Raw genomic sequence first — 249,987 nt, 5'->3', positions numbered from 1 at the left:
TTTCTGTAGGCCTACCAAGATTCTGATTTATAGATTTTCAAAAAAACATTGACTAACTATTTGATCTGCTGTTCTGAACAATCTTAGACGTTCATTGAAACATACTACATTGCTTTGCAATTGTCTTAAAAGCCAAATAATGGTCAGTGATGAGTGCGAGTGGAACTGCAAATCCACTTGTGAGAAAATTTCCTCATTTGAGGAGATCTGATCAACAAATTTATGAAAATGAAAAACTGGAACAAAATAAAAAAAAAAGATAGAAAATGGAGTAAATCACAAAGAATTGAAACACTAAAAAACGCAAAAACTTGCAAAAGAGTTTGAGATACAGTATTTACATTTTAAGTTTCTCACACTTTTACAATAAATTATTATTTTACCCAGATCTATTTTGTATTGATTCAGCGCTTGTAGACGTTGCTGATTACCAACTTAATTGCTTGGCTAAATTGTCAAGTGAAGGAAATCGAAAAATAATCCAAAGTGCACTATGCATGACATACAGCCAGTGGCGCGGGAACTATTTTTCTCTAGGGGGGGCTGAAGCTGCCATTAGTGTTGTGAGCTTCTGGGGGGCTTCGCCCCCCAGACCCCCCTTATGTAGAAGAACGTTTGAAACTGGTAGCAACTTTTATAGGTCCCTCCTGTGTGTAAAACGACGCCAAAACACACACATTGTAAGTTGTATAAAACGAACAACGGCAACAACAAAGCAGCTGTTCAGGAAATTAAAAAGAAAACGAACAAATTAGAAAGTGATGTGAAAACGACAGTTTGTGGAAATGAGTTCTCACACTCTTCCGAAGATTGCTTTTCGCTCAGGTTTTTTTCTATATGAACTGAGTCATGAGCTTTTTGACATCGACAGTGTTCAAAATGTTTTGGTGGACATACATCAACGCAAGATAAGTAAGTCTGTATTGTGTCATTGAGCTCAACCACGTTTTCAGGCATCTTAGAGCAGAAAAAGAACTTTCTGATGATGCAGCTGAAACCGGGAGACAAAGGCAGAGCTCCACGAATTTTCACGTTTCTTTGAAAAGATCAGTGTTGGAGTGTTTAGTTACGATAGTATCTCAGCAACCATTTGAACGTAGTTTGCGGTTTTTCCGCTTATACAGTATCGCTGAGCAAGGTAAGTTCCGTTTTTAGGCGATCTTTTCTGATGGCATCCGGTAAGCTGATCTCAGTATCAGATCCTTCCTCACCGTTTGCACAGCTCAGAAAGGCCTTTTCTCTGGTGGCTGCTGTAAGCAGATCCACCTGGTCGAATCTTCGGACAAGCTCAGCTTGAACAACTCAAGGGCTTTGATGTATTGCCGTTTCCACGCTCCTTCTCCAGCAGACGACAAAGCATCCGATTCCTCTGTGTTTCAAAATTTTCCTGGAGTTTTGCTCACTCGGAGATCCTTTGGCGTCTTTAGTGGCAGACGCTGGGATGTTCACTGCTTCCACTAGCTCGGAAACAGATTCATCTTTTCTGAGATTTTTAATCCGTTTGCGGAAACTGGTGATGGATCCAAAGCTGAAGAAGTGGAGACCTTCTTGTTTTGGAGCTGTCTAGCGACGGCTTCTGCAGGCTGAAAAACTTCACCTCTGCAGGTAGTCGCAAAATAAAGCCGCGTCATGTGTGCTTATTTTACAAAGCTGAATAGGCTATCTTTGCACGTGCGTCTCCTTCCATTGCACTATCCTCTGTCATGTCGGTCAGACATTGCAACAGGGTAGGGTAGCACTTAACAACACAAACGAGGGCAGAAGCACGAACGCACCAACGAGTAGGACACAAACCCAGAAAATTGCAGGCAACTTCATCGGAACCAAAAAACGACATGAATAAAGATTTACGTTTAGACGATTCACGAATTACAACTGCAACACCTTGAACGAAGTTTAAGGCATCGGCAATAAGCCTCACCTCCTTTACAACGTCTTGCAAAATCAAATCGAGAGCATGATTACTGCAGTGAATGTATATTGTAGCCTACAACGATCCAAGGCATAATGCTTTAAGTTTGGCTCGCACTCCGTTATAACAACCAGATCTCTTGCTCTTCTATGCTGTAAGTGTAAAGTAAACATTGCAGAATGATGTCCAATAAACGATGGAACGCCGTGTTAGTAGAGAGGGTGGCTGGAACCGCTACTGCGAGGTATTTCCCTGTGATTGACGACTCTTTATTTCGAATGATGAGCGCGATCACACGTAATAGGAACTCGATCGGTTCATCGTAGCAATTATTGCTCGAATAATTTTCTGAAAATATGTTATGTACCTTAAATTATCAGAATTTTCTAGGGGGGGCTGAAGCAATTATCCAAAATTCCAGGAGGGGCTGAATTAGCTCTAGGGGGGGGCTGAAGCCCCTTCAGCACCCCTACTTCCCGCGCCCTTGCATACAGCCTATTTCAAAATGAATCGTGGCATGGATACTTACAACGTATGTGAGTGCAAATGTAGAATGACTTTGATGCAGCCACAATGGTAGCTACAAGGAAAGAAACAGCCTTTTAGTTGAGTCTGTCCTTAGCATCTCATTAACAGCTGTAGCCTATAGCCTACAACTTCAATTATATTTCAAGAAAGTAATTTTATGATTTCGGTAAAGCTGACCATTTTTTTTTCTGAAAAAGGTTAAGGCATGGCTACCTGCAGATACTGCCTGATTTGTCACATTTTTATGACATTATCATATTTTCATTTTGTCACACAAATCAAACAAATCGGCTTTCGAACAAATTTGTCTGTTTTTTTGCTGTAACTTTTGCTGCATACGTCTCTAATTATCCAAAAGGATGTAAAAAATTCTTCATACGTAACATTTTACTTGTAGGCCTATTTTACTCGCTGGCGAAACGTGTCCTCTTTTTAGGCGATGAAAATATGGTAGGCCTAACTATAATAGGCTTACAGAACACTATGCTACATTGGCATACCTAGGGTGGGGTAGGTGGATTAGGCCATGTATTTCGCATTGGCTTAGTCTATAAAACAACATTGTTACAGTGATTGCTTTGACAAAGCAATGCAAAACATATTAAATGCCTTAATCTACGTCGTTAACTACTAAAACATTTTTAAGGGGGGGGGGGGGGCCATGGCCCAATGCCCCCCCCTGCGTACGCCACTGCATGTAACACTCAGTAACGTTAACAAATTTAACATTTTTTATTAAATACACAAAAAAAACAAGAAAAAAAAAACTACTAAGCTTAAATGCAACGTTTTCGTCATCACTATAGTGTCCTCATCAGGAATAAATATAGACTACATCTGAGCGAAATAAATAAATGAATTTGAAAATTTTATAAGTTATTAAAATTGTAGGCTGCAAGCGACACCTCTTCACAGAACCATCCAGAATAATAGGCCTCTTGCAACCCGGAATCAATGCAGGATACACAAATTGGCGAGAGACAAATCACATGACATGCACAACACAAAACACTAAATAGCCTACTATTATTGCGCACAGATGTCCAATTCTGCAGTAAAATGTTGTGTGGTGTACAATACGCCTAAGTAAATATCAGGCGTTTTGTCCAAGACAAAGGAGGCCCGGAATGATTTTTCGTACCCCTAATGAAAATTTCTCTCAGAGGCCCTGTCATTGGAAGAAACATTTTGACTTGTGAAACCAGGATGGAGCCATTGAATGTCACCCAACCCATTGAAATTCGTATTTGCATCAAAAAGCGTGTCTACAACAACTAAATTTCGCGATTATTTCAATGAGTGCTGAAAGTGGAGGACATGCTCAGTTGCCTACATTACACCTTGAGAATTTCCACGCACTATTTTGCAATTGTCCATTCTGCACTACTTCTTGTGGGCAACTAAGCATGTCCTCCACCTTCAGCACCATAGGCGTAGCCAGGGGGGGCGAAAGGGGCCATGGCTCCCCCCAAATTTTCAAAGTTTAGATTCCAAAGTTGAGCCCTTTGTTGAAAATATAATAAAATTTGTAGGAACTTATAACGTTTTCCAAGTCATCTGGCTATTAAAACCCCCAAGGACTTGTTTTAGACACGCAGAAAGACACCGATAAATTTTGCAAATCGTAAATCGGGCAAAATTTACGCGATTTACGTTTTTTTTAACTAATTTGTGGAAGCAATTTTATTTCAGAATGGCTTACTCTGTTATGTTTTTGTGTAGTTATTGAGTTTTTGTGTAGCTGAGGTTTTGGTGTTTTCTAATTTAGCCGCAGGTTTTTCCCGTTATCGTGTGTAAGAGCTACCTTTAATAAGTTAATAGCTGTTTATCTGCTAATAAATTTCATACAAATATTACCCTAAAAGTGTTTCCAGAAAGCGCTATAATCCATTATTTGAGTGTAATTTTGCAAAAAAATTTCGGGAGGGCATGTCCCCGGACCCCCTAGAATACGCGTGCCTTCGGCACCCTCTAACACCTCACCAGTTTTATTGCTTCCCTTGCTCAACCCACCAGGATACGCCACTGCACATCAGGTGGCGATGGCTTAAATCAAACACTTTGTCGTTCTCTTCAATTCATCAAATATTTGGCCCCCCAGAATTTTTTTCCTGGCTACGCCACTGTTCAGCACTCATTCAAAATAGTGCGTGGAAATTCTCAAGCTAATCGAACAGTTGACAAAAAGTATGAGTGGCCAAATTATAGACAGCCCAAATATACCCAACATTATTTGCAAAGGCGCCAACAAATGTAACAATAGACCTACAGAAAGCAGAGCGAAAGATTAATGAAGTTCTTAGAAGTAGCCTAGGTCGTTTCATGAAGATGCTATTGAATTTGGAGTTAGGCATAATTGCAGTCAAAATTACACTTTTACCGATATGCCAATTGAAATACAAGCACAGAGTTGCAGCCTACTGAAGATGGCGTATGCGCTGACGCCGCCAACTTTTTTTACAAGTTATGTTGACGCATACGGCGTATGGTTTTTCCAACGTTTGCGTTTACGCTGACAGCGTCACTATTTTTGTATGCGCGTACATCACTGCTTATAGGTGACGTTCGCAACAGGAACCCCAAACGAGCAATGCCAAGTGGAAGTGATTCTGCTGAGCGCCTCAACAAATTACCGCATTTTATCACAAAAGGACTAAGAGGTCACACCAAGAATTGTATGGTTTGCAGCACGAAAGAAAACGACTTTATTCTTTTGTGAAACTTGTCAAAGAAAACCTGGACTTCATCCGGGAGAACGTTTCAAAAAATATCACACCCAGGTGACCTACAAAAACTGACCGTAGGCTGGGCTTCACACAGGAGTTTACCGGAAAAATTCAACATTGTGATACTTTGACTTGTGTACAAACTGCATTTGTGTTTGAATATACGTCAGAAGCGTTTGAAAGTTGTGATATCTTTTGTCTAGAAAAATCATGATGCAAAAAATTGCGAATATTAGCTGATATGATGATTATGTGCCTGATCTGATACAGACGTTTGGCGATCATGGTCTTCCAAACTTCTCTGTCATTTGCCATTCGTACAAAATCGTTCGTTTTGACTGTTGTGTTTATGGCTCATTGATTCAAGCTTAGGCGGTTAGCTGTTATAAAAACGGTAAAAAAATTTTGACAAAAAAATTCACAAACGTAATTTACACATATAAAACTACCCAAAAATCATTTAAAAAAAATTGGACCTGTGGTGACCGAAACGGTGAAAAAAGGAGGACCGCAAAAGGTTAAGAAGGATTTAGTTTTGACTTGAAAAATTTCGTTAGGAACAGCCCCAGAAGCGATAGCTACACTTCAAAAAATGTGAACTCGCGACTGTGATGACATTGACGAAGTTATGAGCTATGTGTTGGCACACAGGACCAAAAATCAGTAATCTATATGCTGATTTAACGTTTTTCTATAAATTTTATCAATAGAATTTTACGACTGTTAGTAGAATTTCTCCGTATTTATATTTGTGATCAATACATATTTCGATGTAATTACAGTCATGGAAAAATGTGAGTGCTGATAGACTATGCATTATTTGCTTCTCGGCAAGTGAAAGCCCAATATTGAGCCTCCGAGGATGAGAAGTAAAGGTTTTCAGTAAACTCGGCCTTCTTAAGTAGACTTACGAACTAGAATAGGGTGGCCAGTTTCTTGGCCACCTTTGCTTCAGTAATTACGCCCGCCCAATCTATCATACAGGGTAAAGCGAGCGATCTTCAAACAAAAAACAGCTTAAACAAGGTTTGCATTATTGGAAGCTAACGCTTTCTCCGTTGCGCCATGGCTCCTAACATGCAAGCTAAAACTTTTCAATCATTGTACAAAACAATGGAACTGAACAGCTCGAACACGAAAACCAATTGCTTTTGCTCGAGTACATTCATCGGAACTAGGGACAGTACCATCCCTAATCGGAACTACAACACACAGAAGGGTAAAATGGAGTTTATTGCCACAAGAATTACTGTTCTGTGAATTGATACAAAGTCACAACAAACATTGGACTTTAAAGATAAATCTCTCTGAAAACGTGAATACAATGAAAACAAAAAAGATTCACAAAAGCGAAACAATTTGGGTGAAATTACTCACAAGAACTCAACTTTTACTTCGATGAAGTTTCTGCCAAAGACAGAATTACGAATGCGACTGAAAACGTTACAATATCAATGTCGCAAAACTATAGAAAAAGCTACATTTGTACAAGCTGAAAAAAACAAACGTTTTCGAAGCAAAAGTTCAGCGCAGGCATCCTGTTTACTAATCATTTTTTCACACAAATTCGTGAGAACTGCAAGCTCGCTTTTGAAAAAAAAAAACAAGTTGTGATGATGAAATCACGAGCAATCCGTAGTTATGGAAAAAAAAGCATGAAACAGTAAAACCAGACATCTCTGAATTTATTCACAAGGATTGGAAAACCAGTAGGACTGTTCATGAACCTTTTTGCCAAATTCATCTTCCGTGAAAATGAAATGTCTTCTGACAGGTGTCAAACCCACAACAATGCTCAGGGGCGTTGACAGGGGAGTCTAGGTGATACTTTTGGACTCGGGCCCGGAATATTTAAGAGGCCCGGATTAAAAAATTTTCCGCGACTTCAAACATTATCAAGATATAATCAGATCTAAAGGAATCGCCATCAGAGGTTAAAACAGCCATTTCAGCCGTTAGATGGTAAAGTACTGGACCCCCTTCTGGGTACCGGGCCCACTTCAGCTCTCTGGTGGTAAAATAGCCAATTTAACCAACAAACAGTAAAATAAGAATTTAGTCTAGTATAGTGATTTCCCTAACCACGAATATTACCCGAAACACGAATTTCAAAATAAACAGGCTAATATTTGTTCAAACTCAAAAACTGAAATGGCACAGGTAAGAAGATTGCTATCCTTATTTCTGCACTAAAAATTAGACCAAAACCGCTTTTCAGATTGCAGCAATCAGCAAATGTTTGACTGAGGACAAACACCTTTCCCAAATCAAATTGAAACTTTCTGACTGCCTGCACTACCTTTGCTATAAATTCTCTTGGGGTGAGCCTAGAATGACCGGTGAAACATCAATGGAATCCGGAAGTAATACTCTAGCGCCATGTGACGAATAAAAGTTCAAAACAGCAACCTAAGTTTTGCGGTTCAAGAAACTTTCAGATTGCGCAAGATTTGTTAAATGACCAATGACCATGCTTAAATAACATCAATAAAAGTTTGTACACAACCTTTATATTCATAACATTGTTGATGAAGGGCGCCCAACAATAAATTGGTACCGGGCCCAAGAAATCCATTCAACAGCCCTGACAATGCTTGATATCAACGACTCGGTTACATGTCTTGTAATACAAACGAATTTATTTTCACACGAGTCAGTTTAATCATAAACAGCTAAAAAGATAGCTAAAATAAAAATATAGATTTTGAATAGCTACTAGCTGATCGAAATCGATTTTTAGCAGTTTATGATTGAACTGACTCGTGTAAAAATAAATTCGTTTGTATTCCTTGAAAATTGTTACGAAACAAAATTGTTTGCAAGAAAAATAATTAGAAACGAAATGCAATAGAAAAATTTGTTGAAAAAAAATTAAAAATTTTAGTTTTAAATCCTCGAAAAACCGGATTAACTTGAAAAATTATCAAATTATCGCTAAAGAATGACTACTGAAACTGCAATCGGAAGCTCTTACTATTGCCGAAATCAAACTAAATTCCAACAAACTAAAACGAAACCTAGACAGAGGAGTTTGCGTTGAAATGAAATGTTTCGTATAACCCTAAAAACAGTCATTAGGTAATCAACAAGAAATATCTTAACGCACGTAATCGCTTTGAATAATCAAAATTTACAATCAACAGTATCCTAAGAGAACAGATTTCAAATACCTACAACCAAGGTTAGCAGCGTTTCAACGATCGGTGACGATGAGAAGACGGGCAACTTGGTCTTTCTTCCAATGTCCCTCTGCTGTTTCCTTTCATGTTTTTAACGCATTGGTAAAAATTGTAACAGTCAAAAATAAAATGGATTTTCTCAATGGACATATGAAATACAGTAGTAGAAAACGACGATTCGTGCTCTATTTTGGTCAAATACTGTATTACCATATTGAGCAATGTGGTATCAAAATCAAGGAAAGGCCTAACAGTAAATTACAATAATGGTCGTTGAATCCGTTAGTTATTCTACTATGCACAAACTACAATTTATGCGGTGTTTTCAAGCCAGATATTTCATGAGGTTTGGGAACAATCAACGTGGATTTCGTGCAATTTCATACTCAGATTTGTTGCAACCAGATTTGTAGCAAACAGATTTGTTGCAACCAACCGGAGACAACAAAACCCGTCATTTCAACGTCAACGCTTGCAGACGTTGAATCAGTGTAAAAATGACGGATATTGCTGTCTGGGGCATTACCTTGGAGTAGTACAAAGTCAATCTTTACATACTATATTAAAATATTGGAGAAACCTCAGGTTACCATAATATCAGCAGTGGTATATTAAAAAAAAAGCTATACCATGATGTTGAAGAAAACGAAAATGTTAATCAGGGATAAATAATAGCACACGCTATGGCCGATGTCAAAAATGCCAGTGGTTTGAGAACAATGCTTGTGTAAAAAGGTTCATAGGATCAAAAGCTACTGCTGTCAAATGCCACCATTGTAGCAGTAGCAGAGTGATAGGTTTAGTGGCCAAAACTAGCTCCTGAAACCTTTTTCATACAATTTGGCCTATGTACAGTATAGTTGCGCCAGTTCATGACAAAATTATATCAAACAAAACCTGTATAATTTATTTTATGCAAGATGAACGTTATATACTTGTCACCAAGAATATGCTTTCAATTAGAACAATTAGTTTAAACAGTCGATTACATGGAAACCAAACAATGTAAAAGATAGACATTTAAGCATCTTACTTTACGCTTTTAAGATAATTAACTTGTTCCAAGCAAGAGAAACATGATTTGTCTGTTTGGTGTACTTCAATAAACACTTAAAAAGAAAAACAATTTGAAATTATATGAAAAGCTCAAATTTTCTTCAGATATGATTGCGTAGATGCCAAAACATAAGCTATCTTATGTAGAAGTGATATGTTTTTTTGAAATACTTTGCAATAATACGACTGCAAGTAAACATTTCACACTGACAGCCTCTATCAACGGATTTACTTCGGTGGCTCAAAGTGTCGAACGGACGCGGTTAAGCTCCAGAAAGCTTTCTCAACTCGAAAATAAACGCTCTCTCCCAATCGATGAGATCTAAAGTGCCACATATTCTCACAAGCAAATGCATATACACATTCACACCTTTTGGTCTCTAAACATACTTTTACAGTCACAAACAAAAAAAAGCACAGGATAGCTTTCACGCGCAGTCCTAGACTTTAATGATATTCACACACGCATCTGTCACGTGACTGCGCACATTGTCAGCCTTTCGTGTGAGCACGCATGCAGAGCATTCCATAGATAAAGTCATGTTGACGATAGAGTATGAACTGAGACAGCAATCATGGGTGAGAGAGTAATGTCGCGTAGTTCTAACCATCCTGCAGGACAGGTAGTAGCTTTTTCGATGTCTGAGTGTTAGAGCTCTTCAGCAGCTTTTTCTTGCGTTGACTTCAGATTCGACAAAAGTTGTGACGTCAGTAAAGCACAGAATCTTTTTGTATTTTCTTAGAAGATGAAAGTTTGGTTTTTAGCAAGACGTTTGGTTCAATGTTAAAATGTCAAAAAATATGACAGACCAGTAAATATGACCAGGATCTACGAAAAACAGCGCCCCGAGTAGGCCTTGAAACATGAAGGCGTAAAGGGGTTCACGCGGAAACTGTGATTTTTACATCTCTTGCACAATTGTGGCGGCGTGTTGACGATAAAGTTACAACGGAAGTTTGAAAACATTGTCACGGCCACTGTATCAAGCAGTGGAATCGAACCCACGCTATCCTTCTTTGGCCTGGTAAAATAAGATATAGCCGGACTCAGAATTTTTGTCCGCAGTCACACCGTAGAAATCTTCCATTCCGCTCGGTTCAAGTTTTTCAACGTTATCATCGTCGAAAAGCAACCACATTCCGTGGCTTTTCACTATGGACACATAGTGGCCTCGATAAGGTCCCCTGCAACAAAAATTTATGTCGCATAAGTCGGCTTCTTAGCCAAGTAGAACAAAAACTGAAATTTTAAATATAACTGAAAATTAATTGAAGAAAATTTAAACCTTCCATTCAGCAAATCATACGCTTAGTAAGATCGAAATGTTTAATACCTCAAAAAGGTAACGTTTTTTAAATGTTGCGCAACATATAAGTGCTGTAAAATACCATGAATTCAATACGCCATTTCAAATTAATGTCAATGTACATCATCATCATCCATGTGTCTCTTTTTTAATAGATGAGACCAGACATTTGTCCCCGCTAGAAGGAGTGCGCCAGTTTTTGCAGTCAACGTCAAATGTACATCAATAATAAAAATTTAAACTAAACAAAATAACTCGACAAGTCTTACGATCCGCAGTGCACGACAACGGCGATGAGGTCGTACAATCTCTCTGGGTTAGATGCGTCATCAGTCGTGTTGAAAAGGCGAAGTTCAAATGGGAAGACTACTCGGTAGGTGAGCTTGGTATATTTATTGAGAGTGTCGCAATACTTGAACCGTTTTAAGTGCAGCGCTAAAATATTTGGCAGCTTCTTAATTCGCATTCTGTTGAAACAAATAAAAAAGTCAGATATTAACAGCTAAAGTAAAACTTGGAAGTTCGTTTTAATTAACATAGTACAACCCTTCAGGATAACAATTTAATTGAAGTCTAACGACATGTTATGATCCATGGTGTTAAACTCACGATGCGTATCTCAATCCAAACTATTAAAAGGATCTGAAAGATGAAAATAGAGTCCAAAATGCAGACACTAAACTCAAGAGTAAGCAAGCGACTTTAAAATTAAACTGTTTTCATCTTTTAGCGCTGAACTCGATACCGAAACTGCAAAGAATTACCAACTGCAATGTTATTTTTAAACCTTATGACATTAAAATTGAACATAAACTATAAGCTACAGACGTTTTCGGCCATACACACGTTAGCCCTTATCAAGTAACAAAAATATAACTGCTTATCATATCTACAATGAAAATGAATAACTGATCTAAAAACTGAATTGGAAAACGAAATGCATAAAATGAAACGGAAGAGCAAGTTTAATGGATTATGTTAAATGCCGTGTGGTTGCTTGGTTGTTTATGTCTGTGGTTGAAGAAAGTGACCTCTTTACCAAAATTGTATTATGACATTAAGAATATAACAATTTTATTAGCTTACTCAATCTGGGCTTCCTGCTTGCTCCGACAAACTTCACATGAATACTTATGTTCGCCATTCAGCATCTGCTGGTTACTGAAGACCCTGCAAAGCAACAACACACTTGATGAGCTGACAAGGTGCATGGCTTGAAGCAAAATTAACGCTTCCGCAAATCAACTAGTACTTTATCCCCACGTTAACGGCTATGACTACTGACTAGTCACTGGGAACCGAAAAAGAAGACAGAACAGATGTGGACACGCTTTTTAGTCACATTTAAACTGTTGTATTTTGACTTACTACTGAACTTTCTAGATAAGTTGAAACGTGGATTGAATGTTGCAGCGCTTGCAGCTACAAAACTAATCAAAATATGTGTGTTTTATCCAGGGTGTTTTACGTTCATGTTCAACATCGCTGACATAGTAACAATCTCAATTTATTTTCGCATTGTAAGCAGCAAATTTCACAAGAGTGTACAAAAATTAACTTCCATAATTACTGTACCTTTACAATCTACATAATATGAATTGTTACTTAAAAAAATTATTACATACCGGTAGATATAAAATTTATGAAAGCACAATGAATATAATGTAAAAGAAAAACGGTTTGTGGTTTATCCTTTCCCACACTTTCAAGTTTAAACATTTTATTTGGGTAAAAGTAAGGTGGGGTTCATCAAGAGTAAAATAAAAGGTTAAATTAGAGGTTCTTCACTAAATTTTCACAAGCGCAACAAACAAATTGTAAAGTAGTAACTTAACTGTCTACCGAACGACACATATAGTTACCAATAAATTAACTTTGCCCATATCTACCGCAGAATTCCCTTTTTCGTTTAGTTAACCATGATATACTTTCGTTTGTTCCAGTAATTGTTCGCGAGTTTTGTCATTAGCATAAGACAGACAAGGGCAAGGCGGCCAAGGCCATCAAATCTTGCTTGACAGCCCGCCAAAACTCATAGTGACGCCACAACAAGTTTTCCATCTTTGTCGTGTCTCTCAAAATGTAAACTGAAACTTTGAAATACGCGTGCTATGTTGTTGTGTGGTACAACTCGAAAGTCAATTCATTCAATGCGTAATCAATAACAGTTACAGGCAAAAATGTGATGTCAACGATGATCTTGACGTCAACGCAAGGCAACACGTATCGTATACCAACAGACCACTATCGAAAGTAGCCTAAATCAATTGAGTTGACATTAAACAAAATGCGCTCTTTCTTATAGATGGAATACTGAGCTTGATATTAAGGTCTGAACATGAAAAGTACCGTAATTACAAATTCAGTGCTTGCTTAAAGCAGAAAATAGACTACCAGTTTTCAGGCTATTGAACAAATCCATCATTTTGACATTGATTCAACAACCCATTGCCAGACACGTAAGTCAGCTGCTACCAAGCTCTGAACGCATGGAGCCGAAACAGCGACACGGCATTGTCGGTATAAGTAGGCTACAACAACGCATTACCACAAGCAGGGGATTATCTGTAAAACTCAACTCACCTTAAACAATGTGTTATTGAAGTATTTTGTTCAATTTCAACGGATAAGTCCAAAAAATCTTCGTCTTTGTTCTTTACCTGGTGAAAATATTTTATCTTAGTAAAAATAAAATGTATAAAATAAATAAGCAAACCTTAAATGGATGAATATGATATTTGCATAGTTTTGACCACTGATGAAACTTAAATATATATTACGTAACTGAAATGGATAGATATGTAGTTGTGATACAAACACATACAAGTTAGACAAAAAACACAGACTGAGTTGGATTGCGCAAGCATCTCTACCTGACCTATACTGCGGTTGCCGTTTGTCTTATGGTTCAATCAAGTTCACGCACAAATTTGGTAATAATTAACAAGTCGGCTTAATGCCTCGACACTGAGAGCCCAGGCAGTAAACGATACAATTTTTTTCATTGATTTAACGTTTCTAGATGTTGAATCAATTCAAAATGAACTGATTTGCTGGCTGGGTGTGAACAGGTTAAATTGCAACAATTTCGATAAGAGTTATCTCGCTTCTAAGAACACTGGGACATTATCAACATACAAATCCAGCGTTGAATTTAGGCCACTAGGTATAAAATCAGTGGTTTACAGCCTCTGGATAGTCTTTCTTTAACTTAGACAAGTATGCGAAACTGCCAGGATTAAACCCTCCAAGAAGTTTTCTCAGTATTCCCTCGATCAACCAAAAATTGCTACTAACCGTTTCACAAGTCAAACAACGTGTTATCGTCGTGTAAGTTCCTTGAAATATGTCGTGGATCCAAGTGGTGGTGTCTTCTTCGTCGTCGACGTCGCTATGGCGACTCGGTGCTGAAGGGCTATCACTGGTTTCAGAAGACTTGGAACTGTTTGAAATTTTCTTTGAATGCCGCATGCGTGACAAGAAAGAGAAACTTGAACTTTTGGATGGAAGAGTTGTGGCGTCGTTTTCTTTTGCGTTCGCATGTCCATTCATGGTCTTGGCATTTTGCATCGCTTTTTGTTTCGCGACATGTCCATCAATCAGTTCAGTTAAATTCAATGTGTTTTCGTCAGTCAAAGGAGAATCCACTGACGACACCGACTCGGAGCGGTCCGTTGAAGGAGCGGTTTCTACTCCATTAACATTGGGCAACGCAATAGTTTCAGGCAACGCGAAAGTGCTGTTACTGATTTTGGTTGGTAATGCATTCATGGATTTGTTTTTCTTGCTTCGACTGAAAAAGCTAGAGCGTTCCTTTTTTACGCTGCTAGCCAGAGCAGCCTTTTGCTCAAGCAATCGCTTTCGTTCCCTTTCTGCTTTCTTCTCTTCCAAGAGTAGAATGTGAATCGAGTTGAGAAGATGGTTGAACAGTTCGTGAGCATCATGCTGCATGTAATTGTCAAACGATTCTGAAACAAGACAAAAGCATCTGCATTTATGACAAAGTTTACCAATTCTTTTTTTATAAAGGCAAACAATATAAATAGGCAAGTACATTGTTTTGTAAATTGCGTTAATCAGCTTTTTCCCAATTGCTTGTATTGATAAAAAAAAAAGTTTTATACTTTAGCCAAAAGAAACTGCACAATCTTGCTAGGTGACAAACAATATATTGAACGACGTACAGTCGTACAACTAAGCAATTATCACTGGTCTACACCAGAGGTAGGCAACGTGCGGCCTGCAAGCTGCCCTTTTCCATTTTTTGTGCGGCCCTTCATCTTCTTCCAGCTATTTTTTTTAGCTTGCGTGAACACACAATTAACCGTTCTCCTACATTAAAAGGTGTCTTTGATGGCAGTAATGAGAGCCTGGATGGTTATGCTTAAAAAGTGGCAGTATGGCAGTATTGCGGAATTTTCATCTCGATTTAGACAATTTCGAAAATATGAATTAGTGTTTATTTGATGTGCGGCCCTCCTGTCAGCATTACATTTTTCTAACTGGCCCTTGTGTTAAAAAGGTTGCCCGCCCTTGGTCTACACGATTTTTGCGGTATGAACTTCGAAAACTGATTTCGAGTAATTTTGGGGTGCTGAATCCGAATCTGAGCTCAGATTTTGCCTATCACGTCAGGTTTGTGAGATGATAACAACAAATTGTTACTTTGGCAAAAATGGACAATTTGACGTTGCGTTTATCACACATACATATCGCGCTATATCCAGAAATCCAGGCCATGTGGTGTATAAGTAGCTGAAATACACCCACAAACTACAATTTTGACACCAATTTGTTTTCTAAGCAACAATATTAACCATGCAGTCATAACAAGCTAAAAGGGAGGCTAAAAGTATAACTGACAGCATTACATTTTTCAGCATTACATCATGCCCGTCACGGACTGGCCGGTTTCGGCGGAATGGCCCGTTTCGGCGAGTCCGATTCGGCGAGTCCGATTCGACTAGTCCGATTCGGCGAGTTCCCTATTCGGCGAGAGCCTTTTTCGGCGAGTGCCCTATTCGGCGAGTTTTTGAAATTTTGAAAAGGAAATTATCGGGTACCGTAGCCTAATTACAATTGCCGTTTTCACATCGTTTTAACGTCGCTAAACGTTGAAATCGTGCAGAAAGGAATAAAAATAAAATGTTTGAACTATTAAATTAAAATTCGTCATGTCAGCTCAGTTATTTTTATTTTTGACCATCATATCAAAAACAATACACGTCAACATAGCAAAGGTAGAAGCGACAAAACGCGAACGTTAAAACGTGCTTGAATTCGTCATGTCAGTTCAGTTATTTTTATTTTTGACCATCATATCAAAAACAATACCCGTCAACATAGCAGAGGTAGAAGCGACAAAACGCGAACGTTAAAACGTGCTTGAATTCGTCATGTCAGTTCAGTTGTTTTTATTTCTGATCATGATATCAAAAACAATTCACGTCAACATAGCAAAGGTGTAGAAAAAGGTAGAAGCGACAAAACGCGAACGTTAACACGTGCTTGTGACCGAAGTAAGTTATTGCTCGCTTTTCACTACAATATCGCAACTTATGGCTGACCAGCTTTCAAGTTTCAATTCGCTGTAATACGCCCGTTTTCGTGTTGCAGATGAAACAAAAGATGCGCATATTCCCCGCCTTTGATCGGGTTTCTATGGCAACGGACGTGTGTGCGCCATGCAGTTTGCGCGAGTCCGTTGTTGTGTTGATTATGCCGCTTGTGCGACTGTGCGCAATGCGGTTTGTACCAGCCCTTGTTACGTTGGTTAGTGGTAACCTCGGGCCGAGACTTCAAGTTCATTTTCACAGCAACCGATTCACTGCCGCAACAATTCTCTGCAGAGGTTTCGACTTTCGAAAGCGACAGCGAGACTGTTTGCAAGCGTCTGCAGACGTTAAATCAACGTAAATATGACAGATTTTTTTTGTCTGGGGTGGGATTGTAGCATCGCTACTCGTTCTAGTGATTATTTACTGCAAAGCTGTTGCGGTTTGCATTTAAAAATGTTTTCCTGCTGCCGATCGCTAGTTCATCTATTGTTTTATGTATCAATGCCGCATAAAAAGTTGCTCCCACGCGGAAATATGCGTGGGAGCCTGGTCCCCACGGCTTAGGCGCCTATGGTTAAAATGATTAGTTTGGATCAACAAATGTGTGACCTACACTCCTACAGCTTAGATTGAAAGGAAATTATCGGGTAGGCTACCGTAGCCTAGTTATCCCGACCAGCAAAAATTTGTTCCAAGAACCCAGTTAGTAGCCTAACAGTTCATTTTTACATTGTAGTAACAGAATGAAAAGGCTAACCAAGTGTGTGGCCTATCGTTTTAACGTCGCTAAACGTTGAAATCGTGTAGAAAAGGGTGCTTTTGCTGACTAGGATACGTTGAAACTGAGAAACATTCAAGCACGTTTTAACGTTCGCGTTTTGTCGCTTCTACCTTTGCTATGTTGACGTGTATTGTTTTTCATATGATGGTTAGAAATAAAAACAACTGAACTGACATGACGAATTTTAATTTAATAGTTCAAACATTTTATTTTTATTCCTTTCTGCACGATTTCAACGTTTAGCGACGTTAAAACGATGTAAAAACGGCAATTATAATTAGGCTACGGTACCCGATAATTTCCTTTTCAAAAATTTCAAAAACTCGCCGAATAGGGCACTCGCCGAAAAGGGCTCTCGCCGAATAGGGAACTCGCCGAATCGGACTAGTCGAATCGGACTCGCCGAATCGGACTCGCCGAATAGTAGCAGACCCGGTTTCGGTGAGTCCGATCCCTTAACAGGAATTTTTTCAATTTTTTTTTAGATTATTGGGTACCGTAGCCTAATTATCATTGCCGTTTTAGGGTTAGGAGTTAGGGGTTAGAAATTAGGAACTCACCGAATCGGACTCACCGAATAGTAGCAGACCCTCCCCGTCAATGTTTTGCATGAAACCACAAAGATTTAAGCAGGCCTATGGCATTATGGCAATGCTTGTTCAGTAACCTTATCAAAGCTGTTTTGGCCTGTCTAACACTAACCTTTCGCTATAGCATGCATGTGTTGGTAGTAAACGCAACACCAAATCCTTCACTTTTGGCAAAAATAAAATATTTTTGTTATCATATCTCAAAAATTTGATGTGACAGTAAAATATGAGTTCAGATTCGGATTCAACACCCCAAAATTACCTAAAATCAATTGTCAAAGTCCAAACTGCAGAATTTTTTTTTTGTTGACCATAGTATTAGTGAAGGCTACATAGTACATAACTTCAGTTTTAGTGTGAACCATCTTTTGCCTATCAGGCAACATTTTCTCATATTAAGAAAACATGCACTCATAACACTACAAACTTCTTTGACAAAAACATAAGTTTTCTTCATTTCAAGGTGAGTTTTCACACTAAAAACAATGACAAACATGTTTCAACGCTTGATTTGTAAACATTACATCATAAAGTATTTATATTTCTCGTTGTAGCCTACTTAATTTCACTGCCATAATTAGGAAGCTCACTGCTTATGATATTTACTAAAAACCAATTGGCATCAAGACATACTGACGCAGCTGTCGCAGCATATTCCACTAACTACAATAAATGTGATCAAAAAGAAGATGTTTATATTCAGCAGAGCAAAACCAATTCAAACTGATGTGACACGTTGGTAAACACAATAAGCAACATACCGTACTCTTTTCGCAACCTTGCCACAAATTTCTTGGGCTGGAGTACTCCACACATCTTTTTCTGATTGGCTATGCTGTAGAACAAATCACAGAGACATGACAAAAGACTTTCTTTCTTTCCATTGGAATGCTTTCCATTCTGATCCATTCGATATCGAAGCACTTGTTCTCGAAAAGGTGGACAAAAGAATAAGGCTTGCAGCACAGAATTGCAATAGCAAGTATTGCCAAACTGAAAATGAAACAAAAATAACATTTCATTAAATGCGATGTTGATAAAGTAACAAAAGCTGTGTTTGCAGTATAGCTTATATCTAAACTCTCAAAATTATATCCATCAAAATGCCATACTCTCACAAATGTAATTACTGAAGTATTATCCAATGGCGAGTCAAAAAATCACATGGGCAATATGTACACAAAAAGTCAATTTCACATTTGTTACAATACCAAGCATACTGGACTCACTGAAATAGTAAAGTTGATAAAGTAGCATGTTAACAGAATGGATTTAACTTTTTAGCAAAATGTGGCTAAGATAAATAAACAATGAGCTCTAGCAAAACTATAATAACCATGTTTTACCATGCATTGTGTTGGAAAATAAACAAGGCAAAAATAAAATCACCATTTGCTTATACTTCAAGAAGCTTACTCACATTGTGCAAACCAAAGTAGCGTTCATTAGCTGGAAACTGCTCAAGTTCGATATCCTTCATTAGTTCCGCTGAAGCGTTTGCTCCCTATGTTAGCAAAATATACATTAGGTTTTGTTAATGAACTACTTAGTGAACTACAGTATTACTAGTAGGTAAGGGTCCTATATTCAGTTACAGAGCTTCAGGAAGCAAAAAGATAAGGTAAGTAATGTATCCATAGGCGCCGACTTTTCAAAAACATTGAGGGGAGAGAAAGGTTATGACGTCATAACCATAACGCTATTTTACTCAACTAAAATAGCCTTTGCTTCAGCTTACTGTCTTGTTTATATTGACATCAAGATCGCAAGCCGAATTTATTAGAACTGCTGCTTGAAACGATTAGCTTCATGCATGCAGTACACCTAGTCGTAAAAATGTTGATATCGTTAGCTTATAATTGGAACAGTTGGAAAACAAGCCGATTTATTTCCTTTTCGTGTGAATAACAACAATCAAAACAGTGAAGTTATCGAAATAAAACGCAAAAAATCATGACCTCAAGCAGAGTGGAAACCCGCTATCAGTTTTATCAATCTCGTTTTGCTAATTTACTTAACTTCAAAGCGTTAACAACGGCAAAATGTTTTCTCTTCTGTTTTTTATCGAAAGTCTTTATAGTCTTTTATCAAATACCGTATACACTCGAGTATAGGTCGAGTTGTTCGCAAGTGATTTTCACCTCAAAAAGACAGGTTCGATTTATACAGGTGACAAGCTGTTGTCTCCAGCTCGGGGCAGTTTACAAAATGAACGCATTTTTGCTGCGGCAAAATCATTGCTGATGTAGATTACGGAGTGTTAAATGGCCTCGGCCGAAGTAAAAGTTTTGAATACATTTATTTGCAGTGATTCAAACTTGATTTTCAAATGTAATGATTTCTTGTCAATTCTAAACTTCATGCACTTGTTGAGCAATATATGCAAAGCTCACGGGACAAAACAGCAGAAATAGCTGTTTTAAGAGATCATTTTTTTTGAGTGTAAGATATAATCGTTCTTATTACGTAACATTCCAAGATCAAAAAAAAAAAAAATCATTGAAGTCGATGTCAGCTATTCGACTTATACATGGAAAAAGGAAATATCACCGATGTTCAGCTTAAAAGTAGGGGTTTGACTTTACACGAGATTGACCTATACTCGAGTAGCCTATATACCAGGGCTACTCAACTGGTGGACCGCGGTCCAAATCCGGACCTTCTGGGTGTTGATGGTGGACCTTGAGCTTTTAGAAGAATAATCTCATTACCACTTTTCAGGGCTTCTCTAAACAGATTTCTACTGGGAGGAAGCAATTTTTACTGTGATTATCCTAGTTGCTGGAGGATTTCGACTCCCAGACTTCCCAATAGTCACTCCCTGATAGTTTAACTTCCGTGGTTGCGTGTGAAATAACTTATTCACCAGACCGCTAAAAATACTCAACTTGTCAAACTGGACCTTTGTTAAAATTAGTTGAGTAACCCTGCTATATACGATAGTGCAGGAGTGTATATTGATGAGTGTATGAGATGCAGCTTATATATTTTCACAATATATACATCAATACAGTGCTTATTGAAGCAAAACACGGATGACAGTTTTGAAAAATGCATTTTTTCTTTAAGCTGTATTCACGTTACAATTGTTCGTTGTGTCGTAAGTTTGCTAAAATCGATTTAATGTTTGAAGTCACAAAAAATCTAACGGACGTTTACATAACTTGTGAAATCAGGAAAAAAACATTTAACCCCGCATTCGCTTCCATGCGTTTTGACATTGAAGTTGCTCCTCACCCGCGGAAGATAAGCAGTGTGTGACTATAAGCGTGCGTGCCGTGAACTAACTGCACATCTCAGTAGAAATTCACATTCCAGAGAAAGCCATACCTGTTTCGTGGGCAACAGCAACGTATGCTGTTTTTCACTTTCGGCATTTTTTAAGTCCGTTCAAATGATCTAAATCTTATTTGCGAAGTATTTTATCTTTGAAACCACTTGTAATAGCCATTTTTGTTGCCCCTCAACCATAAATTTACGAGAGGTGCCGCCCCCCGGAAGTCGGCGCGTATGAATGTATCATATTAATCCTTTGGCACTCCTTAGAGTGGGGTGGCCAGTTCCTTTCTCTTCAGTAGCAATGCCCACCAATTTATTACATCTTAGGAAGAAATGGGAGATATATATCAACAACTAGCTTAGTTATATGTTGGTTTAAGTTTGCATTGGTAAAAAGTCAGTACCTTATCTGCTGTACCATCCCACCAAACTATGTGCTCAAAGTAGAATACCATAAACTACAAGTAATATATCCAAACTCAAGGTCCAATCAGAACTCTGCTGTGATCTTTCAGCAGGTTCAAAAAAGTTTACTGAAGGTTTAATCTAGGACTTAGTTAAGTGTCATAGGTTGTCATTTCTAAGGCAGGCCATAGTTACTGTCAAACTTAAACATGTGGAATTGTGGGTAACAAGGAAAGCAAAAACTGACTTCCAAGTCTAAATTATCAGTTTTATAAACTAGCCTACCGTATATATATATATGGCAATATGGCATGTACATTAATATATCAAATATACAATAGGCTACATTGTGTGTTTGATTATAAAATGGCATCGATTAGAAAGTATATATATATTATACAGTCAACCCCGCTTAATCGGACCACATCGGGACCAAGCCAAATTGGTCCGATTAAGCGGGTGGTCCCATTAAACGAGGAGAACAAATTTTCATCGTTTTTGAAAATAGTTTAAGCATTTTAAGCACCTCGTTGGCGTTTACGCGAAGCTGTAGCTGCACTACCATTATTCTCATGCTTTGCCCATAGATCTTGCAATTCCCTCTCCTGTACACGTAGCCTTCTTAATGTTGACTTTGGTAGGCCAACAATCTCGGCTAACTTCCTCTCTGACGTTCCCGAAGGCTGGTTTTTCATTTTGTTAAGAATCTCTATTTTTTCTTTAAGTGTTCGATCTACGCGAGTTATTGCTGCCATTTTTATTCAAGCGCTAAAAGCATTCATTCATTCTTCTGTACAGTACAGTATTCGGTGCTGCATCACAATTACTGCAATTCTGATAGATGACAATTGACCTTATGAAGTGACAACAAGCGTTTGTTTATCTGTAGCCTACTTCACTTTAAAATGGCTTAGCGAGAACGTAGCACGTTGCCCACATCAACTCTTGACGCGTCACCTCGCAGAAAAATGTACAAAAAGTAAAAAACGTTAACCATAAAGGCCTATTTTAGGGCGGAGGGTGTTCCGTTTAAGCGGGGTGGTGGTCCGTTTAAGCGGGGAAAATTGTACAGAAAAATGGATTTGGATTCGGGACCAGTGCAAAATGGTCCGAAAAAGCGGGTGGTCCTATTAAACGTGGGCCGATTAAGCGGGGTTGACTGTACTTGTTTAATTCGGTTAAAGTTTTTAAATATTTATATATCACTTTGTTATTGTCGGAATGGCCCGTTTTGGTGAGTCCGATTTGGTGAGTTCCCTATTTGGTGAGAGTCTTTTTCAGAGAGTTCCATTTTCGGTAATTTAAAAAAACTTTTTTTTTAATTATCGGGTACTGTAGCCTAATTAATTATTATTGCTGTTTTAGGGTTAGGCATTAGGGTCAGGGTTAGAGATTAAGATCTTATTTCAAAGTTTAGCGACGTTAAAACGATGTAAAAGCGGCAATGATAATTCGGCTACGATACCCAATAATTTTCAAAAAATCACCGAATAGGGAACTCTCCAAAAAAGGCTCTCACCGCATAGGAACTTACCGAATCGAACTCACCGAATAGTAGCAGACCCTGTTATTGTATCATGTGAGTCTCCAACAAGTTAGCCAGGGGTAGATCTTAACTTTTTTTTTCACTAGCCCACCAGACTAGTTGCTCCCCGTTTTCACTAGCCCGCACGATTTTTCACTAGTCCGACCAGTTTACTGACTTTTCACTTGTCTGATGACGTATTAAGATCAGTGTTTTGGCTTAGACTGAAACTAACTAAAGGCTTTCAGATTTCAGTACGCACAAGAGGGCAACAATACGCGCAAAAACACCTTCTAGGTCACGGAGGCACACGAGCTCTTCAACTACGACAAGGCAGCAATCCAAAGAAGCCTCAATAGCGATAACTACGGTACCCAGCTAACACTAAGCGTTAGACACTTTGTAGTAACGTTGAATCAGCATTTGATCACGATATATCAACAAAAAAACGTTAATTTCGCTAACTGCTGCTTGCTGGGATGCTGACTTCTCCGTGCTGACCAGGGTTGCCAACGTGTCTTCACCAAAAAAAGCCAGACCTAGTCACAAAAAAAGCCAGCAAAAAAACAGCTGAAAAAGCCAATTAGTATTCATTAAACATATATACACATATAAAAAGTGCACAACCAAATAGTGTCCCACCGAACTTTGCCTTCAGCGACAACGCAGAAACATAGTTAATGAAAAGACAAGCAACTAGAAAAATTTCTAGTTTCGGCTTCAAAACGAAATTCGGTCGGACACTACAACCAAATATATGGTAGAAATTACTGCTCGAATTGACGCAGACCGAATTTTTTCCTAAAAAAAATCGCGAAAAATAAAATTAAGCCAAAAAAAAGCCAAAATTATGTTGGCTTTTTATTAATTTGACAAAAAATCGATGAAACGTGAAAAAAAGCCAGAAAAAGCCTAATTTTTCTGGCTTTTTTTATTTAAAAAAAAATAAGCCAAGCGAGTTGAAAAACAGCCAGATTCTCAAATTCTGGCTTCAAAAAATCCAAATTGGCAACTCTGTGCTGACTACTACCACGCGTCGTGTCTAGTGAAAATGCGAGAAAAAAGTAGTCACGTGCTCAGTCGACCGACTTTGCCGCCTTCTTCGTTTGCAGTATTTTAGAGTGAGGTCGCCGATCGCCATTTTGTAAACCAAAACTTTTCACCGGCGAATATTTTCACTAGCCAATCGGACTAGTACTGCAAAATTTCTACTAGTCCGAGCAAATTTTCACTAGCTATTGGCTAGCGGACTACCGCTAAGATCGAACCCTGTTAGCAGTTCTGAACTGAACAAACGACAACTGAGCAAGTGACTACCGAGAAGGCAACATTTGAGCAAGTGGCTAAAGTTGGTAAATGATGAAACTGAGCAAGCCGAAACTTGAAATACCACAACACAAGTAAGCAAAATGAATTTGACAAGCAAAGACCAAGCAAGACTGGCGTGAGCACGTAAATTTCATTTGCTAATAGCTGAAATGTCCATGCTGAATTGAAGCACTTGCTGAGTTGTTGCATGCTGAGTGGTCAGATGACAGTATCATATGCATAATTTGCTTGCTTGACCAAACAGGCTGAACACAACAAGGATGTTTAGTTGTTTACGTGCAGTCCCATTCATGTCTAAACAAAAGCTGCTATAATTCAGCATAGATTTATAGACCAACTCAGTTTAAACCATGTTTTAATTTAAAAAGACTCGTTTTTCAGCAAAACTTTTCTATGTGAATCCAATTAACTCTCAACTATGAAAAAACATGTGCTTACATAACCAATACAATTAAGCAATATTAATTACTCACCATATTAAATGACAAGCACCCCTTCATGAACTACTCTGAGCTGCTTAAGCAAGCAACACACAACAGAGAAAAAATTGTTTATATTACACAACCTTGAAGCAAAAGCTGTAACATAAAAAACCACTATATCTATTGATTAGGCTACTTCAACCTTTTTCAATAACCACCACTAGTTGTGGCATAAATGCACAGCAGAAAAAAGTAAAACTATAAAAAAGCTTGACTCACTTAAAACTAACTCAGATCTATACTATAAGAGGCAAAGGTCCCATATTCACTTACTCATCTATATTATATAGTATATTATACTATAAAAGGCAAAAGTGAAAGTTCCATATTCAGTTACTGAGCTTTGGTGCTTACGTAGTAACGTACCACAAACAGGAAAATGTCACATGGAGATATCCATGGCCATTGCCCATACCAGTGTACCTACTGCACTGAGGAGACCGGAAGGTCGAAACGGTGTGCACTGTCTGCAGTTATGGTCACTCTTGGCTTATGCCGATTGAGCACTTTACTGGAGACACCTTGCTATGCATTGCACAAAGCTCACTGCTTGCAGTTTGAGCACTTTGGCAAGGTTGGCAATACACTAGTACTATTTTTGGCGCTTACGTACCACAAGTAGGAAAATGTCACATGAAGGTATCCAATGGATACCTACTATCCATGGCCATACCAGTGTACCTACTGCACTGAGGAGACCGGAAGGTCGAAACGGTGTGCACTGTCTGCAGTTATATATTATATATATATATTCCATTTTTGGAGTTTAGGTTCCACAAATGGGAAAACGTCACATGGAGGTATATATCTCCATGGCCATACCAGTGTAGACCTACTTACTGAGGAGTCCAGAAAGCCGAAACGGTGTGCACTGTCTGCAGTTATATGATAAAATATATATGAGAAGTCAGAAAGTTTATTTAGGTGCACAAAAACAGCAATGTAGACAAAACAACGAACAAGAAAAACATATATATGCGAACAAGACAGCACACCAGGAGGCCTCGAATAATGAATGCCTTTTCCTAAAGCACAAACTTATAAAAAAAATTAAATATAACATTATGGCTAAACTGTGAGTATCCACTTTTAGGGTGTTTGATTAGTATTAATACCACATACTTAAATTGTTTCGAATTAAACAGAAGGGTGGACAACTTTCCTTGTTGAGTTACAACAATTAGAGTTTACACGTTGAGCGCTGACTAGTGACTGCTTCTACATGGGCTATTGGGCTAACCATTGACCAAACACAATTAAAAAAAAAACTGCACAGACTATCTCAGAGAACCTTTATGAAGCCAATCAGTTAGTTGCATCTATAGTTACGCAGGTGCTTGTCCTTGTCATGCACAGTGCAAGCAGCATAATTTGCACTGTGGTTGTGACACACGCAAATTCTACTTTATTATTGCTGATGAAGAGATGCTAACAATACATTGTCTCATAAAGACTGCAAACAATTGTGCTTTTTTTGTAAATCCCTGCTCTGTTATGGCATTCATTGTTTTCGTGTTAATAGGGAAACACATATACAATATACATTATACAAACAAACTGAGCTCAGCCAAACGCTGTCTTGCAACCCCTTGGTTACTTTTTGCAGTGTCAGTAGAACGGGTTCCAGATGTTACGTCCCTGAGATCTTTTGTTCCAACGTTTCGGCCCTACAAAACATCGGCTACTTTGGTGGAAAGTGCGAGATTGAGAGTGGAAAAACACTGCCGAAAGATCTCAGGGACGAAACATCTGGCAAGCGTGCGAGATTGAGAGTTGCAAAACACCGCAACCGAAAAAAAGTTTTATTCAAAGTGAAACTTGAATTGGATGAAAAGTCGGCATGTAGGCCTAGCTGTAGCTGTACTTTAGACTGTAGCTAACCCGAGCAACCGCACGAACGCCCCAACCACGCGACGGTGCCCTTGTCATTTCATGACAAGACGAATCGCAGACCAAAAGGCTTACTCTCAACAAATCGCAGTCGAAATACTGTTCTAGCGATCACGACACCCCGGTTTTCAACTAGGTTGTCCGCAGATCATTCGGCGCCCTACCTCGACACCTTGGCCGCGACCGACCTGAGCAGCCTCTCTGCAGCTTCGCCGAAAAAAAGACGATTGCCCGCTTCAGACCGGGCGTGAACAAATCGTCGCTTGTCAGGAAGGAATACGACTTAGAGGCGTTCACTCGTAAGCCCGCGAAGCTACCGTTGGTCGCTCGCCAAAGCTTAAGGGTCGAAACGTTGGGACGAAAGATCTCAAGGACGAAACATCTAGAAAACTAGGGCCGAAACGAAAGATCTCAGGGACGAAACATCTGGCAAGCAGTAAAACAGGGACAAGTGAAAGAGTGACAGTTGCATTTAAATCGTCATAAATTGTTATTTTGGGGGCAAACTTTGTAGCCTAACTATACGTCACTTGGATTTGATTTGTTAAATTTGGGTGCAACCTAATTCATACCATGAATAATTTGTACCGTCAGTTCGTACAGTCTTGAAAAGATCGAGAGAAAAAATTAAAAAAAGCCGTAGTCGCTGATCGCAGTTTCCGCAAACATTTAAAAAGGATTAGGGTATCTGAGTATCGGTATCTGCAAACAAACAAACTGAAAAGATCGAGAGAAAAAAATAGAACATTGCTGATCTCAGTTTCCGTTTTTCCACAAACATTTAAAAATTTTCGGTAATGCAAACATTTTAAAATTTCCGGTAATGATCCTAAGAGTTTGCCGAAGTCGCTGATTGCAGTTTCTGCAAACATTTTAAAAGGGTTAGGGTTGATCTGAGTTTCCACAAACATTTTAAAAGGATTAGGGGTTAGGGTTGATCGGAGTTTCCGCAAACATTTTAAAATTTCTTAAATGATTTTAAGAGTTTTTGTTTGTTTGCAGAAAATTATAAAATGTTTGCGGAAACTGCAATCAGCGACTTCGGCTTATATAATTTTTTCTCTCGATCTTTTCAAGGTACGAACTGACGGTACGAATTGTTCATGGTACGAATTAGGTTGTTTCGTTAAATTTCATCTGAAGAAAACCTTATTGACCTAATGTGCTATTCGCTTATATGTAGGCTACTCAATTATTTCCCATTTACATTCTATTTAATTTCTTTCTCAATTTACATGTTACATTAAGAGCTAGTTTCTTGCAGCCTAACAGGTCACACTGAGAGTCATTCAGCCATTTCTTTCATGACAGAATAATAGGCCTATACCGGTACCTTTTTTAAATTATGGTTATTTTTGTAATACTGTACTGAAAATGTTTTGCTTGTATTAGTTATTGGCTTGAACTCTTATTGGTTGCACTGAAGTTTAAACGCCCTTGCTACAAGAGTTTATTGATTTCAAAAGTTTTCTTTTTTCTCTATTATTTTTAAACACCCAAAATAAAGTTTATATTTGAATAAGACAACAGGACTTCACTTGAGCATCGCAGCAGCACTTGACTTCTTTTCTTTCATTTTTACTGAACATCAGCCCACAGGTATCTTGTTGTAATTTGCCGATGCTTAACATTTGTCACATAAAGAACAGGAAAGCCACGGACTCCATGATTGATAATAATAATAATGGTGTTGAAAGCACAGTAGTGCTTTTTCACCTTCATGATAACATACGGAGCAATATTAAAAAAAAAAAAACGAAATAGAATAGGCCTACCGTACCAACAAGGAAGTCATAACAAGAGAAAAAGCATTGATATACCGTAGTCTTTCACCGCTTCCTGTCTGTTGTAGTACCTAGATTGCAATGGTGCTATTTTATTCTACTATACTATTCTGGTAACAGACGAAATAAAAGATTTTCTCCCTTTCCCTTTCTGCTACCCAAAATTCTCAGTCTCAGATGATCAAGTTTCAGGTCATCAGATCTATCAGAACTAAGAAGATGAAGGAATTCTGTGGAGTGTGGACATATTGCAAATAGTGAAATTTTTTTATCTTTGTGAAAGGAGTTGAAAAAAAACGTTGTCGATCATACAACTTTCTTTCAGTTCAGTTGTTTTTATTTCCGACCATCACAACAAAAAATAATACATATCTAATATTTCATATCTTTTGTTAGATGACTTCGTAATCGAAGAAGCTTCAAGATCAAGCTGCGCTGGTTAGACTCTCGGGAGTGCGCTTGAGCCAGCTTGAGCAACCCACGTTAAGGACTGCTCTCTATGCAGCGGCACCTAATGAATGGAATAAATCCCAAGTTACAACACTTCAACAATCAGAAACTTCACTCTGTCAATTTTAGTGACCAGGCCTGCGTTAGTGGTTCAAAGCCTTTACAAGTATACGAAACTGCCAGGATTAAGCTCTCAAAGAAGCTTTCCCAATCCTAGGGTAAAGAATCAATTAATTTATGAAACAACCATGGGCCTACAAATTTTTTTTTGGAATGTTTGTGAATTCAAAAGTTAAAGCTTCCAACTTCACTTTTTGAACTTAAAAAATGCACCAGGTTAACGTTTTTGCTTAGAGCACTCTCAACCAAAAAGAGATGGAAAGTTGTATGTAGTGAAATATTGCTGATAACAATAGATTATGTTTGAGGAATTTCGTGTCCCTGTTGGGAAATGCGTTCGTTGTTGTCTGGCAACATTGTTTTGCACTGACTGTTTGCCATGTCTATGCTGTTTGCAGACACCTCGTTTTCACAACCAAACATTGCCAATAATTGTCAAATCTGTCAATAGCAATCCTTCGAATTAAGTCACTATACCTAGTTATTTGACACAGTGCCGACTGGTTCCTGACGCTTAATCGCATCTCATGTATTTGTGACTGCAATAAATATGGCATTGAGAGGAACACATCGTTTGGTTGTGAATTGCACAAAATTTTTAAACTTTTATGAAGCCAGTCAGTTCCAAAGTTTATATGTACACAAAACAAACAATTTTTACTCTTCTATGTGGAATGTAAGAAAATCTTTGTCTACAAAACCCCATTTTCATTCTGGTAAGTACTCAAACGCAAACAAAATCAAGGAAGACCAGGAGAAACATTCATGCCAAGGGTTCAGTCTCTTACAAAGCACAACTAGGAAGAACTGTGACATTTGGCTGAATTTTTCACCCTATTGGCGTAAAAGAAATTATTATTTAGTACTCAATGTCAGTTTTGTTTGTTGTCATTAGCATTTTTGGGATAACCTATTGGTTTTAACACTACAGTATTTGCAACATTCATCTGATGAAAGTAAAAGCAATGACAAACAGGCTCATGTATTGCTTCACTGACACTTGGCGCATCATGACAATGCGCATCCTCAAAACGAATAACATACAAAATAAAATTTACAAAGTTATCCACTGCAGTTATATAACTTAGTAAATTTTATTTTGTACGTTATTTGCTCTGAGGATGCGCATTGTCATGGTGGTCAGTGAAGCAGCACCCAAGTTTTTCACTATTCTATTGGCTATTCATTGAAAAAGATTGACAAAATCTTTAAGGACGTCAAAGTATGAGCTGCATCAACACTTATTTATATGGCAGAGGCTTTAGCTACCATAACCGCTGTAGCTCAAGCAAGATATCACGACCACGTCCTGAAACGTATTTCCAAAACAAAAAATTGTGCATTCATTTCTTCAACCTAATCCAGTAAATAGTTACACTAAAGCAAAATTCAACTGAGTGAACTAGAGAAAACAGTTATGCAGCAAAAATTACGTGGAATTTGGTTTGAGAAACATAGCATCATCTCTTTTTGTCGAACAACAACTCACTAAGGGAAATTTTGGTAGGTGAACAAAGTGCAAGATTTTTAAATGTAAAGTATGTGCAAGAAGTGTACTGCACAAGTATCTTAAATTCTAAACAGTAAATCACATTAATTTATGAAATATATGTTTATTATCATTTTTTATTTAGATTCAAGATTACTGCAAGCTCTATTGCGAAACCTGTCATGTCGGTCTTATCACTTATCCAATCAGCATATGTCATCGAAAGATTTTTATAAAATTTTAGGAGTATCTAAAAATGCTTCCCAAAAAGATATCAAGAAAGCTTACTATCAGGTGTTAAGATTGTTTGATACAATTTAGCTTTGTTGTTTCTTGACATTATAATATGTTTTTGTTGTTGTCGACATAAATTTAATAGTATTATACCAGGTTATATATTTTGCTGCGTATTGATTTGTAATCATTTTCTGCAATACAATTTTTTTGTGCCAATGTTTGCTTCAGATTCTTATATGTGTAAGTGTTTATCTTTGCAGGTCAAGTCAGTATTTGTTATTGAGCAGGTGCTATTCTTACCATGCATGGTAGACGTAGTTCCTGAAGCTATGGTTCCCTAGTCACTGAAGCATAATGTTTGTCGGTGCATGCTTGACTATACGACTTGCCTAAGGATACACTTATCATGCCTTAGTGACTTACCTTGACTATAGCCTCTGCCATCTTAAGTAGGCTTAACCTTGTACTACAATTTACATTTGATAGAATCTATTGCATCACATATGTTGTGCTTTTATTACATGCATCAAGGCATTATAATATTCCAGTTTTCAATGTGAAGACTGAAGAAATTACTTTGTTACAGCAGTGTTTAGTGTTAGATTAACATGCAGCTAGATGACATAAAGTTGTTTTATAGACATATTTTTTAGGCTATGGCTATATTTACACTATATAGTGTAATAATAGCCTGAATAGTGTTGCCAGATAAGAAATTCTGCCCTAATTTGAGAAAAGTTAAGCTATGTAAAACAAAAACTTGTATTTTGGAAAAAATTTAATTCCCGGGCAAAGATCAAAACCCTAATTTTATTCCTAACTCTAACCCTTACCTTAACCCTTCCTAACTTTAATCCTAACTCTGGCAACACTTGATTGTGGAAAAATAGCCACTTCCTATTGTTTATTGCAGTTAGCCAAAAAGTTTCATCCTGATACAAACAAAGGAGATAAAAATGCTGCGATGAAATTTGCTAATGTTGCTGAGGCTTATGAGGTATGGTAATTATGGTGCGAAATTATTTGTGTATAATTTACTTATACACAAGTAACATACATAACGTTTATAGGCTATATTCTGTTGCTATTGCAAAGACATTGCTTTACACATTTTTACTTCATCAATCAAGTAAAGGTATTTTAGGTCTTGGGTGACGAAGCAAGACGACAACAGTATGATGTACTTGGCGTAAATTATCAAGCTCAGCAGCAAGGTGGAGGGAGACAGTGGTCTGGACAGGGCTTCTCTGGACAAATGGATCCTGAAGATCTTTTTAAAAAAATTTTTGAAGAGTTTTCCACTGGCGGACAAAACACATATCAAGAATTTCGTGAATTTTCTCCATTGGAGGTAACAACTTTACCGGTAATGAGTGTGTAATTCTACTTTGTTTTTGTCTTGAGTAATAAAATCTTCTTGCTTGGTGTTCTTGGCTTAGAATCAGGACTACTAGTGGATGCTGCACTACTATATAATACTTAATTAGTTGACATATCTTTACAGGTGCATGAAAATATGACTGATGTTGGTGGACATGTTTGAAAACATTTTTTGTTTTAAAGGTTTTTTTAGATTTAACCTTTGATGATGCTGCCAAAGGTGTCAATAAAACCTTGCAATTGGATGTAATGGACAGCTGTCAGCGGTGTATGGGGAAGGGAAATGAGCCCGGAAGTAAAGTGTCCAAATGTGGTTATTGTGGAGGAAGCGGAACAGTAAGTTTTGAGTGACTATTCAGTTATTAACTCCTACACAGCAAGGTTTTGGTATGTTTGTTTCTGTTCACTTTAGCACATTGACTGCAAAGAAATTTTGTTGATGACATCAGCGTAAAAAAGCAAGGTTTTACGTGTGACAACGGACTCTCAGCGTCATGATAAATATCATGCACATTTATATGTATATGCTCATTGAGTGTGTTTGTGTTCTACAACTTCTGCTTTTTACAAAAAGTCTGATTGCTGTGTAATTGTGTTTGTGTATGACCAAGAACCTTGGTTGTTAACTGAATTACAAATACTTTGCTTCTAGAAGGTTCTGCCATTTTGCCATTGTGCACCTTCAAATCTATCGCTGTTTTTGATGGTCAGTTGGCAAAAAAGTAATGCAATAGATCAGAGTCTGTTGGTTTTTACATAACTGACATTTTAAATTAGGTTTTGTACTAAAACGAAACTTCTAAATTTCACTCAGGAGCAAGTCTCCACAGGACCATTTGTCATGCGTGCCACTTGTAGGAAATGTGGAGGAACCGGCAAACTTATCACATTCCCTTGCGTCATGTGCAATGGCAATGGACAAGTGAAGCAAAAGAAATCCGTGACTGTTCCTATTCCAGCAGGTATTATAATTACAACTTTTTTATTTGTTTTTGATTTAGCCTCCCTGATTCTTGATGAGTAGGGGCTTGATGCCTTCCCACAATCCCTTCTTTGCTGCTTTACTGCAAAACACGGAACTTGCGATCCGTTATTTATTTGAGTCTGCAAATGGGGATAAGAACCTGATTTTTTTCACACACTTAAGGACTTCAATACGGCCATATACTCAAAAAACTAAAGGCACAAATGTCTGGGAAGGCGCCTTGTAATCCTCTTGCTTAACGTTGTTAACGTAATTGCTGAATTTTCAACACAAAGATGTAGGTGACTTTTGGTCTTTGGCAGGCAGCAGAAGCAATTATCGAGTGAAAACGCCAGTCGTTCGCAGTAAAGCCACGTGGCCCACGTCCTTAAAAACAAACGCGAGACAACGAAAAAACAACGTTGGCACAAATTACAAACCCAAGTTAAGCCTCCGGAACACTCTCCTCCCCTGTCCAAAAGCAAACGAGACGTTTTCAGCACTATAAGGAAGGATGAAGTTGAGATGAACAATCCGCTCATCACCTCTTTCTCCAGCTCATCAGAAACCATTTTCCAGCTCATCAAAAATCCTCAGGCTTTCGCCTCTCTAAGCTTTTCCTTTCGCCTTTCGCCAAAAATCCTTTCGCCTTTCGCCCTAACTCAAGAGGATGCAGCGGTTGTTGACGCTGGTTTTTCAACCTCCACTTTTATAAGGGGTCCATGACAGAAAAGCCTTTGGCCAACCTTGGAGGCTTTTATCACACACATTGCCTTGTATCTCTTGTGTTGAATTTGCGTTTGTTTCAGGCGTGGAAGATCGGCAGACGGTCCGCATGCAAGTTGGTACACGAGAAGTGTTCATAACATTTAGGGTGAGAAAAACTGTACATTAGACTTATATGCAACAGCAAAACTGTATTTTAAGTCCATAAGTTTTTGTCACTCGCAGTTTTATTTCAAGATCAAAATCCAACCCTTTGTTAGTATTTCATGCGTTTTAGCTTGTGCTTAAAATACAACGATGATTTCCAACCAGCAAATCAGTCTTTTTTTACATTGATTAAACGTCTGGATTTGCTGGCTGGGTTATTTTTAAACTAGTTTTTATCCAGGTGGCGAGCAGTCGTTTGTTCAGACGCCAAGGCGCGGATTTGCATTCTGATGTATCAATAACCATTGCTCAGGCAGGACTAGGTGGCACAGTCAGGGTTACAGGTCTTCGCGAAGAAACGATTCTCGAGGTAAGTGTTGGTTTTCACATCAAAGGAGTTGAATGTGAACATGAGTGTTTGCCTCATTGTTTTCTCATCTATTTGATCTATATCCACCAGGGATAAATCAAGGTATGGCAAAAAAATTTTTTTTTCTTGAAAACACGGTTTCTTGATTTGAACCATCCCTGTTTTGACAATCTTTATGCTTTTAAAAGCTATTTCGACAAAGTGTATTCGTACGTCTTGTGTTGTAGGCACTGTACTTTTTTGTGTCAAAAACCACATCGGTTTAATGTATTGATAAAAGTCTTTTAATGACCCTAAATTATGACTGTGGTTCCTCGCAGATTCCACCTGGCACGGGATCCCACAGAACGTTCCAGCTGAAGGGAAAAGGAATAAAGAAAGTGAATAGTCATGGATTTGGTGATCATTTTGTCCATGTTAAAGTAACCCCGCCAACGTGAGTCATCGTACATTGAAATTTGTGATCACTGGAAAAGTTTCGAATTGAAAAGAACCCACTGTTTTATTTGTAAAATTTACAAAAAATCCAATCCAATTACACAATGGTAGATTTTTACTTGTAAAATGTGTCCAATCGTAGGTCATGGTCCAATCTTATTTAACACTTGCTATTGGTTGTAGTGGGTAGAGCTGTTCGAACCAAAAGTCTTGTTTTCTACAGGACGTTGTCAAATCGTCAAAAAGAACTACTTTTGGAATTTACTGAAGAGGACGACGAATTGAGTGGAACAGTCAATGGTTATCATCCTAAAAGTCAGTGACCGCATTTCAGTTTTACATTTCATTACTTTTAATAGAATCAAACAGCATTTTTTCAGTGAAATATAAGACAAAAGTTCAAGCAATGCGACAAATATATTTGAAAGTGTAGACAGTAGATTTTATAACTGATATTATTCGCTGAGAAAAGGAAAATAGAAGAAGATAACGATTTAATCACCAATCAGACCAGTCGTCACTGCCAGGCCAGGTTAGCCTATGAACTTTTGTTGATTTGCAATCGATTATTTTAGTTTAGGCCTACCTCACCAACAGTTTTGACTTATATCTGTTGCAGTTGTTGTGGAGTTCCCAAAGAGGCTTTTTGCAACATTTTTAGGTTCTTTGACTGGTAAAAGTGGTGGTCGATAACCCATGTGGCTAGGGATAGGCAATTTAGAAGAGTGACTTCGAATCCTAAACTATTCGAATAATTCTTATTTTTTTCACGTCATACTTTACGTTATTCATCATCGATGGAAAGCATGCGAGCAACCCAACAAGTGCGTTACACAAGCACAAACTCGCTGATTAGCATCGCAGTTGCCAGTTTTGAGGTTTTCCACGCAAAACTGTGATTATCTTGTTTAGGAGTTGCGAGTATGTGCCCGGGATTTCGGCGCTTTCTGACCTGGAATTCTTAACTCAACAATTTTATTGCGTTTAGTTGATGTAATTTTGCATTTTTTTGGCTAATTCTTAAGATTAAAATTTTGAGAGTAGCACACAGATCTCCTCAAAGAATGATCACTTTCTTCATTTTCAGTCAATTGGAGATAATCATTTCATATGAATTCGAATGTTTTCGATATTTCTCTGTAAGACTCCCCTATCACCATGACGTTCTTTCAAGCAAAAATATTCGCAAATGTTAACTGCATAAATGACGCCAATTGCTATTGTTGGCTTGACTAGATAACTTTACGTCATTGTTTTATGCGTCCCTAAAGTTTGAGATGTACTCCAACGATCACGGAATGTTTGGTTATAGGAACACTTGTGCACTCAAAAATCAAAACATTGATCGCTTGAAGCAGCTCTTTGCTGACTGCAGTGAATACTACTTTCCAAAAAGTATTGTTTTGTCTCTTCAGCTTTGCAAATTGCTAAGCGCACAAAGTTTAGAATCGCCAAGAAATCATTAAATTTGAAAATGTAGGCTAGTTTGAATTACATCAAATAAATGTATTCAAAATTTTTATTTGGCAATTGCCGACGTCATTTCACGTCGGCAAAGATTTCGCGGCAGTAAAAATATGTTAATTTCGAAGGAAGTAACATAACCTACTGTATAGTATTTGGTTTGTCTGATCCGCATCCAACAGTGCGAAAGCCGTAGGTACGATGATCGTTTGGATGCATAATACTTTAACACCAAAGTTAACCCGCATTTTTCTTGCGTGACGCATTGGGAGCAAAACTCGTTTTTTATATTGTTTCAACATTTGCATACAGTAAAGCAGTATAAAAAACGATAGTAACAAAAGGTTTCTGCAGACTCTTAACCTCAGTTCTGGCTTCTCGGTGTTTTGGAAATTGCTAATCATAAATAATTGTAGGATCCATGTAAAAGGATTCAACTAATCAATAAAAACCGACACCGGTTGCTTTGTTTTACTTAGTTTAAATATCTGTAGACCATTGTATCAACGGGAGCAAAAATGAAATCTTGTCAATAGGTGTCGCGCTGTTTATCGCAAGGTTATTGGAACAGCGGCTGCATTGCATGAGTCTCCACAACATAAGTTAACAGAGCTAACAATTATCAAATTGACATATCGTTTAACAGGAAAAGGTTTGGAAACCTATAAGCACTGCACAGCAATTATTTTACGTTTTAATGGGCATAGTTTGTGCCCAAAACAAAATCTTGATTTTATTTAACGTCCGCTTCGTCTTCATTCGCAGAAATATATCGAATTGAATTCGATATAATTTTTCTAGAATACATTAGATTCGAATCTTCAACTATTCAAAAATGCTCATTCCTACTTGTGGCATGAATAATTAATTAGTGGTGAACAACTTATCTGAAGCAGAATTGGAATGTTGTGATTGACATTAATGTCGACAATTTCTAAGTGAGATTATCACAGGCACGGTTAGTAGTGTACTGCAGTTCGCAGTGCAGTGGTTACAGATATTTAATTGATAGGGTGTGAACAAGAGGTACTTCAACAAACTGTAGGCCTACTGGTTATCAGATTTATGGAGGCGACACAATTTCAGTATGTTCTGAGTCGGTAATTATATGACGTTAGGATTTGCACCAAGTTATGTTTTTATATTCCTATTACAGAGCACAAGGTACTGCATTAGCGGTTCGCCTTTCAAATTCAATTCTTGAGTTATGGAGATAAAAACTAGTAAGAATGTTACTTTGTTGCATAGTCAAGACATGGGATTATTCTATGCTGGCCATTACAGTTTTAATTCTAGAATAAAAAATAGTTTACCAACAAGGAAATCCTGCGCACACTCAGGATTTGGATTTTTGAAACGTCATACTTAGGTCCCTTTAACACTGTAACAAAGGAAACAGAAATGCATCTATTCCTAACATCAATATTGTGTTTCTAGAAATAGGGGAATTTTAACTGTGTGTTCGAAAAACTGCCAATTGATTAGTCTTACAAAGATTCAAAATCCATCATTTTTCCAAGAATGTTGAATCATCTATCATAAAATATAATTTCGTGACGTATTTTCTAAGCATGCGCTATCATGTGCCGCTAGTTTCAATTGTTGAGTTTGAATTAACGTTTTATCCTACTTCTGAACAACATATTGAGCTATGCGGTCAATCATTCGAGGAAGATTGTGAGACTTGCTTTGCATGTGGTAGGCCACAGGACTTGAGACGATAAGAAGTTGACAGAAAGAAAAAGGTAGTCGTAGAACAGTAAACCAGGATAAACTATTTTATTGGGATTTTTTTACTTTACGTTTAACTTGCAAGTCCATGATATTTCAATGAAACGTTTCGTTATTAGGCTACGTATGCATCTCTTGACATTGTAGACTAGGCTACTTCGAGTACAAATTTTAAGATTAACAGCTACAATTACGCTAAATTCATTTTGTTTTTACCTTTCAGAAATTGAAAAAATCTCCAAAGAAGGGAAGTAAAAAGGAGGCTTGTTTATGATCTGCCACTATAGTAATAAGCTGCTGTATAAAATATCTTGTTCACTTCAGAGATGTAAATAATCTGCATCAATCTGACCAAAACTTTCTGTTATCCCGCCTTTCCTGTCGCCTAGCCTATTTTATCTTTGTATAGGCCTTCGTCAGTAAGGTGTGATGTTCTTTGCACCTGCATGACTAAATAAAATTCCATTTTTGTTGCCTTTGTTATTCATTTCTGTTGGCATGAATAGAATAGCCAGTGTAGCAGGTACTTTCGATTAAGTCTACGTTCGATTTACAACGCGTTTAACGTTTACTTTGTCAAATGAACACTCAACACTAGCTGATGTTTATGCCAAAGTTTAGTGGAATGATATGACCAAAGTTTATGATGGCTAAAACGGCTCATGAGCGGAGATATTCTTATTCGGCTTTGTGTGCCGTGTGGTGGTGGTAGGCACTTAAAACATAAAAAGTTTTGCAAAACCAATGAAGCATCGAATCAATCAGAAGTTGTAAGGAAAACAGGAAAAACGCAAACATTTCTGATAGCCTATAAAGTAAAGTAAGTCAACGTTTCGCCGTCCACAGCTTGGCGCAGAGGGTTACCGCAATGGTAATCATTTCCATGACTTGTGTTCGATTCTCACTCAAGCCATAACTCTTTTTTCTTCTGTAATTACCAAATAAAGCAAATAGGCTCCTCATGGCAATTCTTGTTAGGAGTTACAATGCAGTGGAGCAAACGTTTGTTCCCTGTAGCCTACGCGAGAATGCAAATAGGCTCCTCATGGTAATCCTGCACATAGAAATTACGTGATAGGCCACTGACGCAAGACTGGAAAAGATTCAAACAACCCCGGATTTAGTAAAAAATTCGCTTCAAGAAATCGATCTCTCAGCGTTTCTGCTTCTCTTTAAATTTCCCGAATAAATATTTTTTCGAATTTTAAAGCCCTTTGCTGCCCCTGCACCCTGTCAAAGTCCATCGCTTGGCCTATAGCCTACTTGTGCAATGTTTTTTTAGCTTGTTCAAATTGTTTTTGTGTTTTAAATAAAGTTTATATTTGAATAAAACTACAGGACCTCACTAAAGAATCGCAGCAGCACATTACTTTTATTTTTACTAAACATCAGCCTATCTTGTTAGGCCTACAACGTAATTTGCCAATGCTTGACATTTGTCGCATTAAGAACAGGGAAGCAGCTGACGTGATGACTGATATAGCCTAGTCTTTTGCTGCTTCCTGTCTGTTGCGGTATGTAGATTTCTATGGTGTTATTTTATTCGTATTGTGTAAGTTATAATTGTAGCCCACCGTACTATTCTCGCAACAGACGAAATAAAAAGATTTTCTTTGTAGTGTTGTTCACACTTTTTTGTGATTTCAGTGCTCAGCATTGGCTATTATATTCATGACTGATCCATGCAACCACAATTTTTAACCTAGCTTGAAAACCAACTTCACTGCTTTCACATAGCCTACCGTAACCTATAAAAACTAGTCTACAATACTTTATAAATCTTATTTTCATCATCTTATCTACCAGCTCATCCAATCCACTAGCCCAGGGGTCGGCAACCTTTTTTGCTCTGCGGACCGGTTTCAAAATGAAATTTTTTCGCGGACCGGTCTTTAAAAAAATCTAATGTTCAACAATAAAAATTTATTGCAGCTCATATACTGTAAGGTCATTATTTAATGTGGGCCTTGGGCTTGTTTTGCCTCAACGAGACGATCCCACCTAGGAAATATAGAACTCAACGATACCCGCAATGTTTCTCTCACGTCCAATCTGTTTCGCGGTTTCGTCTTTGTTGCTGCCATTACAGAAAATCCAGACTCGCATAAATAGGATGTCGGAAATGGAAGCAAGGTTTTTAATGCTTTTATGGCAAGGTCAGGGTATTCCGGCAAGACTTTCATCCAAAACGTTGGTAGAGTCGTTGTATGAAAAATAACTTTCAAGCTACCGTCATTAGCAATATCCAGGAGCTGGTCCTGTTGTCGAACAGGTAAGGTCGATTCACCGGTTTGAAAATAAATGGATTACGGATCCAATCCTTTGCATTTCGAGGGTCTTTAGCGCTTGAATTCTATTAAAAGAGTACGCAAGTGTCTGCTCACAAGTTCGGAGAACTCTTGCTCAGGCTCACTGTCTTTCAAAGTCTCTGCTAATGTTTGAAACATGTCAAAAACCCCTTTGTTTACGCGCTGCTCCCACAATTTTAGTTTTTCTGTAAACGCAGCCACTTTATCTGCCAACTTGAATACAGTTGTCATTTTGCCCTGAAGTGAAAGATTTAGTTCATTGAGCAGATTGAATATGTCACACAAGTAGGCAAGTTTGAGAACCCATTTTTCATCAATAAATTTGCTAGCAAGATCTGAATTTTTCTCCAAAAGAAACCTTTGCAGTGGCTCACTTAGTTCAAAAACTCTGTTCAGTGATTTTCCTCTGGTGAGCCACCTTACTTCTGTGTACAACAGAAGGCATTTGTGCTCGGCATCCATGTCCTCACATATCTGCTCAAACAGCCGAGTGTTCAGTGCATGCGCTTTTATGAGGTTGATCATTTTTACTAACTTACATCATTGAATACACTATGAAGCTCGGATGATATTTTTCGGCTAGCCAGCATTTCTCTGTGAATGAAACAATGAGTGGCCTCGCACTCTGGTGCGACCTCCTTAGTTCGAGCAGTCAAACCAGACAGACGACCAATCATGGCTGCAGCCCCATCCGTACACAGACCGACACAAAAAGACCAGTTTAGTTTCCCTATGAAATATTCATTCAGAGCCTTCCACAGTTCGGAGGCTGTGTTTTTTTTTGGCAAATACAAAGCACATAGGCCTAACATGTCCTCATGAACATCGTCTTCATAAAGATATCGAACAAAAACTAGCAGCACAGCTTTGTTTTCGATATCAGTAGATTCATCACACTGAATCGCAAACCATGGTGACTTCACCAACCGCTCTAACAGTTGAGCTTCAATGTCTATCGCCATGTCCTCAATACGTCTCGCAACAGTGCGCGCAGAAAGCGAAACCTGCGCTATCTTTTTAGCTGCCGATTCTCCTATAACTTCACGGCAAATATCACTACACGCTGGTAAAATCAATTCTTCTCCGATAGTAAATGGTTTATTAGTCTTAGCGATGCGGTGAGACACCAAGTAGGGGAGACTGGGGTAAAGTGTGCAATGGGGTAAGATGAGCAACCCCTGTTTTTGGAAAAACGAGTCGGCGGAATTTTTTTATTTTTATTCTGGATGTATCACTCATAATGCCACTTCATGCAATGTATTTGTTATGTCCACTGAGAATTGCATTTTACAATGGCACGCAATTATATCAGATTATATTGCTTATGTCGAAAATTCGAAATTTTTATTTTTTTTGCCAAAAACTGAATAACTTTATTGTTACACTATGTAGGCCTAAATCAAATCTGTTTTTTTTTATTGGTAAGTATAAAGTGTGAGGATATTCAATAAAACGTTCAGGTTGGTTGGTCTTGTAGTTTTTTAAATATTTGTAATTTTGTCACAAAAATCAGGATGGGGTAAAGTGTGTAATGCTAGTTGAAGTACTGTATCTTGGAGCAGTTGCTCAACTTACCCCAAAAGAAATAGCCTTAGCTTATTTAATGTTTGAACTGTTGAATTTGTGTCTTAGGTTCGTATTGGATAAAAAAAAACAGTGTTGTGTTGTGAAGTATAATGCCTCGCAATTATACAAACAAACTGACAGGGGAATGCTTCAACTTAATCGAATTGCTCAACTTACCCCAGGTCATTGCTCAATTTACCCCATAGGCTACAATTTATGCCGGGGTAAGTTGAGCAACACGCGAATAAGTAGGCTATCAATAAAAAAAATAAATAAAAATCGCAAGGTGATAAAACTCAATCTAAAATGTAGCTGATTCACTAGTGCTTTAAGTTTACCCTATTAAAATTTTCCAAAACAAACCGTTCTTTTGTAAAAGCGACTTAAGCAAAAAGGTGCTCATCTTACCCCACCCTCCCCTACGATGCTCTTAGTGCATTTGGCTTTGTTGATAAACCTGTCCTTAGTAATCGTTTTTCAGCTTCGTGATCACTTTTTCTTCTTTCAAAAAAGTCCAAAGGTTTACCTTTTAGTTCGGGATGTTTTGTGTGCAAGTGCCGAATTAGTTTTGAGCAGGGAGTCGAACCGAACCCGAACCGGATTTTTGTAAACCGGTTTTGGTGCGATTTTGTCTGAACCTTAACCGGAACTGAACCGAAAATTTGAGTTAGCTTAAACCCTAACCGAACCGGTTGAAAAAATTGGTTCACTCCAGCATTACGTCATTGTTCGCATTGTGGTAAGTGAAGTTGTACGTAGCATGTTGTTATCTTGGAGGCCACATTGTACGGATGAATTATAGGCTATTCCGTAACACACGATCCACTATCATCGATGCTTTGGAGAGGAATTTTTTGAGGTAAGCAACTTCTGTTCTGTGACATCATAGACAATATAGTTTGATTGTAACTTGTGCCACAAACAACAAAGGCAAGTTAATTGAGCAAAGCAGTGTTGAGATCAGTGTTGCCAACCTTGCGGTTTTCATGCCCAATTGGGCTAGTTAGTAGTAGACCTAGGCCTAATTTTATCGGACCCGAACCGGAACTTACAAAACCGGTTTTAAGTTTCTTCGAACCGGAACTGAACCAAATTTTGAAACAATCTTTGAACCAGAACCGGACCCGAACCGGAAAAATCAAACGGTTCGACTCCCTGGTTTTGAGGGCTTCATAGCGTCGTTTGATAACTTGCTGTTACAAATTAGACAGAGCGGATAAGGTGTTTCGGAATCACAAGTTGAAATGAATCCGTACTTTACATAGGACGACTTATAATGGCGAATGAAAGAAGCCTTCCTTTTTTTTGAGGTTGTAGATGTAGACCCCTTGTTTGCGACATCAGATTTTTCAAATACTGTTGGCCCACGGCCATTTCCGAAAAAACTCAACATAGATGTTTGTTTTGTACCCATTTTTCTCGGATAAATCTGTAATATTTTACCAATTAAGTTTCAGTAACAATTTCTTAGGTCCATCTAATTTACTGAGTGTCGGAATGAGGGTTAATTCACCGTAGGCTACTACAACCAAAAACCAAATCCAAACCCTAACCCCAACCCTTACTTAATTCTAACCCTAATTCCGAAAAATCGGATATTTCGATATTTTCCTTTCCGACGTTAAGTGTCGGAATTATGGGAATGTTACGGTCTACTCTACGGAAACCTAACACTAATCACAACGTTCACCATAAACCTAAATCTAATCCTCAGTCCTCACCCTAAGCTTACCCATAACTTCCTGATAAATTAGCTTTTATTCTAAATATTCCGATACTCCGACGCTCTTTAAATTAGTTGGACCCCAATTTCTGTAGCAGCTGCTTTGTTAAGTGTTATGCTGGTATTACAGTCTAGTCCTACCATAGTTTGACTTTATGAACTTTTAATCAATAGTCAAACTGCTACTCCCAAAAACTTGTCTAGTCCTACCATAGTTTCACTTTATGAACTTTTAATCAATAGTCAAACTGCTACTCCCAAAAACTTCTGCACTCTATCTTCTAATTTCACACTCACAAATGAATGGTCTACGTAAAAGTTAAGTCACTCTTTTTGAAAATGAATCGCACAGTAGGCTAACTGTTGTAAAATGGCACCTAGAGAAAAGTTACTATGACGTAATAACAGCATTGCTGCCTCGCCAGTCTCAACAAGCTCAAGAAAATGCACGTGGTAGAGGTTAGCAAGTTGGTTTGGTTTGGTTTGGTTTTGAATCTTTATCCTCGGACTGACAAAGCCTTGATAGGTTATTCCTGGTACTTGTTCGCATACTTGTAGAGGCACTTGACGCAGGGCCGGTTACCGAGATTGGCAGAGTGAAGTTTTCCGATTGTTGAAGTCTTGTTGCCGAGAAATTATTCCATTCACTAGGTGCCGCTGAATGGAGAGCAGTCCTGAAATGCGTTGCTCAAACGCACACAGTGGCGCGGGAACTATTTTTCTCTAGGGGGGGCTGAAGATGCCGTAGTGTTGTCAACTTCTGGGGGGCTTCGCCCCCCAGACCCCCCTTATATGGGTCAGCATTTAAAAGTGGTAGTAGCCTATAAGCATTCGGTCCCCTTCGGTGTAAGATACGACGCCAAAACACATACATTGTAAATTATGACAAATGAAAAACGGCAACAACAAAGCAACTGTTCAGAAAATTCAAATGAAAACGTACAAATTAGAAAGTGATTTGAAAACGATAGTTTGTGGAAGTGAGTTCTCACACGCTTCCGAAGATTGCTTTTCGCTCAGGTGTTTTCTCTATGAACTGTGTCATGAGTTCTTTGACATCGACAGTGTCCAAAATGTTTTGGTGGACATGCATCAACGCAAGATGAGTAGCCTAAGTCTTTTTTGTGTGATTGAGCTTCTCAACCACGTTTTCAAGCGTCTTAGAGCAGAAAAAGAACGTTCTGATGATGCAGGGAGGCAAAGGCAGAGCTCCACAAATTTTCGCAATTCTTTGAAAAGATCTAGTGTTTGAGGATTTAGTCAGGCCCGGATTTGGGGGGGGCAGAGGATGAAGAGGGCCCCCCGACGTGGAAAAAATGTGATTTTGTGTTATTTTTTTCTTTTAGCCTTTGATGTTTCTACAGAATTCTGTGCAGTGCAGGATTAATGCTACTGTAGACGTAGTAGTTTTTCGCCGGGGGCCCCCCGATGTAAAAGTGCTCCGGGCCCCCCATCATCTAAATCCGGTCCTGGATTTAGTTGTGATAGTATCTCAGCAACCTTTTGAACGGAGTTTGCGGTTTTTCCACTTACAACTTCGCTGAACAAGGAAAGTTCCGTTTTTAGGCGATCTTTTCTGATGGCATCGGATAAGCTGTTCTCAGTAGCCTATCAGATCTTTCCTCACCATTTGCACAGCTCAGAAGGGCCTTCTATCTGTTGGCTGCTGTAAGCAGATCCGCCTGGTCGAATCTTCGATCAAGCTCAGCTTGAACCAAATCAAGGGCTTCAATGTAGCCTATTACCGTTTCCACGCTCTTTCTCCCGCAGACGACAAACCATCGGATTCTTCTGTGTTTCGAAACCTTGCTGGAGTTTTGCCCACTTGGGGATCCTTTGGCGTTTTTAGGTTATCGGCAAACGTAAAGACGTTCGCTGCATCCATAAGCTTGGAAATGGATTCATCTTTTCTGAGATTTTTGATCCGTTCGCGGAGAATGGTGATGGATTCCAAAACTGAAGAAGCAGAAATCTTCTTGTTTTGGAGCTGTCTTGCTACGGCTTCTGCAGGCTGATAAACTTCACCACTGCAGGTAATCGCAATATAAAGCCGCATCGTGCGTACTTGTTTTACAAAGCCGAATATTTTTGCACGTGCGTCTCCTCGCATTGCACTATATCTTCTGTCATGTCGGTCAGTCATTGCGACAGGGTAGGGTAGCACTTAACAACACGAGCGAGGCAAAAGCACCAACGAGTAGGACGCAAACCCAGCAAATTGCAGGCAACTTCATCGGAACCAAAAAGCGACATGAATGAAGATTTACGCATAGACGATTCACGAATTACAACTGCAACACTTTGAACGAAGTTTAAGGCATCGGCAATAAGCCTCGCTTTCTTTACAACGTCTTGCAAAATCAAATCGAGAGCATGATTACTGCAGTGAATGTATACCGATCCAGGGCATAATGCTTTAAGTTTGGCCCGCACTCACTTCTAGCAACCAGACATAGCCTACTGTATTTGCTGCACCGTCAAGACAGTAGCCTTGAAGGCGTTCAATCGGCAAATTCAGCAGGGAAAACAAATCGGTAATACACGAAAACAACGTTTCCGATTTCGAATCGGGAGCATTATAAAACCCAAGAAAAACGTTTTGCAACACGATTACTGAAAATATGTTATGTAACTGAAATTGTCAGAATTTTCTAGGGAGGGCTGAAGCAATTATCGAAATTTCCAGGGGGGGCTGAAATAGCTCTAGGGGGGGCTGCAGCCCCTTAAGCACCCCTACTTCCCGCGCCCTTGAACGCACACCCCGAGAGTCGAACCAGCGCCGTGTGATCTTGAGCCCGGCGCGTAACCACTGAGCTATCGGGCATAATGAAGAAAGGACGCCTCTACATGTGTATTGATTAAAAAGATTAATTTGAATTTTTATCAGTTAATCTTAGACCACTATAATAATTCTGAACGTTCACTTAATTTGTAAAAGTATATGAACTCTTCGCGGACCGGCTATGAACTCCTCGCGAACCGGTGATTGCCGACCTCTGCACTAGCCTACCCACCAGGACAAGAAACAACAACTTAAACTGGATCTTGAACTTCAATCGTCGTGGGCTACTGTGTGATGTGCAGTCTGACTATAGAAAGAGAACACCTTTTTCTTCTGGGCCACATTGAAACGGGCTTTTGCTTGAGGATGGGCTTCCTATGTCCGGTTTTCTTTCTCCACCCTATTGCTAGTATGATGACTGCTCATCAACAATTGGTATTGGATCCGGCAAATTCAATCTACAACACTTTTTATTGGGCTGTCATTTATTATTACCTACTTGTGTGCTTTTCTTTGTTTTTGTTTTATTTTTTCTGTTTGCTTTTGGGGTTTTGTGACCGTGCTAACTATACAGACATAATTATAGCCTAGCCTACTACATGATTTACTATTCAAGCACGTTTTAAACCCTTCAAGGTTTTGCCACCTTTTCCCGTCCATTAACGAGCTGGCAGGCCTATTTATATCGACTATTGTATTTAATAGGCTAGTATCTTTTTCGTCCTGGACGCGTTAAATAAAATGAATGAATGAACCAGTGTTCCAGACGGTTGTTCGCCTGGTCAAACGTCATGTAGAAACCGTTCGGGTCTACTGAATATTACGTCATGGAAATTCCTAAAACATGAGCCAAAATTGCACCATCGTCCGTAAGACTCGTGTCAGACTGGTTTAAACCTGTTTCAGTTTGAATCCTGTTTGGACATGAAATGCTGCGTCACGAACTGCTGGCGTGCCTTTGAGTTATCACAAATTTTTCTGATTCATTCTTGAAGTCGTGTGTTGGAAGTCGGTCGCACATTTAACTGGTTTATTTGGTGCTTGCTAGCTGGACAAACTCTCCGTCTTTTATCCAAGTAATCTGTATCGTAGTGACAGTTTTAGAGGTGCAAGGAGTTGCAACCCCATTTCGATAGCCTCGGGCTAATTTTACTGGAATACACTTTGAATAGACGTTTCGAAGGTGTGTTTATTTTTCGGTCATTACGTACAGACAAACGGATCCGGGAACTTTATGTTACAATTTTCCCACGAAGAATTATGGTTTACCGCTGTGACCAACCAGAAAAAAAAGCAACCCTTCCTGTGGCAGATTAACCAAAAGTGGATTTAGTTTTGCATTCCCTTAATTTAAAATCTCTGCAATCAACCAGAGACTAGTCGCAAACATGTTGACGCGTAAGTTAGTCAATCAATGTGCATTGTTTTAAAGTTTCCCAAGTCCAGACAGCCCACACTGCAGGCCACATTGGCTCAATGGTGACGCGCCCGACTCGCGGATTTCCACTGAGCTAATCATGCTAATGTAACGCGGCGCTGGTTTGGCTCTCGTGGTGTGCGTTTGAGCAATGAGCAACGCATTTCAGGGTTGCTCTCCACCCAGCAGTAGGCTACCTAATAGATGGAATAATCTCCCGACAACATTTCCCCAATCGGAAACTTTACTCTGTCAATCTCGATAACTGGCGTCAGTGGTTCAAAGCCTCTACATTCTACAAGTAGGCTATGCAAAGCTACCAGGAATAACCCTACCAGATGCTTTGTCAGTCCGAAGATAAAGATTCAAAACCAATCAACATTGGTGACCGGCAGGGAATGGGATGGAATGAAATGGAAGACGTTTTTTCCATCTTCCATCCTGAGATTTTCTTCCATTCTATCTCTATTCCATCTTAGAAATCTTCCATTCCATCTTAGAAATCTTTTCCATTCCATCTTCACATTTTGTGATCTCCGCGTTGAATATGCCACAAATAATCCTAAAAACCATAGGCTAAATTTAAGCTAAAAATTTAACAGCAGTATTTTCCTAAAGATTACGTACCATTTGGTGTTAGAACTAGAAACGTAGATTGATTCTACATAGGCTAAATACAGAAAGAAACAACACCTAGCAAAGTTAAAGAAACTGTTGTAGTAGTCTACGTTGGCAGGCCCTGATTTAGGGGGGGGGAGCAGAGAGTGCAGGTGCGCCGGGCCCCCGACTTTTGAAGGGCATCCCTACGTGGACAAAATGTGATTTTGTGTTATTAGTATTTCATTCTTTCAACCTTTGAAGTTTCTGCAAAGTGCTGTGTAGAGCAGTATTGGATTAATGCTACTGTAGTTGTAGAGGTGGTTTTTCGCGCCGTAGGCGCGAAACTTTTTTTTTGTACGGGGGCCCCCGATCTGAAAGTGCCCCAGGCCCCCCATCAGCTAAATCCGGCCCTGTACGTTGGAGAAGATAACAAAGTACCTAACGAAAATACTTGAGAAGCATCGCAGACAATTGGTGTAATAAAATGCATGTCTTGATAAAGCGTTAGAAAGTTAATGATGGAATTGGGATGGAATGATGGAAGATTGTCTTCCATCCCATCATCAAGATCTTCCATTCCTTTCCATCCTTGACATTTTCCATCTTCCATCCCAAAATCTGTCTTCCATTCCATCCCATCCCATTCCCTGGTGACCGGGCCTGTGTCAGTGGTTCAGAGCCTTAAGCTAGAAGTATGCGAAACCGTCGTATTAATCTTTCAATAAAGCTTTCTCAGATCGAGGATAAAGATTCCCACAAACAAGAAAAACAAATGACCTATGTTGTTGGACAAGAAATTTTAAGTAAATATGGCAACACTAGTTGACGGTTCATTGAACTTGAGATTTGACAAACAAACAAAAGTGAAGTTTTTAACAATTGTGTAGAAGTAGATGTTGATGTACCATATTGCTCATGAAATGCAAACAGATAATGTGAGACTGAGATATCACTGTCATGTCACATGAGTATCGGTATTTTGAGCATCAAATATTTAAAAACGCTACTCTGCTTCAATACAAAATAGCATAAGCTGTGAGTAGAATAGAATGGCATTGATAAAATACGGTAAGCTTTCTGAAAATTGGTTTCACAGTTTAACTTTAAATAGACAATCAATCAATGGTTTATTTGCCAGGAACTGTTCCAAGTATGCAAGTTGTATATACACTGCAAAAGTGGCACAAGCTCCCATACTGACAGGGAGACAACAAAACGACCGTTATCTACTATGTAGTCAATTGCTAATGCCACCTTTCAGAAATAATAATTTTGTCATTTCACACACAAAAATGGAAGCTGGTGTACAAGTCCCTGCCCTGGTCTAAATACCACAACGTCATACATTAGAATCAACCAAACATATAGGGTTAAACTGCTTTGCTTTACTGTTCACATTCTCTATCTCATATGTCTTGGTCGATTCTATTTTTTGACATGAATTCATGTCATAGTATTTATGATCAGGGCGGAGACTTGTAAACCAGCTTCAAAAAATGTAACTGAAAAATACAGTAATGTTCAATGTACAATAAAAATACCAAGACAGATTGGTTAATGTTTGTTTATTCGTTTCTGATATCCTTTGATATTGATTATAATAATTTAAATATGGCAATATTAAGTATGTTCATTTTGTTATGAAGTCGTGAAGATAAAAATACAACCATCAAACTTTGTTGATGTAGGGTTCTATCAAATATACTGTCCAAAGCTTGTGCAAACTTACAGTATAACAATACATATAACTAGATGTATCCGAGGTGCATGAAATATTATGCGGCAACAGTGATGACTGATGAGGTTGAATATAGTATAGGCTACACAATAATGAATAACCACGTAATGTACCATACGGTAGCTGTTGATTGTTTAACTCAAGTCTTTTGTTAACATTAACTACTTTAGGTCATCAGCCGTTTAGTGAAGGGCCTCTCTGGTAACCTAGTTAGCCTAATAGAAAATTCAATTAGACAACCCTGGTTGAATTTAACCAAAAAAATGAATGTTTATCAGATGCAGCTTGAGGTGGCTGTCGACTAGATCAGTGGTCTCCAACCTTTTTAAGAAGCGACCCCAATTTAAGCGAAAACGAAATCAGCATTTACATGAGACCCCATTTTGTTTTCCAATACAGAGAGAAATGTTTTAAGTAATGCTGAAACTAAATAGGCCTAATACAGAGAAATGTGGCTACACAAAAGTATTCCCAATGATTGTTTTTTGAAGTTTCACATAACACATGAACGTGATTTCACGAACACAAAATTGTCAATTTGTTTCAACATTTAATTTGCACTGTTAATGTGATGGTTTCAATCTGGTCAAGAACGTCATTGGACATATCTTCAATCCTACGTTTTACTGATAGTGAAATTGAATTCAAGAGATTGCAATTTACGTTCAAACAACTCAGATGGTTTATCCATGCAAGCAGCCTGGATGATTTTTTTTTCAAAATGACGTTTAAGTTTATTTTTCTTTGTTGATTCTTCTGTGAGAACTTTATGACACTTTGGTTTGCAATTTGAATCAGTAAACCAAGTTTTAAAAAAGCCTCATCATATGATCTTTTTCTGGTATTTTTTGCTACCATTTTTGTATAATATTTAGCTATACTTACTAGCTACAGATTACCATTACTAACTGCAAAGCAAACCGAAAACAGCCGATGAAATGTCTGCACACTACACCTGCATAAATAACTATCCGCTCATTCTAGAGTCACCATGAATAACCATGAATAACCACCATGAATAGAGTCACCATGAAGTCACCATACAAAAAGTTAATCTAAACTAGCATCGTAGTCTTTTTTTCGGTAATAAATTGAATATGGTGAGTTTTGGCAACCCCAGGAAAAATGAAGGCAACCCCACTTGGGGTCACAACCCACAGGTTGGAGACCACTGGACTAGATGACCGCTTGGTCTTTTCGCAGTCTCCTCGTCATATGACACACAACAGATTATTGCATATTTTGTATTCTTTTCATGTTTGTGATTGTGACAAATAAATAAACTGATTGATTGATTGCAACATAAAAATTGCCTCTAGAATTTGGACCTTTCCACAGGCCGCAGAATTTTAGCTTGAAGAATCGTCTGCACAACTTTGATACAATAGAATAAAATCTTATTTCTGTTGTATATGATAACAAATTAAACTGAGGTACTCCCCCACTCTTGTGGTGAAAGGTTGCATTGTCCAAAATGTTGGCCAACTGTTACACAACATTCAAACACATGTGGAAAAGAGTTCTGGATTTTAACAGAAAATTGATTGATTGATTGAATCTTTATCCTCGGACTGGGAAAGCTTCTTGCAGAGCTTAATCCTGGCAGTTTCGCATACTTGTAGAGGCTTTGAATCACTGACGCAGGCCCAGTCACCGAGATTGACAGAGTGAAGTTTCCGATTGTTGAATTCTTGTTGCTAGGGAACTATTCCATTCATTAGATGCCGCTGAATGGAGAGCAGTCCTTAACGTGCGTTGCTCAAGCGCACACCCCGAGACTCGAATAGTAAACAGTTTTAAACCATTTATAGATGAGAACAATTTTGATGCTAAATTTTATTTCAAATAATCATAACAAAGTTGTAAAAAACATTTAGATTTCTTACCAATAAAAGGGATTGTTAGGAAGTTTATGAAGTCATGCGCATTGTCAACTTAAAATGTGGCAAAACTCAAATTCAAAAGCCCTCTTAAAACCTTATTGAAAATCCAGTGGAGATACTTCTTGGCACCAAAACATTAATGCAATCTATCGATTTCAGCATCAGACATTTCTGACTTGATATCACCACCAAGCAGGATGTGATGAAAAAGTTCCATTGTATTTTATCTTTATATCTCTGCTTTGTTGTGTTGTGGCAGTAAAAAATAATAACAACTGAACTTGTGAAGTGAAAAAAAAAAGAATTACTCTGATACAAAGCAGTAAATTTACTTGTATATATTTTTATTTTTAGTCTAATATTAACTAGATGGTCTTGGAAAAGTGTGTGAAACACAATGAAGTGGCAATTTAAAGTGGATCATAATTTAGAGTATCGTTGTGCTGAATCATCAAAAATGGTGGCAAAGTATCCATCTCGTATTCCAGTGATCGTTGAAAGAGCAGAAGGTTCCAATATTCAAAATATTGACAAAAGGAAATTCCTCATCCCACCAGACATTTCTGTTGCTCAATTCATGTGGATCATCAGAAAACGAATTGAACTTTCTCCTGAAAAAGCTCTATTTATGTTTGTAAATCGAGTTGTCCCTAACTCTTGTGCACCGATGGGTACTGTATATGAAGACCACAAAGATGAAGATGGATTTTTGTACATAGCCTACAGTGGTGAAAATACATTTGGTGAACAAATGTTCAATGATTTTTGATTAATCTGAGCAACTAATACATCATATAGTGCAAATCCAACTCCATTGGTCACTTAAAAATGTTGTTGATATATATATCTGACTTAGGCTAATTTGGTTAATATGTCTAATGTCTATTATCTATATGTTATTTGAGAAGTTGTGATACTATTTGAAAATTCGTTCAGCTGAAATTATAGATGTTATCATTTTTCTTGAAATTTTTTACATATAAATACAATTACAATCAATAGATAAGTTATGGTACGGTACATCAGAAGAAATATCAATTATGATTTTCGAATTAGGATGAAGATTGTTTTTAAAGTGTCATTAGTGTGCAATGTGCGTTTGATATGAATTATCTACTGTAAAATCAATGTTGCATTGCCAAGTGGATTAAAATTTAGTGTTTGTGTTTTTTTATGGCACTGTTTAGTGTTTATATCATGATTAATTATGTCATAACTTTTCTTGAATAAAGTAAATAATTCAACCTCATAATAATCAAAAAGAACAATGACATTAACTTATTTTTAAGAATTATGCTATTTAATATACGGTATTGTAGGTACCTGTTATTATCAGTATTGCATGCACTAGTGTTGTCAAACAGAGACAGTGTGTTTGAGGGTCTAAATGGCAACAATCTTACCTGCACTTTAAATTTTCAACTGAAAAAAACTCCAAATTGAACCTCAATTTAGAACTAGGTAATGATTACATGTACCTTACTATAAGTGGATATTCTTGAGCAAATCATTCAATTTTGAAATATTTTGTATTTTAATTTGGTCTTGTATCTTTATTTAATACCCAACCCAACAATCTTTTTATACTAGTCAAGTTTTTGTCAGGAATGTTGATCTTGCCTTCTAACAGCAACTTAAAATTTCTAGTTGTAGGCCTAATGCTGTAAACATAACTGTGACGAAATGTTAGACATTTTCATTCTTACAAATAGCACAATTGGTTTGTTGAAATTTGGAATCATATTGCTTTGTTGTGCTACAGCAAGTGTTGCCTACACTCAGTAACTCTTAGGTCCATAGCTTTGAAATATGTATATACACAGTGATTTACGTAGATTGTGCTTCGTCAATATTTTTTGTTGCACCGTATTGAATTTGTCTTTTTGCTTTTAGGTTAAGTAATAAAATGTGAGAATTTTAATTGGACAGGAATGATAATAAATGAATTTCACCAATACAACAGTGGTTTCACTGGTGAGCGCAGCAGCAGCAACCTTAAACGTTTGCAATAGCACCGATGATAGGCTTAATCTGCAATGCATCGATGATTCGTTACAAGGCAAATCATCATTGGTTCAGCTTTTGTTCGTTACTGCCTTATCTGGGGTATGGTTGGTGTACTTAATATACTTCAACTCTCGTTTTCTTGGTCTTGTCCTCAGCAAGATTTTGAATCAGTTTTCTAATGGTAAGTTGTGTGGATGTTTTGCAGTCATTGCCGTATTTTGTGGAAATTGCAAGAGTACTTTTGTTGTTGCATTGTGAACTGAACTCAACTATTCTTAAGGTTCTGTTGATTTGTAGCTATCAGATTTTGAATCGCAGCTCAATATCAACTGGATGTGATAGCACTCCAAATATTTTTAGTACGTTTATATATAAAAACTTGTTTTAGATAATGTGCATTGTGCAGCATAAATAAATTACAAGTTTCTTAAAATTTTTTAGATGCTTATATTCATTTTGGATCAATTTCTATTTCTCCACTGTCTGGAAAGTGCATGTTTCGAAATGTCAGTTACGTAACAAAAGATTTTTCCATTCGTATTTGTGATGGATACTGCATATTTCGGTGGTGGAGACCGTACAAATTCAGCCACTGGAAAAAAAAAACAGGTCACAAATTTACTTGTTAACTTTGTTCTGATTTGATAAATAACGGAACATTAACAGCTTGGTATGGTTCAATCAACCCTCATCTTTAGAGACTTAAATTAAAAGGTATTTAAGTGAACTTGAAAATAAACAAAATTGCTCAATTTCTTGTTTTTGCAAGGCGTATCATCTATTTTCAACTCTTATCTCAGTTATATTTGTTTCTTGTGTGAAATTTTCAAACTTGTGAAAACTTATGAAGATATTTATAAAAATTCAAACTGTTTTGAAGTACTTGTGGCAACTGTGGCATATCATATTTGAACATGTGTGAAATGGCCTGACTGTGTGCAACAAACTAAGAGACACCGTTTTGAAGTTTATCTCTGTGAATCGGTGTTTCCGAGTAGTCGTTGATTTGTATGTCGGAACTCTTCCATCTTGCAGCTTGAAACGTAGCTGGCAATCAGTTATCAAATTGCAAGCTGGGCTATTAGATCATTGTAGAACGGAACAACTATGCTAAATAAGACTTCAGTTAAATACATAACTGTTAAAGAACTTTGTGCATGATATGTTCATGCATTGAGATATCTGCAATGAATGATAATAAAACGTTAAAATCACATACCGGTACCTACAATTTTTCCTGACGAACGATGTCTTCACTCATCTGAAAATGTTGAGTCAATGTAAAATGGTGATTTGCATGAAACTCTGATTTGCTGATAAGTCATGAATTGACTTTCGAAAACAATCTATACTTTGCTGGCTTGTGAGTGGTATCCTTGTGATAACAATGTAACGTGAATCTACAGAAAATAAAAGAGGCCAAAAATACAATCATTGTATGGTATCTTAACCCTAAGAATTATGTGTTGCAGATTTAAATCATGGCCATACTCGATTAAGTGTTGTGATGTCTGGATTCGAATATCACCAATACAACAGAACTTTTGAATATGATCGAATACAAACATTATTTCAGCAGAATTCATCATCAGAAGATAAGAAAGGTTTACAGTTTATGTCTTAAATTTAACCGTTTTTCGACTAAGAAATATTTTTCTTGTTTAGAGACAAACTACTTTGTGTGATTGTGTTTTGAACTATAGCTTTTCTACTTAGCGCTGATTTTGCATGCAATCAACAAAAGACAGTTTAAGGTTAGAGCAATTTGTCAAATTGTAGTGACCTACTGGGGGCATTGATTGACTTGTGTCAATGTGACATTGGATGGCGTTGGTTATTACCTGCTGTCAGCAATTGTATCAAAGAAAATGTAAATCTCAGAGAAAGCTGTTTCATGAATTTATTTTTTTATTTTGGGATATCTTAGTTCAGAGACCACTTGAAGAAAGATTTTAAATTTGTATTTCATTGTTATTGTAGTAAATATTGTACTGCGTGGCAGCAAAGGCGGAATATATTTTAAGAAACACAGAATATATTTTTAACACCTTCACTTACAGTTATTTTAAAACTGATGGTCTGTTTGCTTTTCCAAACACACGCTTTATGCATTTTGTTAGTACTTAGTACAAGTACTAAGAACAACATGTTGTTGCAGTCCAGGTAATTTGCGACTAATTTCTATAGTTGGCATAGAATCTTCCAGGCTCCAGCTGATCAGCCAAACATTACCTATGTTTTTGTTTCAGCACCAGTCGAGAAGAAGCCAAGTGACGTCACCAATGATGACATCGCCTGGTGGCGGAGTTTGTTTCCTGTAATAAAGGTTTCTATTCCTTACGGAAAATTGGTTTACGGCAACAAGTTGCTTCCTAATAGCTTAGGTAATATTGCACGATGCCAAAGTTTTTTCTTGCAATTGATTTGGTTTGATCGTTCCGTCGGTAGTAATGCTAATATGTTGAGTACTGTTGACATGCAACAATACCATTCAAACAAGATCATTTAACAAATCTCTATAGACTTTCGTGCTTGTGTTTTACTATTCGGGATTCATTCCACCATTTTTAAAGTGACTAAAGGGTACTGAATAAACGAACATGAAATAATCACTTACGTTACAAACGATAAACCACACCCGGCAGTGGTTTTTATTTGCTGCAAAGTGCAGTAAGTTCTTAATTCTATTTGACTGAACTTAGTCAATAGTCACATCTGCTGTAGTTCAATATGACTGCATTGACTGAAGACATGCAGTCGAGTCTTTTCTTCAACATTTGTCTAAAGATACGTTTAGCTTTTTTACTAACCGAACATTAAATCGCAAGAAAAACACGAAACTTTTTTTGTCTTTCAGTTGTTTCGTTTACTGACGGAGAGTTCCAATATATGACCACTGAACCAACAACCTCAAGCGATCTCTTTCTTCATGTTCTTGATGGCACTCTTGGCTTTGTACGAATCGTATTGATGCCAAACTTGCGATACGACCCTTCTGTGACCCCGGCAATGTTGGGTATTCTCGACGTGCACAATGAACCCCCTCCACGCAAAATGGGTGAAGGATATGCTGTCCTTAATTCCAACAAGGTCGAAATTACTTACTGCTGGGATGAACCAGGTATGGTTAGCTTAGCCTGGTTCGCTTTAACTCCATTACACGCACAGAAGTTTGTTGTGGTTCTTTACATGTTTCATTTTATGGCATGCATTCATAGATGCTTCAAAAGTTTATTTGTGATTTGACGAAATAAATTAATGTCTTATCTTTAGTGGCTTACTGCACTGCTGGCGTTGGTACCGTCTCTTGTACGTATTCGAGCCTTACCTACAATAGATTATTTTTAATATGCTTTACTAATGTTGTAAAGTTGGTAGTCTGGAACTTCATTATTCTTGCCGGATCGAGGTATTTACAAAAGTTGTAAACTGGTGTTACAAAATTCTACATACAGTAAACAGACATAACTCAGTAACAACACTACATTTCACATTATATATACAGTAGAATTCGCCTATAGTACCTTTGGCTATAGTGACACTTCGCCTATAGTGACACCTGTTACAAAGTCCCGTTTACAAACCATATGTTTTGCATAGAAATGACTTCGCCTATAGCGACTTCGTGTATAAGAACACTTTGCTTACAGTGACACCACATTTCTGTCCCTTGGGCTCAAAAATTTCCGTATAAGGACACTTTACGGTGTATTTCCAGTTTAAGTTGGAATCATATTTTGTCCTTATCAGCATTCGCCAGTTCCCAGCCAGCAAATCCATCTTTTTACATTGATTTAACGTATGCAGAGGTTGAACCATAAAGGATTGATTTGCTGACTGGGCTTGAATTAAACCAACATGGGATGCGCATGCGCAGATACTGCACAAGTGAAGTTATCAACGGCGTCATCATTCGTCTATAGTGACACTTCGCTTATAGTGACACTATTTCCGCGGTCCTTTCAGGTGTCACTATAGGCGAATTCTACTGTAAAAACAAAAGCACTAAAGGAACGTTTTCGGCTTGTCATACAGCTCTTTTCAAACCTACAAGAAAAACATTTTAAAAGAAATATTAAAATTTAAAAAAAATACTTTAAAAGAAATACTAAATAATTTTAAAAGAAATACCACGCTGTATCAACGTTTCTTCAATTTTTTTTTTCTACATTCAAAAACAGGCCTAGTGAAAGCCGATAATTTAGCTGAAACTCCGAGCGGCGCAAACGACGCTGAATCCTCGTTCATTGAAAGTCAATTCTCGAATTGGATCCCCCCGACAGACGAAGGCGCGATATGGGAAATGGTTATTCGCTTTGGCAAACACACCAACTTAAACTTTAGCCCGTGGGCCGACAGGTATGTTCCGAATTCTTTAGAATCTCTACAATTTGAGTGGTTCAAATTGACGCAATGTGACGGGTGTGCGTTAACGCAACGTTGCCAATGTTACGTCTGACGCACATGCAATGTGACCGGTGTGCGTTAACGCAATGTTGCGTGTGACGCACGTGCAATGACGGGTGTGCGTTAACGCAACGTTGCCAATGTTGCGTTTGATGCAAGTGCAATCTGGTATAGAGCGTCGGGTCAAAGTTTTTACGCCAGAAAAATGTTAATTATATGGAGTTCAATTCAATTAGGAATTGCGATTCTTTATAAAATAGATATGAAAACACCGCACTTCTGTCTAACTGTAGTCAAAATAGTAATTTGTTGAGAATTGAAATATCTTGTTTGGTGAACATCTGCAAATACGCAGTCACTTTCATGGGAAAAGCGTGTCCGCAGGTTCAATAAAACGAGAAAGTTTGAATACTGCTGCGAAAATTACTGATAGTGCATGTTTGTAGGTGTTTATAACTTCATAGTAATACCTTTTATATATAGTAGATGCGAAGACGACTACGACAGATTTTACCTTGCCCCTTTCTTTCAGACAGCGTGAATTACTGTGGAAGTTCTTTTATCCTCCTGATTACCAGCATTTGAAAGTGACAAAGGCTCCTGAAATTGGAGAGCGAAGAGAAGCCAAAACTTTCAAATTCTCTGCAATAATCATGGATAGGGCAGACATCGATATTTTGTTTTCAAACAAAGAAGCAATCCATGCGATTCAAATTAATACAGCAGAGGTAAATATCCCCGTCTGCAGACATTAAATTAATGTAAAAATGACGGATTTTGCTGTATGGGATGTTCGCAACTTCCTATTGTGTTTCATGAACATCATTCATACCCTTATCTACGTTGAGAAGATGTAAGCTATGGCCGACCTTTGTTGTTGGCTGTTTCACGTAAAGCCAGCACCTGCTTCGTGCAATTGAGTAACGCGTAGTCTTGTTCAGGGTTCCTGCGTGGAAGTTGATGTACCTATGACGGTTGGTGAAGATGGATACACGTCCCATGTATCAGGTATATGAAGCATCAACTATAGACATCATTAGTTAAATACTATCAACACTGCTAAAAGTGCTCGATTCAAACAAAAAAGCCAAACAAGATGAATTATAGCAAATACGTTGCTGATATGTTTATAACCTTAACAGCCTGTTCATCCTCATTAGGGTCTTCAGAAGTTTCTTGGTAAAATATAATTAGTTAAACAGATAACTATTAATTTGGTCGTTAGCAGAATGGTGCCAATTTTTTCTTTCCTCTGAATTAGCGTTATGTGTTACACTTCAATGTCTCACAGAGTAGGCGTAAACCTTAAGAATGAGTTGTTTGTCTTGTGCTGTTTAATCAAGTCAAATAGACGAACCCAAAGTTATTCGAATCTACCCTTTCTGTGTACAAGAGGATTGGGATATCATTAATACGATTAATGAATTTTTTGACAAAGGTTTTCTGTTTTTGCTCTCATGTTACTATAAAGGTAACGTTTTCACCACAAAGAGACACAGTTTCAGCAGCAAACGAATTTAGCTCCATTTTTATAAAACTTTTAGTATGATTCGATAAGGTATCGAACCGATGTTCATTGTTCATTGACGACTCATCGCCGGAGAGCCCGCTAAATCCTCTAGGCCAGTGCGGCGATGGTTAGATAAACTTGTCTCGTGTTTTGAAAGGAGATTGTCAAATTTGGCTTTCACTTTTGTCTTTGCACCACCACGAATATTCACAATGAAAATCATGGCAGTTAAGGATAATTGCGACCCCTATCAGGTCAACAAATACCAAAGGTTTTAAGTACTTTGGTACTTTTTGATATGCTTTCGATTAAGCTGGAGTTTTTTCGTATGTCTAGGTCAATTGTTGCACATCGAAGTTTCGACCAGCATGCAATACCAAAGCCTGCTCAAAGCGGAAATGTTTGGCTTCGATGTCAAGTCTCATTTTCCTACTCAATGGAACGGATCACAAACTTGGCATTGTGGCATCACTGCTTCCAAGGTTGTCTTTAGTTGTAGCATAGGTCTTCAGAAAATGTAATTGAAGAACTAATTACGAAAATTATTCTAGTCACTTTTGAATAAAACTAATTCAAAGCACTTTAAACAACTGTTCAACGAACCTTGAATATACAGACAAGATATCTACACCAGAAAAAGTATCTTTGAAGACATTTTCAGATACAGATATCGTGACAATGTAAACAAAATCAAGACTTCATCTAAATTTCGCAAATTCGAAAGTTTTAGCAACATTATAAACAGTGAAGAAAACGAAATTGTAAGTGGGTAATTAGTAGGCTAAGGCCCGCCAAGGCCTTGTAAACTTTGGTTTTGGCCCACGGTTAGAAAAATGTTGCCAACCCCTGTCAGAACCAATGCACCAGTATTTTGTTTAACAATGCATTAGAATTGTGTTGTAACAGCATATCTCGGATAACTTTTGCATCACAACAAGAGTCTAGTCTAAAAAACTGTGATGGCAATTCAACAATAATAAACAAATCTCTGCATGAGGTAAGATACGCTTAATGGATAAAATAGAATTGCGCCATATAGTCTCGTGGTGAGATGTGTTTGCGACAAGTCGGCCGCCAAAATGTCTTACGCGTTAAAATTCCGTATTAAGTCAGGTCTTCAAAAGCTTAAAGTTAGGCAACTAAGTCATTTAAACAGTGGACAAACGGTTGTGGCTTTTTCGTGTCATTTGTAACTTTGTTCCGATATCTTGAAAAAAAGTCTCAATTTTATGCTTGATTTATATATATTCTTAATTTTAACCCCATCTTTTATTTCTACAGGCTTCTGCATCTATGTTATTCGCTCACATGGATTTCCTCTCTGATCTTGTAGCTGATTGGTCGACAAAGTCGGCTCCAGATCTGATGTTTTTTGTGCCGTATACTTTTAAATTCGATATAAACTTGGATGGAATAGAATTGTTTTTGCCAATGAATCAGCACAATTGGATTGATTGTAGATCAGAGCTTAAGGATAACGAAGATAATGGTAACATTTTGTATTGATTTTAGTATTTGTATTGATAGTGTATTTCATTGATACTATTTGTATTGATACTTATGGCATTACGTTATAAATAATTTTGTTAACTAGTAGCAATATGATACTTATTAAATGGGCACTGACTTCTGAAAATTTGAAGATAAATTTATTTTTGTTTGACATTGGTATTCCTTGGACAGCTACTACAAATCAACTTGATTATCCAGATAAGATTACAACTGTTTCTAATAGCAGATTATTTTATTTTAAAATGGTTTTCCTCATTCCAATTAAAACTATTCATTTCAGCTTATCTTGGGGTGCATGGCGAAAAACTCTCTGTTCAATTTTCGACTCCGTTTGAAGATTTTTTACCCTCAATTTACTCTATACCTTTCAAGTTCCTACTCGATCAAGGCCAGCTTTGCATATTTCTGCCGGAGTCAAGCACGTTAAGAAGCACTTTGCTTAATTTGGCTCGTCAACAACAGAAATGGGATAAAATGCCAGGTACTTCACGCCAGTTGGGTGCAATATGGCGTGGTACATGTTTGGTTTGAAGTTTCGTAATTGTAATTTTCCACTAGCGTGTGATTTTTGCTACTAGCTTCACCAGAGCCTCGTTAGCCTACTGGAAACGTCTTCCAGCGTTTCCACGTCTGCACCGCGTGAGATGAGGTTGATTTTTACAAATGCCAGGTACTGCGCTGCAATTTGAACTCTTCCTCTCTCCATTTTGCTTCAAAGGAGCTTGGTCTTTATCCTGAAATATCAGGATCGACCAGTTCTCTGCAGTTACTCCTCCATTTTTGTTGTTGCCATCTTCAATTTTCAAATTTCGTTTTGTCATCTTTCACGGTGAGCGTCATAACAATATAGTGCAGGGGTTCTTAACAGGGGGTAAATTTACCCCCTGGGGGTAGATTTCACCTACCGAGGGGGTAAATTTACTGAATCCTAAATTAAGGCTTTCAGACAAAGTTAGATCTGTGGAGTAGAAGAGTTCAAAAAGGAATTTACGCAAATTTTCCAACATTTTGATGATTGGAAATTCAGTAGAAGTCGTAACGAGATTTCTGACCTTGAAGTCGAAATATGTCATCACCTTGCCGGACTTAAAAAATAACTTTGACGGTTACTTCGAAGGTGAAAGTTTTAACAGTAGCCTTACTCTCTTTGGATAACTTATCCCTTCGAAGCCAAGTTAGAAAGTATTGCTGACGATGATCTTTGCAAAGATGAATTGATTGATCTTCAATGTTCAACAACGCTTTGTTCCAAATTCTTATCGTGTAATGGTGACTTTTCCAAGTTTTGGTGTAGATTAGTCGAAGAATTTCCTACGCTGACTAAGCGAGCATTTGAAGTTGTTATACCTTTTCCAACTACTTATCTGTGTGAAGCACAGTGCCGGATTAAGGGTCTGCTGGCCTGTAGGCACATTTTATAAGTGGCCCGAAAATCAGGGTGGCCAACTAAAAAATTAAAATTATCAGTGTTGCCAAATCATGGTCACAAAGATCGTTGTTGCAACTATAACACAGCGTACCGTGCAAAAACTTGGTCATATATGCCTAACTAAATAACACCTTTGCGCGTTTTTGCGATTGAAAACGCGTTAACTAGTTTTTGGAGGTCAATCTTACGGAGTAGATCGCTTTCAATACACAAAAGTGCCAGTGTACCGAGACGTTGTTGACACATTGTTGATCGTTTAACGTCTTTAATTCGTTTCAGTTGTGAAAACGAGTGTTTCCCAAGCAATTCGTAGCCATTAGAGACAAGCACATTCTAAGTGCTACTTCAGTGTTCGGAAATGCGTTATAAACACCAGTAGTGTGCAGCATTTTAAACATCTTCTGGGCACTTTTTGTTGCTGCTGTTTCATCGCGTCTTTGCTCTTAATAGTTTTTAAACCAGCAGATAAACTGTTGAAATTCTGATGGGAAGTTATTTCTAATTTCTTAACACAACACAACGCCACGTTTGTTTCGTTGCGTCACCCAACGGAAATGCAAATTTTTGAAAACATCAAAAAGGAAGTGGCAACATGTTTCAATTCGTCTTTTTTCAACAATTTTCGGGTAGCCACTTTAACAAGTCGAAATTCTGTCACTAAACTTGACTAGAATGAAACCGCCAACCAATCATAAGCTACGGTTTAAGTGACGTAAAAAAAATGGCGAAAAGAAGATGATAGAAAGCAAATTAAGTGATGAATTTTTTGTCAGCTGGTTGGCTTAGGGGTTAGGGCTAGAAAGTAGTCATTTCATTGACGCGGGTTCGATTCCCACCACTGCTATTGCTCTTTTTCTTCTGTAATTACCAAATAAAGTTCAAAACAAGCATTAACTCTCTGGATGAGTGCTAGAAGGGTCATAATTGGACGGTAGCCTCTTATAACATGTTCTGATTGGTTGGCGGTTCCATTGTAGTCATTCGCAGTGGCAGAATTTCGACTTGTTAAAGTGGCTACCCAATTTTCGCAACCTTTAATTCATCTGGGAAAACAGAGCTATTAAGATAAATACTTATTAGTTCAGATTTAGAAAATAATTATTTTGAAAACACGACTAAATTTTTACTGATTTTAAAGTGGCCTGGATTTTTGACTGGCCTGTAGGCACGTGCCTACTTTGCCTAATGGTTAATCCGGCACTGGTGAAGCAGGGTTCTCTTTATTGTTGACTATTAAAACAAACATCGATCTCGCTTAGTTCCCAAGACGACATGCGAGTAGCTCTTTCAACGACTGTTCCAAGACATTATTTTTCACAGGACCCCGTCAAGAACAGTCGTGTCTTCGGCAAATAAACAGCTTGTTTTTGATATTTGCGAAGGTAAATCCAGACAAAAAGGATGTTTTACATTTCTTCGCATGGTTGTCTGAACACGATGACATTACAAGGGGCCACCAATATGGTGGGGGTAAATTTTACTTTTTTCATTGGGCAAGGGGTAAACGAGACAAAAAAGGTTAAGAACCCCTGATATATTGCATTACTGCACTTGTAAGCTACGCTTTTTAAGTTGCTGTACTAAAACTCTGAATTTATAAATTTCTGGGAGCATCTCATAGGTGAAACAAATACAGTTCAAGTTTATCTTTTAACGAATCTTGCTTTCCATCCCTCAGGTTATTCTGGCAAATCGATTGATTGGGGCAGAACTGCTTCGAAAACATGGGGTTTGATCAAAGGGGACTGGGTTCCTTGTTGGGAGGTTCCCGGCATGGACCTAACGCTCACCTACACATGGCACCCCATTGTTGAGACAGTGTCTATTAAGCCGACTAACAAAACGCTGTTGTCCAGTTCAAAGAAAAAAGATGACCAAAGGTACTGCTACTTGTGATATGAAGATGGTGTATAATCTGATGCCTTGGTGGCACTTTTGTTTCACATTTTTTCTTTACCGAACCTTTTTGAGATGATGGTTGACGTGCTTACTTTTTGTGGTGGGATCTTGAAATCAATGTAGAAATGACGGGTTTTGCTGTCTGGGCCTGATCTTTAATTCTCTAGCTCTATTGTTAATTGTTATGTCTGTCATTTTTTTTATCCCATCTTATGATGCACTTTTTTATACAACAAATTTTTTTATGCAAGCGCACAAAGTTTGTAATAATAATACTAATGTTTGTAGTTTTTTGTCAATTCTAAATGTTACGTTTGAACGGTTATAGGCAAATTGTTCGTAAACAGTTTTTCGTAAAACAATTGTTCGTAAACTGTTGTTCGTAAAATAAAATTCGTAAAACAATTCTTCGTAAATCATTTCTTCGTATACATCAAATTTCAACTGCATGCACGAAAAAATGCTTTAGGAAGAATTGTTTTACGAAGAACTAATTTTACGAACAACTGTTTTACGAACAATTGTGTACGAAAAATCGTCGGACACCGTTTGAACTACGTGTACTGATGAATACTCAATGGTAGAGATATCGAAAGTGGTAAGAAAGTTTTAAGGAATTGTGTTTGATAGATTTAATTTATGTTGTTCAATTTCTTGTTGGACGGTCTAGCGGTACCAATCAGTCTTCTTCAAGCAGCGAAAAGCACGAGTCTGTAAAGTCGCGAGCAAGAACCACTGTGACTTTTGACCCCGCGTCGTTGGAACCAGACGAAATACGAATTGATCTTGAGTTGACTCGTGGGTCGGTACTGGTGCTGTACGGGTCACTGTTAGATCTTATTTTAATATTCAAGGTCATTATGAGGTTATCGTAAAGTGTGCTAAAACCTTCTGAAGACTAATCAAAAGACTAGAAGACTAGTCTTATAGTTCTCATGCCCGTGTGTAGTTGTATACAGTGGTATATTGTAGACTGCTTTTTGCGAATAAGTAATTTTTCAATATTTATTAAAGAAAATACTCAATTGATAAAAGGAAGCTGATGTCGAAAAACTGCGCATTTAACAAATAAAAATTTATCATCGTTCGTTTGATAAATAATACAGGTCGCTTTGCTTTTTCAGGACAATTATCTCGGTTATGACGATGTGTACACTGACTTTAATTCAAAGCCACACGGCAAAGAAGATTGCAGTGCCGCCGTGGCTCAAACACTTGAAGTAAATTCGCTGGAGTTCAGGTAGCGTTTTCCGCGACAATGCATTTAATTTGTTGCCGTTATATTCATATGTCGTTCTAAAGCCAAAGTATTGAATTTTAAGGCCCTTGCAAGTCACAGTCAACATCAATCTTGATGATATTAACGGGATATTGCCAATTCATCCAACTTCCACTTACGTCTCTCAACCCAGAGTGAGGTTGGATCAATTGCATTTTGAAATGGATAAAAACTTTCTCCAAACTCGTTTGCAGGTACGTGGGTGCAGAACATGTTGCTTACGATAACATGTCAGTGTGGCTAACCAAAGGTGTAAGGTTGCTTTTTTAAAATCCTAAAGACTCAGATTGCTTCTTTCCCCTCGCCCTGTTGAACGAAGTACGTTTGTGTAGAAATAAAATCAATTTGCACTGACTTTATTGGGGATGGCTAATGGCTATTCAAACAAATACATACAATAGTCATTTCTATTAAGTCTGTTGCAATTCTAAACAATAGTGATACTTAAACCTGCAGAGACTCCTCGGTATAGTGATAGAAGAAAGTAAAAAAAGGCTTATCTCTTACCTTGATAAGTTATATATCCTATCAGTACAAGACAGTATTGCTGAATAGAAAATCGCGTTCTGGCTCCGTTTATTATTGGGCTTAATTTTTTGCAGCTGCTTTTGTCGGGTCTTGAGATATCGGTCAGTGATGCACCGGTCTCCCCTGGAGTGGATCCCAATTCAAATGGTTGCGTTCAACTGAGCGATTTGCAGTTCCGTGGCCACGCTATGTTTAGTGGCGCAGGGTTGCCCATGGGAGCCACACTGATAGAATATGCCTGGCTGACAGAAGTTTTAATTGGCGCTATAAAAGGAAAATTCACCGCTACACAGGTGAGATGATTTCGTCATTTTGTTCTGTGCTGCTGTTTCGCACATACCTGGCCTATAAATTTCTGTACTTGCACAACCGTTGTTTTAGATTGCAGCTTTGGTTGAGTGGGCCGAGGTGTTTGTCTTCCTGTTGTCCAACGAGCCGAATCAACTGAAGAAAGCTTTTCCGCATAGAACATTACCTACTGGCATTGTTTGGGACAAAGTTAAGAAGGTGATTAAGTATTTTCTGTGAATCAGATGGTTTCTATTTTTGACTCGCCCGCTCAGTTTTGTTTGGTGTTTATTTTTAACATCATTATATTACTTCACAAATGTAGATACAAATGATCTGTTTTAGCCTGATGCTGCGAGTTAGCTGTGGTAGTAGAGGTTTGCACTAGCTTTCGGAACATGACGAATGGTATTGGAGTCAGTCAGTGTGTCGTTGTTTTATAAGGTCGTTTTCTTCGGCTTGAGGCTGCAGGCCGAGGCATGACAACACACAAACGCAACAGATAGCAATCGATACAGCAGCCTCAAGCTGAAGAAGATCCTTATAAAACAACGACACACTGACTCCAACACCATTCGTCATTGCACATGTCTAAGAAACTGTGTTCCGAAGCTAGTGCAGACCTCTATTACCACTGCGAAGCCGCAGCATCAGGCTAAAATCTACATTTATAAAGTAAACAACGATCATGTAGCTAAAAGCTAAACTCAATCTAATTCTATTACATCACTACATTAATTGCAATTTAAACGTAAAGTCTGTTTCCCAAGCCGTTTGCTTCAGCCTTTTGCAGAAGAATCAGACGCTTCTAGAATTTTTCCTTAAAATCTCATCCAATCTATTCACAAATAACATGACCAATCTATTCACGTAGGATGGGAACTGTTTTGAAGAAACTGACGTGAAATACTTGATGGTCAAAGTTCGTCTTGAGTCCGTACATTTGAGGATAGCTCGAAGCAATTCTCTGTTGGAGTTGATTGTGTCCCCAATTACTGTTTCAAACGGCAACGTTCAAGACCGTGGTGTTCTGGAAGCTGTATCTGTTGTCATTGAGCAAGTGCATCTGAAACATCGGATGTCCAAATCCAATTCGGGTCAGCATTTTCTTACCATTCAAAAACACGTAATTAAGAATTTTTAAAGCGTCAGTTTAGACTTGTGAAACACTTGTCGTGTGTGTAGTTGTGTACTCCCTCTATCACTCGATTTGTAACTAATCAAGTAAAAAAGCAAATTCTTTATAAGCGTGATTTTTTCTTTGTGTGGTTCCCCATGACGGATGACATCAGGTCGACTATCATATTACGTATAGTTCAATAATAACTTCATTGTTTCTACTCAGTGGCCACCAATTAATTCTTTTCATAGTGCCATCATCATCAAGTTCTTTACTTCACAGTGTAGATTTTAACGATCTGTTTTAGCCTGATGCTGCGAGTTAGCTGTGGCAATAGCGAATTGCGCTAGCTTTCGAAACACAATTCCCTAGTTATGTGCTATGACGATCATATCACATGTGCTATGTCGTCATAGCACATGACATAACTGTGTTTCGAAAGCTAGTGCAACTTGCTATTGCTACAGCAAACTCGCAGCATCAGGCTAAAGCAGATCGTTAAAATCTACACTGTAAAGTAAGCAACGATCATGCTATTAAATGCGGAACTCAATCAATTGCATCATCAAGTTCCTTTGTCGTCGTGGGTTCGAGCCAATAAAGCGCCAGATTGTCTGCTACTTGTGAGACTTGCTTCGATGGACAATTTTTATATTGAGTACCGTAAAACGAAGTCTAAACATTTCCATAACTTCTAAATTGGCATTGCATTGAATACCTCAACAGATGAATGGCTAGAAACTGGCGAGGTACGATTCGGTCCCTTCATCACCCAGGTCGCCATAGCAACGGAAGAGGAATCGGTCGGAGAACTCCAGGAGGAATTTTTACGTTTTCATGATCGCAAAACAAGAAGACTTGATTTTCTTTGGGGCGTATGTGACTTTAATTTGTAGCCAACAGTGCGCGCTTCTTGTAGATGCGCGTGATTTTCACCAACGTTGGCGTCTGCGTTGTTCGCATGTGGCTCGAAGGTCTATTTGAATGAGCTGAAAATGCTATTACTACAGTTATTTTGATTATTTTCTAATAGTAGTTATCAATTGCAAAGAGACCAGCTTGTCAAAATATCAACATTTAGAACTGATGTAATGAATAGAAATTGGCCGTTCTATGTTCAGACATTATTAGTGCTAAAATGAAGAAAAACACTAGAAAAGTGTTAATTTTTTTTAATTTTTTTCCACCAAAAATATGCTGCTCGTTTGTGCATTCAAACTTATTTAAATGCTGCGAATTAAAGTCTTAATGTCATAATTTTTTTGGTTGTTAACTTGCAATTAGAATATTTTTTCATTGTCAGCATTTTGTGCCAACGTGACGGTTACTGATGCCTGCAATTTTGTTGCAGCGAGATTTTGTCGACGGTCACAGAAAAGGCAGCAGTGGTGTGGCATCTATCCTTGATAGCGTGAGATCAATGAAGTCATGGGGTTGCTCGTTTTTTGCTTCTTCTTCGAGGCAGCATTCGACATTTTATTATGAACACGAAAGTTCTGATCGAAAGAGACGCTTAACAAGTCCGCCAGCAAGCTGCCAACAGATTGAACGCGATTTTATAGACGGAAATGATTGCACGCCTGACGGCAGTGAAGAAGTCTTTGATACGAGACGGGATTACGGAATGAGTCTGCTTGTTGATGGAAAAAGCTTACTCGTTAAACCAGAATCACCTGAGAAAAAGGTAATAAAAGAAGAACCGCTTTCAGAGAAAACTCTTTCGGCTGGTCAGATATTGATGACAACAGAGATCAAATCTCCATCTCCTCAAGGTTCGCATTCTCCTTTTAAACCGATGAACGAGAAGTCATCTTCATTTGAAGATATACCTCGAAGGAATTCGAGACGGAAGTCTACTGACTCTCAATTATTCCGATCGGCTGAGTCGGCATTCCAAAGTACTTCCTCGATTAGCACCGATGATTATTACTCTGCTGAGTCTGACGTTGAAAGAGCCATTTCTAAGGCCCATCCTGCTGTAAGTGACCAAACCTTAGACATAATTGCTTCTCCATCTATATTATCCGATCCTCATCCCTTAAGCAGACCCGAAAGCCTTGAGATTGAGCAAAAAGAAAACGTGGTACGAAGACTTGAGTTAAATGACGGAGAAGATATGGAGTTGAATCTTTCGAGTCAAATAGATTTCCCACCTTCTGTTATCACCACTAAATATACTGCGGTCAAAGAAAACGAGCTAGTCGCATGCTACAGTTATGTTTTGTCATCATCAAAACTCCATGATTCTGATTGGATGTCGGACTTCGACCAAGTCCAAGAAGGAATTCATCCTTCAGTTATAATTGATAATGAAGAAAGCCTCCAAAAACTCCAAAAGCGTCCATCAATGGACATTCTTAATGAGTCCCGTTCGGAAAATTGTTCTAGAATAATCTTGCATATCAAGGTAAAGTCTAACCATGACTGTTTGCGTTGAAAACTATTTAATTTTACTGATTGCTTTTTTAAGGGTGTTTTGTTTATACAAAGGAGTTTTGTTAGTTAAGTGACTTTGCGCATGCAAACTAGTCAAAATTGAACAAGGCATGCGACCAATTGCTTGATTTGTTAAGCGTCCGCGTTTTTTTTTTTTCAGTACGGTATTAATATTTTTTCAAATACCCTGCGAACAGTAAAGCAACGGAACGAACGAATTGAGCTATGATATTTAAGTAGAATAGGAATGTGTGTGTTTTATACATTAATCTAACGTTTGAATGATGAGTTTTTATGTTTGTGAAACACCGAAAGGTACCCTGCTAAAGCTGCACCATCAAATTGTGTTCACCCAATTCCAGGGCGGCATCGATATTCAGTTGACACCATATCTGCTTGACTCCGTTCAACAAATGATCGATGCGTTGGTGATGAAGGTGACGAAGCAGCATCCTCTCGGTGTTGTCAACTGCGTCCAAATGAGATGCACAAGTGATGCAATCACTGACTACCACTTGAGCAAGTTGCAACGCAAAGAAGGTGCTTGTATGGATGTGCACCTACTCTGCGATTAATGCATTTCAATTGCAGCTTTGCAATTTTTGTCATTAATTCATGGTTTATGGCTGCTGAACATTTTTTTTATTTTACATACTTTACTTCCATAAAACACGATTTTTAATTTTCTTTGAGACAAAATCTATTTTTCCTAAGTGTAAAAATAAAAGACTCCATTTTTGTAGCGCAACGCTTGCAAACTGTTTTGCCACAGTTTCAGAAGACTCATCCCAACCGGACAATAACAACGACAAGCCGGGAACCAGAGTGGAAGTATTCATCGATTCTTGCCGTGTCAATTTGGTGCAAGCGACAGTCGGTGATGACGCCGTCTTCAATCTAAATCTTAACAAGATGCCGCCAACCCCATGCATAACCGTGGCAACAATAAGGTCGGTTCCTAGACTACAAAAGTTTTACGTTGTCTGCAGTCGTTGAATCAATGTAAAAACGCCTGATTTTGCTGTTTAGGTGGATTAATTAAGACCACCTGTGAGATCACTTGCTGGATCCGCCCCTGCCTCAAAAACTGAGAAAAAAATGCAGTACTCTAACACATTGCTCACTCAACTAGTCAACAGATAAATTAATCTATTCCAGTGTTAATAGAAATATGAGGTGAAATGTGTCGCGTGTATCTACAATGTGGTAAGGTGGGGCAACCGCGGACGGATATTCGAACTTTCTCTGAAATACTATGCGATACCCACTATAGCCTACAAGGCAAGGCAAAACTTTAAAAAAATTTAAGTTATTGAAATTCTTCTGTAGCCATAAAAAAGGCATTGGTATTGGTTACCTAACTTCAATTTTAAATCAAATCTTGTACTCTTAACTTCTACAGAAATTTGCGTTTTAGTTGGATGGATTTAATCAAATGGGCTACAAAGTGTGACTTTTAAACGGAAAAAATTAATGTTGGAGCGCAACACACGCAAAAGCAGACCAAAACAAGATAAAAAGTGCCAATTTTTTCTAGGGTCTCTCCACCAGATCCCTGTCAGTCTTTTCGTTATTTCTTAATCACAACATTTGCATTGTGCAATTCGCTTAAAAATTTTTACGTTATTGAAAATTTGATGCCCCCTAATGTCGTTTGTAGATCCACTACTGCAGTGGTACGGGTTGCAAATTTACAAAGCAAAAATGAAGAGAATATAGATTATAACGTACCACTACTACTACAGCCAAGCATGATTGACAAAACTTTCTGGTATGCACTTCAAGTGCTACATGATAGTGCCTGCAATAAGGCAAATACACACATTTTGCAAAAAAATGAAATAAAAAGTATATAAATATGGAGAGTGATGGAGAAAAACGGAGTTCATATTCGTGCTCACTACTCAGCGCTTTGGAAATATGCAAAAACAACTTTTTGCTTCTTTGAACTTCTTTTTATGTTGCACAGTGTTAGATGAGCTGTTTTAGTGTCTACATTTTAGATTCTATATTTTCTGCTTGCCCATATCATTTTTTCTCCTTAAAACTGCTTCAAAACACGCACAGTTTTAGCGTAATTGGCAGCATAAAGCGATCAAAGTTAAGATGCAGTAAAAAAATTTCCACGCAGACTGTTTTTCTTAATATTAACTGCATTTCAGCAGATGAATATTCAATTATTCATATACTTGGTTCTATAGGTTGGACAAGTTGGATTTGAAGTCTCAACTGAACAGCAAGCGCGATAAATTGTTGAAGAAAGCTCGCTTGAAAAACAAGTCTTTCACCAACTCGACGGAAGATGGCGAAGAATCACCTAATTTGATGGTAAACTGCGCTGACTGTGTGTTTTTTTAAATATTTTTGTCACGTTTCAATTGCACAAATCTTTTCAATCTCTACACCTCATTTAAAACAAAATTTAAAAGATATTATCTTGTTTCGTCAGAGTACCGAAATGTTGGAGCCCTCTTTTGTTCTTTTCTTTTGTAATGCTTCAGTGGATTCACTCGCATGTCAGCTGAGAGTGCTCAGCCATGACGGATGTGCTCCAGAGCGATCAAACGTCACTGCCTTAGCTGATGATGCGTGTCGTGCTCCCTTCAAGTTCAACAACCAAGTTTTACTCACAGCAGTAAAGACATCCATAGATAATCACATAGGCAAGGGATATGATTTCTTAGATTCATTGACTTTGATACATGTGACATCACGATGCTGTAACCGAAATTCAAAGCTTAAAGTTTGAATAATTGGTTTTAAATTGTCTCATATCGATTTATGTTTTATCAGAGAAATGTCTGGGTTATACTATTGGTTACAAGAGTAGGTGCTCACTGCCTACCTACAATCCCTCCTCGGTCTGCCTCAATCATAATTGCAATTGTTTCTTGATTTATTTATTGAGTTAGTGAGTTGGGATAAAAACCTGATTTTGTATAAACTTATAATGGCTTTAACAACGATAACTTAAATCCGTGGTACACATTGGCATTCCTCTAGCTTGCTATTTCGATAATGAAATGAAAACCAACACAATGGCAAAAGTCTCCAGAAACCACGCTCCCGGCACGCGGCAAAGGCGACAATCAGAGATTAAATGTCTTGACCATCAGGCGGGCCACGTCACATAGAACAGTGAAAGAACGCAAATTCAACGTTGCTTAATTCATCCAGCCAAGTTACAAATTTCATTACAATTATAATCAAAAAGGGCAATTGACCCGCCGGAACACCTATATGTATGTAAAAAGAGATACTTTTTGAACTGGCATACCCAACGTAAAAGTAGCGGGATAGCATATTTAAAAACTATCAAATTCAACTTTCCCTCTGATTCTTGGATACAACAGAATATTCTAAGACCTCTAGTATATTTTTGTCGGAATTTCCATCCAAACATTAGTAGCCTAGTTTAGTGAAAGTTGTTTTGTTTTTCAGAAATAGACGTTGCTTTTCATAACGTTTCGTTTTGACTTTCACAAGTTAGCTCTTCTTCAGCAGTATTGTTAAATATTTCTTCCGGTGACTATTTCAGACTTTCAAAGGCGTCCACCAAAGCCTTGGGGATGGGTGATGGCGGAGGCTGGGATCAAAAAGATCTCAGCGGATCTAATCAAGTATGACCTGCAAGGTGGGGGAGCTGAAAACGGGTTGAAAACGTAGCATAGAGGTTGAAAGGGGGTTGAAAACGTGCATAGACGATATGGTTTTCAGATTGTGCTCGTAGCCTACTCAATCGCACAGAGATGCTCGTAATTTTTAATGGGCTTTAATGCAGAGGGTATTATTGATCACCGTGTTTCATTGTGTAAACCAACTTTTGTACCAGATTTTCTACATGTGTCAGTGACTAACCGATTTACAAGAAATACTTCTACAATCAACGTCGTCGTCTCAAACGTGAAGTCTAAAGCAATCAAATACAAATTTAATGCTTCAAATTCCTCATTGGTATTCGTACCCACTGACGTGTACTGTATCAATCTTTGTTCACATTTTAGTAGTTTTTCATTGTTATTTTTTCAGTGCATATTCTCAGACAGCAAAGCGTCTGTAGACGTTGAATCAATGTAAAAAGCGGTCGCTTTGCTGTTGGGGTTGTCACCATCATTTTTTTCTAAAACATAGGTCCTGTCCCTTCAAAGAAGCATGCTTGCGAGGGGAATTTAACCTTAGAACACTTATGGCTGAACCTGGTCTCACCTCAGTCACCGTCGCAGATGTCAAAATTCAGTCGCAATTTTCGTTCCTGGAATCTTGTTACTTCAATAGCGCCAAGTTCTTCAGCCTGGCTGGCACCTTGCGACAGGTTAATTGGCGCCATCGATCGCTTAAATGCAGCGGTTGTCCGACAGCATTTCGTCTGCATGGCTGCTTCATTGACAATGTGCATGAAACATGCCGAAAAAAATGAAAAGACGCTGACCAAACCTATTCAGAGCAAATACGATGCCATGACAGATTTAGCCAAGTAAGAAACAACAACCTCTACAATGCAACGTTTAGCCATTCATTGCGTTCTGTAGATTTTGTGTAACCCATCATTGCAGGCATCTATAATAGGGTGTCCCATTTTTGGCCGACTTTTCTTGTGAAGCTTGTGCCATATTTTGAATGAATTTTCAACGCTGAATGCAAAAATGACGTTATTTTTTCTTTATTACGTCATCTTGAGGTGCCATATAGTGATTACAACTACGTTGCTTCGACATTTATCAAGAGCACTCGATTGCGTTCTGACGAGATATTGAATTCCTAGCTTTTGCTTTATCTGGTTATGACAAAAATAGACTTTTAACATTGTCATGGAAATGTGGAGACTTGTGCAAGTAATTAAGGCCCCGATCGAACGAAAATGGAAGAAGCCATAGTGGAGTTTCACTCTTATTCGGATCATCAACTTGGATGTGCACCACTGATATTCCCAAACCAAAGTGAAACTCGGGTATGGCGTTTTCCATTTTCGTTCGATCGAAGCCTTAATTACTTTACCAGTATTGCTTCAATCAAGCGTTTAATCTGTATATTACAATATTTGCCTGCATTAGGTCTATCAAATCTGACGCGAATTGCTCGCTTTGTGACGCTCTGCAACGCTACCTGCTGGTAGAAGACCACCTTGCCTCACTTGAAACCGCTGTATCCGAGGATCGTCTTGTTCCCCCTGTCGGTACACTGGAGAGCGGGATACAAGCCGTGGTAAGCCGGTGGATGCAAATGGCTGCTGGTTCGAAAACGAAAGTAGAAAAGGCCGAGAAAAAGAACATGTTGTCCCACATAGAAAGGATGTCATCAATTGAGGAAAATCCGTAAGTTACGCAAATTTTACATTTTGTGGTGTTAGCAGCGCAATAAACTATTGATACTTTGACTGACACAGGCGTAGGTATCGAAACCACTGACTCCGTTTTTCACTTGACTCAACCTCAACCTTGGATTAACGTGTTGCCTGCAAATAGAATAATCGTTTGAATCCCAAAGCGTGTTAAAATATAGTTGACGATTACGTCACTTAAACGTACAATTTCAACGAACGTAATACCCAGACAGCAAATCAGTGTAAATGTAAAAAACGACTGATTTGCTGTCTGGGTAGGCATACTTTGTGCGTTGCGTTATTGTTGCTTTATTATTCCGTTGCATTACCATCGAATTTTAGAACAAAAGGTGTCACTTTCGACGGGAATCTTGACCTCAACACCTTCCTGACGTCCGACAGTGACAAGGACGTGCGTCGACGTCAGTCTACGTCTGGTGCGTATGACGTTGTTGACGAGCACACCTCATTGGTCGACGAGTCACGTCCAACGCACAGCCGAGCGGAAGATTTAGTCTTCGAACAGCAGCAAAGCATGTACAGGTTTGTAACTTCTGGATGACGCCTAAGTAACGTTTGTGAATGTAGACAATAACGGTGTTTTTACCAAATGATTTCCCAACCTCGCAAAGAGTAACCTTCCAACTTGCATTTCAAACAATTTTGTCATCAAGTTTGTGGTTTTGTAAAAATTCGTACTTTTTATATTGAAATGATAGATTTATCTATCTGTGTTGGCTTGCAAAAGATAAACACACGATGCTGAACACAACATACATTTCAAAACGTCCGTTGCGAAACCCCAACCCAGTTCGCAAAATATATCTGAAGACATTGTGCTCAGTTGCTCCTCTTTCGGCTGCACTGACACTGTCTGCTTTGTGAAGCGCTGAGGAGCAACGCATTCTGCGATGGATACAGTGCTATAAAAACAAGCATTATTATTATTGAGGCAATGTAAAATTTTGCTCACTTGTACTTTAGCCTGCAGTTGAACGTTATAGCAACGCTGAAGATCTGATAACGTTTTCATTATCTTGCAGCTGGATGCAGAACCAAACCCAAAATGACGTAGAAGCTCAACTTGAAAGGTACAATCTTAAAGTTACCATATTTGTTTGTGGCAATTTATATAACTAATGGTTTTCATTTAAAGGCTTCCATGCAGTGACAATCGTTGTAGACGTATTTTTCTTGATCGAGAAACCTATTCCAACGAGGTACCACGAAAGGGAAAAACATAAAATGGAATCTTGCACAGTTGTGTTTTTTCTTCTTAATTTTGTTTTCTAGGTTGTTTTTGTTCTTGCAGCAAAGGAAATGCTGAAGACTCAACATTACCCAAGAAGGATGAATCAAACTCACTCATGCTTGACGCTAAGGTTGGCTGACCTTTTTGTTCAATTTTACGTTCGATCACGTTATCGATTAGGTTAAGATCACGTATTTTAATTCTCATTCTGCGCATCGCATTTTTTTTTCCTCAGTCTGAAAATGCGATGGTCAAGGACAGTCAAGTTTTGAAATCATCATCATAATGTCTGATCATTAAATCGTTGGTAGCGAATTTATTTGACGAGGATGCTTTGATCCTGGACGTTGTTACGTATCTCAACGAGATGAGATAGCTACACAATGACAACTTTGTAAATGTAGGTCTGTAATTTAGTGAAATGTTAATCAACAGCTTTTCACCGTTATAGAAAACCTACTCGAATTTCTTTCACAACACAAAAGTTATGCAGTCAACAGAAGTTGGAGGTAATTTCCTGCTTTCGCATTGCTCAGGAAGCGTCTCTGTTAAAGCTACGCTTAGAAGCATCAGGTAAGATCTCAAATACTACTCCATATCTAAGGATTTTAGATCATGAAAATGCGGCTTCAATACCAAACGCTTCACGTTCTTCGATTTTTTAGCGAAATTTTCAGTTTGGAAAAGTGTGGGATTTCTAATAGCAGTTGTGGACATGCACCAAGGTTGTGCTAACGCATGAGATAAACTCCAATTATGAAATAAACTCCTTTTTTTTTCTATACATCGATGTTTATATTAGACGACAAGCTTTTTTGTTGAATATAGTTTATTCTTATTACCAGAACTATATTTAAGAATCCCCTCCATAACTATTTGTGACGTGACTTTTAGAAATAATGTTGTAACAAACTTAATGGAGTCCGTTACCCGGCTTTCAAGAACACTCTTCGTTGCTTGTTCAGTTGTTTGCATAATATGTTGCCGAGAATTTAGCTGTTGCTAAAGACGATGTTATTTCTTTTTGCGGCTTTCAAAAACTAGTGTGGACAAGAAAGAATCGGATCGAATTTACTCACGTGACAGTGTACGTAAGCGCAAGAAAGAAGCGGCGTCACTGCGTCGTCAGAAATACGCAAATCGACAACATTCCAGGTACGGAATTACAGTAGTACCGAATGCAAGTAGTCTGTTTTGGGCTTGTGATAGTTTTTAGACAAGTTGGTTAAAATTAACAAACTAAAAATCAACTCTAAACTCTTGCCGCTTCTTAGGATTGAATCTCCAATTATTCTGTGTGAAAATCTGACATTCGACGTGTCTCTTATTGACACACCTGTTCAGGAAGAAAAAGGCAAACGGTAAGTTAGGCGAAGCATCAGTACGTGTACGTGATGTAGTAGTTCACGTTTGTTACGCAGTTTCTGACGCAAGATGTACGTCACAGAACGAACGAAGACCCAAAAAATGAGAGCGCGAACAACAACAGAAAGAGGTTGAGCATTCAGAAGTTTCTCAAAACAAGGTGAGCAGATTGTTTTGTATGCTTTAGGAGCAGCAACTGATGCCTTTGAAATTGGATTAAAGTCCACTTCAGCCATTGCCTACTCTGAGCCGGCTACCGCCATCCTGGTATACTTCGAGTTTCAGTTTCAAATATTTCTTATTCAGATCAAAGCTTAATGGTGATGTTGGCATCTCGCTAGAGGTTGTCAAGCAACGGATAGACATCGCTTTGATCAGGCTGGTCCATCAGTTTATTCAGTGCTCGGATTCTATCCAGCAAGCCATGACGGATTTGCAGGTAAAGTTTTGTTTTGGCATCATATTTTCTAGAAGTCTATCTCCGGTATGCAGACTTTGAATCAATGTAAAAATGACAAATTTTGCTGTGGCTTTCGATATTAAATTAAAACGCGTATGTGTTACGCTACAGAGTACAAAGAGTATCAAAGCGTCTGTGGTCAAAATATTTAAATTTGAATTAGTGAATTGAGATGGTCTTTTTACGAGTAATCTTGCATACCATTCATACCTTGGTTCGTTTGTATAATACATTCGCAAGTATTTTATGAACTCTTGCGTAGTGCCTTATGCTAACCGCAGACTGGTGCCGGCATAGACAGTTAGACAGGCATATTCCGCCTTTCTCAAAATTGCTGCCCCCAACTAAATTGTACTTACTTTCCAGCCAGAAAATCAGTTCTTTTCTACGTTAATTCAACGTTGGCATAATTTGCTGGCTATAGATCATACCCGGATAGCAAATCAGCCGTGTTTTACATTGATTCAACGTCTGCATCACTTCCATCATTCACGGTTGATACAATCTTAGTGATTCTCTTTAACTTAAACTCGATTCTTTTTCAGGTGAACAAATACACAGCAGGAGCTAGTTCACCAGAGGGCACTGCCTCTCACAAGAGACCCGTCTCAAATATATCTTCGGTGACCGCGAACTCGTTCTATGCCGACCCCTCGACAGTGTGAGTTTCTTGTCACTTTTCCAGCAAGCAGATCCCAGAGAGAAAAATCATCATTTTTACAATGATTCAACGTCGTCTACAGATGGTAAATCAATGTAAAAGTGACGGGTTCTTCTGTCTGGTGATGATGATGGCTATCAGATGACTGAAAAGTAATGTAACGAAAGTAAAATGTAAAACAGGACTGATTTTCCTGCTAGATTGTAGTTTGCATTTATCCATGATTTATCCTTCGAGGATACTAATATTACAAGTTGTATGAAAGTGTCCTCGAACTGCATGTCTATGGTTACTGGACCAATCGTTCAGGATGGAAAACTGTAAGAACTTTTCAGGGGTAATAGACTAGCCCACTCACTGTTGTGAATACGTTTGCCATATTTGCTGGTTTATACGGATTTTTAAAGTCTTGTCATGGTGATTCAAGATGGGTTTTGGAATTCTTCCTGCTTTTTGGTTGACTTGTTGAACCATAGGCATACGAAGCCGAGCAACGTTATCAAGTTTAACATATTCAAGTTTATTATATGTGAGAAGTAGCCGAAAATTGAATTCTGAGGAGGTTTTCTTTGTTTTTATAAATATTTTCTGATTTCCATTTTGCTGAGCACGAATTTGAATGATTGGAAAATCACTGAACACGATCTTAAAAGTAATCTATCCACTAATATAAACTTTATTAATCTAGCTAGAACCACATCTGAAGCCACAAGACTTTAAAGCTGTAGGCTACTCTGTATTTTGTGTCATTACGGCCAAACATTTCATAAAAAACGTAAATGCAGTAGTTGTTGCGCCTGCTGTTTATTTTTTATGACAATTTAATGACAAATATCTTGGGAACATTATAACTTCTGATGGCAAAAGTGACACTGAAATTAAAAAGAGAATCGCTATAGCAAAGGACACTTTCAGTCAATTGAGCACAGTCTTCAAAAATCGCAACAACAATAAAAACCAAAATTGAAGTTTTAAAATCATATGTAGAATCAAGTTTAACCTACGGATGCGAATGCTGAATGCTATGTAATCGTCGTCGTCGTCGTTAATAGGATTAATGGTTAAGTAATGAAATGAAGAAAAGATTAGAGGCTGCTTAGATGTGGTTTCTCAGAAGAATGTTGAAGATCTCTTGGACTGAAAAGAAAAGTAATGACAAAGTTCTTGAACTGGCAAAAGCAGAAGAGAGATTAATAACAACAGTTAGAAGGCGCCTGATGGAATTTGTAAGTCATATTCACAGACATTGAGATTTGGAAAAATTAGCACTATTGGGCATGATACAGGGAAAAAGAAGCAGAGGTCGACAAAGATTAACTTATTTAATCAGCTTGAACCAATGGGCCACAAACACTACAATTAAAACTAACGATTTTATACGGATGTCAAATGACAGAGAAGTTTGAAAGATCATGATCGCCAACGTCGGTATCAGATCAGGCACATAATTAATCAATCAACCAATCTCGAACCTTGCAGATATGCATCTTTTCGAAAACGTGTCGCATCGCCGAACCTGTCACGCTTCACCACTCATCGTGATCCCGTGTTGGACAACGATTCTCTTGCATCATCGTTATCCGAAGAAAGCCTTGCTGCAGTTCCGTGTTGGAGGGTGAGCGACCCAAACAACAAAATTCGTCATTTTTACATTGATTCAACATCTGTAGACGTTGAATCTATTCTACTTTGTGGAAAGTTTTCACCAAGTTTTTTAGCAACAAAGTAAACCATTATATTACGTTAAAACAATGTCACACAATTAGTTATTAATATCTCTGAATGCTCACTTCAATTTCAAATTTCGTTCTGAACGTTCAAACGTCGGCATACGTTGTATCAATGCAAGAAGAACGGATTTTGTCAGCCGGGGAAAGTACATCCCATTTAACAACTTTTGAAACTTGTGGAATCGATTTGTTGCAATTTAACGAAATTGATTTTTTTCTGATACCTTTGTTTCCAATGGTATTCATTTGGCTTTTATATTCACTAACATAAAACTAACGTTGGTTTTATTCAGGAATTGTACAAGCTGAACCAACAAAGCGCAGAATCTCTTACGTCTTATCAAGGTAACCAACGATCCAAAAAGCAAGTCACTCGTTTTTTACATTGATTCAGCATCTGCAGACGTTGAATCAATGCAAAAAAACGAGTGACTTGTTTTCTGGGAATGTGATGTACGCAGCAAGTCAGTCTCTTTTTTAAACTAGTGTAACATCTACAAACGTTAAATTTATGTATAAAGCACTTCATTGGTTTGATTTTGAATCTTTATCCTCGGACTGACAAAGCCTTGATTGGTTATTTCTGGTAGTTTCGCATGCTTGTAATGTAGAGGCTCTTGACGCCGTGCCGGTTACCGAGATTGACAGAGTGAAGTTTTCCGATTGTTGAAGTGTTGTTGCCGGGAATTATTCCATTCACTTGGTGCCTCTGAATGGAGAGCAGTCCTGAAATGCGTTGCTCAAGCGCACACCTCCAGAGTCGAACCAGCGCCGCGTGGTCTTAAGCCGGGCGCGTAACCACTGGGCTAACGAGGCGAACTTGTACGGACATTGTAGGGATGGTTATCCTTTTTTTTGGTTTCAAATTCAACTTTAGCCCTAAACAGGATATTTTAAGGGATTTGCTTGGAAATTTTCAAAATATTATACCAGAAGTTTTAGAGTATGCTGTTGAATGCGAAAATCAGGGTTAAAGTTGAATCTGAAACTAAGAATCCCTCCTATTTATAGCAATATTTAATCACAGTTGCAAAGGTAAAAACAATGTTGGTATTTCCATTTAGATGATTGACATTGTTTTATTTTTGTGAGTTTTTTCTGGTTGCTTGTTTTAGAATTCTCCTATTGATGCGTTTCAAATAATGCAATATGAAACACAAAGGCCAAGGCTAATTTTGTTGTTTTTTTTGCAAAAAAGGGTAGATGTTAGTTAATTTTGTAAAAATCAATCGGCCTAACTTGAGTCTTGAAGTTACAACTTGTGCAAACAAATCTTCTATATATATAACACGATTGTTTTAACATGACAGCGCTTTTCCATAATTTATGTTAAAAGAAACCGTAGACTTGGTTTCATGTCTACTCTGTATTCAGGCAACTCAAGGCTGGAAGCTGAACTGAAGCGAGGTGCGAGCTACATCGCTCACAGCACCATACTCAACCAACCCTTCGTCTGCATGGAGACGACTGTGTCACTAAAGTTTAACGAGGTATGACGTGTAAATGATGTCAGTTTTAATTCAAGCTTTAAAAAGAGCACTTTTTTAATTTGCAATTTTTTTTCTTTTTTGTTAAAGGTTAGTTTCAAATCGTGGTGATACAAAAGTGCCTTTAAAGTTCAAGGATACTGCAATGGGATTGAATTGATCAGTTGAGTAGTTTAGAGCAGTGTAAGAAAACCGTCTTTAGCTTCCCAGTAGATGTTGCGCCATGATTGATTTCATAGCTGATGGTACCAACTAAACTGGAGCACCATACTTTCCTTGGTCGTTTGACTTGCTTTCCTTTTGTGATGATTCAAACTTGCTACTTCGTTACAGCTTCAACTTCTGGCTGAGGTTGGAGATTTAAAGATATTTGGTAAACTTTGCGATCTGAAAGTTGACGCTTCCCAAACCCGCGTGTCACTGAGCCCGTTTAAGCATGACGCGAAATCATCCATGCATGCACAACTGGACCAAATTGATGTTGACGTCAGCGAAGGAGGAGTAGCCATAAAAAAGGTGATATTTTTCAGCCAAGGCGTGACCACAACACACCCAATGCTGTGCTAAACCTATTGTGGGCCCTGGAGCCAGAATAAGTTTGGTCCCCCTTATCGCACAGCACTAAACGCGCTTATCTATTGAGCGAAACTCAATACAAAACTATCTCAGCTATTTCTCATGTTAAAAATACTTCGACTACTTGTTTATAAAAATTAGGCTCAGTATAATTAAAAAAACGATTGGGTTAAATAGCTTTAACTTCTAGTTTCTTAAATCAGAACAACTTCGCACAAAAATAATGCAGAAGTAGCGCTATGGTGTCCACGTAATCGTATCGTGTGAAAGTATAATTTTGTTGCGACCGGTAAATGCAATTGTTGCGAAATCTTTTGTTTTCCAGACGATGCTCACATCTCATGTTGGCCAATGTCGTCTGGACGCTTTCACCAACCACCAGCGAGAAAACGAAGGCACTAACACGGGTAAAGTTTTCATTGGACGAATTGTGATTGATCTTCCTCAACACCCTGCGTCCATTCATGACGTAGTGGCACGTGGTACAAGGCAGCTGTCCACTCATATTCAAGAGTTCGCGCAAACTCCGTGTTACAAACAGTAAGTATATTGGCCTGAGTTTTTTTTTACTGCGTCCCCGTTTTCTTTGCGGTATGATCTGTAAATAACTTGGAAAAACAAGGTTTCAGCCTTTTTTATTACAAAACCTACGTTTAAATGGACGCTCAAAATACATGGTTTGCGGGGTGATAAAATCACATCAGTGTTGCCAGTTTTCCGATTTTCTAGCGAAAGAAACTAGTATATTGTATATAGTCTAGAAACTAATACTTCGAAAGTAGTTGAAAGTATTTCGTTTCTGCTCAACATTTCCTCTCTTTACTTTAAAAAAAAAAAATATTTCCTTTTCTTGTGAATTTTGAAATAAAACTTAATGTGAATAAAAAATTTGCTAAATATTTTGTCATCACTGTATTTTGAAGGACGTGGTATAGTTTGTAGTCCCGCTGCGTTATTTCACACTGCCATACATATATCGTTGACGTAAAACCAAATGGTGTTATGTCCAAAATCATCAAACTGAAATAAACGCAAAAAAACATTTATTTTTTTGAATATTTTTGATATCTCAAATGGATCAAACACCAGTGCCACATACTTACAACCATACCATGCTCTCCTTGGTTTGCACACAACTAGATGTTTTTTAAAATTGTGTGCCACCCCCCATTTTTTTACACCCCTTTTTTGGACATAGCCCAGTGAGGTTCTCAAAGTAACAACCGGTTGTAAAACAAAAACTGGACATAGCCCATTACACTGCCAGGATTGGATTTGATGTGGTGCTTTTGAAAGAGCATGGCATTGTTTGCAATCATGTAGTCATCTGCAAATGGAGTTTTGTAGCCTATTTCAACAATTTGTGTTTGTGGTGAAGAGCTGGTGCCTTCAAACACAAATTGTTGTACGGTAGCATATCACTTCGTAAGTGTAATCCTTGGCAGATTGCAATAATTATGCTTTGTTTTGCATTGGATAAATGATATACAGCAGTGATATTACTTTTACAGTGTTTAAATTACACTGGACAACAAAAATTTTTTTTTTCGAGTGCCGAAGATATTTTAACGGTTTCTGGGCAATTTTTGCCTTTGAATTTAAAATTAACATCTGTTTCTTTCAATTGGCTCCAGTTTTTGAGATATCAATATTTTCAAATTTTGGCTAGAGAAAATTAGCTAAGTTTAACGTTTGCTAAGTTTTAAAGTTAAACTTGGTGACCAAGATAGGCCGTGGGCACCTCATATTGTCTGCAAAGCATGTGTAGAAAGCCTGAGAAAGTGGACTAAAGGTACACTTAAAAATTTTAATTTTGGTATACCAATGGTTCGGAGAGAACCAAAAAGCCATTTCAATGACTGCTACGGTACTTCTGTTTGGTAGACATACAGGGGTTTAATCGTCACAAGAAAAGCAGTTCGAATTACCTAGATTTAGAATCTGCTCAATGACCTGTTCCTCACTGTGAGGAAGTGCATGGCCATGGAGTATAATGAGTTTCATGAAGAGGTAGAAAGTTCTGCAAGTAACAGCGGTGGAAGTGTGTTTGAAAGTAGTTCAGCTATTCCAGAGACATTCAGACAGGGAGGAGCTGAGTGATCTCATCAGGGATCTTAGCCTATCCAAAGAAGCAGCAGAAATGTTGGCATGTCGATTTAAAGACAAAAACTGTCTTGGAATCGGAGCTTCCATAACATTTTACCACGCTAGAGAAAAAGAATTGCTTCCATATTTTTGCCAACAAGGTGAATTTGTTTACTGCAAAGACATCAAAGGGCTTCTGCTGAAAATGGAAGTACCACAATATAGAGCTCAAGAGTGGCGCTTGTTCATAGACAGTAAGACACTTCGAAAAAAAGTGTCAACTGCCTTGCTGTAGGCCTACTAGCTTCTTATCAAGGAGAAACGCAGCTTCTATCAATACCTAAATTGCCATCTGGGACAAGTGAAGTTTTTAGTGTCAATACCATTTCACAATTGACAAAGAAAAAACTGTTTGATAAGTTATATTAAATGTCGCTTTGTATCAGCTAGGGTCTTAATGTAGCAATAGGTTTTCTGTCACTCTACCACAAGTGTGACTTGAGCAAGAAGCGAACCATGAGCGCAGGAATATCAGTATAGTGACTGTCAACCAGACTGGTCATTAACCACCTGACCAGAAAAGGAAGGATTAACAATAACATGAATACACGATGATACACCAGTTATCATACCATATTAATTCAGGTGCACTGCACAAGTTATTTTCACACGAATGTTGTTTGGCAATTCAAATATGTTACAATTCTATAGAAAGGACTGAATTTTTTGCATTTTTTTTAAAATTTGCATCATGACCTGAATGGAAAATTGAACATAGATCCTTGGCACGATTCCATAATAAGGGGGTTATGTCCATAATTTATGGTAGCATTAGACATAGACCTATTTATACTATCAAGCTAGAAAAGGGCTATGTCCACAGAATTGCACATAGCCCAGTTTTGCTTTCAAAGTATGCGAGATATTTGGGAGTATGTCCATAGCTTCACCTTGAATTTGATTACATGCAAGGCTGAAACCCGGAGTGCTGGAAAGAGCTATGTTCAAAAACCGAGAAACTGCAATAAAACAAAAAAACCTAAAAGTGGACATAACCCGGTTTGGTTTTACCTCAACGATATGCTCATTGCTCAGCATATATCAAAGTATGCATCACCACGTAGAGGTAGAGTCGGTTTTGGCAGTGAACAATAACTTACAAAGAATTTTTTTCAATTCATGGTGTTACAAATGCTCAAATCAAAGCATTTTCCAGGGATATTAAACTTTTTTCATTATATTTTGGGCTAATAACATGAACAGAGCGTTTGATGAAACCGACGATTTAACGTTTTATTGTAAATTGGAATTGCTTGGACTACAAGCTATTTTGTTACAAATCTCCATTTTGTGCTTTTTTAGATCAGTGGATCTGACTGATGGTTTCTTCCCCCCTGTGACCCCATCAAACACCACCATTCCATTAACCCCCATGACCCCAAGCGCCATCACAGCCTTCATCGATTTATCTCTAGGGTCATCAGAGGTTCATACCTCGCCGGTTGTGGTCGGGTGAGTTTTGCTCATTCAAGCATGACCTGTAACAAGAGTCTGGTAATGTAAAATGTTGTTGATCTCTTTCTGATGTTTCGCCAATGAGAATCACTTAGTGTGGAGGCTATACCGGTATGGTTAGTGAAACACAATGCTCGCTGTTCTATAGTGAGTAGTTATGTAGTGCTGACGCTAGGAAGATCGCTCTTTCTCAGCTGAGAATCACTTCACCGTGCTTCACCATGCGTATGTTCCAGATTACAAAATCCGACATTTTACAAACTTGTAGCAAATCTTCGTTTTCTTTGTTGCAGCTTGTCTTTAGAAGCGGAAGGCATTGATGTCGGAGCAAACCTCCTTCCGTCACTGACAGTCAAGTATTCAGTTGGGAAAGTAACTGGAGACGGTGTGACCGGAAATGACGCAGCGTTCACGATCGCCATGCCCAAGCATAGTCTGCACTTTTCCTCTACGGTTGGTAGAAGTTTCGTGTGTTCTTTTTTCATCTTTGATTTCATAAAATTCAATAAAGTTTACTTATGTGTTGATTCGACTGTTTAAATAAGCAATTGCTTCACGTTTACCATAACTTTGTTATTTTTCCTCCAAATCGACTTTACTTTTTTGCCTTGTTTTAAAGGTGGCGTCGTCATCGCAAAGTGAGTTTGGACCGGTTTCAACCGACATTGAACTTCCGCCAATCAGCGGCGAAGGAGAACTAAAGCAACACAAAGCGCAAGAACCCGCAGACGGTTTGTTTACGGAAAACTTTGGTTTTTCGTTTGTACTGTCCCTGACAGCAAAATCCATCATTTTTGCGTGCCTGCAACGTCTGCAGACGTCGAATCAATGTAAAAATGACGAATTTTTCTGTTTGGGCTCTAGTAAAACTGTGGTTAAGATTTGTACGGAAATTCTCAAGCCAATGTTTTAGCAAGGTTTTTCTCCAGTCGCAGCTTTTCGACTGGTTTCGAGTGTTTCATTCCACTCAGTTACAATGACAATTTGAAGATATTTTAAGAATTTGAAACGAAATGCCGTTTGGCGTAAAACCCCTTTGTCTTTGTTGGTTTCGCTGGAAGTAAGTTTTTAGTGAAACTTTTAGCCCCATAAACCATACGCCTACTATTCTGCTTTGACATGATACCACACAAAACTCTCTTCACTCATTTCAGCATATGTTTTAACTTAAAACTACATAATTTTCACATTGACACTCACTGCAACCAGGGAGCGAACTTCAGATGAAAGAGGGGGAGTACCTTTCCATAGCACTGAACGTTGGGAGTTTTGAACACACGCTGACCACAGACTTGCTCAACCATCTTGTTTTTCTTCAAGAAGTCTTCATGCATGAGGTATGATCGATAAAATGCCCGAAATAAAACTCTGTCTTGAGAGGACAGTGTATTATATCCTGTTTCACACGATCGAAACAAACCTGTAGTTTTTTTGTTTTTTTTGCAGAGAAAAAAGTCGGATAATGTTTTTTTTTAGTAGGGTTACTTGATTTTTTGTTTGTTTGTCGTATCCAGGCTTACACCCGGTGGTTGAAGAATAAGATTTAGATTAAGTGGACGGGAAGGCAAGGAATCCAATCTTCGTGTCCACCTTCAGGCATGCCTTTAAGTGTCCTGCCAAAAACACAGCCGCACGCTCTTGAGCGGTGTCGAACCGGTGCCTTTTCGATTGCCGTTCTAAGGCTCTCACCACTCGGCTATGCAGCAGACAGTTACTTGTTTCTAATGGCAAAAGTCTTTTTGATGCTACAGGTGAACGATGTGATTCAAAAGATGTCGACCAACGAGACGGTTTTTCCTGTCTGGTCCGACACTAGCATCAAGTCTGCCGAATCAACAGAAAAGCCGATGCTCTACCAACTCCAACTACTTCTTGATGTAAATGACTCATTTTACTTCCGAAAAACCATTATTCTACGGTTAAAACGGAAAATGAATGTCAAATTATGGTCGTTTTAAGTTCTCACATCAGCTTCACGTATTTCGTTTTTCTTCATTTTTGCACGATTATTTCCTTGGGGTTGCTACATCTCGTGTTGTATTTAGCTCCGAGTAGTTTCATCAACATTTCCTTTGATTTTGATCGTTTTTTTTTTCGATTTGCTTTTGCTATTTTTACTGTAAACGATTTCAACTCACAAGATTATTATCCAAGTAGCAAAATTTGCTCATTTACAATTAAAGTCAATCTAAAAAAAAGACGGATTTTGATGGCTGGCTACTGGCTTTATTCAAATAGAATCAATTTTGTCAGGGCATCCAAATCACTGCGAGCACTCCTTCAAATAATGGTGTTCGGCTGAAGACTGGAACCATGACTTTTGAGCTGTCGAATCGCGTCGTCAGAGGAGGCAATAAGCTGAGTATGTTAGATGATTTATCATATTTCTAATATTGCTCTGATTTATGAAGAACTGATGAAAAAACAACATCATATTGCTGAATATCAACGCTTTCTATTCAACTTAAAAGTCATTTTATCAAAATACGAGAGACCCCAAGGGGTCCGCAGACGGCAGACCCCAGGTTGGGAACCACTGGTTTAGTGGATAGTGTGAGATATACTTTAAGCTGAATTACAGTGAAATTCGCTGAAGCTTACAAGTATTTGTGCCATTGTCCCATGGACCATTTTTTTAAGAAAAAAATTCCATAGACCATTGGCAATTGATGTCCATTATGTGAACCAATAAAATTCTCTTTTGACCACTAAAAATTCGAGGTGGACCACCAGTGGCGCAAATTGTTATATTGCAAATTGTGCAGTAGCTTACATGACCTTATAAGGGTATCTGCCCTCTCCTCTCCCGCTTCCGGCCCCCCTGTCGGTTCCACTGTAGATGTGCTATTGTTCATGTGAAAATTGTTTGTACCGGTATTTATTTATTTTGTTTTTTTATAATTGACAATTTGAAGTTTGTTTTGTTTGTTGGTACATGTACTGCCGCTTCTTATGTTTTTGCTTGCTTGTGGACACACCAAGAAGAAAGCGTTTTCAAAAGGTCCATATTTTTGGATTTGGGAACCCCCTTGAAAATGTCTGGCTACGGGCCTGGTTGAAGTACTGAATACGAGTAAAGCAAAGTTGATGCTAATATAATTTCTGATTGAAATTAGAATCGTATGAGAAGCTGTGAGTGGATCACGTTAAACTCGATCAAAAGTCGCAAGCGTTGGAATCTATTGCTGTTTACTGTTACTTTGATTAATGCTGGAAGTGGTGAACTATTCGTTGGAGTCCTTCAAGCGTTTTCATATATATCATTTCACCAGTAGAACTATCCGTGAATTTAATTGACTGCTTTTCGGTTTAACCCATTAAACTACGTCATTGAACCTTTCCAAGTCTTTTTCCTGGTAAGAGATAGAAAGAAATCGTGACAGTAGGCATTACGAGAAAGTGTACTCTTTTGTTTTTTCTCATCAGAAAAGATACCAAAGTACTTGAAGCTGTTCGGTAAAGCCCAGGTTGAGTTGAATCTGGCGCTGGGCACTCTGATCAACAACAACGTCTATCCAGAAGTGGAACCAGAGTTTCACCAAATGGCTTACTTCACCACCCGTGTTGGGCTCCAAAACACTACCCAGCAGTCGGACGCAGCCAATCGCATGCAAGGTCATACCATGAAGTACTTTCCAACTGTCTTGTCTGAATATATTTTTTATGTGGAAAGAAACTTTGCCCAGACAGCAAATCGTTCGTTTTTTATATTGATTCAACGTTTGCAGCTAGCACGAAGTAGTATATAAACAGATAACACCTAACAGCTCTTAGAAATGTACCTTTGTGCTGCCAGTTTTTGGTTGTGGCCAAGCTTTGGCAATGAAAATTGTTTTAAAATTGAGCATTAATAAGTCTTTGGTGTTTTGTGTTGCCATTATAAAGCGATCGATATTATGGATGTTTCCAGAATTCATTGAACTGGCCTGTGTTTGACGTTTAATCAACGTCTAAATCGACAATTTAATCAAAACAAGGTTAATTTTTAGGGTTTGCTGGTGCAGGGAAAGTGGGTGAAGACAACAGCGTGATCCTGATCAGCCTGATGCGACCGATATTCTCCGTGCAACCCACCGCCATCGATAAAGGTGAGCGAGAAAAATGAAGCCGGTTACTTTTTAACATCGTTTCCACGTTTTTAGTCGTTGAAGCCATAACACAAAAAGAACGTTTTTATCATTGGGCGTACTATTTGAAACATCCCGTCTGGAAAAGTTTTTTTTTTTTATTTACATTTTTTCAATGTTACAACGTACTGTAAATAAAGTAACTTTTGTTAGCTGGGATATGCCTTTGTGGATCCTTGGGTTGACCTCCCTTTATATTTCAGCCATACTTATTTTTCTTGCCTATAAAAACGCGTACGACGAATGGACGGAGAAACGAGAGGCGCTTGAGGATGATGCGAGATTCTCGACTAGACAGGTGTGTTCACTGCAAGGCATCTGCAGCATGGTTCCACTCAATGATGTGGTTTCTGGTAGGTTAATCCCACTATGGGACAACTTTCCTACCGTAAATAAACTGAAGAAACCAGGAAATCAGGGTTGATCAATACTTTTTTGATAAGGTACAGTTGGAGAGGTAGCCTAACCTGAAGCATAAAGCAAGTGGGTAAAAACTCATCTTAAATATGGTTTAGGAAAACAAAGGATTCAACATACATGAATTTATCTTTTCTAATACCATTGTGCAGCCATCCCGTTTGAATTCCAGGTTGTCAATGCATTCCATAACAGGCGGGCAGCTATGAACAACCCAACTCAGCCTTCCGCCGTCACCAGCAAGCTTTTCCTCCAACTGTCAGTACATGACCTTGGCATTTGCTTGCCTGTGTCTCACCACCTCGGCTCTTACGATGTAAGTTGAAGAATATGCTTCAGCAAATTGGCAACGCCTTATTCATACTTGTAGTTTAATGAATGTAAGATTTTAAAAATCCTTTTTAGATTTTTTTCCGTAAATTTTGTGTTCATCACGACCAGTTGTACACTTTCTAACGCATCACTTCCGATCAACATGGCAATTGTTTATTTTTTTACACATTTAATATCGTGCATCTCAAGTGTTTTTTGAACTTGTTGCGACCGTTTCAGACAGCAAATAAGTCATTTTTTACCATGATTCAACGTCTACAGACGTTAAATCAATGTAAAACTAACGGATTTTGCTGTCTGGGATCTTTGCTCACGTCACTAACTTATCGTAACGTTCACGTTTTGTTACTTCGACTTTCTTTAGACTTTTATGTATGACATACCGAATGCGTATTTGTAATCTGCAAGTCGCTGCAGCAGATGGATAGAGTGTTTTGACCGGAATACACCTATAGGCTACGACAATTTTTCAAATGAACCAGATGACTGCAGTCCTTGTGGCCCTTCTAGCACTCAGACAGAGAATTGATTCTTGCTTGGAACTTTGTTTGGTAATTAAAGAAGAAAAAAGTAATGGCAACGGTGGGAATCGAACCCTCGTCATCAAAACGATTATCTCCCAAACTCTATCGACCAAACCATTACGTTAATCTCTGGATGCCGCAGCGACCTGCAGGTTATAAATACGCATACCGTATGTAGTTTTCTTTGTCGTGAATGAAGATTATAGTCAGAAATAGAAATATTGAACAGAACTTTTTCCTCAAGCGATCTGCCGTTTTACATCACTGTTTTCACTTTAGGTCTCCACACAAGACGAGTTGTCGTCAGCATTAGTGTTGACCATAGACAACACCCTGATAAGCGCATGCTATGCCAAGTCCCTGGTCACAACGGGGCAGTTCAAAGGATTTTGTTTACGATTCGCCGACGACTTTCAACCACATTGGGACGACTGGTCTCCGAAGGGCAATTTCACAAACTCGTTTGTTGTCCCGGATGGAACTTATCAGGTGAAGTGGAGCTGACTTTTTATTGGATCCAACGACATAATACGTTGTGTAGATTTTCGTATCCCGGCTGCAATGAGGTGACTATTACCCAGACAGCAAAATTCTTCATTTTTACATTGATTCAACGTCTGCAGACGTCGAATCAATGTAAAAATGACTTGATTTTTCTGTCTGGGTAAGTCAGAACAAGGAAGTCAATCGTGCTCACTTTATTTGTCAAGGCAATTCGAAATGAATGATTGACAAGACATTTTGTAATCGCATTTTGTTTGTGAAAGTTACTGTGCGATCTACCCACCTGTCTTACCTACCGACCTCAAGAGGGAAGAGGTATTCTCATAGTGCTTGATAGCATCACAGTCCAATGGCTGCACTGATTGGATGGAGTAACGTGACTGCTAGCACCTCATGCCCAAGAAGAACATTATGATCAGATCAAGAAGAAGATCCGTGCTTTGCCATAGTTTGACTTTTGCAAAATAACGTTTAAAAAAAAAAAATTGAAAGCGTTAGTGATGTAAATTTTGTTTTTTCGACTTCCAGATCTGCACTGACACCACCAGCTACCAGGGTCCATCCATCATCACGGCAAGGACCACTGTTAACGTAGTTTGGCAAATGAAGGGCGTGGATATCCAGCTGGATACTAAAATCGGCTTCTACATCGACCGCCTGGTCAAAGCCATGACTGTCATCACTGGTCAGAGCGTGGGGCGGGAGTCGCTGTCTTCTGACAGGTTTGCCCTTGAGTCCGAAACCGGAAGTATCGTAGACGAGGCCGGTGACGTCATAGACGGACTGCTGAAGCCGTCACCGAGCGATCCGCGCATGTCGTCATCAACCAGGGAGCTTTCGTTAAAAGAAAAATCGAAGAAACTCGAGCATGAGTATAACGAGCAGGTGGGCAGCTTGCTGTTTCTTTAAACTTAAAGTTCCGTCGTCACATTCAAAATTCGATCAAATAAAAAAAATTAAAGATTTAAAAATTTAACATAGTGTGGTAGTGAAAGTTCTGCTGTGTCAAACCAACTAGAGTGATAGCTACAGCTTTGAATACCTATGGTGCAGTACAACTAGCTTTCTACCAAGAAATAAATGAAGGGTTATTGAGATAGTTAACTTAGTTGTGATATGTAACTTAGTTGTAGCTCAGACAGTTTTCCTATTGATCATGTTAAGCTCTATGGTTCAGTGTTGAGATTGAAGCTTCTACGGTATGTTCTTTAAGGTTCAACTCGTCAACGACTTGCGAGCGCTCGGGGCCAAGCAGACCACCATTGAGGAGCAGGAACGACGAAAGCATGAGCTAGAGCTCGCCCTGTCTTCACTGTTCCGACAAACGGTCAAAAACAGACTGCGGAGGTCAAGCATTAAGAATGGTTCATCAACGGCAAGTAGTGGCATTCGCTTGTAGATAAGTGTTAAGTAATGTAAAATGTTATGAAATATAGATAAAGTAGATGGAAACGTCTTTTCTGAAAAAGTTAATGTTTTCGGTGTCAGTAGCTTATACCTTGCGTTATCTCGTTCAGGCCCAGACTCCGTTGAAACGCCCCTCACACCAACGATCAGTGTCGTCTGGATTAAAAATGAGGTTTGTAAAATTCTTTTGTTTGAAGAGTCCTGGTAGCTGGTGGTGTCACTATATTACGAGTTTTAACAACTGCCGATAGAGCCAATCAGACGAATTAAACTTCTTAATTAATCTGTGAAATTTGGAACAATCCTACCTGATGACAAGGCACTTGCAAAAGCAATGCATGTAAACGTTAGTTTTTAAAAATCTTTTCAAAAAATTGAAAAATGCATAAGTTTATGAGAGAGCAGCAGGTTTGCTGTGCCACTAACAGATTGTTGTTGTTGTTATACTTAAAGTGTTTGTTCGGTTAGTAATCTTTGTTTCAGATTTGGTGGGCTAGTTTCTTGACGAGGGTGCAGTGCTGCGCCGAAAACGTTTGGATTTTCTTGGTCTTGTTATGGTTTGGTTAAAGTTAATCAAAACCAATCATTTTTTTGTCCGTCGTCTGTTTATGGGACAAAGCAGGGGACAAAGTTGTTTTGAAGCAAAAAAGCAAACCTGATTAGGACTATTCCTAACCTTCTTCTAAAATCAGTCTTTTATACATTGATTCAACATCTGCAGACGTTGAATCTATATAAAAAAGACCGACTTTACAAGCTTGTGACATGTACCCCTAGCCCCATTACCCCCCTCAAGTCGGTCCGATCCGCGTACGCCACTCTTCCCCCTGACCTGATGCGCGCTGAGAGCAATGACCAGGCGTTCTTCCCGGAATACAACCAGCATCCTACCACCCAACAAAGATTCAATTCCTTTGAAACTGTCAGCGAGAGTTCAGAAGGCTCAAGCGGAGGTTATGGTAAGAAAACAAATCAACCCCTTTTTGTTGGTTCATCATCTTGAAGTCGCTGAAAAGACTTCTTTTTCGGAGAATAATTGATTGTCAATTCTAAGCGGACATTCTTTATTTTGGACACCAAAAATCAGCATAAATAGGAGGCAAGCGTGCCGCATGCTCGGTATATTAGAATGCCAATTTTATTATATTTATTTCTTAATTTTATTTGCCTTAAATTTGTTAATAATACATGCCAAACGCAAGATTTACTTTATGTTTGGTAAGTCATGGCAACGTGTATGATTGTAAAAAAAAAGTTCTAAGTTGTATTCACAATTTTTAGGCTCGGATGTCGTGGACGGTGAGTCACCCGCGTTTCCTCCAGGCAAGAACGGTGATTTGTTGACAGATCAAGACCAGTTTTCACAAATCATGATGCAGGTAGTTTTTAATAGAAATGCCAAAGAGTCCTTAAATATAGTTGTCTTCCTGTAGACATGGCGCCTTTTTCTATACGTGCATTTATCTTTATGCAGCTGGAGACAGACTTGGAACTTGTCCTGGACATACGAGTTGGAATCGATGGAGGACAAATCGTTTGTCATCCTCACAAAGAAGACGAGTCGGAGCACAGGTGAGATCTAAACTTTACATCGACTCAAAATTATCCGGAGTGACGCAGCAGTTGGCGTTTGCAATGGAGCGCCACGTTGCTGCATTGCATTCTTATTCTGCATCTTCTTAAATCTAAACGGACAAGAACGATTTTAGATTTCCATTGTTTTTAAATTTGGTTTGGTAATTGCAAGTTATGCCAAGTTTTTGTAATACTTTACAGGAGCCAAGACCTTTGTATGTTATCGGGTAGGGTCTGCTGCTAAAGGACTTAATCCTGATCAAAAATTTCTTTTATCAGCTTCTATCGTTAATTTGTTATAGCGTTGAATGGCATTGCATTCGTTGAAGTTGATTATTCATTATAGCGTTGAATCCCCCAGACAGCAAATCAACAGTTTTTTTTACATTGATTGAATGTAAAAAACGGTTCGATTTGCTATTGTCTAGGTCATTTATCTAAAGAGCTTTGTTGTTAAATCTTGAGATTATATTTTTACCAGTTCGTCGCAAACTGGACTACATCGGTCGTTGCTGAGTGCTAAGAAACCATTCGACACCAATGATACGAAAACGTTCTTTTACGTTCCTGGTGTAGAGGTCAAAATGAGATACAACTCAGAAGCGGGCCTTGAGCACAAACGGCAGGAGTTCTTCACTCCTCCTGGAAGCCCAAAAGTAACCCAGAAGGTCCCATTGATCAAAGTAAACACTCCTGGTGGGACAGCTAAAAACACGCATGACCATTCTTGTGTCTATATATGGTTTTCCCTGCAATCTCTTCCTGAAACTGTGATTAGTCCATATTTCTTGGACTTTCTGGAGCAAACTTTGAACAAAATTCCTCTCTCCTCATCCCAATCATCTTCTGAGATATCACATCTGGATGATCAAGGAGCAGTGGAAGCCTTTGACTCCACGATTGCATCTCTTCCGGATGCTGTAGTCTTTGTTAGTGTCCAGCCATCGCAAGTGCTCTTCAACTGCCAACCAATGTCACGAGTAGAATGTCTGCTTCACATCCCGAGTCTGGACGTAATCTTCAGCAGCATTCGAAACCCATCCGACACTGCGGCTGTGTTTCACTTTCCAGGTGAGAATTATTATAACCTCTGCTTTAACTTCACTGCCTCAGTTGTGGTTGATCGGAATCAACCAGTCAAAACGATTCCGTTTCGTTCTCCTGGAGGAAAAGAAGTAAGAAAAATGGACCGCTAAACTTGTCGCTCATCTCGTGTAAAAACAAATAAAATAATATCGGATTACATTCGTGCAAATGAGTTGCCGCAAAACATTGCTTCACTTTTGTTCGAAATGACTAATATAATTTGTCCAGCGACCAGCATACTCAATTACTCATACTCATGTATTTTCATCTTGAACACCTTTATGGTATCAGTGTAATTGTCACTCAAATGATTTTATGTCGATTTAGATCGGAGCACGGACGGTGGAGCTTCCCCTGATTCGCTTGCCAGTGGTATGTCTTGAAGTTAAATCTTTCGAGGTTTAAACTTTTCTGCTGCTTTGTGTTGGTTCCATCTTTGCTGCCTCGTTTGCTTCGAATTTTGTGTTTTCTTTGTATCTGACACGAAGAAATTTCAACAATGTTCTTTTTTTCTCATACATTTTATGTTTTCTTTCCAGCCTTTCCGACTGGTGTTGGGTTCACGGCAGTCATGTCCGACTTTTCCGTTTATGTCTTCCATCCTTACGGATCACAGGCAACAAGCGGATTGGAGCAGAAAGCCGGGTCCGGAAGAAAGGATTCTCTCAGTGTTGACCTGGAAGTAGTGAAGGTGGCGAGCAAAAGTTTCTTTTTAACATTGTTGGACGTCAAGGAGACGTTTGCTACCTAGGCAAAATTTCTTTCTGGCCAGCAAAACGTGCAGTTTTACAACGTTTTTTTTTTTTTGCGATTTTTTACATCATTTTGAAACGATGTAAAACAATTCTTGTTCTGTTAGACTTTGCATTACATGTTATGGTGTTAACATATCACTCTAAGCATGAAATACTCGACCGTTTTTGTTGATTTGAGGTAGATTTTACGTTAATGCAACGACATCTAAACTGTAATTAACTTACCTATCAAACATGTAAATGTAATTACAGCTTCAATCTAACCACTTCCGCAGTCTACGTCAGCAAATGTGAACTTTCATTCTATGCGTTACACCTACAGTCCTACCTACATCTTTTGACGTATTTTCTTCCCCCAGATCAACATAGTTCGCACGAAGAAAGGAGCTGTCAACATGGACGCTTCGTTTCGATTGCAAGAAAACGCTACGGTCATCAACATATCGTCGCTGATTGATATTGGTAAAACTTTTATTTCAAAATCAATAACTGTAAAACTGTTTTCAAGCGTGAGAGGTCGGTTTTACATCTTAATTAAACTCTGCTAAAAGCAAAACTCTGAAACACTGTGTATTCGTGCAGCAGAATTCAGTTTAGTAGAAACACATGAAACTTTCGATTTTTCTAATCTGTCCAGGATTAGTAATGCACTCTTAATTTGCAGGCAAAGCTTCATTCAAGTACGACATGCGTCGGTTGAGCGAGATCTTAGCTTTCCCGCGCGCCTGGTATCGTCGCAGCATAGCCAGGAGATTGTTCTTCGGAGATGTGCCTGAAGAGAGGTATGATGGTCCTTCTTTATTGTTTGCATTGATTTTCAATGTACTAACGTTGTTAAAATGTTCAGGACGAACACCGACGAAGAGAACTTCCCTGAGTCTCCCTTGTCGCCAAGACGTTCGGCCACGCAAACAAAGTCGGAACCAGGTGCATGTTTACTTCGCTGTCTTTATTCACTTGCACACAAACGCTTTTGGTGTGTTTCCTACATATTTATTGCTCTGCTTTGAATGATTACTCCAAAAATCGATGACAACTTATAGATAGATCATCGCATAATTCAAAGTCCAAAGAATAATTATGCGCTGATTCTTTTCGCAATGATCGACTGATCATCCAGACAACCAATCAGCTATTTGCATTGCATACATTTTGCACAACTTTTTTATATTGATTGAACATTTTGCAGGTTATTTTTCTGTCTGTTTGCAGACGTATAATCAATGTGAAAAAAGCCAATCGCTTGCTGGATATTACCCAACTATCACGGTCACACCTACGGCTGTTACTTGTAGAGCAATTTTGCATTGACTTAAAGGCACAATAACTTGGTTTACAAATAAGAAATTGACTTCTCGACCCATTTATGTCGTAAATCTACAATACTTACAAAACCACGTTACTATTGAAACAATTAAGCCTACTTTTTAATGGTATAGTTATAGTGTCACGGTACTATTGTAGTTTTTACTTTCCAGAAAAAGTGTCATACTTTAAATTAGATGCTTATTAAACCGTCTCTTTTATCGTTGTATCGTCCAGGTAACAAAGAAGAATGGTTCAGTACAATATTGTACGGTTTGAAAATGTCTCGTCTCGACGTCCAAATGAACATGAGCAATGTGATGGGAAACACACTGTGGTCTTGTGACGGATTGACAAGTCAAGGGAATGTCCAGTTGCAAAGTTCTGGGGATAAAGTGAGTTGTTCGTAATTGTGCCGCCTGGTCGTTTAGTTTGATTCCATTGCATTTTTTTGTTTTCGTTATTTATTATACTGGGCTGTTCCTTTACACGAGTGCGGGGGGACACTGTCTACTTTCTCAAGCACTCAGAGCGATGTACATCTGCGACCGACGCAGCGCTATACGACAACACAGCTTACCCAGACAGCAAATCAGTCTTTTTTACATTGATTCAACGTCTGCAGACGTTGAATCAATGTAAAAACGACTGATTTGCTGTCTGGGCAGTGGTAAGCATAAAAAATCTTACGTTCTTACGAAAGTTCATGCTTTTCTTTTTCCAGAACATATTCTTGTCTTGCGGGCTAGAGAATTCCCAGTTGTCAGCAAAGGGCGGCATCATTGGCGGAAATATCGAGCTGCGAGATCTCTATGCAAACTGTCACTTGCTGGAGCCTGTGGAAGCGGAACCTCGTCATAAAGTTTGCGTCAAAATGCGCTCGCTAGATGGCAGAATAGAGTACATGGGTGGTTGCATCATGATGGGAAAATTGACGATGGTCAGCGTCAAGTTGAGTGACGAGTGGAAGGGTCCGAAGCTGAGCACCCCGGCTAGCAGCGAGAAAAGGTATCAATCTAAACTGAACCAGCATATTCCTCCTTTTTACATTAATGTCTGTAGACTTTGAATTAATGCAACTGGTTGGGAATAGGTCACGCGATAGTTTTAATGTATCCAGCGATTAAAGTTGTTTTTGTGCAAACATAATCGGAAACACCAGTCCAGAACTTACTAATATTTCAAAAATTGCTTCGCATTGGAATTATTTGCTCTTTATTTTGAAATCAATTTTCCAAATATATATTTTTAAATAGACCACATTTTATCAGTCGATGCTTTTCTTTATGTAATAAACAAACACATGCACGGCTTTGATGCATTAACTTTTTGCTCCTTCAACTTTTCTCAGTTCTGTCTTTGTTCCTGGTGACGTTGGTTGGGAGAATTTCTCGTTATCTATCTCACGTTCCACTACTCCGGACGTGATCAAGATGCTGGCCAAGCTGGAGGAGTTCTTCACCCAGCAGTTTCAACATTCCTTGCGCGCCCTGTCCTCTTTGCGGCAGCCGGGACGACGGGAATCCATGATATCACGACAATCATCTGTCCCTGCGCAAGGTTCGTTCCAGTTTGCCAACGTTGTTTTTTGACGTCAGCGGATGTCGAGACGATGTAAAAAAGGATAACTTTCATTGCTTTGTCAACGCGATTAGAATCAAACTCGGAAACCACGCGTTGCTAACTTTAGATTTACGAGATCTGAAGCCCTGCAAAACTGCTGTATACTGTAAATGATCTTCCCGACAGTTTAATGCTCGAAACGTTTTTTTTTTTCTTTATCTTGATGGATTAGGAATATTTCATATTTAAGATAAATCTCTTTTCCTATGATAGAGCTTTTTATTTTGACGTGTTTTGTGTGATTGTTTTCTGCATGGTGACATATTTTCTATCTAAAATTTTCTCCAAACAGATTTTAAGTCGCTGTCAACTTGTTGAAAGATGTTGTTAGAATTAAATTTCATTCACTGGTTTGTTTTTCAGAAGTTTACGCCTTCCATAGGCATTGGCCGTCTGTATACCGCGCGATTCGATCGATTGGTGACGCCCCGCAGTTTCTACTCGGCGGTTCACTTTGTCTCCATGGCAACCAACTCACAATCGTGTGTTTCCACGGTAACAACTTCCGGTCTCGTCAGTGGGTCCTTTTCAACATCCTGGAGCCAAATATCATGTTTTCGACTGATGTTCAAGAAATCAAAGGCAAGCAATAAGATTACCTACTGAGAAGTTAAAAATGGAATAAAAACTAAAAGCAGTAAATTAGAAACTGCTGAAATGCGTTTCGTGCACTACGGCAATACGTGTTCTCAGAAAAAGAAGCTTAAAAAGATACAATTGTACGTTGCTTTTAGTACTGAGGATGCATATAACCATCGTGCGCGAAACGTTAGCGGCGTAAGTGTGTCACACTTTTTTATACTTACACTTTATCTGCCGTAACTTTATTTTTCATCGAATAAAAATTGCGAGAAATGTTGGCTAGAATCTCATCAATGCAAGATGCTGACTTGAAAACCTAAACGCTTGTCAAGTACGTTTCGATTTCTCAGCTGTTGTACATTTGAGTTTTTGTTTGTTTGTTTATCTTTATCCTGCATTGCGGGAAAGCGGACTTGAGCGCTATGCATCGGTGTACGCCTTCCGACATACACCTGACCCACGCTGCAGCCGACGGCAATGTCTGTTTCCGGTTGTCTACTCTACTTATGACGTAAATTTGGTACTACCCATTACTCGAAATTGATCACTAGGTAGAGGCAATTATCGTAAAGTTTCTTAGTTAAATAACGTTATTCAACCAAATGATCAACTATTACTAACTACAGAACAAATTCATACTTGTTGGCCGCAGTATTGTGACTTGGTCAAAAAAATAATCAATTACAACTGACGAAAACACAAAACTGCGCTTCTCTTTCAAACTTTGCACCATTGATGTGATTTTTTTTTTTAAATTTTATACTACTTTTTTTAGAATCGATAACTGGAGATGAGGCGTCCACGTTGGCCATTCAGAGCCTGACTTTTAACCTTGGCCACGAATATTGGTTGAAGACGGTCAACGCGTCATCTAATCCTATGACTACAGTCAGTCGAGTCACGAGGTCACGGCATGAGAACACGCCCTCCAGTGGCGCTTCCATTGACGAGTGGTTTGCCTACGTCACCGCTTCACGTAACCAAGGCAGGTTCTAGCTTTATATTTCCTATTCACACCGGTTTAGGGTGGGTAGCACTTTGTATTTCTTGTTTTAAGTTTACTTTTGTCATTGCTTTGTGTCTGTTAAGCCCCTTTGTTCTATGCACAAACAAGATGTCAGGTGGATTTAACTATAAAGGGATAGCCTAACAGTTAAATTGGATAAAGCATCCAATTCTTCAGGTGAGGGGTTTTATTCTCAAGTTGTTTGTTACTGAAGAAGATATGGGAGATATTCTATACCGTCCAGGTTTTTGTCAATCTAAGGCTGCGCATTTCTTTTTTTTTTGCCTGATGCTGTTGTTGCATGTGTAACTTTCTAGCAACGTGTTTCATTTCTGGTGGGCTATAACGTTACATTCGTTACTTCCAGTATCCTATATTTAGTTGTGGAGTTGAGAAGGAGTTATCTTTCTGGCGCCAGCACTACCTGACTATTCACTATAGAACAGCTAGCATTGTGTTTCGCTAACCATACCGGTGTAGCCTCCACGTCCACACTAGCCATCAAGACTTTTCCCAAAAACATGTGTTCTTCAGCAGTCGAGTGTAGCAAGAATTGACAGCGATAGACACGTGTTTCGCCCATGAGGCTGGGCTCATCAGTATCGCACCACTAATTCATGCCACATAGTTCTCAACCGCTTCAATTGAATCCTTACCTTTGGCGACGGTTAGTTTAGTTGTTTTCTTTCCACAAAGGTAAAGAATAAGATTCAATTGACTGACAAAAGCAGCGGTTGAGAACTGTGTAGCATGAATTAGTGGTGCGATACTGATGAGCCCAGCCTCGTGGGCGAAACACGTGTCTATCGCTGTCAATTCTTGCTACTCTTGACTGCCTAGAAATATAATTATATTTTGTTGTCGTGTAATTCGTGTTAATGCCGCCTGTCAGTTAAACATAATACAATGACTCTTGAGTATGTTAATTAAAGTTTTCATTGTTTGCTACATGGACCTGTAGCTAACGTTCTCCAATCTCCATCAACCAGTTTGGTTTGTAGTCAAAAAAAGGTTGTGAAGTGCGAAGTGGGTTCCTCTTCTTCACAAAACCTTGAATTTTCGACTAGTTATACTGACGCTCAGGCCTTTATTCTTCGTTTTAGAACTGACCATGTTACGTACCTTGAATGACGTCAGCAGCCAGGAGAGCGGTTTCAATTGGTCGTCTGCTGGTGGCCCGACCAGCAGCGGATCGGGTACTACATACAATCACGACACCGACATCATATTTGCCTTACCTAAGCTACAGCTTGACGCCAGAACGGAACACATGCAAGGACCGAATGAACCTGACGTCACAAGTGCGGGTACGATAACATTTGAATGATTGCCTAACGGAACTCTTTTCAAAAGTCTTCGGTATTTTTTTAATCAAAGAGGAAACCATTCCTCTTCACTTACGGTAGGCTAGTACTATATCATCCATAATCTTTTGCCAAATGCTGCTGAGATACTTTTACAATCGCATTTTCAAATGTTTTCTTGGAGTGTTGCAACAGTGTATGTAGCTGAGGAGAGGCATTACAGAATGAAAGTAATGTAATTTTTAGACTGAAATGTGAGTAATCAATCCAGCATGTCTCGGTTGCAATATTAAAGTTGCTGAAGATTTCATATTAACAAGCGCTCTCGTTGACAGTTCCAGCGAAGCTGCTACAGGCTGCAGTCGAAAACATGTCTACGCCTGAAGCCATACCTTCATTGTTGAGTGCTTTAAACAGGAAAATACATTTACTGCCATTTTAATAAGGTCTTGGGTATGACCTAACAAGGTACCGAACTCACCGTCTTCGGACGCTATCAAACCGCTACACCACGGAGCTGATGTAGAAATACTAGCGTTGTGCTGGACAACGACGGTTATCAATGCAAATACCTTGCTGAGATCGTTTCGTTCCTTTCAGACAAACCTGTGGTAGAGTGCAGCTTCGTCACAGAGTTCACCGACCACATTTGCGTGACGATGGACGTCGAATTGATCATGTGCCTGCACGACCTCGTATCTTCCTACCTCAAAGTAAGTGCTGTGTAGGCGTATTAGTTAAGCCTTAAGCGATTCCTCCGCCAGCAAAACGTTGCGAATAGCAACGTTGATATAAAGCAGGGGTTCCCAACCTGTGGTACGCGTGCGGGAGGGTATGGTCGCTACTCCTCACACCCGTTGGTCGACGTTGCCTTACATGCGATAGTGGGAGCTCCCGATGTTGGGGTTGCTCAGCGAAGGCAAGTCGACCCTTGTGTTCTGCCAGAAACAACTTAGGTTTGTGATACCGAAATAGAGCAAAATCCCGAAAGCGGATTAGGCTGTTTCGTGCCACACTCGAAGGTTTTTTAGGTGGTACGCGGGTAGCTTCCGTTTTATTCACAACTTTATATTTTGTTTATCTGGTTTTGTGTTTGGGAACGTTCAAATATTACGTAACGCCTTCGAGGGGGAGGGGGGGGTTTATGCAAAGCGTTACGTTAGCGTCACATCGGGGGGGAGGGGTTCAAGCAAAACGTTACGTAACGCTTTCGAGTACGGAATGGTAGTTTTTTGTGCTGAATTCGTAGTGAAAAAGCGTTACATGGGGGAGGGGGGATTGAAAAAAGCGTTACGTTGGCGTTACATGGGGGAGGGGGGGTCAAAAATTCGGAAAAAAAGCGTTACGTAATATTTGAACGTTCCCTTTACAAAAAAAAAATTCCCGAAGCCTATTCTTATGTAACTATTCTTGTTGTTTCGTATCAATACGAACTTCAAAATACAGGTCATGTCAATAATTGTCAACAAGGAGCACAGTTGCTTTGAACAGTCGTACAACGCTGTTCGGTGGGACAGTGGACGTTAATTATGTCAAATGATTGCTCTTGATAGATATCATCTACTGTTTCATAGCTTAAGCTACAAAAGCGTTGAATAATGCGTGTTGTGAACTAAAAATAGATCGGAATAAAATGTTCAATAACGGTTACAAGGAATGTTCTCCAATAAACTGGCTCAGTATGGCCTCTTCATACTCAACGCTAGCTTCCCATGCTGTTCCACAGCTACCGATTTTCCCTTCCTCGTGGGAATGCGAGCAGGGATTTTAAGTCATGATGAACATCAAGTCAAAAATTGAAACCGACTAGGTGCGCCCGGAAATGACTTTCGATGCGCTGTTGGTTTGTTTGTTTTTCATATCTTTATCCTGCATTTACACCGCGTATCGATCAATTGGTGGACAGTAAACAAAAATGTCATTAAATTTAGTTGTGGTGCTTTAGTGTTATTTTAGTAGGCCAATATTATTATTCTGAATAAAATATGATTCGATCAAATTAGTTGTTCTGCAATAATTGGTACTACGCTTGGCAGTACAGAGCGTCTAAGTGGTACGAGATCGTAAAAACGTTGGGAACCCATGATATAAAGGGTAACTTTCCCTGACTGAATATCGTTGTGTTCACTTTTAGAGTCTATTGTGAAAATAACATGAGCTTTTAGTTTTGAGGCTAGGTACACTGGTACAGGTGACGTGTTTTCCCCGTCTCTGGAGAAAAAAATGTAGCAGTTTACGGTGGACCTATTGTTGTCGTAAGCTTATGGCTTTTGAGACTGAAGATTTCGAGAAACCAGTTTTCCTTAAGCTTTTCAGCGGTTTCGAACCGGAGTTCCTTTGACCGTCATAGACTTACAAAGTGATGACTTGCGGCAAGTGTTCTAATGAATAACATTTTCCAGGAGAAACAACAAGCCTTATCGAACAAAAATCGTGTTGGTTCTGTTGGGAGTGATAATCATTCGTCCGTAGTGGATCCGATCGATATCCGACAGTTTGAATGCAAAACCTGGCAGCTGGAACCGACGGTTAGGCTGATCTCGTGGGCTGGCAGGAGAATCGAGCCAGTCGGGGTGGACTACATTCTGCAGAAACTGGGCTTTCGTCATGCTCGTACCACGATACCGAAATGGTTTCAAAGAGGGGTTTTAGACGTTCTTGACCAAACACTTGCACTTATTGTTGAGAACCTGGTTGTAACCATGATGCAACAGAAGAAAGCAAAACCCAATTCTTGAATCAATTGTAACTTAATATGCTTGTACACTGGTAAGTACACTGGCAAGTACAGACGTTCTTGACCATTGTAACTTAATATGCTTTCCATTGGTCGAATTGCGGCAAAGGTCATCAAAAAAACCGCGTCTGCCCAGCCAATTTTTTTCTGCCAAGACTGCTTTGCTGGTCCAGCCGGTCTGTAAATTGCGGTTATGATCGCAAAATTTACGTCGTAATTTATTATTTAATTCAAGTTCAACTGTGAATTTGAAATTAAGCAGCTGCATTCCTGTGCATATTCCTATCCCTGTTCAACGCAGGCTACCTACTGTAGTTTGATATTAAGTAGTACTAGTAATTACTGATGTCTCACTCTCATATATAAGTTACTCGTGCTGTTTTTATTTCTTAAAATGTTTATTTTTAGTAATTGTGAAATAAAGGCTTATTAATATTATTGATGTACAGTGCGCAATGATCTGGCACAACATTTTAAAGCAGGAATTCTGCAATCTGCATTACCTATAGACGTTTTTCAAATATCGTACACGTCCCTAGATGTGCGGCGTTAAGTCAGATTAATGACGTATGGGAAATGAAGTGGAAAACTCAACGTAATATAATGCAGCGACCAGTTCCTTTTATACCTTTCGTTTGGATGACAAAATAGAGACTGAATGACGCGGGGGAATCCCCAGATGAATAACGCACACAATGTTTGCTAGCTTACCTCCTCGCAATTTAGCGGTCAGCAGGACAAAGTGAAATTTGATAATAGGCAGATTGGAGAAAAAGGGATTAAGACAATTGCTGCGCGGAAAGAATCGGCCACCCCCACTAGTGGGGAACAAACCGACGATGGATTATGATGAAAGTGCTAAACACAGATCCTTCTGCGATTTTCGCGATTTGGTCACTTATTTTAGGAAGCGGATAAGCATCAAGTAACGTGAATCTATTTATCGTTTGCGAATAGTCAACAACCATTCTTGGTTTATGTCGTCCATCTCTTGCAACCAGCACTTGTGCTCGCCATGGTGAATAAGAAGGTTCGATTATTTTCTCGGACAAAAGTTTGCTCACCTCCTCCCGGATGAATTTGCGATCTTCTTGATTGAAATTCCGAGACTTAGTAGCGATGGGCTTGGAGTTAGGTTCCAAACTTTGGAATAAACGAGGAGATTCCATGGTTGAGGCAGATACCCCGCAGTAAGAGTCTCCGATCACTAACTTTCTTTGTGATCCATCAAGTTTGAACACAACTTCTTCATGCTGGTTTAGAAAACATTGGCCTAGTAGCCTATGATGTCGGCACAAAGTTTTGGTACTACTCCAAAGACGACGTTGGCATACTTTCTCTCTTGAAGTATGACATCAGTACACACTTTCCCCAGCACTTGTGCAGTCAGTTGGTCCGAAGCCATTGAAACTTTAGATGGCTTGCCTTGAGGTTGCAGTTTAATAAATTTTGCAGCTTTGGCACTCATGAAGTTGTCGGATGCACCTGTGTCCAGCAAGCAATCGAAATCCACCCCTTTTATTTGTGTACGTAGTGTGGTTTTGTTTAAGCATTCTGGGACTGCACCAAGAACAGAATACAAGTGAGATTTTTCAGCATCATCATGGGCTGTGTTGTCATCATCAAGTGGGCACTTGTGGCCTGCAAATGGTATTGCAGCTGCTTTCCGAAGGTTGTTTTGCCAAACTCGTTGGAAATGACCAATCTTGCCACAAGCATTGCAAAGCTTGTCTTTCGCTGGACAGAAGTATCTGCCACCGGCATGGAAATAACCTCCACAAAAAAAAACACTTGCGTTTTGAGCATCGGTTAGAAACTGTAGGTTTCATTGTTTCCGTTTTCACATCGCTGCTGGATTGGTTAGAAATGAATGAAGCACGCTGGGGTGAATTAGTTAAATAAGAATTTGAGTGTTTTTTGGCTTGGTCCAGCATTTGAGCTTTTCTAATGGCAGTTGGTAAATCCAATTTTTGCTCCTCAAGTAATCTCTGTCGAATTGTATTGGAGTTGATGCCATTAATAAAAGCATCTCTTGTAATTTCGTCTTTGTAGGTCTCGGCTTCTACATTTTCGAATTCGCATTCTCTTGCTAGTTGGCGTAATGCGTGAATATATTCATCGATGGTCTCTTCAGGATTTTGAACTGTGGTCATTAACAAATGTCTAGCAAACACAACATTTTTCTTTTTATGATAAGCATTGTCGAGCGCTGTCCTTGCATCTGCGATGAAGGCGTAGGTTCTGTGTGAGAGTGAGTTTGCTAGTAACCCCAGCTTGTCAATGTTCTCTGGATTTCCTTCGTTTTTTTCAACCGCAATTAGAAAAGTTTCAAAAGTTTTTTTCCAGTGATCATATAATTTCTTTGCTTCGGGCTCCTCTGGAAGGAGTTCCAGTCTCTAGGGTCGCAGCAACTTATCCATTAATACAAGTGAATAAAATTGTGATGAAACATTTAATAACCCAATTGAGGCTTTTATTCACTGAAATATAGAAACACAAAACAATAAGAACTAAAGACAAACTAATAGCAATAGGTAACGTAGTAGGCATACAACACAAACTTCTACTGTAACATATAGTTTCAAACATAAGACTGCGACGCTCTGGCAAAGCAGTTGAAAGGAAAGGTTGCTTGCGGTTCCAGAGGCATCGCGCTTCTTAATCAAGCAGCAAATGACTTAACTACCAAACACAAATCTCGGACGTTGTCAAGACGTAAATACCACAAGACACAATACATAAATGTTGAGCGATTTGGCCACATCAACATGGTGTTCAATGGTACATCTTTAAAAGACGGAAAGGGCCAAACTCGACTTTAAGACAGGCCTCGAAATTTGTTTTTGTTGACAGCGGACAAACGTGTCCGGTCTGAGCAGCTATCTCGGCGGACACACCAGTTTTAGCATCGATCATCATGCTTCACTTTATCTTGATAATTCTTCGCCATTTGAGAACTAAGTTATAGCTACGGTTTAGAAGGCTTTTTAAAATTTCAGCGAAGTCACTCTGAAAGGCTTTCATCAGACCAACGACGTGCGCTTGAAGAGTCAAAACGCCGTGTTGCTGCTTAATACGCCGCACAACTGATTAACTTTCACAGAACGAGGTCGTGTGGCTTCTTGCGTCACAATGCTCGGCACGAGTCGGAAAACTTCTACACTAACGCTACTATTTTCTGCTGTGCAAAGTTTCATTGGGCTTTTTTATTTAGGTTTATTTTTGCGTGTCATGTGAGCGAAAGTGAATTTTTCTTGGGTATTTTCTTTCTTACTGTAATACCAAAACTTAACAAATTTTGCTGCATCTTGCTGTAATAGCCTACTGGTAGGCTATAATGTAATTTTGTAACCAATCTTGCCTTACCAAGATTACTCGTAGATCAAAGCAAGACATTGTGACGCAAGATTTGAACTGTTGCGCGTGATTAGTTTACTGGTACTCCCATCGATTCTTAGCGAAGAATTCACCTTTGTTACGCTGATTCAATGTCATTAATTGTTGAAGCAACGTAAAAATCGAAAGTTTTCCAGCTTGAATGGAAGCTGAGGGACACACTACAGTATTCACATTTTCTAGATGCGCGGGAAATTATATTCTCACAACAATATTGTTCGTGCTATGCAATGACGATTTGTATCGCTAGTTCTTCTGTTATTTCTCGGCGGACAAATATGACCGATCTAGATGGTACTTCCCGCGGACATCACATGCTGTGACGGCGGGCATGTCCGCCGTGAATTTCGAGGCCTGTTAAGGTGTACCTTACAAGGAAGTTGAAACATGGAACAACATAAGAGGGAGGGGATCTGGCTTTATTTAAACGACCCTTACAACAACAAAATTCAACGGGATAACATAAGCGAGCAAAAAATGAACATGATTGAATCTAATTTCGCGTCAGTTGTTGAATAAGCTTGGCTCCACTCTCCTTGCTTTCAGTTAGAGCTCTCGCCTCATGCTCAAAGACGGAATACCGCACTCCGTTCTGCAGGGCTGCCCGCACGAATCCGGTATTAGCGGTTACCGTGACGGCTCGCTCGCTGTCACCAGTTCCAAATACAATCTAAAATGTATTATGCTTGTTCAATTTCTGACCATCACAGCAAAAACCACATCCCAACATAACAAAGGTCTAAAAAGGTAGACGCGAGTAGTAACTCTAACAATTTGACAAATTTAACTTTCTGTTGAATTTTTACCAAACAAAATCAAGCAAAATATACAGCCTTTACCACTGGCAGTGGCATCCTCAGTAAAAATAACACTACGTACCTTATAAGATTGATAAACGACATAGTTGCCTCGTCCTAGATAACCTATTTGCATCGGTGAAAAATGCTTTGGCCCTGATGCAGATAAAGCACGATAAACTACATGCGGAATATATATTTAAAAAGAAGCAAACTTACTTTTGCTCTTTCGTTGAGTTTGGAACTTGACGCAAGATCAATGGTTCGTTGCGAGGGGTTGTTTGGTACAACGGTTAATTTTGAAACCAGTTCATTCGCACGTCTCTTTTCGTTTGGCCCTCCTATTGTGGTGACGATAGTTTGAAAATGTTCAACAGCTAATTCGCATGTAATCCATTGTTTTCCTTCAAGGAATTGTTGAAGAACTGGAAGCACATTAGACTTCCTTTCTTGCTGGGCTTGCTCATCGAGAACTGGCAATCCATACACATACTGATGATGACCGTTGCATAAGTTTGACACCAAAGAAAGCATCGTGGTTATGTCCAAGTTTACTTTCTTAATCGCATTCGAACCATCCCCTAAGTGAAGGCGGTCATTTGTTTTTGTGTCTCTACATTGTGTTATCAATGCAGAAAGGGAAATTGTTTCAACAGCGGACTCTGACAAAGAATCGTCTTCATCGGAGGAATCGTTGCAATTAACAAGATATTCGACTTCACCAACCACCGACGTACCAAGACATACCAGCTCCTTGGCTAGCCCATTTGGAACTCCGTTGGTGAAGTAAAGCACAATCTTGGGAATTGTATAATCAACTGGGTGATTTTGAGCTAAATTGATAAATTCCTTTGCAATATCAACCAAGTTTTTGTCTCCATATTGGCCTTGACCTTTCCAAACAGTTTGCAAAGCAGCAGCACTTCGTGCAACAACCTTTATCCACAAATGACCCTGATTTGCAACTATGTCAACACAGATAGAACGCCTGTAAGTGAAATTATTTTTTTGTGATTACCAAAATATTAATCAAAAACATATTTGTAAACCAATATGAGCTAACAAGGCATAACCTACCATACCCAAAATCATCTTTAAAGGGTTGCAGAAGAGAAGTGATGTATTCATAACCGATCTCATGAACGACAGTCAAGATTGTTTGTAGACTTGTTAAATTGGAGCTTGTCAAGTGACTCTGCTTCACCTCTAGCTTTCCAGCACATAGTTTCTTTAAAAATCTAAGAGACAAGCAAAAATCAACATTCACCCAGTAAAGCACACTTTTCTTAAAACAGTATAGAGAAAAAAGAAATCAAAATTTTATTTCATTTAATTTACTTATATAAACAGCTCATTTCTTGCTTATACAGTAACTATACAACACATATAAAGTTTTTTAAGCATTTATGATCATTGTGAATCCAGTACCCTGTTTTACGCAATTTTTTAGAAAAAAAAAATTAACTAAAGTTTTCAAAAAATTTCAAGACTACGCGGTACGTCATGATAAAAATGCATTAATTTAACTTGAAATATATAAATTTGCACAAGTTTGTCACAAAATTATTGTCAAATGTTAAAGTTTAATTGTAATGCTACTCAGTAATTATTCATTTTTGAAAAATAAAAGTGTTTAAGTGCGACCAACTGCAGTTGACTCTCAACAACTTTTGATTGCAACTATTTGCATTTTTTGTTGCATTCTGGCATGACTATCAGGACTAATTTCAAGACAGCACAACTAGGTACCGGTACACACTTTTGAATGGAATGTAACCACTGAGATGTTGGATTTGTCCTGTAGGCTGTATCAATTGCCTTTGTTCCATGACAGTTGTCTAGCATATACAGTGTCAGTAGACTACAACTATGCCCAGGGGGACAACTTTTCCAAAAATATGTGAGTTAAAGTTTGGCGTACCTTGTTTTAAGAAGCAGCCTAATCGAAAGAATTTTTTCTACAAAGTATTTGAACTCATATTCTTTTGAAGATAAAATTTAAATTAGCCTACTGTATTAATAGCTATGGCACCAAAATGGAAACCAACCTATGATAATACTCGAAAGTATAATGTGCAATGAGAAAAAACCATTTGTATGGCAGAAAAAGTCTTCCAAAAAGTGTTACGTAGTAAGTCTGTTAAAATATGTTTTATGATATAGTCACAATGGAGCAAGAGAGCCTTTAGTTGAGTCCGTTTCTAGCATCTTAGCAGTTATGTACAGTTTGAAATGCAGTATATTATGTGTAAGAAAATGTTTAAGTAAGATTATGTTTATGACCTCGTTAAAAGCTAACCTTCCTTATTGAAAAAAGTCAAGGAAACTAAAAAATATTCATGGGCTGAACCTGACAAATAAATTAGTTTTATTTTTTAGCCATAGCTTTTGTTGCATAGGCTTATAATAATAAAAAAAGTAAAAAAATCTTTGGAGTGGCTATTTTTACCCACTTGTTGCTATGGTTACAATCAGGTGTTGTCAGAGTTAGAATTAAAGTTAGGAAGGGTGAAAGTAAGGGATAGAGTTAGGAATAAAGTTAGGGTTTTGATCTTAGCCCAGGATTAAAAAAATTTCCAAAATACAAGATTTTATTTTCAACAGTTTTAAACTTTTCTCAAATTAGGGAAGAATTCCTTATCTGGCAATGCTATTGAGGCTATATTTTCACTACATAGTGTAAATATAGTCACAGCCAAAAATCATTTAACCACAACTCTACTTGCTGACAAAACCTGTCCTCTTGAGTGATAAAAACATGGTGGGCCTACTAATATCACTATTAGGCTACTGTTGCATTCCAGAATGGCCCGTTTCGGTGAGTTCGATCCCTATTCAATGATTTTTTCAATTTTTTTTTTAAATTATAGGGTACCATAGCCTAATTATCATTGCCGTTTTAGGGTTAGGGGGTAGGATTAGGGGTTAGAGGTTAGGAACTCACCGAATAGTAGCACACCCGTTGCATTCAGAGCCGGATTTAGCTGATGGGGGGCCCGGTGCACTTTTAGATCGAGGGGCCCCCATGCCCCAGGGCACCTGTGCCCCTTCCTAAATTCGGGCCTGGTTGCATTACTATGGTGAGTTGCCAAGCCAAACAATATTTAATACCAGGTGAGCAAATTGTAACTTACGTCGAAGCACATGCAGCTAACTGACCTTTTTTTCATTCTCTTTTTATAAGATTAGTATTTCTAGTATAAATTTTTTTTTATTCAAACAAAGAAATGAAGATTAATGGAAAAAATAGATCATGAGCAAATTTTTCCAAGGGGGCTACCAGTAATTAGCGAGTAAACTATTACTTAGGTAAACTACTTCATAGAAGTAAAGTAAAAACGAACCTAATGCAACAGATTTTGTAACTCTTTTTTAATTCACGATGTTCGAATGTGACTTTTTGATGAACTACTTTGCTCACCTCTGTATTGCACAATCTACCATAACCATAGGATCTATTGATACATTAGGCCTACAGTACATTCAAATTTTAGGTAGTACAACCTTATTTCCGATTTTATTCGATTTGCAAGTTTAATTGATCCAGGCAACGGTATTCCACAATTTTGAAAACTTTCAGTATTTTTCAATAATCCTTCTGCTTCTTCAATGCGTTTTTCGATTGCATACAATTTGTCATCATCATCCATTTTTCTCCAGCATTTTGATTTTCTAACTCTGGAGCAGAGTTGCCAGAACCTAAAAAACTTTTCAGCCAAAAGTAAGTGGCACCATAGACTTTACATACGTAGACGAGAAACTTGGCTTTTTTCGTGCTTTATCTCCGTTCCAGTCACGCTTCAGTGGTCCTAACTGACTTCCCTCAGAAGGTTGCGAGATTGCCGGCAGCATATTAAAAAAAAAGAACTCTATTGCAGAAAATTAGCGGTTGGTTTGATGGAATGATGCTTGTGTACGGTAATTGAGATGTCCAGTGAGACCTTATCTCATATTATTATTGTTATTATCATATTATAGACCTAGCTTACAGTTGCATTATAAGCATTTCAGCAAGGTAGGTAGGCCCAGATCAAGTTACTTTACTTAGTGGTAGGCCTATAACATTCTGTCATTCCATGGCTCCAAGTTTCTGTTGTGTTCCTGGATGTTCTACCAGGTATAAAAAGGAACACTATGTTTACATTAAGCAAGTGAAAAGTTTAAAGTTTTTGAAGAAAGACACTGATGAATATCAACATCAAGAATTGCTTAATCGTTTGGTATTATCATATCGAAATCCAAATGCAAAAGAAGATAGGCTAACATAAACTCTCAAATTCATCGTGGGCAATGTAGAATTTGCGAGAAGCATTTCAAAACTTGTGATTTCATCTTGAGTAAGTTCTGTTGAATTTCATCATTGATTGCTGGTATCAGTTGAAAAATCGGTAGGTTTACAGACAGTAGGCCTATCGGTATGCTAAATATTCATATTACGTTAGGTGACTTAGGTGACGTTAGGTGACAAGGCGAATATCTCAAGACAGCCTCGAAGCCTACTTTGGTCACCAAAGAGCGTTGGGGAGAAGGCACCAAAATCCCAATATTCATGAGTTTGGATACCGAAACAACACCATTGTGTTAAAGCGCGAATTACATCACGGTTGTGCAGTTAGTCAACCTTTCAAGAAACGCCGGAAAGAGTAGTGGTCCATTTTTAAATTTGCTTGTGACTGCCTAGTGTTTTATGATAATGTTAATGTTGAGTTTCTGCGAATGAATTATTATTGATTGATATTCTTTTTGGGAAAAAAAACAACAACAAATAACTGGAAATACTTGTATTCAATAAGCGAAAAGAAAGCAATTCGTCCTCTACTCTAGTGTAAGGTCATAAGAGAAATAACACATGACTTAAAAAGGCAAGCCGAATAACAGATAAAATACAACAATCACAGCCAACAAATAAGAATACGGCACAGAACACAAATAGAAAAAACGAATCACTTACAGTACAGAGTTCAATAGCAAGTTACAGCAAAACGATGGCCCCTAATTTTAAAAAATAAGCGAGCAATTTTGTGGACGCACGAGACGCATGGCCTGGTATCTTCAAGATCCATATGTAGGCTACACACATTTGTTGTATATGTGCTTGGACATGTGGCGATGCCAGACACTCGTTCATAATAGGTCTATTTAAATCGATACCAGCGAACGACTTGCTCTTTATCCTCGTCACTGATAACAATGTCTGAAGATTGCTGGCAGCAGCTTCATTCTTCCATTCGCAAAAAATTATTGGAATAACATCTAAACATTTTAGGAGCTCGCCTATCGAAAGACCAATTTCGCAGAACAACCGCTTAGCGTCTTGAGAAAATAGCCGTAGCCTATCAATCGCCCTTCACCACGACTTTTCAAAAACTCTGAAAAAGAAAGCACAACCATCTCAATGTTAGCTACTGTATATCTGTAAAACAGGAATACATTTTACTTTATCAAAAATCAGCCGACCAAAAGCCTTACTCTTACTGCTCTTACAAAAAGTAACAATATTTCTTTTATCATGCACATTGCACACTCTCTAAGGGGGCTGAACTGAATTAAAATCTCGGTAGTAGGACTATTTGACAAGATCAAACTTCAAATGAAATCGGAAACTTGAATGTGGAAACTCCCAAGCAGGTCTGGATCAAATGGTCCTATGCATAACGCCTCCGCCGTTTTCCCGTAAATGGAGGATAAAGATGAAGAATTAAAAAAAGCATGCAACATTCTTCACTAGTTGGTTGTTCTTAAATCGATTGTTGTCATAAAATTAGCCTACAACTTACCGTCGTAAATGGAAGTCATGACTTCAATAGCTTTTGGAATAATGTCGGAAGACTTCTTTGCCAATCCTGCTGCAACTGCTAGGCACGATCCACGTTGAATTACAGTAGGCTATTTCCGATAAAGCATTAGAGTGGTATCTGGTTGGTGTATAGCCTACCGATGTATTAAGACTTAAACTTAAAGCTTTGTAATCAAAGTCACAAAAAATTATCTCATATCTTTTAAAACATAAAGCTTACGGGCGGAAGTCGGTATGAGCGGCAAAAGTCTGGGTCCAAAATAGGCAGTTGTAAAGAGAACCACAACAAACAGTCTCTGTTGAAGTAGATTAACATGTTAAACCATAGATTTTAGACAGACTATGTCAACGATAGAGTTGAAGTATTACTAGTAAAAGTTCCGCTGAAATATTTTACTGTCCGAAGCACGGTCTCCATTCACAGTCTCTATATTACTATATATATTATATTATTAATATAGAAACTGTGCTCCATTATTATCTCCACGTGTATTTCCCAATCTTCATCAGAAAGGAATAGGTTTTCACCAGACACTGCCATTGCTATTCCTGTATAAGCAATAACCATGAAGCTTCCGCTTCCAGAAGTTTTAAATTGTAAGAAAGTGTCATTTTCTGTTTTGCCAATGGAAAGCCAGTTAGATCCAGTCATGCGTGGCAAGGCAGACACATGATTTTAACGTCGCTTTGGTTTGTTGCATTAAAATCGCTTTTTTCTTTTTTCGCAGTTTCTCGTCTACGTATGTAAAGTCTATGGTGGCACTGAGCTGAAACGCTTGTGAGTTAAAACAGCGCTGCTTGATCATGACATTTTTCTACTTAAAAAATTAAGCGTTACTTAAAAAACAACTGTCCAGTAAATTAAAGTGGAATTTAGAACCTCCAAAAAATCTTGTATTGACAAAAAAGTTGTTGCCTTCACTCTTTATATCATTTCAAAACTCATTTTTTCTAGCCAAAGAATTTCGTTTCAACAAAGAAGCTTTTTTTACCAGGACAAAATTACCATTATTAGCCTTTTTCATAACTATTGGTTGTGATAGTGTATTTGGATGATGATGATGGTTTTGCCCGTCGCAATTTAAAACAGTCTTTAACCTACTCATCAGCAGTCATCACAGACATGAGATGGAAATCATTACCGGTACTCTCACCACACCACCACGGACGTAGCCACGGAAAAGAGTCTGGGGGAGTAGGTTAATCGCTCCAAAGATTTTATCTTGTCCTTTTCCAAAAAAAATGAGTTTTTAATATTAGGCTACCAGTCTACCACCTACAATACTTTAATGACATTGTATTTTGAATGTTTCTCGGCAGCCGATTTGTAGCAAGAATTGACAGCGATAGACACGTGTTTCGCCCATGAGGCTGGGCGCATCAGTATCGCACCGTAGAGGTGTTAAACTGTTTTATTCGCATCAACAGCGCACGGGTACAAAGGATTGACACGGCGAGAGAGCACAAACAAACATAGCCAGGTCGAAGACTTTTCGCCGCGGGGTGTGGCGTGATTTAGGGGTGACAATGCACCCGGAGGGGTAAGTCCACCAGCTTAGGTCGCGGGGGCCAGGCTGGGGAGTCGAGGTACCTGTGGAGGGAGAGTGTGGATCGAAAACGTTACATGACCCGTCAGCAAATTTAGAATGGCGGAGTGGGCCAGGGAGACAGGCTCTTTCTGCATTGCCCAGAAAGATGGCCTGCGACGGGCCGGGCGACCCGTCGCGTGTGGACGCTGGAACCGGCAGTAATTGACCGCCGGGCAGCGCCCACGTCTCCTTCACGCGACCTCGGCGCAGGTACTTGACTCTTATACCCGGTCTGCCAGTAGGCAGAGCGGATAAAATTGGGGTCTACCACGAGGAAGAGAGTCAACTATTTAAGGATAATTTGGCTCTCGTGGCAGACGAAATTCAAATAAAAATGTGGAGCAGAGGCTCGATTAATCAATAGAAACAAAAAATATAGGTGGGAATGTAATACATATTCACTGGAGAAGAGTAAGCTTTGATTCGGCGAGCACGGATGTGCACTGGCCAGACGTTGAGGCAGGTTCGCCCAACTGGGTCGGGGAGGCTAGCGATTGAAACCAGAGGCACTGATAGGCTACATTAGGTTATAGGCGAATTCTTCGTAAACAATTCTTCGTAAAGCAATTCTTCGTAAGCAATTCTTCGTAAAACAATTGTTCGTAAACAGTTGTTGCTGAAATGAAATCCGTAAAAGAATTTTTCGTAAAGCATTTCTTCGTATACATCAAATCTCCATTGCATGCACGAATAAATGCTTTGGGAAGAATTGTTTTACAAAAAATTAACTTTACGAAGAATTGTTTTACGAAAAATTGCTTACGAAGAATTGCTTTACGAAGAATTGTTTACGAAGAAAACGTCGGACACCGCTACATTACCAGGAAAAAGTAGAAAATTGGGATGGAAATTTTGAGGCTGCATCGAGTTGATCAGGGGATCGTGTTGATCCCCTGATCAACTCGACCCCACGCCCTTACGATGTCGGGCTCCGTTCCCGCACGAACCCCCGCCGTCCGACCGAGGAGAACCCCCGTTCGAACGACGGCGAGCCGCGCGAGCCGCGCGAGCCCGCGCGCCACGATTGAAGCGTGGTTTGCGAGGACGTGTCCTCTTGGGCGGCGAAGTGCCAGCGGTCCACTCTTCCAATTGAATGCCACCCGCTAAAGTAAGGTTCACTAAACTGCAAAGAGCCCGCCTGGAGCTCTTCGTCTTACTTTCCCTGACCAGTTCAACAGGGTCTTGGATGGATCGTTGAGTGTTGGGTGTGGTGGACATCCCTGGGGTAGTCTGTGGGAGTTGAAGGCAGAGCGTTGAAGGCAGAGCGAGGTTGATCCCAGCGGGCAAGAACAGCGTTACAAGGCGAAGGCAGCGTAAGATAATTCGAAACAATTGATTGATTAATACATAGAGATATAGTGATGATTGAAGTTACTTGCTGTTTAACCAGTCTCGATTCACAATGTACATGAGACATTTTATTCCTTTCCTTTGTTCATTTTTGAATGCTTGGGTTTGATGAGACTGGAGCATTATAAAAAAGATGGCACTGGTTTATAGACATAAGTTGATGATATAAGGTGATGAATTTTAAGACAATTGATATAAGGTTATGACGTCTAAACGGTTTGCTGTCTTGCGCGCTCGGATAGTTACTGCAACGTTTCTGTTATTGGGGAATAAGTTTCTGATCGCTGAAGTCGTCTTTTCTATGACGTAGCCCCTCCACAAGTGAGCCCGGCGTTCCAAGCTTTCCAGACGCGGAAGGATCCTTCGATTGAGAGGGAAGCCACTTTTCTAGCCACCTCTGCTACCCCACGAGTAGGAACGCCCAAGGCCGTCAGAGCTCGAGAGCTCGTCGGGGCATAGCTCCCGAGGGAGCCTACGACGAACGGAAGTGACAGGACGTCCCTGCAAGGGCGCTTCCTGTCTTCCAATATGTTTACACATAACTCGCCGTACTTGTCGTGCTTCCTGTCGGCGGCTTTTCGAAGAGAATCCGCGCCGTTGTCGAACGGACATGTGACGTCACATACGACCGTGACACCGTCAGGGCGTTGCAAGACGATGTCAGGACGCAGATCGGCACCGCCCGCTTCTACGTGCTGTGGAACCGTACTATCTATGGAAAGCCCGGGTTGCCATTCGGCAGGCACGTGCGCCACGATCTCCCTCAATACTGAATTGTGTCGTTCCGTGACGGCAGTCATCATGGTAGGGCAGTGATTCAATATGTGGGGGGAGAGTCTCTTCCGCTTGCCCACACGCACGACACATGGCAGGTAGGTAACGGCGTCCATGTCTTGGTTTTGATTCAAGTGGCATTAGATTCAATCTAGCTTTGTACGCAAATACTCGGTCCGCGTGATCCAGGAGCTCCAGGCGCCGGGTCCAGGAATTTGAAAATCCGGACAGGCAGTGGGCACTGACCGTCTTGCCTTGGTCAGGTTTGGATTCCCACTGTCTCCTCCACCACAAGTCATTGTGTTGATGGAGGGTCGGCATCACTTTTTTCCTTATAGGAGGGGTGATTGTGGAGCTCCCCGCGACCAACTCAAGGCCGCCATCCGGGCGGGCGGACCAACGTACGTTCAGGCGACGGGTGGCCGCCGGGACACGGCCCCACAGGCTCTCGCCTGTAGGGCACGGTCTAGAACGGGCGCCGTCAGGAGGGGGGTCACTATTCAGATAACTGGCCAGGTGGTCAGTCGTGGGATCTGGAGTGCCGAACCTCAGACAGGCATGACGCCTAAGCTGCCCGAGAGCGACGGCAGAGACAATGCTGTCAGGTGACGTCAGCATCTTGAAAGCATGAGCTAGCGAAAGCGTGTCACTTTCGCGACACAAGTTCGTAATGCCCAAACCTCCCAATGCAGGCTTACAGTAAAAGAACGCGCTGCAGGCCCACCTGGGAAGACGCCACGCCACCTTCAAACACCGCAAAACCAGTCGGTCAAGCTTCAGAAGCTCATACTGTCTAAAGCGCCGCACTCGCAGATGGTATGACGCGGACGGGAGAATGATGGAAGTGAGTGCCAGAAGTTTCTGGCTTGGGGTAAGAAAGGATTTTATCAATAAAGAAATGTGCTTCTCCAGAGTGGAGATGAAGGGTTGGGTGAGGGATGCGTCCGAGGCGTAACCGGTTCGAGCGCCGAGGTATTTATACGTCTTGCCTTTGGGGATGACTCGAATTTTCTCCCCGGCAAGGGAGAAAGGTTTCGGGTCGACCCGCAGACGGGACGCCGACACTTTCCCATAGGAAAGGGTGCCACACTTGCGTGGGTTGAACCGTAGCCCGGACCAGGAAGAGAAGGGTTCAGTAGCAGATAGAAGAGAGACCATCTGCTCGCGATCGAAAGAAACGAGACAGATGTCGTCCGCATAAGCCATACAACGCACTTTGATGTCGTCTTCTTTGGCAGGAAGGTTGTAGCCGCAATCCGTTTTGTCACGGACGCCCCTGAGGAGCACCTCGATGACCAAATTGAATAGCAGCCCAGACAACGGGCAGCCCTGACGGACTCCCCGCCCCACAGGGATACGATCGGTTTCACCATTGCCGCAGCGGACGTGCAGGTGTTGTCGACGTATATGTCGGAGATGCACTCAATAAGGTCTGTGGGGGCGTCGAAATGACGCAGGACCTCGGCTATGCATTCGTGCCGGACACTGCCAAAGGCGTTTCGAACAACTGTATATAATCGTTCGAAACGTTTACAACAAAACCAGCAGGCGCCAGTGAGTGTTCAGCCTTGTGCTGATAGCCGGGAAGAACGCCCCTTTCTTCACAATGTATTTTGAATGTTGAATGACGTTTCATAAATGTTTGGTTGCATTCAGTAGCTAAGATTTTAAAATAAACCCTTTATTTCAAATTGGTTTTGAACTTTGATCGTCGGATTGACAAAGCCTTTGATGTTATTCCTGGCAGTTTCACATACTTTTAGAGGCTTTTGTTTTAACCACTGACGCAAAGCCGGTTACCAAGTTTGACACAGTGAAGATTCCGATAAATGTTAAATTGCTATTGCGCAGTGGAATTATTCTATCCACTTAGTGTCGCATGGAAAGCAGTCCTAAAATGCGTTGCTCAAGCGGAGAGCCGAAGCAACGCTACTTGATCTTGAGTCGGGCGTTTAACTTATGGGCAGGGCCGGATTTAGACCATGAGAGGCTCTAGGCTATTCCATTTGTGAGGCCCCTCCCTATTTTTTGAGCTCAGAATATTTCTCTCTAAACAACATCACATGTCATTGCTTAATGTTAAAAATATGACTGCATTAAACTCTTTGTTCTTTTCATTTTCCACAGTTATGGGTGCAAATTTTTAATTAAAAGAATAAAAACTTAGTTAAGGCAGTTTTGCTTTTAATATTAATTTCTTTGATCAAACAACCGTTACAATAATTGTAAAGTTTATTTACAAGGACATAAGAAATAGTTACAGTCATCAAATAGAGTAAGACTAAGGCTACCAATTTTTTTTTCTAGCTCTTGTCAAAGCAAAATCATGCAAAAGTTTATCTGTTTAAGTTTGTCACTCTCAATGCACAGAATGCTCAGTGCGGACAATCTTTCTTGAGACATTGTCAATCTCAGTTTATTTTTGATGCTTTTGAGCCTTGAGAAAGATCTCTCTCCTGAGAAGTTAGTGATCATTAAGCTTAGAAACAGTCTTAATATTTCTTCTACATTGGGAAAGGCATTGTTAAGTTTTTCCTTGCACATAACTTCATAAAGGGCTCCATGAGACAAAGAAATAAATTGCTCTTCTGTACCGGTAAGCCCTTGGTTTTGTGTTTAACTCACGTGAAAATGTAGAAGTTCCTATGTAAGTTTCGAGTCAACATTTTTCAGATGCGCTTCCTTTAAAAGTTCTACGCTTCGTACAATTTCTACCTTAGTTGCTTTCAGATTAGCAAGAAAGAGGAACATTTCTACAATGTCACTGTGCACATTAGCTCTTCTTCTTAAATTGGCTTCAAGTGCATCGAGCATAAGGATAAAGGAAGGCAAGGCACGCATAAGGATAAAGGAAGGAAGGCAGGCAGCTTCCGTGGCTTTTGCATGTGCATCCCACCTAGTATCTGACAAATGTTTTGGCAGTTTTGATTGAGGTTGCAAAAATGATTTTAGAACTGCCCACCTCTTTGTGGAAGCTGAAAAAAAGGTGTAAATTTCATTGATAATGCCAAAACAATTCACTGCATCAAGACAGCAATCAACAGCTGAGCGGCCTACCAAATTTAAGGAGTGACCTGCACATGGAATAAATTTTGCAAATTTATTTATTTCTAAGATTTTTTGCTGCATACCGTTGTGCCTACCTACCAGCTATGTTTGCAGCATTGTCAATTGTCATAAAACTGCCCTCGGCATTTATTAATATCAAGCTGAAGCTCAGTAGCCTATAGTGAGATATTTATGCACTAAATCTGCCATGCCTACCCCAGAGTGGTCTTTCAACTCAAGGAAAGTTATTAATCTCTCACTTGGTAAACCGTTCACAGGAGACACGTATCTGATAATCAAATTTAACTGATCGGTATGTGAAATATCGGGAGTAGAATCCACAGAAAAGCTGAAATATCCCGATTTTTTCACGTCAGCCACAATTGACTCTTTAACTTTTTTGGCCATGAGCTGAATCATCTCTTCGCAAATAGTTTTTGACAAATAAGAGGGATTTCCTAATCCTGAATTTCCATAGCGATTGATGGGAGCAAGTAAAAATGGATCAAATTTGGCCACTACTTCTAAAAGACCAAGATCATTGCCGTTATTGAGAGATCCAAATTGTTCATTGTCCCCTCTAAAAGGCAAGCCTCGTTCTGCAAGAGTACAAACTACAGCGGTGATTCTTTCCTTTACATGCCACCAATAGGCTACTGCTGTTCTGCTTTTATTTGCTCCTCCAGCTTTGAAGTAAGCTAAGCGTATATCCTCGCTTCCTTGTTACGTAGGTTAACATGGCATTTGTGTGTTTTTCTGAGTTTTTATGAGCTTGGATAAGATAAGAGTTATGCCGATTACAAACTACAAACTTCGAAACCGAATTTCGAGGCCCCTGGACGTTAAGGCCCTAGGCTTCAGCCTGCCTAGCCTATTGGTAAATCCGGCCCTGCTTATGGGAGCTTAAATATTGAAATATATTCCCCCTTAATAGTTGCATATGCGGGTATGCCCTCCTAAATGTTTCTTTCTAGTTACGTCACTGTACAACAGTTTTGTTTAATTTTAAGCTATAGGCAGGGCCGTTTGAGCACCATCTTGTCTCCTCTCCAAATCCACTAATGGTCTTCTGTGTTTAGTGATGGCACTAAGCGTTAAGTTCGCGCCGCAAACTCTTTCATGTAGCAAAAAATTCACAGTCATTGTTTTAGCCAAAAATAAACAACTCTCATATTTTCTTTAAAAAAAAAATTAATAACTTAAGCTAAGCTGAAAATTCAGTAGCGGATCCAGAAAAACGATAGAGAAAGAACAGAGTTTCAACAAAACAAAATTTATAAGATATGGTCAGGGATATCTATAACTACGGGATTGGAAACTCTATCCAGTGCTATACATCAGTAGGGTCATCACATTACTAGGACTACAGAAAGATTAACAAAATAAAATACCGACTAAAAGATATACAAAGTTAGATTTTGCAATAATAATACAAAATGTACACTCACATAAACTTAATTGATGTATAAAAGTACATTTACGCTGCTAGAAAAAAAAACGATGAATCCAAAAAATGAATGAATGCAACGAGTCCAGAAACAGCCTACTGTTGTTCTTTAGCATTGTGCGTACTGCAAATCGGATCAGAAGTAAATGAGGAGTGTTCAGCAATCAGTGAAATATGCTGTTGTATTATCAACTTGTTCACTGATTGATCCAGTGCGAAACCAATCCGTTTACGACGTCATCAGAACTAAAACCTATAGTCATTCTGGAAATTTTTTAAGCAGCAAACAAAATACAACATAACTGCACTAATGGAATACAAACAAATACACAAAGCAGGCAAGCATAGACAGTGGCGTAGCCAGAAAATTTTTTTGGGGGGGGCCAAATATTTGATGAATTGAAGAGAACGACAAAATGTTTGATTTAAGACATCGCCACCTGATGTGCAGTGGCGCATCCTGGTGGGTTAAGCAAGGGAAGCAATAAAGCTGGTGGGGGTTAGAGTGTGCCGAAGGCACGCGTATTCTAGGGGGGTCCGGGGGCATGCTCCCCCGGAAAATTTTTGCAAAATTACACTTAAATAATGGATTATAACGCTTTCTGGAAACACTTTCAGGGTAATATTTGTATGAAACTTATTAGCAGATAAACAGCTATTAACTTATTAAAGGTAGCTCTTATCTACACACAAACGGGCAAAAACTGCGGCTAAAATTAGAGAACACAAAAAACTCAGCTACACAAAAACCCTACAGAGTAAGCGATTCTGAAATTGCTTCCACAGATTAGTTAAAAGAAGCGTAAATTGCGTAAACTTTGCGCGATTTACGATTTGCAAAATTTATTGGTGTCTTTCTGTGTGTCTAAAACAAGTCCTGGGGGGTGTTAATAGCCAGATGTCTTGGAAAACAATATAAATTTATACAAATTATATTATATTTTCAACAAAGGGTTCAACTTCGGAATCCAAACTTTGAAAATTTGGGGGGGGCCATGGCCCCGTTCGCCCCCCCCTGGCTACGCCTATGAGCATAGACCTTACAATTTACAGGTGAATTAATGATTACACTTTTGGTTGTTCGTTTAGCCTACTACTTGCTACACTTTGAGGTCAATTTATGTGATTATTTATCACAGCAGCGCACAAAGAAAAATGACCCTACTGGTGTATAAAATGGTTTTCAGTTCCACAGAGTTTCCAATCCCGTAGCTATAGATATCCCTGGATATGGTACGCTACATGGACAATGCAAAACTTAATGTCCGAAACAGTGTAGAAAGGGGTAAAGTAGAAAAAAAATTGACAAATAGACCTTTAGTCTTGTTTTGGTCTCTTTTTGGCGCAATAATTTTTTTTACCAAAATGCACACTTTATTATGTAATCATAGGTCGCTATGTAGGCTACTCAGAGATGTAGCCTACGTATAGGCCTACGCCGCAAATTCTACGCCGTAGACTTGGGGCGTAAACTTTTTGTTTACGCTAACGCTTGCGGCCACATTTTTTTGGATAGTTGTCGCTTGAGGCTACGCCGCAAAGTTTTCGCGGTTTTTTAGCGCATAGCGTCAACGCATACTTTTTAATGTCTTAGCTGTTGTTTGCATTTTTTGTTATCAAACTTTCCAAATTTTGAATAAGTTGAAAAAATGTTTTCAATGGGCAAAGACATATTGAAACCAAAACGCAGCAAAATGTCAGATGAACACTTTTAGATGCTTGTGTTGTGTTTCTTCGTGGAAATTCAAAATAAAATTTGTTTGTTTCGAGTGGTTTATACCGTGTGAATGTTTGGCACCTGGCAAACAAAATGAGTTTACGCTATAGTGTATGCGTTGACGCTGACGCCGCCAACTTTTTTTACAAGTTACGTTGACGCATACGGCGTATGATTTTAACGTTTGCGTTTACGCTGACGGCGTCAATACTTTTTGTATGCGCGCACATCACTGAGGCTACTGTATGTAATCAAATTCATCAAATTAAACTTGAATTTGGGTAGAAGCTATGATTTAAAATTTTAGTTATCCTACCATTTCAAAAAAATTATTCACAACCTCAAAAGCATTTCAATAATTTATTTCTTGAATATCAGTAGGCCATAGCCTAGTGTGGTTTAGCCTTTCAGCAGGCTAGAACTTCCAAAATCTATCTGAGATGTCCACACTTTCACCTATAGTAGTCTATTTTCACGCAGATTTTACTTTATAGCCGCTTTCCATTAACACTGAATTCTATCAATTTAATTGCTAAATAACTATAGGCCTAGGCCTAGGCTATTTGAATGAGAAGTATTTATTTCGGAATATTGCATTATGGTGTTAGTTTTTTGTAGGACACAAATTTCTTTTACTTCTTTAGTTCACTTCTGAAGCCATGCATGCATGCGCATATCCTTAGCTACGTGAATAAAATATGATTGAACGAGCAAAGCGAGCAAAAACATTTTGCAAATATGAAAAAAAAATACCGGTAGCCTAGCCTACATAAGTATTAAATGTTGTAAAGTTGCAAGCCGAAAAACGGAGCTAGAACTAAATATGCTTGGGCCCCTACACTGGCCCCCAGACGGGGGTTTAAAAAGCAGTAAATATGGCCTAACATGACCAAGCTATTGATTTTATCGATCTTCTGTAGCAGGTTTATTACTTTGTAAATTGCCAAAAAACATTAAACAGACTAAAATGAGTGGGCCCCAACAACCGTGCCCTCCCTCTGGCCGAGGGGCGGTTGACATGACCCTGCTTATAGGTAAAATTGTATAAAAAGTTGTTTTTTTCGTGACCTAGCTTACTTTTTTTTTTTTTTTTTTTATTATCTTTATCCTGCATTGCGGGAAAGCGGACTTGAGCGCAATGCATCGGTATATGCCTTCCGACGTACACCTGACCCACGCTGCAGCCGACTGCAATGTCTGTTTCCGGTTGTCTACTCTGTAGGGGAGACCCAGGAGAGTTGAGCCGATTTTTCTACTTTGGTAAATATCTATCGAAATTTTTAGGTTACACAAATAATTCGTTTGGTAAACTGAAGGCTAACCATTCACCTTCATTCACAAAAAAGGAAATTAATCTAACATCATTGCATATATGTGTATTTTGTCGATGAAATAAAAAAGTCAGTTGGCTCAACTCTCCCGCCGATCAAGGAGAGTTGATCATAGTCTCAAGGTGAGTTGAGCCATTGCCTACCAAAACCATATAAACACAAAAGATCTAATACAAAATAAATTATCCAATATTATTCAGTACACAGTGTTACAATGTCACTTGTTAGATTTATTTTTTTCACTATTTAATTCAAAATGGTGGTGTTGCGGTAACATTACCCGCCATCAATGACGGGCCCCGATAGTTTTTTGGTCTAAAAAGTAGTTTAACCCATTTCAAATTGCAACCCAAGCGCTTTTCCAGCCGTTTGCGGTCACTCCGAGCGATAGGCTAGTGTAGAAGAGGAAGTGCCCCTTTGGAAATTGTTTGACAGCAAAATAATTGAATCAATAATAATAATAAATACTGTTATCATTAATATCCAATTATCATGACGTCACACACGTTTCAAAAGGGAAATTTTGAGTTCACAATTGCCCTCTGGCCCCCTGCTGTGAGCAAGTCTTTTGATCATTTACGTTATTCTGGTCAATTGCAAGCTTTTAATAAATCTAATAACAAAAAACTGATTTTGATAATAAGTAAACCAATAGTATTGAGGAGAGTTGAGCCATTGCCTACCTAAACTACGTAAAAGCCATGGCTCAACTCTCCTAGACACCAATGGCTCAACTCTCCTTATGTCACCTTGTTCGGTAAAACTTGAAAGTTTTATTAAAACAGCGCTTCAAAGTTGATAATACTTATCATGATAAAAAAGCATCACATTGACAATATATTACACATCTTAAAAGGAAACTATCTGCTGTTACTTTGTGGCTATAAGATGAAAGACTTGTAACTCAGCAATCCATTTTTAGATTTGATTTTCACATTGTGCTACTTCAACAAGCTATACTAGATATAACTACAAAATTGATTGAGTCAAAATGGCAGTAATGTTGCATATGTCACGCAGAGGAACCCAAATATTAGATTTCAATACTATAAACTGCATTTTTTGGGGGTGGATCAACCCTCCTTGCGGCTCAACTCTCCCGGGTCTCCCCTACTTATGACTTAAATTTGGTACTAGCCATTACTCGAAATCGAACACTGGGTAGAGGCAATTATCGTAAAGTTTCTTGCCCAGAGAAACAACAGCAAGTGCGGGTGGCTGGAGTCGAACATGCAGGCTCTCGACTGCGAGCCCAACGCGCTAACCACTCGGCCACTGCTGCCGATTACTTGTTGAATTAGTAACTTAAAAAGGGAGATGGGCCACGATAAAATGCTTCCATGTTTTAACGTGGGTGGGCTATAGGCCTATAGTGACTACGGTTACCAAAGATGTATGCTACCCTATTGTTCCCGACAATTTTGTTCACCAAATCAAACGTCATATAAAACCGTTATGGTCTACTTAACCTAGCTGGCATCTTACGTCATGGAAATTGCTAGAAAATGTCCAAATATTGCACCATCGTTCGTAAGACCTGATGAAACATTGCATCATCACCTTTGAACACCTGTTTGAATTGCTTCACAATTCCTTTCATTATTGCGTCACATAACTGCGTACGTGAGTTTGAGATATTGAAATGTATTCTGACCATTCGTAAAATTGTTACTTGGAAGTTGGTCGCAAATTTAACTGTTTCGCTTAGTGCTGCTAGCCGGACAAAATTTCCGTCTTTTATCTAAGTAGTTTGTTGTAGTGACAAGTTTTTAGTGGTGTATTGCGTTGCACCTCATTTTCGATAGCCGCGGGCTAATTTTACAGGAATACACTTTTTGAATAGACGTTTCAAAGGAGTGTTTCTTTTTCGGTCATTACATACAGACGAACGGATCTGGGAATCTTATGTTACAATTTTCCCACGAAGAGATTACGGTTTACCGCTGTGACCATAAATAATAAAAGACGTTGTTGTCAGTTGAAACTTAGAAGCACAAAAGAATAAAAGACGAAGTTGTTGGTTTGGTAGGCTACAGAAGCAAAGAAATAATAAAAGAAGATCTTGTTGGTTAGTAGTCTACAGAAGCAAAAGAAAATTAGAGACTTTTCTTCTCAGTTGGTACTGAAGAACTTCAAGCTAAAAATTAAAGACGTTTCTTTGTTGGTTCTGAAGAAAAAACAACATTGGCAAGAAAAAAGATTAAAGACAATCGATCTGTGCTTGAAGATTCAAGTGGACGAATCCAAGCAAGTTTTGTGGAACTTTGGTCGGACTTCATATACCCGTACAACTACGGTATTGTGCATTTAAATTCTTTTTGTATTTTTACGGTCTTTGCAGTTAAGTTTTTTATAACTTAATTTTGTGTGTTTGTGTAACTTAATTTTTTAATTGTTAAATTTAGCCCCAACATTTAATATGTCTACACTCGGTGGCGACAGGGACTCGACCGCCGTCGACTCGACTGAGTTTAAGCCTGATGATGTTCTTTGCGGTCGGGCAGGCCATTCTGGGGAGGGACCCAGTAACGATGAGGCTAAGTCAGTTCGAGAGGCCCGGCATCTTAGAAGGGATATTTTGACTGAAATTGGGGAACTTTCTGTAGCCCTAGGTTCTTTGAGTGATAAGCAGGAACTGTTAATTTTTTGCTCTAAGTTCTCTACTTTGGAAGAGGATTTACGGCATTTCCATGCTCTTTTGACTAAAATTTTTAACTCTGCAATCTTGGCAGAACTTCGTGATAGGGTAGATCCTGAATTTAACTCGTTAAAAAATAACTTCGAACAAAAAGAAAGTGAGTAGTACTCAGATATGTTGGATGCTGACATACATCCTGAGGATAGCGCCTCAAATGTAAGCACTAGGATGTCTAGGAGTTCTTCTCGGATAGTGGCACAAATTAACCTACAGCTAAGACGAGAGGAGCTCCAGATACAAGCCGAAGCCGAAGCTAGAGCTGCTGAGGCTGCCACGAGAGCTGAGGCTATACGAGCTGAGGCTGCCGCGAGAGCTGAGGCCATACGAGCTGAGAGTGCCGCGAGAGCTGAGGCCGAAGCGAGAGCTGCTGAGGCCGCCGCGAGAGCTGAGGCCGTACGAACTGAGGCTGCCGCGAAAGCCGAAGCGAGAGCTGCTGAGTTTGCACTCAAAGACGCACAGTTGAGGGCTGAACAACGTAAGGAGGTAGCTTTAGCTGAATATCGATCAGAGGTGGGCTCCCGGCGTAGCTCTAAGAAGGGATCTTCTAGGCATTCCAGAAGTGAACATCAATCACAGTTTAATTTACATAACCTTTTCCAGACGCCTGTTCAATCTGTAAGTCGACCAGTACAATCCACATGTTTTCAAACTGTTTCAGGAGGTCTCGGGGCCGCAGCTAAGGATCTTCCTAAGGATCTACAACCAAAGCCTGCAAATTTTAGCCGAACTCCTCCCCCAGAGCGTACAGGTCACGGGGCCGCTGATAGCAGTAATGCTTTGCCCCCTTCACAGTTTTCTGCGCCGCTAGATTTTGATCGCCCAGCTACACGTAATTTGGGTGGTTGTGAGAGGCGTATCGCGTCTCCTGATTTTAACGTGTGTGAGGATCGTGATCGGGCTGTGCATGTGACTGAGCCCACTCAGCCCCTTAAGGTATATAGCTTGTCTTCCCCCGCTAAATCGAATTCTTAACAACAGGATAGCTTTTTTGAATACCAAAATAGTAGGACGTTTTTTGATAAGGCGGCCTTGAATGGTTACGATGGTAATAATATGCCATTTATCTTCTTTAAAAATCGTGTTACGGCTTTGATGGGAGCTTCGCCCTTTAAAGGAACTCGTTTGACTTTGCTACAAGCAGCTTGTGTTAGGACAGCTGCTCAAACGATTGCTAATTTGGTTTCTGACACTCCTGGTTTGTCAAAGGAAGACAGGATAGAAATGTCGTTAGCTCGCTTGTCCCAGCGTTTTGGGGTTCGTGGAGGTCTTTTCGCCGAACCGGAAATTAGAAAGTATCGCAGTGTTTGCTTTACGCGCAAGCTTATGCAGTGCCGGATTAACCAAATGCGGGGCCTGTAGCAGATTGATTTGATGTAGCCTACAGATAATAATGACCGGGAAGTAGGCTAATTGAATATTCTATAAGTTAGATTTGATCTACATTCTACAACAAACAAAAATAACAAAAGTCTAATGTAATGTTTTATTTGCAAGGAGAAATATAAAACTTCAACAATATCATTCAAAGGTCTTTTCGACGCATTTTCATTTCTGCAAATTTGGCAATTATTTCAGATGAGTTCAATGAATTCAGAACGTCATTTTCAATATTCGAAAGAGTTAAATTGTGCAGCCGCTCTTGCCCCATCGTGTTTCGCAGATAGTTTTTAATCAACTTTAACTTTGAAAATGATCTCTCTCCAGTAGCCTACAATTAGTTACCATCATACATAGATAAATGCGTAACAAATTGTCAATGTTAAGAAACGTGGTGTCAATATTGTTTTCTTTAATTAAAGTGAAATAGTTGAGTTCCGGAGAGGAGCAATCAACAGCAATGTGCTTTACGAATTCTGAAAACTGAGGTAGTTCATCTTTCAAACCGTCTTCCAAATCCTGGAAATATGCTTCTAAAAATCTGTTAGCACTTTCTTGGATCTGCGCAGGTGTTAGATCATGCAGATTTCGCAAAAAAAAAAAAACGTGTGTTCAATTGTATGTGTAGGCTATGCCTTGCAACGTTGCTCCAGCGCAGATTGTAGGCTGTCCAATACTGCAAGGAAAACTTTCATCCGGAATCGGTCTTTAGGTGATGGATTATATTTATCCATTGCATCTGGAACTAAACGGCCGCTGCCTACATCCTCATCGCGCCTTTGATTTCGGACAATTCTTCTTGTGCTTGTTGGTCGGTAATCCGGTACTTGAGTCAGCTTCTGTGCCTCTGACTCAAGTACCGGATAACCAACCAACAAGCACGAAGAAAGGCAGAAAAAGCACGAATAAAGCATGAAGCAAGGCAGTTCAGTTCAGTTTAGTTGTTTTTATTTCTGACCATTATATCAAAAACAATACACGTCAACATAGTAAAGATCGAGAAAAAGGTAGAAGCGACAAAACGCGAACGTTAAAACGTGCTTGTTACCGAAGTAAGTTATTGAGTTGAAAAAAATTTGGCACGGTCGCAAACATCTTCAGAAAAATTTAGGATTTAAAGGCATTGAAGAAAGCACGAAGCAAGGCATTAAAGAAAGGCTTGAGTTGCCTGGAAGCGATCGAGTAGGCTATTCCAAAACACCACAAAGATTCCAGTTTCTAAGCTTACCAACTTCACTTTCTCGAGGAGTCTATTTGCCTGCTGTCGACATTCTGCCTTTTGCTTTTGGTCATTTGCAGTTTATCTAGTGCCTCTTTTATAAAAGGAAAACGTTCTTTAATAACCTTAATGGCATCAGCTCTTGCGGACCATCGTGCTACAGAGTTGCATCTCAAAATATCTAGGATTAGCATCGTGGGCTCGTGGCACTCGATCAGGCAGTTACCTCTAGCGGAAATTACTGGTTTTTAAAGTTTGCAATAGTTAGGAAGGGACAAGAAGTTGGGACTAGTAATTTAATCCTACAACTATAACATTCTCCAATCCCATTCCAATTTGCAAGCCAAAAATTACTTATCAATTATGTTCAAAATTTTTTTGCAAATAAAAATGTTTTGCTCACTAAGCGCGGGGCCTTGTGAAGCGCGGGGCCCGTAGCAGCTGCTACATCTGCTACTATAGTTAATCCGGCGCTGAGCTTATAGTCAGCGCGACAAATTAGAAGGACGTTTTGTTTTGGATTTGGCTAAGCGACTCCCGTTTGACGCTAAGCAGCGTTACCTTGACTTTTTAGGTGATCAGTATGGTGGCACTGATGAGCCTACTTTTCAGAGTTTGTTTGAATTTGTAGTACGGGAGGAAACGCGCAAGTCGGCTGATTTTAGCATTATGCTAATGGGCGATTCTGGTGAGTCGCAGCATTTAAAAAAGTTTGGCAAAGGAAAATTGCCTTCATGTCCGGTTAGGCAGACGTCGGTAAAACCCCATGATAATGTGATTTCAGGGAGTTCGCAGTACTCGACTGCTGTTGGCGCACCGCGCGGTGGTGTGGCCAGACGTAGTGACATACCGGCATGTTTTTAGTGTTCGTCACGCGGTCAAGTTGAATATCATTTTTTGTCTAATTGTAAAGAATTTTTGCGCTTGACACCTAAAGATCGGAGAGATGTCATTGTGAAAGCTGGCAAATGCTTGAATTGTTTGCGCCAGCATATGGTTAGGGATTGCGTTCATGCAAACAACTGTCGTAAGTGTGGCCCTAACAACGATAGGAATCACTATTTTCTTCTGCATGATTTTTATGTGACGTCACGTGATTCTCTGGATTCGGTTGGGAAAGATGATGCTCGTGCCAGAGTTCCTGTGCGTAATGTTAAGATTGGAAATGTTAAAGCAGCTTTTAACCGCATTACTGCTGCTCGTGTTTTGAATCCAATAACTGGCAAATCGAAGTTGGTGTATTCAGCATGATCCTGGTTCGCAGTTGACTTTTGTTTCGAGTGATTTGGTGAGCGAACTTGGCGTTAAACCGTATGATAAAGCGTCGTTTAAAATGGATACTCTGGCTGGTCAGAAACCTATTTGTGCTGACCTTGTTAAACTCAACATTCAGTCGTTAGAGACGAATGAACTGTTTTGTGATATAACTTCGGTGGTTAACCCAGCTTGGGCTGACGATGTTAAAACTTTACCGCATAAGCAGGATTTAAGTGGTTTCCGTCATTTTCATGACGTGAATATGTTTCATTTGAATGATTGTAGTACTGTAGATGTACTGATTGGCAACGACAACGCTTATTTGATGTGGGCTAAAGAAGAGCGTGTTGGTGAGAATCGTAGTGAACCACATGCTTTGCTCACTCCTCTCGGTTGGTTGGCTTGTGGTGGTAAGTTACCCTTAGATGAAAGCGTTGCTAACGTGTGCAGAGTACAGACGTCTTTAGAGTCGGATGTCATCTCTGGCTTTCAGCGTAAAATTGAGTCTCGTGATATGGAAATAGCAGACCTGAATAAAGTCATTCAGGATTTGACCTTGCAAAATGAAACCTGTGAATTGTCTCGCAATGACATTTTGGCTGGAGAACTTGTTGAACCGAATATTGAGTTGAAAGATGGTCGATTTGAGATACCTGTACCGTTGAAGGAAGATATTGATTTACCTAACAATTTTGTGTTGGCGTCAGATAGAGCTGCTGCTTTAAGGAAGAAGGCTTTAAAACAGCCTGAACTTCGTGATTTCCTTACTGACACCATGAAAGATCTTAAACCTAATGGCTATATTGAGCGTGCTGGTGAAGCAGAAAATGTAAAGAGATTTGAGTGGTATCTACCATACTTTGTGACGTCACAATTAAAAAAGCGTATTGTTTACGATGGCAAGTCTGAATTTCGAGGAACTTGTGTTAATGATGTAATGTTTTCGGGTCCTGACTTGTTAAACCCTCTGGTAGATGTCTTGGCTAGATTTCGGCTTGGTAGATTTGGTTTCATGGCTGATGTGACTAAATGCTTCTTTCAAATAAAGTTACCTGAGTCGCAGAGGGATTTGTTTCGTATATTGTGGTTTGAAGATGATGACCTTGAAAATGGTAGAATGATACCCTTTCGTTTTTGCGTACACCCTTGGGGAGTAAAGAGTAGCCCATATATCGCTTGCTTGGCTATAAAGAAAATGATCGAGCAAAATCCAAGCGGTGCTGGTGAATTAACTCTCTGCAATATTGCAAATGATATGTAGGCTACATGGATGATTTTATATTTTCGGCTGATAGCTTAGAGGAAGCTCAGCAAATCACTCATGAATCAATTGCTTTGTTTGATAGCCGTGGTTTTAAGCTTGTTAAGTGGAGTGCTAACCAGGAGGCTATGATTGTCTTGTCAAATTTGGATAATGAGATGCTTTCACCTTTGATTCGTGACATTGACTTTCAGACTGAAAATATGACTTTGCCATCAGCGAAGACATTGGGTTGTGTGTGGCAAACCGAGTCTGACGAGATGCGTATCGCATGTTCCTTAAAGACCTTAGCTAAACACACACGCCGAAGTATGCTCAGTCAGCTTGGACAAAATTTTGATCCGCTAGGCTTTGGAGCGCCATTTTTTCTAAAAGCACGTCTGATACTTCATAGGGATGCGAAACTTCATCCGCTTTTGGCTTATCCGCAACACTAGAAGGGTTACGTTTTTTTCTAATTTACAAAATATTTAACTTTTTATGGGTTATATAAGAAGAGTTAAGTTGGTTTTAAAGTAATTTAAGGTTTTTAGTTGAAAGCAAGCCTGCAGTAAAGCGTAAAAAAAATGTCAAATTGGCAATTGACCCTTCTAATGTTGAAGGAACAACGGAGTTGCGCGTCCCGTAATGTACCGTCCCTAGATACTTCAGCAATTGGCGATAGACAAGTTTGATTGGGACACCGAGGTTCCTGATAGCTTTGTAAAAGAGTGGGAGTCGTGGCTTCGTTCTTTAGACCTGCTTAAGGATTTTTCGTTACCGAGATGGTATTTTGCAAACTCTGGTGTGTGTAGTCCGGATGATGTTGTTTCATATCAATTGCATGGGTTTAGTGATGCTTCGAATCAAGCTTTCTCTTCTGTTGTTTACTTACGTAGACTGGTTAATGGAGTTCCTAGTGTGTCTTTCGTTTTGGGTAAATCTACCATTGTTGTAAAAAATCAGTTTTCTTGGCCGATAGCTAGGAAAGAGCTTGTTGCCGCTTTGAATACAGCAAGACTCGTGAAGCAGGCCTACGAGGCATTGAAGATGCCCGACTGCCTTAAATATTTTTGGTGTGATTCTCGGACTGTGTTGCAGTGGGTTAAAAACCCTGATTTACGTTTGAATAAGTTTATTACGCGTCGAGTTGAGCATATTTTATTGTTGTCTGGAGCCCAGGATTGGCGTTTTTGCCTTACCGATATGAACTCAGCTGATGTTGGCACACGGCCAAATCTTATTACAAAGAAAGAATTTCGAGAGTTGTGGTTGAATGGTTCTAGTCTTCTCTATCAGTGTGAAGAAATTCCATTTGTAGAAAACGCCACTCCAGTACCTGTCCATAGCCTATACCTTCGTGACGAAGAGGAGTCGCTTGACGTTGGACAGGGTGGCCTTTACAGATTGATCGAGGCCGCACCTTCTTTGTATGTTATGAAAAAGAGAATCGCTTATTTGGTTGCTTTTGTTGAATTTTTGTACTGTAAAACGAGAAAGCGTAGCTTTGTGAAGCCAAAACTGGACGCCTCTTATCTTTATAGAGCCTTAGACTTGACTGTGAAGTTTGTTCAGAAGAGCGTGTATGGCGATGTGGTACATTTAATGACTAAACGATCGCCGGATGCCCTTGAGGAAGTGATAAAGCGAGGTAGTGTTGGCGCTTCGCAACGTGAGAAGGAACGCTTGAAAGAATTGCGTTCATTTAAAAAGTACAGACCTTGTGTAGATGACGCTGGTGTAATCCGCATTGAAGGGCGCTTAAGTAATTCTCCCGAGATCTCTCTAGAAGCAAAGCATCCGATTGTTTTGCCTTCGAAACACCCCTTCACTAGGCTTGTTGTACTGTCGCATCATAATCGAAATGCGCACTGTGGAGTACAGCACACTTTGTTGTCTACGCGACAGAAGTTTTGGATCGCTAATGGTAATGCCTCCGTGAAGAGGTATCTTAATGATTGTGGTGTATGTGCGATTGAGAAAGCGCGGCCTATAAGGTAGCTCATGTATGATTTACCTTTGTCTCGCACAACTGCGCAAAGGAAACCCTTTTTTGATTGCGGCTTAGACTATCTTGGACCTTTAACCTTTGTTGAAGGTAGGAGCCACAAAAAAGCTTGGGGACTCTTGTTCACATGTATGGCATCTCGAGCTATTCATGTTGAGCTGGTTACGTCATTGTCGCTGAGTGATTTTTTACTTGCCTTTACTAGGTTTACAGATTTACGTGGGCAGGTTAATGCTATCTATTCCGATAATGGAAGCACCTTTCAGGCAGCATCTAAGAAGTTACCCGAGTTGATAGAATCAGCTGAATTTCACAACGCCCTGAGACAGAGAGAGATAAACTGGGATTTTATACTTCCGTATGCTCCGGCGCAAGGTGGCGCCTGGAAGGCAATGGTAAAACAATTTAAAATTGCATTTTTTCACATTTTGGACTCTTCAATACGTAAGCCCAATTTTATTGAACTGCTTACGTACACAGGCAGTGCCGTTCGGATCGTGAACGAACGCCCTTTGGTACCTTTGAGTGACGACCCTAAAGATTTTACTGTCATCACCCCTGCCTCACTTTTGACCCCATACTTAGACCCATACTGTGCTGTTGGGAAACCACATGATCGTGACCAACTAAGAAGGGATTATCGGTTCAATTTGTCACTTTCTCAGCAGTTTTGGAGCAAATGGATCGATTTTTACTTGCCAGGGCTTCAGGGCCGGAAAAAATGGCTAAAAATGGCCGAGAATTTGGAGCCTGGTCAACTTGTAGTGGTGGGCTCTCTCCAAGACATTGGTAAACGTGGGAAGTATCAACTTGGGAGGGTGCATGAGGTAGTTCCACAAATTAGGAAAGGGAAGCCTGTGGTTCGTAGAGCTAAAGTTGCCGTCTGCAACTATGATGAGAGTACGGGGAAAGTGAAAGTAGACTACGTGTTGAGGGATATTTCGTGCCTCGCCCCCGTAAAGAACACGTAAGTGTTAGGGTTTGAGCCTGGTTTTGTCTGCGGTGGCCGACACTTGTCTGATCCCAGAACAGTCGGTTATTATCGCAACCATTGTATATAGCGTCATTTTAGCGTGTACTTATGGTACCAATTTCATGTATCGTAGTGTATTATTCGTATTGTTGTTCATTCTTTGCATGCCCTTTGTATTTGCGTATTAACTTAAACGTGAGTGATTCAAACAATTTGTGTATCGTGTGTTTTTATTCATTGGCTCACAATTGTCGTCAATTCTTTTTTAGTTATGCCATGTTAGACTGTCATAACTAGGGGCCGCTATGTTCCCGACAATTTTGTTCACCAAATCAAACGTCATATAAAACCGTTATGGTCTACTTAACCTAGCTGGCATCTTACGTCATGGAAATTGCTAGAAAATGTCCAAATATTGCACCATCGTTCGTAAGACCTGATGAAACATTGCATCATCACCTTTGAACACCTGTTTGAATTGCTTCACAATTCCTTTCATTATTGCGTCACATAACTGCGTACGTGAGTTTGAGATATTGAAATGTATTCTGACCATTCGTAAAATTGTTGCTTGGAAGTTGGTCGCAAATTTAACTGTTTCGCTTGCTAGCTGGACAAAATTTCCGTCTTTTATGTAAGTAGTTTGTTGTAGTGACAAGTTTTTAGTGGTGTATTGCGTTGCACCTCATTTTCGATAGCCGCGGGCTAATTTTACAGGAATACACTTTTTGAATAGACGTTTCAAAGAAGTGTTTCTTTTTCGGTCATTACATACAGACGAACGGATGCGGAAATCTTATGTTACAATTTTCCCACGAAGAGATTATGGTTTACCGTTGTGACCATCTATGTTGTTATGTGGTTGTACTGTCGAATAACATTGGATCTAAAATTTCAAATCCTGTAGTATTTCTGTAGTAATCCTGTACAGGGATACTTTTAACAAAATGTCTGAGTAAAAATCGTTTGGCTTTAAAGCAATTTATTAAAAACAAAAAAACTGGAAAGGATGATGAAAATAGACATGAAAAAAGTTTACACTGGAGCAGCAATGACAGAAGAGAACATGCAAACATTTTGGTGGACAAAATCAATCATACATAATAAAGAAGTACAATATAAAAGACGGTTATAAAATAATGCTAAGTAATTTGAGTTCTCAGCAAATCGTAACAAATGCAATGATTCGGGACAATTACATCTCAAGCAACAGTAAAATAAGATTTGTCCCGCTTGGTATCAATAGAACGTTGTTATGGCTCAATCAAAACCACTCTGAAATTTCTCGTTGCAAACCAACCGTGGGCATCGTTCCGTATTCTCGCTAATGATCGATTCTCCGATCATCATCCCCAAGCTTACATGTCAAACACGATTTATCTTTCTCTTCACGTTCCGATCACTATCTTCAAAGATGGGTTTGATGATAATTGCAGACTGACATGATTTTGCAAGACACTTTCCACGAGCATAGTCAGTTCTTTTTGCTCTAAAAATAAACAGAGAAATTAGTTGACCTGTGACTATAGCGGAAAGCATTGTCTATTTGATTTATAGAAGAAAGACTTCATAAAGCAATATAGGCTACAGTATATATATTTTTATAATGAATGTTGTTGGATTTTTTGTACAGTTTTGTGTTTGTCAACGTGGTGTTTGCGCTGATGAAAAATGACTGATAAGTCATTTGATTTTATTTCATGAAAAATCCTTGTTAAGGAGAAAATTATTTGGATTTCTTGGTTAATCAGAACCCGAATTTCCCTTTAGCTATGATAATCAGTTTGAAGTGCTCAACAACCCTGTTTTTACTTTCTAATCATTTTCTCGTCAAGTTACTCAAGTTTACAACTGCATCAACTTTCCGTTGGCTAGGGACGGTACATTACGGGACGCGCAACTCCGTTGTTCCTTCAACATTAGAAGGGTCAATTGCCAATTTGACATTTTTTTACGCTTTACTGCTGGCTTGTTTTCAACTAAAAACCTTAAATCACTTTAAAGCCAACTTCACTCTTCTTATATAACCCATAAAAAGTAAAATATTTTGTAAATTACAAAAAAACGTAACCCTTCTAGTGTTGCGGATAAGCCAAAAGCGGATGAAGTTTCGCATCCCTATGATCTACAATCCTTAGCGTTGGCCTAACATCAATGGAAAAATCACGCAACGCGTAAACATGCCACAACATTGAATTCGGCTATCTGCCATGTTAAACGCCTCAAATCAGGGTTTCCCAAAACTACAATTTGCTGGTGAAATCAATCATGCTAGCCCTTGTTATGTAAGCTTTCACCCTAGTGTTGTTGAAAATTCTTTTAAATAACGTTTTATAGTATTGCATGCTGTTTTTGACTTGAAAAACAAGAAATAGAAGTATCTCTGACATGAAATTCTACTCATCCAAGTTGTGGCAAAATTTTTATCCATGCGCTCGCTCATATTAGGTCTTGTCCAATCATGTACAATCCAGATTAGTGATTATTCATGTCCATTCAGTTATTGATAGAGTAGCCTACATCTGTAGGCTACAACACTGCAACCAGTGGTAGACTAATGTGAAAAGCTTTCAAGGCTCTTGGTAACGTAAACACCATGTGCTTTATGTGCCATTTGAGATAATATATTGACTAGATAGCCTACTTGAGCTTTTTTACAAAACTACCACATTCAAAGAAGACATTAAACACCTTTTGAACGATATTTTCAACAGAAAAAATGCAAAAAATATGAAAAATTCATAAATGGTATATTAAAGCATAGCTTAAAAAATCCTCGTGTTTTGATGTTACCCTCCAAAAAAAATAATTTTGGATGTTTACATGTCAAATAAATACTAAGGTGATAAACGGTGACAAAAAAGCATTAATTTTGTATAAAATATCTCCGATGGGGTATCTGGGTATCTCCTCTGGGGTATCTCCTCTGGGGTATCTCCTCTGGGGTATCTGCTTGACTCGAAGACCCATGGTCTCTTCGCAGATTCCCGTTGCTGGAAATTCCTTTTTTATTGCTGTATTTATTGTATTATATTTACCTACAACGAAATAAAATCAATCAATCAATCAATCCGAACGATAATAAAAAGCGATTTTACAAGCTGAATAACGGAGAAACACCTTTGAAAATTCTATGTTTGGTGTGACTTACATGAAAATACGAAACATTTTCTTCCAAGTAACGAAAAATTTCTATAGAAAAAGCACTTTTGTTAAATAAATTTTCATCTTAGTACAGATTCTGTCAGATATTCTCATATTAATTCCTTACAGCCGAGAAACCTCTCAACTATCTTGGCAAACTAAAATCACAAAGCCTGATGGAGCGTTAAATTTCATGAAAACAGAACTAAAGAAATCACTGCCATTTGGCATTTTCTGGTTCAGTTTGTGAAATGATCGTTTAAAGTTTACTCAAGTTTCAAGTTTACTCCTTTAGACATAACCCTACTTCATTCGCCTTCACAGAGCCAAAACATCTCAAATACATACGTGATGGAAGTTAAAGTTACTTTTTGTTTTCATAAAGTATAAAGAGATATATCTAAAGTGTCATGTTTGACAGCCCAAATAGTTTTAAATCAAGAACGTGAGAAAATGTAGGGTTATTTCTGGTTATTTTAAAGTGCCAGTCGCATAATCAAATGATACACCAACTGTTTTTGTGCAAACGTTCACTTTTTTTGCGCTGTTATGTTTTTGAGACGTTGATTGAATGTCAAAGTTGCAATATTATTGTCACAGCATAAACAGAATTTTGTGAAGTGCGGTTTTTGGTTTGCTTAAATGACAACCCACACTGATATTTATTCCTAAACATGACAAATTACCTTCAAGATTTGTGGTAAGCGTATGACAAGAACCAATAAATCGCTAGACGCAAGTTGTAAGCGTGTTGCGTGCTCAGCAGTTATGCGATATTCATTATGGTTACAGTACTCTATTTTATTATTGTTATTGTTGTTTTGTTGTATCCAGGCTTACGCCCGGTAATTTGAAGATTCAGATTAAGTGATCAGGAAAGCCTGTCTTCATGTCAACCTTTAGATTATTCTTGTATTTAAACAAAAATTAACAATAATAATAATAATCAACAAAATACAAGTAACTTCAAGCTTGCTTTATTCCTAACGATTTCATTTACAACAGTAGCAGTATTGTAGTAGAGTCGTTCGGTTTGCACATCTCATATGCACTGTCTTTGGCGCTGCAACCATTCTTTAAAAAGTTCATCGCATGCGTGCACTGCTCCATATCCGGCGCTGATTTTGATTTTGAATACTATTGTTGATGCAACAACAAAAAGTGCTCAAAGCCAAGCGTGTTGGCAAACAGAGCAATTTTAAACACGTGAAACAAACATGGGCGTCTTTTTTAGTCGATGAGGACCATAGCTTTTGAAGTAGAGAAGGGGTTGTTTAACTCCAGTTCCATCGACCGAAAGACGGAGTGGGAAAGTATGTACCATCTTCCGTCCTATAAATAATGAAGAAGATCGATGTGTCTTGGAGGAGATCAAGCTCTAATGACTGGTTGCTCTCCAGTAACCTTTCAGTGTAATCCGAAAAAAAAATGACCCAAATGGGGGTAAAGGAGTAGACCCTCAACCCTACATACCGCAAAACAAATTTACGTCATTACCTTTTGAAGTACAAAAGCGTTCCCAAAGTGGCGACCACCAATATAACAGACCCAAGCACAATGAACACAATATCTGCAAAAACAAATGAATTTTAGTATCAGGCAAGTATGAACTTTTACAAGATAATTTTCATAAATAACAACATGCGTTGCACATTGTTAATATGATATCAGAAAATATTTTTTACTTTAAACATTGTCAAATGTTGAACGACAAACTTATCAATCTCGGCATCCCTCTCACTGTTGCAGAGTGTCCTGACTCAAAATGACTGCATGCGTTAAATCAATGTCAAAAAGAGTTACTTTGTTGTAAAAATAAAGTTTCACTTAATATTATTGAAAAGAAGGTTGATGTTTTATTGCAAAAACACATCTAATAGACAAATCAATAAAGTAAATATGTTGAAACGGAAAGGAAGTGATGGGCTATAATTAACCATCGTCTTTTTGAGCGCACTAGGCGGACGCTTGCTTACAGCATTCAGCCAGTCTATGATTCAGTCTTCTTTCACTTACTTAATGCGCTTGATTGTTGTTGAACTTTATCGTTGTTGACATTTGAAGATGATTGATCGAAAGAGATTCGATCTGATTCGGACAATTTCTCTTCACTTTTCTCTGCGATATCAATTTATCGTTAGATCTCGGTTTCGTATCTACTGACAGTGGGTCGATAAAACGGTTTTACGTTGTGATTATTCGTGTTTACTGTCACGATATGCTAGATTCTACAACTAAAGTGTATTTTTGGAAATCTTTTAATAAATGCTCAGAAGTAATATTTTTTAATGATAAAGGAATAAAAAAAATAAAACACCGGTGAGCCGCCATGTTTACCTTCTATTCCATCTACGTCGTTGTTTCCATCTGTCTTGTAAGATTCATTCACAAGCGTGGCGACAACTTGATCTAATTCACTTGCATTTACGTCAGTCATTTTTGGCCTTTTACTTTCTTCATCTTCGGTATTGACGTCATTCGAATCGTCATTGGGTAGCAGAGTGACAGGTTGGGTTATTTGAGAAGCGAAAGGTCTTTTGTTGGCATTCGCAAAATTCAAGTTTTTTTCTTGCTCTGGTGGTTCTTTTTCAAACTTTCCGTTGTCACTGACTGCATTGTTTACGTCATTGCTGTCCAAGATAGGAGTTTCAAAGACGATCGGCGATCTTGCCTCGTGCGGCTTTTCGTCGTTTATAGCAAACAACTCATCCAAGCGTTTCAATTCCTCTTCAGTTGGTTCAATAGGTGACTTAGGTGGCCGAAGATTTTTGATATTGCTATCAGACATGGTGTTCCTTTCGTTGGGAGATTTTTGTCCCAGCACATCGTTTCCAAGGCCATGGTCTCCAGCAGCAGAATTCACATGCTTTTCTGTTGTTGCTATGAAGTCTAAAATAAAGTAGGATGATTATAACATGATATACAGGTTATAAATCAAATACAGAGATAATTTGTTAAAGCTTTTGCACGAAGCTCCTCGTTGAATGTCAACAATAAAGAAAAAAAACTTCAGTGAAAATTTCCAATCACATAATAGATAACTATAACATTAAATTGTCATATTGTGGGAATCTTTGTTGTTGATTCAGCTTGCTCATTAACTTATTCAGTAAATGTGTATTGACTTTTACGGACCAAACAACTTACAATATTGACAAGCAACAGATTCACTCACATTGTGTACACCAAAAAACCCAGACCCCAATCAAGCATCCAGTATACAATTACAACGCGGAACTAGAATATTTGGCGTTCACAGTTGACTTCACAGGCCTAGTGACATCACAAGCATGTACAGTAGGTTACATTGTTTCAAGCGAATACAGATTATATTAAATTTTAAATCAAACCGGAAAATTAGATATTTGTGATATTTATCAAAACTTTACTAAGCTATTTTGCTAAACAGGTTGCTTTGTTGATCAATAAAGGAACGAAACCAAGCAAAACAACGACATTTACACAAACGATGTTAATGATTTCGGCTACAATATATTTCTGAGGCAAATTTCTTCACAATTCTGATATAAATTAATGGCCCTTGTTCAGCAATCAGTTTTTCAGATGCTTGACAACGGCTAGTTGTACAGCCGAAAACGTTCGTATTAGACATGCCGAAGTGTTGCTTGATTTCGTTTGCTTATCAAAACTTCAACACGTAAGTGAAGGTGAAGAAAACAAATGAAATCATTTGGAAGAAAACAAACGAAAATCATGACATGATTATTGCAAACTTGCAAAGTTGAAGATAGTTGTGCGCTCAAACAATTATTACTCAGAAGAAAAAAATTAAATAGAAAAAGGTAACGATTACTGTTGATCACTGACTAGCCCAGCCAACAAATTACTCCTTTTTATATTATTTCAATGTTTGTAGACATTGTTTCAATATCTGTAGACGTTGTGGGCTTGTGGCAATGCAAAAAAGACTGATTTGCTGGCTTGAAATACGAAAGAAAGCTACTAAGTTGAAAGTATACTGATCAGTGATGGTTTCCGCTGAGTGGTTAAAACTTTCAGCAAAGAAATCAATTTGGTTACATGAGATAAATCATGAAATGGACAAACAAGTCACTTTTATTTATATTGTTTACATAAAGTTACAACTCTTCAAAATCTCATTTCAATTTCCGATGATTTTTAAATTATGTTTAGCAGTAATGCAATAAAGAACGAGTACCTCACGACTAAGCAATAAAATTTAAATTTGTTATTTTGTTTTTAAAATTTTGTTGAAAAATTAAAAAAAATCGAGTATATAACGAATTTTAGTATTATTTTTGTTAATTTGAATTTATAAAATTTTAAGTGAGAATTTTAGTTTTTAATTTTGAAACTGGCTTAAATCCCATCGCGACTACGTTGACGTTTCATTAGTCAAGAAATCGATGATTTTAGACTAGAACACGAATGAAAAATAAAAGTCATTCCCACTTTCTTTTGCATTGGCGACTTGGATAAATACGACTTTCAAGCTATCAAGGTAAAAGAAGCAGAAATTTATATAACTTGATTAAGCTACCTTTGAATGGCTGGCTAACACTTGGTACATAATCATTATCAGCAAAACAATTCACAATTACTATTTCTTTCAAGGTCTTATTTCGTGTTCTCCACATAGGAAGACACAACGTTAACCATATTTGTGAAAACTCTGGATGGTTTGATGGAAGTAATGCATTTGCAAGAAGACAGCATTCACATGCAAAGAGAAATTTTGCGATTGGGTATCAAGACCGATTTGATTCGATTCGAAGTCGTTTGAAATGTGACATGTAGTCCATGCCTTACCATGGTCGCTGGTGCTGTTAAAGCCATCAGCAATGCTATGTGTGTCCAAGGTAACAAATGCTTTCGTAGTGGCGTCAGCTAGCAACCGTTGCTCTTCTTCAAGAGCCAATTCTGCACGGTCTAAGTAATTTGGATTACAAATTTTCACTTTTACGTTGATTCAACTAAGTCAGGCATTTAAACAACACATTTTATCATTCTATTAAAAGTGACCTTGGTTGAATAGTTTCAGGTTTCATGATCTCGATCTGAGCGACGTGATAAAATTATCTCGTCATACCCTTTCAGCAAATACATTTCTGAGATTTTTTTTATTGACTTTCATTTGATCCACCAGACGAGTGATTTATAGTAATTTTCTATACTTTGAAATAAAATCTCTTTTGAAGTTACAAAGATTAACAAAGGTTAATAGAGCAGAAATTCATGGTAACAAACAAAAGACAGGGCAGTCAATTTTCACCGGTTTCCAATTTGCTCCAATTGTAACTTAAAATTATTTCTCGAGAAATGAGCTTTGATGTTGCCTAAACACTGGTTCTTGAAAAAACGGAAAGCAACAAACAATCACTCTAAAAACGTTTTACGTTCAAAATTACGTATTAAGATTTAAAATTAGACGTTATTACTTAAAGCGTAACAACATTTCATATTTAAAAATTGCACCATTTGTCGTATTTTTTGTCAATGTTTTATTTCGTGCAAGCTACAAGTACAAAACGTAAGTGTGGAGAAAAATCTTTTAAAATTTTATCAATAAAATTATACCAATATCATTTGAATAGGCCATGCCCAATTGCTCATGTCAATCACTTTATGAGTGTAAAACAGCACTTAAGCCAATGTCATACGAAAGAAATGTACCAAGCACTACTGCAAAATAAGATGTTTTAAAACGATAAGAAAGTTTTTGTAACTAAACCTTTTTTGTCTGCTAAATCTGAATTGATGCATAATGTTGATAAGTAGACGGAATTGGTAAATAAATATCTAACCTGATACTAAGACAACTGTTGTGACACTATCTAAGCAACTATAGGCAAATAAAATACTTACCATAGCAGGGGTTGACGAAAATCATGTTTTCAATATCCATGCATTTTTGAATTTTCTAAAGAAATTTATAGTGAAAGTTAAATCAAATCAAATCAAATATAGTTATTACTATCTGAAGCCTTTACAAATTGTTTCACCTAACGGATCATCAGAAGGTCTTATTCAAATAGAATAGTTGATAGTTGATAATAGTTGATAATAGTTGATAAATTCTATTTGAATAAGACCTTCTGATGATCCGTTAGGTGAAACAATTTGTAAAGGCTTCAGATAGTAATAACTATATTTGATTTAATTTGCTCTGCTTTGCCTTTTTGCTTAGCATTGAGCACTTTTTGTAGTATTAATAGTTTTCATTGTTTTATAGTGAAAGTTAGTTATAGTGGATGTAAAACCTCGTTTTATTAGACGTTGTTAATTCTTAGATGCGTAAACAAAAACGAATATTATGATCATACTAATAGATAACTTAAGCTTAGCTTTACTGTGCTTAAATATTTTAGTACTGCAAAGAATACCTTTATAACTGAAAAAAAAAAAAGCTGGACAGTTGTTTTTTGTACAGAAATATGAATAATGTTACTCCAAGCTGATATGTGAAATGAGTTATGACGAGACACTTCACTTGAGTTTTCGCTTGAAATTTTGATTACAAGTTTTGACGGAATGGCCCGTTTCGGTGAGTCCGATTCGGTGAGTCCGATTCGGTGAGTCCGATCTCTTAACGGGGGATTTTTTCAATTTTTTTTTTTTAATTATTGGGTGCCGTAGCTTAATTATCATTGCCGTTTTAGGGTTAGGGGTTTGGAGTTAGGGTTAGAGGTTAGGGACTCACCGAATCGGACTCACCGAATAGTAGCAGACCCAGTTTTGAAGTAGGTTTTTGTTTGAAAGATTTATAAAACTGGATTGATCAATCAACCCACTTACGTTCATCATAATGTAGTTGTTATTGAAGCAATCACACTTTTCTTTAAACACAACTTCTTTCAGAATAGTAATCTCTTTGAAGCATTGAGCATGGAAAGTTGTCGGTGCACGGCATGTTTGACGGAAAAACTGTTGATAAAAAGTTCAAAAGTTGTTCAAATAGCCAACTACGTTCAAAAACCTCCAGGGCGAGTTGTAAGAAACTGATACAAAACAAAATGGTGAATCAAGAACTTTAACACATTGACATCACGATCAAAAATATCCCTTTACACTTAAACATTTTAGCATCAACAACATAGCTTTCGGCTAGAAAGCTTCACGTAGGCAAAGCAGCCATCGTCATATAGTTCAAGATTTCTGTCTCAGGTTTACTTTCGCCAAAGGCAAGAATTGACAAATTAACTCATAATTTATGCAAAATGGCATAAATGAAACATAGCAGCTACAAAATAATGATCACAAATTATGCTTCTGATAATCCTTAATTGAAAGCTTTAAATAGTCACTTAGAACTTTGATGTTATCTCTTATTTTACAAATAGGATTACAATCAAGCGAACGTGAGTGCACTTGATATAGGCTACAGTACACTGATCGCAAATTACACATCATCATTTGTGGCAATTTTGTCTTCAAAATTAGCCAAATGTGACATAGAATGTGCTGCAAGTGAATCAGGAATTGCTGAAATTCTACTGTTTGCATGAATAAATATCTCGATAGAATCACCGATGTAATGTTGTTCAAATCAGCGAACCAAATAGAAAATGGATTTTCGTTAAGCAACCCACCTAAATTTGAAATTAATTTGTTTTTCAGCGGTTGATTTAAGCAGCAAAGTGAAAAAATAGGCCTACTCAATTTAACTCGTGCGTAGGCTATACCCTTGAAGTATCGGGTGCATGATTTGTGTGACCAAGCAGTGAGATACCACACCATCCATTACTGATCAAATCTTACTCAGTGGCATTTTGGGAATGTAAGTTTTTTTTTATCTATTTTAAGGAGAAAACAGCTGCACAACCGAATGCTGTTTCTCTAGAAAATAATTAACAAATTATTACTTTTTTTATGTTGGCTAAATAAAAGTTATACTTTAAAGTTTTGAACATACCATAACATCGACCTTATACCATCTACCAAAAATGCAACTACGGGGTGTGGGAAGCAAATGCCACCTCAAAACTGAATTTTAATTTATCAATCAAAAACTATTGTTTCACCAGTATCAAGTTTACATTATTTTTAGTGTGCTTTTTGACCAATTAAGACTATTTAGCTTACTTACAATTGCTTTAGTTTCATTAAATTATTTCAGCGTATAACCAAAGTCACTATTGTTCCTGCGTTCCAGGAGTATCCATTTCGAATTAAATTGAAACGCTTAAAATCTCTAAAAATCCAAGAAATTTTAAGTATTTTTTGTAATCCCTAACCCGCAATCATTCGGCCTGAAATACCAGAAACTTTATACTCTGGCCTGGAAATACCAGAAAACAACATAATTGCACGGAAGGGTAAAAATTGTCAAACCAGCGCGACATCAGTTGAAGCAGAACATGTTTTCTTAGTTCCTGGTATTTTGCGATTAAACTCTCACTGCACTTTTGTTTTTGCGTCAGTATTTCGTTAAATATACTTTGTTTGTTCAGTTAATCAATGCGTAGATTTTTCTTACTTTGTTAATCCCCAAAAACCTAAGTTTTTGTAAGGTGAATATTTTGATTGTAAAAGTCCTAATTCTTCTTCTTGCGTTTGAGGCCGCCGCAGGTCACGTTGTTTTTATATTCAGGCACAGCAGCAAAAGGATCAAATTCTACTTTAATCTCGAAATCCAAACCTCACTTGCAAGCACTTTTTGTGGTTGGGAAATTATCGTATTGGAAACAAATCAAAAATTGATATACTGTAGGTAGATCTATTGCTATCATTGCTGCATAAATAAAATAAACTGAATTAGCGTTAAGTATACTTGTTAAAACGTCAAATCTTTAAACTTGGAATTTCTGTAACACGTTAAGCTGGCGTCAAGAGAAGCTACTTTAAACCACAAAAACTTGAAACAAGTATTTTATGTGATAAATTTTCAAGTAGTCCATGTCACATAAACTAACAAGTGTCATCTAATGTTAAATATACTTTCAAATGATGTCACAAAAGTTGATCGTGTTCTTAAGCTTTGAGAAAGAGAATTTATTTATTTGACAACAAAATTTCTGATACTACTTTGTAATCCAAAGCAGTGCCATGACCATGTTTGTTGTTTCAAATTAAATCAAAGTCTAGTTTTGCAGAACAGGTGTGTTGGATTTCCTGTAAATAAAGTATTCAAAACTGGTTTTTGTTTGCTTTTGTAACAGTGTTTTCTGTTTGGTTTCTACATGTGGCGTAATTATAAGTGCATTGCTTCAATAAGCTACGACTATTTACGCAGCAGGCAATATCAGCATATGGCTTGGGCACAACCTACAGAACATTATCAGTTTGGGTAAATACCTAAGTTTGAATATTTGATCGAGTTATCATATTGTACGTAGGCTGCTGTTTCAAGTTTATCGACTGTCATCATCCTCTGATGTCCGACTGCTGATAACAAGTTGTTTTGGTCGAGATGAAACCAAACAATGAAGTCACAGGCTAATTTTGTTTTATACGCAAATAGGTCCGAATAATTGTTGCATCTTCAAAGCACCTGGCTTAAAATGGCTCAAATCACGTGCATACATCTTAAGCTCCAGGTTCTGGTGTGTTTCGTGTTTGGTTCAATTGAACAACTAAATTTTTTGTATTTCAAAACAAACAAGCAAAATCTTTTACTTAAAAAATTGTTTTGAAACAAAGTAAAAAATTTGAGTCGAAATAAACGTTTGAAAAGTTCAAAATACTTTTCTTTCGAAGAATCTTAATTTCCATCCAGTCTATGGTTCAATGGTTGTACATCAGTTTGCCATATTGTTCTATGTTCAGGTACACTTTTGATGTTTGCATATCACTGTCTCTGCATATTGCTGTCTCCATGGCGAACAAAGTAGGCAAATTAAAGCGATTATTGCTACACTACTTGCAGTATCTCGTATTCTAGAAGTAAACATTTAATAATAATAATAATCAGTATCAAACCTCACCGTGCATTTTCTCTTGACTGTTCTATAAGATTTCAGACAAGTGGCGTTCTTCCGGCATTCGGACACCATTTCAAAACAAGTTTTAACCGGCTCGCTTCGTTTGAGACGCGATAACTTTATTTCCTCCTTTTGCAAGATGGAGGACTGAACTTCAAATCTCAAAACAGTCAAGAATATCAAAAGGACTCCTATTGCTTTAGGAACTCGAACTTCGGCCATGACTTTCCAAATACGAACAGAATGTATGTAAGGAAATCTTGCAACAACGATAGAACAGGCTTTAACCAAAATTACACTTCAAAGTCACTATAAAGTTACTACATCAAAGAAAAAAGATTTTACGGTTAATGGTTGTGAATTTTAATCAATGAAAAACAAAATGACCCAGTTGCTGTCTATTACTAATACTTAATTTTTCTACAAAGCTATTGTTCGTTTACAATTGCCATTTCACATCTGTCGTTCACCTTAAAACAAACACTTCAAAACCTTCAAGACGTAAGTATCGATTTTCACACTCATCTCTTCTCTTTTTGGCAAATGTCATTGCGACGATAATGGCTTTATGAAGCCTGCATTTAGTCAATCTAATTTCAAACTTCTTTGCATTGTGCTGTTTCCTTTTCTCGAGCGAACTAACAGATCCTGGTTAAACAAGACTGGGATGGATTCGTTGTAAAATCAATATAGGTAACCTATTGTTGTCCCTGCGTCACAATACAACCACGGCTGTTACGAATTGCGATTCGGTTATTAAATAGTCCTCAACCATCTGATACCTGACAAAATATTGACTGCTACTTTATCACCTTTTTTACGATATGTTCAGGCTGTGGTTTCCTGCAAACCTTTGCTTCCTCATCTGACTAAAACGCTTTTAGAAGTGGTAAAAAAACTACTCTTTTTCATGTTAGATTAGAGTAGACGAAGTTACACGACTGGAAATAACTTGAACCATGTTGTTGCCTTTGGTTTAAATATTTATTGTGACAAGCCTGAAGATAGCACAAGTTACTTACAAAACATTGTGACACATTGCATTACCAACGGGCTTATTTTGTTATCATTCATACATAATCAAGTGATCGTAGTTACCTTTCTTCACGTTTAAGCAAAGTGAGACAAAGATGGAAGTATTTTTGTTGACAGTTTCACTTGAAAAGCGCCCGCAACTATTTCAAAAGAAAAAAAGGCGCATTTGATACCTGCTTGACTTCGTGCCTCGAGTAATAATAATATAATTAGACATCTCTCTCAGAAAATAAGATTGGCCATAAAATACTGCTGGTGTGGCACATCGTTTCAAGAAGAACTTCATTAATCTTATTATACCAACAGGCTAATGACAACAAACAGAGACACATCAGGGCGTCTCTGGGGTGGTAAAAGGATAAACCCTCGGCCCCAGAGTTCAAAGAAAGAAGCCAGAAGTCCCAACATCCTACAGAAGTTTACAATATGAAATAGTTTTCCTTCGAAGCAGATGCGCTCTTCCTTAGCATTGAGAAAACCGAGTGCAAAATAAAATAAAATTCAATAGACTGTTGATAAATTCAGTAAAACAATATTGCCAAGCCAAAAGACTATTAATTTCATACCCACATGTAGACAGGCTGTTTATCCATTAATATCAAGCGAATCTTAAGCTGATATACAGGATATTGATATTCCTCATATGAGCAATTTCACACAATCCTCAATTGTGTGGCAATATAATCAATCATCAGTTTGCAACTCACTTTCAGGGATCTTTTGTTGTTTTTGCGTGGTTTCAACGTCTTTTGTTTTTGATCTCGTAAAAATCGGATACTAATTTTATCCAGAGCATGTTTTACGGCGCTTTTAAAAGCTCTGTGCTCGGCGGTCAAAAGAAGTAGAATTACATGATTGAGAATTAAATTGTCAAAACGAGCGCTCTTGTAACTGGAACAGCAAATTTGTCATAAGATAAAAGTCTGGCCGCCATTTTTATCAAAGAAACAGCTTTTGTAATCGAAGTTGCGAGCACTTCAACAAACAAATAAGTAATGGCATCGTTGAAAGTGAAGAGAGTAGGTTGTATAGGATCGGATGTCGTTTAACAGGGATCGTTAAAATATAACAGCACTTGCCAATTAACAATCTTTTTGTAATGTGGCCACCACAGTGGGTTTTGTACAATTTTTATCATAAAGCCTCTTCGGTCACTGTAGATGTCATTCTAACGCCAATCAACGAAAAATGTTGATGGTTTCACGTAAATCAGAATTTAAACATTTGACCAACAGTAAGCCGATTTAACGTGATTCTCCCAAACTCAAACCAATATTTGAATTTGTTACGCACATCTTTATTGTTTTTACAGGTTATTTTCAATTAGATGACGAGAGCCATCCAAAAAAGTAAAATAATTTCCCGTACACTTAAACGCAAGGTTTGTCAAAAACAGCTCACCTAGCTTATGGAAAATTTATATCGATTTTGACATGATTTACTCGAATAAGGAGCGCATGTATAATAACCAAGCATGACGAATTTCCTGTGTTGCACAATTTATTTTGTACCAAGAAAAGCCATTTTTTGTTAGCAAACAAAAATTGAGAATTACTATTCCAGTGTTTCTTAACCTTTTTTACCTCAGGGCGCAACTGCAGACCTGCGAAAATATGGTGACAAGCTTGAATTTTTTGGGTTTGCCGGTATTTTTTTGAATTGGTTGCAAGTTTTTATTTCATAGGCTTCACAGTAATTGTTGCGTTATCTTTAAAGTAGCCTACTGTGTGCTTAATGAGAATTCCAAATAATGCAAAAAATGTATAAGAAAAAAGCCTTTGATATTGTAATAATTTCAAATTATAAAGACACGCAGCACGACTTTTGGTTGAAAAAAATTGGCTCTGACCAAAATATCACACTATTTAAGAAACTGAACTACCCACTTCATTACCTTATTTTTGGGGAACACATGGCCTACTTTCTATCCTAATTCTAAAAATAATACAGATGTTTCAAAAATATTTGTTCGATTCCTCTGCAACGCACCTGGCGAGCTTGCATGACGCACCACTGCGCGGCAGCGCACCGGTTGAGAAGTGCTGCACTATTCTGTTACATTGCAACAAGTAGCCTATTGCAGGCTGGTATGCCAAGACAATTCGAAATTAAATGAAATGTTTGTTTTGTTAAAAAAAATCTTGTCTTGTTTATATTTTGTTTCAAATTAAGTTTTTCTCGAAATCTTTTGTTATTTCAGTTCGAGCTTTGTTCATAGGAAACCTTTCACCCAAAAATCTATTTCAAACAGTCCCAATATGCACATAAACTTTGCCCATACGTCTGAATATACGTATGCTTTTCGGAATGAGTTTGGCAGTTGCAAATTAAGCGAAAAGTTGTTAAGCTTAAAGCAATGAAATTTATGGGTTTTTTCTGTTGTGTAGAATATTTATGAATTTTGTATGAGTTTTTGAGAAGATAACAACGAGAAAACAAAAAGCGATAAAAGCTGTGGTTCAGCTGCAATAAATACTATATAACTAAGGCCATAGCCGTACGAGACCAAAGCATTTTGGGGGGGCAGAAAGTAAATTTGCCCAAATGTGCACGCTTTTATAGAAATTGCCCAAATATAATGTATGCGGTGCATGATAACTATCCCTGATGATAACAGTGAAAAAGTAACATAACAAGATCACCAGCAGTGGCGTAGCCAGTAATTTTGAAAGGGCGGGGGTTGAGGGCGTGTTTCGCTTATGACGACACCCAGCAGTGGGAGGGTCTGGGGGACCTCCCCCAGAAAATTTTGAAAAATTACTTTGAATTTGGTGCATTCTGAGAGCATTTTCAACAAAAATGTGGTTATGAATATTCCTGTAAAATGATGCTGTCCGGTGGCATAGCAAAAGGATAAGATCATGTTTTCTTCGGTATTTTTCAGAAATAAAGCTACAATTCTCTATGTTTTCTTGTTGCTAATTCCTGGCTGAGATATTTGAATGCTTGGTAATGGCAAAACTCGCTCTTTGCAATACCCCCCCCCCCCCCCCCCCCCCCCCCCCTTGGCTACGCCACTGATCACCAGCTAGCTAGAACTTCTTACCAAAGTATTCAAGATAGAACAAATGAATTCATCTTTGAAGAGCATGGTAAGTAGGAGTAACAAATATTGTTTTACACACCACAAATAATAAACAAGGCCACTTAAATATTCAGTTGTGATGTCATAAAAGACTCAGAAAGATAAACATTGCAGGAAACCGGCTCAGGGTGACCATGCGGATTCAGAAAAAAGTACATAACAATAGAGAAATTATAATTAAATGTAATAAAACACAGACATACTACTTCTGTTCAAATAAACTTTGTTCAATCAATTAAAGCAGTTTTGATGATACGAATTTTAGTACAAAAATAAAAAGGTCTGGCAGCACTACTTCTAAAAATATAGTTAGGCTAGGTAATTTGATGACAAAAATAACTAAGTTTAATATATTCTAAGTTTGCATACAGACGGTGACGTAGGATTCAAAGAACCCAATTAGCCTAACAGTTCGTATTTACATTGATTCAATGTCTGAATATTGAATAATATTCAATCATCGGATTTGCAGAAGGCGTCGTTGGATTTTCAAAAAATCACCGAATAGGAAACTCGCCGAAAAAGGCTCTGGCCGAATAGGGAACTCGCCGAATAGTAGCAGAACCTTTTTATAAAAGTAACCAAACAAAGCTAAGCAACACCTTAACATTACAGTACTTTTAACAGGTATAACATGTTTTTGTTAAATGTTGTTGTGGTGTTGCTTAGCTATGTCCATTTATGGTTGAAAAAGTACTGTGACCTCCCCACCCGAATTGTTTTGTAAAAGTACCGGTAGGCTATTCACCAGATTTATATAAATTCATATTTTGTAGTTGCCCAAATCAAGATGATGCATTTATGGATATTATGAAAAAAATTAAAGACTTTGTACATTTTGATGCGAGGCAACTGCATCATGCCAATTTGGGCAGTTTTATAAATAGACTGTGATCAGATAATTTCATATTTTTTGTTGCCTAATCTAAACGATACAGTTATGTAAATGGGAAAAATTAATGAATTTGTTCATTTTGGGTAAACTGCCTCACGCTAATTTGGGCAGTTGCATAAACAGACAGACTAATCAGTTTCATCAAATAATTTCATGTTTTTAGCTGCCCAAATCAACACGATGCATTTGTGAAAATTAATAAAATTAGCTATATAATATAGCAAATTTTGTGTTTTAATTTGGGCAGTTTCACAAAAGTATTAGAGACATATTTTGGTGGCTGCCCAAATTGGCATGATGCAGTTGGTTAAATGCATTTCATACTATAGTTTGATCACCATGCAATACAATACATCAGTACGGGTGTGCCAAATGAAAATTTTGCGGCACATTTCTTGTGCAAATAAGAGGCTGTACTTAGTTTGATAGGTAAAAGATATTAATTTATAGTTTTTCTTAATTCATGCAACTTTGTAGCTTTTTATATAGCAATTTTTGCCCTAATAATTTTAAGATTTTGCCCGGATTCGCGACGTTTTGAAACAACAGGGGGGGCGGCTGCCCCCCCTGCCCCCCTGGCTCGTACGGCTATGACTAAGGCTACTGTATATCCACAAGCGTGAGCAAGGTTGTTCTTACTTAATGATGTAAAAGAGCAATAGCCTGCTTTTGATATTTTATTGATTTCAAAAACACGTTTTTTTGTTTTTATTGAGAATACGTAACAACGTTTTAACTTTTGCCAACATAGGCTACAATACACTGCGATTACAGATCCCAGACAGCAAAATCTGGCATTTTACATTGATTTTCCTGTCTGGGATGCGACAATTAGAAGTAGCGAAGGGACAAAAAGTCAGTGGCTTCCAGTGCAATAGTATTTCTGCTTGCTGTTAAGTGTCCTCTGCCGAGATATAGCCGCTTGCTCTCCAACAGTGTCGAACCGACGTCCTTTTGATGAATGTCCCTCACGTTATCACTTCTCGGCCGCCACGCACCTCACTTGCAAACTGCCTTGGAAAGTTGCTAACGCCACCTTGTGGTTAGTCTAAATTTTATCTTTTACCGCTTTATGTCGTCGTTGCATCAATACTCGAAAGATTTCGTGTTCGTCGGTTGGAACAAATGCCACAAAATACAATGTATAAATTTATGAAAAACTCATCTTTGCCTTTATACTTGTAGTTCATCAATGAGACTGAACAACAATTGACGGTGACCAACCCAAGCCGAACATGTCACATGATAAAAGCAGAAAGTTATCATCATTTGACAAATAGGCCTAGATATCGAATAATTGTACAACATTGTGAAAACATTTTCAATGTTTATAGCATGTGGGCATAATCCTCAGTTATAAGGCGATGGAAAAAGAGCCTTTTGTTCTGTTGGGTGCAAAGTATTTTGTTGGCTTTGGCTTCCTGAAAAATCAGTTTGGTCAAGTTTGTTTGCTTTTGTTATAAAAAACGGTAATATGGTAAACTAACGTAAAACTGCAAATTTTCACTCATGATCATAGCTCTAAATGTTGGCTTTTGCATAAACAATAAAAAATTTAATATCTCAACATATTTTAGCGAATAACCAGCATATCACTTGTTCAAGCGCACGATTTTAAAAGCGAAGAAACTGCAAGATCAAGCTGCGCTGGTTCGACTCTCGGGGTGTGCGCTTGAGCAACAGATATTTCGGACTTCCCTCCATTCAGCGGCACTCAGTGGAGTGGATGTGATTATTCACATGTACTGTAGTATCCCTTCATCAATCGGAAACTTCACTCTGTCAAACTCGGTAACCAGGCTGGCGTCAGTGGTTTAAAGCCTTTACAAGTATGCGAAACAGTTAGGATTAAGCTCTCAAAGATGTTTTCTTAGTCCAAGTCCGCCCCGTTAGTTCAGTCGTTACGCGCTGGACTCAAGATCACGCGGCACTGGTTCGACTTTCGGGGTGTGCGCTTGAGCAGCGCATTTCAGGACTGCTCTCTATTCAGCAGCACCGAGTGAATGGAATAATTCCCGGCAACAACACTTCAACAAGCGGAAAACTTCACTCTGTCAATCTCGGTAACCGGCCCTGTGTCAAGAGCCTCTACAAGTTTGCGAAACTACCATGAATAACCAATCAAGGCTTTGTCAGTCCGAGGATAAAGATTCAAAACCAACCAAGGATATAGATTCCCTCAATCAATCTGTTAAATAAAAACCAATTTCGCTATAGGCCTATAGCTTCACACAACTGTCGCGTTTCAGTTTTTCATCATGAGAGTATGACCACACATTGCATTGTTCCTACGCGTAAACCTAATGAATAGAACAGTAGGACTACAGTACTTACACTGATTTTTCTCGACATTTGAAATATGCAAAGGCACCTGCACATGCTGATGAAAAAACCAAACATCCAACACCGATTACTGAGATTTCTGAAAAATATTTTTGTGCCCAAAAGGTTTTACCGAGCAATATTTGATTTTGAAACAGTTTTAGGATAACTTACAGTATAGGCTAAGCGCAAATGCTTATAAAATAAATTACTTTAACAAAAGATGTTTCTTGTCACCAGTTACAAAACTTACCCCATACAGAAAGCTTTTTTGACTTGTGCGACAGATAAGCTATTTGGCGTGTTGGTGCTGAAAATAAAATGCATTTGCAATATTATTAAGTTTACGCATTAAAAATTGTGATCAAATCAAAGGGTCTTGATAACAAGACGACAAATTACTTTTCAATACATTTCAATGCTGTTCAGACCAGCAAGAAGTCTTCGAAATAAATAAAAAAGTAAAAAAAATAACCCAATTATATTAATTAGTTACGTAGTTGTCTTTGAGCAAATTCTAAACTAGTGAAACAAAATTACATTATGATGATAACATGCAATAAGTTAGAAGTCAAATAGTTTGCGAGTATTGTTATGATGGAGCCTCGGGTGTTGATAATGATAATTCTCACTTGGAAGTTCAGAATCGTCATAGTCTTTATTTGACACGCTTGTCGTTTTGCTTGTGGCCGAGTGTGGTTTTGTGGCGGAAGGCTTGTGAGCACTATCGTAGTGCAACTTTGATGAGCTGATCGCCTGCTTGGATCTGGTATTACCATCGGCCAAAAACTCATCCAACATTTTGAGATCTTCTTCGGATACCTTTGTGAATTGGAGATTGTAGTTCCTTTTTTCGTGTGGAAGCACTGAATCTTGATCGGGAGTGGTATTGTTTCCTGCTTGGCAAAATAGGGTCAAATGCACACTTTCAAAGCTTCTCATTTTCACTTTTTAAATTTTGCTGTACAAATCAAAAAAATTCAGTAACTGTTATTCATGCAGGCCTACAAGGGTATGCGAAACGCAATTATATCAAGGTCGTTGCATGGTTAGGTGTACTTTAAGTTATACGTAACACCCTCTACGAAGGTTGGAGTGTCTACCGAGCTAATTTTATTCAGCCCTCATCTCTGTGGAGATGCCTCAAAGAACTGCAAAGTGGAATCCAGGCTGGAAGCTAAGCTCATTCCTAGCAACTCCTGGGGCTAAAAGGCACACGTAAAAGTCCCCAACGGCAATCTCTTTTTTGCGGAAAAAGGCAGTGCCTGACGGGCAGGTATCCTGTAAAGCGGCCTCGATGAGCAAAGCACCCGGCAGCCCGTTGCAACTAGTTTCCCTAAAGCTGCACGTTTTGACCTTGTTGGACCGCAGTGGACATGAAGCTGGCCAAAAGTGTATGCGTAGCCCTCGCGTAGCCACGATCACCCTAAATAACCACATAAGAGATTGGCCTTTGTCTCAGTTTGAATCTGGACCAAAGCTCAATGGCGATAATATCACAGGTAACGGAGACAAGCGGAAGCCTTCAAACAACGCCCAGTTTCACACATTGTCAGCGGATCTACGATGATTGTTTCCCAAAACTGCGGTGATACTCAGGGCCGGATTTGGCTCCCGTGCGAAAAATCACCTCTACGTCTACAGTAGCATTAATTCAGCACTGCACAGCATTTTGCAGAAACTTCAAAGGCTGAAACAAAAAAAAAAATCACATTTTTTCCACGTAGGAGGGCCCTTTAAAAGTCGGGTTCCCGATATTTAAAAGCTCCCGGGGCACCTGCACCCTCTCAAATCCGGGCCTGGTGATATTGGGTTCCGGTAGTAAAACCCGTGTCTGGGCTGGCCTATATAAGATTTCCCTCAGCCAACCTCACATGGGAAAGATACATTAAACACAGCAATTTTCATCGGGCCAGCTTGCGCGGCTGGCGAATTATCCACTTAGCGGTTGACCTACGACGACTTACGTACCAGCAAAACTGGCTAGGTCCATGTGTTTTGTGCTTTCTGTGACATTCATGCTTTCCAATTGTGCACTACTTTCCATGATTAATTTTGTCGTATTTCGAGCTGTGGTACTTGCATCTATAAAAGTAATTTCAATAAGTACGGTACTGTAGTTTTACTCAATTAAAAAGTAAGTCTTGGCCATGGCGACCTTTATACACAGACCACGACAACGTGCAGATAAAAAAATTTGACTGAAGGCCAGGGGGCCGGAAGCGGAGGGGAAGGGGGGGCGGATGCCCCCTGCCCTCAATTTTTCTGTGGATGGGGGCAGGGGAGCAATGGTGCCCTTTTAAGGTCATGTAAGCTACTGCACATTTTGCAATACGATATAACAAGTTCAGCTATTAGCTTATAGCCTAATTAATGTAATTATAATCTTTCATTTCTGCCTCAAAATAATATTCATGACACAAAATGCTGTATCACAGTAGGTAATTACTGTACATCATCATAACATAGCATGATGCCCTCCCGTGCCATTGTTCTTTAGCCTATATACCGGACACTTGTATCATTACTCGGTGATGAGCTGATGGATGAGCATTATTGCTATACAGTATCTGATCTTAAAAGTTTAAAAAAAATTGGCCTTTCAGCAAAAAAGTGTCATTTTTTCATAATCCTGCCCCCCAGTCAAAAACCGTTCCGGCGCCCCTGCTGAAGGCCGATCTGTTAGTAATCAAGATCGCTAGTATAAGTTAATAGTTTAAGTATTAGTTAAGAAATATAGCCTAGTCTCTGTGTATATTTTGTCTGGGTTTAAGTTACTTTTGTGCTATTGTTAGCATTCAACTAACGGACTATATTTTGGCGCTTGTGCTGGAAATTCAAAAAGCCGTCTGGCAACACTGGTAATTGGGCAAGATTTCTCTTTTTTTAACGTAGAGTTTTGCAGTGATTTGAAATTCAGTGATCACACTTTGGCGATTTGGATTAATGGATTCTCAAAACTATTATTTTAAAAAGATATAAAGTAGACCCAGCCAGCAAGCCCAACTGGGGCACAGTCGAAATTTAAGTAGTCACCTAGGCTTGTGGGCATAGCCTACCATTTGGGTTATTCATGAGCCACAAATGTGTTAACACAAGTTCAATTTTTCATGTTTGTGCCGTAATTGCCCCAAAACGAACCCCATCTTTTAATTTTAACTGGTTATTGTTTTGTTTTAGTTTGAAAATGAAAGCAGGAAATATGAGCATCAATGTGGGTGGGATCTAGCCAGCCCAGTTATAAAATCATGTTTTCGTAAATTCTAACATTTTGCCCATTTTGGCCTCAGTTATTATTGCTGGCTGGAGAATTCAAAATCAAAATTTCATCGGTCTTTAGTCAAGTGTCCAGTTCGCAGTTGTCGAGACCTGTATATATAGATCTCTATAATCTTAGCCTATTTATTATGGAACGTAGGCTACTCATAATATAGAATAATAGATGCATAACAACGACGACGTACGACAGCCGCCGAGAAAAAAGAAACATCACCAATACGAGTCTTCATAAAGAACTCCATGTAGCCTAAACATCTTTCTCATATCTATTCTGAGACAGAAGCTTTACCTCACGGATTTGGGTAACCTCACATCTGCCTCATCAGAAACCTTCCTCACCAAGGATTCTCCTCACCAGGAATCCTCCTCACCAGGGATCTTCTTCACCAGGGATCCTCACCAAAGATTCTCCTCACCAGGGATTCTCCTCACCAGAGATCCTCATCACCAAGGCTTCTCCTCACCAGAGATCCTCCTCACCAGAGATTTTCCTCACCAGGGATCCTCCTCACCAAGGTTCCTCTTCAGGGATTTTTTCACCAGGAATCCTTTTTACCAGTGATCCTCCTCATTAAGGATCTTCATCACCAGTGATCTTCTTTATCAAAGATCCTCTTCAGGGATTGTCCTCACCAGTCCTCACCATGGATCCTTATAACCAGGAATCCTCCTCACCAAGGATCTTCTTCAACAGGAATTTCCTCATCGGAGATCCTCCTCATCAGGGATCCTCTTCACCAGCGATCCTTCCCACCAGAGATCCTCCTTACCAGGGATTCTTCTTACTAGGGATCCTCCTCAGCAGAGATGTTCAATGCCATGCATGGATCTTCAAAGCTATGCCCACCATATGAGATAAAATTTGATGTAATCTTGAGATTCGTTGGCTATCTTCAGTTGAGTTCAGTTTGTTTTTATTTCTGATCATCATAACAACAAACAATATAGGCCTTTGCCAAACATAGCAGAGGTTTAGAAAAAAGTAGAATCGACAAAACGCGAATTTTGTTACACTGCAAAAGGTGCACATCATCTTCTACATGGATCAAATCTATAAACCGGTCCTTTTTTGGAACAGATTACAAATAAATTATGGAAAAATTGGGTGCTTTTCCACAAGTCGCTCTGTTGGTCAACCAGACAATGACGTCATCATACGTCACATTTTGGAATCAACTATTATAATAGAGCAGATACCTATGATGACGTCATTGTCTGGTTGACCAACCGGGCGTCTGATGGAAGAGCACCAAAAGTTGCATGCAGATTAGCAACCATCTCCATTGCAGACGAACAGTCTCATGACTTACCAAAACAGGGATTGAAATAAACTCCATTGTAAATTTGGAAGCATTTAATTCTTTTCTGTAAAAATAAATCAAAATAAGTAAATTTGTGACAAATCGTAAGCCATGATACGATGATCATTAGCATTGATAAAGTTCTATGTATTTCATGCAGCACAGAACAAAATGAAACACTTTACTTTTGCCGGAAGATTCAATCTCACGCAGTCACATCGAGGATCAGCGGGAAATGCAGTTGCTTTCAGTACATTGGTGTAGTGGGCACATTTCAGCATATCGTCATCGGTAGCATCACACATCCCAAATCGTACCTGATACAGATAACATACCATGAAACCATGATCAAACATATGTTATTCTTTGCTTTTATTATTCTCCATGAAGGTTAATGTATTATGATGATTATTCTATGTTTTAAGCTAATAAAGTGAAATGTGTCATTGAGTCAAAAGCACAAAATATCATCATTGACTTAATGGCCTAGCCCCTAGCGTGTTAGGCGTTGGCTTTCCAATAATGTAAACTTGGATCGGCACGCGGTTTAAGCTGGTTGTTGAAAAACACCGCTCACCTCTACCTAAAGTGTAACAAATGGGATGGGCGTAATTGCTGAAGGAAAGACGTCCAAGAAACTGGCCACTCTACTCTCGTTAGTGCTGAAGGTTTAATATGATGAGAACCTCTTCTTCTCATACCCCAAAGCTTCTCATATCCCTTGATGGCCTTGGGTCTACAAAACTCGGAGCCTTCGGGATGATGCTAGGTCACATTTAATTTTATAGCACTTTCTGCCTTTTGAGATTTTCATACTTTTTTCGTTTTGAGTTCAATACAAAATTGCAATTTTTAAGAATTGCTAAAAAAAGTAGTAATTTCACTTCAAAAAATAAATCAAGACAAGTAAACTTTCATGGAAGCTAGCTTTGTTTCTATCCAGTTTCACGATCAATTTTTTGATAATGTTTTTCTAACAACAGCCTAGCGCTGCTATAGGCTACTGAGTGATTTACTTACCACGCAGTTTCTTTTGGCGTTTTTGAATGCGGATAAACATGAAGAGTTTTGTCTACAGCTCGATAAAGCTTCAAAACATGATGTCACATTTTCGCTCGGTTTGATATTCATGACAGCTTTGTGATCCTGCTTATTTAGGGAGCAGGAAATTCCTTTTAAAACTGACAAACTGTAAGTGACAAAAACCATTGCTAATATATTTGTCATTATTAAACTGATGGAGTTACCTGGTAAAAGTACAGGTTATTTTTCAAGCATTTTTCCTAACTTGAAAGTCGCTAATAAAGATGTAGGCCTATGTCGTAAATGTAGGGCTATATGCTAAAATGACATCTGTCCAAAAAATCATGAGGTATGCCTGGATTGTAAATTGTAATGACTGGAAAGTATAGATTGTTACATATCTTGGGATACATCAGTTAGAAAACATTGAAAATGACTACAAAAAAGCGACTAAGCGACAAGCTGCAACGCGTTTGACTTTTAGGATACTTTTGTGCATGTGATTTTCGTGAGTTGAAAGAAGTCGGTTCAACGTCGACTAAGCAAGAGCATGTGACTGTGTCTCTGCAAGACGCTTTGTGACAGACTGAAGGGATCACATAAACAGCTTTCTTGCCTTATTTCCTTCCTGAAAACTGGAAACGCATTGCCTTTTTACTGTTAAAAGAAGACTGGCTATAGGACTTATGCAGTCATTTTCTTAACTATGTTCACCTAGGATTATGTAAATTAAAAACTTATAAAGAGCATGTCAAAATATAACATAACCGTTACAAGATGAAACATGAAAACATATGCAAAATTACCGATATTGATATGCTTTGTAAGGTGTCAGAGAAGATATGGGCAGCAACATTGTTGCAAACAGCAATGAAAAAATACATAGTTTTGAAATGGAAAATGGTTCTTTGAATTTACATTTTCAGAATATTATATTTATTTTAGTCTTTGAATTGACTCCGCGACGCTTCAGCAAATTGAAGCTGATGCGCGTCATCGAATACGCGACTTCGCAACCCGATTCTCGAAAGAAAATCTTTACAGTAGTGATTGTCGTCGAACAAATTCGATAGGCTACATGTCTTATCAACAAAAGTTAGGGCAACAAAAAGAGGTTTCTGATATACATCCTCTTGAATTACAAAGAGTTACGGGGACAGAAAAACTAACATAAATCCATTCTTGCTACTTACCACGTGAATCATACTTTATGGACGCTTTTAATTTTAGTAATTAGCCGTTTGAAGCACAAACGTTGTGATAAAGAAAACTATTATGTGCTTTGATCACTTTCAAAAGCTGCGATGAAAAAAGACTTTAAAACTGAAACGTTAAGTTAACGTCCTATTTTCGATAAAATAATATTGTGTAAAATTAAAACTGTGCCTTACGCATTTTTTGATTAAAACATTAAAAATGGCTCTAGATGTGGGAACTGTTGGTCCATAATACCAGCAAAGTTTAAAAAATAAAAAACGCTAGTTTTGTTTTTTCAAATATTTACTGCTTCAGTTTCGACTATTAACCTTGAATTACGCGAATTAAACACTTTGGCTTTGCTCTGGCTCTTTCTAAGTATCCCATCGTCATAAACACCCTCGGAGACTTTCATTTGATGGCTTGGAAGAACTATCATTAGTAAAGGTTAATCTTCTTGTTAATATCACAGTCTATCTAGTCTAGATGAGACCAACTGATGACACTGCATGTAAGTTATTTTTGTTTTAATAACGTACAAAAACGTACAAATGCTTTTCATGCTACAAAAAAACTTTTAAAGTTAACAAACGTCTTTCATTTCAAACGACACGTGAATTTCGCAACTTCTTTATCGGTTGAAAACACCTTGATTTCCTCGTGTGCCATGCGCACCGTCTTAGAGCTTTCTGCTTTCAGGCTACGTCAAGCCGCACAACAAGATACAGCACGTTGCCTTCCTTGGTCTCTTTCTGCAGCGACCATTCGGTTCTTTTTATATTTTCCTGAAAAAAAAATGCAACACGAATTAAAGCAACAGCTTGAATATTAAAGAGTTGTTTGGAATAATTTTGATTGCATTAATGCTTACGAGATGGATAAATGAAGGTCACACATCTGTAACGAAATTTCAAAGCAAAGAGTCAGCCTACCTTTCCTTGCCCTCTGAGCGTCATTTATCATTCACAACATTAGTCTATCAAACGACATATTGTTGGTTCTGTCATTAAATTTGTTCAATATAACCAGTACCTCACGCAAAGCCATATAATAGAAAGAGCGCTCAGTAATTCACAACATGGACCCAAAAGTAATCGGTTTTCAAATTATTGTAATTAAATCAAAAAGATCAAATTTTTCAATGTTGAAAATTCACCTCCCACGAAATGAATTTTCTCAAAATGTTTTTAAGTAAGCATAAATCTTAACAAAAAATTTAAAGTTTCCAAGTTGAAACAAAAAAGTTACCAAGTTTTTCTTCTTGAAATATCAAATTCTTGTCGCTTCTTCAACATGTTTTGCCTTTTTTCCCAACCTGTAATATATTTTTTTTATAATTTGGTAACATCATCGTAGCCGGCATCATAGGCTTAAAGGTTAACAACCCATCTAGAAAATTATTTATTTTTTGCATTGAAGCTCACAGACGTTAGATCAATGTAAAAAAGCACTGACTGGCTGCACATGCATCGGGTTTGATGAAATAAATAATCTCAGTCTGACAATAGGTGTGTGTGATACGTTACCAGGGGCGGATCCAGAGGGGGGCGATTGGGGCGATCGCCCCCCCTAAAACCCAAGAAAGTAGCTTTATTCTTCATTTATATGTATACGATTTGGAAAACAACATATCGAAAGCAATGCTGAATAAGTCTTTCGCCATGTTCAAAGATTAGGTTAGGCTATAATAATAACATAGTAGGCCTATAAGGCTATTATTTCGTCGCAGAGTCTAATTACCGAACGAAATTACTAAAATTTAAAAAGTTTCTAAACTTTTTGCCGGCACTGTAGAGCATAGCGATAAATCCCTTAGCCTAGATAAGTTGGTTGGACAGAGCAGGTTATTGGCAACTTTGACGGTCAGACGTGGAACTAAAACCATTGAAATTCTACCTTGAAATCGCATCTAGAAACAGCAAAGCTCAATTTTTTTCAATGAGACTTTAGCATCTTGACACCTAACATCATTGCTACCACGAAATTGCTCAAGTACCGACCCAATAGCATTGACAAAAGTCATTTGCAATGCCTACAACGGCTTGTTACGTCATGTATATAGTGTGGAATCTGCTCTAGGTTCAGAGACCCAACTTTGGAAGGAGAAGTGGGAAAATAAAACTGTTCCGGCGACTGCTACAGTCTTACCGATGACGACTATTGCAGTCTTACCGAAGAAGCTTTACAACCGTGTGATGAAAATGTGTAGGCCTACACAATCGTAGACTCTCTTCTAAAAATACTATTAACCTTGCCAGTCAGCGTAACATCAGCCGAAAGAAGCTTTTCATCTCTTCGGTCGTTGAAAACCTGGCTGAGGAACAGCATCGGCGAGGAAAGACTGAATGGATTGGCCTTACGATACCAGCATCGGGACATTTTAATTGACACAGACTCCGTGATAAATCGATTTGCCAACAGTAGAAACCGTAAACTTAACTTAGTGTTGTAGTCAAAGGTACGACACCTGTTAATATTACCCGTACCGGCAAAGTAGCTTTTTATTTTCGTTTTATTTGTGAAGTCCACAGAAATAGTTGTTTCTGTTATTGTTAGTTTCTTTTTTTGTCTGGTGCAGCGACAGTGCATGACACGTTTTAAGGAGGACTATATCTTTTGGTCGTCATTTAACTATGTTTAACTGCCATTCTATTGCACAAATTGTAGTGTTTCGCTGGTCCAAAATAAAAATTTACAATCTATACTTAGCCTATAGTGGCGATTTTACGGGGGGTGGAGCATAACCCAGTGTTTTGACCTGGCTCCCACTTTTGTTGCTCATTATGTTGAATGTATGCATAACCTTTCCTCATTGCTCTTTGTAACAATTCAAAACTTGTCAGAGGAATAAAACCTCGAAGTTATACAGTAAGTCTATAACCTCAATGTTTGCATCAATATTGGGAAGACAAAATTACCTGTTATTATCTTTCCGAGGTCAATTTTTAAATTGCCGTGAAACAATCAAGAGTGAAACCTTCAGTCTCAACTATAAATGCGGCTAGGTTGCTCAGGCTTCAACTTGACATGGCAAGGGCATATCAGCTCTTTATCTCTCCCTTTGTTAAACAACAGCATTGTTGCATTGTTGAAGGTTTTTTAAGTTATAGAATGTCAATTTCGCATTATTTGTGTTCGAAATGCTCTCAACGCATCAAACTCGATCTAAATTTTCTAGGGGAGACCCCCGTCGTTATTTGTGCCTGGCTGATCACTTGCCTGAAAGTCAATGTCATCGCCCCCCCTAACGTGAATACCTGGATCCGCCCCTGTACGTTACTTAGAAAACAGTAGTAGTCTAGTTTACAAGAGAAGCATAATTAGGAGCAAAATGGTTGGTCAAAAAAGAAGAAGCCCAAAATGTAGATACTAAGCTCATGGTCAGCAAACGTTTCGAAAATTAAACTGTTTCTTATCTTCAGTGGTATTGAATATTATTACTATATTTATTAATAATCATTGACCTTCTATTATTAACACATTATTTCTATTATTATGTACAGTACTACTAATGAATTATTATTAATATTATAATGTTTATGATTATTAAAATTATTATATACGTTAATTCAATAGCGTTGAAGATGATGACAGTTTAGTTTTCGAAAAGTTTGCTTGATGCGCATGAGTTTAGTATCTACATATTGGGCCTTTTACTTTTTGATTATTTGTATGTTGTTTACCGGACTGCTTATTGTATGATTTTAATTTATAAGATTTCAGACGTAAAACTTGTGTTGAAAAATGTTTTTCAAATGTCAGCACTACGTATGCCCAGATCGCTGGAAAATAACACTATACTGTGCCACGTGACATCGACTTAGACAATGAAAAGTGCCGTAAATGTAAGAGAAAGACTAGTAAATCATTGCACACTTTGAATAACTTAGTACATATGTTAAAAGTTATAGCAAACTTGCACCTTTTGTTGTTCTTTTTTGTTTTTGTGTAAGAATAATAGACCTATACAAGATGCTATTCGAATAAATCAAGTTTTCAATGAGGTAGTCTTACCCGAAATAAAACCATAAAATCGCGGCAAGGGTGAGAATGACAAACACTATTGCTCCCGTTGTTATGGCAACTACACCTGCAAAATATAAATTTTGCAAATAAAATATAAATATCATTCCTTATTTTCTAAAAAAACAAATTAAGAACCACTAAGTTAATTAACAAGAAACAACGTTGAAACTTTGGTACTGAAAAGAATACAAAATTTGTTTTTCTTACGTAACAAGGACTCGTTGTTGTTAGATTTTTGTGTTGGATTGAGAACCGAAAAATTGGCGTCATCCGCAGAAGTGTTTATGACTGACTCCTTGACGTGAGTGACGTCATTCGTGACGTGTTTAGAGACCAACACGTGGTCGACAGGCGATGCGGCGTTGCCTAAATACAAAACATTTAATTTTATAAAAATAATTATCACTTATGCCATATTGATTAACCTACTTTAATTTGACAAATGATGCTCGATGAATGTATAGACCAGGGCTTCTCAAACTTTTTACTGTGCTACCCTGTTTCAAAAAATAATTTTCTATGCGACCTCTTGATGGGCAGTTTACAGTGTAACTATACGTAGGCCCACTTTTAACTTGTTTGGTGCCTCTAAATTACGTTTTGCGACCCGTTTGTGGTCGCGACCCATAGTTTAGAAAGCCCTGATATAACGGATATTGCCAAAGCATGATATTTCCATCAACCAGTTTTGTAGACTAAACGCCGTTCTGCATTTATCGTGAAAACTCTGGTCAAAATCCGGTTGCAAGCGGAAAAGATTTATGCTTAAACCTTAAAAATAAAAACTGCAAGAAGCGGTAAGATTCAATTGAAGGTACAGTCAAATTTGAATAAACAGCTTCAATTTTATTCTAAATGAGCTAAGTTTTCAGTGGTGAATACTTTTGCCTCGAAATTTAAATCGTAGCCACTGGTCAAGTCTACATTGAAATATCATTATAGTTAGATGTTCATTTCATTAGAATTGTTAGTTACCACTTTTTCTGTTATCTATCGTCAGCATTGGGGTTCTTGTTGTCTTGACTACGCTGATAGTACTTGTTGCTGCCGTAGAAATAGGCCTTTTGTTCATGACGCCATTAGATTTAGTTGAGGCCTCGTGTCTGGGTGAATCCTTACGGGACAGCGTCTGCATGTCTTCTAAAAAGTATAAAATTTCTTTTGGGTAATTGCTTTATGAATAAACTAACATCAATTAATAGGGCATTATTTTATCAAAATCCTTCACGTTGAACTAATTGCTATTTTATCGTTAGGTATTTGATTTAATAAAAATGAGGGATTTATGAGTAAGAATTAATTGGACGTGCTAGCGGTTAATGAATCACCACTCGCCGAAAACTGGCTTCAACTCAGAAACATTGCAATGAAGCTTCTGTAACTTCTAAAACAGTGGTTCCCAACCTTTTTTTGGCTGTTACCCTAATCTCCACCCTGAAGCGAGCGAATTACCCCCACGATCAATTTTCAAAAACAAAAGTGTTTATTGCTATGTATTTCAAAGGGCTAACTATGACAATCAAAATGTAATACAAGATAAAAGTGCGTGGTAAACATTCACTGCGAAGGTTGGGCCTGGACTTCAGCCGCTAGCTTTGTGATCCTGGGCTTTGTGGTACTGAGGCGATTTTTGCGTCGCTTTTAACATCCAGGCGATTGCGCTTCTTTGTCTTTATTTCTAAGATAGTTGAAAATCCTTGTTCACAGCAATGCCTGGTTGAAAAAGATGTCAGGATATTTAATGCACGTGTTGCTAATTAATGTTGGTGCGTCCTGGTGTCTGCTAAACCAGAAGGGTTCCTACTTTTCCCCTTGAAATCAATTTTCAACACTTCGTTGATTCGGAGAGGGATAAATTCTTCTTTAATCGGAAAGTCGTCATCGTCCACCTGGCTTTCATCACATGTGAAGGGCTTAGTCCTCCATTGGAGACTAGCTGTTTCAAATTCGGAAAGTAGTTGCCCATCTTCTTGGCTAGCTGGCCTAAGTGGTCAGCTATGTCCTCCTTCAACGCCGCTGCCAACTCAAATTCATTGACTTCGAGGTACATGTCAAGCGTCTGAAACTGCGCCACTGTGCCTTTTCCAACTCGCTTGTTCTACAATTTAACCTTTACGATAAATGCTGCTACAACTACTTTGGTGTCGATCACACTTATATTCTTGCCTTGAATTAAAAGATTGCCTTTGTTCAATTCACCAAAGATACCAGCCAGATAGCACACTGCTGGGAAATCCACTGTTGGTTAGACAAGTATTCAGCCAAGTCGGACTTCTTTTCTATCAGAAAAACATGGACAGCCTCACGAAGTTCGACCAGGCGGGTTATCACTTTGCCACGAGACAGCCGTCGTAGCCTACTTCTGTGTGGTACAGTAATGCTTCGTATATTTCTCCCATCTTCTTGCACAGTTCCTTGAAAAGACAATTGTTCAATTCCTTCGCTTTTATAAAGTTCACAACCTTCACTTGCTTCGCTGTTTTTAAATCGGGTCTCGTTACCCCCCGAAAACAGGCAAATTACCCCCCCCCCCGGGGGTAATTTACCCCCAGGTTGGGAACCACTGTTCTAAAAGGAGACTTTTTAATTGCTTAATGTAAGTTGAACCATAGGCATATACATAATGTAAGTTACCCCTTACCCAGTTTTGGAAGCATCTTCATCTTTTGCAGATATCGTACTGATGCTGAAATATTAACAAAGCGATGAATGATCAAATAGTTTAAAAATGAAAAGTTAAATACAAACTTTAGTTCCTTTTGGTAGATTCAATTTCCGATCTAAATATTTTTTGGACTGAGAAATGCACCTTGGGGTGATCCTTAGTAATATTGAATATCAATTATAAAGATTCGCTTAAATAAAATTTTACGACCTTATATAAAAAAAAACATAAGTAAAGTTAAAAAAACAAAACAAACAATCCAATCAAATGCAGGTGAACGCTTAATTGTATATCCGAAAAGCTTGTAATAATTATAAACTGAAGAAGAAAAAAGTTTAGATTATTCCATAAAAATGTAAAACCGTTACTTAGTCATGATCAGAGATGGGCGTGATGTTGATTTTGAAGATCACAAGTGATCTTGAAGATCAAGATCGTGATCTTGATCTTGAAAATCACTTTTTTTTTGGTGATCTTGATCTTGATCTAAGATCACTTTTTTGTGTGATCTTGATCTTGAAGAACAATATGATCAAGATCACTTTAAAATTGAAGTTTACTTACCAGAAAGAGGCATTTTTTTAGAACTTGTACTGTACAAAGTAGTTAGTGGCAACTACTAACAATAAGCCACTGTTAATATAATATGATTGTGTCCAACAAAAAACGATTTAGAGTTCATCTAATCTGGTCAGTGTTGCCATTTCAAATTGAAAAAAAGTTTTCTGTGTTGGTCATAATAAAGAAGTCAACTTCCGTGTATGGTACTTTATGTTGACTTATAATAAAAATGATTTAACTTTGTTCACAATTTCCATGTGTGAATTATAAAGAAATGTTTGCTTTCTTTGACTCAATTTCAGATGTTTCAAAAGTCTAGATTGGCGGTGTTAAAAAATCTGGACTCTAGCCGACTTTGGTCATGTAAAGTGGTTTATTGCAGCAAATCAACCAGACCAAGACTTGTTTAGGGTCTGAGTATGAAGCGGTTTGTCTGACCGCAAACCTCTGAACTTTTTTGATAGTAGACAACAGTATCAATGTTGCCAGATGGGTAAATAGTGCAATAAACATTGACATAATACAGTGAAAGTTAAAGCTACTTAGTAACACGAATAAAAACTCCCACACGGACCAGACAAACATTTGGTAAAAAATGATGCAGTTCAAAATTTATTTTTATTTATTTATTATAAACAAAAAGTATAAAACTAATTGCAAATTTTGTGACTTTTTCAGTACTACTGTAATTAACCTCGGCCTTGGGTGTGACGTTGCGATTTTACGCAACCTGCGTCAACAATTAATAGGCCTAATAGCAACAGTCACTAACTGATTACAATTCTTAGGCCAGCGATCGAGTAGTTAAAAGTAAAAGCTAGCAATACTAACTATATAGCCTACCTTTACCCAGGTTGCTTATAGTAATTATTTTATGCAACATCATTGATCAAAAACTTGATTTTTTTTCAAGTACACAAAAAGTGATCTTGAAAGTGATCTTGATCTTCAAGATCACGATCTTGATCTTGATCTTCAAGATCACATAGCTTGGTGATCTTGATCTTGATCTTCAAGATCACCAATACTGGTGATCTTGCCCATCTCTGGTCATGATCAATAATTCCTGTAAAACTTCAAAGCCCATAAAAACCAGGGCAAATTAATGAAATTTCGAATTAGGTGATAATTGTAACCTACATAAATTGTGTACTTTACACACCACATGACTTGAAGTTTGCGTGATCAACAAATCGAAGTTCAGCATTACTAATAGTTCTTCGATAAAACAATGTATAAAAAATTTAAAAAGTACCTTAACTTACCAAAACAAGGGTTTTTGTATATAGCGTTGTATAATTGCAAGCATCTGTGATCACCCTGAAATGTCAACGTAATTTAAAATTGTTTCTAAATTTTTAAAAGTTTTTGTGACTGTTAGATATTTGTTTCAGCTTTCATATCATTCAACGACCTTTTGCTAGTAGAGGCTTTATTATCTTGCAAAAGGTCTAAGATTTTATTTTTAGTTATATTGACATTTTTATTTATTATGGTTGGAAGACGTTGATAAGAAACAAACTATTTCTTTCGTATTCAAAATTCCTTACTCCAAACGGAAATTGAGCCAAAGTTCTTTTGTACATAAAGCAAAAATTCTCAACCCTAAGCCACAGCTGGCCACGTCAACCTTTGGCTGTGAAACCAAGTAGCCTATGCCACCACTTTAAACGAGCCAGTATAACTTATTACCTCTTCGCAGTCGGACTTTCGTTCAGGATTATAGAAGGTTCTCATCACAGTTTCCATAATTTTGGCGCAGACCGGTAAATCCGTCATTTTGGCATTGCAACTTTTCAATTTTACCTAAAAGAAACATGAAAATAAATCACGCAAGAAGTCAGGGAACAAAATAGCTTTAATCTACATAATTCGTTTGTTTACTTCACAAATGTAGATACAAACGACCTGTTTTAGCCTGACCATTTGTATCTACATTTGTGAAGTAAACAACGATCATGCTGCTAAAAGCGAAACGCAATCTATTGCATATTTCAATAAGCTGAACCTTAAAATACTACTGTACAGAAAAATGTAGCTTCAAGGTTTCACGTAGAAGCCATACTTACAGCACACTTTGTTTTCAATTTAAGCAGCGCATTCTTGCAAGTTTTATTATGATTGCATGATGCCACTATTTCTTGAAATGATGCGCTGCTAAATTTTTCCGAAAGATCAAGAAGTTGGTGATCTTTAGCGCTCCTTCTGGTGTGTCTTAACCCACTTTTTCTCCTTAAAGAGGCGCAGTTGACTGAATATTGCAAAGTGAAAAAGCATATCAGCAAAATTAGTTGGCTTGAGGTCCAACGATAAGTGAATTGAGCCATGGTTGTGTTGCTTTAAAGCTACAGGCAGTGATTGAAAGTATGATCTATTGGATTTGAGTCACCTGCAATGTAATGAATATAGTCACAGAATTTAAATAGTTTTCTTGGCAATCCCTCGGAAAAGATTGTGATAACAAAAATGTTTGAAACAATGCAAATGAAAATCTCGTGTGAGGCAATGTTGAACAGTAAATAAGTCATTGATTGAATGGTAACTTTAGAAAGTTACAGGTTGACATACATTAGCAACGCGTAACTTGCTGAAGTTACCATTAAATCAATGACCTATTTGCTGTCCAACATTGCCTCACGGGAGATTTTCATTCGCTTTGTTTTGAACAATAGAAAACCACACTTTTGATCAGACGACAAGATCTACCGGTAACTGAAATCTGAGACATAGTTGTGAATGAAGTAGAGATATTCTAATTTGTATGCTTGACAATTTTGAGGCACAATGCCAGTCTGCCTGGTAGTTGTTATTTATTATTTATGAGGACTGTAACTCTTTGCTTGTCTTTTTATGAGATCAAAGAGAAAATGGAAATGGAAAAATCAAAGACGACTTGTTATGGTTATCTCGATCGATTGCTGAAAAATGGTGAACAGAAAATAGACAGAATGTTTTTGATTGAAACAGAAAAGGGACCGAGTTTCAATTAAAAATATTGAATGTTTTCACCTGAAAAGCAAATAATATACCATGCAATACACACTACAGACGGCAAGGTAGCTGATTAGCATTAATAAAAACAACATCGCAAAGTAGCAAAACTGGAAACCAGACTTTCGCAACAGACATTCTCTTGAAAACGTTAACATAAAAAACCACTGACACAATCAGTAGCGTTGGCAGGGGGTCCAAAGAGTAGGCTACTTTTCGCTTGGGTCTGGGATGATTTTAGGGGCCCGTTATCTTTCTAAAGGGGCCGGAAACTTGAAGAAACCACCACGTAGTCTTTAGATATAGTGTGTTTTTTTACAGAGCGTTTTGATTTGGGGCCCGAGGATCTCATTGGTACCGGCCCAAATTATCCTCTTAACGACCCTGGAGACAATGGACTGGAAGAATGGATTAAGTGCTTTGTTTCCAATGAGATCGTGGTATACCTGACTACACTCGTTATTGAAGAACACGGCTTTCTGTCTTCAACTAAAGTTACAACAAAGTTCAGTATGTCTGAAATGCTACCTTAGTGTTCTTGTTTTCTCACAGCCACTGAGTTCAGACGAATGTGCTAAAGATAATATAAGCAAAAATGGAGCAGTCAATCAACATTTGCTTAAACCTGTTCAATTTTTTATTTGTTATCTTCCATACACAGCGTTGATTGTATATTCACATTTTGTATTATCATTCCAAGAGCAAGCTTTCCATGCAGCCGTACCTAATGGATGAAATAATTCCCCGGTAACAACACTTCCACAATCGGAAACTTTCAATCTCGGTAACTGGCCCTGCGTCAAAAGCCTCTAAAAAACTACCATCAAGGTTTTGTTAGTGTAAGGATAAAGATTCAAAACCAACCAAACCAACTTCCTGTCAAACAAACAAAATCTATCCCTATCACATCAACATCACCAAAGAATGTATAAACGACACCTTTTTAAGTTGTCATCCCTAAGATTTAAGGCTTTTCGATGTTTTCAATAATTACGAAAAGTAATGTATGTGGCTGAGCTTATCTCAAAGTCATAATTAGCATTCAAACATTGTATTTTCATAGTAAAATCCAGAAAGCTTGTCCAGTGAATTTAAAGATTAATAAACAGCCTACGTTACGGGGACTGACATTTCCAGCTGGATATTTTGCTCATGATATTTTGTTCTGGTTTTCTGACCATACTGCTCTCAGATTCATAAGTGTACAAAAGCTGAAGTGACTAATCCGTGAGCTATCACAGTTTGAGAAAATTAACAGTCGTAAAAGTTTATATATTTCAGAGGACTTTTTTCAAGCTTGTCACCTAATTCTTCACTTGAATCCCCTTTTTTTCTCAAGGAACGCGTTTGAGCGAGCAACGCGATGTGTGTGCGGGAACGCGACGCACTGTGATGAAACATACAAAGCAAGGTCGCGCGCAGATGCATTTGTCGCTTCATGTGATTAAAGTAAACAAGGATCTGTAATTACGATTCTCTGTAATGGAAAATGAGTCTTTTTAGCTCTATGAAACGAAAATGAAGTGATTAAGAGCATCGTCTTTCTTACATAAATTCAACGTCATAAGACAAAGAATAAAAAAAGCAGAATAAAATCATGGTCTTGCGTACGTGTGAAAACAGAGCACGTGTGGCCAGTAAATTAATCCAATGCATTTAGCATTAAAAGCAGATGCATAAAGCGCATTATCCATCACTCAGTAATCTATATTTCACTTGTAATTAAAACGGCTGTTGGAGGATAATGAAGTTATTATACTTCGAAGACAATCGGACTTCTAGTCTGCCACGACCATCATTATGTGGTTTGGTTCGCATCAAATTCACACGCTTTCATAGATGAAGCAGATAAACTGGATTATGATCAAGTAGATAAATAGTTGCGCGGGAAGTCATAAACATGCTTGTAATTTTTTTACTTCTGTCAGAGTGTCTTTTAAAATATTTACCTAAAGATGTTATGAAATCAAGTTTGGTAATGTTATGCCTTGGCGACTTCTTTCCAAAAATATTCTACCGCAGTTACGATAGATTCATAGTTTTGTTATTTTCACAACTGGCAGGACAAGCGCACTGCAAACAGCAAAGTCTGTCATTTGTACATTGATTCACTGGAACATTTTAAAACCTAGTTTTCAAGCGTATTTATCGCATTATCAAAATTTTTGCATGATAAATTGTGTTGGAATATTGAGTAAACCAACCTTAACTTCTTTCTAATTCTAGGCAGTACTTTTGAAGTACCCGTATTTCTTTTGCCTGCACGATACGACCACATCTCAAACAACTGTATGGCAAATAACAGATTTTAGATTTGAGCTGACTGAATCAACTCTATGTCTGACCCTCTGAAGCTTGTCGCTGATGATTTAAAAAAAAATAAAGAAAGTTGCTTAACTTCTGCGATTGAAATGAGTTGTATAAAGTTATCATCAGCTGGGGTGTACGGTATTAATATTGAAACCACTTCGGAATTTGTAAATAGAAGTGTGCACAACGCAACGCTTGGCTTTTTTTTCTGAAACGAAATTTGCAATGGCACACTGTTTTATTGTAAACTTGTTAATTACCTAAAATAATTCAATCAACAGATACAGCCTCGCTTCGTTTTGAAAAAAGCGAAAAAACAGTTTTAAAGGTTTTAGCACTTGAAAGAAAGTAATTTGCTGGTTCATGTAAAGAGCTGAACTGCCATTCAAAGCTTATTTACTTCTATGGGAATTTCAGCACACAGCGCTTTCCGAAAGCTCGGGGTTTCATTCTGCAATTAGGTTTCAAATCAACCAATGGATCGCATAACAAGATGTATAATAGTGAAGCTGTTCCCACGGTCGTTTGCGAGTTGCTTTTATGAACCTTAATCGTTGTTCGATAAGCACTTGTATTAAAGCGCGACAACGATTCACCAGCAAACAAAGCGCTCGCCTGATAAGGTCAAGCATTGAAAACATTTAATACCATGTTTCGACTTTTTTAATTGAAAGCTTTTTAATGAAACTATACCCCACAGAACCCATTAGCTCGAGGACTAATTCTAAACACTTTCCATCTAAGAAAGAAACATCATGTCAATAAAGTTCTTTATTTCGGCCACGTTGTAAAGTTTCGAGAAAGCACACGAATCTTCTCGTAACTTGTGTAATTTGTCTTGGACCCTGGCAGACGAAGTGTGGCCAAACATTTATGGTTTAATCGACCACGCGCGCCGAAGACATCTGCCTGTCGTCATGATGACTGTCACGCTCAGAGCACCTGCACCGGCATGACGGTGTAGTCAGTTTCGCTGGGCAGACATTTTTGAGACTTTTGAGTTTTCATAAAATGTCACTTTTCCTACTGCTGAGTGTATTGTGACGCAATAAGGTCAGAGTTGAAGATATCATCAATCTGGCTGTGCAAGGAGTATTTAAATATCATTAAATGAAAAACAATATAAGCATATCAAATCGACCATGTTTTATCAATTCCCAACGTGTTTATTGATCTTGCCAACGTTACAGCAAAAAAAAAACGCAACCCAGGTAATAAAATATCTCCATAAAAAAGCAATCAGCATTTAAGGAAATGACCTGGGCCTGCCTGTTGTTGATTGTTTTCAAGAATTTTGCTTTAAATTTTTCCGATTTCTGCCAACTTCCCACGCTCAAGACACTCGCAAGCTCACCAAGTGACAAGCACCAAACAATTTAAAATTACTTCGGTCAGTTAAAAGTTGCTCTCAAATGTTATTCCTTAACCATTAACCAATTCAGAGGTGAATTGATTGGTGTATTCACCTTTGTTTGTGGAAAGCTTTGGTTCGATTCCAAGTCAGATCATACCAAAAACTTTAAAAATAGTATCACTTTTGTTTTTTATTTAAGTAAAGTAGTGATGATATGTGTGTAAAAATGTGTGCTCACACACTGCAAGTATGATACAACATTATACTAAAAACTGCAGTTATTATTATTGCGCATGTTTGTAATTATTTTTTTGCCTTTGAAAAAGTTTATAATGTTAGCTGTAAAATTAAAAAGCCGAGAAGCTTGATGACATCAATGCCACAAAACTTTGTTTGTTGGAGCAGTTGTTTTCAATTAGCGACTAGCAAAACAAAATGTTGTAATTGTCTTGTTGGCGCAAAGATCCGGACGATTTAATGGTTGCTCGTGGTGGAAAATGCAACTGAAATCACATGCACCGATGTTTTTACTTCCAAGAAACGGACTTAATCAGTAGAATGGCATGCCATACACAAACTCAGAAACAACAAAAAGCTTTTCAAATGCTGTAATTACAACTGTTTTCTTGTTTGTCGTAAATTGCGGAGAGGTATTCATTGATGTTTTAACTTTCAGTGATCGACATTTTTGGAAATTGTGCAAGCTTGCAATGTGATGTTGATTCAATGTTTTTTTTTGCGAAGGCCGTCAAAATTTTCAAACTTTTTTCGAATTTTTCAACAATGAAGTATGACAAATGCGATACCGCGCAACCTGCATAGCAAATGTAAAACAAAAAGCATCATCAGTTTCTAAGATAAAAAAACAAGCATGTTTATCACTAGGTGCGGAAAGTTATTAAGTGTTTTTAGATAATGTTTATCCAAAGATTGAAAAAAAAACGCATTTTCATCAATTAAATCTATTCTACTGCGATAGTGTAAACCTATAATAATTTAATAATCAAGTGTGCGAAGCTCGCTGTTATTTTTAGAGGCTCTTTTTAGTGTCATTTTTTTTCGAGTGTTTAACCTGACATATGGACTGTAGCTTTGCTAGATAATTAAGAATTACTTGATTTTAGATCAGTAGCTACTTGCAACTTTGTCAAAGAGATTCTTTAATCATGTAGCAGACTAAATCCAACCACAGTTACTCAAAGGCGTATATTATTCTTTCAAGTTTGTTCGACATGAAAGTATTTTTTTTTATATATGCAGTGCTACTGATAAATAAAAAATTGTGTGAGTCTTGCATTTCATAGAAACATTCTGTATCGATTTAATCTTACCATCCCATTTGCATTTGATTTAGTGCCTATTTTCGTGCGTGATATATCGGATTAGACTCGTGAGTGCATGCTGCGCATGGTTGATTGTCTTGCCAGTGTTTCTCAGCTGTTAATCTGATTTGTTTGTCAATTCTGGTGAGCTTTCTAATTTGTTTAAACAAAGTTTTTATATGACTCTGCTTGTAAATTTTGTAATGTATGTATATTTACCGTTGTTAAAATATCGTGCAGGTTTGAGACAGTGAAACATGTTCGTATATTATCTCGAATCTTTTGTTGAAAAATGTGGAAAATATCACAACAGTTTTCAAAATACAAATAATGCTAGTGCTAGATATCACCACCAAGACTGTTTTTGCTTGACAACTATGAAGATTTTATGCAAACATCGACCTAAATCAAGAACTGAAAAAACATTTTTCACAGACACAAAAAGAAATGAACACAATGAGAATCCTATTTTATGTGGTCCTTTATGAGTACCCTTTTATGCGGCCTATAGCAGATCAAATCTCTGTTACAAAGCGTAATAACATTTGCTTATCGATTGCTCTCTATAGCCCAGCTGGCTTACACTTAGTAGCCTCGCTTAGCATATGCCTGCAATATTTTATGTCAAGTCTGTTACACCGCACGCGAAATTGTAGCGGCAATTAGAAAGCAGTATGTGAGACTTTGTTGTTTAGAAAACTTTTGTGTTTCTGGTCGATAAAATTGTAAAATATTACAAAGAGTATACAATGTACATCTGGCGATGAAACTAAACATTTATAAAGATACAATATTAACGACATAATTAATCAGAACTTTAAAAAAGCCGATTGCTTTAAATTGTTAAGCTTTTAAAGGTAAACCTTCTTTTCTAGCACTAGTTGCAACGTTTCTCTGGTGAAAGTAAAAGTAACAAGAAAGAAGTTGATTTATTGCTTCACTGACGTTTCGCGTTCCATGACAATGCGCATCCTCACAACAAATAGCCTAAAATACAAAATAAAATTTACAAAGTTATATTACCTCAGTGCGGTTGCAGGCAAGAAAAAATGAAACACACATTATTTTAAAGATTGACAAAAGATGTGTGAGCGTTCACACTTTCATAGTCTCGTGACACAATGGGAATGATTTCAGAGCAAATTTTAATGCGCTAAACGCAAACAGCTCAGCACAGTATATTTAGCAGCAAAGAATAGCGATTCACAAAGTGTTTCGGCAGGCTGGCCTTTTCAGTAGCCTACAGCAGTGGTTTTCAACCAGGGTTCCGCGGAACCCTAAGGTTCCGCCAGTAAGTCTAGGGGTTCCGCAAGTTTACATTCAAATCCGAGAGTCTATTTTAATATTATATGCATATTGTTTAAATATAATCAAATATTGATTAGGTTTGCCACTATTACTAAATTTGCTACACTTTAACACGTTCGCTGCGATCCCGAATTTTCGTTGTTTTCTTGTGGTGCTTTCTGCTTTCCCGCCAAATTTCGTCGACTTGTTTTCTTCGCTTCAAGGAATTCTTGTTAATCAAACAATGTTTTTTTTTGCATAGGCTAAGGCAATTAAATTATTGAACAGGGATTCCTCTAACTTTTGGAATGTTTCACTGGGTTCTGTTACACCAAAAAGGTTGGAAAACCACTGGCCTACATTATGTATAGTCTATTTCGTTTTTTCGTAGTGCGTTGATTTATCTGCTGCATTGTTTATGTTATGGGAATAAGCGTTAGAAACTACAGAATGAAATATGATTAATTGCTATAGATAGACAAACGTTTGCTGTGCTCAGTAGTTGCACTGCTCATAGCCACTGGCGAGATAAACGTAAAGCCGGATCACGTGTGATTCATATTTTGTATCAACAAACGTCAACAGTATCAAAAATATTTCCAATAGCTTCAGCTTACACAGTTATGTTATATGTTTGTCTAAGCTCCCAGTTACAACCCTCTTGATTTATAACTATAAATTTAGGGAGTGGCACTTTTTTGCCTTCCATTCAATACCGTTAGGCTACTAGATTAATTGCAGTAACAAAAAACATGCTTGAAAATTATACCTTTTTAGATTTTCATGTTGGTGAGAATGTTTCGTGGATTAATTGGCTTTCACACACAGATTATATCGTAGGCTTATATTTTTAGTATTTAAAGCTTAGTCAGATAGACAATAAAATTAATGTTTCTTTGATGTACACCTGCCAATTAGAATACATACCATAAACTGCCTCAGTCAACCTAGCAATTATTTTGAAAATCTCCAACTTTCTCAACTCAATGCAGTATGCCTTTTCAAGAATACATACAGTATTAATAAAAATATAAACTATAACGCTGGTAGTTATTCTTCAATCACCTATAGCCTAATGCTTGACACACGTGAAAAAAACAAATAACTTAGGCCTATAGGTTAATTGGAAATAATATTAAACAACTATGAGTGATAGCATAATTGTTTTCGCAGATGTGGTGTATTAGATTATTTCCTTACAAAGGCATAGCCTAGACCAGTATTTCTCAAACTTTTTTAGTACATCGCCCCCTTTTTGTTATTGAAATAAAATTTTGCCCCCCTAATTCTGTCAAGTAAAATAAACATTGATAATAATAGAGTGATAGAAAAATTTAGTTTTGGGAATTTAATCAACGAAATTAACAGTAACGTGATAATGTTTTATGGGATGGATGAGCTTAGTGACTTTTACAAAGTTTTGAAATGTTTGGCGACATCTTCGTAAGATAGAGTCGAAGATCACCCCGTTTATGAACTAGCAAGCAATTTCTTTGCCTTAATAGCATCAGTTTTACAGCCGAAACCCCTTTTCAACCATATATGAAGTAGGAAACGACGAAATCTACATTCTAGCTTCTTTCCAGAGAAGCTCATATTTGCCAGTAACCTGGCACCAGAGGCGTAGCAACCGCCCTCCGTACCCTCCGATCGGAGGGGGCCCCGCAAGGAATGAGGGCCTCTCCGCCAAAGTTTTTGGAAGACTATCGAAATACAGGATAGCCTATAACCACGTGGTCACAAATGCACGCAAAATAGCAGAGCTTATTGGAATTGAGCAGGTGTTTTTAAAAAACATGGTGCGACGTAGGAAGAGAATGTTTGGTTACGAATGTGCTGATGATTCGAGTCGTCTTTCTGCTGAAGAAAAATTTAAATTGCAATTTTTTCTTGTTCCCACTGATCAGGCCATGTCTTCTGTGTCTTCGCGCTTTGACCAACTCGTAGAGTGGTACAATAGGTCTACAGTGACAGTGTGTAGGGGAAGACGAGGCAAAGCGGGACACTTTTCGTAAAAACGTAATTTCAGCAACAGTGATGGTTGGATTTAGTTAATTTCTTTTTTAATCGAAAGCCTTAGTTGGTCAGCATATTTGGTTCGAAGATCAAGCGGAATCTTTCTACTGTTATAGTACAAATCAAAATGTACTATGTTACGATATAAACCAAACTAGAAACATAACTTGGCTTTAATCAACTTAAATTCGTGCTAAACAAACAAAACAAATAGAAGGTTAACTAAATATATCTACGGTAGACATAGTTCTGCACAATTCTATTCTCCTCGTTCTGCCAGTACAACTGCAAGATGAATCAGTGGCAAGGCTAGAGTACAGAACTAGAAAGCGTACAATTACCTAGGGCACACATGATTATGTAAGCGAGTAAACAAGGTGAACTACAGGTAAGCAATCATTACATTCCTCCCCGCTGGTTTATGAACATGTTTAGAATTTCGATACTTGTTGTCTCAAGAAAATAGATACATCAATGTTTCACATAAGCACCATATCGGTCAGGTTCTTTTCGTACCCGAAAGGATCTGCGAAGGGCAGGAACCTCAACATCGATCACGGCCGGTTTGTGCGAGTGTTCAACAACCGGATTTTCAGGTGTAGACTTTGGAGATTCAAGTCCGGACTTTGGTGATTCAGGTGCAGGTTGTGAATTTAAACCCAGTAGTTCGGGTGAGGCGGTAACGTTGTTGTCTTCTGTTGGTTTTTCTTTTTGCGGACAAGGAGCAAGGTCTGTAGTCGATACAGTTGATTCTCGGCCATTTGGATATCGAACATGTGCAAAGCTAGGGTTCGCATCGAGCAATTCAACTTCATCTACTAATGGCTCGTCCTTGTTCCTGACAAACCGACGAAGCAGGACAGATCCTGGTTGGAGCAACCAACCAGGTAAACTCTTCGCGAGCATTGAACGTCGTTCAAACCTAAGAAAACGTTCGTGCGGAGTAGCATTTGTGCTGGTGCATAATAATGATCGCGCTGCATGTAGAGCGTCAGGTAGGACTTCTTCCCACCTCTTCTGTGGAAGTTGATGATCATGTAACATTAACTGTACGGTTTGCCGAATAGTTTGATTCGTTCTTTCTACTTGTGAATTACCAGTGGGATGATATGGTGTGCTCCTACTGGTAGCCACACCTTTACTTGTAAGGTAGGTTTTTACATCATTGGACATAAAGGCCGAACCTCTATCACTATGTACGTATCCAGGAACGCCAAATAGTACAAAAAGTTCTGATAAACACTTTAACACTGTTGATGAGGATTGGTCTTTGCATGCGAAAGCAAATGGATAACGAGAGTACTCGTCAATAACCATTAAAATGTATGGTTTGACACCTTTTACTGGACCCTTGAAATCGATACTTATTCTTTCCCAGGGACTGGTGGCACGTATTAAATGTTGGTTTTTATCCAAGCTGTGATAGCGAGGCTTCACTTCACAACACGAACGACAGCTTTTGCAAACATTTTTCACATCATCTAGAGAAAACGGCAAGTTTTTTGAACGAGTGAATTGCCAAAGACGAATAACTCCCGGGTGCCCAAGTTGGCGATGAATGTCTTTTAGATTGGGTTGTTGAGAGTAGCTAGCGATCACTTTGGAGCGAGATAGAGTGTCAGGAGCAACGTTATCGACTCCTGGCCGATGCTCTACACTGTAGTCGAAGCAACCCAATTCTGCTCTCCAAAGTTGAATTTTGGCATTTTTGGTTCCCAACCCCCCCGGTTGAGGTCCCACCTCCGCCAAGGGCCTACCCATATTTAGTTTGTGCAGTTTGTTTAAAACTAACCTCAAAACGTGCAGCTTAATATCGATTAGCCTCCACAAATTGGGAGAAAGCAGTGAAAATAGGCCGCTTTGGATATCCACTATTCGAGAAGGTGCTGTCACTTTTGAGAAGACCAGGTTCCAATAGTTAAAGAAGAAAAAAAGGAAAAAAATTATAGTCAACTATATAGACCTACCCACAACCTGCTTTTTTAAGTGACCACTGACGATTTAAATGGAGTGGAAGTTTTTAAAGCTTAATGGCCATTCAAGATATCCCCGTTAAATCATATCCAAAAAACAGAATTTTTATATGGCCGACTAACATTGCAGAGTGCAGACGCAGTCTACTGCCACTGGTGGTTTCTCTATTTCGTGATGAAAAATGAAATGTTTGTTTGTTTGTTTGTTTTTCATATCTTTACCCTGCATTGCGGGAAAGCGGACTTGAGCGCTATGCATCGGTGTACGCCTTCCGACGTACACCTGACCCACGCTGCAGCCGACTGCAGTGTCTGTTTCCGGTTGTCTACTCTACTTATGACTTAAATTTGGTACTACCCATTACTCGAAATCGATCACTGGGTAGAGGCAATTATCGTAAAGTTTCTTGCCCAGAGAAACAACAGCAAGTGCGGGTGGCTGGAGTCGAACATGCAGGCTCTCGACTGCGAGCCCAACGCGCTAACCACTCGGCCAATGAACCGACGATGATGCACCAATTAGGCTCACTTTGTGATGGTTGTAAAATGTTTGAAAACATATCGTGCAAGGTGGGACTCCAAGAAAAATCAAAACTGACGTCCTTTCAAACGTTGCACAGACGTTTTCACCACTCGGCTACGTAGCTGAGCAACCAATATTGGTCCAGAAGGATCAACGCCTTTCAAACTATGGGTTGCATTGCAAATCGAAATACTGTATTAGGGTCGCCAAACAAATCAAAAATGGACTTTCAGAAAGAAGTTTAGACTGTAAACTTTGTAGTTTGTATCGCAAACTGCCAACTGAGAGGTGCATACGAAATTATTTTCTGAAATGGGCGTGGCACAACCAGGGATATCTAAAACAACGGGATTGCTGACTTTGCAAATTTCGATAAAGTGATGGACACTAGAAGGGTCAGCGCTGTTAACGCCCGAAAATGAAAAAGGCGAAAGCGCGTGTCAATTACGCTGTTGAGAAGTCGCCTTCTCTAGATATCTCTGCTGTGAAGCTAAAATAAGGTCTTGAAAGTGGGCACTCCTAGGCATCTTCCCTAGCAACGCTCATAGCAACAACTAATGGCTGGCCTTGTCTATGTCTATAACTTAAGATCATCATTTTAAAGCAAACTTTTGCTGTTAGTCATCCAAGACTATTGAGTATTGAACACAGCTTTAGTTTTCATATTTAATTGATTATTGCATCACTTTTGGGCAAGTTTTAGTCATCAAAAATAGGAAATGAAAAAAACATGAAAAGAAGTAAGAAAATTCAATTTCGTGGTATTGCTAAACAAAGAAAGTTGGATAAGGTTGGTTGTAAGTCTAGCAATGGTGGTAGACTTAATGAACTGTTACTGTAACACAAGTGTAACCTTTCCTGTAACACCAGAAAGCCATCCAAGTACAGAAGATCAAAACCCTTTTTGCCAACCTTCTACTTCAGCAAAAAAAATTAGGAAAACAAGACAGTGGCAAAATCTCTGCATGTTCAGAAATCTGCCAAATACTCAACAAGTTTTGACTTGACAAATCAAGAAAAAGAAGCTTTGACACATCCAAGGCCAGGAGAAAAACATTAAAAGCAGTTAAGAAAAAATTACAAACCCAAGCAGAGGCAAAGAAAGGGTCTAATTATGATAAAGGAGGCTTTAAGGTGTTGAAAATGTTTATTGTTGTTTTTCGTAAAATGTGATTTTTGACCAAGTACCAAAATTTAATCCCAAATATTTCTTTCATTTATTTGCCAATCGCTTTCAAATTTTTAACACTATCAGACAGAGTAAACATGCAAAGCCTCTGGTCAAAGAATTTTGGAAATTTTGTCCATGATGCTGTCGGCACCCATTTGTTTCATGTCCGAGGATCAAAAATTTTTGAAAAAATGCAACAATTCGAATAACTTTTTATTTTCTCAAAATATTTTCATTTCCTTCCATAGAGCTTCAGTCTTGATACTTATAAACATTCTGTTAAAATTTGATTTAAATCCAGTAAGTGGTATTAAAAATATTTGTGTTTAAAATTTGTGTATTTTTCACCACTTGGTGGCGGTTTGGGGAAAAACGGCCACATTTTCAAAATTTTTTTTGTTTTTTTTAAATTATTTCATCTTCAAGCATTATTTTAAAAACAAGAAATGGGTTGTATGTTGAGAAATCCACATTTTAGTTTGTGCAGTAATGATGCAGTAATGATGCAGTAACCCTCCTATTGTCCACTTCAAAACAGAGTCAGCAATGGCCCGTTGTTAACAAAAGGTTTGAGAAGCCCTGGTCAAGATTTTAACATTTTGTCAACATTTTAACATTTGTATTCTGTATTTAGTATTGATTGGTTTATTTTGTTGTGCAATATTATAACAGCAAAATCCATGAGCTCCGTTAGAGGGGGGGCCGCGGGGGTGATTACCCCCCCACCAATCGGAGTGGGGGTAACTAATGCAAAATTACCCTCCCACTAATGTAAAGATAAAAGTTTCATTTTTAATATATTATTTGCTTTTGTGTTTTATTTTCATGTTTTTATGTTGTTGCACAACTTTTGAGGTCTTTGCTTGGAAACTCCGACTCCCCAGACAACGCCAAGTCATCTATGGCCAAACTATGTATCCTGTCAAAAATGTATGCATCACAATGCGCTATGTGTGACGTCATAGTTTCTCACTGCTACTAACTGTTTAATTTCGCTTTTACCACTCACGAACGAAACCCACTACAGTTGCACTGTTTCAATATCTTTATATTTTCGGTTGTTGTAAAAGTTAATGCATTTTAAATTCTATTTTATTTTTTTCTGAATTGAATGTAGGCTTAGACCACGGTTTGGCAACCTTTAGCATTGAAAGAGCCATTTGGCCTCGTCTCCATTAAACTAAAACCTGCTTGGAGCCGCACCATCTAACTGACTGCTTACAGCAAAAACCTAACGCTTACGCAGTGGTTCTCAACCCTTTTTCTTTCGTGGCCCATTTTCGTTGCACAAAAATTCTTATGGCCCATTAATTGTTTATGCAAGAAAAAAACTGCAAAATAGATTTAAAAACAAAAAAAAACAGCAGAAAATGTTCCAAAACTGATTATACCGTGCATCAATGAGATGCGTGCTCCTGAACATTATTGACCAACTTGTAGTTACAGTGGTTCTCAACATTAATGCCGTATTCCTTCTTTGAAAGACACAACTACAGTCAATTTCTCCCCACAATAATTCACAAAAAAATACTAAAACCAGATCTGCTCAAATTTCAGTAGGCACAAATTTCATATTATTATATCAATAGTTAGAATGGAAATTACCATTCTACAGCAAATTACAGCAGCACCATTCATTGTTGCTGCAATTAAAACAATTAAACAAAACACACAAGTGTGAAATTAACTATCGTAACACAAATGAAACCAAATTTTTCACTAACTCTGGCAAATTTTTAAATAGGTCTGTGGCCCATCTCAAAATCTTTCCATGGCCCACTAGTGAGCCATGGCCCACCGGTTGAGAACCGCCGGCTTACAGGAAAGCTTTTGCTCGAGTTATTCCGCCGCACCCTGTAGAACTGATTTGTAGTTACCATTCCAACAGCTGTCAACTTTTAACATGACTAGGAAACATAAGTAATCGGTTTATGGTCAGATATAAACATACACATATTCTTTTAGTGATTTATTTCACGTAGTTAATGTGATTTCTGCTCCTGAACGTCATTGCATAGCGCATCCGCGTGAGCCAGAGCGCAGAGATAAAAGAGCCGCATGCGGCTCCGGAGCCGCAGGTTGCCGACCGCTGGCCTAGACCCTAGATGCTGAAACTTTTTCTTTCACTGCGGACGCTTTTGATCTTTTAAATCTAACCATTTAGCGTCTGAAGTGCAAAATTTGGAGTACGTGAGCCAAGGAAGAATGCAGAGAGGAACTTTTGCCTACGCCCCCTCTTCCAGTCAAAGTTGTCTAAAAACCTCAAAAAATGTGGCAAATGTTAAAGAGCTTTTGCTTGCGATTTTAGATTCGGTGAAATGATTTTTCGATGTTAAATCGTGCTGAAAGGCAAAAATTTTGCGCCTTCGGCGCGAAACATGACGCGTGAAACGCTGTATAAGAAACTGAAGCTTTCAGTACTGCAAAGGGGGGGGGGTCTGTGGAGCGACCTACCAAAAGTATATGCGATGCAATAATCTTTCCAATAAGCCCCCTGTCGATGTCAAAATATCGTTCCCGCCCCTGCTTAAATTACCCCCCCACTCTCAGGAAGTGTCCGGAGCCCCTGGCAAAATCATTAAATGATGCAGCACGCTTAACGAGCACAATTGAAACAAAGAAAAATAACAAATGTACACTGCATCTTTGAAGTAAATCACAACGGGAAGCTGCGAAGTGACCATGACGGTCTTCGAGTCAAGCAGCCACCCTCAGCCAAGTCGATGATAAACATCTAATAAACATTACACTAAATTATCTACACTTGCAACAAAGAGTCAAGACAGAAACAAACTTGCATCCATAATGTTCCTTTTCTTGTTTTTTTCTATTTTTGTTTCCCCATGTTACAGTAGGCCTAATTGATGTCTTAATTAGGCTACTTGATCCATTAACTGCAACAGACCACATTTTGTTTTCAAAGCTGCATATTTTTAATTGCGTATCATTTTAACCTAATTCATTTGTTTTAATACCACCGTTTTAAACTGAAATTAAATGATTAAAGTTTGTTTGAATAAAAAGTAGTACTGTACATCAATTACAGATAGGCTAATATTCACTATCACCTTAGGTCTATATGTTATTGCGCTCAATTGTATCTTTGTTTTTTTTTTTCTACAAGTCGTGCGGTCACGCTGAAGTTCGCTGAACCGGTTTCCTTAATTTTTTATCTTGCGGTCTTCTGTGACATCACAATTCAGTTTTTAACTTGCCTATGAAGACTCAAAGTAAAAAGTTCAGGAAACTTGTAATTTTTTTAATTTCTTTTCAATTTTATTTTTAATTGTTGGCGCGGACACGTAGTGAACGGCAAACTAACAAAAAGGAAATTGGAAAAATAACTAAACGTAATTTACCGATGCTTGACACTTGTCACATTAAGAACAGGGAAGCAGCTGACTCGATGACTGATATAGTCTTTCGCTGCTTCCTGTCTGTTGTGGTACCTAGATGGCTATGGTGCTATTCTATTCATGTTGTGTATAATTGTACCTTAATGCTATTGTTGCAACAGACAAAATAAAAGTTTTCTTTCTCTCTCTATTTGATTGAAAATTTTAAAGAGAATCTGGCAACACTGGTATAAGTTAAAGAAAGAAAAATTAAAAGATTTCTCATTTTTATAATTTTTTACAGTGACTTAAAATGAAACTCAGTTTTGACTTTTGCAGTGATTTGATTTGAGATGCAGTGCAGTCATCACACTTTGGCAATTTGGATACTTAAAATCGAGAGATATTAATTAGTGTGCCCCAATAGTTCAGTTGGTTAGTGCATGACTGTATGAACAAAGAAGCTTCAAGATCAAGCAGCGCTGGTTTGACTCAGGTGCAACCTAGTTTGTACCCTGAAAAGATCGAGAGAAAAAAAAAAGCCGAAGTTGCTGATCGCAGTTTAATCGCACAAAGCCGAAGTCGTTGATCGGAGTTTCTGCAAACAACTCGAGGTTTAGGGTTAGCAAAATTTGCGGTTAGCGGAAAAATATTTGCGGAAACTGCGATCAGCGAGGGTTAGGGTTAGAGAGCATAGATTACTCGATGGTTAGAGTTAGGGTACCGGTAAGCGGAAACTGCGGAAAAATGTTTGCGGAAACTGCAATCAGCAAGGATTAGGGTTAGAGCATAGATTACTCTATGGTTAGAGTTAGGGTAAAGGTTAGCGGAAACTGCGGAAAAATGTTTGCGGAAACTGCGATCAGCGAGGGTTAGAGCATAGATTACTCTAAGGTTAGCGGAAACTGCTGTTAGCGGAAACTACGGAAAAATGTTTGCGAAAACTGTGATCAGCGAGGGTTAGAGCGTAGATTAGTCTATGGTTAGAGTTAGCGGAAAGTGCAGAAAAATGTTTGCAGAAACTGCGATCAGCGAGGGTTAGCGTTAGGGTGAGGGTTACGGTTAGTGGAAACCTGGGTTTTTTTTTCGGTCATTTATTGGTCATTGACCGATTTTTTAGCAAAATGTCCGAAAAAAATATAGTCAATTCGGTCAAAATGTCAGAAAAAATATGTACACGCTCAAATCGATTTCAATGATTGCAAAGAAGCTTCTTGCGCCACTATACGATTTTTTGTCAATCGGAAATGCAAGACGTAGACTTAGTGTTTAAACGTTGATCCAATGTCTTATTATATGTGATAACGCAAATACAGAAGTCATTCTTCAAAATTAGCGTGGGCAATCGGCACTTGCCGGCGCAGATGCGTGAATGGCGCATTAGCGTTGGCAATGAAAATGCTGAGGCCACAGGAGCGCTTGTAAGGACCAAAAGATGACAAAAAAAAAGTAATTTTCTTGGACTACACCAGACTCTTACTATTGCTGGATGTTTTATTTGGGTTACTTCCTACTTCGCCGGCGCTTAGACACGTGCCCATCTGGGAGAATTGAATCTTTTATAAAAAATATCACCCTATTTGCATTGATTCAACGATAGTAGACGTCAAATTAGTCTAAGCATCTACTCCTTATCGCGTCTCGTGACTTTGTGTTGCTCGCAGTACTCCGATTGTGCCGAAATTATGTTAGTGTAAACGTAAATCGAGGCAATCTTTTCGCGGGGAGCTATTAATTTGTTACCTGGTTGAGCAATTAACGTTATTTTATGATAATAATTCAACTTCACTAGATGTCGAATTAATGTAAAACAAACGTAAATTTCTTATTGGGTACTGTTGTTACGCAATATAACCCGCCGGGAAATTTAAGTCGATTTGTGTTGCCTCGAACATTGAATCAACCCAAAATTAACTTACTTTTCCCTCGTGAGTTATATAACGTGAATTACTGTAAGTTCAGCGTGCGTATCGCGTTGCTCGCTTTATCGCTAGTTTTGGTATTATTACATCACAACAAATCAAACAGTGCGGTCGCGATAAACTACTCTAGTATATTTTTCGCTTCTCGCTTTACATGTTTTGGTACAATTTTTTCGTAATAAATGTTCACATGCAATTGCCGAGGCAATTTCAACTTTTGCCGTTTGGCCTCGACGATGTTTTTGCAAAAGTAAAAATATGCTAATTTCGAAGACTGGAAGTAACGTTTGTCTGTTCTAACTTTTCTCAGATAAAACACGACAACGTTTCTCAGCGAAACTTACTGTTGTAGCTAGTCAGGAAGTGCAAATTTTGGTTTGTATCAGTTACTTGAAAGGAAATATTTTCATCAGAAAAAATGACTGAAATAAATAAAAAATGACCGAATTTTTTCAAGTCATTTCGGACAAATGACCGAAAAGTCTCAGCGAAAAAAAAAACCAGGTGGAAACTGCAATCAGCAACTTCAGCTTTGTGCTATCTTTTTCTCAATCTTTTCAGGGGGAAAATTTTAAAATGTTTGCGGAAACTGCGATCAGCGACTTCCGCTTTTTTTAATTTTTTCTCTCGATCTTTTCAGGGTACGAACTAGGTTGCATCCGTTTGAATCTCTGGGTGTACGCTTGAGCAACGCATGTTAGGACTGCTTTCCATTCACTGGTATCTGATGGATGGAATAATTCCATAGCAACAACACTTCAACAATCGTAAGCTTCACTCTGCTAATATCTGCAATCGGTCCTGCATCAATATTCAATAGCCTCTACAATTATGCAAAACTACCAGAAATAACCTATCAAGGCTTTGTCAGTCTGAGGATAAAAATTCAAAAACCAAACCAAACTACACTTAGCCAAGAGCTCAAAATCAAAATTGCATTGGTCTTTGGTTGAGATTTCAGGCTGACTTGTTGCCGAGCCCTGCGTATGTACTGTAGGTGGCTATGGTTCTCCCATATATGCTGTATATTTGACGCTTGGACTATTAATTATGGTTGCAGTAGTAAGTTGTAAACAAATAGGTTGGTGAGCAAAAATGTCTGTGGTTAGTACACCACAATCTGCTCGTTTGGTTTGCATTTTAAGACATATTAAACCTTCAGCAACTTCCCAAAGAAGTATAACCCACCAAAGTAAAACAGTTGATGTTTACGATGCAAAGATGCATTATATTGATACAGGTATTTTTAAATTAGAATCTAATTGCTATGTTAGATAAAATGAATATTATTTGTGATCAAATACTAATTAGGATTGTCATAAGAAAGGATTGGGTGTTGGTATTGTCAGGTGGCTAACTGACTTAAGTCAGGTTTAAGTGATTGGGCCACACCAGCTACAAACTTTCATGATTCTTGTCATCTTTTTCACCTAATATTATGTAGCTTGTAATGTATTTTCCCACCATCAAGATCTATTGTTGAAGCATGCAAGTAAATAGATTAGGACCATGGTTTTCATATTAGTTGATTGTTAGTGTGTTCTTTTAAACTGAAGTAACTTTGTTATCATGTAATACCAGCATTAGCTTGTAACCCACATAGATCTATTATACATAATGGTATGTACTTTCTTGTGTAAACAAGAATCTCCTCTATTAAGCTATTTATAGAGTGCTGTATTGTAAAGCACTATGAATGATTTTACACTTTGTTTTACTTATTTGCGCATGCTTGGGTTCATATAAAAAGCAACAATGTATTTTTGTCTTATTCTAGAATCAGGTTTTTGTAAAATAATTTTGAAGGCTATATGAGAATGTACTACATTGTAATGAGTTTGACTCAATTTTCTACACATGCCAAATCTACATCTATATTGTTGTTTGATAAATCAGTATATATTATATATGTGGTTTTTAGAAAAAAACGCTGAAAATGCGGTCATATTTCTTCATGGCAATCCCACATCATCTTTTCTATGGAGAAATATAATCCCACACGTGTCTGGCATTGCCAGATGCCTTGCACCTGACTTGGTAGGAATGGGGAAGTCATCAAAAGTAAAAGGGTTGATGTATACCTTTGATGATCACTTCAAGTATCTTAGCAAGTGGATTGACTCAGTAAATTTGCCAAAGAAGGTTAGTGACCAGTAGGTGTATTTAAAATTGTGGGAAATTCTTTGGTTACTCTGTGCATACACATTACACAAGCACTTTATAGTTCATATACCACTGTACTAACAGGAATACTTCTGTGTCGGTTAACTCATCATACGGTATAAAACTCATCATTTCGATGTAATTCTTTTTTTATTTTTGCATTTCCAGGTCAATCTTGTTGTACATGACTGGGGATCTGGTCTTGGCTTTCATTGGGCCAACTTGAATTCTGACAAAGTGGCATCTATTACTCACATGGAAAGCCTGGTCAGTACTACAGATTGGGATTATTTTCCTGATTTGGCAAGAAGCATTTTTCAAGCTCTGCGGTCGCCGGATGGTGTGTATTAACAATCTAAACTAAAATATTTAAACTAAATCACGAAACATGGACCGAGGATTATATGATGACTGCGTTTTATTCATGTTTGTTTTTTAACAATAATGGATATGTATTGTTCATGCCTTCTCTCATGCTTAGGCTGATCGCTTGCACTTGTTGGTGTCAGACGTGAGTACCAATTTACGGATTTATGTATTGCGTAAGGTCTTATGCCATCATCGGAATGTTGGCCTATTTCTATGAGTGAAATTGTCTGTTTCTGGCAACGACGTGGCATTTCACACTATCAAGAACCTTTCCAACTCCTTGTCAACAAGTAGGCTACTCTTTATTTGTCAATAAACTTACCTCTAGCTTGCTTACATTGTATATTTGTCAATTTACTGAACGTTTGTTTAAATTTGTTACAATGTTTTACGTTACTGTGATTTGTTCTCAGGTGATGAAATGGTTTTGGAAAAGAACTTGTTTGTGGAATTGCTGCTCCCAAGAAGTATCTTAAGGAAATTGACTGATGATGAGATGGCAACTTATGTTGAACCATTCAAGAAACCGGGAGAAGACCGTCGCCCAACTCTCACCTGGCCCAGAGAGATTCCCATAGATTCTGAAGGTATATTGCGTCTATTAAATGTAAAAAAAACAAAGTTATGAGAAAAAAAGTTTTATTTTGATCGTGTCTATGCGTACCTCGCCCGGTGGTTGAAGATTTAGATTTAAGTGGGCGGGAAGGCTAGGAAGTCAATCTTCGAGTCTACCTTCAGGTATGCCTTTAAATATCCTGGCTAAGACACAGCATACTCTTGAGCGGTGTCGAACCGGCGCCATTTCAAGCGTCTACCAGGGCTTTCACCACTCGGCTATTGTGGTTAAAGTAGCCTATAACGTCAAGGTTTGCAAGTTGTCATCAAACTTGGCTTCTGCAATCTACATACTGTTGCAACTTCTTCTCGTTAAAACTTCGTATTTTTAATTATGACTTAGACCGATTTTTGTTGCTTAGGTCCTGAGAATGTTGTTCAATACGCTAAAAGTTGGAACAAATATCTTGCGAATTCGTCCAGTTTACCAAAACTCTACATTCATGGAGATCCTGGTTTCTTCTCGGCCAGGATTATGGAAACTACAAAAGGTTGGCCGAATCAGAGACTCGTCACCGTGAAAGGGCTTCATTTTCTACAAGAAGATTCTCCAGATGAAATTGGAAAAGCAGTTAAAGATTTTCTTTTGAAGGACGTGTTTTGAATAATTTTATTTTCCCAACTTGAAATGCAATTAACTGCGCATATCATAATCTCACATGCCCATGCAATATTGCCAAAAAGTTGTGTTTTATTGCAATCAGCTCATGCACATGATGAAAATTGATTGATTTTGTGCTGTTTTCCAATTGGTACACTTATCGCAAAATAATAGCCTATTGTGTATAGTGGATAGACTTGACGCGTTTCGCTTCATTGATCAGATGCAGGCAAAACCCATCCCAGAGTTGTGAATTTTTACATCAATTACTATGCAATTTCTGATATAAATTATATGTGATCTACCAATAGGTGTTCTTATCTTCTGGAAGTGTTTGTCTGTTCGCATTGACGTACATAGGGAACGTTCGTGGTGCGAGAGTATAGGTTTTATCTAGAAAGAAACATTAGGGAACTGTAATCACTCCTCAGCCTATAGCCGAGATACTAATAGCCTATTTTTTGTGTTTTGCCAACTGACATCAAACATATCTATAACTACGGGATTGAAAACTCTATTCAGTGCTATGCATCAGTACTCAGTTGGTAGGCACTTTGACATAGGACAGTTTTCCTTGCGAATCAGCTGATTTCAGTCATGCGACTCAGCACGTGATATTCTGACCGATCTACTCGAAAGATTTTTGATACAAAGAAAATTGAGTGAGTATCGCCACAAGCAGCGTGACCTAATGGGTTAAGGTTAGGGCAAGGGAATATCTATCAAGGCTTGGATTAACCTATCAAGGCTTTTTCAGTCCGAGGATAAAGATTCAAAACCAAACCATCCCAGTTTGATTCATGCTTAGGTCTGATTATTTTTACATCATACTTATCTGTTTTGTGTAATACTCATATGTTACATGTTGAAAGCAGCTTTTTTTGCGGATGACACAAATCTTCTGTTGTCAGGTAAGAGTGTGGATAAATTGCATGAAGCGGCCAATACAGAAATGCAAGAAGTTGTCAAATGGCTTGTAGCAAATAAATTATCACCCAATGTAAACAAAACAAAATACATGGTATTTGATACTAACAGTTTACGTGCGAATAAGTGTAAGCAAATCTTAAGTATAAATGATCAACCAATTGAGAGAGTACAAAATATCAGTTTCCTTGGCCTGACTCTGAATGAAAATCTTTCATGGAAACCACACATGCAACATTTGCTGCAAAAGCTTCGAAGGAATTTTGGCATAATTACCAAGATTAGACCCTGTCTTAATTTGTCAAATTTGATCTGCTTATACCATTCTTTAATTGAAAGTAACCTGAGGTATTGTATTACGACTTGGAAATATGGCAACGAAGGACTTATACAAAAACTTCAAAAAATCTGTGACAAATTTCATCGTATTTTCCGTCCCAACAATGATAGTTGTAGCAAGATCCCGACATCAATTGAGCAATTGTTCAAACTGGAAATTGGTGTTTTCGTGTTTAAATTTCACAACAATTTACTACCAGATTGCTTCACCAACCTTTTTAAATATGTCAAAGAGGTTCACAGCCTGTCTACAAGAAACCATGATAATGATTCTCTAAACATTCCATACTTCTCAAAAACGCTTACTCAACATTCAATAGAATTCACAGGTGCAAAAACATAGAACGAATTTCCTTCTTCAATTAGAAAGACTGATACAAAGTCACTTTTTATTCACAAACTAAAACAACATTTAAGCAAAACGGACACGCAATAGAAAGACAACGTAGAAAGGGAACGTTCAAATATTACGTAACGCTTTTTTTCCGAATTTTTGACCCCCCCCCTCCCCCATGTAACGCCAACGTAACGCTTTTTTCAATCCCCCCCTCCCCCATGTAACGCTTTTTCACTACGAATTCAGCACAAAAAATTACCATTCCGTACTCCAAAGCGTTACGTAACGTTTTGCTTGAACCCCCTCCCCCCCGATGTGACGCCAACGTAACGCTTTGCATAAACCCCCCCCCCCCCCCTCGAAGGCGTTACGTAATATTTGAACGTTCCCAAAGGCGTTCTTGCATTCTTGTGAAGATTTTAGTAGAAATCCGAAGTTATTTACAAAAGATTAGGCTTACCTAACAATAATATCGATTGCTTGTGCTGTACTTTTATGTTTGTAGATATTAACAGCAAACGCAATACTCCATAATCGACACGTCGCAAAAGGGGATGAGAGCTTCATCAACACCATCAGGACATCATCATCTACCAGCTCATCCATCCCATCACCCACCAGGACAAGAAACAATAACTTAAACTGGATATCAAACCTCAATCGTCTTAGGCTACTGTGTGATGTGCAGTCTAACCATAGAAAGAGCTCAACACCTGCTCTCCTGGGCCACATTGAAACGGGCTTTTGCCTGAGGATGGGTTTCTTTTATGTCCGGTTTTCTTTCTCCATCCTATTATTATTATTATGACTGCTCATCCACATCAATATTGGAACTGGCAAATTCAATCCACAACACTTTTCATTAGACTGTCATTCATTACTACATGTGTGCTTCTCTCTGTTTTTGTTTTATTTTTTGCTATTTGTTTTTTGGGTTTTGTGGCCGTGCTAACTACTGATATATAGCCTACTACAGGGATGGCGAACCTTTTTTAGTGCATGGTGTTGTGTCTGCCTAGCCTGCTTTACACAACTTGATAGTTCAGATTTAACATAGCACTTGTATTTGCGTGGCGGAACAAAGAATCCAAACAGCGAGACACGAGTCATTTATATACTAGCACGTTACGGGTTTCCAATACAGATTATGTAAATACACAGACACTACATCTCTTTCCTTTTCAGAATCAAACACTATTTCGAAATGTAGTCAACAGATCAAGAATTAAACATAACAGTTCTGGCTAAACACAACACAGTAAATTACATAACAAAGTCTTTAAACCGTTGCGGTGGTTTGATGTTGCGGTGCGGCCTGGTTAGAATAACAGCGTCAGTAAGGTTATCAGGCGAAACATTTTGTTCAGGTATTACATCAGTTGAGTCAGAGAAAGCCTCAGTCGAGACATTATGTCTCGAAGACACATCAGTGGTTGGGTCATTGTTTGAATCATGAAATTTCTTAACATGGGTTACGTTTCTTTTATACTTTGCGTCATCATTTTCAACAATCACACAATTACCATGTTTCTCTGTGACAATAAACGGATCTTTACGAAAGGTAGTAGAAAGTTTATCACGGCCATGTTGTTTCAATAGTACAGTGTCACCAGGTTTAATATCAGCTTGAACTGCACCACGTCTAAGATCAGCATATAACTTTCCCTTTTCCTTCATTTCTGAATCTCTGTCACGAACAGATTTAGAATCATGGTCATAAGAACGATCAATGCATGGTAACTTAGTACGCAATTTTCGTTTGAACAACAATTCGGCTGGACTAACTCCAGTCGTTGAGTGTGGTGTAGAGCGATACATAAGTAAATACGAATACAATTCATTTTTCCAGTTTTTACCTTCAGCTTGTGCAATTTTAATGCGTTTAAGCAATGAGCGATTTTGAATTTCAACTTCTCCGTTGGCTTGAGGCCACAATGGAGTCACTCTACGATGCAATATTCCACATTCGCTCAAAAATGAATGAAATTCGTTGCTAATAAATTGCGGACCATTATCAGAAGTTATTGAACAAGGTAAACCATGCGTTGCAAACATTTTCTTTAAACTTCCAATCACTTTTTCACTAGTAACTGTTTTCATAACATCAATTTCAAAGTAACGACTAAAATAATCGATCACAACAAAAACATAATCACCAGAAGGCAGAGGTCCCATTAAATCAATAGCAAGATCTTGCCAGGGTCCTTCCGGCAATTCGGTACGTTTCATGGGTTCAGGAGATACAGGTTTTGAAACAAGTTGACACCCAAAACAATTTTTACAAAAACGATCGGCATCTTTGTCTATGCCAGGCCACCATACTTTAGTACGAAGACGTCTCTTCATGACAACGATACCAGGATGGCCCTCGTGAGCTAACGTAAGAACATGTTGTCTCAATGTTTTTGGAATCACAATACGTGTACCTCGTAATAGAAGACGGCCAATGACAGCTAATTCACTTCGAACTGTTAGATAAGATTTACATTCAAGTTCACACCAGTCGTTCGAAAGAATGCAATCCATGACATTGCGCAACTCAAAATCAGCGTTTGTTGCACGCTCGATGTCACGTGTGCTCATGGCAATAGGCGTCGCTTCTTTTGCTACAAATTTCACATACTCATGCGTGTCATCAACGTGTTTGCACAGCGCTTTTGAAGAAAATAAGCGAGATAAGCAATCGGCAATGTTTTGCCTCCCTGGGATATACTTCACTTCATACTGATAAGGCATTAATCTTAAAATCCAGCGTTCCATTCTAGCATTCGGCTTGGAGCGGGAAGTGAAAATGAATTTTAACGGTTTATGATCTGTTAATAAATCAAAACTGCTCCCATACAAATAAACGTGAAATCTTTCGCATGCCCACACAATAGCTAAAGCTTCTTTTTCAGTTTGCGAATATTTACGTTCAATTTCGGTTAAAGTACGGCTAGCATAACTAATAACATAATTTTTCCCATTTTGGTTTTGCACCAGCACTCCAGCTAAACCATAAGGACTAGCATCAGCAATTACTTGAGTTTTAGCATGTTTGTCATAATAACCCAAAGTTACACAATTGCACAATAAAGATTTTAGCTTTTCAAAAGATTGCTGTTGAGCTTTACCCCAATGAAAATCAACACTTTTACGAGTTAACATACGAAGCGGTTCCGACACCGTGGCTAAATCAGGTATAAATCTAGCATTATAATTCACCAGTCCTAAAAAACTTCTTACTTCAGCGGCGTTTTCTGGTGCTCTTGCTTCCTTAACAGCTTCAACTTTTGCCTCTTCCGGGTCAATTCCTTTAGACGACAGCACATGTCCCATAAATACAAGTTTGTCTTTGTTGAATTCGCACTTTTCTTTGTTCAGCGTGAACCCACTATCTCGAATTCTTTCAAGTACCTTCTCGAGTCTTCGGTCATGCTCCTCTTGAGTCGACCCGTACACGATAATGTCATCAAGAATATTCTTGACTCCTGTACAACCTTGTAGCGTTTGTTGCATTACTCGTTGGTACATCTCCGGAGCACAACTAACTCCAAACATCAGTCTCTTGTATCGATATAATCCTTCATGCGTCACAAATGTAGTAATATTTCTAGAACTAGGTTGTAATTCAATTTGGTGATACGCCCATTTGACATCTAGTTTAGTGAATACCTTGCTTTGGTTCATGTCATGCAGCACTTCTTCAATGGTAGGCATCGGGTGACGTTCTCTTCTGACAGCTTTGTTAGCTTGGCGCATATCGACACACAAACGAATGTCTCCATTTTGCTTGGGCACGATCATTGCAGGTGAAACCCAAGTTGACGGTTCTTCAACTTTTTCGATGATGTCAAGGTCTTCCAACTGTTTTAATTTTTCTGCTAACTTGTCCCGAAGGTTAAATGGTATTCGTCTTACAGGTTGACACACAGGCTTTACATTTTTATCAACAGGTATTGTTAATTGAAAGTCTTTTAATTTTCCCACACCATCGAAACATGACTGATATTTATTCAAAAACGAAGGACTTTTAGTTACAGCATTTAGTTCACAATCAAATTTAATTATTTGTAACTCTGTGGCTGTTTTCAATCCTAGCAGCGGTTGCCCTTTTCCTTCGATCACTACAAATTCGACATTTTTCAGTGCTTTTTTTGTTGTTTCAACGTCTGCAGTGAAAATTCCTGCTATTTTCAAAGGTGCATCACTTCCATAAGCGTAGATTGTTTTGTCAGAAAGATGGCTTTTGCACTTAATGCGCTGTTTTTTTAAATCTTCCCACAGTGCACGATCAATTACATTACATGTAGCTCCCGAGTCGATAATCATTGAAATATTGATTCCACCAACATTTACCGAAACTTTTCCAGTATTGTAACTACATACATTAAAGATATAGTCCAACTCACCATCAGCATTTCGTTTTACTTGTCTGATGTTATTTTTTCGGTTCGTCCTGTTGCTTCCATTCGTCGGGTTCTTTTCCACGTGGCTGGTTCCAACAGATTTTGTTCTGCAGCAGCTTGCAAAATGACCCATTTTATTGCATTTTCTGCATTCTTTTCCTTGCGCTGGACAATTCCTGTCGCTGCTTTTGTGACCTTCCCTTCCGCATCGGTAACATCGGAATCGAGATTGATAGCTTTTCTTAACTGATTTAAACGTCGAGATTTTGTTGACTTCCTGACTGTATGATCTTGATTGAATTTCTGACACTTCGAATGCCAAGGCCAATTCTCTTAACGTTTTTAGATTCAAGTCACTTCCTTTTTCTAAGAGTCGCCGTCGTAACGCATCCGATCTACATTTTTCCACGACTTGATCACGAATTTGATCATCCATGTCTTCAAAACTGCACGTTTCTGCTTTTTGTTTTAATCGAGTTATAAATTGTTCTACACTTTCTTCCTCTTTTTGAAATAGAGATCTAAATACATGGCGTTCAAACGGGACATTGTTTAACGGCGTAAAATAATTAGTTAGTGCTTGAACAGCAGCTTCATAGCTGTTCAATTCCCCTTCAAAGGTAAAGAAAATGTCCTGCACTGCCATTCCAGCACAATGCAGCAGCAGAGCTCGCTTTCTAGAAGCATTCGTGACATTCTTTCCTTCAGCATACAACTCAAAAGCTCGTTTCCATCTGGTCCATCGCGTGCTTGCTCCAGGACTTTCACAGTCAAAAGGTTGTAAATCAAACGTAGGTATCTCCATTCTTTTCTGAGTATTATCCTACTATCCTCGTCGCCAGAATTGTTGTGTCTGCCTAGCCTGCTTTACACAACTTGATAGTTCAGATTTAACATAGCACTTGTATTTGCGTGGCGGAACAAAGAATCCAAACAGCGAGACACGAGTCATTTATATACTAGCACGTTACGGGTTTCCAATACAGATTATGTAAATACACAGACACTACACATGGGTCACAAAAGAGACCTTAATTCTTGAAAAAGCAAAAGTGGGTCATACATTTAATTACATGTTAATGCGAAACTTGCTGCTGCATCTTCTCGGCAAGTCTTATTATCCTTGGTTGGTAATCCGTAGTTTAACTTCACACATGCAGCACTCATATCTGAGCTGAGACGATTCCGTGTGCTTGATTGTATAAAAATTCATGTGAGAAAATAAAGATTCGCACGAATATGAAGAACCAAACAACGTTAACAGAGCTACCGCAAATCTTTTCATAGTTTCAAACGAATTTTGCAAGGAGTTCCACTCTGTAAGAATTATATTTTCAGCATGGTTTTCAACAGCAGGAAAGTCACAACCATCCATATCCGTTTTCATTTCAATTTTTTGTAGGAGATGATTTAAGTCTACAAATTTTGTTTTCCAAACTGCACTTTCTTGAAAGTCCATCATTTCCATTTCGAAATTGTAAAGACGAAGCCATTCAAAGTTTGATAATAATTCAAGATTTTCAAATTGAAGTGCATGCGGGAAAAGAATGAACTGCAATGTAGTATCTAGCTTTCGGAACTGGGTAAATCTTTCTGACATTACATTTTTGGCCTCTTTCGTCAGTAAAACATACTTGTTGGGTGCAGTTTGCTTTTGTTCATAAGTTAAATTGGTGCTGGTAAAGTGGTTCAACAACTGAGGAAAATATTTCAGTTGACCTTGTTCAAGGTCTACAGAAAAAATATCGAGTTTCTTCTCAAATGCTTTAATGTGCCCAAACATGGATAATACAATATTTCCACAGCCTTGCAATTCAGTATTTAACTTATTGTAATGCGTTGTGAAATCAGCGAAAAAATGTAAATCATTCATCCACGTACTTTCGCTTAACTCTGGATATTTTTGATTTTTTTCAGCTAAAAAAAGTTGTACTTCTTCCAACAATTCAACAAATCGCTGTAAAACATTACCACAACTTAAGTTGTGTCAGACTGCTATATGGCAATTCGGTACGGTACTAGATTAAAATAGGGTGGGGCCTTATTACAAATATTTAGTGAAACATTTATTCTTTGCTGAAATATTTGTTTAAATTTCGTTATTTAAAAAAGACAAGTGGGTCACTTAAAATCTGTGATGGGTCACTTCGTGACCCGCGGGTCAGTGGTTCGCTATCCCTGGCCTACTACATAATTTTTCATTCAGGCACGTTTCAAACCTTTCAAGGTTTTGCCACCTTTTCCCGTTCGTTAACGTGCTGGTAGGTTTATATCGATTTTTGTAGTTGGTATCTTTTTCGTCCCGGACGCGTTAATGACAAAAAATAAAATGATTGATTGATTGATTTTAGCTCAAAATTGTACAAAATAACAGCAAAGCCACTGCCTGGAAGCTCTGTTTAGTTGTTTATAACTTATTTCTGACCATCATGGCGAAAACAATTGACTACATGGCAAAGGTCTAGAAAAAGATAGAAGGAACTTTGCAACAATATTCTTTACAGTCGTAGGATATTTTAAATTCAGGAACATTGTGAAATTTTTAAACAAGGTAGTAGCAAGAAAAAAGGCTAGTTGTAGGCTTGTAGCTAACACTTGTTTTATACTTGTTAACACATAGCTAACACATAACCTAACACATAGCTAACACTTGTTATGTTTGTTTTATATCAATATCTTGGACTGGATCGTCATGCTATTGTCTGTTTGTTTATCCATTTTTTCTAACGTAATATGCCGAATTTTTTTTCACTTTTATTATGGTTTAACGTGTAAAACATATGGTAACCCAATGTTCCCCACAATTTTCACCAAATCAAACGTCATATAAAAACCGTTCAAGTCTACTGAATATTACGTCATGGAAATTCCTAAAGCATGTGCCAAAATTGCACCAGCGTTCATAAGAATTGTGTCAAACCTGTTTGGGCCTGTTTGGGCCTGTTTAAACAGGAAATATTACATCAGCTTTAAACACCTGTTGGAATGACTTCATAATTGTCTTTCATTATTGCGTCACAGTACTGCATACGTGAATTTGAGATATTGCTATCTATTCTGGTCATTCGTAAAATGATTGTTTGAAAGTTGGCCGCACATTTAACTGTTGGCTTAGTGCTTGCTAGCTGGACAAAGGTTCCGTCTTTTATCCAAGTAATCTGTTCTGTAGTGACAGTTTTCAGTGGTGTACGCGTTGCACCCCCTCGTTTTCGGTAGCCGTGGGCTAATTTTTACAGAAATACACTTTTTGAAAAGAAGTTCAAGTGTGTGTTTCTTCGGTCATTATATGCAGACGAAAGGATCCGGGAACTTTAAGTTACAATTTTCCCACGAAGAAATTATGGTTTACCGCTGTGACCACCCAAATTTCTCATATTACTGTGACATGCCACTACTACGTCCCAGCTAGCGATGCCTGTCATTTTTGCATTAATTCAACGTTTGCAAACGTTGGATCGGTGTGGAAGTGACGAGTTTAGCTGACTGGGGTCTAAAATTATCGCTTTATCAACGCAACTTTTTATCAAAGCACGCTTGACATCTTCAAGACATAACTTCTTTGGGTATAATTGAATTTCCGCAAGATGATGATGTTGTTTTTGCTAGTTTGTTTTGTTTGTTTTCGTCATTATTATTATTATTATTTATTTGCAATCAGACTCAAAGTCCATAGAATTCAAATTTTTAACAGTCATCACACAAAATATCAGACTAACACAACATCAAGCAGGCTACATCAAACAACGTACAAAATACTGTTGTAGTGAATATAGCCTAAAATGTAGATGTTATTGATTCGCATCGTCAAGTTGTATCTTTTTTGTGAGTCGTGCAAGGCCTATGGTGCGTTGCGGTTGAAATGGCTTTGCCCGTGGTAGGATTTCTTTGTGGGGTTTTCTTTGCCTGCCTTGCTCTTCTTTGCAATGAACTAAACGCATCAAGACGTGTTCCCCTCACGACCATCAGCACTCTTGATAACGCACCATGGCCGATCTTCATAGCAACTGTCCATACAAATCTTAAATATATCAGCTAAAGCTATAGCCTAAATATATATTGTTTATTTTATTTTTTTGTAACAGTTTCTTTTTTTTATTTTCCCTTTATATCTTAAATTTTTCTGAAGGTGTTGCAACCGTGCCAAATTTCTCAACTTAATAACTTACTTCGGTCACAAGCACGTTTTAACGTTCGCGTTTTGTCGCTTCTACCTTTTTCTCGACCTTTGCTATGTTGACGTGTATTGTTTTGTTTTTTTGATATGATGGTCAGAAATAAAAAACAACTGAACTGAACTGAACTTGTGTTAGTAGAGTTATGAAGACGCCTGCGTGACAAAAGACGTTGCTTTAACACTGAATATTTCATAAAATGAAAATTACCCTTCAGATGCGAGTAACCAAGAAGAGTGTTTGAAACGTAAATGTTTTGCAATAACAGAAAGTTGCGAATTTTTTTATTACCTTTTTAATTTTTTGAATTAACATAACAAGTTATTCGAGACTATCCACTTGCGGCGATGGCACGATACAGCTACTTATCCATGACAACAACATTGAAGCTGCACTTGGCCCAGCCTTAAAAATTTGGAAATGGCGCAAAATAAATACAATTTGTTTATAGTTCCTGCTAAATCGGACAAAACAATACGACAACAACCTTGGTTAGTATTTAGATTATTTACGGTTGTTTAATCCGCTTCTCATTTGTCACAAATTGAGCTATTATAGCCTACTGTAACAGCAAACTGAAAGTAAAATATCATTGCATTTTCTATAGTCAATATTTTGATTTTAGTTGTACCGTACTATTTTCACAACAGACAAAATAAAAGTATTCTTTCCCCTTCCCCGCTTCATTTAACATACATAGTGTATACCAGTAGCTGCATGATATAGTAATCATGTTTTATTTTGCATAAAATTATTTGGACCTTGCTTTGTTCTTTAGCGTACAAATGTTCAAGCTTAATCCTGAAAATCAGTCTAAAAACTTTATAAATGGTAACTCTGATAGTCTTAAAAAAGTTTTGTAATCAATTTAGACTGCCGTACTCATAATAACATTTGTAACCTATCATATATATAATATAGGCTACCGGTATAATACCTTACTCAATGCTGTGGACGAGGTGTACTACAGTATTACATAATTTCTTTTTTGACAAGCAGTCATGTCAAAAAAACAGTGGATAACCAAAATTTTGTGTGTTAATTTGTACGTAGTATTTGAGTTGCCACAAAAAGGTTAAGCTACACTGCCCTATACGTATCATGACTTAGTATATGGACTATTAGTAGGCTAGGTATGATAGTTCTATTTTAAAGGTAGGCTTACCAGGAAATTAAATGAAGTTCATAAGACAAAAGTACACTAAATGTTTCTACCAAAAGTGAGAAAGTATTTCTTGGAAAAAACAATTGCTTTGCACCTTCACATGGAATAGTTTGTGATTCACGAAAGTTGAGTCAATTTGCTTGAAGAGGTTTGAGAAATTTGGCATAATGTTAGTGAGGTCATGCATGCATAGCGAACATAGCATCAAGTCTAGCCTACTTGGTTAGTAGTTTATTTTTGTATTGTAACCCCAATTTGCTCCTTTCAACTCTTTTTTTCCTATCAATTTAAAATTGTACCGAGAGGAGCAATATTGTTCACTTTAAAACCACGAAATGAAATTATCTGTTGACTATCTTTTCAGGAGTGTTGGAAACCAATGCACTCACATACAACATGTTCCTTACGTATTTCTAAACTTCAGACTTTAAAACCTTTTTGCATAGTTGAAATAAAGTGTAATCCATATTTGTAGTTAGCTGCTAGTTTATTGTGATTAACCTAAGCCCTTGCAGAATTAATTTCACAATATTGCAGTTTACAGTTCATATATCTAAAAAAATCCTAATCCCTGGTGTAAAGCATTGCTTGATTGGCTAGCATATATGTCTAAGTTTTGTGGCAATAACCAATTACTTTATTCCTATAAAATGTTTTTATGTGTAGCCTAATGTATTATCAGGTACAAAGAGCGATTGAGAACAAAATATTTAAAGCAAAGAAAAAAAGGTGAAGGATCCGAATGCCTGATTGGTCATAACTGGGTGTTGGTACGAAGTGGTATTGATGATTTTCGAGATGGAAATCCACCAGACTTTGAAGGAAAATTTGTAGTTGATGTAGGCACTTTCATGATTTTTATGTATTTGATATGAATCAAACTTCTGCAAAAAAGATGATTTTTACTATTTATATTTTATATAGTACAAAACAATATGTTGACAAGTGATCTTTCTAGACTATTTAATGTTTTTATTCTAAACAAATTCTGTGTAAATTTAGCGAAGACGAAAAGTTTGTGTAACATTTTTCACTCCACTCTAAAGTTTGTCTAAAAAATCTTGCTTCACAGTGTAGATTCAAACGATCTGTTATAGCCTGATGCTGCGGGTTCTTTTTGGCAATATCAAATTACACTAGCTTTTGGAACACAGTTCCCTAGTCATGTGCTATGACGAATGGTGTTGAAGTCAGTGAGTGGTTTTTTAAAATGGCTCTTTGTTTTAGCTTGAGGCTGCCGGCTGTTGAGTTTCTGTGCTGTTAGGCGTTATTGCTGTGAGGTTTTGTTGGATCAGTTGATTAGTAGATTAGGTGACGTAGTTCTTCCCTTTCGGCGCGGTTGTTGATTTTAGGATTTTGTTTGCTAATGAATATGGCCATATTCATTAGCAAACAAATGAATATGGCCATATTCATTAGCAAACAAAATCCTAAAATCAACAACCGCGCCGAAAGGGAAGAACTACGTCACCTAATCTACTAATCAACTGATCCAACAAAACCTCACAGCAATAACGCCTAACAGCACAGAAACTCAACAGCCGGCAGCCTCAAGCTAAAACAAAGAGCCATTTTTAAAAAACCACTCACTGACTTCAACACCATTCGTCATAGCACATGACTAGGGAACTGTGTTCCGAAAGCCAGTGTAATTTGATATTGCCAAAAAGAACCCGCAGCATCAGGCTATAACAGATCGTTTGAATCTACACTTTAAGTAAGCAACAATCATGCTGCTAAAAGCGAAACTCATTCAACTAAAAAATCTTGGCTTTGTGTCTTTATAAGTGTTTATGAAAAATACTTAATTTATGCCCCACACCTTACTATGGAGTAACAATTTAGATTTTTGTACACATATGTATAAAAAAATGAGTAAAAATGAACTATTACTCATTTATGTAACTCATAATAAAACAAATACAATACACCTAATAGATGTGTCATCTATTGTGGTCAAGCATGGTTTTCTTCAGACATGCAAACACAATGTTGCACTTAACAGAAGCACAGTATCTCACTTTTGCATTGAAAGTAATAAAAACTGGCTTTTTATACATAGAGAAGTCGTTCCATTGATTGTGAAAATTGTTATCCTTGGACTGAGAAAGCTTGTTTCATAGATGAATTGTGGCAGTTTCACATACTTGTAAAGGCTTTTGAATATCTATAACCTTTGATATTTTACTAATTCTCTATCAATTTCAAGATTAAATACTATGTTTGCAAAAAACACTGCCATAGGCTAAGTTTGTTGCTTATGTTGTCACAATATTTACAAAAATTGTGTTTCAGGGAACTAAAGGTATTTCTCCTGTAGTAAAAAGGAGTAAAGATACATTATCAAGTAGGTTGAGAAGAGAAAAACTTAAAGTAAGGTATGTATTACTTTGAAACAAGCCCTTCTGAACATCTCCACATATGTGTAATCTTGTCTTTGTCAAACTTGGTGTTTAATGTTTGACTTTTTCAGATAAAATTTATGCACAAGACTAACTAAGTCTAAGAGTTAGCCTATATGAATTAACATAATTGAAATGACTTGTATTTGTGGTAAAGAAGCCTATTAATTGTGGCAAGATAAACTGTTTGACATTTTATTTCTGTCATTATTTTAGGAACCCACGACCTCGTTTAACCAAACATCAAGTATGCTTCGATAAACAACTCCCAAACAAGAGAGAAAAAAATGATCACATAGATGATGTGGAGTACGGGCTCACTCAACATCCTCTTGCTTTATACCCCCACTTAGAGGAAGGCATGCCCCCAGAGGTAGTGTTTTGTAACACTAGATTTTTGTCATTAAACATGGTGTTTACACCAGTTTTAGAAACTCTCTAAACATATCACCGTACCTACGTGACCTTTCGCAAATACCGCCAAAAAATTGTTAATGATAAGCTAACTCCCTATTTTGGATGATATGTTCAGATTTTCTTTCTCATCTCAGAGTTAGAGTGTGTGGATAAAACTTTCACTAATTAATTGCCCCTATTCCTGTGCCAACCCAACTTTGAAAATTATTTTTGGTTGGATGTGTGATTGTGTGTGTATATGTAAATTTGTTTGATGGAATGAAACAAAAGCCGTGACTAGTTTGTGACCTGAGGCTTTCCTTGTATTATGTTTAGCTCTTTGAAGAGATTGTTGATCTTCTCGACCCTGCAATGAATCCAGAAACTGAAAGTGAAGCCGAAGAAAGCTCCCATTGTTCAGACAGGCGGGATACTATGGAGAGAATCTTTGGACCTCAACAGTACTTATATGGCAGCATAAAGTTTTGTTTTGTAATATTTATTGATTCTATTTGAAATTGGACCTTCTGATGATCCCTCTTTTAGGGTGAAACAGACTGTAGAGGTTTTAGAAAGTAATAACTACAGTATATTTGGTGCATCTTTATTCTGTTGTGTGAAAATATTAAAACCTATATTTATGCTAATTCTAATATTTACATCACCTGTTCTAACATCTATTAATACCAAGGCTATAGGCCAGCGTCTTCACTCTAAATCACATTGCACTTAATTTTGTGACTACCATGACTACCAACCTAATAATTTTTATTCTGTAAATCAACAACAAAAGGCACGTGAACTATTAACACTTGTTTAAAAAAATTAAGATTAACCTGGTAAAAGTTACATTGACTTTGAAATTAACCTAACGATCCATAGAATTAATTCATCAATCCTAGCGCTGCTAACCATAACAAGCCTGTCTTTTTGCAAAAAGGTCAGATAGTATTATGGAAGAAACAAATAGACAAGAATCAAGTTTAGAAGAAAGCGACAAGAGGTATGAGTTGCTTTCTCTGGTTTTAGAGTAAGACTGTTTAATGATTTAATCCATAATCTAAGTTTCTAAAAGTGGGACACTTTCAAACGTAGGTAAACAATAGACATTTTGAGTCTTTCAATTTGCTTTAAAGCGATGTAACAAATTGAAGCATACGTTCACTCATTTTCGTTTATCCATCAAAACACAGATAGAGCAACACACATTCCTATTGAAACTAACAACTAAATACATCAGTAGGTAGGTTACTATACTTTTGTGATGCATCAATCTTAGCGTCCCTGAAAGGGAGACAAGAAATCACATGATCTACTAGTCAGATGTTTTCCTGCAGAACAAAACATTAAGGCCTAGTCTATTCCAGCTAAACATTGTAATCATACTTCTCGCTAATACAGCACAGGTGAATCAGATGGGAGGGTAAAAAGTCTAAAAATCCTTATTGCTAAATTTTTGCTTCCTGTGGAGCATGGATGCTTTCTATTGCATGGGTTTATTGTGCGCCAAAGTAAGAGCAGTGCCATCAGAAACGTAATTAAATCATAACTTCGGAAAGTAACCGCTCACACATCTTTAGCCTATCTTTAAAATAATGTAGGCCTATGTTTCATTTTTTCTTGCCTTTAACCGCACTGCAGTATGTAACTTTGTAAATTTTATTTTGTATGTTATTCACTCTGAGGATGCGCATTGTCATGATTCGCGAAGCAACAAATCAACCTGTTTGTTGTTGCTTTTACTTTCACTTTCATCAGATGAACGTTGCAACTAGTGCTAGAAACGATAATTGTCTTGATGAACACCCAAACTTTTCAGTGCTAAATTAATAACTTATTGGTCAATTGTGTTTTGTGTCTTGAGAAAATCACTTTAACGTTGTGTATTTGTGGTTACCTCAATCAACATATGTGACTCTATCATACTTATAACAACCATAAGCTACTAATTGATTATGTGTGTGTCACTTGAGGTTGTTGTCAACAAAATTTGCTAACAAATCTGAAACAAAAATAGTTTTGTGATCTATTGAAATGTTAAAGTTGGTTTTGTGTCTTCATCATTTACTTGCATTGTTATTATTACGTAATCTATTTTACACGTTTCTATATTCAACAGCAATTTACCACGAGTATTTATGGAATATCCATTGACACTTTTCTGTATTTTTATGTTTAGTTTTCTTGCGGAAACTAAAACACGCAATCCTTACAAGTGGATTCTGCGAAAAGATTCAGGCCCAAAAGATGACAAAAGAGGAGCGAAAAAAAGAGCTACTTCTCCTTCTCAAGACGAACACATAAAAAAAGTAGGAGAACTAATTCATTGCTTAGAAAAGTTCATTGCGCGGTCATACGACAAAGTTTTGACAACACGACTAGTACGATAAGTCCAATGTAATACGCGTAAACAAATATTGTAGAACCAGAACGTAAGAAGGTTATTGTAGAATACAAACATGCATTATAGAACCTGCATTTCAGTTGAGTTTTGTTGGATCAGGTGTTTATAACGGGGTTTGTTTAAAGGTGACGAAAGAATTTTGCGACTGGGTCACTGACCTTGGTGGCGACAGCAACAATGTGGAAGAATCTACCATAATGAGTCTTTTTGCTAGCGGGTATGAAACTAAGGTAAGGCTAGCTGTGCATTTACAACAGATTATTTTTTGGCTTTGTAGCTAAATTCAACCTGCCAAAATTTTTTAAATCAAGTTAATCAAACAAAGATTCTAGTGGAAATTATCAAAGAAAAACAAATTCAATTTCTAGGACATGTGCTGCGTAAAAAAGGAACATCTCTTTTTCACAGGCAAAATTAAAGGAAAGCGTGCACAAGGCAGACAAAGGTTAACCTAATTAAACCAACAAATAAACAAAAACAACACCAACATACACCTAATAGGCTACACTCAGCAAAAAAACGAGAATCTTGGAAACTTTTCACACAAGAGGCAGTCAATGCTTCGGATCATGTACGACAATGAAAGAAGAAGCTTAATTCTAAATCATAGAAACGTTGTAGCCTGCGTAAAAGTAATCTACTGCACTTGATCTCTACTCTGTAACTTTGGGTTCTACCTGTATACTTTAATTTTGAAATTAGAATCATTTTTATGACATAGGCTATTGTATGTTTACTGTTTAGCCAGCGCTTTCTGTACCTATCCATGTGGTGGAGTTGTCTAATGTCCCAATCGAACTGCGAATTTCCGCCGGAATATCGCCTCCAGCGTCCGCCAAGAAGAGCGTACCTTCCTCGGCCGTTCCTACCGTGGCTTCGGTGAGCATGCACCTTGTTTCTTTTAGTTTAACTTCGGCTGCATTGCATGAGGTTAGCCGAGGTTAATGGCGTTTAAATTGCGTATAAATTACGTCATCATAATTAATCAGCAACACCAGGCAAAAAGTTAGGAAGTTTCAGTGTGTTTTTATATGGCACTGTACATAAAGGCATATGTAATAAGTGCACACTTCATAGGCTACTTAGTCTAATTGGTGCAGAAAAAAGATAAAGGTATATTTTTATGTAGCGCTGTATCCACTGTAGGCTAGATATACGTTACTCTCAGTGCTTTGCAAGCATGTAGTGTCGAATGTCGATGCAGCCGTACCTATAGCCTAAAGGCGCAGCCGTGTACGTTATTAACCTGAATCCATTCATGTGCTGAGTGACAAGCAGGGATAAGATTCAGTAGCCTACCAATTTTAAAAGTTTTTGGTATCACACGACAGTATCGAACCCATGTTTATCGATTGAGAGGCATACACTAAACCAAAAATAAAGATATGGTACGGCATGGCTACCTAAATATACGGCCTGATTTGTCACATTTTGCAGAAATTTTCAGATTTTGCTCACTTTTGGCGAATGTTTAAATAAATTTTTCTAAAAATTATATTTTTACGCTTTCCTTACTGCTTTCCCCAGATGACACAATAGGTTTTAACATTCTTAGATGTTACAAAAGAAAGTTTGATTTCGAAGATTTTAGTCAGACTGTTAATTTTTCAATAACAGTCTGATTCAGTGTTTTTCAACTAATTTTTTCTCATTTGCTACTGCTTCCCCCAAGACAACAAAAAGCTCTTATACCATAATGAGAAAGCAAAAAATCTCAGAAAATTTCAATCAAACACTAGCAGTAGCTGTAATCAAAATATGACAAATCAGGCCGCATCTCCAGGTGGCCATGGGTACGGTATGCGTGCTATCGTGGTTTCACAGAGCGGAGAGTTTAGCATAGCCGAATAGAGGGGCAGTCAAGTACACTATTACCCAAAATCCATTCACTCTTACGATAAATAAAATTTGGTGACTTTTTATGTGGTCTTTGGTATGTTCCAATAGGGTTTTAATTTGTGAACTCCAGTCTACCGATTCATGCTGGACAGTGGACACTCTATCCGAAAAGTCACCGAGTCGGTGACTTAAAATAAGCTAAATAGGATGGACTGAACAACTTTTAGTTATGATAAATCCGGTGATGTTACTTGGTTATACGTGTGTGATATAAGACATAGGCTAACTTTCAGTCAAGACTCTAACCAAACCTGATAGATAATAAATAATACTGGATACTCAGGCGTTTCGCGAGCTACCAAAAAACGCCTTGCGACCCCCAAGTTGAAAACCCCTGAACTAGATCAAATAACAATATCCAATAAAACCCACTAAACCTTCCCACTACTATTTACTTCAAATAAACATTACCGGTACATTAATATAAATACTGGAAACAGCACCAGGTCTTCCGAGTTTCTTACTCTTAGTTCTGTTCCGCATGTAACCAGACTTAACGATTTAGGATGAAGATGTTGCTAATTATGAGCCAAGCTGGGTTAAAGTGAGGTACGGAGCTTGGTATTTGGATCCCGACAGCTGGAAAGTCCAAGGAGCAAATCAACCTTTGGAAGATCCGCAAGAAATAGCAAAACGGGAAATGTCCGAATCGAAAAAGAAAAGTGTTGAAATGGATTCCCAGCTTGCTCCTTTGCACGGATCCAGAGCTTTTCGGTATGAATAAGTTTTGTGCACGAGATGATAAATAGCAGCATTGCATGTCTGAATATATTCCCCAGCGTGCCAAGGTAAACGTCAGTCAAAGTTAAAAATATCAGATCGGGGTAAAGAAAACTTCATTATGTGGTGTTTGAAATGCCTCGTTGTCTGCCGGATTCACAATTTCTTCTGGCCAAAAACACGTAAAGTTACATAGACGTTGACAAGTCAAAATTCTAAGGCAATCGCAACCCTACAGAAAGCTAGCGAAAGCAAGACTCTATTAAGCCTAGCGATAGTTCTGTCTCCATGCTGCGTTGTGTGGCGGTTTTGCGATGATTTTGCGCAGGCTAGTGTTTGTACAGCAGTGGGCTACCACAAGCTGAAAATGATGATAAATCTTGGTACTGTATTTATATTGATGTAGTTTATCGCCAAGTTAACTTTTATGGCTGACTCTGTCGGCGCAACAAGTTTTTAAGCCAATGTGGTTTCTTTTTTCAAAATGTCAATACAATGTGCCATTGGTGATTTTAGGGATTTCTTGGAACGCAACAACAGACGTAAACCAGAATTCATGGACCGCGTATCTCATTTACAAGATATCGAAGATGCTAAAAACGAAAAAATTCAGGAGAAACACAACACCAGTCCGACGCGGCAGTCACTCACACGTATCCGATCGGGGGTGACAAGTCGCTCTGCTGTGTCATTTTTTCAGGAATGAAACGTTGTTGGTGTAATATTTATATATTGATTTTTGAACTGCCTAAGTAAGTGAATGATTTCACAAAACAATGTCTTTAAATAGACCAATAAAAAACACGTCACTAAAGCAAGAAACAAACATCCTATGGCTACTGGAATATGTAAAGTGACAGCACACATTAGTTAAATGAGTTGATGTTCGTCGATAACATGTTTCGTTGGCTTGGAGACCGAGAACTGCTGCGCAATGGGGTGTTCGACACTACTCGAGGTACATGTGGCTACGTTTCGGGCAAGACATTTAGAATGAATGACATGCTAACAAAGTTGCCAGACCTCAAGAAAATTTCCAGCCAAAAACAGGTTTCAAAGCGAACCAAATTATTTGCAACAAACCAAAAAGAGGAGCCAAAGCACATACTGTAGATAATTTACTCACACTCAAAATCACCAAACGCTTCCAAACAGGTTTCATTCATATTATTCTTCAGCTCACCCATACTCAGCACAGTGTTTCATGCGAACTTAAACAAAAATTAGACATGACAAACACAGCCGAGATTTTTTATGGATAAAAATTCAACAATAATATTTGACAAACAATACACTCAAAAGGAACCCGCCAATCCAAAAAGTAACAAGCCAGCCGAAGTTAAAAGGAGCCCAATGTGGCGGGAAAACCGCCAATCTGGCAACCCTAATGCTTTAAGTTGGACACAAAGATTAACTTTCTTATTGTTGTCCACTTAATCTAAGTATTCATCCGCTGGACGCACGCCTGTTTGTGACAAAACATCTGCCCGTTGTCCACAGAATGAGTAGCCTATCAAGCAGCAGCTAGACTAAAAAAAGCGCAAGGTTGTTCGGTGCTGCCAGTCTACCTTACTACGTTTTGTGTAAATGTGTTCCTTATTGCAATGGTACCGGTACTGAATTATTTCTCGACTTATGCTTGAAAGGCAAACAAATAAACATTCCTCGCTTTTTCCAGTACTTCACATTTTGTTTATTAGTTTTTTTGGCCATTTTCCTGTCAGACGCAAATTTATACTGCAAAGTGTTGCTTCATCGACGTTTTTGACAAATACACATGTCAAGCCTGCGCTGGAAAAGTTTTTCTTTTCTTGTACAACCAAACAACACTTCCGAAGACTAAATTTTGAAGAACTGAATTTGAAGCAATAGCGTTGAACCGCTAAAACCCATGCACTTCTGACGCTATGTTAAGGTATTTTTGCAGGTAATTGCGGTATGACACACTCGGCTTACTACAAACAAAATGTCCAACAAAATTCAGTCACTGTTCCTAACCTACAAAAATCAAGTCGCATGCTTCGTGTTACTGGTGCAGGCTGAGTAGTGAGTAGCCTATATCAACAAGTTCAGGACAAGAATTAAGACAAAACAACAAAATATTGCGACTCGCCCACTTTCAATGAAGTTTGCAAAACAAAAGAAAGCAGTGCAACTGTGAGCTCACCAGACATGACAAAACATAATTTGTCAAAAGAACATTTTAAAACATCAAGAAAAAAAATATATAATAGCACAACACTGATAAAGAGTAAAATGCTGAAAACCCAAACAGAATATAACATAATGCTTTAAATTCACAACTTGACTGGCGCATCATGATCTTTTGTCTTGACGGTTTGCAACACAGCCTATGCCCTTGTTGTGTTTCTTACTGGATAAGGCATGCAATTAATATTTCATGTATAGACGTTGGATGTTGATCTGTGACATAGGCTTATTGCTCTTGCTGTTAATGTTGTTTTCCCGATAGATTGAAATTGTCTCCATTTCGTTTATGGCGTTGTTGTTTAGTTCTTGATTTGTGATAGTTTTCTTGAAGACGTTTAGACCTCGAACACAATAATAGCTTTTCTACACCATATTTACTTTCCACAAAAAAAAATGAAAATCTGTCCATACATTCAGGTTAAATGTCCCAATAGTTAGGTTTCGTATTGGTAGCAGCACAACTAATAAGTTAAAAGCACGTTTAAAACACGTTTGCTAAACGACTAGAACTATTTAAATAATTTTTTGCTTTTGGGCTTTGACCCGGTCTGATGAAACACAGATGATGTGGACATAAGCTTGTCAATATATGTCCCTAACACTTCATTTTCAGATTTCAATTTTAGATTTTCTTCTTTCACGGAGTCGACTCGTTGTTGCAAATCTTCAAGAGTAGTTTGAAGTTTCAAGACTTCATCGATCAAGCGTGCCTTTTCTTGCACTTCCTCAGGGTTATCTTGATCATCTGTAATACAAATCCAATATGTGATGTGATCATAATATTGTGCCATGCCATATATCCTGAAGTAGCAACCCCCTGAGCTCAGTTGGTCTTAGAAGTGTTTGCAAGGTAGGCCCCTATATACGATGAATAATTGTTGTTTAAGCATTGAAGCAAGGAACTTTAACACATCCTTTGTAGATGGAATATACGTAAATGGGCATTTAAAAAAAAAAAAAATTTGAACACACAGATAATAAAAATTGACCATGTTCAATATTTAGGAAAATTCATTTTATGTACAGTATGAGCCATGGGCATTGCATTGGTGGTTGAAACCTTTGCAATTTTGGTGTACGGTGTTGGTGTACAGATAGAAATGACAAAACAGAATCGTAGACCTAAGCATTAGAGGCCACAATGGAAATACACTATACCAGGGCTTCCCGATTGGGGGTGCTCGCACCCCCTGGGGGTGCGAGTAGCTGTTGCTAGGGGTGCGAGAATCCACCGAGGAAGAAGAGCTATACTGTATGGCGTATATAGAGATAGATTTTGTTTAACGAGGGAGGTGGTGATTATCTCTCAGAGCATTCTATGTTGGCCTATACACTATACAGCACAATGCACAAGAAAATACCACCTGACAAGTTGCTGATAATAAAAAGGCTGTGGTCCAAACGTCACTTGATGGGTGGCGGGATAATGAGTTATTAGCCTATTGTGTCAGCAATTTGCTCATAGTTGACAATTTCTTATCGTACACATTGGGAAAGAACGCGTTTTAAGTGAGCACGTTGTAGAGTTGTTAGACTGTGGATTGACTTACGAAAGGGAAAGTGTCAGCTACTAGTCACTAGTCAGGCTACTAGTCAAACAGATAATTGCAAAGAGGCAGGAGTAAAGAAAGAGCTTGATTATCGCCATTGTGTTCTCAGTTTGTGTTATTTATTAGCTTTGGCATTTTGTGTGATTGCGCTGTTGAAGGCTGCCCTTTTTCCTATTCGTTAGCCATATAAAGGCCTGCGAGCTGCTTTTCTGGGTTGTTTTTGTACGTATTTTGAATTTTTTCTCAAAACCACTCCGCTTCAAAACAGGGGGTGCGAGATTGGCTTCATCAATCCTATGGGGTGCGGGGTGATAAACGAATCGGGAAGCCCTGCACTATACCCATGGCGATCTATACTACTGGCCTTCCCAACGTGGCAACAGCCAAATAATGTGGGGGCCTATTCGAAAATTCAATTTACCAACTGAGATAAGTGTTTCAACAATCAACATATTATATAATCAGCAATTTTCATTGGTCAAGTAATGTTTTTTAGCCTAAAAATTGTAAATACAGTGCCAAAACGTAACTAAGATGTATATAATATTATTAAATAAGTTGCAAGAAAGCAGGACAATAGCTACATGTTAAGAATACCATGAGAATCAAGATATCAACAGAATCAAGGTACACGAAAACAAGAATAACCCAACTTTTAAAACACTCAGCATGTTAAAAAATTCGTTTTCTAATCCAGAAGTATTTGTTTGTTAGTAATAATTCATGCAAATACACCTTTTTCGCCTAATACCTGTTAGTTGCCAAAACTTAATAGGCCCCCACATTATTTGGCTGTTGCCACGTTGGGAAGGCCAGTAGTAATAGTATAGATCGCCATGACTATACCAAATTTAAAATACTGTACTGGAAATAAAAAAAAAATAAAAAAACATTACATTTTTGAAATCACCACTCCTAGGCCTACCTCAACAAAGCTCTAACATTTCAGAGATCTAATTTTTTTCTGTTGACATAGAAGACTCACTACCGTACTACCATTAAATTCCTTTTTCGTGGTAAGGATTTGATACAAGCTTTTGTTTGCCATCATGAGCATTTTTCATACAGTAAAGGGGAGGGGGATTTCAGTTTCAACTTTATCCCTAATTTTCTAATGCAACACTACATTCTAAAACGTTTGGTATATTTTTTTGAATTCTCATCCAAAAACCTTTCTTACCCTGAAAGTAGCTTATCAGAAGTACAACTGTATTCTATTTACGTCACTGATTAGTTACATAATTTAAAGTTCAAATATTATATCCCACTTGACAAAAAACTACAACAAGGTGAAAATAGTTTTTTCGGTCCACACGTGATCGTAAAACACTGTCAATTTTGGGAGTTAAGAAATTGTAGCAGATTTAAAAGGTAAATTTTGCAGTAGGTTGTTGACTTGTGGTGATTGTTAAAGGGATATTAAAGGAAAAACCCAACTTGGCGATTTTCTACGTTCTTTGTGTTTAACATACTTACCATAAAACGATTTTCAATAAAATTTTGCCCCATTGCGGCCTGATCAGCATTCCGCGCCCGCTTTTGTCGGAGCTTTCAAAATGATAATTGGCGTGAGCAGCAAAGCGTGCGACTGTACAGTCTACGTCACTATAGGCGAGCAATCAGTTGATCACACAATCATAGGCGCCGACTCCAGGGGGGCGGCGCCCCCCCGTGAATTTAGCTCGGGGTGGCTGCCCCCCTGCAAATTATTTAAAAAAAAAATCCTAAAGCAAATGTTTCTAATTTGCGTTAGTTTGACCTTCATTGCGGATCGATCTCAATTCAAAGATCTGCTTGTTGCAACAAGAGCGCTGCTCCTAAGATAACAAAAGAAACGAAGTACGGTAGCTGATAAACGCCAGCATGGTGACGTTGAAGCATAATAACAACAATGACTGGAAAACGTTTTTCTTGATTTCTGCCGCTTTGTTTTTTCTTGGCAGTGTCAATAACGAGGTGCAGTTTGCTCAGTTTAGTATCTACGCGTATTAAGAGCTAAAGTTCAAAGTGACCAGCGTATAATTCGAAGTAGCCTACAGGCCTCGAAATTCGTTTTTGTTGACGGCGGACAAACGTGTCCGGTCTGAGCAGCTATCTCGGCAGACAAATTAAGTCTCACGGCAGACAAACCAGTTTTTAGCGTCGATCGTCATGCTTAATCACTTTATCTTGATAATAATTCTTCCCCATTTCAGAACTATAACAACGGTTTTAGAAAGCTTTTTAAAAATTTAGTAAAGTCACTCTGAAAGGCTTTCATCATACCAACTACTTGCGCTTTAAGAGTCAAAGCGCCGTGTAGCTGGTCAATACGTCACATAACTGATTAACTTCCCCCGAACGAGGTCGTGTGGCTTATTGCGTCACAATGCTCTGGGCAGGAGTCGGAAAATTTCTACACTAACGCTACTATTTTCTGCTGTGCAAAGTTTCACATGTTTTTTTCTTTAAGTTTATTTTTGCGTGTCATGTGAGCGAAAGTGAATTTTCCTTGGGTCTTTTCTTTCTTACTGTAATACCAAAACTTAACAAATTTTGTTGCATCTTGCTGTAATAGCCTACTCGTATTATCTAATTTAGTAACCAACCTTGCCGTATCATTATTACTCGGAGATCAAAGCCGGACATTGTGACGTAAAACTTGAACTAAATTGCGCGTGATTAGTGTAGATTGTAGAAATACCTGTACTCCTATCGATTCTTAGCGAAGAATTCACCTTTGTTACGCTGATTCAATGTCATCGATCGTTGAAGCAATGTAAAAATTGAAAGTTTTCCTCCTTGAATGGAAGCTAAGGGATACAGTATTCACGTTTTCTAGATGCGCGCTAGAATGCGCTGGAAATTATATTATCGCAACAATTGTTTATGCTATGCAATGACGATTTGTATCGCTAGTTCCTGTGTTATTTCTCGGCGGACAAATATGACCGATCTAGATGGTACTTCCCGCGGACATCACATGCTGTGACGGCGGACATGTCCGATGTCTGCCGTGAATTTCGATGCCTGAGACTACATTATAAAGCTTGGCGATATACAATGGCATATTGACGCAAAAAACATCAATGCTGACAAACAAACATCAGCATTTTGAATGTAAGCAATCAGTCGGCTAGAAAGTTTGCCCCCCCGGCGATTTTCAAAACCCGGCGCCTATGCACACAATAGTTGTTACTGCGGGCGATTTAACTGTAGGCTATGCATGTATGTACATCAAAACAGCAGATTTCAACATCAAAACATCAGACAGTTTGCTCAAAACATCAGATCTGATGTTGAAACATCAGAAGTGGTAACGTGGCTTTTGTTATTGCTGTCGATAGTGAAAACAATTTTTTTTTGGTAATTCTTTTTGAAATGTATTCTTGAATGTTCAGTTTACGCATTTTAATGCTTAATTCCCGTTTGAAAATTTCATTTACTATGCCTTTAAGAAAAGCTCTATCATCAACTAGATACCAAACAGTGTACAGGACATCTTTTTTCTGTTTATCTTTTTCTCTATTATTATTATTAATGACTAACTCAAATACCCAATGCTCAAGGCCTCGAAACTGAAGGCAGCCATGGCCGCGATTAACCTACAAAAACCGACATTTTGTCTGCCGGGTCTCACCCTTCCGTCGACCACATTTGTCTGCCATGAAGTTCCAAGAAAATTTTATGCAAGCGGCCTTGTGCATAAAGTACTTTGCCACTTATAATCACAAAGGATTAGAAAGTAGTCAAAGCACCTGATAAATCACAATACACACTCTGTAGTGTGTATGCTTGAATTGACCAAGCAGCTGATGTCTGACGATAAGCAGGATGCAAGTGACATCACAATACACTTTATTGATGTGATAAATCATTATTGATGCGTGTCGAAGTTACAATGGTCACCATGTGCTCAGGCCCAGATTTTGGGGGCAGAGGGGGCAGGTGCCCCGGGCCCCCCGACTTTTGAAAGGCCCCCCTACATGGAAAAAATGTAATTTTGTGTTATTTTTTCTTCCTTTTCAGCCTTTGAAGTTTCTGCAAAATGCTGTGCAGTGCTGGATTGATGCTACTGTAGACGCAGAGGTGGTTTTTCGCGCCGAAAACGCAAAAAATTTTTTGCACGGGGGCCCCCGATCTAAAAGTGCTCCGGGCCCCCCATCAGCTAAATCGGGCCCTGCATGTGCTTGTAATTGGCCGCCGAACAGCTTGCTTCAGTCGGACACGTTTGGCAGCGGGAAAAAATTGTTTCGAGGCCTAAAAGCTCAATCGGTAAAAATCCACTGCAGAAAGCATCACACCACAAAAATCTACCCCCAGGTTTTTGTGGAGGGTATGAATACGATACCCCAATCATTTTACGTTTTTTATAGTGCAAAAAATCTCTTTTCCACATAAACTTAACAATTATATAAATGAATAGCAGTGGCGTATATTTAGGGTGTTCAACGCGTTCATTGAACACCCCAAGAAATCCAGAAAAAAAAAGTTTCCATCGGTTGTCGATGTTCTTTACTTTCATGATATTCTAACATCTTGCTGCATGCTGATTAGGGTGTTGCAAATTTTACAACCTATGTTGGAAGTATGATTGTAAGGTGGGAAATTTTCCAAAACCACACCAAAAAAATTTTTATTTAAAAATATTGATATTTAGGGGTCCCACACTTACCCCGAAAAGTTCATTTTTGGTCGCGAATAGCAACATTTTTAAATCGTTGGGAAATCTACATTATAAATAATAGATATGTCATGTTACATATCATTTTTGTCAGAATTGAATGTAGAATGAGCTGCAATAAACAAAAATGAGATTTATAAGATTTTGAAAATTTTTAGGCAAGTGATTAAAAGTAGATTTTTTTCTTATTTTGCAGAATAGGTTAGAGGCATTCCATTAATACAACTAATTTTTACCAAAGTCCAATACCTCCTAAAATACTTGGTTTAGACCAAAAACAATGCCATTTTTGGATTCTGCATCTTCAAAAATGGTGGAATAGACACTTCAACCATCTTTTTACCTTGAGTATAGTGTTTAAAATCAAAAATTAGTTATGCAGATGAAGTGCACCATCTAGTGACGGCCCAAGTCTCCAACTCGGCATCCACTGACCTGATTTTGAAAAGTAAATTTTTGATGGACTTGGGCTACAACATATATTTGAACCATCTTATTCTGCAACCTAGTGGTTGCATTGATTTGTTGTATTATAATGGACTGCCTCGTAAACAACATAAAATAAAAGGCCAATTTAGACATAAAAAACAAATTTTGAGTGATTGTTAGCCTACAAGCCCTACATGCAACCACTCTTACTTTCAATTTGAGGATGCGCTGAAATACCGTAACTTCTGAATTTTAATCTTACCAACAAAGCAAAAATCAGACTAATCTCAAAATTTGAAGAAAATTAGCAAGCGATTAGCAAAACATAAAACTTTGCATTCAATTCATTTTTTTAAATATTAATTTATGCATATGAACCAGAGGGACCACACGTATGTCCTTCAGACGTATTGTCTGACCACTTCAACACTGGAAACCCTTTTTAGGGTTCTATTACAAGTCTTTTGTTGGACTGGGCCCCACAACTGGTAGACTGCTTGGCCCCATATTAAAAGGTCAAGTAACACATCATATTAACCAGAATTTTGGCCACAATCCATTTGGAAATAAGCAAACTTTTTAGCACTAGAAAATTAGAAATGAAGTAAAAACTAACCATGGTAAAAGTTGTAAAAATTGTAGCTTACATTAAACAAACGAAATACACGATCCAATGCAAAGCGAGTCCTAAGAAAGGTGTTAAAAACAAGTTTTATCAAGTGTCTCCAGTCTTCACAATATTAATGACTTGCTTCTGACGTCATAGTGAGAACATTATGCTTTAACTTTATTGTCTGTTGCTTTCATCTCAGCATCTGTCATACTATCGTCGCTGTCTTTGACCTTTCTGTTTTGAATGCATCTGGTCAAATTTCCTATCAACCTTTCAGTTGCCATTTGATTGTCTTTGAAAGACATCCAGTCGCCTGGTGAACCAACTGAAAGGCAAGGAGAGTACTGACTGGTAATGTCAAAGAATGCAGACAGTGGACGATTGGTTAAAAGTAGTTTTTCTGTATTAACCGATGCTGTCGCAATGTTTTTAACAGCTTCTGGAGTCGTCACTTTACTTTTCGAAAAGCAAATAAGTAACATAATTTGTGTGAAGAATATTCTTCTAAGGCTCAACTGTGCCATGGCTATTCACTTTCCTTTAGGACAGTGGTTCCCAACCTTTTTGTTGTCACGGACCCCTATAGACAAATTATTAATTCTGCGGACCCCTACCTTAATTTTGCCTGAAACTCAATTAACATACTATTGACTATTGTAATAATTATGTTTCTCAACTACTGTACTGTGTCATATTGCATTGCGGCTATGACTCCCGCGGCAAATATCAGGTTAAACAGTTGATCAAATCAGAAAATGAATGAATTGTTCAAGAAATGTCAGCAGTACCGGTATTTGAATATTAAGGTGACCCAAAGTGGCATGCCGAAACTTTTTTAATGTAAGCAAATTTAATGAGAGAAATGAAACTAAAAAGATCATTTTTTGTTTTTTTTTCTCCAAAATTCATCAAGGTAATCACGGACCCCCAAATGCTTTCTCACGGACCCCAGGTTGGGAACCACTGCTTTAGGAATTGATAACTGTGATCTTTTAACTATAATGCTTGACTGCTGGTTGCTCATCTAACAAACTTTGAATAGCCGACTTTCAAAGTCATTGTTGTTGCGCTTTTATAACCTAAAATTGTGACATGTGTAAAGAAATTTTTTTTTAAACGTTTGAAAGTGAATGTTATTTTTACATCAGTTTATTCCTCATAAAATTCTGATTGCAGCAATATGTTGCATACCCTATTTAATCCAAAAAATACGTATTTAACTAAAATATCCAGATTTCACTAGTCGCGAGCCCCCCCAAAATTTTGGGATGAGCGTGGGACCCCTAAACTTTAATATTTTTTTGAAAATTTTTTTCTACCTCATATTTTGGCCATTTCCCACCTCCCATTTATATTTCCAAAGTTAAAATCAAAATTTTTTTTAAATATGCAACACCCTAATGCTGATTGCTTTCTTTTCAATGGCAAAACTTGTCCCCTTCTAATTTTAATACTCCAACGTTTGAGGTCATTGCCTTTAATTTTTCTTGGTCATTACCTTTAAGCTGGGTGTGCACTGACAGCTTGGCGAGTGCTATTTAAAATAAACAATTAAGAAAAATGACGTCACGAGGCAGCCAAAACAGCAATGGTTTTAGTTCAGCCAGGCTGTTCACTCGCTGATCTGAACACCTTGGCGTGTCATTGGGGGAATCCCAGGCAATAGCAAGTTTTAGCTTGTTGGATTAGAGTTTGAGGTGATCAGAGTTGGAAACTAGATAAGATAAAATGTTTTTTATGCACCAAGTGCCAGTAAATTAGGACTAGCTTGTCTGAATCTGCAACAAAGCTTATGGCAACAGCCAATATCATTGATGCAGCATTCTAAAACAACACATCTAATCGTTTTGTAATTAGAGTGTTTGTATGTTACTGGTATTGTACCTTATTGCTGAAACACCTTAATTATGTATTCAATAGGCGTTCAAACATTCAATAGGCGCTGTCAAATAAATATCTATTTTGTATTCTTCTCCATTCCGACAACATTATTTTTGTCAGTTGGGTTCATGTTCAGAATTTGTGCTAAAAATGCTCTCAGAACGCACTAAATTCAATGTTAATTTTAAAAATTTTCTGGGGAAGGCCCCCCAGACCCCCCGCTGTTGCTTTGCCGTCACTGAACACCCTGTCAAAGTGGTCACGGTACGCCACTGATGAATAGCGTTTGACTACATACATTTAACTGTGTTGCTGCATTGGTAACTAAGGCACATAGTGGCATGCGCCTCCTCCATGCAATTGCACAAGACATTACCATAATCAACATTTAACACCCAATAAAATGATGTTTATTTTTTCTTATATTGGTGTCATTTTTGATATTGTGTTTGAAGTCTGTTAAGTGTTGATACATCAAGTACAAAATGCTCGAAGTGTGATTTGGTAGAGGCTAAAAGTTTGCTTAAAAGTCAAGAAAAAAACAGAACTGCTAAATTTACACGTTGGGTAATGCATTTTTTCCAGGAATATTAACCTACATTCAACTCAATGGAATGGATTAACACCAATAAGCATACTATAAATATAAACATACTTTGTGAAATCATGCTATGAAACTCATGTGATTCATGTTCAGTGCTCCCAAAAATAAAGTTGTGTTCTCCTTCGCTGGTAGAATCGCTATTTAACGGTATGTTCACCATATAATCATTTCTTTCATGCTTTTCATCCATGTTGAAAACTTAATATCACAAATCTATTGACAAAAAGGAGTCAGAAAAAAATAATAAAATGAAGTTTGATTAAAGGCAACGTTAAACATTTTGTACCAGTCACCCCACACTCACATTTTTATTCTTTTTTACTAGTGCCCACTGGATAAGACAAAATGTAAACTTTCTGGTAGCCTACCTATTCTGTAAGTACTGAGACTCAATGTATAAAAAGATGGACATATTGCAGGCCTCGAAATATCCGGCGGTCATGACCTCGAATGTCAGCTGAAGCCGACTCATTGGTCGGTCATAAATAATCGCTGCAAAATTCTTGACAAAAATAGAGCTAATGCAGCAAAAATATATTCTAAATTTGAATTGTTACAATTGTTTGTTTAACTCGAACAAATACGGAGCTGAAAGAATAATAGTACATGCAATTGCTTTAAAAAGATCACATTGGAGTGGCGTGGTTAACGAGCTGATGGCAAAAGTAGCCATTTTTAAATCATTTCAACGCCTTGCAGTGTTGCCTTGAAATAAAGTTGTCTGAACTTTTCGACAGGATATGTATTCTAATTTTAACAATGATGATTATTGCGTTATATTGATCGTTTGTTAAAAAGAAACGTCACAGAGAAGCAAGTTTCAGCTGGGTTCCGCACGTGCTAAGGCAAATGTGGCGACCTTATTCACAAAGGCAAATGTGGCGACCTTATTCACACTGATACTGATAGAAATAGAATTTCTGCACAGAAGAGAGGGTGTTAGACACATTTGTCTGACACCATTAAACAGAAATAGAATTTCTGCATTCTATAAAGCGAAAACCACAGAATAAGTGATCGTAGTTGCTTTTGTAATAAGGGAACTTGGATTGTTGTTTTCAATTGTGTTTATTGCGTCATTACACGACTGTCATTAACGCACTGATTTATTTGCAAGCAATCTGCTTCAGTATACTTGAGGGTCGGTTAATTAAGCCATCAACCATAGCAGAGTTATTCTGTTGTAGAAAATCTTCTTCTACAAACACGACTACACAATACTGTAGTGCGATTTTGTGCAAAATCTACATGCAAAAAATATGTCCGGTTGAGATATTGAATGTCCGCTGAAAGGGCCAGTCCGGTAGGACATGCTCGACCGCCGGAAAAAAGTACAAATTTTGAGGCCTGTAATGTGAAGTAGCCAAAGTGGATGCTAAAATACACAAGCACTCTTTGTGTCTTTTATTTTGAGCATCTTTCTGAATGGACTATTTAATCACCATGGTACGTACTAAATCATTTTACTTTTTATAGCTAATCTGTGTTATGACAGTGTAATATATGGTACTTATAATCGAAAAACTTCACTCAGCCAATCTCGGTAACAGGTCCTGTGTCAAATGCCTCTACAATCTACAAGTACGGTATGCGAAACTGCCAGAAATCAATAACTTATCTAAGGTTTTGTCTGCCCCGATAGCTCAGCTGGTTAGCACATGGACTTAGTGAATGAAAAAACTTCAAGAGCAAGCAGCACTGATTCAACTCTCAGGGTGTGCGCTGGAGCAACGCACTACCATTTAAAAAAAATTGTTTGTGGTCATATTCATACAAAGATTAACACAATTAGTAAAGAACTTGTTAAAGTAATTTGACAGCAACTGCATTCTGTATATTAAAAAGGTGAAATAGCTCACAAAATCTAATATAATACCGTACCATATTATTATAAAACGCAATTAAAGAAACATGGATTTGTGGTGTATAAGCTATAGGTACAACTTGCATATTTCAACCACATTGTACGGCAGGGTTTCCCAAACTTTTTTGGGCCACGGACCACCAATTTTTCGTAAACAACTTTTTAACTGCAACGAAGGTGCAACAAGTAAGGTTTACGATACTGGATAGCAAAAGCTTTTGGAATCATTTAACTTAAGTTGTGGCAGCTATCAAGAACTGCGGTCTGCGGCAATTATCTTTGACAGGGTACAATACATACCGTAGGCCTACTGTACAACGTGTATGTGTGACTTTTTAATTTCTTGTCATATCGCCACGGACTACCTGTGCAGTCGTCGTGGACCACCACGGACTACCTGTGCAGTCGTCGTGGACCACCAATGGTACACAGACCACAGTTTGGGAGACCCTGTTGTACAGCACTGTTCCTGGCAAATAAACTATTGACTGATTGATTGGATTTAGGCTAGCTATAATATAAAACAGTAAAATCGGCAGCCTTTCTTGTGAAGAAACTGATTTATCAAAACCCAAAGTTTAGAAGACCAAGACTGGACTGTAATTCTTTGCATGTCGCAACTTTTCTTTTGTTTAATTAGACTACGGTAACGGTAAGTCTTATGCTGGTAGCCTAAGCCTAACCCTAACTCAACTGCCTTAGCACAAATTATATCAGCAATGCTGCCAGACCTTTTTTTGCATAAATTCTATTAAAAATTGTGTCATCAAAATCGCTTCACTTCGGTAGCTTTACTTTTTTCATTCAAACTGTAATCGAACAACTAGATGTATCAGTGGCGTACGCTGGTTGTTTGAGCAAGGGAAGCAATAGCACTCAGCGTCCCGAAGGCACGTGTTTTCTGAGGGGTCCGGGCAGGCGCGGATTTATGGGGGGGGGCCCAGGGGGCCCGGCCCCCCCCCGAAATTTTGTGAAAAATTGTATGTTTCCGCATCAAATGGTTTGATATGCTTCTAAACAGCTGATATTAGTCCCTCGGCATCACAATTGATGAAAATGGTTGTTTTAATGTCTATTTTCTAGCATATCGTATATGTCGTAGTATCATTGTTCATACCTGTTTAGCTTTTTCTTTCTTTTTAATTGATTTTCAAATTTTTTGGCCCCCCCCCCGAAAAAAACTCCTAGATTCGCGCCTGGGTCCGGGGGCATGCCCCCCGAGGAAAAGTTTTGCAAAATTACACTCAAATAATGGATTATGGTGCTTTCTGGAAACACTTTTGGGTAATATTTGTATGAAATTTATTAGCAGATAAACAGCTAATAACTTATTAAAGGTAGCTCTTACACACGAACAGGCAAAAAATGCGGCTAAAATTAGTGAACACCAAAAACTCTGCTACAGCTACCTCCTGCTGCAGTAGCTTAAGCCAGAATTCATTTCAGTCAAGTCTAGCCTAGACTTCACATATCTTGTCTTATGCCAAAGTCTATCCAGCCAGGATAACAGTACAAAGCCAACATTTGGCTCAAACTTTTGCTTACTAGGCCGATATTATAGGAAGTGGCTACATTTACGGCGCCGTAAATACAGCCGTTCCATGCCTTTTTTTTATTTTTACGTCGCTTTTATTACGCATGCGCGCTAGTGCGTATTTTTTCTTCTTTCTCGAAAGAACTAATGAAAAAAATGCATATATAACTTCTACATTCAACCGCTTTTGCCAAGTAAATCTGTGGCGCGTGCGATCTTTGTCTGGCTCGTACTCCTAAGGATATGAGTTCGATACTACCACGAGGTGTTTCTTTTTTTAAACTAAGTTCGAACCCGAAGTGACTCAATCGTTAGGCTACGCATTTTTGTGGCCGTTTAGTTTGTTTGTAGTTCTGACCATCACAACGAAAAAACATTTAGCTGTTCTTTACGGGGCGAGGCACGAAATATCCCTCAACACGTAGTCCACTTTCACTTCCCCCGTACTCTCATCATAGTTGCAAACGGCAACTTTAGCTCACCGAACCACAGGCTTTCCTTTCCTAATTTGTGGTACCACCTCATGCACCCTTCCAAGTTGATACTTCCCACGTTTACCAATGTCTTGGAGAGAACCCACCACTACAAGTTGACCAGGCTCCAAATTCTCGGTTATTTTTAACCATTTTTTTCGTCCCTGAAGCCCTGGCAAGTAAAAATCTATCCATATACCGTACTCCAAAACTGCTGAGAAAGTGACAAATTGAACCGATAATCCCTCCTTAATTGGTCACGATCATGTCGTTGCCCAACAGCACAGTATGGGTCTAAGTATGGGGTCAACAGTGAGGCAGGAGTGATGACAGTAAAATCCCTAGAGTCGTCACTCAAAGGTACCAAAGGGCGTTCGTTCACGATCCGAACGGTACTGCCTGTGTACGTAAGCAGTTCACTAACATTGGGCTTACGTATTGAAGTGTCCAAAATGTGAAAAAATTTTTAAATTTTAAATTGTTTTACCATTGCCTCCCAAGCGCCACCTTGTGCTGGAGCATACGGAGTATCCCTGATACGGAGGCATAAATTCCCAGTTTATCTCCTTCTGTCTCAGGGCGTTATGAAATTCAGCTAATATTATCAACTCGGGTAACTTCTTAGATGCTGCCTGAAAGGTGCTTCCATTATTGGAATAGACAGCATTAACCTACCCACGTAAATCTGTAAACCTAGTAAAGGCAAGTAAAAAATTGCGTAGCGACAATGACGTAACCAGTTCAACATGAATAGCGCGAGATGCCACACATGTGAACAAGAGTCCCCAAGCTTTTTTGTGACTCCTACCTTCAACAAAGGTTAAAGGTCCAAGATAGTCTAAGCCGCAATCAAAAAAGGGCTTCCTATGCGCAGTTGTACGAGACAAAGGTAAATCAGACATGAGCTGCCTTATAGGCCGCGCTTTCTCAATCGCGCATACACACAGTCATTAAGATACCTCTTCACGGAGGCATTACCATTAGCGATCCAAAACTTCTGTCGCGTAGACAACAAAGTGTGCTGTAGGCTACTCCTCAGTGCGCATTTCGATTATGATGCGACAGTACAACAAGCCTAGTGAAGGGGTGTTTCGAAGGCAAAACGATCGGATATCTAAAGAAGGGGTTACGAAGGCTCAGAGCGATTGCTGATTCTACTGACACTAGAAGGGCGGTAGTTGGTACCGCGTTAAACAGGCGGTTTTTTTTTAATTGCAGAAAGTTTTGTAGTGCAGCTGGTACACTTAGCTACACAAGACAGTTGGCAAGTGTTATGTAGAACACATTTAAAGAATACTTGTTTGAAAAGACAGTTGAAAGGTTACCAGTTTAGCTGTTTTTTTTACAAAACCTTTACAGTTGGCTAGGTGTAAAGCAATTATACGGGTAGTTGAATTAACAAGTGATTATGAGCATTCATTGAATATCCATACCTGGTTGTAAAAGTGCAATGCAGGTTGTCATAACAAAGTTTATTAAATTACTATATGTGCCAATAGCCATTTTACCATAAACAGAGATTATTTAAGATAAATAGAAGCCCTTCTATTGTCAGACGTAATAAAAGCCTTCATATCCCCTTCTCTAGATATCCCTGGGCAAAACGATCGGATGCTTTGCTTCTAGAGGGATCTCGGGAGAATTACTTAAGCGCCCTTCAATGCGGATTACACCAGCGTCATCTACACAAAGTCTGTACTTTTTAAGTGAACACAATTCTTTTAAGCGTTCATTCTCACGTTGCGAAGCGCCAACACTATCCCGCTTTATCACTTCCTCAAGGGCATCAGGCGATCGCTTTGTCATTAAATGTACCACATCGCCATACACGCTCTTCTGAACAAATTTCACAGTCAACTTAAAGGCTCTATTAAGATAAAACATGTCCAGTTTTGGCTTCACAAAGCTACGCTTTCTCGTTTTACAGTACAAAAATTCAACAAAAGCAATAAGCGATTCTCTTTTTCATGACATACAAAGAAGGTGCGGCCTCGATCAATCTGTGAAGGCCACCCTATCCAACGTCAAGCGGCTCCTTTTCGCCACGAAGATATAGGCTACGGACAGGTACTGAAGTGGCATTTTCTACAAATCGAATTTCTTCACACTGGTAGAGGAGAAGACTAGTACCATTTAACAACAACTCTTGAGATTCATTCTTTGTAATAAGATTTGGCCTTGTGCCAACATCAGCTGGGTTCATATCGGTAGGGCAAAAACGCCAATCCTGGGCTCCAGACAAAAATAAAATATGCTCAACTCGACGCGCGATAAACGTATTCAAACGTAAATCAGGGTTTTTAACCCACTGCAACACAGTCGAGAATCACACCAATAATACTGAATGCAGTCAAGTATCTTCAATGCCTCGTAGGCCTGCTTCACGAGACTTGCGGTATTCAAAGCGGCAACAAGCTCTTTTCTAGCTATCGGCCAAGAAAACTGATTCTTTACAACAATGGTAGATTTACCCAGAACGAAAGACACACTAGGAACTCCGTTAACCAGTCTGCGTAATTAAACAACAGAAGAGAAAGCTTGATTTGAAGCATCACTAAACCCATGCAATTGATATGAAGCAACATCATCCGGACTACACACACCAGAGTTTGCAAAATACCATCTCGGTAACGAAAAATCCTTAAGCAGGTCCAAAGAACGAAGCCACGACTCCCACTCTTTTACAAAGCTATCATGGACCTCGGTACGGTGTCCCAATCAAACTTATCTATCGCCAATTGCTGAAGTATCAGGCGTGCTTACAGAAAAAATGGCGCTCCAAAGCCTAGCGAGTCAAAATTTTGTCCAAGCTTACTGAGCATACTTCTGCGTGTGTGTTTATCCAAGGGCTTTAAGGAACATGCGATACGCATCTCGTCAGACTCGGTTTGCCACACACAACCCAATGTCTTCGCTGATGGCAAAGTCATATCTTCAGTCTGAAAGTCAACATCACGAATTAAAGGTGATAGCATCTCACTATCCAAGTTTGATAAGACAATCATAGCCTCCTTGTTAGCACTCCACTTAACAAGTTTAAACCCACGGCTATCAAACAAAGCAAGTGATTCATGAGTGATTTGCTGAGCTTCCTCTAAGCTATTAGCCGAAAATATAAAATCATCCATGTGCATATTATCTGCAATATTGCAGAGAGTCAGTTCACCAGCACCGCTGGGATTCTGCTCAATCATTTTCTTTATAGCCAAGCAAGCGATATATGGGCTACTCTTTATTTTCCAAGGGTGTACACAAAAACGGAAGGGTACGGTACCATCCTACTACTTTCAGGGTCATCATCTTCAAACCACAATATACGAAACAAATCCCTTTGCGACTCAGGTAACTTTATTTGAAAGAAGCATTTAGTCACATCAGCCATGAGACCAAATCTACCAAGCCGAAATCTAGCCAAGACATCTGCCAGAGGGTTTAACAAGTCAGGACCCGAAAGCATTACATCATTTACACTAGTTTCTCAGAATTCAGACTTGCCATCGTAAATAATGTGCTTTTTTAATTGTAACGTCACAAAGTATGGTAAATACCACTCAAATCCCTTTACATTTTCTGCTTCACCAGCGCGCTCAATATAACCATTAGATTTAAGATTTTTCATGGTGTCAGTAAGGAAATGACGAAGTTCAGGTTGTTTTAAAGCCTTCTTCCTTAAAGCAGCAGCTCTATCGGACGCCAACACAAAATTGTTAGGTAGATCAATATCTTCCTTCAACGGTACAGGTATCTCAAATCGACCATCTTTCAACTCAATATTCGGTTCAACAAGTTCTCCAGCCAAAATGTCATTGCGAGACAATTCACAGGTTTCATTTTGAAAGGTCAAGTCCTGAATGACTTTATTCAGGTCTGCTATTTCCATATCACGAGACTCAATTTTACGTTGAAAGTCAGAGATGACATCCGACTCTGAAGACGTCTGCACTCTGCACACGTTAGCAATGCTTTCATGTAAGGGTAACTTACCACCACAAGCCAACCAACCGAGAGGAGTGAGTAAAGCATGTGGTTTACTACGATTTTCACTAACACGCTCTTCTTTAGCACACATCAAATAAGCGTTGTCGTTGCCAATCAGTACATCTACAGTACTACAATCATTCAAATGAAACGTCTTCACGTCATGAAAATGACGAAAGCCACTTAAATCCTGCTTATGCGGTAAAGTTTTAACATAGTCAGCCCAAGCTGGGTTAACCACCGAAGTTATATCACAAAACAGTTCATCCGTCTCTAACGACTGGATGTTGAGTTTAACAAGGTCAGCACAAGTAGCTTTCTGACCAGCCAGGGTATCCATTTTAAACGACGCTTTATCATACGGTTTAAGGCCAAGTTTGCACACCAAATCACTTGAAACAAACGTCAACTGCGAACCAGGATCATGCTGACAATACACCAACTTCGATTTGCCAGTTATTGGATTCAAAACACGAGCAGCAGTAATGCGGTCAAAAGCTGCTTTAACATTTCCAATCTTAACATTACGCACAGGAACTCTGGCACAAACATCATCTTTGCCGATCGAATCCACAGAATCACGTGACGTCACATAAAAATCATGCAAGAGAAAAAAGTGTTTCCTATCATTGTTAGGCCCACATTGGCGACAGTTGTTTGCATGATTACAGTCGCTAACCATATGCTGGCGCAAACAATTCAAGCATTTTCCAGCTTTTACAATAACATCTCTCCGATCTTTAGGTGTCAAGTGCAAAAATTCTTTACAATTAACTAAAAATTATGTTCAACTTGACCACGTGACGAACAATAAATACAAGCCGGTAGGTCTCTATGTCTGGTTTCACCACCGCGCGGTGCGCCAACAGCAGTCGAGTACTGCGAACTACCTGACATCACATTATCATGGGGTTTTACCGACATCTGCCTAACCGGACATGAAGGCAATTTTCCTTTGCCAAACTTTTTAAAATGCTGCGACTCACCAGAATCGCTCATTATAGCATAATGCTAAAATCAGTCGACTTGCGCGTTTCCTCCCGTACTACAAAATCGAACAAACTCTGAAAAGTAGGCTCATTAGGGCTACCATACTGATCACCTAAAAATTCAAGATAACGCTGCTTAGCATCAAACGGGAGTCGCTTAGCCAAATCCAAAACAAAACGTCCTTCCAATTTATCGCGCTGACCATAAGCTTGCGCGTAAAGCAAGCACTGCGACAATTCATCTTTAAACTCTTTCAAATCACTGGAAGAGATCGAAGTCAATTTACTACCATAGCGCCGATAGCGGTAGGCCTACTTCCTAATTTCCGGTTTGGCAAAAAGACCTCCACGAACTCCAAAACGTTGGGACAAGCGAGCTAACGATATTTTTATCCTGTTTTCCTCTGACAAGCCAGGAGTGTCGGAAACCAAATTAGCAATCGCTTGCGCAGCTGTCCTAACACAAGCTGCTTGTAACAAAGTCAAACGAGTTCCCTTTAAAAGGGCGAAGCTGCCATCAAGGCCGTAACATGATTTTTAAAGAAGATAAATGGCATATTATTACCATCGTAACCATTCAAGCCCGCCTTATCGAAAAACGTCCTACTATTTTGGTATTCAAAAAAGCAATTCTGTTGTTAAGAATTCGATTTAGCGGGAGAAGACAAGTTATATCCCTTAAGGGGCTGGTGGGGCTCAGTCACATGCACAGCCCGATCACGATCCTCACACACGTTAAAATCAGGAGACGCGACACGCCTCTCACAATCACCCAAATTACGTGTAGCTGGGCGATCAAAACCTAGCGGCGCAGAAAACTGTGAAAGGGGAAAAAAATTACTTCTGATAGCGGCCCCGTGACCTGTACGCTCTGGGGGAGGAGTTAGGCTAAAATTCGCAGGCCTTGTCTCTAGATCCTTCGAAAGACCCTTAGCCGCGGCCCCGAGACCTCCTAAAACAGCTTGAAAACATGCGGATTGTACTGGACCACTTAAGGATTGAACGGGCGTCTGGAAAAGGTTATGTTAATTTAACCGCGATTGATGTTCACTTCTGGAATGGCTTGAAGAGCCCTTCTTAGAGCTACGCCGGGAGCCCTCCTCTGATCGATATTCAGCTAAAGCTACCTCTTTACGTTGTTCAGCCCTCAACTGGGCGTCTTTGAGTGCGAACTCAGCAGCTCTCGCGGCGGCCTCAGCAGCTCTCGCGTCGGCCTCAGCTCTCACGGCAGCCTCAGCTCGTATGGCCTCAGCTCTCGCGGCGGCCTCAGCAACTCTCGCTTCGGCCTCGGCTTGTATCTGGAGCTCCTCTTGTCTTAGCTGTAGGTTAATTTGTGCAACTATCCGTGACGAGCTCCTAGACATCCTAGTGCTTACATTTGAGGCGTTATCCTCAGGATGTATGTCAGCATCCAACATACCTGAGTACTCACTTTCTTTTTGTTCAAAGTTATTTTTTAACGAGTTAAATTCGCGATCTACCCTATCACGAAATTCTGCCAAATTTTCAGAGTTAAAAATTTTACTCAAAAGTGCATGGAAATGCCGTAAATCCTCTTCCAAAGTCGATAACTTAGATCTAAAAACTACCAATTCCCGCTTATCACCCAAAGAACCAGGGCTACCGGTACAGAAAGTTTCACAATTCGAGTCAAAATATCCCTTCTAAGATACCGGGCCTCCCTGACTAACTTAGCCTCATCATTGCTAGGTCCCTCCCCAGAATGTCCTGTCCGACCGCAAAGAACATCATCAGGTTGAAACCCAATCGAGTCGACGGCGATCGAGTCCTTGTCGCCACCGAGTGTAGACATATTAAATATTGGGGCTTAATTTAACAATTAAAAAAAATTAAGTTACACAAACACACAAATTATTACAGTAGTTATAAAAACTTAACTGCAATGACCGTAAAAAAATAGAAAAAAGCATTTAAATGCACAGTACCGTAGTTGTAGGGGTAGGCTATGTGAAGTTTCAACTCCTTCTGGAGCCTTCCAATCTAGGCTATTGAAAGTTCCACAAAACTTGCTTGGCTTCGTCCAGTTGAATCTTCAAACACAAATCGATAGTCTTTAATCGTTTATGCGCTTTAAGTTTTTCTGTCCAACTGGCAAGACTTTCGGTCCAACTAGCTTTTATTTTCTATGTGCTTCTGTAGGCTACCAACCGACAACAACACGTCTTTATTTATTTTTTATGGTCACAGAGGTAAACCATAATATCTTCGTGGGAAAGTTGTAACATAAAATTTCCGGATCCGTTCGTCTGTACGCGATGACCGCGAAAAAAATACTCTTCTGAAACGTCTTTTTCAAGAATTGTATTTCAGCAAAAAATAGCCACCGGCTGTCGAAAATTAGTGCAACGCGTATGCACTACGCAGTAGAAAACTTGTCACCACAATACAAATTACTGAGATAAAGACAGAAATTTCGTCTAGTTGGTAAGCACAAAGCAAAACAGTTTTAATATGCGACCAACTATTCAAACGACGATTCTAAAATGACGAAACTGACTTGAGATATTTCAACTGCACGTAACCAGCTTCTGTGACGTAACAGTGATAAACATTATTATGCAATTTTAACAGGTGTTCAAAAGAGATTGTGCAATGCAATGCTACAGGTGCAATCTTTTACCGGTCTTACGAAATATGTTGCAATCTCGGCTCATTTTTTAGCAACTTCCAAGACGCAAGACGACAGCTAGGTTAAGTAGACCATAACGGTTTTATGTGACGTTTGATTTGGTGAACGATTGTCCCAAACAACATTATGCAACATAGCCTTCATGACGAAATGTTGGAATGAGATCACATACCTGTTGATCAAAAGTTGCAAATACCGGATTACCGGTAGACCTACATCAAATTTAGTCAGCCTACTATTGTTCCCGACAATTTTGTTCACCAAATCAAACGTCATATAAAAACCGTTATGGTCTACTTAACCTAGCTGGCATCTTGCGTCATGGAAATTGCTAGAAAATGTCCAAATATTGCACCATCGGTCGTAAGACCTGATGAAATATTGCATCACTACCTTTGAACACCGGTTTAAATTGCGTGACAATGTCTTTCACTATTGCGTCACAGTACTGCGTACGTGCATTTGAGATATTGCTATCTATTCTGGTCATTCGTAAAATTGTTTGTTGGAAGTCAGTCGCAAGTTTAACTGTTTGCTTGGTGCTTGCTAGCTGGACAAATTTTCCGTCTTTTATCTAAGTAATCTGTTCTGTAGTGACAAGTTTTAGTGGTGTACGGCGTTGCATCCAATTTCGACAGCTTTGAGGCTATTTTTAAAGAAATACAATTTTGAAAAGACGTTTCGAAGGAGTGTTTCTTTTTCGGTCATTACATACAGACGAACGGATTCGGGAATCTTATGTTACAATTTTCCCACGAAGAGATTATGGTTTACCGCTGTGACCATAAATAATAAAAGACGTTTTTGTTAGCTGGTAGGTCAAGAAGCACTTGAAGGCATAAATAATAAAAGACGAGTTCTTGTCAGTTGGTAGGTCAATAAGAAATTAAAGCAAAAAAATAAAAGACATGACTTGTTAGCTGGTAGGCCAAGAAGCACTAGAAGCACAAAAAAATAAAAGACGTGACTTGTTAGCTGGTAGGCCAAGAAGCACTAGAAGCACAAAATAATAAAAGACGTTAGTCTAGCTGGTGTTTGTACGGAAGCACAGGCAGCATAAATAAATAAAAGACGTGGCTCTGTCTAGTGTTTGGTACTGAAGCAAAGAAATAATAAAAGAAGATCTTGTTGGTTGGTAGTCTACAGAAGCAAAGAAAATTAAAGACATTTCTTTTCAGTTGGTAGCCTACTGAAGAACTTCAAGTTAAAAATTAAAAGCGTTTCTTTGTTGGTTCTGAGGAAAAAAACAACATTGACATTCATTTGAAGAAAAAAGATTAAAGACAATCGATCTGTGCTTGAAGATTCAAGTGAACGAATCCAAGCAAGTTTTGTGGACTTTAGGACTTCATATACCCGTACAGCTACGGTATCGTGCATTTAAATTCTTTTTGTATTTTACGGTCTTTGCATTTAAGTTTTTTATAACTTAACTTTGTGTGTTTGTGTAGCTTAATTTTTTAATTGTTAAATTTAGCCCCAACATTTAATATGTCTACACTCGGTGGCGACAAGGACTCGACCGCCGTCGACTCGACTGAGTTTAAGCCTGATGATGTTCTTTGCGGTCGGGCAGGCCATTCTGGGGAGGGACCCAGTAACGATGAGGCTAAGTCAGTTCGAGAGGCCCGGCATCTTAGACGGGATATTTTGACTCAAATTGGGGAACTTTCTGTAGCCCTAAGTTCTTTGAGTGATAAGCAGGAACTGTTAATTTTTTGATCTAAGTTATCTATTTTAGAAGAGGAATTACAGCATTTCCATGCTCTTTTGAGTAAAATTTTTAACTCTGCAATTTTGGCAGAACTTCGTGATAGGGTAGATCCCGAATTTAACTCGTTAAAAAATAACTTCGAACAAAAAGAAAGTGAGTACTCCGAAATGTTGGATGCTGACATACATCCTGAGGATAGCGCCTCAAATATAAGCACTAGGATGTCTAGGAGTTCGTCTCGGATAGTGGCACAAATTAACCTGCAGCTAAGACGAGAGGAGCTCCAGATCCAAGCTGAAGCCGAAGCAAGAGCTGCTGAGGCCATCGCGAGAGCTGAGGCCATACGAGCTGAGGCTGCCGCGAGAGCTGAGGCCGACGCGAGAGCTGCTGAGGCTGTACGAGCAGAGGCCGCCGCGAGAGCTGAGGCCGACGCGAGAGCTGCTGAGGCCGCCGCGAGAGCTGCTGAGGCCGTACGAGCAGAGGCCGCCGCGAGAGCTGAGGCCGAAGCGAGAGCTGCTGAGGCCGCCGCGAAATCCGAAGCGAGAGCTGCTGAGTTCGCACTCAAAGACGCCCAGTTGAGGGCTGAACAACGTAAAGAGGTAGTTTTAGCTGAATACAGATCGGAGTTGGGCTCCCGGCGTAGTTCTAAGAAAGGCTCTTCTAGCCATTCCAGAAGTGAACATCAATCGCAATTTAATTTACATAACCTTTTCCAGGCGCCTGTTCAGTCCGTGAGTGGACCAGGGCAATCCACACGTTTTCAAGCTGTTTCAGGAGGTCTCGGGGCCGCAGCTAAGGTTCTTCCGAAGGTTGTAGAGACAAGGCCTGTGAATTATAACCTAACTCCTCCCCCAGGGCGTACAGGTCACGGGGCCGCTATCAGAAGTAATGTCTTGCCCCTTTCACAGTTTTCTGCGCCGCTAGTTTTTGATCGCCCAGCTACACGTAATTTGGGTGATTGTGAGAGGCGTGTCGCGTCTCCTGATTTTAACGTTTGTGAGGATCGTGATCGGGCTGTGCATGTGACTGAGCCCCACCAGCCCCTTAAGGGATATAGCTTGTCTTCTCCCGCTAAATCGAGTTCTCAACAACAGGATTGCTTTTTTGAATACCAAAATAGTAGGACGTTTTACGATAAGGCGGCCTTGATTGGTTACGATGGTAATAATATGCCATTTATCTTCTTTAAAAATCGTATTACGGCCTTAATGGCAGCTTCGCCCTTTAAGGGAACTCGTTTGACTTTGTTACAAGCAGCTTGTGTTAGAACAGCTGCGCAAACGATTGCTAATTTGGTTTCCGACACTCCTGGCTTGTCAGAGGAAGACAGGATAGAAATGTCGTTAGCTCGCTTGTCCCAGCGTTTTGGGGTTCGTGGAGGTCTTTTCGCAGAACCGGAAATTAGAAAGTATCGCTATGGTAGCAAATTGACTTCGATTTTTTGTAGTGATTTGAAAGAGTTTAAAGATGAATTGTCGCAGTGTTTGCTTTACGCGCAAGCTTATGGTCAGCGTGATAAATTGGAAGGACGTTTTGTTTTGGATTTGGCTAAGCGACTCCCGTTTGACGCTAAGCAGCGTTATCTTGACTTTTTAGGTGATCAGTATGGTGGTACTGATGAGCCTACTTTTCAGAGTTTGTTTGAATTTGTAGTACGGGAGGAAACGCGCAAGTCGACTGATTTTAGCATTGTGCTAATGAGCGATTCTGGTGAGTCGCAGCATTTTAAAAAGTTTGGCAAAGGAAAATTGCCTTCATGTCCGGTTAGGCAGATGTCGGTAAAACCCCATGATAATGTGATTTCAGGTAGTTCGCAGTACTCGACTGCTGTTGGCGCACCGCGCGGTGGTGAGGCTAGACGTAAAGACCTACCGGCATGTATTTATTGTTCGTCACGTGGTCAAGTTGAATATCATTTTTTGTCTAATTGTAAAGAATTTTTGCGCTTGACACCTAAAGATCGGAGAGATGTCATTGTGAAAGCTGGCAAATGCTTGAATTGTTTGCGCCAGCATATGGTTAGGGATTGCGTTCATGCAAACAACTGTCGTAAGTGTGGGCCTAACAACGATAGGACACACTATTTTCTTCTGCATGATTTTTATGTGACGTCACGTGATTCTCTGGATTCGATCGGCAAAGATGATGTTTGTGCCAGAGTTCCTGTGCGTAATGTTAAGATTGGAAATGTTAAAGCAGCTTTTAACCGCGTTACTGCTGCTCGTGTTTTGAATCCAATGACTGGCAAATCGAAGTTGGTGTATTGTCAGCATGATCCTGGTTCGCAGTTGACGTTTGTTTCGAGTGATTTGGTGTGCGAACTTGGTCTTAAACCGTACGATAAAGCGTCGTTTAAAATGGATACCCTGGCTGGTCAGAAAGCTACTTGTGCTGACCTTGTCAAACTCAACATCTAGTCGTTAGAGACTGATGAACTGTTTTGTGATATAAGTTAACTTCGGTGGTTAACCCAGCTTGGGCTGACGATGTTAAAACTTTACCGCATAAGCAGGATTTAAGTGGTTTTCGTCATTTTCATGACGTGAATATGTTTCATTTGAATGATTGTAGAACTGTAGATGTACTGATTGGCAACGATAACGCTTATTTGATGTGTGCTAAAGAAGAGCGTGTTAGTGAGAATCGTAGTGAACCACATGCGTTACTCACTCCTCTCGGTTGGTTGGCTTGTGGTGGTAAGTCACCCTTAGATGAAAGCGTTGCTAATGTGTGCAGAGTGCAGACGTCTTCAGAGTCGGATGTCATCTCTGGCTTTCAGCGTAAAATTGAGTCTCGTGATATGGAAATAGCAGACCTGAACAAAGTCATTCAGGATTTGACGTTGCAAAATGAAACCTGTGAATTGTCTCGCAATGACATTTTGGCTAGAGAACTTGTTGAACCGAATATTAAGTTGAACGATGGTCGATTTGAGATACCTGTGCCGTTGAAGGAAGACATTGATTTACCTAACAAATTTGTGTTGGCGTCAGATAGAGCTGCTGCTTTAAGGAAGAAGGCTTTAAAACAACCTGAACTTTGTGATTTCCTTACTGACACCATGAAAGATCTTAAATCTAATGGCTATATTGAGCGTGCTGGTGAAGCAGAAAATGTAAAGGGATTTGAATGGTATTTACCATACTTTGTGACGTCACAATTAAAAAAGCGTATTGTTTACGATGGCAAGTCTGAATTTCGAGAAACTTGTGTTAATGATGTAATGTTTTCGCGTCCTGATTTGTTAAACTCTCTGGCAGATCTCTTGGCTAGACTTCGGCTGAGTATAAGTTATTTGGTTTCGTGGCCGATGTGATTAAATACTTTTTTCACATTTTGGACTCTTCAATTCGTAAGCCCAATTCCATTGAACTGCTTCCGTACACCAGCAGTGCCGTTCGGATCGTGAACGAACGCCCTTTGGTACCTTTGAGTGACGACCCTAGGGATTTTACTGTCATCACCCCTGCCTCACTTTTGACCCCATACTTAGAGCCATACTGTGCTTTTGGGCAACCACATGATCGTGACCAATTAAGAAGGGATTATCGGTTCAATTTGTCACTTTCTCAGCAGTTTTGGAGTAAATGGATCGATTTTTACTTGCCAGGTCTTCAGGGCCGGAAAAAATGGCTAAAAATGGCCGAGAATTTGGAGCCTGGTCAACTTGTAGTGGTGGGTTCTCTTCAAGACATTGGTAAACGTGGGAAGTATCAACTTGGGAGGGTGCATGAGGTAGTTCCACAAATTAGGAAAGGGAAGCCTGTGGTTCGTAGAGCTAAAGTTGCCGTCTGCAACTATGATGAGAGTACGGGGAAAGTGAAAGTAGACTACGTGTTGAGGGATATTTCGTGCCTCGCCCCCGTAAAGAACACCTAAGTGTTAGGGTTTGAGCCTGGTTTTGTCTGCGGTGGCCGACCCTTGTCTGAGCCCGGAACAGTCGGTTATTATCGCAACCATTGTATATAGCGTCATTTTAGCATGTACCTATGGTACCAATTTCATGTATCGTCATGTATTATCCCGTATTGTTGTTCATTTTTTGCATGCCCTTTGTATTTACGTATTAACTTAAAAGTGAGTGATTCAAACAATTTGTGTATCGTGTGTTTTTATTCATTGGCTCACAATTGTCGTCAATTCTTTTTTAGTTATGCCATGCTAGACTGTCATAACTAGGGGCCGCTATGTTCCCGACAATTTTGTTCACCAAATCAAACGTCATATAAAAACCGTTATGGTCTACTTAACCTAGCTGGCATCTTACGTCATGGAAATTGCTAGAAAATGTCCAAATATTGCACCATCGGTCGTAAGACCTGATGAAATATTGCATCACTACCTTTGAACACCGGTTTAAATTGCGTGACAATGTCTTTCACTATTGCGTCACAGTACTGCGTACGTGCATTTGAGATATTGCTATCTATTCTGGTCATTCGTAAAATTGTTTGTTGGAAGTCAGTCGCAAGTTTAACTGTTTGCTTGGTGCTTGCTAGCTGGACAAATTTTCCGTCTTTTATCTAAGTAATCTGTTCTGTAGTGACAAGTTTTAGTGGTGTACGGCGTTGCATCCAATTTCGACAGCTTTGAGGCTATTTTTACAGAAATACAATTTTGAAAAGACGTTTCGAAGGAGTGTTTCTTTTTCGGTCATTACATACAGACGAACGGATTCGGGAATCTTATGTTACAATTTTCCCACGAAGAGATTATGGTTTACCGCTGTGACCAACTATTCTCTAACAACCTTTAAAACAGTGGTTCTTAACCTTTTTAAAAAAATTATGTAGCCTAATGGTCTCCTTGCCATTTTTCAATTAGCCAACTCAAGGACCACAGTCCACCATTAAAATTAAGAAAAATTCACACAAACATGGTAATATTCATTCGTCACATGCAATTGGAAATTCATACCTCAATGCGATCGGTGCACCTGCTTGGCTGTTACACCAGTTCTTCCATGTTAGGTTCCGTTTTGCACAAAGCTACCTTAATGTTATGCATCACACCTAACCTGCACATTACACTTAACCTGTTTCGAGCTTTTGTTTTGATGGCAAGTAGTTTTGAAATGCTGTTCCACATTCGTAAGTTGTTGGAAATGGATTCAGCAGTTTCAGTGACATCTTTCCGATATCACCACAAGACTTCGTTATTTCAACTCAAAAGTCATCGCAACACATCCAACAGAAAAAATGTTTTTCCTCTCCAATCATTCAATAAATCAAATAAGCTGTTCTTGAGTGAAATTGTCTTCCGAAGGCAGATTGTTAACTGTTGTTCCAAATAGTGATGCACAAATAGTGATGCAAACTTTTAGCCGGAGTTAGGATGTTCTAGCTAAAGAATTGCAACTCCGGCTGGAGGCTGGAACCTTTGGCTTTTGATAATACCTATCTATTTCACGTAATGAATGTTCTAACCGCACGACAATGCTATGGTACGAGGAATCTGTTCCAAGCGCCTTTCTAACCGAGTGACAATGGAAAAGCTGAGATCGAGGCTTTGCATCTATCAACGTGAAGACGTCATGAGATGGAGAAAGCTGCGTTGGTAGCCTAGCTAGAATAATTTCGGAGCAGGACCGGAGCCGGAGTCAAAAAAAGTGACTTCTCTTGTTCACCTCTGCTAGTGCTGGGCATGTGGTGAATGCAAAAGTTAATGAAGAAAAGTTAGGATTGGTCAGATGATTAACTTGATTCTGTTTTAACAAGATGTTATGTTTGAGCCTTGGTGGAGAACTTGGCTTGTACCAGATAGCCTACATATAACACTCAGTAACGTTAACGGATATAACATTAAACACACAAAACAACATGAAAAAACTACTAAATCCAACGTTTTCAACACTACATAGTGTCCTTTTAAACCATAAACAGACATAACTAAGCAACAACACTACATTTAACATTATAAAAACAAAAAACAACAAGCGAACGTTTTCGGCTAGTCATATAGCCCTTTTCAAGCCTATAAGAAAAATACATTATTGAAAGAAATGCTAAAGAATCATATAGTATCACAGCAAAAATATGGTCAAATCTAAACATTTGAGAAACTGCCTCGCTCACACAAAATGATAACTGAAAATTACACAGCGCAACGGGTCAAGTATTTCAGAGGTAAAAATGATTGATTGTTCAGACAAGGACTCAGGCAGATTACGCAAGAAAGACAGAAGCACAAGAGATAGTGGCACAAAACAAAGTAATGCGAAAAGCACAAGACGTGATAATTTAATCAAAAAACTGTTAAAAGGTAAGAAGCTCCGCAAGCAAATAATTGCCTGTTGAGCCCTGGGTTTAAAGACTTTTTGAAAGACTTTTTGAAAGGTTTGAAAGACTGCCTGTTGAGCCCTGGGTTTAAAGTCACAGTTTCTTGAAGTACTCAATACGCAACATCAAAACATAAATTTTACTGTAGAAAAAGCCACGGAGACTATACCTTTTTTGGATGTAGAAATCAAAATAAATGGTAATGGATTTGATACTTGGGTCTGGCGTAAACCGACAAACACTAATCTTTTCCTTAATTTCAGCGCTGTTTGCCCGTCTAATTACAAATCTGCTTTGATCAAGTGCCTTATCTCGCGAGCTCGAGACATTTGCTCGAACAATGACTGTTTCAGTAATGAAATTAATAAATTACGCTCATACTTTGGTGCTAATTATTATCCGACTTGGTTTTTTAATAAGGTTCTTAGAAGGTTTTTGAATTCGGTTTCCACTACGTCTCCAGTTGAGGAGCCTGATTTCAAAAACTTTCTAACAATCCCGTTTGTTGGCAAGGAATCCAAACGTTTTGCCACAAGTTTGTCCAGATTTATTGCATTGAAGTTTAACGTTAAGATTTTTCCCGTTTGTAAAACATTTAAAGCTGGTTATTATTTTCAGTTAAAGTCCAAAACTCCTTTCCGCTTATGTTCTAACGTCGTGTATAAGTTCACTTGCTCGCATGATGCGAGATCGTCATACATTGGTATGACCACGCGACATTTGGTGACGAGAGTGGGAGAGCATTTGAATTTGGCTAATTTTAATAAAAACAGTGCAATTAAAGACCATATTAGAAACTGCCAATCGTGCTCAAATAATAAACCGTCATTGCAGTCTTTCAAAATTGTACGTAAGTGTTTGTCCGAATTCGAAACCAAAATTCATGAGGCATTGATCATCAAATCTTTAAACCCAGGGCTCAACAGGCAATTATTTGCTTGCGGAGCTTCTTACCTTTTAACAGTTTTTTGATTAAATTATCACGTCTTGTGCTTTTCGCATTACTTTGTTTTGTGCCACTATCTCTTGTGCTTCTGTCTTTCTTGCGTAATCTGCCTGAGTCCTTGTCTGAACAATCAATCATTTTTACCTCTGAAATACTTGACCCGTTGCGCTGTGTAATTTTCAGTTATCATTTTGTGTGAGCGAGGCAGTTTCTCAAATGTTTAGATTTGACCATATTTTTGCTGTGATACTATATGATTCTTTAGCATTTCTTTCAATAATGTATTTTTCTTATAGGCTTGAAAAGGGCTATATGACTAGCCGAAAACGTTCGCTTGTTGTTTTTTGTTTTTATAATGTTAAATGTAGTGTTGTTGCTTAGTTATGTCTGTTTATGGTTTAAAAGAGTTACCTCTCTACCCAAATTGTACATAGTGTCCTCTTCAGAAATAATTATAAGCTACATCTAGGAGAAATAAAAAAAGAATTAAAAAATTTTACATTAAAGCTGTAGCCTACAAGCGACACCTCTCAACAGCACCATCAACAACTGACATACGAATTCAATGCAGGATACACAAATTGGCGAAATACAGATGACATGATATGCACATTGCACAAAACACCAAATAATAGTTTTATTGCAGCCTGATACTATTATTGCGCACAGGTGTCCAATTCTGCAGTAAATTGTTGTGTGGTGTGCAATACGCTTAAGCAAACATCACACTTTTTTCCCAAGATAAAGGGGACCCGGAGTGAGAGGAGGGCCCGGAATGACTCTTCGTACCCCTAGTGAAAATTTTTCTCAGAGGCCCTGGCTGGCGGTAGTTAGGCCCATGGGCTACGGCCATGCAGTAAATTCTTTTTTTTTTCTGAAAATATATAATTTAATTGAAATATTCAATCAAAAAATACTTTTTAAATGCATGACTGAAATAAGCCAAAATAAGGGGAGCAGCTGACTAGAAGACTATATGTCATTTCGCTGCTTCTTGTCTTCTGTTGTAGCGCATCTGTGATCACAGTGTACTGTATGTTATCGCAATGGGCACAAATAAAAACAGGATTATTATTATGATTTCAGTTCGTAAAGTGCTTTGTTTTCTACGTCACGCTTCATTTGTTGGCTGCGGGAAACGTCTATTGTTGCATCAGATAAAGCTGTCCATATTCAAAACAACAAAGCTTGCGTATGGAGCGTTTAAAGATTTGTGTGTTTTTATACAAAAAGGCACTTTAACCAGAAAGCCGCAATGTTCGTTGGTGCTTCTGGCCTATATTTTTCTCACTATGTATTTGACTTGTGATATTGAAAGGCAAGTAAACGATCTCTCTCTGCAAATGCACAAACATTTTAAAGAACAACTTTTATTGTGGTCAATTTTAACAACGTTTTCAATGAAAATCAAAAAAATGTCGCCATTCAAATCAATTTTGAATGGTAAGCATCATTGCATTGTCTCAACAATTTTGTATCTATCTGCTTTTCAATTGGTTTCAAAACTTCTGCTTGGCAACACTGCACACCTGGAACAACGAGGTTGTCGAAGAATGTAAAATAAGAATAGATATAGTTAGACAGTTCAATTAGGATAGTTTAAAAATTGCGCAATTCAATAGTTCAATTACTAAGTTTGTAGATACTATTTCTTAAAAAGTACTTGTTGATTTGCAGACATTTCTAGTTCTACAGTGATGAAATACAGCTTTATCATTTTCGAGCGTATGAATACAAAGAAAATAAGCACGTGATTGAAGCCAACGAATGAAAGAACAGATGTTTCGACAACGTGTTTTCATGGCCAATGAGATGAGACTCCGGACTCATTGGAACAAACAACGCTACCACGTTTTCAATGTGGAAATCAGAAGCAAAGCACACGTTATGGCTAGCAGCTCTGCAGAAAGTTAGTAACCGGCAACATGTTTAGGTTAGGCTATATGCCTATGCAGACGAGTTGAACGAAAAGGCTTGTCGTTTGAATCACCAAAAACTAGATGCGTTGCACCTGTGGGCTGTGGTTGTCATTTTATGTGT

General features: G+C 38.4%; 11 protein-coding genes across 15 annotated transcripts; 5 read left to right on the top strand and 6 right to left on the bottom strand.

The window, feature by feature from the left end:
* Positions 1-6,381: 6,381 nt before the first annotated feature.
* On the bottom strand, positions 6,382-24,727 carry LOC145779398 (ubiquitin carboxyl-terminal hydrolase 12A-like). Its single transcript, XM_082590977.1, has 8 exons — positions 24,649-24,727; positions 19,058-19,141; positions 18,399-18,630; positions 14,006-14,676; positions 13,292-13,368; positions 11,795-11,878; positions 10,978-11,175; positions 6,382-10,586 (listed from the first exon to the last, which is right to left on the bottom strand). Exons 1-8 carry the CDS (start codon positions 24,673-24,675, stop codon positions 10,409-10,411), a joined length of 1,551 nt encoding a protein of 516 aa, XP_082447103.1. The 5' UTR covers positions 24,676-24,727; the 3' UTR covers positions 6,382-10,408.
* Positions 24,728-29,274: 4,547 nt separating this feature from the next.
* Positions 29,275-38,321, top strand: LOC145779332 (dnaJ homolog subfamily A member 3, mitochondrial-like). Its single transcript, XM_082590894.1, has 11 exons — positions 29,275-29,617; positions 30,536-30,684; positions 31,541-31,624; positions 31,772-31,978; positions 32,191-32,343; positions 32,822-32,969; positions 33,781-33,845; positions 34,086-34,214; positions 34,535-34,650; positions 34,876-34,967; positions 38,071-38,321. Exons 1-11 carry the CDS (start codon positions 29,452-29,454, stop codon positions 38,100-38,102), a joined length of 1,341 nt encoding a protein of 446 aa, XP_082447020.1. The 5' UTR covers positions 29,275-29,451; the 3' UTR covers positions 38,103-38,321.
* Positions 38,322-53,806: 15,485 nt separating this feature from the next.
* Positions 53,807-69,583, top strand: LOC145779784 (bridge-like lipid transfer protein family member 1). The gene is made up of 22 exons (XM_082591425.1): positions 53,807-54,053; positions 54,314-54,481; positions 55,345-55,476; positions 55,756-55,761; positions 56,086-56,256; positions 56,730-56,993; positions 58,054-58,231; positions 58,812-59,007; positions 59,221-59,287; positions 60,126-60,271; positions 61,071-61,278; positions 61,582-61,782; positions 64,409-64,610; positions 65,300-65,483; positions 65,754-65,869; positions 65,952-66,102; positions 66,511-66,729; positions 66,818-66,943; positions 67,599-67,821; positions 68,571-68,719; positions 69,196-69,501; positions 69,554-69,583. The coding sequence occupies exons 1-22, from the start codon at positions 53,807-53,809 to the stop codon at positions 69,581-69,583; spliced, it is 3,690 nt and encodes a 1,229-aa protein (XP_082447551.1).
* On the top strand, positions 69,543-106,597 carry LOC145779333 (bridge-like lipid transfer protein family member 1). The gene is made up of 53 exons (XM_082590895.1): positions 69,543-70,251; positions 70,643-70,820; positions 71,053-71,230; positions 72,482-72,608; positions 72,748-72,943; positions 73,819-73,914; positions 74,412-74,754; positions 75,332-75,592; positions 75,943-76,143; positions 76,644-76,691; positions 76,913-76,982; positions 77,304-77,425; positions 77,897-78,007; positions 78,127-78,213; positions 78,300-78,377; positions 78,524-78,656; positions 79,223-79,338; positions 80,818-80,953; positions 81,362-81,413; positions 82,443-82,558; positions 82,889-83,071; positions 83,457-83,671; positions 86,579-86,728; positions 87,025-87,184; positions 87,351-87,462; positions 87,941-88,068; positions 88,483-88,608; positions 88,985-89,093; positions 90,158-90,346; positions 90,721-90,819; positions 91,062-91,156; positions 91,448-91,591; positions 92,412-92,621; positions 93,165-93,521; positions 93,850-94,011; positions 94,154-94,215; positions 94,821-95,002; positions 95,325-95,422; positions 95,518-95,615; positions 96,100-96,689; positions 97,032-97,076; positions 97,244-97,395; positions 97,819-97,921; positions 98,124-98,241; positions 98,307-98,386; positions 99,002-99,159; positions 99,489-99,772; positions 100,116-100,324; positions 100,751-100,969; positions 101,745-101,954; positions 103,079-103,282; positions 103,880-103,992; positions 105,682-106,597. Exons 1-53 carry the CDS (start codon positions 69,583-69,585, stop codon positions 106,015-106,017), a joined length of 9,018 nt encoding a protein of 3,005 aa, XP_082447021.1. The 5' UTR covers positions 69,543-69,582; the 3' UTR covers positions 106,018-106,597.
* Positions 106,598-107,289: 692 nt separating this feature from the next.
* Positions 107,290-108,169, bottom strand: LOC145779783 (uncharacterized). The gene is made up of 2 exons (XM_082591424.1): positions 107,896-108,169; positions 107,290-107,789 (listed from the first exon to the last, which is right to left on the bottom strand). The coding sequence occupies exons 1-2, from the start codon at positions 108,167-108,169 to the stop codon at positions 107,290-107,292; spliced, it is 774 nt and encodes a 257-aa protein (XP_082447550.1).
* Positions 108,170-109,810: 1,641 nt separating this feature from the next.
* On the bottom strand, positions 109,811-113,862 carry LOC145779566 (UPF0415 protein C7orf25 homolog). The gene is made up of 4 exons (XM_082591183.1): positions 113,714-113,862; positions 111,292-111,447; positions 110,429-111,197; positions 109,811-110,082 (listed from the first exon to the last, which is right to left on the bottom strand). Exons 1-4 carry the CDS (start codon positions 113,857-113,859, stop codon positions 109,906-109,908), a joined length of 1,248 nt encoding a protein of 415 aa, XP_082447309.1. The 5' UTR covers positions 113,860-113,862; the 3' UTR covers positions 109,811-109,905.
* Positions 113,863-139,005: 25,143 nt separating this feature from the next.
* LOC145780017 (uncharacterized) lies at positions 139,006-151,391 on the bottom strand. 3 transcript variants are annotated; one of them, XM_082591718.1, is made up of 8 exons: positions 151,084-151,391; positions 147,956-148,084; positions 147,026-147,080; positions 145,970-146,089; positions 143,516-144,067; positions 143,195-143,296; positions 142,676-142,748; positions 139,006-139,523 (listed from the first exon to the last, which is right to left on the bottom strand). In XM_082591718.1, exons 1-8 carry the CDS (start codon positions 151,300-151,302, stop codon positions 139,400-139,402), a joined length of 1,374 nt encoding a protein of 457 aa, XP_082447844.1. In that variant the 5' UTR covers positions 151,303-151,391; the 3' UTR covers positions 139,006-139,399. The 3 variants fall into 3 exon arrangements, with proteins under 3 accessions (XP_082447844.1, XP_082447846.1, XP_082447845.1); XM_082591719.1 differs by having other exon boundaries at positions 139,383-142,510; XM_082591720.1 differs by lacking the exon at positions 145,970-146,089.
* A 14,344-nt stretch (positions 151,392-165,735) lies between these two features.
* LOC145780027 (uncharacterized) lies at positions 165,736-174,878 on the bottom strand. Of its 2 annotated transcripts, none has more exons than XM_082591729.1 (9): positions 174,539-174,878; positions 174,162-174,275; positions 173,735-173,789; positions 171,885-171,929; positions 170,219-170,383; positions 169,451-169,609; positions 169,232-169,307; positions 166,466-166,532; positions 165,736-166,002 (listed from the first exon to the last, which is right to left on the bottom strand). In XM_082591729.1, the coding sequence occupies exons 1-8, from the start codon at positions 174,794-174,796 to the stop codon at positions 166,487-166,489; spliced, it is 918 nt and encodes a 305-aa protein (XP_082447855.1). In that variant the 5' UTR covers positions 174,797-174,878; the 3' UTR covers positions 165,736-166,002; positions 166,466-166,486. The 2 variants fall into 2 exon arrangements, with proteins under 2 accessions (XP_082447855.1, XP_082447856.1); XM_082591730.1 differs by having other exon boundaries at positions 170,219-170,380.
* An 18,859-nt stretch (positions 174,879-193,737) lies between these two features.
* Positions 193,738-196,737, top strand: LOC145779664 (coelenterazine h 2-monooxygenase-like). Its single transcript, XM_082591303.1, has 5 exons — positions 193,738-193,913; positions 194,595-194,815; positions 195,005-195,176; positions 195,619-195,792; positions 196,183-196,737. The coding sequence occupies exons 1-5, from the start codon at positions 193,769-193,771 to the stop codon at positions 196,422-196,424; spliced, it is 954 nt and encodes a 317-aa protein (XP_082447429.1). The 5' UTR covers positions 193,738-193,768; the 3' UTR covers positions 196,425-196,737.
* Positions 196,738-206,959: 10,222 nt separating this feature from the next.
* On the top strand, positions 206,960-217,115 carry LOC145779313 (protein FAM47E-like). Of its 2 annotated transcripts, XM_082590866.1 has the most exons (11): positions 206,960-207,075; positions 208,432-208,588; positions 210,045-210,127; positions 210,368-210,524; positions 210,884-211,008; positions 211,488-211,550; positions 212,727-212,856; positions 213,077-213,181; positions 213,696-213,830; positions 215,356-215,564; positions 216,087-217,115. In XM_082590866.1, exons 1-11 carry the CDS (start codon positions 207,005-207,007, stop codon positions 216,274-216,276), a joined length of 1,425 nt encoding a protein of 474 aa, XP_082446992.1. In that variant the 5' UTR covers positions 206,960-207,004; the 3' UTR covers positions 216,277-217,115. The 2 variants fall into 2 exon arrangements, with proteins under 2 accessions (XP_082446992.1, XP_082446993.1); XM_082590867.1 differs by lacking the exon at positions 211,488-211,550.
* Positions 217,116-217,226: 111 nt separating this feature from the next.
* On the bottom strand, positions 217,227-227,730 carry LOC145779314 (short coiled-coil protein B-like). The gene is made up of 2 exons (XM_082590868.1): positions 227,573-227,730; positions 217,227-218,526 (listed from the first exon to the last, which is right to left on the bottom strand). Exons 1-2 carry the CDS (start codon positions 227,709-227,711, stop codon positions 218,291-218,293), a joined length of 375 nt encoding a protein of 124 aa, XP_082446994.1. The 5' UTR covers positions 227,712-227,730; the 3' UTR covers positions 217,227-218,290.
* Positions 227,731-249,987: the final 22,257 nt, after the last annotated feature.

The sequence above is a fragment of the Aplidium turbinatum genome, chromosome 11 (genome assembly GCF_918807975.1).
Source record: "Aplidium turbinatum chromosome 11, kaAplTurb1.1, whole genome shotgun sequence".
NCBI lineage: Eukaryota > Metazoa > Chordata > Ascidiacea > Aplousobranchia > Polyclinidae > Aplidium > Aplidium turbinatum.
The sequence above is the reverse complement of the archived record's forward strand: the minus strand, read 5'-3'. Positions and strand labels throughout refer to the sequence as shown.

Coding starts and splice junctions, on each gene's coding strand:
- LOC145779398 (XM_082590977.1), bottom strand. CDS start 24,675: ATGAAGGGGTGCTTGTCATTTAATATG. Junction 13,369..14,005: donor GTTGTTTGACTTGTGAAACG/GTTAGTAGCAAT, acceptor TATTTTCACCAG/GTAAAGAACAAAGACGAAGA. Junction 11,879..13,291: donor TCAATAACACATTGTTTAAG/GTGAGTTGAGTT, acceptor GTTGCTTTGCAG/GGTCTTCAGTAACCAGCAGA.
- LOC145779332 (XM_082590894.1), top strand. CDS start 29,452: ATGGCATTGAGAGGAACACATCGTTTGGTTGTGAATTGCACAAAATTT. Junction 31,979..32,190: donor GTGAATTTTCTCCATTGGAG/GTAACAACTTTA, acceptor TTTGTTTTAAAG/GTTTTTTTAGATTTAACCTT. Junction 33,846..34,085: donor AAGTGTTCATAACATTTAGG/GTGAGAAAAACT, acceptor GTTTTTATCCAG/GTGGCGAGCAGTCGTTTGTT.
- LOC145779784 (XM_082591425.1), top strand. CDS start 53,807: ATGAATTTCACCAATACAACAGTGGTTTCACTGGTGAGCGCAGCAGCA. Junction 61,783..64,408: donor GAAATGGGATAAAATGCCAG/GTACTTCACGCC, acceptor TCCATCCCTCAG/GTTATTCTGGCAAATCGATT. Junction 64,611..65,299: donor AAGAAAAAAGATGACCAAAG/GTACTGCTACTT, acceptor TGGACGGTCTAG/CGGTACCAATCAGTCTTCTT.
- LOC145779333 (XM_082590895.1), top strand. CDS start 69,583: ATGACAACAGAGATCAAATCTCCATCTCCTCAAGGTTCGCATTCTCCT. Junction 89,094..90,157: donor CAGAGGAGGCAATAAGCTGA/GTATGTTAGATG, acceptor TTTTCTCATCAG/AAAAGATACCAAAGTACTTG. Junction 99,773..100,115: donor CCGGCTAGCAGCGAGAAAAG/GTATCAATCTAA, acceptor AACTTTTCTCAG/TTCTGTCTTTGTTCCTGGTG.
- LOC145779783 (XM_082591424.1), bottom strand. CDS start 108,169: ATGACCACAGTTCAAAATCCTGAAGAGACCATCGATGAATATATTCAC. Junction 107,790..107,895: donor TTTAACTAATTCACCCCAGC/GTGCTTCATTCA, acceptor TTTTTTGTGGAG/GTTATTTCCATGCCGGTGGC.
- LOC145779566 (XM_082591183.1), bottom strand. CDS start 113,859: ATGGATGATGATGACAAATTGTATGCAATCGAAAAACGCATTGAAGAA. Junction 111,448..113,713: donor CGAATAAAATCGGAAATAAG/GTTGTACTACCT, acceptor CTTGTCTCTTAG/ATTTTTAAAGAAACTATGTG. Junction 110,083..110,428: donor AACTCAACGAAAGAGCAAAA/GTAAGTTTGCTT, acceptor AATACATTTTAG/ATTGTATTTGGAACTGGTGA.
- LOC145780017 (XM_082591718.1), bottom strand. CDS start 151,302: ATGGCCGAAGTTCGAGTTCCTAAAGCAATAGGAGTCCTTTTGATATTC. Junction 144,068..145,969: donor TAACAGCACCAGCGACCATG/GTAAGGCATGGA, acceptor ACTTTATTTTAG/ACTTCATAGCAACAACAGAA. Junction 139,524..142,675: donor ACGCTTTTGTACTTCAAAAG/GTAATGACGTAA, acceptor GTTTATTTTTAG/AGCAAAAAGAACTGACTATG.
- LOC145780027 (XM_082591729.1), bottom strand. CDS start 174,796: ATGGCTCAATTCACTTATCGTTGGACCTCAAGCCAACTAATTTTGCTG. Junction 170,384..171,884: donor GAAGATGCTTCCAAAACTGG/GTAAGGGGTAAC, acceptor TATACTTTTTAG/AAGACATGCAGACGCTGTCC. Junction 169,610..170,218: donor GATAGATAACAGAAAAAGTG/GTAACTAACAAT, acceptor TTTTGTATTTAG/GCAACGCCGCATCGCCTGTC.
- LOC145779664 (XM_082591303.1), top strand. CDS start 193,769: ATGTCTGTGGTTAGTACACCACAATCTGCTCGTTTGGTTTGCATTTTA. Junction 193,914..194,594: donor GATGCATTATATTGATACAG/GTATTTTTAAAT, acceptor TGTGGTTTTTAG/AAAAAAACGCTGAAAATGCG. Junction 195,793..196,182: donor GATTCCCATAGATTCTGAAG/GTATATTGCGTC, acceptor TTTGTTGCTTAG/GTCCTGAGAATGTTGTTCAA.
- LOC145779313 (XM_082590866.1), top strand. CDS start 207,005: ATGGCGCAAAATAAATACAATTTGTTTATAGTTCCTGCTAAATCGGAC. Junction 210,525..210,883: donor AGGAAGGCATGCCCCCAGAG/GTAGTGTTTTGT, acceptor TATTATGTTTAG/CTCTTTGAAGAGATTGTTGA. Junction 211,009..211,487: donor AGAATCTTTGGACCTCAACA/GTACTTATATGG, acceptor TTTTGCAAAAAG/GTCAGATAGTATTATGGAAG.
- LOC145779314 (XM_082590868.1), bottom strand. CDS start 227,711: ATGGATGAAAAGCATGAAAGAAATGATTATATGGTGAACATACCGTTA. Junction 218,527..227,572: donor TCATAGCATGATTTCACAAA/GTATGTTTATAT, acceptor TTTGTATTACAG/ATGATCAAGATAACCCTGAG.